General features: G+C 39.5%; 2 protein-coding genes across 3 annotated transcripts; both read right to left on the bottom strand.

The window, feature by feature from the left end:
- Nucleotides 1-840: 840 nt before the first annotated feature.
- Nucleotides 841-58,665, bottom strand: LOC141973336 (complement C4-like). Of its 2 annotated transcripts, XM_074931793.1 has the most exons (43): nucleotides 58,553-58,665; nucleotides 49,906-49,957; nucleotides 47,839-47,921; nucleotides 44,921-45,113; nucleotides 44,509-44,692; nucleotides 43,668-43,738; nucleotides 43,269-43,354; nucleotides 41,927-42,009; nucleotides 40,739-40,826; nucleotides 36,189-36,294; nucleotides 35,877-36,000; nucleotides 34,919-35,034; nucleotides 33,992-34,159; nucleotides 33,049-33,246; nucleotides 30,547-30,738; nucleotides 29,024-29,173; nucleotides 28,496-28,622; nucleotides 28,054-28,125; nucleotides 27,001-27,201; nucleotides 26,022-26,133; nucleotides 25,725-25,795; nucleotides 24,737-24,876; nucleotides 23,393-23,605; nucleotides 22,079-22,130; nucleotides 21,467-21,547; nucleotides 20,225-20,428; nucleotides 18,680-18,755; nucleotides 18,125-18,281; nucleotides 16,465-16,560; nucleotides 15,973-16,141; nucleotides 14,812-14,978; nucleotides 14,235-14,393; nucleotides 13,565-13,624; nucleotides 13,017-13,110; nucleotides 12,065-12,233; nucleotides 10,319-10,406; nucleotides 9,623-9,697; nucleotides 8,453-8,561; nucleotides 7,431-7,520; nucleotides 6,949-7,041; nucleotides 6,033-6,116; nucleotides 2,161-2,293; nucleotides 841-1,027 (listed from the first exon to the last, which is right to left on the bottom strand). In XM_074931793.1, the coding sequence occupies exons 3-43, from the start codon at nucleotides 47,901-47,903 to the stop codon at nucleotides 889-891; spliced, it is 5,055 nt and encodes a 1,684-aa protein (XP_074787894.1). In that variant the 5' UTR covers nucleotides 47,904-47,921; nucleotides 49,906-49,957; nucleotides 58,553-58,665; the 3' UTR covers nucleotides 841-888. The 2 variants fall into 2 exon arrangements, with proteins under 2 accessions (XP_074787894.1, XP_074787904.1); XM_074931803.1 differs by lacking the exon at nucleotides 13,565-13,624.
- An 8,711-nt stretch (nucleotides 58,666-67,376) lies between these two features.
- FREM2 (FRAS1 related extracellular matrix 2) lies at nucleotides 67,377-214,185 on the bottom strand. The gene is made up of 24 exons (XM_074913776.1): nucleotides 209,046-214,185; nucleotides 203,216-203,305; nucleotides 129,409-129,555; nucleotides 126,960-127,190; nucleotides 124,155-124,280; nucleotides 123,011-123,262; nucleotides 105,552-105,701; nucleotides 103,399-103,608; nucleotides 102,921-103,118; nucleotides 98,169-98,333; nucleotides 97,909-98,091; nucleotides 96,352-96,482; nucleotides 95,310-95,468; nucleotides 94,165-94,468; nucleotides 92,333-92,464; nucleotides 91,069-91,400; nucleotides 81,002-81,194; nucleotides 78,618-78,722; nucleotides 77,321-77,448; nucleotides 77,091-77,225; nucleotides 72,006-72,132; nucleotides 70,602-70,789; nucleotides 69,540-69,686; nucleotides 67,377-68,067 (listed from the first exon to the last, which is right to left on the bottom strand). The coding sequence occupies exons 1-24, from the start codon at nucleotides 214,183-214,185 to the stop codon at nucleotides 67,555-67,557; spliced, it is 9,486 nt and encodes a 3,161-aa protein (XP_074769877.1). The 3' UTR covers nucleotides 67,377-67,554.
- Between the last annotated feature and the right edge of the window lie 74,173 nt (nucleotides 214,186-288,358).

Here is a 288,358-nt window from a genome sequence, read left to right on the forward strand (position 1 = left end):
GTGGCAGCAAAACCTCCACCTTTCTATGACAAATATTGCATCTTCACTACAGAAACATTTGCATAGCCAGAGAAGCAGCAATGCTTTAGAAAAATGCAACCACAGATTGCGTCAGGTTTTTTAAAAAGTGATGCAAATTAATTAAACTGTAAAAAAAGAAAATCTTGTAGACACATGACTACAAAGTGCAATTAAAAAGCAGTTCTGTGCCCTCAGTGAGCTACCAGCACTAGCTAGCCTGTGCAGGAATCTTGTGTCAGGCACAGGACACATCCACTTCTGTTGCACATCCCTGATGCTGGGCCAGTCCCACTTCCCTCTTCAGAAGTGCGTATGGGAATCCTGCTGTGGTATGAGCAAGGGTCATTTTTTCCCCTACATGAGAACTCACACATAAAATCAGAAATTCACTGAAGTACTGAAGTCTGAGTGGTAGTATTTCTTTTCTTTTAGCAGTAGTATAACAAAGGCTGTACTTGGTAAGCCCATGAATGCCCAGTCTTCTTTCTGACCCATGCAAATTTCTTGGCCTCTTTAAAGTTTGGTGACAATGACTGCAGCAATTAATCAGCTATGCAAGCACAGTATTTTTTTCATTTGATCCCATGCAGGATAATTGCATTGTTGTGTAATGGATCAGGGAGACAAATTCTTGATCTCTCTTCATCAGTGTCAGGGACAATAAACACAGTAACTAGTAGAGTAACTGCAATTTTTGTTATATTACCCCCACACACATACATACATATACCTAAAAGAAGATACTCCAATCAGCAAAACAGATAGCAAGAGAAGCAGCTCTGCAATGTTTCAGGTGCCACTCTGATGTACAGACTTTGCAAGAAAAAATCAGGAAGGAGCTGAGTTGCAGTCACACAGGTAGGATATTCAGAAGAGGCACAGGCTGTCAGGCATGTTCACGAAGTCCTGCAGGTGAGCACAGGCTTGCCGGTGCAGGGTGGTGCGGCACTCACTGTCGTCTGGAATTTTCTCTACCCAGGCTTGTGCATCAAGGAAGTACTGCATCCTGAGAGCAAGTGGAACCAGTAAAGGACATGAGTCACTACTGCTGACCTGCAGCAACAGGGAAGTGTAAACCTCATGGGGCTGCATCCCTCCACCAAGGCATCTCTGAAATTAGGAGGAATGATACTAGCCAAGAAACTTGCCTGAAACTTGCTGGGACAAACCTGACCGTACTTGTGTTTTGAGTGACACCACGTAAGCTTGGGCTAAGTTTCTATTTGAGTTTTCTGGAGGGGCACAAAAAGCCCCAGTGAACACCAATGAGACACAGTGAAGGAGCGTTTAGATTCAACAGAGTATCTCAAAATATTTCCTAATTTTTGGTGGTGAGGGACCGTGCAGCTTCTGGCATTTTACAACTGGGTTGGAGAAGACTTTAGAGGTTACAACTCTGCTTGGAGTCTTTGGTCTTTAGCAGGCATCTGTTGAAGAAGGGCCCCTGACTTAAGCACTCACATTAGTGTCTTATAGAGATGGAGAGAGGGGACCTTTTAAAGTTTTAGGAAGTGGTGTTTACAACTCGTTTGAGAAGGTCTCCCTCCTACAAGCTTTCAAAGGTACTACCTTTCTCCAGTTTTGCGCAGCCTTTAAGATGGCTTCCTCACTAAATATTTAATAGTCAGACTGAATTCCTCCCCAGATAATTCCCTTGAGAAATGAGAAGATAAATTCCCTATGAGGAATGACAAGAATGATGTATTTGCATGCATGAAGTAACAGAAGCTTTGAGAGCTGCTTTTAGCCACAGTCCCACCCAATTATTTTGCAAACCCAGGAGTTGTGTAAGGCTTTTGCAGTAGATGGAACTGTGGAGTGTTTCTCATTCTTCTTTTCTAGCTGTGAGTTTTTAACCCAGTAGAGTGAGGGCCAGATTTTGATTCTGAAAAGTGTGGGAACCAGGCTCTGCATGGATAGATAAGCCAATGGATTTGGGTGGCTCAGCTCTTCCCCACAGCTTGCCTTTTGCCTACTGTTAGTTAAGTTACTCTTCACATTTTAGTAATGCCGGCAGAATCAGTCCCTAAGAAATTTGGCTCTCCTTTTGCTTTCTGGAGGTATTCTAATAGTTTGAGTAACCTCTGGATTCATGGTCCACTATAGCAGCCACTGCTGCTCAGAAACCATTGCACTTACTTATTGTTGCAATCCACTGTTTGCCCATCTTTCCCCATGAGGAGGTACCGTTTGCCAGTGACCATGTTTAACTTGCACGTGGAGCGCGTTAGGAACTGTCGGTGGGCACCCACTTGGATGCTTTCATCAGCAGCTGTGACACGAGAAGAGAAAATCCCATGAACTTTTCTATTAAAGAGCAGAACCGTAGCCCACAGGACACAACCCCTGTGGCCATTTACTCCACTGCTAAGCCAAGGTAATATTTCACTTGGGGGATGTGGCTTGACATGGGAATAAGTGACCATGCTGTGGTAGGATATGTTTCCTTTAACATTATCTGACAAAAAGTAAGACATTTCTGTCTTAGATGGCTGTCTTGGCCTCCTCAGTAGTTACTGAAGGAGCTGTTTTGCTATAGTGATCTTTCAGGCTTTATGGAGTTTGTTTAAATCTCAGAGATTGAAGGAAAAGCCAAAGGAGAAAGAAAACACACCATTGTATATTTCAGATTGCTCAGGCTCATAGTGGTCTTAAAAGCTAGCAAACTAAATTCAAATGTCTTAAGGATCAACAATGCTGCATGGAGTATTAAAAACTCACTCTCCTTAGCACACCTGACCTGAACGTCACTGATTTAACCTTTACAGTATTCCCTCTGAAGCTGATATGTAGGACATGGGCTTGGTGATCTCCACATTTAAATAACTTTGAAGATTCTGGTCTGGATTCTGGCCCAGAGGACTATTCATTCAGGAGCTGCACTGCCTATTACAGAAGTGGGCATCCAAGGCAGAAAAGAAGGGTAGTCAGACACTGCAATGACATGAGAGCTGGAAAGAGGCTTATTCATCAGGCTAATGCATGTCATGAGGATACTGTGTTGTTTGGCTAGAACAACAGTTTTCAAAGTCCATCTCCCCCCCAAAAAAACCCCCAGCAATATTCTAATCTCTTACTCTCTACGTTGTGAAACGTCATTGTACTGGTTCAGCTAGGATAGGGTTAAGTTTCTCCCAAGCAGGGGGAAGGGATCTCCAGCCAGGTTATTCATACCATGCTGATGTCAGGTCTGGGCCAGGGAGCACAGGAACTTTTTCCTTTGTGGCTTTGGTCAAGGGGAGCACGTGGTGGGCTGGCTGTGTTCACTGAGGTATTTCTCTGTATATCTTTTGTCTTGTTTACTGTTATTACTGTTTGTTGTTGTTATTATTGCTATTGTTGTTGTTCAGATTGTTTATTACACTGCTGTATTAAATCTTTTCTTATTTCAACCCCGGGGTTTGTGCCCTACTTGTGTCCGAGGGTGGGGGAGGGACAATGACAATGTGGTCTCCCGTCCTGGTAGGGCCTAAACCAGCACAATCATACACAACTGTGGTGACAAATTCAACATTAAGACATCTTAAATTACAGGTAAAACCACACAGTCTAGAACCTTGTGCATCCTCTGCTTTCTAAAGTATTATATTACAGGTATGGAAAGTCTAGTATTCAAAATGAAATCCTAAGAGTAGAATAAAAACCTGTAGTAGAGTATTTTAACACTAAAAAGATTTCAGAAAAGTTGATACAGAGTGCTAATCTGTGAAACCTAGTATTAAGACTCTTATCTATTTCCTAGCTAAAACTTGCACTAAGTTTACATATAGTACTTATAGGCCAGAGAAAAGTCAGTCTTCAGTATTGTATGCTGTTTTACATCTGCATCCTTTAATAGAGTATTACAGGTTTTCTCATATAATACAAGACCTTTCTATTGTCCCTTTTCTACACACTGTAATGAATTTTCATTTTGTTCAATGAATGCAAAGATGGATGAGAATGACTTGAGAAAATTATGGTGTTATGCCTCAGGTTCATTGTGCTTAAATTACCATCACATTTCTTGGTTCATATGCTTAACATATGGCCTAACACAGTTCAGACTCTGGGGATCATAAGCATCTGAGCTATTACTTTAACAGGTCACTGTATAATTTTCAATTCTAAATCTCCAATTTAAAATGAAACAAAAATATTCTAAAGTATCCAAGCAGAATTTAGAGGAAGCAATTACTTCAAGTTTTAGAATCTATAAGGTGTCTGTGTGGGAGGAAACTAAGGATTCTGTGCTATTTTACATGGGCCATGCTGTTCACTGAAAGGACTCATAGGACAGCGTAAACATTAGCCATCCAAAACACATGCACTAATACTATTAACAGTCAAAGTAATCTGAGGAGTGCACATTTTGCTAACTCCCAAACACAAATGTTTCCATCTGTCTTCTGAACCAGTCCTATATTTGTAAGGAGTGATACTGAAATAATGCCAGGGGTCTGGAGAATGAGAATTTACCCTACTAATTCTCACCTACCCTTGATGATGGCAACAGAGACCAAGCTCAGTCAAAACAGCCACAGAAAATACAAAAGATAACAACTCTAGTTCAGTCATGAGCTGATTTGGATGCAACACCTTGAGTTTTCTTCATCATTGTGGCTTCATGCTTCTTCCCAGCCTTTCTCAAGCCTGCTGAAACAGTCTTCACAGCCTACTGCTGCTCATAAACTCATACAGCACAAACCAAGGGGATTTTTAAAGGCTCAAAAAGAAGGAGGTGAGAATGGGAGAAGTTGTCTCTTCCCTTCAACTTCAGATTTGAAGGATGTTTCTCTCAGCTGCCAAGAAACAAAATCTTTCCAGTGCTTCCCTGTGAGTTGTGAGTACAAATGCATTGGGGCCCAGAGCTCTAAATCCTTTTAGATCCTGTAGGTTTTCTGGAGGGACTGATGAAACTTTCCATCATGGTAGTGTAATGTCCCATAGCTGGTGTTTTGATCAGTAGGTACATTATCATTTCCCTGCATATGGAAAGCCATGGGTATGACTGATTGCTGTCTCACAAAGTGTGGGCCTGATTTTCTGACAGGAACGGGACATTGGTCTCAGATCACGAGTTATGTGTCATGAAGTATTGTGTGACATTGCCAATCCCCTGGGCAAAGATCAAAGGAGTGAGATAATCATTCTGCTCTGGGCAGGGAAGATTTTTAAATCTTTGAAGTTGCTTTTTAAAGGCAATCTCTGGCTACCAAACTCAAAACTGACAACCACATGATGCCACAGTGGTTGAAGTCTGAGATGTTGTCTGACAGCCTCTCTAGAAATTACTTTGAAGAATATCAGTGTTCACTGATACTGCTTATAAAGTTCACATGGAGACAGCTGAGATGGCAGGCCTGCAAAAGGATATTGTCTGAGAGCAGTGCAAATCTTTACACTGCACCTAAAGAAATAGAAAGTCCATTTTGTTGTTATCACAATTATTAAAGTTCTGGAAGTTTTCCTTTGTTCACTGACTGCAGGCAAGTCATTATGGACAACTCAGCCTGTTCTGCAAGGGTTGCAAGTGCTTAATAATCAACAAGTACTTCAAATCTTCATCTAGTATCAAAACAGAGGTCAGTGGATATGATTACAGTAGAAAAAAATGTGGGTCAATAACATCAGTCTACAAAGTGAAATAGTTGATGCAGAAGACCTAATACCCACACTACGCATGATCTTGGAGGGTTTATCTTAGACTAGTTCCAGTTTGGAGCCATGGACTGAATGTATGTGGAATGTCTTCTGGTTTAGTTTCATCTGAAAGAATTGAAGCTCACGTGCTCTGAGATTGCTGCAGAGTGTAAATCAAAGCAACCTACCCCTGAGCTGAACTCAACAGTGAGGTAGCTGCACAGGTGGTCCTTGCAAGAAATCAGTCGTTTTGCAAGCCTAGTGTAGAAGTATATCTGACCCTACCTTCTATAGCAAGAGAAGGCATCTGCATAGTTTGTACTGGCTAATGTTTACTCAACCTAGTTTTGCTAAGGTGAATGAAAGAAGCCAAACATTTTGATACTTACTGGTTTTAAGGATTTTGTGGATTTTGCCCTCATAGTAATCAAAAACATTCTTCTGTGTGCTGTTGAGGAGCTCCACCTCATACGCTGTAACAGACAACAACTATGTGAGGCCAGATGGAAACATGAAATTGCATCCAAAACCTGAAATATAGGTATGCTTTTACCAGATGTCTATACAGAGGCCAGTGTACTATCTAACTGCAAATCATGGGGATATGAAAGACAACAGGATAGTAATCCTGTATACCTAATATGCTTTTAGAAAGTCAGGTATTAATCAACAACCTCTAGATTTGTATTCCTTTTGTGTATTTTTTTTTTTTAAAGAAGCTTCTGTATGATTAGGTTTTGCATTTTTCCTGTCCTGTTAGAATCTGATTTACCATATATGCTGTACTGGTTTTCCTTAGGTTTTGCATTTTTCCTGTCCTGTTAGAATCTGATTTACCATATATGCTGTACTGGTTTTCCTTCAGTAGGTCTTCCAACTTTCCATCAAAGAAGAGGCCAGAAAGACAAATTAACAAAGGAGAAAATATTTGTCTAGCTCCACAGAAGGAGCTGCTGAGCTATGGCATGCCATGAAAAACCTACTCTTTATCTCCATCCTGTAACATTAGGGATGTAGGGGATGGTGATGCTCCCACCTCAGGTCTTTTCTAAACAATGTAATGTAATGTTGTCCATGTATCCCACCCCCAGCATCCCACTGCATCTTTATGTGGCCTTTACTTTTTCCTTTCACCCCCCTGATAGCTGTGATAGCACATGGCTTCATTTAATCTCCTCACCTTTTAGGCCGGATACAGAAACCCTACTCATTTCAGGAGAGGTCTGGGCATATAAAGCTACAAATTTATCCTTATTAAAAATAACTATGGTTAAACTTAACTGCCAGTTGTCTTTCATGCCTTACCATAATCCGCAATAGGGTAGTAGCAGACAAAACTGAAGCGTGTGGTTTGTGTTATGGTTTTACTGAAAGTGGATCTTTGTCTTGGGCAGGGACCTAGAGTGAAGAAAATAAATATGACACCTGTCTCTGTGGACATGGATATGTAGATATAGATACAGTTTGCACAGGCTCATTCACTCAATATTGTAACAGAGAATAAAATAATATCACAGAACAACTTTCTTAGAGGTGTGGTGGAGGGATTTTGCATACATATGCACATGTATATATACATTGCATTCAACTATCAAATCAGTCGTGGATATCTTAAAAAAAAAGTTTCAATTTGGTACCAAACATATTAGATGATGCTTTGTGTCCTGTATTAGGATATGATTATTAGGATAATTGTAATGATCCTTTCTGGGCTTAACAATTCTCATGTTAATGGTTTGTAGAAGTAACTCTCTTCTTTTAGAGTGGCCTATTTAGTCCTTCCTTACCTTCTGCACACTGGCAAACATTGGCGTGGCACACCTTTGAAAGCATGGCACTGTGCTTGGGAGCACTGTAGAATATGCTGCACTTTCTGTCTGTGGAGAAGAAACAAAATAGCTTGTCTCATACAGCTCAAGTGGAAAAGCCTGTGCAGTAGAAACTACATTTGAAGCCCAACTTTTTCCTGGTCCAGAGAAATCAGAGCACTAAGGTGATAGATACCCATCAGCAGTCCACAAAGAACTATAGCCTGGACAAATATCACCTTGTCTTTCAGCTGCGCAACACCTGGATTGGTGCTTCTGGAGTTTTTTTGGGGAGTGTGGTTTGTTTTGGGTTTTTTTTGTTTGGTTGTTTGGTTTGTTTTTTGTTTGGATTTTTTTTTTTTTTAAAGTTGTACTCTTCCGTTTTTTTGGGGTTTTTTTTGTTTCCTCTAAAAAGCATCTATCTTAAAAGCATCTTTAGAACATAGAGCTATAGTGAGCACTCCACTGTTTCAGAAGAATGAGATAGGATCACCAATAATTAGTGTCTTGGATCCCTCAACTTCAGTCAAAGTAGACATTTGACCTAATTTTCAAATATTGTTTATGTAACTCTGGCAAATCGAGATGATTGGCACTTAACCTTCTTTGAATGGGGAATGAGACTGGCTCCCCCAGGAAGCATAAGCCCACCCTCTAAGGTTGCCTATCTTAGATGCATAAAAAGACAGTCTGACCAAAAAGATAATGTGAGTAGAACACACTTAAAGCACCATGAGAAAAGGGAACACAGGAACCTGATTTAAAAATCCATGAGTGTAAAAGTTTGTATTTTCAGTCCATTTGCAATAACAGACCCTTCCTGAGAGGATCTCTATTTAGGTGATCTTAAGCCATAGTAGTAAAAGACAGTATTTGAGGCACGTTATTTGACTTGACAAAATCATGTGGTTTCACACACTACATCAAAACCAGCTTTCTACAGACTGGAGTTCGTTCTTGAGGGTCTCTCAATCAGTTGTATCATTTTTCTGTGACCTTACCAGGGTTGTAAAAATCATAAAGGATAGCATTTGCTGGCTGAACCAAGCCCATGGGATTAATTTGCTTTGCCCCAAATGATATGCAGTCTGGGTCTGGTCCGCTTGTGAGCTGGAGAAAAAGGAACAATAGTTATGATGAGTAAACTAACTCTTTCTCTCCAGTCAGAGAGAGAAAGCTGTTGTGGCTGTCCTAGCTGTTGAATGCTTGTTTCTGATGGCATAGGTGAGTTAACCCTCATAGCGGCAGTGTCACCTTGAAAAAGGCATTTCCTTCCATGATTTTATTGGAAGATTTTGTGGATGAGCTAAACCTTGTCAAGGTAGTTTTGTGAGATGCGTGCAGGTCTTCCCTTCCTGAAACTGTCTGATCTGAACTTACATCATCACTACTTTGGGGTTTAGTTTTCAGCTTTTGCCTAAAGTTACCTTGTACAGGAGTAATGGGAGTAATATATATTCACAGCCTATCCTGTACCAGCGGCCACCAGTATATACACTCTCCCTAGTAAAATGTCAGGAACAGATTTTGACCTATGTTAAATACAAAAATTATCTAGGACAGTCATAGCAGCAGTAACATTTACTTTTTTTCATTTGTCTATTGTTTTGTATTTCAAAAAATCTTTGCCCTGTGTGTGCTTTCTACAGAGATGCCCCGGCTTTGGCCATGGAGGTGAAGCAAGTCAAGTGGGTGTAGAGTGGAGTCATTATCCAAAATACAGAGAAATATACACAGAAACTAGGGGGTTTGATGTTTACAGTTTTTTGTCACTGTATGGATCTTGCTCCAGAAATACTGAACTTTACATGCAAGCTGCATGTGAAATTTATAGGACCACCTGTTAACACTTTACTAATCTCAGATGAAAAGCTTCTCTTCTGGCTAGAGAGAGTTTCTTTTTTTTTTTTTTTTTTTTTTTTTTTCCCAAACATGGCCAAATCTCAAACATGGACTATACCTCCTGGAACACAGAAAGGCAGAGGATGAAGATGTGTGTTTCCTTTCTTCCCCTCCTGTGCCCTCTTTCAACTGAGTTGTTCAATAATAATATATAACAAAAATCACAGGAAGGTAACTGAGTGTGAAAAACAATAATGATTAGATTTAAAAAGAAGTCTATATATGTTGTCTGAAATGGCAGAGATTGAGAAATCATTGGGTTTGCTTACTTCACCAAAGTAGAGCAAAACCTTTCCTTCCTTGTACTCATAGTGCTGAATGTACTGGTCTGAAGATGTCACCAACTGCAGGAAAACAAACAAAAAAATCAGAACAAAAACTTAGCATAACAGGAACACCTTTGCCACCACCCTCTATATTCTGGTTTGCTTTGTTCAGCTGTTTGCTTTATTCTGCCCTCTTTCTTCCTCCCTAAAGGAGACAGTCCCTGAGAGCATCAAGCTGGGCAAACGTCCCCCAACCAATCAGGCTCCAGAACCCAAAACTCTGTAGTCAGCTTTGTAGAGTGCTGTGCCCTATCTCCCTGTCACTGTGTCCTGTTGGCAGCTGCCTCTAAAAGATGTGCTTGCCTTACCCCCTGCAAGCACAGGACACCCTGTCCTGGCATGTCGTGGGACAACAGTGCCAGTGGGGATAGCAATATGTGTTAAGGACAGGCAAGTGCCCTGCTGAGCCTTGCCCTAATTCTTATTACAAGGGACTAAGAAGACTGAACTCTGTTCACCACAAGCTTTTAATTTCTTGTGTATGTTCAGTGAATATTTTATCAGAACAAGAATAATTAAAATATATCTAACAAAAATCTGTTTTCCTTTTCTTATTCTGTGAAGTTTGGAAAGATTTTGAAAGAAAAGTTTTCTGTAGAAAAGGGTACAAAAGATTGCACAGAAAAGTGTGTTTCTAACCTGTTCAAGATCCTTTGTGTCAGGCTCCAAGCCACTCAGCAGAGAGAGATCGACCAGGGACATCTTTGGTGCATTGGAACCTGTGGACCTTTATAAGGGAGATGGCCAGCAATGAACATCTGCACTGAACAGCCAGATTGCTTTGAAGAGTTTGTTTCTTCAGGACTGCTAATGGTGAAACAAAACATTCTGCTCCATTTAACTTTCCTAAATAGATTTTACTCTGAAAAATATGTGCCTACCTCATTAAGAGTCATGAGGCAAAATTAGTCATCTAAACTAGTCAAATGGTCATCCAAAACCCAGGTGTCTTGCCTGAACTTGTCATCTAGGCTTTCTTTATAGCTGACAGGCAGAAAAAATCACCTTCAAAGAATAGTTCATTCCACCATAAAAGCACTGTTGAAGAAAGCGAAGGTAAACAGCACTGACAAAGTGTCTTTATTACCTAGAGAGTGGCGATAGGAAACGGGTTTATCCAAACTCTTCATGGACAAAGTCAAATGTACTTCACCTTTGCTGCCCAAGGCAAAAATCCTCATTGCTCTAACTATCCGTTAGATATATATATTGGACTTCCAATCTTTTCTACTTCCACCTTCTCAAAAATCAGGTAGTTGTGTCATTGCTGGAAAATGAAGCTGTTCTGCACTCACACAGCGTGCCTTGCCATAAGATATTCCTCATACACTTAGTGGTACTTCAGAAACTTTTATTTTGGCATCCTTCTTTCCCCGTAAGGGATGTACCACAGCTCAGAAAAGAAGTATGGTGATGAAGTCAGTGCCTTCAGTTTTTCTCCTGTATCTTAACTACTACAAAGTCACCTTCACATTATTGTTTAAGTCTCACCCTAACACTCAGCAATGTCCTGTAGAACAGTGGATCTGATAGTTGGTAAATGTTACATAGCAATTAATGGGGAAATTGATGCTTTAGCCAGCACACAATTCACTGAGTACATGTTTAACCAGGGAGAGTGAAACCTGGGAATCAGGGTAGCTCCAGTCCTCCCCTGCCATTGTTCATGCTGCTGTCTGGGAGTGGGGATAAAAACCAGTGCCTCCAAGGCTTTGACAAAACTCAGTGCAAAAGCTAAATTCTACTGGGGGGCAAAACCTGCTTCTGCCATCCTGCACCTCTCTAGAAGGGGAACTCATGACAGCCACTACTTTGTGCTTCTGCAACCCTTGCCAGACTGTGAAAGAGAGCAAAGGCAGATGTTTCAGTGTTATTCTGCATGAGACTTTTTTTTCTCACTAGCTCTGCCCTCGCTTACTTCTTGATTGTCACAACTGGATATTCCTTTTTTCTGCTCTCCTCCCCAAAATAGCAGTAGACATTTTTTTCTTTTTTTATGAGGTCAGAGTGTGACCATGAAGGAAGTAACAGCATCTCTCCAGAAAGCAATGAAACTCTGTAAATGTCTTATTACTATATTCCAATTATATCTACTTTATTTAAAAAAAAGACTTCTTTCAAACGATTAGCCAGCCAGGTGCTTTAGCATCTCCCCCGAGTTTGAGGGGGGGATAACCTGCAATAGGCATTTGAGATCTATGTCCACCCTCTAAACATAATACATTGTGCGGAAACCTTTTCTCCTGCCATGGGAGAGAGGATGCAGACTCAGCATGTGTGCATACTCACAGATGATCTCCAGGCTGGATGAAGAGGGTAACCAAAAATAATTGCAAATAAAACAAGAAAGCATTTTCTAATGAGGAACTGATCTTGCAGACCTACCTGACACATACTTTGCACTGCAGTGATTCTGCTTTACTGGGAGAGATCACATCCCTTTTCCTTCTGCTGTGGATATCAAACCACTCTATTTCAGACAGTGGCTCAAATGCACTGTTTTCTGCATTAATCAGGTCCTCATAATCTTCATTTTCATCAGAATATGCAGCTTCTGGAAGTGAGAGACACAAACAGCCATGCACAAATTTGACTGAGGACCGGGTAATTTGGTCCCTTTTTGTATACTGAAAAATACCAATGGGCAGTCATGCCACGTGTCTGGGTTTTATAGAAGTTTGCTGTACGCCATCTCAGTATTTCTAACTCAGAGTTAAAATTTTAGCGATACTTATAGTAAGAACAACCAATAGATCTAGCTAAGAATGGGGTTTAGGTGATACATAGATATGTAAAGGACAATCCTAGCCTCCTCAAGTTAGCTATTCAAACAGAAAAAAAATGCAGACATAGGCAGAGAGGATGATGAAAACACACTTCAGGAGATGGAAAACACAGTCTTGCTCATATGAAAGACCTATGACAGGACTGCCCCAAAGAATTTTTGAGGCCACATGGTAGGACCCTTATTAGCCAGGGAACTGAGCTGGGTTTTCCTCTCATGGCAGCCAGGAACACCATGAAGGAAGTTTACCTCGCTCTCTTCCCAATAACAAAAAAGAGTTACTAATAGTATCTGTGTATCTGTTAGGTACCTGCTGAACTTATAGTCACTCAGATAGTTATTAAACTATTCAATTTTAATAAACTAAACTAAATTAATAATATTAATAAAATAAACTAAATGAAATGATAACTAGGCAGAGTTCAGATGCCTTTCTCTGTTATTGCTTCATTCATTTATTCCCAGTTTCCAAGGCTGGAAAACTATTAAATATCATTAACAGCTGGCCAGACATGTCACCTTTGAGACCTAATGACTTGCCTTTTTACTCACCAGAGTACTTAACGCTCCCTTCCATTTCCACTGTCAAAATCAAATCGTTACATGTGTTGTTCTTCAGCTCAGAAGACCAGTACACTTTTAATACCTATGATGAACAAACAGCAAACCATAAAAAATATAATTTAAATGTCAAGGGATTTACTCATCCAGGATCTCAGCAAATGTTGATTAGACATGGAGTGTGGAGAGAAACACCGGTCTCCCAGAGGCACAGACTAGTTGCAGAGGACTGTTGTGGATATAAGCAGGAGAGGTCCCATGTGCAAATCACAAGTGGTGTGGGACAATTGAGATAACTTTTGATTTCCAACCACAAAGCAGTCTTTCAAACTCCAGCTGCCTCTATCAGCATTGACTTTATGGACTTAACAAGGGTTAAATATAGGAAAAATTGACAGGGCAGTCTGTAGGCCCCAATTTTAGAAATTTGGAGGTAAGAGCACAAATTATGAAGCTATGGCAAGTAATTTCTCACTCTGTTTTCAAAAAGGGATTCAAAGAAGTCCAGGTGGACTCTGAATTAATGATTTACAGCTTACACTCATTGTCCCATTTCCTCTGCCATGTACAGATACTTCAAGTTTTCTCCCAAGTTCAAACTGCAAACCAAGGGAAAAAAAAAAAAAAAAAGAAAGAGATTTAGTTTGTGCTCAGCATTTGATCTATTGTTTTCCTGTGATCTTGATGGACTTCTATGCCTTTAACCCTCAGAACTAGGTTAGGGAAAACCTTTAGCTACAGGAGGAGTTATGACACCTCAAGTCTCACAAGATTTTTCATGTATGGGGCTGGTGCATCTTACTCTGCCATTCTGGGGCCCAGGAGACATATTTTCTCAACTTCACTCCCTCCTCTGTAGCCTGGATTTGACATTTTCACAGGTCCCAACACACTGAATATAAGAATATTTCCCTTCTTCCTCATTCCCTAGCAAGGCTTGGGCTCCTGCCTGCTCTTCACTACTGGGGGAGATTCATGTCACCAAAGTCCTTGAAGAGGCAGGGCAGGGCCTCCAAAGTGTACTTCTGAGAATCTGTTCATTTTTAATTCTTTAAAAAGATTCTGTTTTTTACAGATTAATTTATTAAAAAATATTATAAACCAGCTACATCATGAGATTAACATGATGATTAACATGAGAAAACCTAGGCCAGATGATCCAAAGTTTCTCCTGTTTCAGAAAAAAAGCTTGAAACAATGGTTGTGTACCTCTAGCTGCTTCTGAATCACTTCATCAGTATCAGTCAGGGTAATACTGTAGTCTTTTTGTCTTCCAGGTGTTCCCAGTTTAACAGTCAGGTTGGTGGAAGCAGTGTTCAATGTCTGTATGCTGTATGCTGACAGAGCTTCTAGGGCCACCACTGTGTCCTAGGTGAGAAAGAAATGCAAAAAACCTATTATACCAGGTTATCTTAACAATGTGTAAGATGACATGACCAGTCACCTGGAACTATTCTTCAGTTTTATGTTTTTTGCTGATTTGAAGTTCTGTATCTGTCTGTTCTTTTCATATCTCAGCTTCTTTTAGCATTAAAATCCTAAAACCACTGGAGTTCTGACCTCCGATTGTCATAAGTCTTCATAAATACAGAGAATCTTTGCTGGCTTATGACTGGGATTTTTTGGCCCGTTTTTTATTAATGAGCCAAAATCTTTAGTGCTTCATATGGCAAAGAAATTAATGATTAAGTGCTATGATGCTTTCAAATCTAAATGAAAAAGTCTTTATGGGGCTTCTGTTTTCTTCCCTTCCACCAAAACTCCACCCAGACTGATGGCCAGGCACCTGTGTAGAGCAGTATCCTCCGCCATAGTTCCTTCTTTCCGTCAGCCACGTAGCAATAGGCCTTGCGTACTCCTTGTCTTTCAGGAGCAATGTTTGAAGCAGTGCATAGGCAGTGGTTTCCACTGAGACTGCATCATTGCCATTTCCCCAGTAGCGCTGCTGCTTTGCTGCAAGAATAACTCAGTTTTGAATCCCCTTGGTAAAGACATTTGCCAAAAATTACTATTGTTCTGCACAGTAGATATTTCATGTGATAGCGCTGAGGAATCACAAGACACAGATGCTCTCATGAGAGCAAGAAATTAGTTGGGAAGAAGAGATAATGGAAAAGGAAAACCACAATTTTCAATTTTGATTTATCCAACCATCACAGTCTAGTATAATAATCTCATTGTACAGAAATGTCCATTGGATGGAGTGGGAGCGTTGTGTCTGCTGGTCCCTGAGAGATACTATTAAGCATCCCTATAAATCCAGTCTTCATTAAGGAGAAGCATATTCCCTATGCTTAAACTATGGCTATTAAACTATAATGTATTTACCAAATTAATTAGGAGAAATTAACGACGTGGCAGTGCAGTCACACAGCCAACTGACTCAGCATTGACCACAGCTAGGGGGACAAGTGGTGACGTTCACATGGAGCTGGAGCAAAGCAGTCACAACTGGTGGGGGGGCTTTGAAAGCAGGTGGGCTGGAAAGGACACCTTCCCTCAGCACAAGTCCAGTCTGGATTACTCTCACAGATAGCTGCTGTTCAGTCTTATTTACCCATCAAAAGTTTTGTCTTTCTCAGGTGACTTGGACTTTTTCTTTTAATGCACTTAAGGGGTGTGGAAACATTGGTAGGCAGCAAGGGAAACAGAAAAGATAAATGACTCTTTACCATGGTTTTGTTCCAGTATCAGATAAGATCACGATCCAAACTTCACAATGCTAAGTTGTTATTTGATAATTATATTAATTATACAAATTACATATTACAATTTCAACACTGAAATATTTGATTATGTAATTAAGTATATTACACATATACATACATGCTTCTATAAAATGAAAGTCTTCATTTACTCAAATTTGATTTGTTCATATAAGAGCGCTCAAGTGATTTAATTAGGAGAAGCGCTTTCTAACTGAATTTTAAAGAATGTTTACCAGTACCTGCATCAAAAACAGAACAGCCTCTTAATTTTTCTTTCACAAACTGGTCTTCTTCATTATCCGACTGCACAAGTGTCAGAGCATAAGCAGTGATGGCTGTAGAATAGCAGTTTGTATTTCTTGAAAGTTGTTTTTTCATGTAAACCACTGCTCCTCTAATCACTTGTACCTGGGAAAAGAGAATGGATCCGTTTGAAAAGGTCATTTGGACTTAGTAACTGTTACTGGTGGTGAGAGTACTAGGAAACTAGAATACTTCAAATGTAGTCATTTTTGGGACAATTTTAATAATTTCTGTTTAGTGATTAAAGCCATTGATGATGGAGTACGTAGCTCGAAACACCTCGCTGTACATTAGGCCACGGCATCTTCTCCTATCCATCACAGATGTAAACAGACTTTTACCTCATTTGCAGTACTTTCGGATAGTAGGGTGGTTATGTCATTGTGCAATAGCCTTCAGGCTTAAAGATAAACAGTCAGGCTTCCTACCACATCAGGTGAATGGTAGAGCTGTAAAGTCTGTTGCAATGCTATAGTTACAAAGGCTGTCAAAGCCAAATCCTCTTCTGCTGATCCAATGCCACCCTGAAAGATGAAACACAAAGGTAAATGTATATGTATATGCTTATGATTAAATTTAGAAAATCACTTTTCATGAAGATAAGGACCTTCTTGTCAAACCACAGACCATGTACCCTTTAACAACTTGTGTCTGCCTGAAGTATATCTTCTATATTGGCAGCCACTTTTCATGAAAAAAAGTTAAGAGATTATTCTATGTCTTCATATATTTGTTCTTCAGATGGTAATTGAATATTTAATTACTTAACTTATAGTATAAAATCTACAATTTCTCACTGGAATATTCATGGCTTAAATTTTCAAGCACTAGTGTGTTGATTTTTTTTTCATTTCTTTGCTACTCCCTATAGACTAAAGAGCCCTTTCCCACAGAACTTTTCTCCTGTAAAGGTATTTATACACCATTGGTAGATAATTTTTTATTGATAAACTAAACACAGTGCTCTCATTAGCTTTTTCCTCTGAAATTTTCATTCCTATTCTTCTTTTTGATTCTTTTGCTCATGCTCTCCTTTGACAACAACTTTAGGATCTTCAGTAACCTTTGACAACAACCACCTTCTTCACTCAGCCCCAAATGTTTATAATTAGAAGGATAGGTTGTTTGCATGGAAATACTTAATTCTCTGTACAAAATTATTATGCACAGTTCCTGAAGCAGATGTAAAACAGAACTATCTCAGCATGAACACAGGTCAAAAAAACCTTTGGCCTGTTCTTGAGCTGTTTTTATTGGTTGGTTGATTTTTGTTTGTTTGTTAGGGTTTTATTCCGCAGCATTGTCGCATCAACTTTAGAACTGGCTTTGAGGGTGAAAGCCTCACTAGTGATTTGACAAAGATCATTAATAAAATTAATACTTTTTTTTTTTTTTTCATATAAGATTACTACAATGGTATCTGCATTTTCATTAAATTTTGGAAGATGCATATTATTTTCATATCCTAGAAGCATGGAGAGTGTAACAGTTTTGTGTTTCTGGACACTTATGAGGGATGTGTAGACTAACATATACAATTGGAAAATCTGATTAATATCAAGATTTTTTTATTTTTTTTTCACCATGGGAGTGGTTAAATACTGAAACAGATCACCCAGAGAGACTGTGAGATCCCTGTCCTTGAAGGTACTCAGGACTCAGCTGGACGTGGCCCTGTGCAATCTGATCTAACTAGACCTGTTCTGAGCAGGGATTGGAACAGATGACCTCTGGAGGTTGCTTCAAAAATAAATTATGATTCTATGGCTCTATTGCCCTTGCAAATAAAAGGCATACTTTTTACCAAACACAAAGATCTCGGAATTAATTTTCTAAGTGCTCTTGAGGCATAGGTCACCTGCAAAATTAACTAAGATGGGATCAAAAGATACAGGTGGTGAACTGCTATGTATGTGTTTCTGATATAACAGACCTTTTAACAAATTCCTTTTACATTACAGATTTTGTATTTCATATGTTACAGATTTCTTTTGATGCATTCCTTGTTACTCAACAACTCACAATATTCCTTTCAATCCCTAGCAGCCCTAAATGTGCAACAGATTCTTCTAAATATGGATGACCTACCTGCATGGTCCTGTCCATTACTGGGTGATGGTCGTGGAATGAATGATCTGCCTGCTGTTGGTTAATCAAGTAAGAAATCGAGTTGCGTATGTGACTGTCTTGGACATTAATGTACTCTTTGCTCCTTGTGAGTACTTTAACAATGAAGGCAGTTAACCTGCACAAACGAAATTGTTCCAGACGTGCTGACATATATTTATAGAAGACTATATTGACAGGAGAAGAAACAAACTAATTTTTTACATAGACTCATATTCAGTACAGGGCACTCACTGTAACCTAGTGAGTTATTATTCAACATCAGTGTGAACATTTATATTCTGTGGCAAATGCAAAATAATCAGTGGCTCAGTATTAATCTCCTTCATCAAGGACTAAACATGTTCAGAGACTTACAAGGCTGCCTATCCATAAACAACAAAAGTACATAGACAACACCATGCCCACCAGATTTTGAAAATGCACCCCCCTGTAAAAAAATTCTGATGCATCAAATAATATTTTGAAAAAAAAAACCCCAAAAACCCAACCAAAAACCCCCCAAAATAGGCTTACCATACACTACTGGGGGTTGATTTAAATGCTCCATAGGAGCCATCCATCTTCTGAAACTCAAGCAATCTAGTATAACCTGCATGAAAAAGACAACATATATCTGGTCAGAGAATATACATGTTTCTTGGGCATTTTCATTTATCACTTTTATTAACATGGACATGTTCAGTATTGACTAGTGGAAGAGTATATGGACGTGCACACTGGTACGTTAAGGAGGAAATGACTGGGCCAGCAGGCCTTTGACACAGGAAAAGCACTAGGCTCAGAAGGTGCTCTGTCTTGTTTGACTTAATTGACCCATGAGAATAACCTGTAAACTGAAGGTATTTGGAGTTACAAAACATTTTCTGTGTAGTGAATCTTGGGAAAGTTATTTCCCATTACTGAAAACTTTTCAAGCTTTGACTTTATGGTGCATGGAATCAAAAAATATACAAAATATAATCTTTTGGGTCAGACATAGGCTTAGAAATCATGAGCTGTGGTTCCTGACCTTGACTTCTATTATCTTGACAAAGACTGCATCATAGCCATTCAACTAATTTTCTACCCTGGCTAATTTTAGTAAGAATCAATAAAAGCATAATATAGGAACTAAAGGCTTCTGATAATACCAAATGCTCATCTTCAGGATCTCATGTCACTTTAGGCAATCTTTGATAAACAGGAAAATACCTCCGTTCAACAACTGTTAGCATGTTTTTAATCTCTATTTATACCCTTATTTTTCACTGATGAAATATGTCACGTGTTGTCTGAAGATCATGAAGATAGGTGCATCATATTGCTTTATGCCTTGTGCACACCACTACTGTTAGAAAGATCAGCTGTACCTCCTACAGGACAGATAAATCCTGGTCTCTACGTTAGTGTCTGTGTGCTGGAATACCTCCACTTGCATATGCTGTTGTCCTGGCTTCTTTGTACATTTAACACCATCTTTGGATCATGTCTTGGGGTGGACTATTCAAGAAGCAGCCTTGCAGCTGTCCTCTCCCTAAGGAAACTCCCTCCCTGGGAGGTTGGTCTAAGGCTGTTGGAGTCATTCTAGCTCATGTAATGAATGCAGGAGTGTGAAAGTGTCAGTATTACAATTACTACTGGGAGTTTCTTTAGTGATACTCCTCTTGACAACTACAAACATCTCCAGCAGAAATGTTTACATCCCAGCTGGCCATTCTAAGCACTGTCTATGATCCATGGGGAGAAATAAGCATATTTAGGACAAGATTCTGCTTGATCTATTTTGCATAGCTACATTAGGAGGAAATGATCAACTGGCCTTTGCTGTCCATTTACTCTGAAACGAGTAGGCAACAGAGAATGCGGACTGTGAATGTCAATACTGTACAATGTCAGATGTAGGCAATTAGTCACATAAATCCTCCTCCAGTTCTGTTTCTCATGTCTGTCTGCAGATTGTCAGAGGCATTTCTGTGTGGCTACGTTAAGACACTACTCACTTCTCTGGCAAGTAGCAATGTGTGATGCAAAAGGATGACAAAGACATGTTGGTTGGTTTCAGGGGGGTTTTTTTGCTACCTTTTTCAATCATGTTAATGGCTTGCTCCTTCCGTTCATGATTAAAGTTCACCCACTGCTCACTGGCAACCAAGTACTCAATAGCATAGACTGCAGGGGCCATTTTCACCATTGTTTGCTCTGCACAGCCTTTGGGCACTTGAATAAGTTTCTCAACTCCAGTAAGACTGAGACAGTTTTCAACAGGCTCGTCCATAATATTTCCTGTTGTAAAAAACACAAGCCGTAGTACATATCATATTTAAAGCTGACTGGTGTAACATGAAGAAAGGTGATACTAACTATAGGTTGACACTCCAGCATGGCCTGATAGTTCTCATTATTAAACATGTTTTCAGCTACTTAAGACTTCATACAGCTGGAGAAGAACAAGGATGAGGTGCCAGGCCCTGGGAAAGCTAGAGAAAGGAGGCTGGGGCAGTGAAGACACTTAGAGGAGAAAGAGTCCTGAGGCTACTGGAGGCAGAGAAGCAAGGAAAGGGTGTAAGACTGGTGTTTCAGGTTCAGGCTGGAAAAGTATTGTCAAATCAGACCTGATCCAGAAGTCAAAATGATTGTGCCTTAATCATGTTAAACATTTTGTGCAGAGAGATTTTTCCTCTTCTCTGCAATTTTCTCATTTGATGAATTCAGGCATCCCCATAATTTAGAAGAGGTATTTGACATGGAAACCATTAGCCTTTGTGTTAAGCATGCATTATTTTACATTTTCTGAGAAAAAATGTTTTTATCATTAATAAGAGTACTTGCTAGTAGATTTTGTAAAATATGTATGCATGAGTGTATATATATATGTATGATTTTTTGATTAAATGAATTTGATTGTACATATCTTCTCTTTAGGAAAACAGAACTTTCCAGAACTTCACAGTCTGACATTCTTATTTCTGAAGATTAAAGCAGATCTCTGCAGACCTACACGCAGTGTGGGGTTATTAGAGAAAGTGAACTCTTCCCTTCTCTTCTGGCCTTCCCATAAAGTTAGTCTGGGCACAGTGAAGAAGGATGCACCGCATAAAGCTATTATATCCAATACAAGTGAGGAGGAGTAATTAGAAAGAGGAAAAGTACTGGATCAGCCTCGGGGCTGTTCTGTTTTATGACCTGGGCATGTAGCACAGACTGTTTGAGCCATAGCAGAAAAACTAGGAGAGAACAGAGACTCAATGAGCAGGACTGAGCAGCACAAAGTGGTATGTCTCATCACCCGTGGGGAAGCTATTGACAAAAAATTACATTTACCTTTCAGGCTAACAAACACGTGACTATCAGAACCCGGTACCATATCAGATGGTCTGTTCAGGTCCAGTGTATGGGACTTTACTGTAAATAAATAGTAAATAGAGATCTATATCCAGACTCTTTAAACATAAAAACATACAGTGTAATTTTAGATCATGTTTTTCATTAAACACCTCACAGTTGATGGCAATTACAACAAAAATGTTATCAGAAACTTTAAATGGAAATTTATGAAAACAAATATCATTCTTAAATTGATTTAATTTTCAGTCATTAGCAATATTTTTTGGCTTGAAAAGAGGCTCGGTTTTAATACCTTTTAAGACTCATTAGTAAATGAATTTGATGCCTATTTAATATTCAAAGAATGCTACCTTGAAACACAGAAGTAATACAAATAACTTCTAAAAATTTACCATTAAATTATTTTCCTTTCCTGAGTTTTTTTCTCTGTATTGAAGGAAAAGAACTGTGACAAGTCTTGGTCAAGCAAAACAATGTTTGTACATTAAGAAGTATTTCACCGCACCCATCAGGTATTCACACTAGGCTTTACACCCCTCTGTCCCTAGCTCAAACCTCATCTGTATCTTATTATTTTGTGTAACTTACAGCCACTGTTAAGGCAAATGGTCTTTTCTTCTCTCTGTAAAACACCTTCAGCCTGCAAAATTGAGGAAAGTAAAGTTAAAACTTTTGCAAGCACTCACACCTGAAATTAAGCTGCATGGAAGCTACAATCTCTCACCTTGCACTAGACCAGCAGGTGGCAGAAATTAGTTATTTTGGAGTTAGACTTCTCCAGGTAAAACTGACAATTCAGATCGTAATTTCAGTCTCCCAATTGAAATGTTAATAAACTCTACTAATTTTTTGTTGTTATTATTGATATATTTCCCTGGATTAAATTCCTTGAACCAAAAATAAGCCAGAAAAAATAAAGTTCAAACTTTATTCACAGCTTTGTGAGCAGTGCAAGTCAAGTTCACAGGTGGACACACTTTTATAAATGTCTCATCTATGAAACCCACCAAGTTCTGACTTCATCTTGTTTGTAAAACTTAAACTTTTTCTTCTGATTTTCACACATCCCTATTCCTACAGTTTCTATTTTAATAAAACTATTTTACAGACACTTTTAGTGTTTTGGTGTCTAATTCTAGAAAATCTGTGTCTATCTCTAGAAAAGCTATGGCCTGTAACAACATTAGGTTCCTGGCATCCCATGTCTTATCTTTACTTACATGGCTATCCCCTGACAGTAATTGTGCAAGGATTCATATTTTGCACTTTTTGTGTGGATTGAAAATAGCTCTCAGTGGGCTACTTGGGTGCTGTAATGAGTCTGTGCTGGTCATTGTTAAGTCTTGAAATACCATCTTTTCTAAAAGGCTCGCCCTTTTCGTCATTTTGAAAGAGAAGTAAGGTATTAAATAATCAATACAGTATCTTCGTTTGTCTGTATGTCCTTTCCTATGCAATCATTAAGATTGAAGATCCATTAACTAGAAAGAACAAAATAGAGTTTAGCTTTAAGACTAGCAGAGAGTATTTATTTTCTTTTCAAATATATTGCTAGATGGACATTGTCAATCTTGGCTTTATAAGGGATAATTTTTTTTTATAAATGTTGATGAAACGGGTGGAAGCTAAATGGGGACTGACTGCCTGTCATGGGTAGGCTGCCTTTTTGCCATAGAGAACAATGCTTTCCATATACATTACACAAAAGCCCACCACAGGATTAAATTTCTTCCCCATACTATAGCTCAATGCTTGCTGACAAACAGGTTTCCTGAGATTGCTTCCAGCATTATGTTTCTACCATTTCACTCCTTCTGCAAGAACTCCACACATAATTAAACACTATCTTTGAGAAGAAATACATATTCATGAAGTGCCTGCCCACAACTACATAATACCTACCACAACATTGAGGTTCTTCCTAATGCTATCACTGTGCCCCAAAATTGTGTCAAAAACAGTAATAGTAATTGGAAATTCTCCCACAGTCAGAGGGACAACTGAGAAATAGGCTGGTGTCGCAGAGTTCCCCTTAGCCACCAGCATCAGCTGCACAGCCTTCTCCGTTGCCTCTGCGGTGCACAGCCCCTTTACTGCATCCATCGCCACTGTAACCTGTGGGGACAAAGCCATGCCTGGGATCACGCTTAGTGCATCATCACACAGGAAAAATACTCCAGCTCCACCATGGCTAGATAAGAATAGGAAACAAGAAACAGGTATAACAGGAGACCAGCTTTTGCTTAAAAAGGAAATAGCAGTGCTTACATTTTGCAACACAGAAAGCGGTTTTCACTTTGCTCCCCTGAATTTACTGTTCTTCATTTATAAAATGGGAAAACTTTTTCACCAAGAAGTGATCAAATGGTGGCACAGCTTGTCCAAAGAGTTTGTGGAGTCTCCCTCCTTGGAGATATTCAATATCAGACTGGACAATGCCCTGAAAAATCTGCTCTAACTGGACCTGCTCTGAGTAGCAAGTTGGAGTAGAGACCTCTGGAGGTCCCTTCCAACCTAAATTGCTCTATGACCCTATGGTCTGTTAATGTTCATCTACATCGACTATGTCTGTGAAGGTAAATCAGTATTTCTTCATTACGCTGAATTTGCAATATTGTTATGGCCTATCTCTGAACAACAGGGAAGTAAGAAGGATAATACAGTTTTATACATCTCAGCTCTACACCATTCAACACAGTTCAGAAGATGCTGCTCAAGCACAGCTGGCTGAGAGATGGGAAGAGATGAAAAGAAAAGCATCAGTCTGAGGATAATGGAGGCCCTAACCCCAGTGACAACTGTGCCATATGCAGAGCTGGATAGGTGCCACATACAGACAAAAAGTGGTTTTGCATTGTACGCACAATGGATTTTGTGGCTAATAAACTGGATTGTGTGCTCAAAAGTTACCTCTGTATCTTGCATAGCTGCTTTATCAGCATCCAGGGGTTGCCCAGATTGGCAGGCAGCAAAAAAGTAGCTGGCTGCTTCAATGAAGGGGAAGAAGACATACCCAAAGACAGGGAATTTAGCTGTGTAATATGGTAAATAAAATCTGTTTTATACAGTGAGTTTGATTAGCAAGTAGAACTGGATCATGTCCTTGTGGAGACTTTCAAAATGGGAGTGCAAGGGCGGGGTTTTAGGAGGGCACTGAAAGGTGACTGGGTCATTTAAATTAAATTATTACATCTAGCTATATATCTAACTAGACGTGTATAACACAGCACTTGGTAATAATACTACCTGGAGATCGTTGGGCAGATAGTTGTAAATCACTGCTTTTATTTCCAGTTGTTCATGTCGTCTGACTGAGTAAGGTAATCTCAGGGATACAAAAAAGTCTTTGAAAACTGCAAACGTGTGGGGGTCAGCTATGCAAAATCCTGGTATGAGAAAAAAATAAAACAGAATTAAGAACTACACACTTAACATCAGCTGAAAGAAAGTTAAATGTCTAATCAAAACTCATTACCTGGGCTTCTCTGAGGTCAAGAGCAGGACAGGGAGACAGGCATATCCAGAAAGCATTTCAACTCACCTGCACTAGAGACCTATGTGAGGGTATATGATTTGCCCTCTGGAGTCACTGACATGGTATTTAATAGGTAAAATTTTGCAGGAGTGTTTGTAGCTTCTGTGAGTGAAATGTGGCCCAGGTCTCCTGCAAAGGCCGTGTTTAAAACACAGCGAACTTTCCTTACTTTCAATAAATAAACTCCATGACCATCACTGCACCCTGAGCCTCCCTTTCTGAAGGGGAGTCGGCAGTACCAGGTGGACCCTTTGTCTCTCTTGCATAGTCCTGGTCAACCCTCGGGAGATCCCAGGGAGCAGCATTGCTCCTCTGAGATGGCCAGAAATTGCTCCCAGAAATACTCAAATAGAAGTGGTGTTGTTATCGCTACCTTTCTTCTGACTTCCTGGCCATGTGGAACCTAAAATGAGATGGCTTATAGATTGGAAAGAATAAGAGACAGTTTTGATGGTATAACCCATGCTCCTTCAGAATCCACTTCATGTTGTTTTTATAAATGTATATGTATCCCTTAAATTATAGCTGGGCTTTAATATGGCATAAAAGAGAGAAGTAAATCTCATGATCAAAACACTTTGTGGTTTTCAGTACAGACTGTCTCACTCTGTCAACATAACATTGTATCTCTCTTTTAAAAAATATACAGTCTTTATTCATCCATACAAAGAAACCCAACAAAATGTCCAATACTTATACCTTTCTGAGGAGATATGCTTATTGCCTGAACTTCCCAAGTAGTTATAGAGTCAGGAGCAAAATTTTCTACACTAAGAAACACAAAATAAAATGTATTAGGAAGGATTTATAAAATGTAAACATTGTCATTTGCTGAAGTTTGAGTATTGTAAAGGAAAAAATATTCCCCCCGTTGTGGAGACAAAGTACTTCCAAATATTTTGAAGTCCTCTGTATCAGATAACACATAAAGCTGGTATTGATATACATTTTACTGTACACGTATAGACATATTCACCTAGTCACATAATATAGTACCTATGGTTTCCAGGGTTTTTCACTTCTTCCAAATTCCACCACCAGCTCTCAGGAAAATAACTGCGCAAGTTGACAGAGGTTTCATCAAAGACTTCTTCTTGGTCATCATAGTCTGTAAAAGAAGAGTGGAGTTTCTGTTCTGAAGTCTTTGGCTGCTGACCTTAAACTGTTCTGCAGGGAGTCTGTCAGAGAGAAAGCAGCACAAAAAATACTCTGAAACAAAAAACTTCATCTGGGTTTCATCTTGTGAAAATGCTGGAAAAAGAGAAGCAATGACCAAAGGTTGTCATTGAACAAAAGGATAATTCTTCTTTCCAAGTTCAATAACTATATGTTACCGAACAATAAAACATTCCCTTTTAGTAATGCATAACAAAGATGTTCCCATATTTGTGACAGACAGAGCATGAAAGGGAAGCTCTGAGAAAAATGGTAGCAGAAATTACACTTCGAATGGGGTAATTTTCAACATGAAATTTTTTTTGGTAACATGAATTCTTCTATGACCAGAGATAGACTTTGGGAAGAAGAAAGGAAGAGACAAAATTGTCCCTGGCTGAACTGGTCCCTTCTCATTAGGTGTGTTTTGGTAGTACCACTAACAAAATAGTCATGAAACATGATTGGTCAGAGCTCTGAACACAGAAAACCACCTCCTGCTCTGCTTGACTGTTTGTGGCCTCCCAAGATGTGGGCAGGGGCCAACAGCTCCTCCGTAAAGCTGTTCTGGGGCCAATGGTGGCTAAAGTGATTCCTGCCTTTTCTCACCCCAAGAAGTTATCCCGTCCCACTTCCACCTTCACAGTATACAGCTGTGACGATACAATGGTGTGTGGGTGCTGCACTATACTGGGGCTCACTGAAATGTTGAGGTGAAAACTTCCTTCCTAGCCCCACCACATTAAATGCCTCTTAACACTCCCTTGCCACTATATGAATAATATTTTTGTGTAGACAATTGCATGCCGCTGTTCTTTACGTCGTGCCAAGCCCACTCTGATCCTCCGCTTCGCCTCCTTTCTGAGGGCTGTGGCTTTCTCACAGCAGTCCTGGAAGGCGTTTCTGCATTTGAGGGAGCCAGTCACCCTTGTTAGCCTTTGTGCACAAGAAAACTTCATGGGATTTAATTTCATCCCATCTTCACAGCACTTTTGTAGATCAGTGTTTTGATATTTGCTGGCTGCAATGTAATTAAAGCCCAGAATTAGTGATGTGGAAATAGCAAAAGCGTCATTCTTCACAGTTAATGCTAGTTGCTATTGTAACATTCTACCTGCAGCTGGGGACCTGTTCTCCATCCTAAAACCAGTCCACAACACAGGAGGAAAGTATAGGCCCTATAGCATCCTAGATATTCTATTCTAAGCTTTCTCTTCAAATTCAGACTGAATTAAAAATGCTTCCTTGGCAGACTGGAATTAGATATCTTGATAGAAATAGCCATGGCAGTGTTCTTATTCTTCAATAAAGAAACCCATTTCAAAAGTGAGGAAGGTCTCAGCTTCAAGCCTTCATATCTTCTGGCAAAGAAGTATCAATTTATGTGTTGGTTTTGGTTGTGGTTTTTTTTTTTTTTTTTTTTTAAATTTAGACCAAATATTATACTAGATCTTCTCTTAGTTGGAGCATGAAGCTGGCACAAATTCACAGCAGAATGTCAAGAAAAAAAAATAGGATTTGTAAAACATTTTCTGGCCATACAAATAATTTTGAAAAACTTTAAAACCATGACTGATTCCATGACATGATATCTAGCAGAATTACTTCACATTTGTGATTATAAACTGGTGAATTAATTTCCATTTTCGGCTGGGCCACTCTGGTTTTGTTTTTTGAGTTGTTTTGATAGATGATTCATCAGGTCACATGGCACAGTCTACACACTTGTGCTAGGTTATGTCACAACACAAGAACTGGGACTATGAATATATTGGTATTCTTTACTATCCCATCATTCTTGCCCCTAGATCCCAGCCTGATGCCTTTGCCTCCCCTGCTAAGCCTTTCAGGTCACCCAGATGAAGATACATACCAATTCCTGACATTCTCTTTTGAAAATCCAAAGATCTCTTCTGCCTTCTTGTAACCTGAAGGCATTTATAGCCTGGGAAAGCAGAACAGAAGAGCTTTGTCAGAATACTATGACAGTAACAGCCTGATCATCCAGGTCATTCATGAAAGATCCATTTTAGGGCCCATTTCATTCACAGAAGACCCACAGTTTGAAAAGTTACCTTACAGCCCTTGCCAACTGCTGCCTGCCCCAGCTGAGCTGGACATCAGAGGACCAGCAGCCACGATCTGGGCTATCTGAGCTGCCAACACCCAGGTGAAGAACAGAAGAAGAAAAATCCACAGGCACAGGACATTTTACAACATCACAATAAAATGTTTCTGATTTTTAATCAGTCAGCCTCCCCAAATCTATAGTGATCTTGAACAAACATCTCAAATAAAGGGAAGATTGCACTTACTTTCCCGGATGTTGGATTTAATTGTATCTGATAAAAAAGCCAGACCAACATCAGTAAAAACTTGAACACTATTTGCACCACCACCTGCAGAACATCCAAGATCATACGAATTCATAGCATTAAATACCTGTCAAATAAAATAGCATAAATGAACTGTACATACTTGCAAAAGGGGTTTTCTTTATATATATTAAAAAATTTCTTGTAGCCTTTGACTTGCAGAAGCAAGACAAACTGGTGGTAGAAGCTGCATTTGGAAACTGAGATTAAAGCTGGGGGATGTTTCAGTTGGGGAGTACTTTCAAGTAATGCTTTTTTAATTTAAAACTTGTCTGCTGTAGCATGGAAAACTCCATATATCATTCTTCTTAAATAGATCCTAAATTGCCAAAGCAAAAACATTTTCAAGTTTAGCAAAGCTGTGATTAAGCAATTAATAAGCATTAATTACATTTTTAACCTCTCATTAGTCATGGAAAATTTCACATGACTAGTAGATATGGTATTTTCTTCTTTAAAATATCTTACTTGTTTGGCTGTAAGCTTATTTTTCTTGTTCAGAATAAAAACTGCTTTATCAACCACAGCTAAGGCAACTGTTCCCGCATGGTCCATTTCAATCTGTAAATTGATATTGTCTGTTGGTTCGTATATCTCTTGTTCTGTTCTCACTTTAATCTAGATAGAAAAGATTGAAACAAAACCGTCACATTTGTTAGGAAAAAGTGAAGACTCTTTTGGCCAGGAATATTGTCAGCTGTGACTGTCAGCAGTCAGAGACTGCGGGATGTTCCTATTTTTATTGTGTTTCTGCCTGAGATCCTGTGTCTTGGAAGATGTAGATGCAGGTATCTCCCATTGGAGAACAACATGGGGGGTTAAAAGATGTGTCTGTTCAGGATATTGGACACTGCCTTTCAATGACAATTAAGCACCAATGGGAATTAAAAGTATGTGTAAGGGGGTTGCTGAACTAGGGCCTTCAATATGATTTTGTAACGGAAACAAAATCGCCATGAAATAGAGCAAAAGGCTAATTAATGTACAAAATTAACTGAGTTAAACCAGTCTACCTCCTTTCTATCTCACATTTGAATTTTTCAACACGACTGGGTTCAGATCTGGTTCATATCTGATGTAGACATTCCTGTGGTGTAGGAGGAAGTAGCCATGGTGATTATGATATTTAAAGGGAATTGTTAATAGAAATGCCAGCTTTGAACATAACTGGGTTTTGTCATTGTATGAATGAAAAATTGGCTTGTGTGTTAGAGGTGGATAATTTTTTTTGAAAACATTTTTTCCCAATGGACTATCATATTCTTTTTCCAATACAAGCATTTTTGGTGGAAAAAATCATTTTAGATGGCTGATGCTTTTCAGCAATTGTGTTTCATGCTATTGGGGAAAAATTCTCTTGTCTTTTTTTTTTGTTTGTTTTGGTTTTTTGTTTTTTTGTGTTTTTTTTTGTTTTATGTTATGGTACCAAAAAGGAGGACAAAGATGAAGGAGATGCTCTGAGGGATTCTTATTTTGTCCACACTTAAATTTTCTAAGGTAAACTATTTTTTTTAAATGCTTTTGAGGGGCTACAAAATCTTAGAAAACTACTTTTAACAGGAAAGAAAAAGCTTGAAAAATTACTTTGAATTCATTTTTTTCCCCAATAAATTGCTTCACTTTCTTACATATGATGCACCTCAATACAAAAAGACTAGGTTATAAAGAGATTCTGCCCCTCAGTGATTCTGTTGGTGTTCCCCTCTAGATTTCCAATGTATAGACACTTGCAGAGGGGGTTTTAACATATGAGACCACATTTTTCATCTCTTTGAGGCACAACCTGTCCTACGGAAGAAGGCTATCACTGCAAACACTCCTGGGAGCCTTTCCAGTTGTACCTTTTAGCAAGAATTCTGATGACTCCCTTTTCAATAAAAATGAAATGTCTTTCTCTTTTTACCCCCAGGTCTGCACTTGCTCTGATGATACCCCATGGTTTTGTTTTTATTTTGGAATACAATAACAGAAGCTACTTGCTTTGAAAGTACCTTTCCTTCGCAGACATCCATAACATCCACCCATACAGAATCAGCGACAATCTCTCGACGGCCCTCATTCGCAATGAAGTAGTAAGCTAAGAAACGAAAGGCGGGCACCATCTTCTCAGTGATTTTAAGGTTTACTATTTTGTTTGAGGAGGGGACCCTTTCCAAAAGCTCAGCTTGTCCCTTTGCCACAACCTACAAGGCAGAAACAAACAGAAATCAAATATTGTGAATGCACCCTAGACTGGGCATTATGTTGCATAATTTTATATACATATATAGAACTTTCTAAGGTCATTTCTGATTGCAATTTATTCTATCCTTGTGGCATTTAATTTAAGTACCAACCTGCATATCAGTAGCCTGGAGGAGACCAGCACACAGTACCTCTAGCACAGGAATGTGGTGGTAAGCCTCTGCTGCACTGGTCCTGTGGTCCGGGTTTGACCACAAATCTATCACCCCCGCTCAGTCTTACAGCTTGAAAGGGGGGTACCAGATGGCAGTCTTATTTTTGTCTTCTAGAATAACAGGTCATTATACCGAGGTGGATATCAGCTTGATTTAATCTGTACTCAGTACTGATTCTTTCAGATGGTGTGGAAGGGTCGGAACAGAAGGTTTCACCCCAAAATTATTACTGATAATAAAGTATCACAGACTGGCCCTACACTGATTTCAGCCCATCTTTCACTATTTAATTACTTTCTATCCATGATGTGTTAATTATATTCATGGGTTGTCAGAGGAGTGGAAAACAGACACAGTGGCAGGACTGATAGCGCTCTTCCCTGAACAAAATACATGCGGCTTTCCTAAACACACAGTGAACAGACTTCAGAAAGAAACAAAGACACGCTGCAGCCTGGTCTGAAATCCTCACTGCCTTCATTTAGGTGACCAAAGTTTGGGAGAGAGCCCCACTGCTGAGCTCCAGCAGGGTCTCCCACCACCTCTTCCACACATCCTGCCTGCCCAGCACTGCAGCTTCCCAGGGCCTGGCAGCGGCAATTCCAACCCTATGCTAAATCTTCCAATAAAAATAAACCCTCAGACCTAAATTTAACTCCTAGGGATACAATTATTCCAATATGTCAGAGTCCTATCAAAAATAAATGGCAACTGGTGCCTGTGATGCTTATCTTACTGGGAAATTTAAGCTGCCAAGCAAAATTAGGACAAAGAGAGGGAGAAGGGGATTAAACACATTTGACATTCAACAGATTCATTCCTGGAATGTATCCATGAACACATTTGTCTCCTTCAGCAAAATAAATACTTTGCATTCCTGGTCCCAGGCTGAGCAGGATTGTTTCCTTACTTTTCCATCTATAGAACTGCTTTTCAGACCCAGTTTCAGGATGCTATTTAGGACTATGACAGCCAATGCCTTCAGTGATCGTTCATCACGTTATCTGTTGGAGATAACACTGACCTACCTGTTAACTAACATTGGGTGCAGGTAATATGGAGGCATGGTAATATAAGAATCATATGTTATTCATTAAATAAAGAATAATTAACCATAAAAGGCATTTTCTGAGAAATTCAAGGTCCCCTAGAATATAACTATGTTTTCTAGCTGCAGGGACAGAATCTTATGTATTATGCATGATCTGCCCACAACAAGGCAGACAGTTCTGTAATCACTGAAAAGAAGGTATTTATGGGAATCAGAGCAATAAAAATAATATTTAATATTGGCTTATTACTAGGAAAGAATACAGATTGGAAGCAGTGGGAAAGAATGAGATCTGGATTAAGAGAAATCAAATTGTCATAGATATCGCAGAAGTTATCTGTCTGGGATTTCATCTTTCAAGGCTGTCAGTTTAGCATCTTTCAAAAATATCCACATAATTATGCAAACAAACATTACCCCGTATGGACCTATTTTCTCTAGACAAACAAAAATTTGTATTTATTTGTCCTTCTTCAGAAGAAAACTTTACAAAGGTTTCTACGTTACATGTCCCAAAATACATGCAAATATATAAAAATAACAGAATCATATAAAGAGTTTCTGGAAGGGACCTATGAAGATCTCTAGTCCAACTGCCTGCTCTGAGACATCAGTAGCGTCTAGTTAAGTGTTGAATGCTCCTGAGGATGGCAATTCCCTAAACTCTCTGGGGAAGCACTTCCAGTACTGCATTCATCACGAGTGAAAAGATTTTTCCAAAATAAACCTCCCTGGTCATAATTTGTAGCCTTTGTCCCTTGTTATATTGCATGGTACCACCTAGGAGAGTTTGTCTCCACTATGCCTGTAATTTCTCTTCAACTAATTTTAGGTTGCTATTGACTCACTCTCAGCATCTTCACCAAACTGAACAAGCACAGTTCTCTCAGCCTGCCTTGGTAGGTCAGGTGGGCTAGGACACTGATCATCTCCATTGCCCTTTGTTGGACACCCTCTGGTTTCCCATGTATTCGTAACTAGATAGGTGTTCTGAGTTGTATGATTTCTAAAAGAAATTACTGATATGCTGCTATTCTGTTTACCATATAGTAGAAATAGTCAATCTTTCCACTGCCAGACTGATGAATATCATTCAAGGTGATGCGTAAGGTATCTCCAGGTGCCACGACAGTATGTGGGATGCTGATGCTGAGGAAGTTAGGGGAAGCAGACTGGTATCTTTCAGCTCTGATACTGGTTTCAGGTGATTCTAATTTTTCTTTTCCCTCTTCAGCCTTTACCTGTCAAGGAAGAAAAAGACAGAGTGAATACAGTGTCCCTCAGGAGACGGTATAGAGTGTCACCCTTAATTCATATCTACCTACATTATTCAGAAAATGATGGGGAATGAGATGAATCACTGTTGAGACCTCATTACAGAAACCTGGAATCAAAAACCAGGATTTAAATTACTTCAGTCTCTCATCCTATTTTGCCTCTTGCTGTGTTTGCACTTGATATTTTTCAGCCTTGTCTCTTTCTGAATGAGAATCAACGGCTCAAAATCACAGAGATTTTGTACTTAGACAACTTTTGTTCCCTTTTATATTGTTTGCATAATTGAACCCTCTGAGTGTCCAGATGTAGCCCACTGTCTGTATTGCTTAGGAACTTTTCCTTCACCTTCTCATAATTTTCTGTCACTTCTCATGGTGATATTCCTTACAATACCATTTCCATCCTTCATGCCAGGAAAATGCACATCCGAATCACAAAAAAAATTACCACTATCACCGATGCATGTACTCCTAAAGCTCCAGTGTAGGAGACTGTCCTTCATTTCAGTGATACATCCCTCAGGCCCCTGGTCTCTCTCTAACATATCTTACACAATCTGGACAAAGATGTGCAGATGGTGTAAGAAATCATGTTCCACCCTCTGTGCTTATTTAATGAAAACTGACCATCTTCACAGTCATTTGTAGTTGTCTTATAAGCTCTTCCTAGCAGTATATTTTTACACATGGGTGTTCGAGTTTTCTTTACCATTATTTGAAGCATCTGAGCATCTCCAGGAATGTCAAATGTAAAGGGGATTAGACCCTCTTTATTAGAAAGTCCAGTCTTCTTCATAGGGGGTTTTCCAGACAAGGTAACAGTAGCAGTGACAGGTAGAGAGGCAGCAGGAGAGCCATCAATCAAAGTGACAGATGCCTATTGGAAAAAAAGTTTTTCTGTTACTTCAAGGAAATGCCTGGGTTCAAAAAATGTTCAAAACAAGCAGAAATTATTTTTATAAACTGACAAGAAATATAAAACTGTACACATTAGTGTTTGCAAATTTGAGCTTTGAGAGAAGGGGGGTCATCAATTCACTCAGTCTGGAATCCAGCTAAGGTAAAAATCTGTGAACACAGAGTAACAGCTGCACCAGATTTTCACTTAGCATCTGCTAGGTCTCAACTGATCCCAGAGATATTTGTCTTTAACTATTATAAGGTAAAATTCTAACTTCAACTCTTTATAGAAATCTTTGTAAAAGAACTTGAAAGTGTGAAGCTCAAAACCTCAAAAACTTATATGCATTTTTTTAAAAAAAAGCTGATACCCTGCTTTACTTTTCAGAATTTTAATTTGATAGGAGATTAATTTGATACAACATTATTATTTTAAATTTTTGATGTGGAAGTGAGGATGGGACTGCTACATATTTTATAAAACCTTGTAGTGCAACAGTGCACAGATGACTCCACAACAGAAAACCAGCATTTTCTGGCTTTAGTTTCCCTGCTCAGGCTCTGTGTGTACAGAAGCGAGACAAACCAGACACACAAACTGTAGCTCTGTGTTGGACCTATTCCTGAAGGTCTCTGTCCTACAGAGCTCCCACTGGATCAGATAAAAATTTTATAAACAGGGCAGATATAAATCCCTTGATATGGAGGCAGACACAGTGGGCTAAATATTACATACCACAACAGAGAAGGGAGCTCCAGGCACAAAATACTTTTTGGTGTTAGACAGATCAACAACATAAGGAGATTTCACAAATTTCACATTGATGAGTTCCTCTTCCCTCATTTCGCCACCTGTTAATATCAAACAATATGTGTTGCTATGGGAGTGAAGACTATGTACTTACATATTATAGTAGAATCCATCATTTCTGTTTTCAAGATTAATTGAATTTTTAGCAGAGTGTATAAAGAAAACTGAAATATGATCCCTCCCCAAAATGCTTCAGCCCTGAGAAGAGGAAGAGATGGGTACAGGTGGATGGGGAACACAACCAGAGAGGCCAGTGCAAGGGCAGCGCGATGTGAGCTGACACTGGCAGGTGTGTGCTCTTGACAGTTCAGACACAAAGACCTGCAAAGTGGTTTGTTACAACGTAAGAATTCCCCTTTAACACATCAGTCAGAACAATGTAGCTGCAAACACAAAGCACACTGATACCACAGGAGCCACTGCGGCTGTGCACCTCCCTTTCCGAGCTGTCGGGGCTTCATTCCTGGGAGAAGACTACATCAAAGCCCAACATAAAAGTCACTCAGTCTCATTAGTGGGGTTTGGATCCTAGATCTCTAATTTTCTGAAAGAGGGGTTTGGGGGCTTTTTTACTACTGGTAAGAGTAAATATTACGTCATATCATCTTCTCCAACTTTGCACTTACAAGACAGATTGTGAAGTGGAAGACCACACAGGACTACATAGGATTTTTGTGTTCAGATAAGTGAATCCCATCCAAGATTAAGTTTGTGCACAGAAAGGAGTCAGATGAAAGAGACTGTCATGTGTTACAGCATGAGCAAGCTTTGCAGTGAAGACTGGTCCAGTGGGACAAGGTTTCCCACATGAAGGATTACACCAGAGAAAGATCAATGTAAATATTACAGCCTGTATCAGGTAAGGAAGGCATAGTGTACTCACTTGCAGTTTCTACAGTGGTAACAGCAACATATAAATGAAACCCTTCCAGAGTGGAAATAGTCTTTCCTAATTTCGCTTCCAAAAGTGATGTATTTAAAGTAACTCTTCCTTTTCCATTTTGAATCTAAAGCAAAAGTGAAAAAAAAAAAAAAAAAAATGACAACGCTTTACTGTTTTCTTTCCACTAGAATTTAAAAATTGTTGCTTATAACATGACTATGGTATTACAGGGATCTATATTTTGATAACTTCTGGCAATATTCAGCTCACCTGTGATAAATGAGCATAGTTCCACTGAACTTCAGTACTTACCGATAGCTGTTGTTCCAGGCCTGGAAGAAAGACTTTTTTCTCGTTTTCATCAATTATGCCAAATCGTACGTATGCAGCACCTTGAATCCCTTTCCCATAAGAGTGTCTTTGGAAGGAAGAAAAGCAAGGAGATGAATCACTACATTAATAAAAGCAGGCATAAATCAGACTAATAATTTTATGCTGAAATGAAATTGAGAAATCTGTAGGCATCCCATCTGTAACTAATAGCTTGAAAACAAAAATTAGTGTCATTCAGTGATAACTCAAACATGAAGACTTTTACTGGTCTCTGTACAAAGTGATGATTAAAAGTGCAGAGAAATATATGGAGTAAATTACACTGGTAGAATCATGTGTGGAGACATCATCTGACAAAATTTACACCAGAGTAATTTAAAAATGTTTTTTTACAAATTAATGCGAACTTTAGTTGCACAGTGAGGTCTCACAGAACTCATGCCCTTCACATGGAGCAAGGGAGGTATCCAGACTATTTAGCTTGGTTGAACAGATAATTCCTTTGTGTGAGACACCTTGTGAGCAGAGCATTTAAAATAGGGGGCCAGAGAATCACCACAGGGACCGATACAAAGTATTTGGTACCTCTGAAGACCTCCAGAGACAGGTCCTACCTGCTGAAATTTGAATACCTGCATTAGGCAGACATCCTCCACCCCATGTCTCTCCTATGGGTTTAGGGAGTTTAGCATAGAGACCTGTTGTAAGTGAAATATTTGCCAGATAGGTATCTGGCCAGAATACTCCTGAACTCTCCATACAGGTCATGGAGAGAGAAGACAGGTCATGTTGTTGCTCCATACTCGGGGAAACCCTGGCAGATGGCATCCTCCTGTAGTACATCATGTAGTATGCTACATGAGACCTGTCATGGCCATGGTGTTGTCTTTTGCTTGTGGAAATCTTGCTTCATCTCAGTTCTGTAATGGTTTATTTTTGTTTAAAGAAAGCCTCTTTCACATTGATATGATCAGCAGCACTGATCTATACCAACAAAACTAACTGAGAGGCAGTTCTTAGGAAAACTGCTTAAAACCCCAGAACTAATAACTGTGGGAAACAACAGCCAGTATGCCAAATAACTGTTCATTACATGAATGGCCAGTTCAGAGAAATAAGTTCAATTATTAGGAATTCCATATGTAGATTTTGATGAAAGACAGGCAGGCCTGTGTAGTACCACTGGGACCTTTTCCAACAGACAAAACAGCATCCAGTTATTCAACCCTATTTTTACCTGTTAAATAATTATCTTAATGAGTAGTGTAGTATATACGAAGGATTTGCACAGTCCATAAACTCAAAACTGAGTGCTGCAATAACATACAGAGGAAATTTTAGAAAGGATTGAAATATTAAAGCCAATTACCTGACATCACTCCATATTACAATATCAAGTAATCATGATTAAAGTAATTAATCAATAAAGCCACATAAAGAAGTGAAGGTGATCAAGAGGAGGTTAGAAGAGCTAAATTTGTTCATCTAAGCAAAGGAGGTGTTTACAGGGTTCTGCCTCCTCACTCAGGGTGCGCTGGGGAAAGGAAGGATCAGCACAGTCAAGGCAAAGAGCTCAAGGACAACGGGCAAAAGACCAACAGGGTATAAGATGGCCAAGTGATAAATTTAGACTAGAAATAAAGCCCATTAGAACCTAGGGGGAGGAGGGTCGGTCTTCCACCTGGAAGGTTCTGTCAGGGTCCATATAGCAAATTTAACAACTGTACCCTCTTTGGACCAGGTTATTAAAATAAACGATTTCAGTGCTCTCCTGGAGGCTGTGGCTGGCTGGCTCAGCACAGCCCACACCTGCTCTACTAAGTCCCCTGTCTTCCACAGCAGGGTGGCCACATGCAGACCTGGGGTAGACCTTGGTCTTCCTCCTGAAGACTTTCTGAGAACTGTTTGCTGTATGGCTGAGGCCGAGCCTGTGCCATGCAACAGCCAAGCCATCAGCCACCAAGCTCTGGGGCTCAGTGCTAATATTTAATGGATGTTTAACTAAAGTCACATTACTTACAAGGTTAGTTACTGCCAGTGCTTAAAGTCACAGGCTTTGGTTATATAGGCCAAGGGTTTTTATTCTTATCTGTACCTTATATTAGCAATTTCTATACCTGGATATTTCCTCCCTTCTGTATTGACTGTCACCTCTCCGCCATCCCCAACAGCTACTGAGATAAACACAAACTATCCAATGGTGACTTGTCAGTAAGATATTCTTACACTATCCAATTCTGTGTATGTTTGTAAAAGGCAACACTCAAAGGGGCTTTGCCTAGGAAACAATGAAATACCTTGATAAAATTATACACGTTTTTCCGTAGAATTAGTAAGTTATTAGAATCTAATTTCACTGTTAAAACATTTCCCAACAATGTCAGATGTTTATATTTTTATATTATTCAAAAATAATTGCAAACCATTAATAGTCAAAATACTAATAGTGAATGGATATAATAAGCTTTACAGGATTATCTTGGATATCATTACTGTACAGAAAATTTTCCCACTGTTTGACACTAAATATATTTAACAATACTAGCAACAACAAATCTGTGTAATCCAATTTGTGGTTTTGTGTTAAAAAATCTTAAAGAACATGGTGAATCAACCTCAAAAGCCATGACGTGCTGACTTATTTTTTATTTTAAGGAGCTGTTCGTAGTGAAGGTCTGACATTATGTGCTGACACTATGTGTTCAGCCCTCTACTGATGTATCAAAATTGCCCTGAAATAAATCTGAGCTTTTTTCTAGATAGGGAGAAATAAACATAATAAATATTTCAGTGTTATTTAGATAATGCAGAATACCATATTTTGGGAGATATATTTATTCCATATCAACTGTCCAGTATATTTGGCAATATCCTAAAAACCTACTCAATTTGATGGCATTTGCTAATATTATTTTATGATATTTAAGGATATAAAAAATTAGGAATCCACAGAAACAGATAAAATAAAATGTGAGCAAAAATTCATCAGTCTCCTCACTCGTTTGAAACTGAAAAGATTTCTCCCAACTATGAGGAAGGCCAGCTGCTTCCAGCTGCCTGTTCTCATTTCACAAAACCTATTCCTCTTGAGAAAAAGAGAAAAAAAAAGAGGTATCAAGTTCTAATGGCACCATAAGGACACTAATTTAGATGTCTAACATTTCATGCAGAGGTTCTTTGACTTCAGAAAACATAAACTTCTGTTCAAATGCAGTATTAAGGTTGTTTCAGACAATTTCTAGTATATTGTTTTTCATGAAGGAACTTCATATACTCTTCCATCAATATGATCCCATTTTCATACCAGGATTATTATTTTTTTTTCACAAAGTCACATTTGAAACAGATTTAAAATCTAACTCTAAATCAAATTTATATCTGAACTAATGCCACACTGAACCACTTCACTTAAACGACTGGCATGTAGAACCTGGACTTACAAAGCTCGTATAATATATCTTACTGAAGTAATCAACTCTAGTCGCATGAGTGGTGACTTCAGTGAAAAGGAAATACATTGCTGAGTCTCCAGAGAGCTATTTGATTTCTATCTCCATCTTCCTCACGTGCAAGGTGGCCAAGATATTTGTAGTCATTTTGGATTCCAGCTGAGTGGTAAATAAAGGAAGAACATTCTCCTAACAAGTCGTCTTTTAATATTTCCACTCCTAAGAAACTTGAAAATTTAACAGCCAAGAGCGCTTCATATATGTTGATGAACTAGTGGTAGATCATACAACAAATTTAGATCTGTCAGTGTGGAGCAATGTCAGAGCCACACAGCACAAAATACTTATTCAATCTAGGTTCAGCTTGATTGTTCCAATGTATTCAAAATATTTTGGTGGTTCAAATCTTCATTGTCTGACTCTATGTTTGATGCAATTCTAATTTGATATAGGACCAAGTGCAATTTATCCTCCACCAGACCCTCCCTCATGGGCTGGTCAGTCTGAGAACTTTGTAGTCATGTGTCATCCAAATCAGTGTTGCACTGCACGTGTCTGTAGTGATCATGGAAACTCCTCTGATTAGCTGTATTTATTCACCTGGAAGTACTTCTGCATAAAATAATTCTTCTCAAATAAGCACTTGCTTATTACTGCCAAACTTCACTGGGCTTTGAGAAAATTTCATACCCAAGCTTGAATTCTCTACTTGAGTTACATCAAATAGAAACATCTGAGGCTTTAGAATGTTTCTAAATGTTTAAAAAAATGTATAAAGAAAAGCAGGTTATAGGTTTGCCTGGAACTACTAGAAACACAGAGAAGAATACTGAATAGTTACCTTCTTACTAGCAAACTAAAATATTCAGAAAATCTTGTTCCATTTTGATCACCACCACTTGGACCCAGGTAGCATTTTAAACTGATATCTCAAGTTAGTAGCGGAAACAGAGATTATATAAGATTAAAGTCAGATTCAAGTAAAGCCAGAAGATGGTTAATGACAAGAAAAAGGAAGAAGCTGCAGTTCATTATCTACTTATCTGCCTCTTAAAATAGCCACACTGTAAGAACTCCTACTTTGCCTCAATATCAAACACAAAGTTTTCATCTGAGATATGGTAATACGGCTGAAGTGGAATGAGTCTGACTTCAAAAGATGGAAGTTCTGCATGAAAAAAAGAAGACAAAAGATGAGTTTCAAACATACATTAAACTCCTGGCATGTGGCAACAGCCACTGAGAGGCTGCAGTTGCACTGAGGGGATGTTTTAATTTCAGTCAGCAGCGCACTTCTGAAGTGAATCTCCTGATCATCGTCCTTTATTCTGCTTTGCTTCACATAGTGGAGTAGTCTTTATTTACAGTGAAAATAAGCCTGGAGACAAGCTCTAACTGCTAATGAACATTAAGTGCCCTGGACTAGAAGCATTCTGAAGTAAACCCACACTGGAATGGGTTGAGTGTGGACATGAGGTCTTCAGCATCAGCTGTGTCACTCTGCAATTTGTTTCTATAAAGCCAAACTATTTGCTACTGCAGATACAGCCAGAGCAATTTGCTCCTAGATGTAGGTGTTCGCAGAGGATGCAATAGTCTCCACTATTCTGCTGCATCCACTAGCTAAGGCAAAAGCAGGTTTTTTAAACTGAGGTTTACATATAATCCTGAGGTTTTCTTTTGCTTTTAAGGAAAAAAAAAAAAACAACAAACAAACAACCCCCACACTAAATTTTTAAAGAAAGCACAATTTCAGCACAAAAATAATTCGAGCCATTTCTTACTCCAAATTGTTAAATTTCTACATTTTTACTTTTTCCAAAGTGCCCTCACTTTTCTTTAAAAAAGCTTCCCTGAGCATAGGAACAACTCTAATCAACTTCCAAACTGAATTCTACTGAGAGAAAATAGGTATCTTTTTGATTTTCATTTTAGTCTTCACTGAAAACTTTAGCCAGAATTGCATTGATTTTAAAATGGAGTTCATGTCCATTTTTTTCTGCAGTAGGAGAACCCTTCAAAAAAAGATGTTTAGTGAAAAATGTTGAAGTTCCTAAGTCTGTATAAAAATTTTTTTTTTTTCAAACCTAAGTGGAAGGCACACAAAATCAGAGTTCTCCTGTGCATCAAAGATAGCAATGTGGCACTGAAACACTGTAAATCTTGTCCTTGATACCTAACTACAGCCAGGCTTAATCACTGAAATATATCTTTTAACACATAGTGATGACTTCATATATTTATAATGCAAATTAAATATTCTCTTACCATAATTTTTAACTTCAAATTCAGCGGAAGCATTAGACATTTCATATTGATGAAACCAGGCTTTGATTTTCCAAGTTCCAGGCCTAAAGTTCAGATTCAGCAGAAAATAGTTGATTAGCATTCCTCAGATATTTTATGATGCTAATATATTTGAATTTTCATTAAATGCTAATATTTTCCTTGCTTTGATTTCCTCCCAGTCTAATTTATTAATGGGTTTCTCTTTGTTGGCAAGAGACAGCAACATCTTTCCAAATGTCCTAGGAAACACTGAAAAAGTATTTTTGAGGAACTGCAAGATAACATATTTTCAAATCACATGTAACATGCACTGCCTTTGAAAAGCCCTCAGAAATAAAAAAAAATCATCATATATTTCATATAGTTTATCTTCACTGTGATGTCAAAATCAGTCTACTATGCAATAACACACTGAATATTAAGTAAAAGATTGACTGTTTGAAATCAGAGGTAATTAATTACACTTTGCTAACTGAGCCCTTACAGGAGTGCTCTCCTGACTGTAGTCATATGGTTGAGCAGATATTTAAGCACTATGCTAAATTGTTGCTTACCAGAGTAAATATTGCTAATTGCAGTGTATTAACATTAAATTCTGGACTCATGACTCCAAGATGAAGTGTTTAAAGGTAAAAAAGATATGAACCATAGGCTCAATCTCTGCTCCATAGTGAGAGAAAGATAATTTTGAAAGGTAATTCAATCAATTCAGCAGTTAAAAGTCTTAAGTGCTTCAACAGGTAAGAGGGATGAATTTGGATGGTTTGATACTGCTAATAGGAGGTGGGGTTAGTCCCCCTCACTTTAGACATCATACTGTGAGGTTTTTCGTCTGCATGCGTCCCCACGGGCTCCTCTGCAGCCAGTGGAGAGAAAGATAGTGCTGAGACATGGTACATCTCATCCTGACAGACATGTAAAACAGGTCAGATGAATCACAGCCTAAATAGGTGACGTTTTCTCCAGTGTCAGAGAAGGGAGTGCTGCGTGACCAGCTCGGGTGTAGAGCCCTGCGTGGCAGGAGGCTCCAGGGCTGGCTCCAGAGGATTCATGCTTGGTTCCCTGCTGCCATGTGCTGACAGTGTGCCATGGTGCTTCCAGGTGCAATCAGAGCAGAACTGTCTGCTTTAGTGCACCTTTTATTCTACTGAAATGGTAGAGCAGACAATACACAATAAGGAAAATAAACAGGAAAACAGGGGAGCAGAGCAGAAAGAGGGGAAGGGAAGGACAAGACATTTTTAGCTTGAAGATTGTTCTGCTGCAAGAGACATTTTGACATGTGAACTGTTTTAATGCACAATGCACAGCAGTCACGTACTCGGCAACATCAGGTATTTCGAAGTTTTCACTGAACACTGCTTTTATTCTCTGGTCTGACTTTTTAACCACCGTTCCTTTTGAATTCTGTTGAGAGAGAGAAAACAAGCATAAAAGGATACACCAGGTGTCAAACATTTGTATCCAAATGCTCAAGTTCATATACTGGTCCTAAGGAAGAGAAATGCTCTGCTTACTTTCCTACTGTTATATTCATGTTACGTTTTTCCTCCATGCTACTGATACTGTCCAAAAATGACTAGACATATCTCACAATGTATAAATGCTGATTTTTGAAGAGGATTCAGAGGTATAGTTTTACTCTTGCATCTTTTATGGAAGTTTTTCATAGTTCCTGTGCTGAAGAAGGACTCATTAACAGTGTTTTTTGTATACTTACTAGCACTGCAACAGTAACAGTGTCATCTGTTGGCCTCATAGCATTGTCCAGGATGAAGATCCTGTATCTTACTGTTTAATAGAAAAATAAATGTGTTCACATATTTATTTCTGTCCTTTCTAGATAGTAATTATTACAAGCTCTAAACTGAGTTACTGAATTTGGGATAAACCACTTTCTTTTAATGAAAAGAAGTCAGAGAAATTTCAAAAAATAATTGCATTCTTCTATAGGCTTTGCGTGTTACATGACCAAACAGATACCTTTTTGAAGAAAGTTCTGAAAAATACTCAGGGAGTTTCACTCATTTCTGTACTCCTTCTGCAGCCAAGGCCTGTGACCAAATTAAAGCACTTTTTTTACTTCCTTCTCTTGTTACTTAGTTAAATTGGTAAGTAACAAAACAGTTGTGATCTTAAAGTGCGAAGTATGCTTGTTGTTGGTGTTGCAAGCAGAAGAAATATGAGTTTTTTTGCAGGCTTCTCACCTTTTTTTTTTTTTTTTTTTTTTTTTTTTTCCGAAGGAAAGTCATTATTTAGCTTTTTGAACAACAACAAAAAAAGAACAGATTTTGTCTGGCTCTCGTTAGAAGAGAGAACAACTTTTTGACTCTGGCAGCATTTCCACGTGGGGTGCTGCCATGTGCAGTGCAGGTTCTGTACTGTAGAAGCCCTGGCTGTAGGAGGCAAGTTTAAATTCTGGACTGGCAGGTAAGCACAGAGATAGCTAGGGTTAAATGAGATGTCTTTACATTGGGATGGATCAAGTCATTATTACTTTTTCTATTCGTGCCTTTTAACATCTATACTCAACATCTGAAATGCAGTAGATGTCTTTTAACCTTTGGAACTTGGTGTATATATAGGCTTATCTGTCTGAATAAAAATGTAGCCTTTCTTGGAAGACAGGAGGATGCGAGTGCTTTGAATGGTGTCCTTATAAAGCTCCCTGCTTTCCGTGACTAGCAGAACATATGTCCGATTACTCTTCTTGAACAGATCCTTCTGCAGAGTCCTTGGCTTGACCTGAAGAAGACAAAAGGAAAAAGCCCACAGAGTCAGATATGAACCTGGCAACTTTGGAGCCACACAGCTGAGGCCCAGAAACAGCTGAAGTGCTTAAATAATTTTATTAACACCATTCAACAGAAGATACTCAATTATATCTTTCCTATGGATGAATATTTCTTTTCAAGTAGAAATACTATCTAATCCCCCATTAAAACATACACATCACTATGATGTTAGACTCACCATTACTTTTTTCATCTCTAGGTAGTTGTTATTTTGATTAAGGTTAAAGATGATCCTCTCTGATAGGAGCTGATTTTTCATCTCATCTTTGAAGTATGCAGTAACTTGCACAGGGCTCTGTGCTCCGTGGACTTGAACTGTTATTGTCTCATGTGTGCCCAAATGCACCACATTTGGGGCAGTGATAAGAAATCTAAACCAACATAAAAACAGGTTGTCCAGTATGTAGGCTGATTTTTGCATAATACAATAATGTCCAACCGATACAAACTTTAAAGAAAAAACCATACAAAACAGTTGAGCCTGGGACTTGTGGAGGTCACCTAGTTCATCCCCCTTGTTAGTCAGACTAGATATTAAAAGAAGACAGTTTCTCTCCAACTGATCCCCAAATTCTGAACCATCACATTTAGGTCCTACAAAAGACCAGTCCCTATAGATAGGAAAGAAAATAACCTGCAGTATGTCCCAGGGACTGCCAAGGACTTTTATAGCCTAGTTTAACTTAGAGGAGGTTCTGTAAACTTGACTTTCTGGAAACAAAACCAGATCATGCATTAAGAGACAATGAATACATACTCATAAACACATATTTGAGTATTTATGTATCTTCATGTACTAACATCTACATTATGCCAGCTTATGCTTTAATATGTCAGGAGGTGTCAGTTTCCTGTATAACCATAAGTATGGTGTTTCGGGTAGCTAATCTTCATTCAGATGTCACTGTGCAATGCTGGTAATGCGAGGCCACAGTAGGTGAGACCACAGTCCTGGGATGGGCTGAGTTGAAGGCTAAACTGTTTGGAATTTAGGTTTTTTCTCTTTATTATTTTTCTTTATTCTTAACTCTGCTCTGGTGCTTCTTTGGAATTGATTTCATGACCTTTAAAATGTAGATGATCATTCTTGCCCTCTTTTTCTCTTTTACCAACAAAAATCAGAGAACTATGTGAAGAGCCATGTCTTAATGATATAATGGCACATAAGCAAAGAACAGTTCTGAGCTCAAGACTGCTGCTTTTGTAAAATGATTATTTTGCAGAAGATTTCTAAAATGAAAGGTAAATGATTTTATCATTATCAGAATGTGTTGGCTGAACTATTTTTTTTTTTATAAATGTTTCTTCTTTTTTAAATTTATAAAATGAAAGGTGGAGTACAGAAATAAAGGTGGAGTACAGAAATAAGGGAATAAACCTTTTTTTTTCAAATAAAACTAAAATTTACTTTTTTTTTTTTTTTTTCCTGCTAATAACCATGGTACACTCTGAAAACAGAATAAAAATCATCTTTCTCCTTCCATATGATTAGTGAAATGCATCACAGATGGTCTGAGTCTTCCCACAAACATTGGGAAAGAAAACCAGAACAGCCTTCAATAACCATGAAAACATTTACCTATATATTCGTGAAAATGCTTTCTAGTGTTTCTAGTTTACAATGAATGATGAAACTCATCTGTTAGTTACATCTACCTTCATGCAATGCTTGATCTTGATCTTTATTGGTTTTTTTGGTCTGTCTTCTCTAATTCATTAGTTAGGCAGGTTTGACATCTACATATGTTCAAACGCTTTAAACTTGAGAAGAAAGTTTTAGTTTTCAGCTGTGTTCGTTGTATTTTCTCAATGGCACTGAGAGGGGTTTACTTTAAAAGTGTCACTGCATCACCCACTCAGTGTCTGTTGGCTCTAGAAAAATGTGACACAATACTTGTCCACATATGGAAAAGAGAGCCTAATGCTTGCTCTCTACCATAGCATACAGAAATGTAGCATCTCTTTTTTACAGTGGTGTATTAGTTGTTTAAATGTTTACCTATGCAACAGCTTAGACAGACATGGTCACTAGTCTACACTACCCATAATTTCAGCTAACCAGACAAAAGCCAGATCTGGTCTCGAAGCATCATGATGGTATTTTCCTGACATAATGTTCAGTTTCATATACCTATTACATTCGGCACCTTGTGCTTCCCACTTTCAATTATCTCAGAAAAAAACCCTATCTCAGTCCCAGTTTCCACCATGATTTTATCACAGATGACAAAGCCTGTTCTTTACCGAAGATGAAGTGTGCCTCAAGATGTACCATAAGTATCCCAAAATCAAGTTTCTATGGGGCTGTAGTTTTCATGCTGATGTGAACACTGGAGGTCAACATTAGACTGCAGGCAGGAGTCTGCAACTGGCTAAAACCTCATAAGAATAGAAATAAGTATCAGGGGCTGGATATAACCTCAGAGGTAGGCTGACATGGAAGGGGAGGAGGGTTTGACCTGACTGCTCAAATATTTCATCAAAGCTCTCCTCTGGCTATGATAAGTACCTGAATACATTTAATCCTGGTGGGAACAAAGTAAGAGTGTAAGAATCTTCTCCTGTACCTCTGCTCTACAGACAAAGGTCAATTTCAAGGACCTTTAACATGCTTCATATGTTTTCTGAAGAGTTGCATCTATTTCCCAAACTAAGGAATTTGTCTGTCTAGAATAACCAGTATCAACGTATGCAAATCTCTACTAAAACAGAGGATAAATACAAAAAAATCCTGAAGCTCTCCCAATTGTGACAACTTTGCTTTCTGCCATGTATAAATCAATTGCAGATATTCTTTCCCAAGATTCTCCAATCCAGTAAATGTCATAAACTAAAGACGCACAAGCAGTAATAGCATCACTAATATCATGCTTTAGTAGGGCATTTTAAATTATTTGTTATTGAATGAAGGTCTCTCCCCTTAAAAATGCCTTAATAAGGTCAGTTTTAAGCTTTTTACTTTTTACCTATTAAAGGTTACACAAATTTTCAGTGGTCCAAGAAACAAGTTTTATGGATTCTCTGTCAAGACCATTAACATTTTCTACTTTCAAGGAGTTTGTTAGGAGTGAAGGATTAATAATAAAATGTACTTACGAAGGTGCTTGCTGTGCATTGGACAACAGCAAACAAAAGCTCATCAAAAATACCAGCCTTTCCATTGGAAAACTCTACAACATCTGCAAAACAGAAATACCAAACAGCCACCGTCAATTCACCCTTGAGGTGTAGGTTGTAAGAAATGGTCTGATGGCACATTGCAGCAAAGAACATTACCCATCCTGGTTATTTATTAATAACTTGCAAAACTGTGCAACCAGTATTGATGGACATGCTAGTGATGCACAAATTAATAGCCTGGAGAGACACATTCTGGACTAAGCCCAATTTTACATTTGATTATTCATTCATTCTCTTCCCAGCTTTAATATTTTCACGATAGCAACTAAAAGTCATGTGCAGAGAGAAGTTTCACAAATACTGCAAAGGCAATTCTAAAAGTCAAACAAGACACCAGAGCTAAGAGTGGCTATAAAGCACTTATAAATGGGGACAAATGCAAGTGACAGATCTCTTCTCTATCCTATTACTTAACTCCAGGCATCTCTGCAGTCCAGCAAAGGTGAGAAACAGTTCCTTCTGGTTTAGATAGCACCAGAGGAACTGCACTGGAAATCTGCCTGTACAACTCAGTCCCAATCTGCAGCGCTTGAAGGCATTCCTCTGTTTTAATATAACGGAAGTAAAATGGGTATCTCTGAGCTACTCAGTCCAATTCGTCTTTGTCATCAGGACAGAGGGCTTTTCCAGAGGGTAATTAGTCTCAGCATAAGCACATAAGATGATTCATCAGCTGAGGGCATTCCAGACTACAGGAAAGACACACAATGTCCTAAAAGGCAAGATACTCAAAACCAGGAAAAAACCCTATATCTGAGGAATAACTGTGCAGGAACTAGTTTTGATCAAAGGCATATGAAAAAAAACAAACTGAAAATCTCATCAGGTCTCATTTTTGCAAGCCTTTACTGGATTGTTGTCTCCCAAACATAATTTTGTTGACTCATGAGAATGGAAAAATGCCCATCTGATTTACAGGCAGGTCAAATCCCAGAAATGATCACATGGCTGGCCACAAGTTCTGGGGATAAACTGACCTTTAACACAACACATTTAAGTCTGTGTCTTTAATTATTAGCAATAGATGCCTTAAATCTGCACTCTATTATTTGTGAGGTGAATTCATGCTCACAGCAAGGTCTCACTGCCCACAGTCACGCTGCACTGCGAGGGTGAAGGGACCTCCATCTCACCCCACCCCTTGCCTAAGAGACATCCCTTACCTTACTTTTCAGACATAAGCGGCTCCAGCAAGAGCTGCTTCAAGACAAGGAGGTAGGGGAAGAGAAGAAGGTGTAAGGGGTCAGCAAACCAGTTCACTATTTTACACTAAGTGTGTCACAAGTGTGGTAGTCCTTCTGAGACAAAAATAGATGGATGGCAAGTACTTTCTGTCCATTGGTGGTCACAGAAAGTACCAATAGCAGTAGCAACAAGAATGTTCCCAGCTTCAAACTCATATGGGCAAAAGCTAAGTTTTGCCTGCTCTAGGCGTAGAGTTTTTTTTACAGATTGCCTTCTCCCTTCCTCTTTTGGCTTCCACTCTCATTTCAGCTGTCAGTCAGGACGGAGGTACCCATGGATCCTCAGGGCCCAAACATGCTCTTTGGGAGATCAGAAATAGGAGCTATTAAGACCATAGTTATTTTCACTCTTCCCTCCCTCCCCACCCTCTCATTCCCTCTGGAGCTATGCACCAAAAAAACTTATTTTCATGCCAAAATCACATAATTTTCCTCAGGGTTTCTGGCCTCCCAAACTCAGGCTAGGTGGTGAGGAAGAGTAGAGTTTTCCACCATGAAGCTGGTCTGTGCTCAGGACAGAGTTTTTGTGGAAGAAGAAATCCTCTTGGAAACAGGGCTCATGCTGTCCCTGGGGAGCAGGAGAGGTTGTTAAACTTGCAGCTGGTAAAAAAAAAAGGACTTCTCACACTTGCATGAACAAAGAGAAGATAATGGGGGAAGTTAATTAAGAGCAGCAGTAGCGGTGGAGCATACTAAGGCTCCTGCCATTTTCAAAGACAGTTCCACTGCTAGGTCTTACCTGGCTGCTGTTCAAGGTTGGGGCTGATGCAATCCCTGAGCAATCTCAGTCACTAAAATAAAACAAGAAATGAGTATCAATGGGTCCTTTATTTTTGCTCCAGACAAAAAATAAGAAAAAAAAAAAAAAATCAACATCTGCAAGGTTAATGCTCTTTCCTTGAGAAACACGTATGGAGTTCTCTCAGCTGAAAACAGTTTGCAGAAGACTGCAACATAACCAGCATGGATTTCTTAGTCCTGAAGTCACAGGAAAGGCAACTTTGCTCTGTGGGGATCACACCAAACTCTCGCTGTTGTGCCAGTCTTTATCAGAGGGGAGGAGAGGGGCTTTCCGTTGTCCAAGCTGGCTTGTTTGTCAGGGTCCCGAGGTCTGTTTGTACAGCTATACAAATAGCTGTGTATGAATTCACAGTAACACATTTTCACAGATTGTTTTTTAAAGGGGACCCTGCAAAAGCCGTTTTTTGCTTTCACTTGTTTTTAATTGGATTTGCACACTTTTTCTTCCTTGTGAAGTATGAATATATATATATGTGTACATAACAGCTACCCATAGCAATATGTTGCATAACCATTTTATACATGAATTTAAGGAGGTATTTTTAATACTTCCTTAATAAATTCATTTTTTTCGCTAAAATACAAACCAGTAACATAATTAAATAGGGATTTTTCTCACTGTCTCTCACAAACACCAAAAAACCAAGTGTATACATAACCATTTATATAACTAGACTTAAAATTCCTTACGCTTTATATGTCTGATCTTGTATAAAATGATCATTGTACCTGTTCTCTAGTATCACAGATTCTTCACATTAGCTCTGATTGTGATTTCTAGTAAATGTAAAATATTCCAGTCCAAAGCCACATTAAAATAAAATAAAATAAAATAAAATAAAATAAAATAAAATAAAATAAAATAAAATAAAATTCTCTTGGTTGAAGTTCTCCAGCACATGCATGAAAGACAGAACACAGAAAACTCACCATAAAATAAAATAACTTATGTGCCTGTTCTTTTTCTAAAGGCTAAGTCCTTTCCTATTTACTCATCAGCCACCTTTCACCAGGTGAATGGTATTGATCCTTCAGCTGGCACACAGTCCAGTAGAGCATGTGGAAAACACAGCCTGGGATTCATGTATGTGTAAGAAGAAACTAGCGAGCCCTGAACTCAGGGAGACAGACTTGCTTTATTTTAAATATATGCTATCGCTCTTTTTAGTAGCTTCATTTGAACTTTGTAGGCTTTCACAGTGTTTTGAGCACCAGCTGTAGTTTTTGTTCTTTGACTTGAAGTGCTCCAAAAGGCCTTTTACCCTTAATCTGCTTAAATACTAACAAGACCAAACACTTCTTTCACTTTCCTCCTGCAATCTTTCACCTCTGCCTGGAAGAAGGGTACAAAGGACAGCTACACAAAGCACATTTTACAAATAAGCAGGGCCATGATATCCTCTTTGCCAAGTTATGGGGAATTGTGACAAACACAAAAGGCAATATTTCACTTCTGACATTTCAGAAAATTAGATTTTGAAATCCTATTTCAACAGCAAACCGTGAAGTGTGGGTCTAATTTGAAAAGTTCCTCTTAACAGCAGGATAACTTCTCTTTAGCATCAATGTAAACTGAAAATGTATACTTCTTTTCTTTACCATAATCTAGGTCATGAATAAGAAAGCTAATCTTGGCTCTAGTTGCTTTTGCCATGAAAAATTGTCTTTTTATATACATATATATATATATATTTTAAATATTCTGCATTTAGTGCTCCTAAGTATATCTGCTGAAAAAAACCCCACCCAAACCTATTTAAAAGAGGAAAACCAATATATCCATGGATTTTTCTGCTCTCACTGAGGAGTCTGGATTTTGGGGGGATTAACCAACCAGACTTAATTTTTCTCATGAGTTCCTCCCCCATTTTCCCAATGAGTAGGCTCAATTCTGTGATCTTCTTAACGTAATGATTAAAAAGAAAAAAAAAGAATTTAGGATTTGTGAAAAATGTACAAACCCAGCACTACTTCCGGGGATTTAATATGTTGCAAAAGTGACCTATGTAAGGCAGATTTGGTTGGGGGTTTTTAGGTCAAGCAATAATTGCATTATACTACTGACAGTATTTTTCCCTACTGTAATAATGCAACTTGGGGTTTGGTCAACTACCTTTTTCAGAATCTGTGAGCTTTTGGCACCTTTAAGAAATGTAGGTCATATTTAACATATATACCAAATAGAGCCTTGTTGAATGAAAACATCATTGGACAGGTCATGACCAGGAGAGGAGGAGATGTCTGAGCATGTATGTGGCTCTCTCACCCCAAGTGAAAGCAAAGAACTGCTGGAAATGAGGAAGAAAACAACTTCATCTAAATCATACAAGGTATCTACAAGGGTACTGCTATTGTAACTAAACATCCTGACACTCTGTCTAGAGACTCATTCTCAAATCCATTCTTCGTGGGTTTTTTAAAAATTTTCTTTCAATTCATTATAAAACCCAAAGACAACCCAATTTTTTTTCGCTGCCAGCTGTAACAAATACACATTACCTACACAAACATTTTGATCTTTCCCAACTTTTCCATTCTTCTGCACTGTAATTAACATAATTGTCTCTTTATGCCATTCTTTTCTTCTTTTCATGGGAGCAAAAGATAAGAATAAGTTAAAAAACCAAAAGGCATCTTGAACATATCAGTGGCAAAAGCTAGAATTTTAACTAGCTGAGAATAATAAGAATAAAGGTTTCACATTCGGTTTTGTGGATTTGGGAGCATATAATGAAATTAAGGAAAACTAGCCTTCTATGTAGGCAAAATTTAGAGAAGGAATTTATAACTGTTAGAGACCCTCATACCTTGTATTTCCTGACTTGTTAAATGGAGATACTCTAATGTTTCACACAATTGCACAATTATACTTAAAAATGTTTCACAAACAAAAGGAGAAAAAAAATCACATACTATGTACAAGTGCAGCTAACCATGTGCCTATCTGCCACTGCCAGCTTTTTTTGTTCTGATCCGTAAATTAAATCTAAAACATTCACTTCACCCAGTAACTTAAACATGAGACACAAGAAAGCTTCTCCTTTCCCAAGCCTGGGAGAAGGCTCTGCTCTGACCTCCATCACACCCAAGCAAGTCTGGGTCAGCTTCACTGGAACATCAGAAGCTGTCCTACTTCTTTTGATCCCTTGGTTTTAATGCTCAAGCATGAAATTCAAAGAGAAAGGGGGAAAGGAGACAGGATATGAGTGTTTGGAGAGTTTTGTTTTTATTGTAAAAAAGAAGTTGCTCAGTTACACCACATCTCAGTGTCAGGAGCTGCAGTGCCTCTCCAGGCGGCAGGCAGAGCACATGCTGTCATGTTATAGAGGAGTAAGAGCTGGATGACTTTTGTAGCAGCCCAGTGGGACAGTTATTCAGGTAGTGTACACTAATCTCTTCTTCCTGGAGAAATTTAGCCATGGATTCTGACTTTTTGCAGCCATCCGCGTTTTAGGCAGCTATCTGGATGAACGTGCCTCTGTGCTGTGAGGCATAGGTACTGTACCAAGCCTGGACATGGCAGTCGTAGCAGGAATCACCCTGTCCAGATTACACAGTTTACACATTGTGCAAAAAAATCTGAAACTCTAACAAAACATGAACACAAAGGATGTTTTCATTTATTTAGTCAAGACATTTTGCAATAAGCATGGATCTGCCCTAGTTAATATGTGAACACATTTCCTGATATGTATTTTTATGATACGGATCACATTTCCAGGCCATTCATGCTTGATTTTGACTTGACTCCTGAATGAGGAAGATGAATTTTCAGTCATTTCAGGACCACCTCAGCCTGTGATCCCAGCAGTGATCCTGTTGCCACCTCTGACAGCAGCCCAGCCTTCAACCCTGCTGTGAAAGCCAAGGCTGGGGTTGTACCTCTGCTCTCCCCGTTTTGGGGTGGTGGGGCAGAGAGCCTAGGCAGCTGGTGCCATCCACGTCTGGGCATCTCTCTTAGCTTTCCTCCTTCTACATATACCAGGCATGCCTGCTGTGCCTGTCTCTAGCTTGCTGAGGCAGAAGAAATAAATAAAAGGTTTGAAAGAGCCAGTGTCCATGGCACTCTAAGCCTCAGAAAGAAGCCCAGGCCTGAGATCTAATTCCCCACCTGTTCCTGGGCTGGGACACTGTCTAGTCCTGCACCCAGAGCTCACTGGGCTCTGCCATGTGAACGGTGAGGCAGGCTCCTCCTCAGGTTATACACAGCACGGAGGGGCAAGGCTGGCCCCTACCAAGCGTCTCAGTCTTGGGCTGCTATGCTCTGCCTTATAGGCTTTTTCTCACTCCTTGCTGCCACTAGCAGAAATTTCTTAAGTAAATTTGGGGTTGGTTCCCATTTCACATGCTTCTACATTTCTGCCTGAGCAGTGTTAAATATATAAACAGTCATCAAAATCATTAGGAATTACAACATACTATAATGGAACGCTGAATTTCCAAACACCTCCCCGTTCTTTGGTGACTGCAGTAAAGCTTATTGGCTTCAGTAAGGACGCCGCGGGTGTAAATTTAGGCAGTAAGCCCAGCTTCAGTTTCTGTGAAGAGTATTAAAAGCATTTACTTGTACATTATTCTATAAATATCAGCCATAGGTTTGCTGCATGCATTCTCAACTGAGATACCAAAAAGGGTTGACTCACTGTGGCAGCATTAATGCCACTGACCTGGGTCTCATGTGGGATGTTAATACTACAAGACATTGCAGCTAGAATCTGCCAAACCTTCAGCATCTGCATACTGCTGTTGCTGTAGCTTGAAGAAGCATCAAGGAAGCTTTGGAACAACACAGTTAAAAAAAAAAAAAAAAAAAAAAAGTTTATCCCTCTATCCTATGGTTAGACAAGGTGTATTCCACATTTGTGATTATCCTCTATGTGATTATTCAGAAATAGCAGCCTGTATGGGAAGGAACACAAAGTACTCTGCAGAATACGCCCATCTCAGTCACACAGCTCTGTATGTGCATAAAAGAGCATATATGCCCCTTTAAAAATGTCACACGTGACAGCATTCTGCATCTTCAGTGACAGCATTCTGCATCTCTTTGGTGACAGCTTTGACATCTACAATTCCTACCTACCTTTTTGCTTTCAGAGTCTTTCAGTACCTGTTTGCAAAGCACCACTTGGCCTAGTGATGGGACAGAGTCGGGAATGCTGGAGGGAAGTGTGGGTGCCTCTGGCAGTCGCATAGGGACAGAGTCCTGGTGCCATCCAGTGGGCAGCTGTGGTCTCCACCACGGAAACAATCTGTGAAATTGCTAGTCTTGCTTTCTGAGATCCCCTTCTACTTCCCAGACAGGTATTAGGAGGAGTAATGGAGAGTCAGCTCTGAGTTCACACGCACACAGTGGGGTTCTCCATGGCACAGGCTGCTCGTACCTGAGCTGCGTGGCTGAGCTCCACAACGCTCAGTACAGCTGGTGGGTTTTAAAAAAGCAATTTGGGTTATCCTAGTGGAAGGATGTATCCTAGTCTGCTCTAAGGAGTGCTTAAACTTTCATGTATAAAAAAAAGAAGAGAAAATAAAGAATAATAACCCCACAAACATGTCCCAGGTGAGCCAGTGGCAGTTCAGAATCAAACTTCCATTATCTTCTGAGACACCTCTGGTGGGATTTGCTTTGGGATACTGAGTTGCTCACCTCTTGACATCACAGCCTTTGCTGAACTGTCTCCAAGACCAACTCGTTTGGATACAAGTACAGGTTTTTATCCAGCTTTTTAACCTACTGCCTAGTCTATCATTTGGCAAGAAATGGCAAGAAAAGCAAAAGTAGTGTTCCAGTCATAATTTAAGTTTTTATAAAGTCAGCATGTTCTCGGTTGGCAGAACAGTTCAGAACTAGTCATGGACACCTTGCTCTACCCAGCTACATCAGCCTCATGGCATTAGACCTCGAAGGCAAGATGTTATGTTTTGTGCTGACCACCACAGTTTATTGTCAAGAACAAGACTTATTTCATTTGTGAGCTTTTTGAAGTGATTATTGCAGTCAGAAGCCTGATCCCACTCCATTGCCTTATGGACTTTCTGATTTACTGCAACACACTATCTTTTCCCACTCCCTGCGAATCAAGAGCTTATCTTGGAAAACAGATGTTTTGAAAATGTGGGGCCCTATTCTCTGTTCCAGCTAAATTCCACATATGACTAGAAGGAAGGGGGAAAGTTTATTTTAAATCATCTTTAAGCTCCCCATATTTCACAGTATTCAGAGGGCTAGTTTCACTTCTAATAGGAATTAAATTGTGATATAAGGCCAGCTATTTAAGAATGCTAACGCCTTTCTGGCACACGGGAGTAAGCAGAGAGGGTCTTTGGCTTCTTTGTCATAACATGTATCTCTGAGGTTAAAAGAACACAGAGAAAAAATATACCTCCTAAGGATATTTATTTTACTCATTCCTCTTTGCAGTCTGCAGATAGCCCTTCTACCATGGGGGTTATAGTAGAAATAAAAGTCCAGGAATAAATAACCCTATCTGCAACTCAGATATCTAAAAGTAACCTCTCTAAGGAGTCAGACCGGCTGAATCCTCTACACAGAGCAGTCCAAGTCCATACAAAAGCAAGATAATGTGTATAAGGTACAGAAGAATGCAGCTGTGAGCTTAGAAAAACACTCCTCATGCAAATACAGATAAAGAAAATGACATTCCTTTTTTTTCTGAGGCCCTGAGAGATGTACCCTGACCGCCTCCCTATCTGCCTACAAAGGCAACCTACAGACACCATTTCTGTGGCTATGGACATTCCCCTACCCTCACTCATGGGTGCTACTCTTCACTTCTATCACCTAACACAGAATTATCTCCTGCCTACATAGTCTTCCACTGCAAAGTCTCTGTGAAAAGAAGTTAAAACACACTACTCTTCAGTGATTAGAGAAGAGAAAATAAAGCATTTCTTATATCTTGGAGTTTGGAGAGACAGCCGGGCCTTGACAAAGTCCAAGCTTATCTGTAGTTATGGAGACTCCTTAAATGGCAATAAAGGAAATATATGGGTAGGAAAATCTATACAGAGGAGTCTACTCATACCCATAATGTTGTGTTTCATTTGGGTTAACAGAAGACTAAGTTACTGGGATAAACTTGTGGGGGGGTAATGGTGTAAGAAATGCCTCTTGTAGTTTTTTTTTTTGAAAATGAATCATCAGCAATAAAAAAGTCTCAGGTTAAAAGTCAGGAAACACAAAAGCAAAACTTTGGGGCTGGAGCTGTGTTTTGAACTCCCCATCCCACTGCGTTTTGTGGCAGTGGGCAAGTGGGGATGCCCAGGGTGCCCTGGCAGAAGCTCTTCAGCACCCCCTCATCTGTGAAAGGAGAGAAGGGAGATTTTCCCAGAGCAGCTCTGAAGGGAAGTGTATACGTGTGGGTGTGTACATGTGGAGGTGAAGGAGCTGGGGATAAGAAGGAAAAAACCCAGATACAGATCTTCGTCCAGTGCAGTCATTAAAGAGAGACTGGATGAAGTATCACCTTCCTCCTCTCCCTTTACTTTCCAGCAGCAGTGGTCAGAATTGTCCTAATTTCTGTTTTCTTTGGAAATGCTTAGGTAAGCATAATTATTTTAACAGCTGGAGTGCAAATAGTGTAACTAAAGAAAAGCCTGTGAATATAGACATTTTGATAGTTCAGAGAGATTTAAGAGATGTGTGCATATGTAGGTTTACATGCATGTGCCTGCTTGTATTTGTGCAGATGTGCAGTCATTTTGTGGAGGTTTCCAGAGGTTATTTTTCTTGGACTGTGCAATAGCTAAAAAGAACAGAAGGTGGCATGTTTTCAACATTTTCATGCAGCAAAAAAGGTACAGTAAAGGAAATGCAGGAAGGAGCTACAGTAAAAGAAAACCAAAAAGGTAATATAGTAAAAGGATATGGAAGGAAGAAGGTGTCAGCTAAGCCCAGACCAAAGCCAATTTGATATATTTTTGGTGTTAATGATTGTATTAACACTGAAGGCTATTTGTTTTCCCCATTTTTACAATGTAATTCACTGATGCCATAAGGGCTGAAAAACACCTGGTCAGTTGTGATGCATTTAATTTTCAGGACTTTAACATCATATGAAAATTGTAAAAATTGTAAAATGCAGGTGTGTATTTTTTTCTGTTTCTTTTCATTGGTGTTGAGTTTTTTTCCTAATGATAAAATTCACACAGTGTGACCAGTTTATCAAGATCTATAATCAGGAAGATAAACATGGCCCTGACAGTTTCCCTTTAAATTGAAGGTACGTGGGAGATAGTACCAGGCAAGAAGGAGAATGAATTTACAGATGCCAGAAAAATATGAAGCAAAAACCCAGAAGAAATAAATTAGAGAAGATGACAGAACTGTTTGTTCTGAAGTCATTAAATTAAGATCTTTCTGAATATTCAATCTGTCTTTATGAAACTGTTAGCACAAGCAGCCTTTTAATCTGCAGGCACCCGCTTGTCCTGCCTATTTTTCTTTAAAGCACAGATTTATCTCTCTTCCCAACCCCACAATCTATTTTAAGCGACAGGTTCACCTCACACTGTGTGGCAGTGGCATGAAAAAGACCCATCTGCAGCCATTGTTGGTGACTCACCAGGTAGGATGCTCCTTGCGTCTTGAGCTCTCTTTTTCACATTATTCTACAACTAATTGCCACAGCTTTTTTAATGAGAAGCAGACTGAAAGTTGGGATTGAGTGCTCCAGAGGGATGGCAAGGGCTGGTCAGAGCTGGAACAAAGTGACCTCTCCCACCCCGGCTGGGGGTGCCAGGAGCCACCGAGGAATCAGGGCCCATGTCCACAGGCATTCATGTGGGAATAAAGCAGCACCTTTGTGGCCCCTTTGAGAAATCTTGGACTGCGTCCAACAGCAGACGGCTCTTCTTTGTTTAGAGGCCAAATTCCCTCATTCCCTGGGCAGCTGATTAGCTTTTAACTCCATACCTTCACCAAATGAAAAAGACTCTCTTAAAATGCCTGTGGACCACGTGGCCCAGATGCTGGCAGCATCCCCTGCCACTGGTCCTTGGAGGCACATGCTCGCTGACTGAGACTGCAGCCTTCTCCCTGTCTGGGGGCATTTCCAGGCCACTCTGCTAATGAGTGACTGAAACCAGCTCACAGCAGTCACAGAAGGGGAGCCGAGAGGCCAGCAGCCCAGGAGAAGGGCGCAAGGAGAAGCTGCTGCCATGGCTATCGTTTTCTAGCCCCCAGGAATAGGCCACTCAGGAGGGAGAAACCTTGCTCCTGCATCTTGGCATAAAATAAATAGAAAAGGCACTGAAACATGGATGTTTGGAGAACTTCTGTCATTTAACTTCTCTTTTTCTCGATGCGTTTACTTGCTACTCTCCAAACACAAGGTATTTTGGAGGAATTGTTGTGCTGCTCCCTGGCATCCAGCATCAGACCAGGACTGAAAAATTCAGGCTGGACGTAGAGATTGCAGCTGCTGGTTCCAGGAGCTGTGACTGCTGAAGTCACCAGTTTGCTTATTCTGGACACCAGCAGAGTGTATATCAGATCAGTCTTCCTGATGCCAAGCACTGGGAGGTGCGTTCTCAGGTTTTGGATGTGGGTCTGGCTGCTGTGATTCCTTCCAGGCAAATACATCTTGAATTCTGCTTCCCAGCTTGCAAAACTTCATCCTTGTGATCTCCTCTGAAGAATTATATATAAAGTATTATATAATACAAAAATATAAACACATACATAAAATATGCATTGTTTACATATATCAATACCTATTACATACTATATAAATTGCACATATTATATATAACTATATGTAAAATTTAAAATATATATCACATAATAAAATCTATATAAAATTTATACAATAATAAAAAAATATTATTTCTGTGTGTTTGTGTGAACACGTGCACTTGTTGCAGCCATGCCCTGAAACCAATCATTTTGTTGGAAGATAAAACTTCTCAGCCACTTCATGAGGAGGCTGGAGTAACACATACTAGCACAGCTGACAGTTCCAGGTGGGAACTACAGGCAATGCATAAATGCTGCAAGGATTTTTTTTAATTGTTGGCATCATGCTTACCATTCATAATGATGTTACAGACATCTAATGCGCATTTCCTGAGGAAACTGAAATTTTCTGGGGGACAAATATATCCCTGGTGCCTTCATTTGGAGAGCCAAATAGGAAAGGAAAATTCAGACTAGAGTGCACCAAGCTAAAAGAGCTGAGACAGAAGCTGTTATTGTTGGTCCTGTTCTGAGCGCAGTGTTGCAGGGTAGGAAAATCACCACAGCTGAGGAAATAGTAATAAATGAGTGCAACAACAGTTGCAGGTGTGCACACAGACCTCTTCAGGCTAATGCATGATAACAGAATCTGAATTTCCTGGACAAGATGTCTAACTATACAACTAGATCAGAAAAAAACTGTAAGCAAGAGAAAGCAGTTACTGAATTTCTCCCATTTAGCCTGGCGCCATAAAAGCAACAAGTGGGTTCTGCCTCTGAAACTTAGCTTTTTTGTGATGCCAGTCTGGTTAAAAACATTTAAGTTAGCAATGAAATAATTTCAGGCACGCACCACTCTGGGTACTTGCTGCTGGCAGGTTAGATCCCAGTGCACAGCCTGATGGGTTGAGAATCACTGTCAGTGAATCAAGATTTTTCCATAACAAAACCCTGCATGTAGACCCTTAATCAGCAGTGAGAATTGCACTCCTCTGTTGCACTTCTGTTCAGCAACATTTAGGTGTCTGTGTCCATCATGATACAGTCCATAAATGGGATTTTTTTGGACCTTGTTACTGAAGTTCACCTAAGTTAGAATCTGAGTGGAGTTTAGATGAAGTGAACATGCTCTGCTGAGAGTTTTGCCTCTGAAGTCTTGGAAGACATGACATAAAATGAGCACATTCCCTGTGCAGCATGACAAGTTAGTGGTTGACATTACAACCTGAGATGGAAGAAGCCTCCTGGTGTGCAGAGGAACCCTGAGAGTGCCTGTGCTGTACTGCACACTCTGGTGCTTTAGGGTTGCATGGGACATTGAGGGCATGATGTGGCACCTCTGCTGTCCTGAGTCCATGAAAGTTGTTCTATGGGTGATTCAAGGACAGCTGCTGATGCTCATAAAGCCATCACAATTTTTTCTCCAGCTGAAGCCTTTTGAGGGTGGATAAAAATCTTTTGCTTTCTCCTACTGGGAGAGAGGATTACAAGATCCTGACAATGGGAGACCAGGAATCCTGTGCCTGTGTAAGGCACACCATTGATGAGGTGGTCTGTAGAACTGTTGTGTGACTCTGCTATGAGATGTGGGCATAGGGGGACACCTGCTATGAAGCCAACCTCTTGACATATCCACATCATTTTGTCCCCAAAGACAGAGGCTTTTGTTGTTCTGAACAATTAGCCAGAATCTGCTCCAGCCTCTGTTTCACAGACAATACGGGGCACCAGTCCCCGTGGGACACAGTGTAGCTTGATGTATTGAAATCCAAGTTTCTTGCAAAGAAATGGAAGAGAAGCCCAACCACATCCTCACGAGCCACTACTTTCAAAGAATTTGTTATTTATGTTTCTTTTTTTTCCAGGATCATTTTGGTGCCATTAGAAACATAAGAAGAAAAATAGACATTTTAGAAAGAGACATTTGATAGCCCAAGAAATAGTCTTTTAACCTTTAGTTAAAAACAGTAGAGAATAAATGGAGCACATTTATAAGGTAAATAAAATAATCAACAGTATCTTTTACCTCTGCCCGGACTTTCCTCTCTCCAGATGCTTTACCTCATTCTGTCCAGACCATATGCCTTCACAGGGTATGTGCCAGGAAAAGGTTATGGACCCATGCTACCATTTCAAGCAGTCCTCAGCAGGAGGTCTAGGCAGATGTGAGGAGCACGTAAGCCAGCTAATTAGAGACCTAGGGTGTGACAAATGGAAATTTTCATTCCCTCTTACCCCAAGAAAAAAAAAGCAACAAACCACATTATGTTTTTTTTCACTTATCAATTTTACTCCTGGGATTGGCAGCTCTTTGTACAACTGTTAGGGCATGAGAGTGGCTTTTCTGGGTTGGGTGCCTGGTAGTGGAGTTGTAGAGAAGAGAAAGGAAAGAGAAGATGAACAGCTTGATCCTTCTCCTGAATCCTGTCAGCTTTTTCTAGTCCAGGCTTTCTGAACTACCTCTTGAAACAAATAGCTGATTATAATGGACTTTTCCTCCATGAATTTGACTTATTTTTAACTCATACACATTTAGTAATGAGTCTTGGAATTTTAATTTTAGGTCTGATGATTACATATTGCCAACTTTGTTTTATCCTTCTAGCCAGCAAATTTTGATGGGTGGAATCTCTAAAATATTACAAGAAACAGCAAAACATTGTTCCCTACTCACTGTTTCTGTAACATTCAGGATTTAATGCACATCTATAATACTCTCCATTGGATATTTCTTTCTAAGGCTGAAGACTGGAAGCAGTAGATTATCTACTTTATCTCTCCCTATTTGGAAGACATTCCTTACCTTTTATCATTCTTTTTGTCATTTGCTGTCTCAGTTCTATTATATGCTTTTTTTGGAGGTGAATGCAAGAGGGAGAAAAGCAGAAATTATTGTATTATTGAAGAGGTGGGTACATCATGCACATACCCAGAATGCCTCCTTTTGTCTTCCATGGTAACTGACTTCGAGCATTTGCTACAAAAACTGGTCAAAAAGATGCTAGAGGTGACAAATTTAACACCTGATTTTCCAGTTGCACTAGTTTAACTGGAACACTTTATTTACACTCAGGAAAAACTTGTATCATGAAAATGCAGGTAACAGGAGATAGCAGGAATCCAGCGCATGCTTGAACATTGGCCGTGAAATGAAACAAGATGCATAATTAAAGAATCTTCTCGATGTCCCCTTCATTTTTACTGGAAGTCAATGGTTAAGTAATCAAAACAACAATAGTGCCAAGTGAATTCTGAATGGATTATTTCTTGAGATAATAAGAAAACCAAAACTCAGAGTCAATTACTTGAGAGTAATTTACTGAACAGCTTCCAAAGCTAAAGTATTCAGTGGTAGGAGCTGATTTCTTTTGAGGTAGGAGCTGAGTAATTATCTCAAGAGACAGTGAGGATGCATTAAAAAACCCTGACTCCTATAAATGCTGAAATGTAACCATGCTTGGGCTGTGGAGAGAAAGTCATCCTCAGACCTGTTAGAACACGCTCGGACACCTCAGTAGTATCAGAGTACCACTAAGTGCCAAAACAAACATGGACATGACTTGATCACTGTGGATGATCTCAGAGAGGGAAGTGAATGTCCTTTGATTTATTGATAGTGCTATAGTCCTGTGACCAGATTGTATACAGCTATTTATACTGAAGCAGGACAGAATCATTTTCTATCTGATTTGTCCTGGCACAAATCACAAGGCAGAGCTCACAGATAGGACACCAGATGGCTTGGCTCAGTCTAAGTAACTGCTAGGAGTATAATTCACATGAGAACATTGAGGTAGTGGAAGGGAACAGCCATAGCAAAGCAGGAATCACTGACTGCTAGTTTATCCTTCCTTACAGCAGTTGGTAAATATACTGTGTCACTCGTGTAACTAGCCACCAAGAATAGCCTTTCTAACAGTGAAGCAGGTGGGTGCTTGCTTAAGTTCACACAGAAGTCAGAAGCCAGTGCTGGCCACTTCACACAGGGTGGAGCCAGAGGGGAAAGGTTCAAAGTTGCTTTTTCTTTCTTGATCATAGTATGTGCATATAGATACATATATATATAAAACAGTTTCACTGCATCTTTATCTCATGTATTTCTAACCTGATTCGTTTGCCATTGGGAAAAAAATCTAATGACCTGGCACAAGAAACAACTGAGATATCAGCACTGCAGGATCAAGAGAACTGCTTCCTGCAGACTCACCTTCACTTGTTGATGAGTCTAGTACAATAAACCCTGCCAGCACACAGTAATGTGGCAATCCAACCTACAAAGATCTTGAAGATATGTGGAGATGTCTCATGTGCTGGAACTGAAAGAAAAATCCCTATTTGAACCATGAGTGCAACAGCAATGATCAAAAAACAACCCCTGTGCTGAACATTTCACGAGCAGGAAACAATCAGTTCAGGCACAAAGCAGTGAGATTTATTGCAAACACAGTAGTAAGTTTATGTTCTTCCATGGATGTGACAGATTATTTTTTCTTAAGACTCTGACCTCTCTCCAGAGTGTGATATTCATACACAAATTTTAGATCAGTAACCAAAACAGAAGTAGTTTTATTTTTCTCCTGATACAAATGCCAAATATCACAGTCATAGACATAAGCAAAAAATTGTTCCAAATAAATATGCATGGAAAGATTTTTGAGAGATTGATAACAAATTTAAACACAGTAATTACTGTATAAATGGTTTAACAAATGGTATTACTGCTAGCAGAATAAGCATCTCCAGGGAAAAGAGGATTGAATACATAATCTGGAAATAGATTAAATATATATATAAAATATACTCAGTTTATTGCATGGATACATAAATATTAATATATTTGTGCACATAACTGGGAATGAGGCACTTATTCAGGTTAGTAGAAACAAGGTCACTTGTTAAGTAGAAGGGAAAATGTTAATAAGCCTCCAAAACATGTTGCTGAAATCTAAAACCTTGAAGCCATAATAAAAAAGGCATGCTGTTACAGATGGATTTATAGTTCACTGAATTGTAAGAAATTCAGTTTCTTAAGAATGGGACAAATCCAGCAGGCCTTACTGAAAACATCGGGATTTTCTTCCCATGCAGAGGACTTTGATATCTGACTCATGAATCTCACTCATGCTTGTCCAGCTTTTCAGTGTTTGCTTTGTGTTTTTCTTTGTTATCACGAGTTTGCACTATTATTTTATATATTGTTAGAAAAACATTAGTCTGATAATCCCCATCAACCTAAACATTTTACAAAGTTGTAATAATATGCTATTCAAAGCAGTGATCAAGTTTTTTATGGGGCTACATATTTTGGTTGTAGAACACATGTTTTTGGATGTGATTTTACAAAAAGAAATAATAATAAAAAAAAAGATTTTGCCTGCAAGCAACTTCAATGATATTTCAGTCTGTTAAAATTCAAAAGCAGAAAAATAGCTCTACTGATAAACACCTTATTTCTGTATTTTATAGATATTTTTAAAAAAAGATCTTCTCTGCTTATACAAACCAGGCATTTTATAAATATTAAAATGTTCTATTATTTACATGTGTCCCATTTTACTGTAGAATCATTGACTGTTATTATCCAAACATGCAGGTTCTAGAGGAGACAAGTTCTGCGTTTCTCATTATCATAGTGATTTCACATATAGGCACAAAGGAAAATTTGATCTCAGGTTATATTTGCAATTTCGTTGTGAACTTAAACTAAATATAAAAGTATCTGTGGGTTAAGTCTTTGCTCAATCTTGCACACACAATACATGAATCACAAAACCATGAACTTCATTAAAAGAGTAAATTAATGTCAGGTGACTAGGGAAAAGGTCTAATGCACTGGGCATGTCCTGTGGATAATTGTTTCAGGCTAGAACTCAAATTCATTAAAATAAAAGATGACTGCATGATTTTAGTAATGGAGTTTGAGTGTTAGGTTGCTGCAAACATCCTTCAATTAAGCAGTCTGAATCACAGTCTTCAGAAAACCTCGAAAAGGTAGGAGAGATTCCAATCTGATTCATTTGGTGAAAAACCGATGAAACCGTATTAAATGAGTGAAGCCATAACAATACAAATCTAGAGCAAGAGATATCAACATGGGTCCCTCTGTGGGCATATTCACACTGTGCCATGAATCATAACACAGACATTCCTAGGCGAGTAGACCTAAATGTTTCTCAGTCTTTATGGCTCAGAGGACAGTTGTGCAGAATTACTAAGGTCAGGTCTATCTGTGTGACAGAGCACCACAGCCAGGCCAGGAAGACTTGTAGATGGATTTTTTTAGTTCAGAGGCAGCATTGTGTGCTTGCAGCCAGGCTGCTTTCAAGTTGGATTTTGCTCAGCTAACACAGATCTCTGCAGCATGGTTCCCAGAATACAAAATGCCAAGTGTATTGCAACTGAAGATAGTTTGGGGGCTGCCCACACCCACCACCACTAGATGGTGGAAGGGAACAGGTATTTCAAGGCAACAATCTCAGTGTCCTGATTCGGATTTTATATACGTTATATAGTTTAACTCCACTGACTTGAAAGGACTTTCTTGTGTATAACGCTAGTGTGACAAAGGGGACAATCTGTCCTGAAGGTTACATAGATTTCATAGCCAAGCATTTGGCAGGATATCTTTGGGACAGAGCAGGTCCTGTCTGGGTAAGAACTGACATGGGATACTGCTGATCCAAACTTCTGTGGAACATCATGCTGTTGTGTTACCCAAATCAAGAATGATGAGAGAAAATTAAAATTACTCTTGCAAAAGTAGTCACTTGTTAAAAAATGCCAACAATGACCCAGCATGTTTGTCAAGATGTGTTGTGATTATACAGTAATAAATATTACTTGATTCAATCAAATGTTAATTTATACTTCACTTTGTTGCCATTTAATAAGGCAACTGACAATCACATGCTGGATTCATTATCATGATTCCTAGGCTCAGTTCAGGCAGAACCTTGTCCTCTGCATTTTGAATTTAACTCTATAATCTTCTCTAGGCACTGAAATACTAACGCTTGCATTTCCCAGCAGTGGACATGCACTAACAAATATAATTTACCTTACAACACTTCCATGATCCATTATAAAATTAAGAGGACATAAGCATCCAGTCTCTGTGAAAAACAAAATTCTTTCTGGATTTGTTGCATTCTTTGGCTTTTTATAAACATAAATAAGAAAAAAAAATCTAAGATTAAATAGCTGAATAGGAATTTGCAGAATAGAGTATGTATTGTATTCTGTGACATGCAACTGTCCTCAATGCTGTGTTGTCTAATCTAGCTGGTTTTTGGAAAAGTTCAGTTACACGTAAGTAAAAAAAAAAAAAAAAAAAAAAATCACTGGTATAGCTTAAGTGAAGTTAAAAGCTTATAGGAGGGAGGATTCATGCCTAAGGCACTTCATCATCCTTCAGACTAATTGTAGATATTGAGTTCTTTGTGAGAAACAGTACAAAATCTAACCAAAGAGTGTAAGGATTCCTCCTCTCAAGTATTCTGTGTTTCTGAAGAAACAGATTTCCTCTCTTATTGCAGACAGGATATATAGCACCTCTGGATAGTTTCTTCTACTTTATTGAAATGTCAGAAAATACAAAAACAAAACAAAAATGTCTCCCTTACAATGCAGTTCCTTGAATTTCTGCTTAAGATTAGTGCATGATATAGGGACAGCAGGTTTACCTTTTGTGCAAAGTGGAAGATTTGGTATGGATTCTTCTATTGTTGATAATGGGAGCAAGAGTTCAGAATAAAAAATTTCAAGTACACCTAGAAGCATGTGAACTCTTTATTCCTCATGAGTCACCATGATCTGCTGCTAACAAAGTGCAGTTCAAGTTTTTTTTTGAGGCACTCTGGAGACTCAGGCTTGAATCCTGTGGTCTTGGAATCAAACCTCTGAGCTGTCGCTGGTGTAATTATATGGTAGCATCATTGGTTCATTGCTGCCCGACTCCTTTGCAGCTTCCTTCTTCTCAGAATTTTGTTTCCATTTTAGAAGCAAAACGATGATTGCAATTAAACAGATGGCAAGTAAAATGGCAGCAGCTCCACCAATGATTGTGACTACACTGACCCCTGCACTTTGGTTATTCAGTTCCCTGGGGAGAACGCCACTGACTGCAATCTCCCTTTGAAGAACCTGTTTCTTGCTGGTGCGATCTAGCGCTATGTGCTGTATGTTTGTTCCTCGGTTGTTTTCTACTCCAATGTCTTTTGCAAGTTCTGCGTCCTGCTCAGCTCCCCTCTTGTGACGTCTCTGTGTCGATGTTCCTGGGCTCCCACCACTAAAGACCGAGTGGTACTGGTGCTCCACGCTTCTTTTGCCGATTCCGCGGTTAGCATTCTCTTTTGAACGTACAGTGTAGATTGTGTGGACGTACCACTCCCTACCCAAAGACACCTAGAAAGACACAATTTTTTGTATTTCATCACAGACCTACACAATTGGGACAGCACTATACACAGAAGAAATCAATCATTGTTCTGAACTGATTGCCTGGACAAGTACTTTCAAATCGCACACAGATAACCCTCCACTATGTGCCAAGGTGCACCAGAGGAACCACGTTTTCTACCAAAGTTTTAAGGTGGGGTGGTCTCCATTCCTCTCCATGGCCAGACTCTATGGTTATCCGGTTGATGAAGAAGCATTAACCTTGGCACTTTTTTTTTGGTACTGTTAGTACCAATGGTCACACAAACAACCTCAGCTGTAGACAGACCACAGAGGAGGACCTTTAGGCCCAACCTGCCAGCTGACTAGGCCCTGGCTGAGGCTTTATTTCCATCCTAACATAAGAAAACAATTTTTTACTGTGAGGATGGTTGAACATTGGAACAGGGAGGCTGCAGAGTCTCCATCCTTGGAGATATTCAAAATCCAACTGGACATGGCCCTGGGCAACCTGCTCTAGGTGACCCTGCTTTGAGCAGTGGGTTGCAGTTGACAATCTCCAGGGGTCCCTGACAAACTCAACCATTCTGTGATTGAGTGATTCCCTGCAGTCTGCATGAGATGACGCTATCTTCATTGAATTTGTCTTATATTTTCTGCATACATAATTATAATTACTGGAAATGGATTCTTCATACAAAAAATGAATTTTCATTTTCATGGGGGGCAGATTATGAAACCCTTTTTATACTGGTAAGTAAACTTTTCTGTTAAATATTCCATTGCTTACAGTGTGACCTTTAATACTAAATGCTCAGGCATAGGATTAAAATCTCAATATTTTTTCTACTAATTTGTACACTTGAGTTTTGCACATAGTTTTGCAAATACTAAAGAGACAAATAATGAAGAGACAACTCCTGGCTAGGTTATATAGATCAAAGGGATGAACACACACAGTTGAGGGATTATATTTAATTAAGAAGCAGGTGCACCCTTTAGTTGTCAATTTCTACTCTTTCCAGTGCTTAGATGTTTCACAATGTGCAAGTTTTCAAGGAAAGAATTGCACAGAAAATGATGAGTATCAACTAGATCTTGATGAAGTTTACTATAAATGCTTACAATTCTTTTATTTTTTGTATTTGACAAGTGAGATGGGAAGCAATAAAACAATGCTGTGTAACAACAAACTTAGCAAGTTCTTAGAAGAAATGCATAAGATAATTTGTATAATTTCTGGATAGACTGTGGAATTAAGCAAGAGAAAAGCATAGTATCCCCACAGAAATCTTTTAATAAGCACTCCAAATTTTATATCTACAAATTTTTAAGCATTTATAGTCCTGTTTGACTGTCACTGGAGTCAGAATAAATCTTTCTATTGGCTTCAATATGACTTACTGTTAACAACATTTCTTGTGCAAATATTTCTTTCTTGGTTCAGTACTCTTGCTAATAAGCTACAGAAATCATACCTGAAATAGAGGAGTTGAGTCTACTTTAAATCCATCAGAGCCTGGTTGTTTAACTAACGGAATTGCTTCAGGATCATCTATTGCAAGTTTTGCATTAAAAAGCACATTTCCAAAGCTTGTGACTTGCGTCTCTGGCTGAGCTTTGTCCTACATAATCATGAAGGGAAAAAAGTTTGTAAAAACAAAGATTCTTTTTTTCTAGGAAAAACAGTTCAAATATTTATATGCAATGTATAAATTGTGTAATTTATACATGTTATTTTATGCAATTCAGTGTAATAGCAAGACAAAAGACATGAGAAGCAGTTGTGGTCACATCTGACTTGTACTAACTCCTATTTAATCTCTTGCCTGAAGACATTTTTGTTGAAATACAAGGAGGAAACAATAGACAACAACCATAGCTACATTTCTAAAATAAAAAGGATACATAAATGTGGTCTGAAATAAAAGTAAGAAGTTTATTTCCTAGTTTAAAGAAGCAACCTTTCATTTCTATTAACAGGCATTCAGCTACATTAGTTTAGATAATTAGATAATCATCTTACTTAGAGTTAACTCTTTAAAAGTTGGGCATCAGGTCTGTAGGCATCTGGGTTTACTCAATACTTATTTTCAGAAGGGAAATGATCTCAGATATTCTAAGCTTTAGAGGTATCTCTTTTTCCCTATTGACTACAGAGGCAACCTGGATGACTAACTTTACATTATACAATACATTTTGGACAGCTAAAGATGCAACAAATTCCAGTCCTTAACTTGCATGTCTCCTAAGACTCCCTCTATGGTCGGTGGTTATAGACAATGCAGAGAAAAAGCCTATCTTGGGATTCTAACTTAGGTCAAACTCTAAATGATGAGTGTCCCCAGAAAGATTAAGAATGGAACCAGGAGGGAGAAAGGTAAGATACTGACTTCATCGGTTCATGCTAGTCTGCAGCTCGAGTCAAAAATCTGGTGCCATTGAGAACATTTTAAAGAACAGTTGGCTTTGAATAAAAAAGAATTTAGAAAAAGAATTCAAAATATGTATGTGCATCCTCCCAGAATTAGAATACTTACCACAATCTTAAATCTGTACAGAAGGGATGAAGAATCAGCAAGGCACCCATATTCAGTGTTGGATGGATTATATTTGGGTACATATCCATCAGCTCCTGTGCACAGGAAAACTTTCTCGATGCTACAGTAGAAGGAATCACCCAAATTCTGGACTGGATCCACCATCACCCGACCATATATGGTATCACCTGTAAACAGTGCAGACAGTTCACATTCTATTACACTGGAACATTGAGCACAGTGTTGAGGCTAAGTTAATAAGCCTAGTCAAGAAGCTTAGTGAAGTGTAATGTAACTATATCCAAAGACACCTTGCTACCCAGCTTCCTCTGTAGGGAAAGGCTGTGCATGGCCATTGTCAAAGGCCATGCACACTCTTCCATGCACTCTGGGCCACATAATAGCAGTAGGAGGCCATTTACTGTTGATATAACCTGAACCAGTTCAGGGACTGCTTTAATTCTGGGCTATACTTGGACTCTCCATTAAAAAAGTGACTTAAAGAAATATTATGTATTCCTCTGCACCAGAACAGGGTGTAGGTTTTGGACTCCTGACAATGCACTTTGTTGAAGATGTGCTCTTTTATATGTCAGTAGAATCCTCCTGTTCATGCTGCATAAGTTTACTTATACTTGGTAAGACTGGCATACTGTACAAGTGAAATGAGTATTATGAGAAGTCACTGAGACATTTTCTGAGACTTGGCTCCCTAGCATGTGATTGTGTTTCAGCTCTCTGATAATGTTTAAGATAAAACATGCTTGCCAGGCCTGTACAAATAACCTGGGCCATTGCTACACAGGCAAGAAAAGCATACTGTGTGCAGTGGTCAGATATATACGATAGAAAGTTGTAAGGAAGGTTGAGAATCTGGACAAGGAAAGGGGAAATGTTGTGTTACTTTTACAACAATGTGGAGCTTAGGTCAATCGAGAGATGTTCCAATTGAATCAATCATCTCAACCCCAGCCTACTCAGTGGAGGACAGGGGGAAGGGAGAAAGTCTTGATGCTGTGCAAGCACAGCAGCCAAAACATTGGCATGTTATCAACACTGTTTTAGCCACAGATGCAAAGCACAGCAATGTAGTGGCCAGATCTGGTACACTCACCCACAACAGAAAGACTGTGTAATATTCCCTTATCAACTAGGAATATTCTTAATATCAGCCAATGTTTATAAAGTGCTCAGCTTATGAGAAATGGCACCAGTACTGTAACCCTCAGAAATAAGTTTCAGGGCAGATTGGCCAACAGGTCTGATGCTGCCAGGTAGCAAAGGCAAATGCAAAAGAACACAAGCAGCAAACCCAACCCCTTACTCCTATCTTGTTTTGACTGAAACAGGATCATGATAGTGTAGAACACATATTAAATGTGCATGATTTGTGCACAACTATACCTTCTGAGAAAGCAACATCACTTTCTTGACCAAAGCCCATTGAGCCATCAGATAGCCACAGTGTCTTTTTGGAGAGGAGGAACATCTGGGTATTCAAGCTGAACTCAGCAGCCACTGGGTCACTGACCTAAAACACAACAACATCAGGCTCTTCAACAAGTATCCTTTAACAACTTAAACCAAATTATTTATTAGTTACACACACCTACATGCAATAATACAGTTTAACCCAAAAGACTTCTTTGTACTAGACATATATTGCTACATATTTTACATGCATACTACCTTATCGGCATCTGTGATATTTGATAGGATACTAGGTTAGTTTCTTCCCACCACATTCTTCCAAATCCCAGCCAAGAAGGTGCCCAGCGCAACTTATGTGTGGGGGTAACATGAGGAAAATATTTCCCTCAATAACTTGTCTCTCTCTGATTCATCACAGTCTGTTTTCTCTATCCCATTTTCATTCTTCCACCCAAGTCCCACCTCTGCTTCTGATCTTCTGCCAATTACTTGAAAGCACACATTGCTGAGGATTTATTTGCAAGTATCAGTTCTTCTGATATGCTGCAGGGTATCAGATCACACATGTGAAAATGCATATAACCATTTGAACATCTTTTTATGCTAATATTTATCTTTTTATATTTGTCATAGTTATCTAGGTTTTTTTCTTGATTACAAGAATGAACTAAACCAATACTATCAGTAGCAGGTTCTCACTGAGCCTTTTAACAAGTTTGAACGCAAACTATACAGGGACATGGCATAACAAAAGGGAAATAAAATATTGAACAGAAGAATTGGGGAGACCCCAAAGTTTAAAAAGATGCAGCGTACCTGAGGAAACAATGTGGAAGATACACACATTTAAAAAAGAAAAAGAAAAAGAAAAAAAAGAACAACAGGCCACTAAACAAATAAAAACCCGCTATCATATGTATGTGTATTTATGTATACATATGTATACGTGTGTGTAAAGGAAGGAAGGAAAACAGAAAGAAAACATTCTTGCTGGCTCATGGACAAGGGGCTGATTGAAACGGATATAACAGTATCAATGGAAACTACTGCTGGAAGTTATACAGCTGACACATTTATTCTTCTTCAAATCCTTTTTTCCCAGTAGAGTCCCCAAACTATCAAAGCACCAGGATCTGGCAAGAAGAATGTATAGTTGAAATATTTTCATAAACCCACAGCTACTCTTCAGAAAGAGGAACCCTACCCCCATAGAATTTTCACAGAAATAATAATTGAAAAAAGAATTTCAATTTTCTTGGAACGATTCCTTAGAAATGCCTCAGAGTCAGGTTGTTGGACTGCAGTCCCACAGCTTCAAATACCTGACTGGCACAACTGGTTTCCAGCTGTGGTTCTGAAAGAGAATCAAGCATGTCCTCATCAAGCTCTTCCTGGGTAGAATAAAAGTCCACTGAATAGGAAAGTGTGTATTCAGCTAAAGGCACTGGACTTCAGCCACACAGTTTACAACAATGGTAAGAGCAGTGGCATGGGGAAATACTATGAATATAGGCATGAATACATCTCTTAGGCATCTAGGCATCCTATTTTATGTTACTATTTTTATTTCAGTTTAATGTGTTAAGTCTTAGTGCTGCCAGTGGCTGACATGTAGCTATTATTTAAGACGGTAGTTTAAATGTAATTATTTTCATGTGCATTTGAGGCATTTTAAACAAGAATTCTTAAAAAAATAATCTGTGAGGATTTTCTAGGTAAAAAGAGTACTGTCAATTTATTCTGCCTATTTGCCATGCCTGTTAACTCTGCATATGGATGACTTGGTGACAGTGCAAATCACTCATGGTAGACATCCCCACCTCCATGGGACCAAAGCCCATGAGATACTGGGTACCTCAAGAAGCAGAGAGCTCTTCAGATCGGTCCATCCCAGGGCAGCAAGTATCCTGATTATGGAAGAGCTTCTGTCAGGAAATAGTCATGCACATTTAAAGAAAGGAGAGCTGAAAGGACTGGGATAAAACAGAGCTTGGAAGCTGACTATTGTTCATGTTCAGGAAATCCCAGAGCGAGACAGTGGTAATACAATCCTCACTAGTGTTCTAGGCTATCTGCTTCCCTCTTCAGGAGCCACAGAGAGAGGAAAAAGGAGCTGGGCAGATAAAGAAGGAAATGTTGAACCAAAATCTCCAGAGGGGAGACACCAAATATATTGTCTTCTTGATATTTGATATTTATTTGATATTTATTTGATATTTATTTGATATTTGATATTTATTAAAATGGTCCCTCACTCATGAACAATGAAAACAATTGTGAAGGAAATTAGAACAAAAAGTTTCCAAGAAAATGAAAAATCTCATATTAAAAAGCTGAAGAAGATAATTCAGAAGAGCAGCTGGAGCACTAGACTAAGAATTGGGAGAAACAACCCCTGTTCTGTCCCACGGGTCCTGAGTTGTCTTTCTAGACCATGCTTTTGCCAGAAAGGTTGGACCAGATGATACTCCCTCCCAACCTTGTTCTATGATTCCATGATTCTGTGATCATTTCATCATTAGACTTTACAGTCAAAGTAATTTTGGTCCAGTTGTGACACCTGACTCACTGACTTCACAGAATCATAGAGTGGTTTGGGTTGGAGGGCACCTTTAAATATCATCTAGCCCAACCTCCCTGACATGAGCAGGGACACAAAACCTGGCTTTGAACACTTCCAGGGAGGGGGCATCCACAGCTTCTCTGGACAACTTGTTCCAGTGTCTCACCATCCTCATTGTAAAAAATTTCTTCCTTATGTCCAATCTAAATCTATCCTCTTTCAGTTGCCCCTTGTCCTGTCACTACAACCCTTGGTAAAGTCTCCCTCTGTCTTTCTTATAAGCCCCCTTTATATATTGGGAGGCTGCAATAAAGTCTCCTTCACTCTTTCTCTTTTCTGGGCTGAATAGTCCCAACTCTCTGCCTTTTTTCACAGGAGAGGTATTCCAGCCCTCCGATCATTTTGTGGCCCTCCTCTGGACCCACTCCAACAGATCTATGTCTTTCTTGCACTGGGGACCCCAGTACTGGATGAAGTGGGCCTGTGCAAGGTATCAGGTGTTTCCTAGTCTAAGTCCTTTCATGCTCACTTCTGTCTTTTGTTTCTTATTTCTAAAACAATGGATAACAATGCTTACTTATTTTTGCAGAATAACTAGAAAATCTTACAAGTAAACTGCTAGATACTGCCTACTGAATTTGTGTTACTGTACTGCTGCTAATTGCTCCTTTTTTGGAACCTGTTTTAAGTCCAGATAGTCTTTCAATCTATGATCAAAGGGAACAATATCATGGGCCACAGAATTTCCTGAATTCCTTTTACTACGAGTTTCTCAAGAAAAAGAGCTGGTCTTGGATTGAAAATTGCTGGTGATGGGGAACTAACTGGCCACAGTCCTTTGTGATTATGATACCATTTCAATGTTGTACCTTATCCTTACTCTAAATTGATGTACCTGAAACTTCCATATACTGTATTGTTCAAGCTTTATCTGATATAATGACCCCTATAGTATCCATTTATTTATTCCAGGGCAGTTCTTAGTCATGGTTCCTGATTCTTTGTCATAAGCTTCTTCCAGGTAAGAGTTAGGTCTCTCCCTAGGCTACTGAGCCTATTTTGCAATGATATTTGCAGCTCTTTTGCATTTTCTTTGAATTAGCAGTGTCTTCTTGTTTATACTAGGACCAGACGCAAGCTGTGGTTTAGCACAACTGTGAATTGCTTTAGAGTTCCTAGAAGCAGGTTAGAAATGCCAGACAAAAGATGAAGTGCTGGACTAGTATAAATTCCCCTCACCCTCTCTATTCAAACTTTTTCAAAGTGTTTTGCTGGTTAACTATAAGAAAGCAGGTTTGAAATGCCAGACAAAAGATGAAGTGCTGGACTAGTATAAATTCCCCTCACCCTCTCCATTCAAACTTTTTCAAAATGTTTTGCTGGTTAACTCTAAGAAAGCAGGTTTCATTTCAGATCATGTATCATCTCTCTGCTTCACCAGGACTTAATGCCATATCAGGAGCCATCTGTTCTCCCATAGCTGGCATAATGTCAAATGAAAGCATAAAGACTGCTCACATTCCCTTGTGTACTCTGGCTCATTCAACAGAAAAATGATTGTGTGTTCCTGACTGATCCGGATCTGATTTATACTGTAAGATGATTTAATAGCATACATCTATACTATTAATGAGCATGAAACCACAGCCACACTGTTCCAGCATTAGTTGTATTGGCCCCAAATAATGGAAATTATATCACTTCTTCCTTACACATCCCAAGGTCATGCTAGCCCTTTTGATAACACTGTAAACTGCCAGTTTATGTTCTGATAACTATCCCACATGACCCCCAGATTTTTTTCAGTAAGTGCTTTCTACAGTGGAGTCCATTTCTCCATATTTTGTTCCCAGGAACACAACTTTACAGCTGAGTTTCATGAAAGGTATGCTGTTTGCCTGTTCCCATGTTCCCATGTGATCCATATTGCTATAGGTAGGTTTTGTCTGACTTTCGTGGGTCTTAAAGCTAAGCGTTTTACCACTGTTGGCTGTCTACACTTCCTCTATAGTCGGTGAAGGAAGTCCTACCTTAGGAGTGAACGAATCTTCCTCTGAAGGTCCCCCTTTTAATACCAGAGATCTAGCTCTGATCTTTGTGTCAGATGAAAACCTTCTGATAATAGTTTTACATATTTCTAATTATCTGATAAAACTATGTCATACCAAAGCCAACAGACAAGTAAAGAATTCTCAAAGGTTAGTTCATATCACAGTAACTATCCCCCAACCCAACGTCAATGAACTTATTGGCTATCAAAGACTGGCCATCCATTGAGGAGAAAAAAACATTTGTGTTCCTACATTAGCTTTTCCCATTTGGGTAAAACTGGTTAAACAGCAGGAGAGGAGTATGTGCTGTCCTACCAGTTTAGGAATTGATTTGCTTATAAGCAAGTAAATTCAGTTTCTAGCACTACCATTACAAGAGCAACAAAGACAATTTGGGAATCAGACTAAAAAGGAAACACAATGAAGGTATCATTGGAGTGGTACCTGCTGGAATCGGATATCCAGATCAAAAGTGATTGGCTCTCTAGGATTGCAGATCACTGGTAGGCTGTATTCCTGATGTGGAGCAGTGGTGCAAGCTATCAGCTTCACGGTGTACATTCCAGAATAGTCTCGAACCTGAAGAAAAAAAGAGAGAAAGAGACTCCTGTTCCACCAACATTCTAACTAACAGGCTGGGGCAACAGAAGACACAGCGAAGGCTGAGGATTTACCGCAAAATCTGAAACAAAGCTCCACTGCTGTACTGGCTGACTGTATGTTGTCTCACTTCGGATGAGGCTGAGGCTAAATGTAAGGCCCGGGTGATCAGCTGACATAACCATGGAAGTTAGAGATGAAGCTAGAAATATGTCAAGAGACAGATTTGTCACCTTTAGTGTTTGACTGCAAAGTCTCAGAGCCTGAAAAACATTCCCAATAATTCATAAACCATAATGCCATAGTTGATGTTAATACCTTTACACAGCACTGGGTTTTATTAACTGAAACTAACAAAATCAATTAAAGTCAACACAGCTGGGCCCCCTTGATTCTTGTTCAAGTGTCTATTAAATAGTTGCTTTTGGGCTACACAACCAGAACTCTATGAAGATTAAATTTAGCAGACAGGCAAAACAGTGAGAGTGGAATGGCAAAGATCTATAATCCCTCCTGTTTTAAACTTGGAATGTCAGCCTAGGGAACACAAAATAATTTCTCTTAGCAATGTAACTCTTTCGGCTCTGCCTGACAGGCAAAACTTAACATGCTAGAGGACAGCTGAGAAAAAGTAGAAGCACTATGAAGGAGTTTTATAGGTTAATAAAACTGAGTTAAAAATAAGAGATTTCTTAAAATCAATTTTTTCCCTTCTTATTATTGTTCAGAAATTTAATTTAGTTAGATAATCTTTTCCATGGCCACCATTCATTGTCAGATTTATGTCTGTAGACAGAGTCTTACACCTGTGATTATTCTGAATAAAGGCAGTGGGGTTTAAACAGATTAAATTGCAGGATCAGGTCCTCAGCAATGACTAATTGAATGGCAGTGAGAACGTTTCATTAACAGAGTGGTACAATGCTCACACAAAACCTTTTCTTACTTTCTGAAAAAGGTCTAAATAACCCAGAAAGTCTTCAAGTTAGAAAAGAAATTTTAACACTATATAAGTACCTAGGGCAACATAAGTAAATAGCTAATCACAACTTTTGGATTAAAACCAGATATATTTATAGATCCCTAATGGGCAGAATGGCCTAGATCTTAATCTTTCATAAATCAGGCTCTTGATCAAGTGGAACTATCTGGTTTCCATCAGATTCATTCATATTTCATTAAATTTGACAATCTGAATAAAGTAATCAGTGACAAGCAAAAAATACAAAATAGAGGAAAAGTCCTTATCTGAAGAGCACAGTACATAAAAAATTCAGGTATCAGTAGCAGAAATAAGAAAAATAAATAGTATAAAATTTAGGAGGGGTCTTTTTGGTTTTATAGTACTGGTAAAGTGTAGATTAAGCTTACCAGGATGGGACATCACAAACAGACCATGAAATCGGGCTTCAGTCTTGAAGTTGACAACCAAGCGCCCCTCTTCACTAATACGCATGCTGGTTGGGTACAGGGAACCTGGCAGTAGAAGCGAATTCACAAGGTTTATTCCACTTGCAGATGTCAGAAAAATCACACTCCTATGAGACACCAGCTCCACTCCTTCATTTCCCCTTGGCATGTCAGTTGTTTGGGAGAGGGCCTGCTCGTGCCTTTTGGGTTGACTCAAGATTTTCTCAAACAGGAATTTACACAGTGGGGCCTAGAGTTTTCACAATGCCTCAGCTTTCCAAAGCACATACATAACCTCCCTGCAAAGTCAAGGCTTTACATGTTATCATGGACCCATAGTCACTCTAGTAGGCTGAGGAAAGTCCACAGCACAGTTTGTCTTCAGGCAACAGAATGTTGCTAGGGGGTTCTATAGAAAGAAGAACACTTTTGTTTTCATCGGGTATTCAAGCTGGCGCCTATCAGTGAAAGCTGCTTCAGAGATACTCTTTACCAGTGCCTCCCTATCTATTGTCCCAAGACACCCATCAGCATTGTTTGTGGCTTCCGTGGCAATCTCCTTGAGGGTGCTTGAATCCATGAACTCATTCTGACAGGCTTTGCATTGATGGTGATTTCTGGCATGAAACTGACCCAAAACATGGGCCAAACGTTTCCTAATTTCCGGTTATAAGGTCTTGGTTGTACACCACAAGTGGTTTATTGCTGTAGCTTGCAGCCAAGTCTCTTTTTCTCTAGAGTTCTGCAAAGCTTCAGAGTTCAGGTGTTTCTTCCAGTGCTCCCTTACAGCCAGCCAGTGATGTGCCACCATTCTGCTTACCAGGAGCATGAATGTTCCTCCATGAATGTGTCAGAAACCTAACACACTCACCAATGTGAATGTATACCACCCATATAAAATCACCTGTACCAATCATATGTACTGGTACATTAGAAAGATATATGTGTATGAATTATGGCTTTAGAAGACCTTGACTGCTTTACAATTTTATGTAGAATTTATGTAGAACAATTATATGGATCCAGAAGTACAGAAATAAATTGGAAACTAGGTAACCCCTCCTGGCCCAGAAAAACAGCTGCTCATTGTACAAGGCTGTGGAGTAGGAAAATACTTCCCAAATCAGATTGGGCTATGTTGGGAGTCTACCCTCCACTACCTCACTGTGTTTATCATGTGTTTTGTGCTGGCTGTTTTCAAAGGGAGCTGCCAGTGTTCAGCATCTCCAAAGACCTGGCCATCAGCTTCTTAAACAGAGAAATGAAAAATTGAAGCATCAAAGAAAGGAAAATGGTGGCGTTAGACATACCACATAACTACAGAGACTGAAGATTAGATTGATCGCTGTTCAGTGACTAGTACATCATACAATTTGTGGCATGTGGCTTACTCTTTAGGCATGGCATGACATGTGCTTCATTCTTAATGCACTGTAGATCCCCCCTTGCCACTCCTCATTTGCTGCTCTTAACATGAGGATAGAAATTGCATAGCAATGACTCCTGTAGGTCATATACAGTTTGCAGAAACAAAAAATGTTTTTCTGTTCACTGGAGTGAGTGTCTGTATTCTCTCTTAGGTTGGGACAGATATGGAACACCTGAAGCTTAATGTTAGGAAAAACTAAGTAAATTTGCATAAATAGAACAAAGCAGCATATAGGTGTAACTATAGATTTTAATCTTTCACAGACAACTGTATGCCACTATTTAAAAAAAAACCCAAAACCTCTCTGCAAAGGTAAATTCTGTAATGATAGAGCTTGATTTAATGACTAATTATAGTCACAAACATTCACTGACAGTATCTATGACATTTAAAGAATGTTTCACAGTTTACTACTCTAACACATAGGACAGGCTAGTATACCCATTATATATTTCTGTATCTTTTGAATGTTTCATAATTCATGTTTTCAAAATATCAAGTTTCTGAAACTGTACATTCAGGGCCAGAAGAAAATGGTATCACAGAAAAGTTTCTTTTTTTCATTAAAGTGCAAACATCTTGTGTGGTAACAGAATATGAATACATAGTGAACCTTGAGGTTCTGAGTAGAAATAAATGTGTTAAGTTTTGCATGTGTACTTAAAACACAGCAAGACAACTATCTTTCTTTGCAATAAAAGAACTGATGTCAACTTTACATGGTTTTTATAAACACCGCAGCAGAGAACTGTGAGTGCTAGAAAATGACAGATTGTTTGTAACTGATAAGAAATTATATACTTTTTTTTTGTGTGTGTGTGTGTGTATTTGAATAACTGAAAAATCATCCTACTGTGTGCAAATTACACTCTTAGTAAAAGAACTCACATTCGATGGCAAGAAATCCAACACTCACCTTGGAGCTCTGCTTCAGGTGGGCTACCGATCCCATCCTTCCACAGGATGGCAGTGTCATACACAAAAGTCAGCCGGAGCTCTGACTGGAGGTCGAAATGCTGCCAGCCTCCCACACCCACTGGTGAGTGGAAAACATAAGAGACGTATAAGGGGACTCTCAGCGTGACATAGGACTGTACTAGGTTGAGAACCTATAAAAAGAAAAAATTACTTATTTAGGTTAGTGGTCATGAAAGGTGGCATTGCACAGGCAATCTGAAACAAAGAGAAAGAGAAAACAGAACTCGAAATAAATATTGTGACTGAAACAAATTCTTTCATTTTGCAAATTACAGATGAAGTGCAAACCACCACATTTCAATGGATTTCAGCTGAATTACAAAATCACAGAATTGTCTAGGTTGGAAAATACCTTGAAGATCATCCAGTCCAATCATCAACCCAGCACTGACAGTTCCCAAATACACCATATCCCTCAGCGCTATGTCGACCCGACTCTTAAACACCTCCAGGGATGGGGACTCCACCACCTCCCTGGGCAGCCCATTCCAATGCCCAACAACCCCTTCTGGAAAGAAATGCTTCCTAATATCCAGGCTAAACCTTCCCTGGGTTTTGAGGCCATTCCCTCTTGTCCTATCACTTACTACTTGGTTAAAGAGACTCATCCCCAGCTCTCTGCACCCTCCTTTCAGGGAGCTGTAGAGGGCGATGAGGTCTCCTCTCAGCCTCCTCTTCTCCAGACTAAAAAACCACAGTTCCCTTAGCCGCTCCTTGTATGACATTCCTTCAAGTTCCATTTTTGTATTTCAAACTGAATATGTGTTCTGATAAAACATACACCCCTCAATTTTGACACATCATTTTTGTTTAGGTTTTTTAAGTATATAAACAATATGGCTACAAATGAAGGCTTTAGGATTTTTTCAAATATCCTTTTGTATTTGCTCTATCTTTTGCCTTAACCGACTCTTTCGCTTTCATTCTTACAGTACTATCCTCTAAGAAGCTCTTCTGGAAGACCCTGAATTTGCTCAGATGTCATTGCAAGACTGAGTCCTTGGATGGTACTTAGTATCTCTGGAAATATTTCTTTCTTTCTGCATGGTAGTAGCTAACATACTGCATGCAAACACACAGAACATACTGTTTATCACTGTCTGGAAGAAGTAAAAATAATATGCAAGTTGATACAGATTTAAAAATAGACCCTTTATGCGTATATTGTACAAAACAATAGCACTATATTTAATTATTATCAGTCAGAGAATTAACATATTCTTTCTATATATTTTGATGAAAAAAGGCAAGAAGAACAGCGTCAGTAAACTGTCAGCTCTTAAAATAGCTCTTACAAGATACATGGATCCAAACCTTTCTGAAGCGACTTTGCATTTATGTTTTGTTAGAAATACTTTTTCATTCACATCTCGTTGATTAGAAATGTGCAATCCAGATGCCTTTAGCATCGTAGGAAATGCTACGTATCTTCTACATATCTTAGGAAAACGTAGAAGAAAAGTCATTGAGATCATTTCCCAGTGGGACACTTTTCAAAGGCATAAATGGTGTTGAACTCTCATTTACTTCCAATAGAAATTCCATATGTAAATGTGTACATCTGAACATTTCCCTGAAGTGATTACCTTACAAGCTTCTAGAGACTGTTTTGCACTATTAAAAATCCCCAACATACAAAGAACTTTACAAGTTGTGTAAAAATCAAACTGTTTCTGGGTTCACCCAGTGGCATGTCAAGGAGCTGAATGTCCATTACCTTACAGTTGCTTTACATTTCCAAATGACAGACAAAACTTTTAGTAATGCTATGAAACCACAGATATTCTGCCTGCTCTGACTAAATACTCTGAATTAAGGAGTTCATTATGGCAAATGTTTGTAGTTGCCACAACTCACTTTCACACGTGACACTCCTTGATCTACACACTGTTCTACCAAAACCCTTTCCACTTACATTGTTTCCATTGTTCCATAAAATGTGCTAGCATTTAGATAGTAAACAGTCTGAAAATACACACTATCATGCAGTAAAGCAGCCTGGTAGTTAATATGAGATGCTACTATTATAGATAATTTTGTATTTAATGCTTCTTTGTTGGTTTTAAATAAACACTATCAAGAACTATTTGGAACAAAAAAAGGGTTTCTTCTCTATATCTATTGGATGACAAATGGAAGTTAGAAAGTTATTCTTTAGTCGTATTTAAGTTGCAAATTTATCTTTGGGATACCTGCATGGATATCTGAGCAATTATTTCAGACATGGATTTGCTAAATTTGCCCAAATAAAACCACAGAATTCTCACTTCTATCAAAAAAAACATAGCTATGATGCAACTCTACAGTGCATTATGATTTGCCTTTGATTCAGGAGTAACCTTGAACATTTGTAATTTTCTGGAACAGTATCAAGAACTGAATACATTTGGTAGTATAACAAAAGTGTTACTATTGAAAAGTCATCCCAGACAAACTATGTTGGCTTTTCTCTGTGTGTTTTTGTTCTACATCTGCACGTGGTACAGTAAGAATTAGACTCTGAAGTCAAAGATCTGAAATCCAGTTTGCTTAAGAGGAAGAGACAAAGGTATGTGGAAGAAGATTTAATAGATGTCCACTATCCTCTTGAAAAAAAGCATACATAACGCCTAATGATAATGTAGTGGAGGACTGGAATATCACACAGGGAGAATTTAATGACCTTGAGAACTAGAATAATAGAAGTGAGATGAAATTTTATAGCATAAAGTGTAAGGTAATAGAAACTAGTGACAGAGATTTCTGGTAGAAATGGAAGACATTGGTTAGAAACAATAGAGGGGAAAAATTTTTGGTATGTGAGTTGATCACACCATAACTATGACCTTCCTACCCTCTCCATGCGATATGATCCTAAGATAAACTGAAGAATGGGGTGGAAATTAGAAGCATGCATGCCATTATACAGAGCACTAGTGAGAGCTGATCTGGAAAAGCTTTGATCACCCATGCTTGAAAAAGCCTAATTTGCATTGTAGACTGTAGAAAAAGAAATCAGCATAATCACAGGATTGGCAAAACTAATGCAAAGAGACAAAAATAGCCAGATTGTTTAGCCTAGTAAAACAAAGGCTGAGAGGGAATAAGAATGCTCTCTATACACATCAGGTGATGAACAGTGGAGAAGGGCCACTGATGATGAAAGATGGGAACAAGTGGGCATAAGATGGTCATGACAAATACAGCCTAGAAATCAGAAGAATTACTAGCCCTCATTGTGGTGGCATTCAACAAGAATAGTGAGGCCATGAAATCCTATTAGTTTTTAGATTGTTTACTAGTGTTGGAACTACATTACACAGAGTTAAGCCTGGACAGAGTGATCCACAAAACCCCTTCTATCTCAGTATCTTATGCTCCCTCAAGTGAAAAAACTCCTTCTTTCAAAGCTTTCCTTGATTTTCAAGTACAAGGTATCATTGGCTCTTCACATATGCTGTACATAAAGCAATCCATTAAAGGGTTTTTTAAGCCACATTTTAGGGTTTTCTTGCCTCCATTCAATGGGAGCATAGTGTTAGTGAGCTCATTTGTATTGGTGGAAATCTAGCAGTAGGATCCCTTCTGGGGCAAGTCTGCCTGTAACACTGCTCCTTTGCCATACGTTACCACTGCTCTGTGGGAAAATCCGAAACCATGGTGTCAAATAATTGTCTCCATTTATAGGACTCTAGAATTAAGAAGGTTCTTTTCTTTTAGCAAAATCCTTAAGAGATGTCTGGGAAGCAGGGTTGCTTGCCCCAGCCTGGGAATTTATTCGTATACTTAGGGATGTCTATGTGATTCTATTAATATAGCTGCTCTTAAGTGTGGTTCATGGCATGTAGGGAGAGGAAGTTCTTGCTAAACCAGCTGATTGAGTTTTTACACACACACCCTCTTCTTCAGGCACTCATGGATCTGCAGGTGTGGAGGAAAATCTACACTACTGATAGCCAGAGAACTACTGAATAAATAGTTCTTTCTCTCTTAACAGTAAATTAAAACTACAAGGCCCTCTCCTTTCTTGCTGTAAAGGGAAGTGCCACGAGGGGAAAACTGCCTCTTCTTCAGTAGGCAGAAAAGAAAAATCTCAAGGCATGATACATGAAATACAGAGGATATTTTTGATATAATAAAACTAAAATAAAGAGGAAATCAACTTCAGAGGAAAACTGTGTCAAAGCGAGCAGAGCCCCCCAACAAATGAGTTGATGGAATGTGTTGCACAGATGGAGGAGTCTTACTTCTCTAGCCCTCTTAGTAATGCTGTTTAGTCAAACATGAGAAAACATTCTTTCCATTGAGTTATCTTTATTTCCCAGCACTGCCTGCAAAACCTATTGAAAGCAGCCAGCTGTTCATATTTTATCTCAATGTGACACTGATGAAACCAAAACAGTAACTTAGAGCTGTGTAAGTGTAGAATCAGCTTAACGGCTGTGGAGAGACAGAACAGGTGCATTATCTGTCTATGCATCCTATGCACAGGAGATTTTAGCAGTTGTACTGACAAAATTATATTCATTAACATTAATTTTAAACAATAATAAGTGGGTGTGACTTTTAGCCTTTTGATACCAGGAGAGAGAGATAAACTACAGCTACACTTCAACTGAACTGAGGAAATAGTGTGTAATACTCTGTGACAATGACAGGTCTGGAGAAGCTGAGAAAATAGAATACTAGAATTGTTCCAAGCAGGGAAGAGATTCTTACAGTTAATATCTGAAAAAATGTAGATCACACATCATTCAAATAGCACATCTCAAAATTCTTGTGTGTGAGGGAAGAATACCATTTATACTGGACATTGATATAAGAAGTAGAGTTTAATACATTTTCTTTTCAAGATCTATCACAGAGAATAAGGTCTTTTTTTGGACAATTTTGACAATTCCCATTTAAGACTTAGGAAATATTAATGAGAGTTTCTATAGGTGTTCTTCTTTTGTTGACCTTTCTGATGTAAACTGTCAACTTTCATTATCTGAAAAAACATAATTAGTTTGATAATCTGTTATGTAACAAGTTTTATTTAAAACAAAAAATATTTTCAGTTAAGGCTTTGGGGCATGGACTCTGTTCTACATTTTTGTTTTATTTATCTGTCTTACATTTCCAGAGGGCAGAACTTGGCAGTGTGTGTGCATGCACTGTTAGCACTGATAAAATCAGAATTAGAAGTTAGAAATAACACAAGTTCATGTTTGACATTGTATATCCCAATGAAACAAACTTTTAATTAAAATTGTATTTTTGTCCTGCAAATTACCCTAAACCTCATTTTCTATTGCATTTACTTGCTGTGTCTGTGAATTTCAGTCACACAAGTTCAACAATGTTATCAATTAACTGTTTACAAAATACCAACATGATAAAGCTAAGATTTGGCCCCAAGAAGGCATGCAGCCAGGTAGGTCACAGGTGAAATGCAAAGCACGTTTGTTTAAAGAAGTTTGAATGGAGAGGAGAATGCAATACAGCCTTGAAATGCCAGCTCCTTGAAAGATTTAACCCCTGACTTTGTTACACAGCTGGTGCATTAACTTTATAGTACAGTTTTTTCTTCACAGAGCTTACTAAATACATGTGTTTGCAGCTGGGAAAAAAAAAAAAAAAAAAAGGTTTGACAGTAAGCTTTCATGTCAAGGGAATAGAAGTTGTGGGGTTTTCTTAAACTTGACTGTGGCAGCTGAACTGAACATAAAAAACCTGAAAATAGACATTTCTGCCTATTTGCATTTTACAATATCTAGTGAGATTTCCAGAAAAGCTGACTTTTCCCCTTAAAGTATGATTTTGGTAAAACCTGAACTAGTAAAACTGGAAATATACTGTTTCTGTGTAATAAAAAACCTCTGCAAGCTGCCTCATATAAGCTGTGGCAATACATTAGTGATTTTTAAATCTGTTTTCACATGGGATTTACAAACACTCAGTGCCATAACATGTGTACCATAAATGGGAACTGAACATATTTTCAGGTTTAGCCAGAAATACTGTTTTTGTTAGAGAACAAAAAAACCTGCTCAGCTGTACTCAAGTACAGTAGCTTCAAGGTATCAATCTATATGTTCAAGTATTTTAATATATGTTCTACACCTTCTTTTTTCTGTCAAAGACTTGCTTAACTAGTTGTTGTTAAGATTTGTTTGAATGGTAATTTCCCTGCTTCTTTATGCCAAGTCTGGCAATGGACTGGAACTAGGGAAAGCAACATCCACACATAAATACTTGGCCAGAACCACACAGAAGCCTTCAGATGCCAAACTGTTTGGCTACAGCAAACAGTTATAACAGTAGGAAATGAGATCAAATGATACTTCACGCTCTAACAAAGAAGTCTAGGCCAACTCTTCAATATATGCTTTACTAAAGGCTAGTCACTTGCTTGGTTTAAACTGTTTCATTTTTAAATTTCCTTTCATGAATGTATGTCATTGTTCTAGCACCTGGGTCTTGAGAATGTGAGATGTCCATAGTACTCGACTCTTAAAATGTCCCCATGAAGTAACATCCAACCTTTATTAATTACCTAATAAAGGAAAACAACCCTCAAGTAGGTGAGTTCCACATTTTTAATGCCTGTACATATCCAAAGAAAGACACTGAATTTTAGGCTCTGACTGCAGGTTATCCAAAAGAAAACTGTTGCTGGTAATCATCAAAGCTGACCCTAATTTAATCAGAACAGAACTATAATCCAAATGAATTAGTTCTATTTAAAGACGAGTAGGTCTTTATTTTAAAATATAAGTTCCTTAAGCTGCACATCTAAATCCACAGATACATAAATGCCTGATTTTTCAGACGTGGTGAATATAGGCAGACCCCAGGAACAAAGTGTCAAGCTGTATACTGAAGCAAGTGCTGCATCTAACTCACACAGGGTTTGGTCATGCACAGAGTAATTGAAAAAGAGAATGGGTCACAAGCAAAAGGCCTCCAAGAAAAAAAAAGAAAACTAAGACCTTCTCTGTATGTATTATGACAGTTCATAAGTTCATGGGAACTGGCTAAGACAGCTGCAGCCTGAAGCAAACACCAGGAGCACTGCCAGAAGAACTACACCAGCTGCAGGTCTCCCACCTCACTTCTTGCTGACTGAAGCTCTTCTTTCCCTACCACAGGAGGAGTTCCCATAAAGTGAAGGCCCACATCATGCAAGATATTGTCAGTCGATTCTGTGAAATCTCTCTGTCTGAATCAACAGTGCTACCTTTGTTTGACCATACAGGTACTGGAGAGCTAGAATCAAGAAACAAAATTTTGAGCTTAAAGATCTAGCCAAAGTATCTGGTAAATTCAAGCTGTTAAACTTGCCGTGATAGCAGGATGTGGTAAGAGTGTTTCTGTTATTTATCTGTTCTGTCTGTATAATAGAACTCAAGTGTCCTTCATGTGCTAAAAAAACATGGTTAAAACAATAGCTGCCAGCCTTCCTCTCACAGAGGAGGATTATTAATTGTTCAATGAAGGAGAAAAAAATAACAATGGTGACAACCACAGAGATAGGGCCCTGACTGCCTCCCCTCTCAGCTGGACGGGGTCATGTGAAGATAAAGACCAAACTTGGAGAAGAATTAAATGGAGGTGGGGGAAACAGGGAGGGCAGTGAAGCGCATACTGGCTGTGAGGCAATGCTTCACTGCTAGAAGTAATTCAGCTTGATATTTCACTTAACACACCGTAACCTTTCAGCCATAACCTACAAGGCACTAAAGGATGACTTCAGCTGCAGTTTCATGGCTCTCATAGCTCATGTTCATCCCTCTCTGCTTTTAAATGAGGGGTCTTACCTAAAGTTCATAACGCTTCTAGAGCTTAAAGCAAGTACATCTTTCTTCCTTGGCCACATTACCATTTATGTATGTCCTCCAGAACTGAATATACAGGTTCTTTTCACTTACCTAAATATTGGAATGGTGCTTATTTTCTCCTCTGTATATATGCATATAGACATATGTAGGTTTTATTTAGAAACACATTTGTCTAAAACAGATATTCAGCCTTTTATTTAAAGGACACAAGTATTTGAAATGGAAAGCATTCACGCTAGGTCTTCCTTTTCACTGTGGGAGAAGTGGCTTGCATAGGTCACAGGACTGGAGCTACAGCTGCTTGGCAAGTGTGTGTGCTTATGTGTTGGGTGGGAAATTAGAGTATATAGTTGCATGTTGCATGGGCATAAGGAGATAGAGGCATGGAGGGTTGAAGAAATGAAATAATTCTAAGAACAGTGAAGACTGCTGTCATTTTTATCTTGTGTAAGGTTTACATCCCACACTTGCATGTCCTCCCCTTCCCTCTGACAGGCTCATAGTTCCAGTGGAATGTACCTGTAGGAGCATCTGCTTGTAGTGGAGGGCAACCCCAAGCAGATACACCAACAGTGACCTTCCACCATCAAGGCAGACACTTTGAACTGGTCTCTGTAAGAGACAAGGAACCACAACTCACAACAGAACACCGAGATGACACATCCATCAAGGATTTTGTATCTAAGAAGGGCAGAAGCTCCATTTTGTGCTGGTCTTATACAGTATATAATCTCTGGTTAAAAGGGGCAGAATGCTAGGAATTTAACCAAGGGCTTAAGAGAGTCTGGTGCAATTTCTTGTCCAGCAAATTGACCATATGATAACCTGTGGACACTCATAGAACGTAAGTATAGTAATGTAAGTATTTAGGAATGTAAATATTAAAAAAAAAAAAAAAAAAAAAAAGAGAGAAAAATCAGCTTATCCGATTAGGTATTTATATGTCCATTGGCACCTATGCTTCTAGTAGTAAAATAGGTTTGTTGTTGCACAGGCCCATAGGTTTCTTTGGGCAATGACACATTTTTCTCATCTGTTAAGGCCTCATGCCATTTGGGACTGACAAAGTAAGAATTTGTGCATGTAAGTCTACAGAGGTCTGATAAGCAGATGGGTCCCTGGCAAAATTAACACCTGTTAAAAAGCAGAGAGATTATAGTCATTTCACACAGTGACCTCATCTTTTCCTCAGGGGAGGCTAGTGAGCCAGAAAAGTGAGTTAGCTTTACCACACAGCTGTCATGCTGTGGATGGACATCTCTGAAATGAGGTACTGCATTTCCACTCTTTCTTCCAGCCTATAGGATCAAAGAGACTTTTCTCTGTCATAAAGGATTGATATAGTTACAGCTATATCTTCATAGCTACAGCTTTTGTGCCCCAGAGCTTGAGTGGGATCAGACAGGCTTATGTAGTAGTTATAGAAGGAAGACCTAGGGATTAACTTCACTGTCACTGCACCAGAAAAAATCCTGCATACTTTTGCTTCCACATTACTATGGATTTCTAGAAATAATTTTCCAAAGGACACCTGAAGATTTCTCAAATCTCTTTGTTTTAACTCCTCAATCACTTTCACAGCTCTCTTCTTCAGCCATTCCATACTGGCAGCTTCTCTTTGCTTCTGACCAAGGAATTTTCTGCTGGACAATGAGAGACCACTGTGCTGTCTGCACTGTTGGGTCTTGTTACCCAGTAAACAAGTCAAGCAGCTGGTAGGACACTGCAGACCACTGTTATCAGCAAGAAGGCTCTTCACAATTTTTAAAAACTTTTTTTTAAGATGCACCATGACTAACACTAAATAGCCCAGTACTATCAATATGCTAAAGGCAATCCTTTAGAAGGCTTTCATTGTAAGAAAAGACTAAGGTGGTGCACTATGCAATAAAAGTGGGATTGGTTTGTCCTAAAATACTTCAGAACTGTATTGGGAAAGAATCATAGCAAATTTCATTCAAACTAAATTATTTCCTTAGTTTCAGTCAGACAAGGATTTCACAGATAGCCTCTTAGTATTTAATGTATATTGATAGCTTTAAGAAATAAACTGGACTTAGGGGAAGTTATTTCTTGTTAAGAAAGAAAAGAACGCTTTTCAACTAAATAAATTCTAAACCCACTCATTTCTACTAGCATAGATGCATTATAAGGGAAATCTTTCATTTTAAGAACACAGTACAAAATCAAGTTAGTTTCCTACCTGTCCATCTGTCCCAATGGTGCCTCCACAATCTGTGAGGAGCTCGGACATGTCATAATAGCTAACAAACTCCCATAAACAGGCTTCCAGATTCAGATTGCGGTAGAAGCGTAAGGTATTGAAGCCTCTAATTATTGGGCTGTATTGATAGGGAATGGTCTCTCCAATCACATCTGAATTTTTGGTAGCATCAGTTAAGAAACCATGGTGGGTCTTCACTTCTGTGTAATCCAAGAGGTTGGAGCATTTATGGTTTCCAACTCTAGTTCCATCAGGGCTAAGTGTCAGCTCAAAGTTGGAGAGCTCTCTTGTAGAAATAACAGGGAGCATGCCTAAAAAACATGGATTTATAGCACTTTAACTAAAGTGATACTGCACCTGTACATTTCAGTTGCATGCGTCAGCCATAACTGCAAAGTCAGCGTCAAGTGCAACACTTTCTTACAGAGGCCCTCAGAGGCATATGCTTTAATTCGTCCGGCCCTCCACCCTCTTAAGGACACACAGAGCTTTATGGAAGATACCTGATCAGTGTTTGGTTGGTTTTGGCACTGGATTGGGGTGGGGACCTATATATGTCGTTGTAGTACTCTGTGAACCTCCTGTTCCATTAGTGACCAAAATGTAGTTAGAATAATTGTGTCAAAGGATCTCTAGAAATTCTGTGCTCAAAGTAGAGCCAGTGGTCAGAGATGCTTAATTTAACCAAAATTTGTCAAACGCTAAGCATGTTATACAGGGCTTCTGTATTTTGTTTTTACAGCAATTAATGTACTTTAGAATTCAAAGAAAGTTGATATGCTAAGTGTGTATTACAATGTTATCCACTGTAAATATGTTTTTTTTTTTTTTACTGTGAAATGCTAAAGAAAATATTTCTAAATCTCCAAAATATTTTTCAATCAGTATTTTGTGTGATTTTTTTCGAAGCACATAGTAATTAAATGGCTTTATATTTTTTAACAAATAAATTCTTTGGTATATCTCTACACACTTCAAAGAAGTTTTACAAAGTGTAAGTCTAGCCCAATTTATGTAAACTATACAATTAATCTGAAAACACTTAATCTTCACATGAAAGACTACTATCAATACAGTATTTTATGCATCTTGTTGCACACTGCACTTGTCCATTCATCACATTTTTCACTGGTCATACGTGTTAAAAGATTTTATTATTATTTTGGCTACAACGTAACCGATAAAATAGCTCAGATAACACCTTGTATAAATTCTCTCAACTCCACAGCTGATTTTATCATACCATCAATATGTGGCATTGTGACTGTCAGTTTGATGAGATTGGCATAATCAGGATCTTCTGGGCCCGTATAGCGCAATTTGGCAGAGAATGGTTCTGCTCCAACTACTCCTGACATACGAGGTTGACAAAGACCTAATGGGAAAAATAGAAAGAAACTTTATGTCCAGTTTCCCTAATGGGAAAAATAGAAACAAACTTTATCTATACTTTCCTTTGAACTATTTAGATGCACTTTTTTCCACTGTACAAGTTTCCAAAACAACAATTTTCTTGAATGACAGGTAAACACTTGGAGCAGCATTTACCAGAGGTTTGAACAGGAATTTATGAAAAAGAGGATTCAAACAGAAATCACTACTTGATCAACTGGACCACATTTTCAAAACCAGCTGATAATACTGCACCTGTATATTTTGGTTGCATGCGTCGGCCAGCCTTGCAAAGTCAGTGTCAAGTGTCATACTTTCTTACAGAGGTCCTCAGAGGTATATGCTTTGATTCATCCCACCCTCTACACTCTTAAGCACATACAGAGCTTTACAGAAGATATCTGATCAGTGTTCAGTTGGTTTTGGCATTGGATTGGGGTGTGGATCTATATATGTCTTCATAGCACTCTATGACCCCCCCTGTTCCATTATGTGACCAAAATGGAGTTAGAATAATTGTGTCAAAGGATCTCTAGAAATGATGTGGTCAAAGCAGAGCCAGCTTCAAAGTTGTATCAGTGGAATTTTTAAATTTCTCCAAGAAAGGAGAATCTACAATTTATTTTGGCAATTCTTTCCAGGGTTAGTTCAATCTGTTCTAGTATTAGGCCTGGTTTGTAGGACTAGAAGATTGGTTTTGTAATCATATGATCTGAGATACATGCAACTTCTAGTTGCACAGTTCAGTGCAGAAGTGTCTGCATTCTGGCCACAAGGATCATAGCACATTGTTATGTGAAGGCCAAAGGATCACAAGGTACTCTAAGAATGTCCTGGTTTTGGCTGGGATAGAGCTAATTTTTCTTAGTAGATAGAATAGTGCTATGTTTTGGATTCAGTATGGGATTTGGTATGAGAAGAATGTTTATAATATACTGATGTTTTTAGCTGTTGCTAAGAAATCAAGGACTTTTCAAATCCCCATGTCCTGCCATTATGTAGGCACACAAGAAGCTGGGAGGGAGCATGGCCAGAGCAACAGACCCAAATTGGCCAATGGAATATTCTGTATCATACAACGTCATGCTCAGTATATAGAAGAGGGTTGGCTGGGAAGCTAGCTAGCTCTCTTCCAGGATTGAGGTTTTGGGATTTCCCCTCCTCTGGGATCACTAGCTGGGAATGGGCTGGGCATCAGTCAGTGGGTGGTGAGCAATTGCACTGGGCATTACTCATCTGGATATGAGGTGTCCATTGAGGCCTGAATGATGAACAAAGCTTTTCTTCTGGCTAGTCATTCATATTAGCACTCCCATGTGGGTTCTCTGATGTCTAGCAGGAGCTAGGATTGTACTGCAACATTACCACAGTTGAATTCAAAAGCCAACAGAAACCAGGTTTCACTAATTGCAGTGCACATTATATATTGTTCTCCTGAACATACAACTTTCCTGTGTGGATAACGATTTAAAGATTTGGAGACCTAGCAAAGGTGAAAACTATTTTCTATATGCAATTCTCTGCCGTGTTAAGAAGAGAGTTTTTGCACCACCTCTGTGAACAACAGCAGAAAAGTTGAGACCACAATGTTAAAACACCGGATCATGTAATTAGATTTTATTAGGATGGAATTTGGGATCCAAAAGAGTTCTAGGGGTTTTGCAATAGGTGATGATGTCTTACCTTCTGATGTGCTTATAGTTACAATAGGGCTCATAAGCTCAAGACCCTCATTCCCATCTGAGTTCACAGCACGAGCTGCACACTGGACACGAGAACCGGCTTGAAAGTAAATGGAGTCAAGTGTAATCATCTTGGAGGAAGTGAAGAAGGTATCAAAGTCAACCTCTTTCATGGGGCTAGTCACACCATCAGGACCAGTGGGTGCACTTACAAGCCACCGGTATTGTGTCAGAGTATTATTGATGTTCTCACTGGCACATATAGAGCCAGTCTTGTCAAAGTCTTCATATTTAGGATTACAAGCCTGCAGAACAAGGCAGATGTGTCAACAATTTATTTGCTTCATGGCAAAGGAACTTTATCAAGAGTCACAAAACTCAACAAGATGGAACTGACAACCCCAGTAAATCTCTTAAGAAATAACCTTATTTTGACAGCAACACTTTTAGTACTGTTATGGTAGATTAAAAGGCAAGTCTAATTATGCTTATTGAAATAAAAATATTATTTTAAATTATGGTTTATGGGCACAAACTACACTCCCACATGCTACTTTAACTTGAATTTCACTCTTTGATATAATTCTGCAAATACACTTTGCACTTCAAGATTTCTTAAGTTTTTTTTATTTAGGAGAACCATTCAACATATGATACATTCCCGTGCATAAGGAATGGTGTGAGAAACAAACTAAACATGCAGATGGACCAAAACCTTCTTCAATGCATATGAATATTCATGCAAACATTTCAGTTGCAAAATTACAATGAAAGAAGCCTGTAGTACTTCAACAAACAATACTCATTTTTCAGTCTGTGGCACTCATTGAAAACAATGGCTTATCTGTTATCTCCATTGATTTTAACTCTGCAAATTAAGGCAAAATAATGCAGGAAATAGTAAGGTAATGAAATCACAAACGTATTGTGAGTATCAAATAGTTCTTAGTGATGAACAAGTGAAACATCTTTCTATGCTCTTTGTTCTTCTGAAAATTGCTATGTTATCCACTCAGACTAGCTCTTTGGATAGTTCTAGCTTGAACTCATGTGTGACTCACAACAAGATGATTGATACTGAGCACCTAAAATCCACTGAACAAAATCCATATATTGATTTTGTTCCATCTTTCCACAGATACTCACTGTGATGCAGATGACAGGATATCCAGCTATAGGACTGGTTTTGTCTTTGGCTCTAGAAGTATCATCATATATCAAAAGGGATGCAACTTGAGGGACAGAGGGAAAGGTGACATCTGCCATGCTGTTCATTTCCTCAATGTAAACAATGGCCTTGGCTGTCTGACAACGAAAAGGCAGAAACGGTTCTCTGAATGTTTAAATAAACAAGGGGATTCAAGCTGGATCTTGGCCAGAATATGTCTAGCCTCTGAAACATTGTCCCTAAATAAGTTCAAAATCTCAACTGGATGAGCTATTGAGAAAGGGTTGAGGCACTGGAAAGCATTGCAGACTACAAAAGCAAAAGCTAAAATGATTTTTTTTCTTTTCAGAACACTGAAGATACCATACCCTTTAACCCTGTGTCCCAGCTTTCCTGAATCACTTCAGTAGTCTGGTAGAACGCTAATGTGCGCTCTATGCTTTAACGCCTGGTGGAAGTGGGGTGTTTGTCATCAGAAAAGGCTGTGTCTCTGCTGTCTGGCTACCTGGAGTCACACTATATATGGTGTGATACTGATGAGGTGGTCAAAGAGCTTGAAGGACATTTTATGCAGAATCAGAGTAATATACTGATTAAAAGTATGTATGATATAATGCTAAAGAGCAAGAATGTGCGGCTGTTTCATTTCACACAGCAAGAACAATATTAACATGGTTTTGACAGCAGAAGTTACGGCATAGAGGTTACATTGCATTGCCAGAGAGTTTCCCAAGATGATACCAGCTTTTAGGACTGATTCTATGAGGAGAATATGTCTGGAACGGATATCTTAAAGACTTTGTCTCTTTTTGTCTCTATGACCCCATGAACTTTACTGCATTGGTAACAAACTGGTTTGGGTAGGTGATACTGTGCCAGCTGGGATGATCCTTTTTGTCTTTTAAGATAAAGCCAAGATGGTGTGTATAAACCTTAAAAGAAGAGTAAAGCTATGAACTAGAGAGCAAGAAGGTCTGTTTACCAGATTTTGTTGTTGAGGACTTTGCATGATTTTGTTACCTGTATTTCTGCAACCATGTTCTCATCAGGCTTCAGGTGAACAGTGAAGGCTTCTCTCATCTCCCTTACTCCATCAAAGAGAACTTCAATCTCTACAAAGTGCTGTTTTTCACCCTCCTTAAACTCAATTTCTAAAAACATAATGAGACACTTAAACATAAATCTGTTGTTCATAACAAGCTGTAATTCTAGGCCCAGCTATGAGAGATGGCAGTTAGTACTCACTTTTCAAATTACAGTTCATACATTTAGTTTAACCTATTTGCTGCTAAAAACAGGATTGCAGTGGACACATGTGAAAATCACTGAAAATGAGGCATTATCATCATCAAAAGAGCTGTGCTAAATCCAAGATTTAATCTAACAGAATTTAGTATTTTGAAAATGATCTGGGACTAATTATTAGATACATCAAAGTTTGTAACATATGTGAAATAAAAAGTATTGTCTGGTCTTACTCAAACAATGGTGTATACCAAAAATAAGGCACAAAGCTAGAGTTACAAAGAATACTGTATTTTGAAAAGCATTGTCTCTGAAAAAACTTCAAGGTCAAGGCAGATAAAAAGTTCAGTCTCAGCTGACTGTATTGGGTTTGTGTGGCAAGGTTTTGGTGGAGGGGCTGCAGGGGTGGCTTCCATGAGAAGATGCCAGAAGCTTCCTCTGTGTCTGGTAGAGCCAATGCCAGCCAGATCCAAGATGGACCCAACACTGGCCAAGGCCGAGCCCATCAGCAACAGTGGTAGCACCTCTGTGATAACATGTTACAAGGGGAAAAAAACTTCTGTGCAATTACAGCTGGAAGAGAGGAGTGAGAAAACATGAGAGAAACAACTCTGCAGACCCCAAGGTCAGTGAGGAAGAAGGGGGAGGAGGTGCTTCGAACACCAGAGCAGTTTCCCCTTCAGCCCATTGTGAAACAGGTTTAGAAGAAAGAAATTTCATAGTGCTGCAAACTCTATTAGTCATTCACTAAACTATGTGGGTGGGCTATTAATGGAAAGAAGTTTATCAGCTAAGAAATTTCTCATTCTGTTTCACAACTTCTCTCCTTATTCACTAGTAGTGAGGAGCAGCTGGCAGTGAATTCAAGAGATACACAAAGGAAGCTTAATTTTTATGCAAGTACAAAAATAAACAGAAATACATATTAATTCCTACGTAGAGCAAAAGTCCTTAGTTTAATGAATTGTTTGAGAAACAACTACACAGTCATATCCTATGAGTAGATGCTTCTGAAGAGTAATTTACACTTTGCAGATGTTACTAAGGTGGCACTCACAGTTCTTCCACAGTTACTTGAGCTACAGATGCTTTCAAAGGAGTCACGATTTTTTGTAAATATATTATATTCACTGATATCTAGTGTTCCAAGAGCAATTTGGCTGTTGCATACCACATGGGATCATGTCCATACTGAATGTGAATAGCAAACAGTATTAATGGATGTGGTTGTAAAGTATTCTATTAATAAAGTTATTTCATTTTTCAAACATTGTGTTACAGTCATGAATAAAAACAAATAGGAGGATGTGATAATCATCTGAATGATCCTACCTTCTGATATAGGGTGATAGTCTTCTCCAGAAGTAGCAGATCCATCCTTTGTATGAACTCTCACAACAGAAACCTTGGAAGTGTCTCCCAGACGAAGCACTGGTATTTTTACAACTGCTACTTGTCTTGTGTCCTTTGGTTCACTCACACTAAATTTGGTCTCACCAAACTTAATAATAGCCTCTGTAATTAGAAGGAAAATGTTTTTAGAGCAGACAAATGGGCTTCCAAAAGCCAATAACAACAAAATAATTTCTTACTGTCTGCATCATCCCGAATCTTTATCAGCGTCTCATTTTGTTCACCAAGAGAGGCACCAAAGGAAGAATCACTTCTTGGAGTGCCAAGAACCAGACGTAGTTCTTCCTCTTCTTCATGGAAGGTATCATCCATAAGCACCAGTGTGCATGGCTTCTCAGTTTCACCTGTAATCATTCTGAAGGTAATATCATGCAGAACTTAGGTGTTCTTTGCTCTATTACAGCACTTCTATCCAAGCTCAAGGAACCACAGGCTGCTTCTGCACCTTAACACCATATAAGTTAATGAGTAATGATAATAGTGAAGGCAAAATTAGTAACCATTACTCTTCTGTGGAAACTCATTATGGTGGAATCCTCCATTTTGGGACTTCTCTAAGACAAGTTTCTATTTGGCATATCCACTTCACATGTATTGTTCCTTTTGGTTTACCTTAGAATAAAAAACTCTTTCTCAGTGATCTCTCCCACAGTGTGCATTTTAAAAATAAATACTTGTACAAGGAAGAAGAGTAATAGAAACTTTCACTAATACTAATGGTCATTTTGTCCTGGAGTTTTTTATTTCAACTGTCTTTTGATTGGACACTCTCTAGCTGTGTGAACTTTCACTTATATTATTCCATTTGATTTTAATGTCTTTTAAACTCCCACTGATTCCAAGTGATAGTGACTATCACCTTAAATATGCTTTAAAGTTGCAAAATGCTCAGTTTGAGCACTCACAAATCAATGTGTCCAGACTTACTACATGTTCAGAGGCTCTGGGAAAAAGGCCTTGCTTTAGGCAGCAATAGTTACAAGTGGTGTGCAAGAGTGTCTGGGTCCCAGTGTCAGTCTTATCATGAGAATGACTCCTACATCCCTGACAAAAGGAACAACAGAGGATATGAGAGAGATTAAGTCAATTTACAGTATTTTGTCATCATTATACATGCATACATGATCAAGCCTCTTCAAGATGAAGAGCCAGACCAGGATGTTGACCGTGTTAATTTTCTGAGGTTGTTTTTTTCCCCCTATAGAAAATAAAGTATCCATTAGGAGGAGAAAACAAAACAAAAAACAAAACGCATCCTGTTCATTGTTACACAGGAACTGTGAAAACTCTACTGAAACTGCTGCATACTAAACATGCCTAAGAAGCTTATGGAAACAAGATATGTTCTTAAAAGGCCTCTTTCCTACTTTGTCTTCACAGAGAAATGGTAGAGCAACACTCAAAAAAAGAGGAAAGTCACTTCCTAAAGGGCACAGATCCAGTTGGACTCACCTTCCCAGTTGCACAGAAGTAATGGCAAAGGTATAGACTACGTGACAGCACTAAAATCTGAGGTCAGATCTACATAAAGAAATATGAATGGTGTAATTTCTGTGATAAGGGCATATCAAGGATTTCATGTCGATGACAGAACTTCTTTAGGGCTTATAAAAATTATGTGTGTGTAAACTTAAGAGAGTAAAAGACTAAACTGTCTTCTGCACAAATAGAAAGAATCAGGCAATATTATTACAAGGTAGTAACATCTGATTTATTTGTATTTCATCTCTGATGGAAAATATTAAGTACCTGATATTGGTGAACTGTCTGAGGAAAGCCTTGGTGGGAAAAAAAAAATCAAACAGAAATTAGAGGGCTATATCCCTACTGAAAGATCTATTACTCATTTCAGTCAAGTCAAAACTATCTACCAGAAATCTGCTTAACAAAGAGCAGAGCTTCTGAATAGACAGAGCAGAGCTTCTGGGACAGACAAGGAAGGAGAGGCGGTGGGTAGGCTCTGTATGTTAGGGACAGTTATGATTGCTTTGAGTACAGGTGTAGTGAAGACAGGGTGGAGTGTCTTTGTGTTAGAATCAGGGGGAAGGCCAACAGGGCAGATGTTGTAGTGGAAGTCTACTATAGGCAACCCACCCAGGACAGAGAGGTGGATGAAATATTCTATAGGCATTTAGGTGAAATCTCATGATTGCTTGCCCTTGTTCTTGTGGGAGACTTTAACTTCCCAGACAGCTGCTGGAAATACAACACAGCAGAGCAGGACCAGTCCCGGAGATTCCTGGAATGTGTGGCAGATAACTTCCTGACGCAACTAGTGAGAGAACCAACCAGAGAAGGTGCCCTGCTGGACCTGCTTCTTGTGAATAGAGAAGGACTGGTGGATGATGTGGCGGTTGGAGGCCAACTAGGGCACAGAGATCATGAAATAATAGAGTTCTCTATTCCTAGAGAGGCCAGGAGAGGGGGAAGCAGAACTGACAGCCTGGACTTCCAAAGGGCTGGCTTTGTCTTGTTGGGCATCTTGACAGGATCCCTTGGGAGACAATCTTGAAGGGTATAGGGGCCCAGGAAGTCTGGGCTCTCTTTAACAAGGAAGTGTTAATGGCTCAGGAGTAGGCGGTCCCCAGGTGCTGTAAGAGAAGATGGCAACAGCGACCACCCTGGCTAAACAGGGAGCTTTGGCTACAACTCAAGGAGAAAAGGAGAGTTTAGAGCTTTTGGAAGAAGGGGCTAGCCACTCACAGTGATTAGAAAGATGCTGTGAGGCTACGCAGGGCAGAAATCAGGAGGTCTAAAGCCCAGTTGGAAATTAATCTGGCTTCAACCATCAAAGACAACAAGAAATGTTTCTATAAGTATGTGAGCAGCAAAGAAAAGACCAGGGAGAGTCTCCATCCCCTGCTAGATGCAGAAGGAAATATGGTAACTAGTGATGAGGCAAAGGCTGAGGTGCTTAATGCCTTCTTTGCCTCAGTCTTTAATATCAAGACTAGCTGTATTGAGGGAACCCAGCCTCCTCAGCCAGAAGAGGGAGTACAACACCCCCTGCATTCCAGGAGGAGACAGTCAGTGACCTGCTGCATCACACAGACACACACAAGTCTATGGGACTGGATGGGATACACCTGAGGGTGCTGAAGGATCTGGCTGGGGTGCTCACCAAGCCTCTTGCCATCATTCACCAGCAGTCCTGGCTGACCGAGGAGGTCCCAACAGATTGGAAATTGGCCAATGTGATGCCCATCTATAAGAAAGGTCGGAGGGATGATCTGGGAAATTACAGGCCTGTCAGCTTGACTTTGGTGACTGGGAAGCTGATGGAGCAGCTCATCCTGAGTACCACCATACAACACATGCGGGACAACCAGATGCTCAGGCCCAGTCAGCATGGGTTTATGAAAGGCAGGTCCTGCATGACAAACCTGATCTCCTTCTATGACAGAGCGACCTGCTTATTGGATGACGGAAAGGCTGTGGATGTTGTTTACCTTGACTTTTGCAAGGCCTTTGACACCGTTTCTCACAGCATTCTCTTTGCAAAACTGATTGCTTCTGGCTTGGATGGGCACACTCTTTGCTGGGTAAAGAACTGTCTGGATGGCCGGGCCCAAAGAGTTGTGGTGAACGGAGTTAAATCCCGTTGGCGGCCGGTCACGAGTGGTGTCCCCCAGGGCTCGGTTTTGGGGCCACTCCTGTTTAACATCTTTATTGATGATCTGAACGAGGGGATTGAGTGCACCCTCAGTCAGTTTGCAGGTGACCCCCAGTTGGGTGGGAGTGTTGATCTGCTCGAGGGTAGGGAGGCTCTGCAGAGAGATCTGGACAGGCTGGAGCCATGGGCTGAGGCCAACTGGAGGAGTTTCAATGAGGCCAAATGCCGGGGGCTGCCCTTGGGCCACAACAACCCCCAACAGCACTACAGGCTTGGGGAGGAGTGGCTGGAGAGCTGCCAGTCACAGAGGGACCTGGGGGTGGTGATTGACAGCTGGCTGAACAGGAGCCAGCAGTGTGCCCAGGTGGCCAAGAAGGCCAATGGCATCCTGGCTTGTGTCAGCAATAGCGTGGCCAGCAGGGACAGGGAAGGGATCTGACCCCTGTACTCGGCACTGGTGAGGCCGCCCCTCGATTCCTGTGTTCAGTTTTGGGCCCCTCCCTACAAAAAGGACATTGAATGACTTGAGCGTGTCCAGAGAAGGGCAACGGAGCTGGTGCAGGGTCTGGAGCACAGGTCGTAGGAGGAGCAGCTGAGGGATCTGGGGGTGTTTAGTCTGGAGAAGAGGAGGCTGAGGGGAGACCTCATCGCCCTCTACAGCTCCCTGAAAGGAGGGTGCAGAGAGCTGGGGATGAGTCTAACCAAGTAACAAGAGACAGGACAAGAGGTAATGGCCTCAAGTTGCACCAGGGAAGGTTTAGACTAGATATTAGGAAGCATTCCTTTCCATAAGGGGTTGTTAGGCGTTGGAATGGGCTGCTCAGGGCAGTGGTGGTGTCTCCATCCCTGGAGGTGTTTAAGAGTTGGGTTGACATAGCGCTGAGGGATATGGTGTAGTTGGGAACTGTCAGTGTTAGGTTAATGGTTGGACTGGATGATCTTCTTTTCCAACCTAGACGATTCCGTGATTCTGTGAAGTGTCCTTTCTGACAGCAGGTTTGTACTTCTATTACTGTGTTATGCTGAAACTGCTTTTGCTATCAAAAAGATTCTGGCACTGAGGCTGAACCTATATGAAGATATATCCCTTTGGTTCCTACTGATTATTCCTCTAGGTCAGAAGTGAAGTGAAAAGAGCAACATAATTTCTGTGCACTCTCTCCATTGCGTATGGAAAAAGTTTGGTTTTCCAGAGTGGTCTTTTTTTGCCACTACTTTATGAGAAGACACAATTAAAACAAAACAAAACAAACAAACAAAATAAAGCAAAACAAAACATGGTAGACTAAAGGCTTCTAAAATAAGATCAAGAGCTTACCAGGAAGGAAAGTGATGATGGAACTGTCAGTATTAGGACGTTCTTCAAAGTCCATCATTACCTGAGCTGAACCTTGCCTTGTATAGCATCTCACAGTGGATGTGTATTGGATATCCCCACTCCTATATATCACTGCAGAAATCTGTCCATCATTTTCATTGCCTGAGTATACAGATTCTTTAAACTGCATCTTAGGCACTGGGAAAAAACAAAACAAAACAAACCATAAAAAGCATGTGTAAAGTATAATTGCAAAAGTTATCATATCTTCTCTCCACTATTTCAAATTTAGTTATGCTACATTGAACCAGATGTAAAACATAAGCAGCCAGACATCAAATGACTTAACACATCATCTGTAGCTGAAATGTGTAGATTCACTGGCTTTGGTGTGATTCAAAAGGACATGTGATATTTGTTTATTGCAGTCACCCATCTCCTGCATAAATGTGAAAAAGTAAAAAAAGTTATTACTCACAATCAGATACTGAGTCATTAATGAAGATGGTGGCCTTGCTGGGTTCTCCAAGGGCAGCATTTATGGGCATCCTTAGCACAAGCTCAAACTTCTCAGTTCCTTCTAACACTGGCTGTCCAAGGTCATCCAGAATTACCACACGGAATGTCTGCATATTGACTCCAGGGGAAAAATCCAAATTACGACTGATGCCCACATAATCTACTCCAGCTACCAATGGAAAAAAATAATTAATAAATAGCATTACATGTAATGAAAAATAAAAATATATATATAACTAGGCAGTTAATTATAGATAAACCTATTTTTTCTTTAAATATAATGTTGAATCTTGCCAAATTCTGGCAGTCATGTAAAGCAAAAATATCTTTTGACCATTTAAGCTGGACTATACAATAAAACAAGTCAATACTAAGATACTTTTTGTTTACTGATTCAAGTCACAAATTGGGGCTGATTCTGTTCTGTTGTAAACCAACAGTTATTCCACTAAAACTAATAAAGTTTCTTTTAAGTGAGAAATGAAAGCAAGCAAAAAGCTTTGAGAGAGACTCTGGAGATGAAGCAAAGTCTTTTGGAAAGAAATTTCATATTATTCTGTAACAAAGATGGAAGTTCTGAGGCTAATGTAAAAAGGGAAGGAGAAAATGCCAGTGAGCTGACTGTAAGGAAGAACTGCTGTTCATAGGTGTTGTGTAAAACAGAATGAATGAAAACCAAAAGAATCAAATTCTGCTCAGACCATGTCAGGTGAGGTCTGGCACCTAAATGTTAAAGACAGACTGATTTGGGTTTGGCTTGCTTTTATCTTTTGTTTTGTTTTAAGCAAGGCAAGACAATCCATAACAAACTCACGAGAAGAAAGCAAACAAAACAAGATACTAAAACATGACACTCTATCTCAGAACCAAAGCATTAAAGGCATCTAGGACTTGAGTGAATGACTGAGTTTTAATGTTCATTTTTAGGGATAATGAGCAGCAGAAGTGTTGAAACAAACCTGTGGGAGAAACAGTTTCACTGAAATTGAAATAAGGTTTGGAATTCTGTGACTTTGACAAAATTAGCAAGATTAAAGGCCCATCAGATGGGCAGTTGCCTAGTGTCCCTGATGCTCTACCCCAGAGCTAAGCCACTAAACCAGGATGCCAGGACTGGCAGCTCAGCACAGCAGATCTATTGCTTCACTGTGTAAGACCAAGAACAGGTTCTTGTCTTTACAGGCAGCCAGCCATGTCAGAGCTTTCAGGCTGTGATCAACAGACTAGAGAACACAAGAACTTTGCCATTCCCAGTTTTGAATTCTAGAGGTCCTGGCACAACGAATTAAGATTCTTACTGTAACGATTAAGGATTTTTTTTTTCCCCCAGAAATAAAATAACTTAAATATTCAGCATGAGATAAAGACATCAGATCATATAAAGCAAGTTCAGAAATGAAGTAATAATTTTCTTTCCAGGCTTCATAATTTTCTTTTTAAGGAGAAATATTCTATTTATCTTATATATTAGGTATGATAGGATATATATATAGGATGTTTAGATATTCCTGAAATAACAGTAAAGTTTTACACAATTTTGCCTCACTGAAAATTAGCTGAAAGATAAACTCTGCTGTCCAGTTACGCCCAGGATAAGCATCTAAGTAAGACAATTTTTATGCCGTCTGTGCATGAATGTCTTAGTTTTAAGCACTGTGGTCTGTGAAAAAAAAAAAAAAAAAAAAAAAAGTACACTAACACTTGAACACTTGATTCTGCAGACAGAGGTTCTGTCAAAGCATCACTGAATCACACAGCTGTAGCAATCCTCTAGCTGAATGGGATAGTAGGTAATTTCTCATTGCCTACAGTAAAAATGAGAGGAGCAAACTCTGCATGCCCAGAGTATGCTGTTGAGGCAGTTATCGACTCCCTTTGTGGGACAGTATTTTATATGAGGATTTGAGGGCTTTTCTCTTAGTGCTGTACTTCACAGTTGCTCCTACTCCTGTTTCAAGGGAAATTCTGTAACTACTTAATTTGTTCTAAGAAGAAAGATCTGCTAAGAGACATATACATTTCGTCTTATGTAGTTGAATCTATATCAAGACCAAACGTACTAGCCTTTGTTGTTAATATGTATTATGACTTTAGAGCAAAACAGTAACTTACCCTCTGCAGTTCCTGGTTCAGATTTGCGAGACCTCACTGTTACAGAGGCAGCTTTAGACAGATCAGTTCCAGTCCTCCACACACGTACCTCAATATAGCCAGCACTCTCATCAACACAGTATTCATCATTTCCAAAGTAGAATGCTGGTTCTGGTGAAAGAGAAATAATGCCCATAAATGTTTCTTTACCTTATGTTGAAGGTAACAAGAGAGCATAAAATCCACATTGGACAACGGAGAGCACTTCACTCTTCTCAGTAAGTGAAATAAAGCATTTTTTTTAATGTTTAGAATTTTTCTAGGTATTTTTGGCTTATTTTCAAGTATTGGTTTGCCTGTTTTGGGATAGCTATTGTTATATCAGCACTGTGCTCTTTTTGTTGCCTCTTACATTTTCAACTTTTTGTGTCAGCAGGTATGAATCTGTGTGCAAAACCAAATGTGTTATCTCATTAAACTTATTTGAGCTGAGTCCTGTGCACAAGCCAGAAAATTCCTTGCATTTTTCACTTTGGTACAAACAGATAAAGGTGAATATAGATAATGAAACCTTAACATGAATGTTCTCACAGATTCCTGTTGCTAAAAGCAGACTGGAACATGATCTATAACTGGAGCTGCTTTTGGAAATGTTTTCCAGCTAACCAAAGGGGCAAATACTTAATTTTAGTTCCCCCGCATGTAGCATTTAAAACAAAATCAATCTTATTTCATGTAAACTGGAATGTGAATAGTCTTTTATCTTAATATTTAAGTTCCACAGTTTATAAGAAAGAAGAACAAAAAGCAAAGGAGGTTAAGTGTTATCCCACTTAATAGACATATTGTTTATTCTCATTTTTTCCTCCCTTTTTCAGTTTTTCTAGCCACAGCAGTTTCACAAAATAGACAGGCTTAAAAACATAGCCCAGCTTCATTCTGGATGTATATCAGTTCCCCTTTTCTACTCCTTCCATTCCTGTTTCAAACATGTAAGCGTAAACATGCACAGCCAGTGCCCCAGTTTTCCCACTGCAAAGAAGAAATACCTACCTTCCCCAAAGGTTGGGATGTAATCTGAAGACCTACACAAATTCTCTTTGCATCTTATCACAGCTTTTTTTATGTTGCCTAGTAAGAATTTATTGTAGTCATGAGGTTACAATATCACAAATATGCTTGAAAATACCATACAGCATATGGCCAACTTGAATTATGTTAACAAAGATCATAGCAATTAATCAGTGGCAGTATGAATACTTCCCCATTATCAAGCATAGAAAGAAATAAAAAATTCAAAGGAAATGACTGGAAAAGTTTATGGTTCTACAGAGCTATGCCTAGCATACAGAAAACATTCAACTTAACCCAAAGGAGGAGAGATAATACTTTTTAATTGTAAGTGGAAGTTGGGTCTATCATTCCATGATTCAGACAAATTTTCTTAAGATTATGTGTATGTTGCAAAACCTATGACTTTTGTTACAATAGAACAAATGTTTTAGAATTGCAGAACTCGCTTTGGACTAGAACTGAGCTCAACAAAGCCAAATATTGTGAGGACATTGTATTTTGAAGGTTTTGGAGAGGCTTGTAGGATAACCAGACAAAATACCTATGTTTTTCCAAAGTACCTGAGGACAATCTGACTGACTACACAGTGCATCACAACAATTTCCTCTGTGGTAGATTGCTTATTTATTTTTATAGAAAAATGGACAACATAAAATAGGAATTTAATTAAAAATAGTCAGAAGTAACATAAAGTAAATACTAAGTTATTACTAAGCCAAAACTTCATCTGAGAAGGCAGCAATTAGTAAGTATTTTGGAATTGCAGTCAAGAATTAAATTGGAAGTTTTGAAGAAAAGAATTTTCTCTTTTGCTTTCAAGATTTTTCCTGTATTTTACAACTTATTAAGAATGAAGCAAACAAACAAACCCCCTTACTATTCCACATTAGTGAAACAAATGCAGCTGCCTCTCTACTTATATGCTAAAACTAAAATCATGGGTTGTAACAAATTGATGGAACTGAATGTATTTACTGAAAAACAGTGAAGATACATAGACCTCCTTGAGCATTACCAAGGTCATCAAGCTTTACAAGATGAAAGACAAACTTGGAAAATGTCTAACTTTGATAGATGAAAAGGCTTTCAGTTCCAATTTAATTTTTTTTATTCAACATTATGTGTATTTAAATGTGTGTGCGTTTGTGTGCACAGACAGACACACATCAATCTTACATTATTTGCCTATAGGGACTGGGTTATCAGTAGTTGCACTTATATTTGTGACTGTGAAGCTCTTATCTGAAATATTTTTAATAGGTAAAGACATATACTATCTAAACTTTTTTGTATAACTACTATTAACTTTGATGAGATTTCTGTTTACAGGGATACTGCAGAACTGGATATTAGATACATACAATGCTCTAACATTCTCAAGATGGACAAAGACTTATCCAGCCTCTAGAGGATAAAAATACAGAATGCCTACTAAGACCAAATGGTTATGAATGTGCCAACTGCCATTAAAGGCAGTTAAAAATATTATCAAATCTAATACATGTCATTTCTTAAACAAGTATTTTTAAAGTTTAGAACACTTCCACAAGACTAATCTCATTCTTACAATCCTGTTCTTGCTATATTAAGGCCCAAGTAGTTCCGGAATTAGATCTGGACTTGGCTGCACCTCATTTTAAGCACTTCAGTGAGAGGTACTCGCATTCACAGCCTGCTTGCTCTCAGTCTGCGAAGACAAAGAGAGGCCCTCCAGGAGGTTTCCCAGCATGAGCATACAGCAGAGGTGGAATGGCTCACTCACTGCAGTGAGAAAAAACAGATCTGGAAGCATTCCCTTCTATTCACTGACTACACAGGGAACTTAGATGATCTGACTTAAACTAGGTGGAAGATATAAAATAAAATACTGTTCCTTTCTTATACTGTTATCCTAATGCTTGCTTTAGTGCTGCTGAAGAAGAATCCTCATACACTGTTTGTTCCTGTAGTCAGAGCCAAACATAAAAATGCCTAAACCCTCACTTAGCTTGCCTTGTATTCCAGAGTGCGTTTTTCACACTTTTTGAGGCATGTATCTTCAATGAAAGACACATTCTGCATGGTTACCCATCCTAGGAAACAAATCCTTACAAATGTTTTGTAAATTCATTTCCTGTAAGCCGTGTTAGTAGCTCCCCAGGGGAAGTAGCAAAGCCAAGCTACTAACAGGGAAAGCATTGTATTTCTCAGGTCATGGCTGGAAAACACTGCTCAATAACTGCAGGCTCACTTACAGCACATCTTTAATCTAGTAATCACTCTGAAGAGTGACCGCTGCAAATTTAATAGTTCCTTTTACAGAACTAAGAGGAAGTTTTTTTGTTCAGACACACAGATTTCACTGGCATGAAGTTACAATAATCAGAGGAGAAAGGTTAGGAGCTTTAGTCCCAGGTTTCTTGGCACAGAAATGAAACCTTTGTCTTGCCTTTGTACTTACACAGTCATGAGCGTATATCAACTACAGCACTAGTCAGTCATCAAGCAGGAAAACACACTTCTCATGCTGTTAGAAGTAGTTCTGTCTTTCAACATATATCAGAAAATCGATGTGATAGCACAGAAATATTTATTTCCAAGGTGGCTTTTGTTTTTAAAATGATATCCTTACAATATGCTTTAGAGGGACACGGCAAAAGATTAGGTTGGTTGTAAGGTATGTAAGGTGCCACAATCAGTTTGGGCTGCCAGTGCAAATAGTACGAAAGGCAAGATAGTTAGGACAAACACAAAAGAACAGACTCTTCTGTACTGACACCTTGATAAACCTTAATACTAAAGTGATTTTCAGTGATATATGTTTCCAGTGAGAGAGAGATATATACATATATATTCTCAGGAGGCGAGAAATAATAGAAGAAAACAGACCTGCCACTCTAACATATTTAGATACAGGAACTAGGAGAAGCAGTCATTACAACTGAACTCATGGTTGATCATTTTCTAGTGGTGTTAAGTCATTTATTGCTAAAAGCTTTTGCCTTCATTCTTTCCACGCACAGTACAAACAAGGCTATGATGTGAACACTGTGAGATGCCAGAGCTACCAGAGCTAGAATGTGGTAATGGGGAAGGTGAAAAACAATGCTTTGTAAGCCTACTAGCCTGTTCTGGTACAGTCTAGACATGCTAGTGCAATGCTGAGTCCAGAGTAATGAGCCCTGATGGTTGATACAGCTAATTAGCTCGGACAAATGACAGATAATGTAGCCAGATTTCCTCTGGAGCTATTCTGGCTCACACCCAGACAAGGTATATGTCCCTACACAGTCCTTACTTGCAGTTCATTATCACAGCTAGCATTAAATGACTGAGCTGCTGAGTCTGTAACACAAGAGACTCCACCCTTCTGAATGTGAAGTGGGTGAGTTGTAGGTAGACCGGTTAAGAACAAGATTTCCATTAAATTTGAGAAGGAATGGGCATTTACTGCTTAATAGCAGTAAAAGTCAACTTCTGTAATCTCTCCCATATATGCATGTTAATGGAAGTAAAAGAAAAGCTCAGGAAAACTGTCCATTGCAAAAAGATTATATTGTGATACTATAAAAGAGAACTTTAACATATGAAACTAGGTAGCACCATTCTACAGCTATTTACACATACTTTAAACTATGCAAGCAACTGAGCTGGCATTTAGCACAATGAATTTAATTTGCCAAGTCATTTATTTTTGCTGAATGATACAGAAACAGGGGTCAAGATTACAGTCAGAGCTCGGTTCTGGAGCAGGTATCAATTCTGCAAATGCCAATAGCTTTTTATTTGATGTGGTGAAAACAGGTTACTTTTCAAATTCATGTGTTGTAATCTTAACAGCTTTCATCTTAACACTGTTGTGATAGCTTTTCCAATCAAAAAGTAAATTCACCTCACAATCAAAATTACTGTTTGCAGCCAAACTGCCACACACATTGTCTCAAGCAAATAATGTCTGCATTTCTACTTGTCTCAACAGCCCATTTCTGTCTAGCAACTTCCAATGATTTCTTAAAGGATACTGCAAACGTTATAACAGGTAAAAGGACAGACCCAAATTAATTCAACCTTTACCAAACCCAGTTCTATTTTGCAAGAAAAACACACATTTTTTTAAATCTACAAAGGCAATGCCATACATTGACTGGACTAGTTCACTGAATTACCCTCATTTTAAGCAACTTATGCTCATAATTTCAGTAGAGTAACACAGTGTGAATTGAGATCAATAACTTCTACAAACAACATTATATATGATTCACTTTAATTTATGATACCTACTAATTCAGTATAGACCTTTACATTTTAAGTCATTCTTTATGTTAAAATGCATCCATGCTTCAGTTTCTCTATACACAGTACCATCACAAGCAGCACCTGCCTAGCAGGCTTGGAATCCACATCTAACCTCTCTGCTACATGAATAAGTACGACTCAAATGTGAGCAAAGTAGCACAGTAAAGGGAGCAGACTAGAGGCCTAGCTGCAAGACAGAACAGCAGTAAGATAGTTACAGTGATACCCCATCTCCGGTCAGCTACTCCTTCCTTCTTGTCAGTCACATCCCTGCTGCAAGGACAACCTGCAGCATACTTTGCAGCCTGAAGAACTGGACTAATAATGGTGATTTTGCTTAATGTCAGGTTGCAATTTATAATGGTTCAGTAATAACTAGATGAGCTACAGAGTATGCCTGAACCACAGAGAGTAAAGACATCTGAATGTATGAAGCCATGATGTAGCTCAAAACTCATTCAAGATGTGTGTCTTTAAAATGAAGATTATTTTTCCAACAATTAATTAACTACAAGATGGTAATGAACAGTCTTAAATTGTCTCCCAGCTGTAACTGGCATTTTCAGGAGACAGGTTAATGTGTGAGGTTGACTATTATGTGACCTTCTCTTGAAAGCAATTAATTTACCTTTGTTGGTTTGCTGAAAAACATCATTACCTTTCCAAAATACCAAATTCATATATATGTGAACTAACATATACATGAAAAGATTTATCTGCAGTATTGTTATGATCCCCACACACACCCTCAGGATGTAACCTACAGACCCTGATATCACTGGAACTATCACAGGTGTCAGAGGAGCTTTTCCTATGTTCAGAGTCTGAGGACAGGGCCAAAAGATTTTTCCTGTTAAATCAAGCTTCAGTCACTTGCCCAACCTATTCCATAATCCACATAATTGGCTCATATACCAATGTAAATAAAAATATAAAGACTAATAGCTGAAGATACAAACACTTTGGAATTTGGGGACACACCCAAACACGATGGTATTGCCTGCAGCAACCATCTGACTTTCATATTCCTTTTTCCTACTGGCTAGACCTCCCACAGAGCATGAAATCAACTCAGAATCTTCTACATGTTCTATTTTTTCAAAAAGAATAGATTATTTTTATGTAAGAGGCGCAGGAAATGGCATCAGTAACAAATTCTCAATGAATTGATGAAACAGAGGCAGGCAGATAAATGGGAAGGCTTGGCAGTAGTATTTAAATATACCACACACAAGGTACCTCACAAGGAGGCCAAGTATATAGGAGCTCACAGTCAGTGATTCATACATGAGATAACAAATGAGGACTCCTACAAACAGAATTGGTAGGAGAAGCTGAGCAGCATTTTAGAAATCAGGCTACATAAAGATATAGCATTTAGCCATTTCTAAATATGTTTTTCACATTTTAATTGAGTAATTATTTTACCACTGGACCTTGCAGAAAAAGCTGTCTGTAGAAAGGGTCTGAGTGTAGTAAGTATGTTTGCAAAACTAAAGATTTTCTGAAGAATGTTTTCAGCTTTTCTCTTCCAAATTGTGTTACTCACACATACACTCATATCAAGAAACACAACCACAAAATTGCATTAGCTTACTTTATGAATGCTTTTTTTATACTATCTTGAAACATGACCCTGATCTTTAAGATTTTAAAGCCCAAAGTGATAGTGATGACAAATGTTTTCTCCCCAGTTGAGATTTCCACTGGTTGGCGAGTAGTATTAGTAGGCTTTTGAATGATAAAAAAGCATTTTGTTGTTTGGTAATGGAGCTGATAGGAAGATGGCGAGGAAATTGTGGAGTCTCAATAGCAAAGACAGAAATTCTGGACCTTCATAAAAGTAACCAAACGCATGCTGAAAATGGGTGAGTTCCTTATACAATAAAAGCCATTAAACTTTGAGAAAAATGTATTCAAAAAGCCAAAATAAATCCAAATGTGCATTTTCTGAGATTAATTTTTACAGAATCACAGAATGGTTTGGGTCAGAAATGACCTTTAAAGATCATCTAGTCCAACCCCCCTGCCACGCACAGGTTACACAAAACTCCATCCAACCTGACCTTGAACACGTCCAGTGATGGGGCATCCACAGCTTCCCTGGGCAACCTGTACCAGTGTCTCATCACCCTAATCCTAAAAATTTCTTCCTTACATCCAATCTAAATCTATGCTCTTTCAGTTTAAAACCATTGCCCCTTGTCTTGTCACTTCAGGCCCTGGTAAAAAGTCTCTCTCTGCCTTTCTTATAAGCTCCCTTTATATATTGAAAGGCTGCAATAAGGTGTTTCTGGAGCCTTCTCTTCTCTGGGCTGAACAGCCTTATCTCTCTCAGACCTTCTTCATAGGAAAGGCATTCTAGCCCTCTGATCATTTTGGGGCCCTCCTCTGGACCCACTCTAACAGATTCATGTCTTTCTTGTGCTGAGAACCCTAAAGCTGGATGCAGTACTCCAGGTGGGGTCTCATAAGAGCAGTGTAGAGGGGGCGAATCACCTCCCTTGACCCCAGGACACGGTTGGCTTTCTGGGATGTGAGTGCACACTGCTGGCTCATGCCCAGTTTTTCATTGACCGGTATCCTCAAGTCCTTCTGTGCAGGGAAGGATATGATTCATGCCCTAGTCTGTATTGATATTGAGGATTGCCCCCAGTCAGGTACAGAACCTTGCACTTGGCCTTGCTGAACTTCATGAGGTTTTCATGGGCCCACTCTGCAAGTCTGACAAGGCCCCTCTGGATGTCATCCCTTCCCTCAAGCCTGTCAACTGTACCACTCAAATTGGTGTCATCTGCAAACTTGCTGAGGGCACACTAAATCCCACTGTCTATGTTTTTGATGAAGATATTTAATAGTATTGGTCCCAGTACGGATCCTTGAGGAACACCATTCATTAGTGGTTTCTGTTTGGACATTGAAACATTAAGTGTAATTCTTTGGATGTGGTGACCCAGCTAATTTATTCCCCAGCTAATGGTCTGTCCATCAAACTTGTATCTCTCCAATTTAGAGGTAAGAATGTTGGGGGGGCTATGTCAAAGGCCTTGAAGAAGTCTAGGTAGATGAAATCTGTAGCACTTTGTTTGTTCACTGATGCAGTCACTCCATCACAGAAGGCCACTAAATTAATGAGACATGATTTGCCTTTGGTGAAGCCATGTTGACTGTCTCTAATCACTTCCCTGTCTTTCGTGTGTTTCTACATATCTTCAGAAGTATCTGTTCCATGATTGTAACAGGCACAGAGGTGAAGCTGTTAAATTAATTTAACCAAATGAATTACAAAACTGAATCTTATCAAAGCAAAAAATGCGTTAGGTTTCATTGAATAATAAATGAAGAAGGAGGGAGGCACTATTATTATAAATATCATTACTACAAATGGTGCATAGAAGAGGAATAGTACAACCAAGAAATGTAAAATACTTTTCCAGGTGGCTGTTGGTAACACCACCATTTCATTAAACTTATTCTAGATTTAACAGAACATATCAATTTTCTACAGTTCATGTAATTTCCTACCTTCTACTTATCAACCATTTTATGTGCTTTGAGTACAAAACTGAAAAGTTGTTTTATATATTTCAACACTCTCCTAGAACACTATAGTTCACATAGAAATGTAATAATGCATATGTAAGCTAACCATTTAATGATCTGCATTAGTGAAGTCTTACAGCTATGCTGCCCCACCAGCTGAGTTCTCTGTTGTAAAGGAGCCATCCGAAATAGATGTGACAAAGTACTGACTGGAGGTCATGCTCTGTCCTCCTTTCCTATCAAACGAGACGAGATTATAAGGTTGGACTACATACCTAGGTATTAAGCAGCTAAGTGAAAATGACATTAAACCAACAGCTGTAGTTCACATCTAATACATGAGTGTGTGCCTGCAGATGCACACATATAATAAACTGTCAAGCAACAGATAATGCTAGAAAAGCATAAATGCTTTTCTAAAGCATAAACGTGCCTGGTAGACTCTATAGAATGTCCTACTGTAAAATATGACAATTTATTTCTGTGGTAGACAGCAAACAGGGACCTTCCAAAATCTTTAAGGTTATCATAATAAATTGAACATTTTTCACTCTGTTGAAATGGTGATAATAAGAAACCATAAGTAAAGAAAACTGGGAGTATAACATGTCATAAATTGGCTGTCTTCCACATTTTCCCTTGATTAGTTGCCAATCTGGCCACCTGCCACAGACTGGGGAAAGGGGAGGGGTCACATAGATATTTTACCTAATGAGAAGACAAAAGAAGTTAAAAGCTGCACAGAAGTGCCAGAGGCATCAGACCCACAGGCACTGTAAAAACAGAAAAGGGAGAAAGTGTTCAAAGATGGTTGTACAGAGGACAAAAGAACAACTAGTTCATTATCTTAGTCATCTCCAGAGAACGGTGAAGGATACTTGGCCAAATCATGACTCCAGTCCATAATATAATGTTGGGCATGCTCTGTCTGTAGTGTTCAGGTTGTAACTAAAATTGGAGAAATAGAATAGCAGATATTAACTACCAAGATCAACCAACGACCCATTCAGCTTAAGGTTATGGCACAACTATTGTCAAAAAGAAAATGACATTTGATTGCTTGCCTCAAAGGCCAGTGGAAATCGGGAGATTCCAGATAGCCTTATGAGATAAGGATGTCTCTCTCACAAACTGTGTTACTATTATTTTTAATAATAATTATCATCAGCTGGAAATTTGTCTCAGTATACACACTGAAAGTTAGCTGATACTGTGAGCCTACTGGGACATTGCAAAGCATATATTTATAATGTATCATTGCAGTGGTGACTTTCTGCCTCTTTTCAGGCTACTGGTAGTAAAATTACTACTCCAAGCAATTTGGACAAGTGCTAGTGAATACTGATTTCCAGAGCATGATCTAAGGATTTCCAAAGTTTAAATAACTGTAGGGGAAGTGACAGCCTGTGTTTTAAAGAAATCTACAGAAGACTAAAGAATTAATCTGTTCTGTATGACCTTTCACATTGGCTTTCTGCATTATCATACCATCATCCTCCACCATCCTCATTATCTCATACATACTCAGCTGTAAAATATTCCCAGACAGTGCTGTCCTCTATCATGTGGATAATAGGAGTGACTGATTCTGTTGAGTAGGTATAAAGAAAATGGCAAGCAAACCTCCAACATAAACCTGAGTCCTTTGCTTTCCCAGCCTTGATATAGCAATGTCAAGAAGTCTGAACAGCTGCTTGCCCATCTAATGTGAATGAAGTGGAACAAATGTATTTAATGTACTTCCTGCTGTGAACAGCATGAGGCTTCAACAATTCCACTAAGGCAAGATGCCTGTTTGTCAGCCTGGTTATAAGGCTGTGTGCTCTTATGGCAACATTAAGTACAGTAGCATAGAATTAAAATCGCATGGGAAGACAGCCACTGACAAAAAAACTTGAAGCAAACAAAATAATTGTAAGCATTCTCCTATTAACTGCAAACTTCTAGATCTGCACTCTGCATTCATCACACCACTTCTCTTCTGATTTCCAAATGTGATTACAAACCAAGAATCTAGAATTTGTCCACAACACAAAACAAAGTCAAAAATAATCTGAATCAGGAGCCTGGCAATCAAAATACCTGACTATGAGAGAGCAGCACTTTGACTGCAAGCCTTGTTATAAGGATTAAAGCATTCTGTATCATCAGACTAGTTGCACACAACACAGCAATACTGTTAGTCTTGGAACCAAATTACAGGTTCCTCATTCCCAGATGAATACCAACAAAAGAGTTTGATCTCATTTTTTCTATATATATGTGAAATGATTTCAGAGCCACAGCTTCAGTTGGAAAACAGAGATTGCTTCCAGGCTGATCTATCTTAGTTGCTAAATGTTTGGGGATTAAGGCATTTCCACAGAAGACTGGGGTCAGAGGGTTTTCAGGGTTTGAGACTAAACTCCAGGACTCCTCTCTCCAAGGGGAATGAAAAGTACACATTAACCTTATCTTCCTTTTCTGAGATGCATAATATTGATCTATTATGTAAACTGCCTCCTCCAAATGAGCTTTATGCTGAACTCTGTGCTCTCCATGCAGGACAGGTATGTCCTGAGCCAATCAACTGACCTCAAATTCTTCAGGGATTTCTGTTCATCCCCCGATCGTTGAGATGCATGAAGACAAGTAGTTCAGCCCACCAATTCTGGCTAGATTTAGTAACACAAGTTCACATTTGTATGGAAAATGGCACTCAAGATTTTATCTGGAATATCTAAATACCTACTGAAACACTCTTCAGCATTAATTTCTTCACCCCAAAAGTGGATGATTTGCATACGACTTTCCCCTGAATGCTTTTCTTCCAGTGGTTCATGGTTAGTAACGATCACTCTGACTCAAACAGATCAATGTTTTTATTTTTTAGTGCTTAAACTGTAGTGACATGTGTAACTTTGAATCCGAGATTTCCATCCTCGCTGTGTATTCCATTAACATCATCCTTGTCTTCTTTTCTATGTCTCCCAACTTCAGCACCTATCAGAAAAAATCCCTTCCAAATTAATAAATGTCCCAACAGCAGCACTAATTTTAAAATTACCCTTCAAAATATATAAATATACCTGTGCATGTTCTATATACTAATTTTTTTTTTCAGATTTTATTTTGGCATACAGCACATCTGTATAATCCTCAGTCAAAGTATTTAGTTGCCAGCAATTTCTTTAATATACTCTGGTTCACTAGAAAGTTGAGCACACCTCTTACTTTTTGTTTATTCCCATGATTGCATAGCAACTCAGCTATTTTAGTTAGACCCTAAGGGCCTTCTCTAGAAATAAAAGAAGAAAAGACTTTGATGGTAGGTACTGAAGGTGAATATTTCCTAATTAACTCGCATTGAATGCCAGAGGAGATAAGGTACTGTTGCTAGTGCTGACTTGTCTTCCATCTGAAAGATCTTATGTAGTATTATTAAACTTTGACCTTTGCTGTTTGTATCTTTTGACCTGAAGAAGTCAATGCATAATGTTAATCCAGTCACAGTACTTAGAGAAATCACAACCTAATGACAGGCTGTGACAAGAAACTTTGTTAAGTAGAAAATTAATTTAAACAAACTACGAGAAAAAAATATCAGTAGATGTGAAGTAAATAGACTAAAATGGACTACAGAATTTAGTATGATAACATTACTATAGCTCATAGGCTATTATATATGTGCTAAAGCTTTTATCCACCTCTATCTTTGGCATTTTCTGAATTAAATTTTATTGTTAAAAGCTAAAGAAAACACTTTTTATTTCACATAGCATACTGTTTTAATTTATTAAAATTAATTCTGTGCTCTGCAAACAATAATAAACAATGCTACTTAAAATCCCCTGCTTATTAATGCAGAATTTCAAACATGACAGCCAGGGTGTTAAATTGCTTACACATTACAGAAATATGTGTGTATATACACAATCTGAAATAAGCATGCATATATATATTTATATGTGTGTGTGAATACATAAATAAATATGTAATGTATAACTTGTAATTTATCTACTCTCTAGTCTGTATTCTGCTTTTTATAGAACAGGCAGCACAGCAGATCTGAGATGAAACAAAATGCATATAGACTTTTCTGTTACCATGCATTATGGTATTGTGCAAAACAAAAGCAGGTGGTAGAAAACTTTACTGGTGAGCGAATTGTCAGTAAGTTTTTGAATACTCTGGATTTTTTTGTGGGAGCACTTTCACTGATACAGAAAGCAAAAAAGGAGTTCTGTCACACTACTTCCAATATGACGTATGCAATGTTTTGTGTGCAGAAAGACAAGTGAATGTTTGTTAAAAAAGAGCCAAACCTATCTTTCAAAGCCCCCTTATCTTTCAATATCCAAAATATTGTTTACTCCTACATAATGAAAATGGTTTATTCTAATGTCCCAAACACTTTCCCAACTTTCTTAATAAATCTCCTAACATTATTATTATTAGCCAACAGTAAAAAAACAGTAAAAAAACCAGTTAAAAAAACAGTTAAAAAAAACTGTTTAAAAGTTTGTAACATCGAGGCTCATAAATGCAGGAAATATTATACTTAAAACTAAACAGTAGGATACAAACCAAATTACTTCTCATGTTTTCTAATGACAGTGTTAAAAGAAAGGAGACTTCTTCTTAACTTCTGTAATATCTCATTCATGGGAGTTTCATACAGTGTTCTATACTATGTTGTGATTGATTAACTTTCAGCATTTCTTATTCAAAGTCGCTCTAGGTTACTGTTAAAATGATAGTATAAGCCTATGAATGACAGTATCTTATTTTAAGTGCAGTATAAAAGAAGTGTTCCCTCCCAGGCACTGAGGTTCCCACTGAAGTTAAATGCTCTCATTTCAGCTCATCTCTGTTTTAAATGGTCTCTTTGAGGAACATTCTCCCCATCCCAAACTTTGTGTATACAGTTTAAGCAGTCAGACCACCTTCCAAAGCCGGGTAATCAGCTTCTTCATGGATATATTATTTTATAGCTACTCTCCCAATATTCTATGGTCTGCTATCTACGAACTGTAAAGTTAATGTATTCATCCAAATTATTAAAAAAATCAATTTTTTGTAAAAAATCTACACAAATAAACTTGTATTTGCAATCACAGCATAGTCAGATAAACATACTTCTATTTCACCTTGCATTTGATATATGATCTGTTACTTTACAAGAAGTATTTCAAGCTGTTGTATTCATTAATGCTATATGATTACCCAAATGCTCCACAGAGAAAACAAAGTCACCTCTGTCACAGGATTACACCTGAGAACTTTCAGGCAGAGTATTTACGATGCAATTAGATGGGTGTAAACTTCCTGCCTTTAAGAGCTGCCTTTTATATCCTTAACTAGAGAGAAATCACTGTGCTGATAATAACCAGCTATCTTGGCATCAGACTTTCACAGAGTACTGTGTAATTCTTCACATTAGTCTTTAGGAAATATGACAGTGTCACAATAGATGATTTATGGCCTCATAGAGAGGAGTAAAACAGCTTATCAGTATTGCTTTCACAGAATTTACAGTTGAGATGCCAGCCTCTAAACTCCATGAATAAATGAAGGCAAAGTACCAGGAAACCTTTTTGCTACTACTCCTAGAAAGACAGTTGCCACACCAATGACAGGGACACTGAAGGAGAGGCTTGAGGCCCATTAATATTTACATGTATTTTCAAAAGCATTTGGTGATACACTGTGCTAATTTCACTCTTCCTTAGTCACAGACCTCTCTAATCACCACCAGAAATGTCCCTTTCAATGCAGTGTATCAAAGCTACTGACCACTTGAACAAAGGACATAATTCTGTCTGTACTTCCTTACTGAGGTGATTTCTAAAGCAACATTACTGTCTTCTGATTTGCTTTATTAAAAAGACAAAGGAAGCATACATGGACACTTCAAATTTAAATGCAGAATCAAATCAGAAGGAATATAGCTTGCCTCTTAGAAGATGCTAGATGGCTTCTGGTCCATCAGGGCTTCTAATATGGCCTTTTGGAGCATAAAGCAATGGGTCTGAAGGCTTTGTAGACACAGCCTCAGAATCACACATGTAAGGGTGCCCATGCATAGTGACATTTTGGATTACATATGTTATTGGATAAAATGGAAACGTGCATCTCCTCCTTCTCAATAACTGCTCATGAGATTATCTCAAGCCATAAAATATCAATCCTAAATCATATCACAGAATCATTGAATGTTTTGGGTTGGAAGGGACCTTAAAGATCATCTAGTTCCAACCTCCATGCCATGGGCAGGGACACCTTCCACTAGACCAGGTTGCTCAAAGTCCCGTCCAACCTGGCCTTGAACACTGCCAGGGAGGGGGCAGCCACAACCTCTCTGGGCAACCTGTGCCAGTGTCTCACCACTCTCACTGTAAAGAATTTCTTCCTTCTATCTAATCTAAATCTACCCTTTTTCAGTTTAAAACCGTACTCCTCATCCTGTCACTACACTCCCTGATAAAGAGTCCCTCCCTATCTTTCCTGTAGCCCCCTTTAAGTACTGGAAGGCTGCTATAAGGTCTCCCTGGAGCCTTCTCTTCTCCACGCTGAACAACCCCGACACTCTCAGCCTGTCCTCATAAGGGAGGTGCTCCAACCCCCCGATCATCTTTGTGGCTCTCCTCTGCACCTGCTCAAGCAAGTCCATGTCCTTCTTATGCTGGGGGCCCCAGAGCTGAACACAGTACTCCAGGTGGGTCTCACAAGAGCAGAGTCATGCTGGTCATGCTTCTTTTGATGCAGCCCAGGATACGGTTGGCTTTCTGGGCTGCACACACACATTGTTGAGCTTGCCAATCAACACCCCCAAGTCTCTCTCCACAGGGCTGCTCTCAATCCACTCATCGCCCAGCCTGTATTTGTGGTTGAGATTGTCTCGCCCTACGTCCAGGACCTTGCCTTTGGCCTTGTTGAACTTCATGAGGTTGCTCCACGATCGTGCCAGGCACAGAGGTGAGACTGACTCGCCTGTAGTTCCCCAGGTCTTCTTTTTTTTCCTTTTTAAAAATGGGGGTTATGTTTTCCCTTTTCCAGTCAGTAGGAACTTCACCAGACCACCACAACTTTTTAAATATGGTGTATGGTGGCTTACCAACTTCATCCACCAGTTCCCTCAGGCTCCATGGATGCATCTCATCAGGTCCCATGGACTTGTGCACCTTCAGGTTCCTTAAATGGTCTTGAACCTATCTTCTCCTGCAGTGGGCAGTTCTTCATTCTCCCGGTCCCCGCCTTTGTCTTCTGTGTCTTGGGCGGTGAGGCTGGAGCATTTGTTGGTGAAGACTGATGCAAAAAAGTCATTGACTACCTCAGTCTTCTCCACATCCTGGAGAACCAGGTGTCCCATTGCCTTCCGGAGAGGGCCCACATTTTCCCTAGTCTTCCTTCTATCACTGATATACCTATAGAAGCTTTTCTCATTGCCCTCAATGTCCCTGGCCAGATTTACTTCTATCAGGGCTTTGGCCTTCCTAACCTGATCCCTGGTTGCTCAGACAATTTCTCTGTATTCCTCCCAGGATACCTGTCCTTGCTTTCACCGTATGTAGGCTTCTTTTTTGTGTTTGAGGTTGTCCAGGAGCTCCTTGTTCATCCATGTAGGCCTTCTGTCAGTTTTACCTGACTTCCTCTTTGTTGGGATGCATCACTCCTGAGCTTGGAGGAGGTGATCCTTGAATATCAACCAGCTTTCTTGGGCCGCTCTTCCCTTCACGTCCCTGAAGAAGCCGAAGTCATGTCTCCTGCAGTCCAGGTTAGCGAGCTTGCTGTGCACCCTCTTTGCTATCCTAGGATCTGAACTCCACCATTTAATGGTCACTGCAGCCAGGGTTGCTTTTGAGCTTCACATTCTCCACCAGTCCCCTCTTGCTGGTGAGAACAAGGCTCAACATAGTACCTCTCCTCATTGGCTCCTCTGTCACTTGGAGAAGGAATTTATCATCACTGTGTTCTAGGAACCTCCTGGATTGCTTATGTCCTGCTGTGATGTCCCTCCAACAACAGGGTGCTTGAAGTTCCCGTGAGGATCAGAGTTCGTGAATGTGAGGCTGCTCCTATCTGTCTATAGGGGGCCTCATCTGCTTGGTCTTCCTGGTTGGGTGTCTTGTAGCAGACCCTCACTATAACGTCACCTGTCCCTGCCCTCCCTTTAATCCTGACCCATAAGCTCTCAGTTGGCTCCTCATCACTCCCCAGGTGGAGCTCCATGCATTCCAGCTGGTCTTTGACATAGAGGGTGACACCCTCTCCTCACCTCCCCTGCCTGACTTTCCTAAAGAGCCTTTACCCTTCCACTCCAGCACTCCAATCATAGGAGTCATCCCCCCATGTCTCCATGATGCCAATAAAATCATAGCCCTGCCAGTGTGCACATGTCTCTAATTCCTCTTGTTTATTCCCCATGCCATGTGTGTTTGCATAGAGGGAAATACTTTAAAAACTGCACATAGCGTTCTAATAATGTTTTCAAATCTCAAGATGGCAGCACATGTTTTAACCCAATTTCTACATGCTGATTTGAGTGTGATACTATTTGTAGTTTCTCTCCTGAACTGGAAATATCACTATATTACATGATGTCTTACCATCATCCTTGTCAGGTACAATGGTAATTCGAGTACTGGGGAATTCTGCACCAATTCTTCCCCCCATCGGCATGCTCAGCAAAACATCAAAGGTCTCAGCCTCTTCATACAAGGAGTCATCTATGATGACAATCCGACACATTTTTTCTTGTTCATCTTTGTCAAAGCGCAGAATGCTGTTGTGATCCTCAGGCCTGGAGATGTAGTCAGAGTAAGAAAGTACAGAAGTTGGGGCAGTGCCAGAAGCTGTTCCTGTGGCATAAAAGGAAAACAGTCACTATACATGCCATGGTCATTACGATCCCCTCACAGATGATGAATTTTATTTGCATTATCTTTTCATTTCTATTTACTATATAAGATGGGCTGAAATCTCTGACCATGCTACATTTCTGAGGTCCTTGGACAAACTAGTTCTGTATATAATGCAGTGCAAGCACATGGCTCCTCAAATCCATTTGCAGATTTTCAGTCAGAAGGAGTATTGTAGTCTATCACAAGAAACAAAGACTAAGAAAGGAGACCTTATGAGAATTACCAATTAGTATACCCTTAGTATATTCTACCCATTGAAGATATTGGTGGACCAGAAATTAACAGAATTCAATGAAAACAAATTATTTTGATTTCAGATTACCTCACCAAAAATGTTGCTCCTTCAGATGAAAAATAATATTAAAAGCACAGATATAGAGACCCTGTGCTCTGTGTGGATATAATTAATAGGAGATTGAAAGATGGAGGAAGGAGAAGCATGGCAATTATGCAACGTTATTTTATACCATTTTTTTTAAGATACAGACAAGTAAAAGATGTCCTGGGAAATCATTGCAGTGCTTTCAGTTTTCTTCACTTTCAGATATGTGTGGCTGCATATAAAAGTCTTGCAAAATGATAAAGAACTCAGATCCTCTTCACCTTCTAACAAATCTCAGTGATTTGGAACATGATAATTTTTCAGCTGTATTCAATAATACTCTACAACAAATTGCAGAGATGAATACATTTCCAGCTGAGACTGAAGATATTTAGATGAAAAAGTAATTAACATAGTTATAAAATATGTTATTATGCCATAGACGGAACAATTATTTTTTTTTGTCTCTTTTCCATTTTTGCCTTTTTTTATACTAGATTGTGTTACCTTGTTGTGTGTAGCAGATAACCATCAGTTCCTGGCTCACATCTCCACTTCTCCTAACTGGAATAAATAATTCACCAACATCTTCTTCAACAGTATAGGTGGACTGGGGAATAAAGACAGTTGATTCTGCAAAGACAAACACATTTGTTTATTTAGATTTATGGCCTCATAAAGTCACCTGTAAAATAGTTAGGAGCATTTTAGTGTATTCTAAAGCACAACAAAGAACTTGTATTTATCAGCAATGGCATTAAATTTTAAGAAAAACTTGGAGGGTGAGAGAAGTAGAGTTTCTTAGTCTTTCAGAAATGGAAAAGAAAATCACACCATTCACAAGTCCTTACTAAGTAGTCTCTAATGTGATTTACTTACCTAGGGTTAATGGTGCAAGATTGTTGGGAGAATTTGTCCACAGGGTCTATATTTTTATTGCTTCCATGGTATTTCGTGATTAACTGTTAATCACAGAAGTATCAATAGCACAGCTCACACACAGGCAGTGGTTCTGCAAGGCCATTATTTAACTTACTGCATCGTTAACCATGAAAATCATTTGGCGTTGAGGATGCAAGACTGAGCTCGTGATATCTGACTTGGACATTTGATTTGAGTTGGCTACATGTCTATAGTCCTGTTTTACTCAGAGGAGACATAGCCAATACAAGTCAGTGAAGTCTTGAGAGCAATCTCAGCTTAAATTGTGTTGGAACAAAGAATGCCAAATCTGTTTTTCAGGTAAAAAACACCAAAAATGCATTTTAAACTCCTTCATTATTTTATACTCATAAACAGATTGCTGGAGTTTTATGATACTGGGATTAGGGATCAGTTTTGTTCTTGTTGTCTCAAAAACTCAAGAACAAAAAGTCGTTATGCATATAATTGTAAAGCACCATTACTGTTTCATTAATATGATCGCAACACAAAGAGAATATAATTCTGTACAGTATCAAATCAAGTGGTATCAGCTGACTGCATAAAGCAAAATTTTTCATTATTTCAGACTACTTTGGAAAACAATATTCTGAAAATTGTCATGTGACTTCTTCGAAAACATGTTCCAGGTTTTATTTCTCCAAGTGGAAAATACTACTAGGATGACTTAAGGTAAAAAGCCTGCCCTAAAAATGCTGTTATTCAGGTTTGATAAGATCTACACACTTTCACTATTCCAGCAAGTCAAAAATTTAATGTGAAAACCACCAAATTCCTACATTTTTGTTTTAAGGTAAAACAAAAGTTAACACTAAAACTCCCCAATTTGTTCCTTTTGTTTCTTCCTTTAGAATGAATGGATAAAATGAAAAACTCTATCCTTCAAAATAAAGCAGGGATCTGACTTGCTCTGTTTCCTGTCTCTCTCATAATTGTACAACTGGAGTAAAATGACATTATAGAAGTTTAACAGACCTTATGAACAACATAAAAAGTCCAGAGGAGAATGGTCTACACCATCTCAGCTAGTATAAGAAAACACAACCTTATGCAGCCTGTTTTTGGAATAAAACATTAAATAATGTTCCATACACCAAGGGGCTGGTACAGCTTTCCAAATAAGCTCATTATTTTGGGGCTAAGACTACACCATTCAAATAAATGAATTTTAAAATAATTTTCACTGGAAGCAGAATAAAACTTTTAATGTTTCCTATTCAGTTAGCATCTGAACTTGTTATACCCTGCACTCTAAAAGACTATTAGGAAAGCCAGTCCCTCACCTCTCTATATTTTTCCTGTAGAAATGCCTTGAAGTTGTGCATTTGATTTTCTCCTATGCAACTTCACTTTATATATAATTACTACAAATTCTCTAGGACTGTAAAAATTATCTTAATACAAGAAATAGAAAAAACTATTGTTGGCATTAAGAAGACTCCGATGATTATCTTGAGTTGTGCTATCTCACTGATCATAGAAAAGATAGAGAGGTTTAATACATTTTCAAGTAATTTAGTGCTTTGCACATTAAGCACTATTTTTCCCAGTGACTAAATATAAATGTCAGATAACCTCTGTCTTAACTTGCATTTGTAAGGAGGAACTAAGAAATGTCTGACAGTTTTCAAATGTTTTATTAGGGAAGACTATAAAAAACAAGCTGTTACAGTCGTTCAACACAAAGATTCCTTAAGGACAGTTTTAGTGTGACCTTGGCCCATAGGTTCAAATGTCTGGATGAAGCTGAAAAGTAAAGCAACCAGAGCACATGCAACTTTTTTTTTTTTTTTTGTAATCAGTTTCTTTCTTCATTTACATTTAACCATAATTTTATTTGTTCTTGAAAAAGCTTGTTCTGTGCTTTGTCTAGTGAACCTGTCTTACTGAGCTTCTCAGCTTGATATTAAGGCCTAACTGATGTAATTGTTCTGCTCTGCTCCAAGACCCAAACTTGGTGGGACAAACCAGCCTGGACTCTCCTGTACAATCCTCTCCCACATGAATTACCAAAGCACAGTAAATCAAGTCAGCCTCCAGCCACCTGTGCAGATACACTCTGTCTGCAAACACAATGAACCAAAAACCGACTATACCTGAAATGAAAACCACACCGAACCAAACTAAACAACCTAGAAATAATGTAACATATAAAACATGCAGGTATATTTCATCAAAGCATGCTACCTTAGTTACATAATCATGAATCCCTTAAAGTGATAGAAGACAAATGGCTGCCCAATGTCTGTCTTCAGAAATATTCTGAGGAAAGGTAAGATTTATTACCCACTGTTACTCATAACATTTGCTGTCCAGTTTATCTTTTGGTATATGCACATATTGGCAGTACAGTTCTGGAAAGGTTCTTACCATCTCCTGGGTCAATAATTTCCACCGTGCATACATCAGGAAATTCCAGAACTGCCATGACAGGCTCAGAAAGAACAATTTGAAAGGACTCAGACTGTTCATGTTCACCATCACTCAAAATCCGTACTCGCCATGTAGCTAAGGTTTGGCCAGGATTAAACTGCACCTGCTTCTGGGCTTTTCCTCTGAAGTCTTTATCTTTCCTTGCAGTGCCATCTTTGGTGCTAATACCTACCAAAATCAGAAATTCAGGTCATTAAAAATATTACTTGTAATTTTTCTCTCATGATGTCATCTTTAAAAATAGACATTTTAGAGAAATAGACCTTTCACAACCTGAGAGTTTTCAAGCCAATTCTGTTACTCTCGATCAGTTTTATACTAGTGTCTCACATAGAGGTGGAAGCACATCAATTAACATTATGAAAGGCAGTTTGGACAGAATTAGCCAAAGCAAAACTCTTAGAAAAACTCTACATTCTCTGAGATTACAGTGAAGTTTCCATTTCTCCGTAATTCAACCACAGATGCCCCAAAGGGCCAACAGATTATTTTCTCCCTTTAAAATTCTGGGTTCTTTTCTGTTCCAGAACATCTAAATAACATGGTGACTGAAACCTTCAAAAATATTTCTCTTAGAAAAAAAAACAACCCACACCTGGAATGTTCAGCCTTCAAGGGGAAAGCTAAGGAAAACACAAAGACACAAAGTGTTAAAAGATAGGAAATAAGAATGAAAGAAGATGTAAAATCTGAACCATTGTGGTCATTCCCACTACAATAAACATTTTAAAAATGTTATTATCTTCCATTTCAGTGTTTGCATAATGACAGTCATTAAACTCAAGTCAAGTTGAAACTGCAAAGCCATGGGATAAAACCCAATATAGCTCATCCCAGCAAGACAGCACAGACCTTACAACCTCGGACTCAGCCTGCTCTAAAATGGCTTTTCACTGGCATTTCCCTCCCAGGTTAAGGCTGTCTGACAGGCCCTCATGGAAATTAGACAGTCCTTCAGAAGCATCTCCAACTCATGCATTTGGCTGCTGAACACCACAGTACGACTCAAATCTGTTTTTCTCAGTTTTTCAGAAAAAAAACTTACAACCTCTTCCTTCTCTGTTTCTTCCAACTTCACTGTTTAATGTATTAAAACATATCACCTTTTCCTACAAACCTTGCCTTTCTTGCTTCCTGCTTGTGTAGGAAGTCACAGCTGATGTTTTACATAACCTATAACCCTCCAGCCCCTTTGGCACTCTACAGACCAGAAAGGCCAGTAAGCATCTTAACTAATATCTTTTACGTTCTTTCCAACTCTGTAATTCCATTTTTCAGGATTAAGGTAGTCAGAGGCAAGTTATTCAAACTGCTTTTGCTGAATTTTGAGTCAGCTCAGTTAAGAAACTGAACTTGAATACATAAGTGAAAAATTTTTTAAACACTCTATTTAAAGGATTGGCACATCCTTAATTTTGCATTTCATTCATCTCTTTTTATTCTTTAACTTTCTTTAAAAGAAATATATTCTTACAGTTAATTCACTGTTCAAAACAGGCTTCTAAGCTAGATCCAGTTAGTTAGTGCCTATACCCCTTAAATCTAATTCCAAAATAGGTGTCCTAACTATATCTCAATACCTGAAACTCAGATTCTTATTCAGGAAGAGACTTAAACAGAAACCTGATTTCTAAGAATGAGCTTGTGCTCCATGCCAGGTAAATGCTTACATATATCTTCAAAACCAGCTTGAAATTAAGCGCCTTTTCTAAGTAGTGTAAGCTCACCATAGGTTTTGACATGAAACTGTACAAGGATAATGCTCCCTGGTCCAAATACATCACTAAGAAGAGGATGGGAACAGATCCAGAAGCTAGAGACAGGTGTGAGGTTGCAGGATATGATAACACAATCTTTTTTCACCTTTTCACCCCCCAGACACTGCAAAGAGCTTTCAACACCACCTGTATCAGCCTGTTGACTGCCCACATTGACTGAAGCAAACGAGCCTAATGCTGGTAGCTGCTAATCCAGTCCAGCTCACAATAGCCTTCCTGAAAAATTATCTATGTTTATTGTTGTCTTTCCCATTGCTACAAGTGTATTTTCTTATTACAGTAAAAATAAAATCTGGACAGGAACTGTATTCTGTGAAACAAAACCAACAGTGCTATCAATCAAATCAAAGAAAGAAGGACTGGGTCTTGCATTGTTAAGTCAAAAATTAATTGCAAAAGCCAAAAAAGTGAAAATTTAATCATATAACTAAATAAATCATATACTTAGCATAAAAAAAGATACTTGCTTTAATAAATAAACATACCCCTTTGAATCCAGCTTGCTTAGTATGAAACACTCGTAAAGGTATATAGCTGTATTGATACTTTTATCAACTAGCTGGCCAGTGATTTATAGAAGCAACTGATAAGGTTAAAACTGAACTTACTTATAAAAGACGTTTCTCCCAAGTAACCTCTACGTTTAAGAGCAACATCAAGATATTTGGAGTCTTCATTTACTAAATAATACTCCTTTTCTAAGGAGATCCATGCCCAGTTTAGGCGAAAATGTTGATTCTTCAGCTTATTGCCTCCTGCAAAACAAAATTATAAATTTATTCATTTTTATTTTTTGTTAAATGCTATTTCTTCTTTTGAGGTTAGTATAACCTGTATCCTGAATAAGATGTGTATCTTAGCTGGACATTACAATAGAAAGATTTTAAAGCTTTAAAACCAAGAGATAACAAGTAAAGAAGTCAGCCACGAGGACAGTACATATATATAGTACATATAGGTCAGTACATACAGGAAGGTTTTATCTTAGATGCATACAAACTAGTCACATTCATTCCAGAGCATGCTAATTTTCTTCTTTTTCAAGGGAAAAAGAACAAGAATTAATAAAAATATATTTGGGATGCCTTTTTCAGAGATTAGAAAAATTGTGGATGATCCAAGTTTCTGCAGAACCATACTGTTATCACCAAATAACACACAATGTAGGACAACACACAGAACTTCCTTGGTATGATCAGACTGCCAGAGCACTGGAAGACCCTTAGTATCCTGAGAGACCGGAGACGATAACTACCATCTTTTAGACTGCATTTACACATGCAGCCTGTTCTAAAACTCAATATTTTATTCACTGAATCTAAATTTCTGCTCTTACTGCTTTAGAATTTATGCATCAGCTCTATATGGTTTTAGGAACAGCCGTCACATCTTCCTAGGAAATGGTCTCAACAAGATTAAGTATCCCCGATACACACCACAGTTCATAGCTATGCTGATGCCCTCCTCAGTTTATATGCTTGTAACTGTTGGGTTGTATGACTGCCTCTGTCACCTAAGAAGATTTAGATATACAAATGCTTGTTGGAATTCTCTTGATCTATTTTGAAATCACCTATCTTCATGATACGATGAATATCTCTGAGTAAGCTGCTGAGATGTGTTTTGAGAGTCAATTTTCAATAGACTAAAAGCTGTCCTCACAGTTCTTTTTACACAGGCACAACTGTAGCAACATGTTCCTGGTGAATAAAGCAGACTCCACAGATCCTTTCCAAGGTCTCTACTGTAGCAGTAGCACAACAGTTTCTCTGCAGTCTCACTGAACACAAATGGTTTCTGTGCACTCAAACACTGGGAATTGAAAGCACAGGACATCAAGCAGTACACTCAGCTAGGGAAACTAAACAGTCAATTGAACTAAGCCAGGATCTCTGGCAGGCAGCTGTTGATGGCATGTCCTTAAATTGAAGACTGTATTTCCTCTTACAATAATCAGAATAACCGTCACAGTCTACTTCAAACTAAAATGCCCATGTATTTATCAACAGAAGTAGGCTCCCTTTTTGAAGCCAAAGCAATGCAGGAATACAGAAAGCATCCCTCAAAGTTTTGGAGGGGATGATATGGAAGTGACTTAACTCCAGCTGCAAAGCACTAAATCCCAACCTAAAATCTGAGCATGTCTCAGCCTAATCTCTCACTCCCAGCAAAAATGAAGCTGTTCTGTCTACAATTAGTTTGTACAACTGTAAAATGACAGGAAATGTTTATTGAAATGGCAGGCTTCACAGAGTTTTTCTTAGTCTAAAAAAGCAGTCCAGAAACAACAAATGCAAAGAGATGGCACTCTAAGGTCCAGTTAAAAATGCTGGGGTTTTGTTTGTTTGTTTGGGTTTTTTTTGTGGTTTTTTGTTGTTTGGTTTTTTTTTTTTTGTTTTTTTTTTTTTTTTTTCAGTTGGAAAGGTAATAGCTGAAAAGAGCTAGCACCCATTTCACTGACTATAAACCAAGTATTTGTACAACAGGCTGAATATCTCAGATCGGATTAACATCTTTCTGATAAAATATAGCATAGCTCTACTTTCTCATATACAGTTTACCTCCATCTGTTCTCTGATTTTCCACAGCAGAAAGGCATTTCTTGTCAGTGTAGGGATTCTGGATGCCACAGATAAAAGGGCATGACAAATCAAGTTCTGTATATCATCCTATCGGATGTGTTTGCTATTACTCAGGAGAATCCTCTAATTTCCATTGCAAGAATAAAATAACCTGTTCAGCTGACTGAAGGCAGATGCTCACTCAGCAACTGTCTTCTGGGAACATTGGCTTGCTTGTATGAGAGGCTGTAGTCTGATTTCCTTCCCACAAGGTGCTGCTACAGAACAAGGTTTGTTCAGGTAACAACTGTCTGAAGTGTGCAAGGAATTCCCTTTAGAAATGAAAGCTTCTGTACACAATCTAGTGAATAAAGTAATTCTTCTGAAGAGAAGAGAAACGTATCTAAGTATTCAGTTCACTCATGGCTTAACTACTGGAGGAAGAGCCAAATGGAGGTTGGTTTTCCCGTTCCAGTTTCTTCTGTTCTGTTCCTTGAAAAATTAGGTAGCGCTTCCATGTGCTTCTACTCCGCTTCAAAAATAAGTCTCTATATTTCTTTACTGACCTGTCTACTAGAAAAAAACACAACCATACTTGTGTAATCGTAAAGGCAATGGTACTGTGTAAACAACAGGAGGGAAATGGTTACTGGAGTATCGCACTGCACTCCTTGTCCTGCTTCTTTCTGCTCTTTTCATCTCTATTGTTACTGACAAAGGGGAAGGCTACAAACACACATACTAAAAATTGTAATGAGCACCACAAGAAAACCAATAACTATAGTTTTAGCTATACCAGAACTTACATTAGGTTAGTCATATGTTAGGTCTTCCCATTAGTGTCTCGGACAAATGCAACAGAATATGTCTTGTTCTTTAATCTAGTGAGAAAAGCCATTTGTGTGCCACCCTCGAACACACTGCCTAATTTAAACACAATTTGACAGAGGGATAAAAGTTTCTAAGATATAAATGGAATGAATATTTACTGCCAGTTAGAGGAGAAAGAACCCATTAGTATCACTACTGAGAAAAAAATACCGCTGAATGAGCTTACTACACATGAGAATGTCAGACATTGGAAACCCCCCAGCTGAAGGAAAAGCTTCTAGCAGAGTTTGTATCTTTTTAGACAGACGAAATTCAGACAGGGGACAGAAAGCAATAGGAACTCTGGCATCATTTGGTCTACTGTCCAAAGAACTACTGGCTTAAACATGTAGTGAACACAGGTACACAATCTACAGCTTACAAAGAGTTAAGAGTTAAGATTTATCTCTAGTGCCTTAAATAGTTCGATTTTAAATGTAAACTATATTTGCACATAATTACTGAACAAATTAAAATTACAATACAAGAGAAAAAATCCCAGCTGTTAAAAAGGAACAGACATATTGAGAAATTTCAGTAGCCAACTACCAAACCAGTTCATTCCTGTCATTGTTGCTATGGAAAAAGCTGAAAGTATACTGAGTTAGAAAAACCTAAAGAGATATGAAATTTAGGAAGAAAAAACCCAAGAAAGGCAATATTTAAGATTTAATATTGTCTTAATTCCACCTATTTCTGGATTTCAGCAGTTCTGTCTATTTTTTTCTTAGAGTAAAAAAAAAAAAGCAGAAAAAAAAGTATTATATCTAGGGGGCTTCCAGCAAGCCTCCATTTCTACGGGCCTACTTCTGCCCCTGAAATATATATTTTTCACCTTTTAGGATGTGCAGTACTAAAACCATTAGTTTTAGAAATTTAAGAAAAAACCCAAATAATTTAGATCTTGCTTGCTTCACTTTGTCCTTTTTGTGTTCAGAATAAATGTTTTCTAAATTATACAAGCCATTTCATGGCCCAGTGTCCCCAAAGAATAAAACCAATGTTGTTGTTGTTGCTATTTCTATTGTTATTATTATTGTTATTATTATTACTATTACAGACCTCTGACACAATAGAGCAGGAAGCATATGATACTTCTTATCTAATGTCAGTTATTTATTTTTGGGCTAGAAATCCTAAACTGTCTTTATAGCCAACATTGGGAAAGAGGCATTTTTAAAGGCAAAATATTTTAGGCATCAGTTTTTGAATGAGATTAGCCGTGCCTCAGAATATGCAGAAATACGTGTATTTTTCCTCAACAGCTGTTAAAGATGATTCTTGTGACCAGTTACGTTGCAGACGTTTTTATTATAGTCATGTAATGCTGAGTAAGATTAATTCCGCAATGCATGAACTAGATGAAACTGTCTTTTCTACAACATAGTAGAGCAAAGCACCACACAAACATAAAGTCTGTAAAGAATATTAAGAGTACAGCTCTCCAAAATTATAAATAACAGAAATAAAATTGCACATGCCATCTTAATTTGGTTCCTTGTTACATTAATTATCTGCCCTACAATAATATCTCCATAGGCAAATGAATTTTGCATTGCTCACAAGTGCTTCCCTTGGGCATAGTCAAACATTTAGCTGCTAGGCAAATAATTAAGGTACTATACCTCAGTGACAGTTTTGCTTTTGTTCCTCTCCCAGACAAGTGCTTGTAATGCAAATATATCAGAAGTTTGGGGAGGGAAGCCATTACTAGAGTGCTTTTAAAACTAAACAAAAGGAAGGAGGGCCATGTTACAATGAACTAAGTCCAAAGTAACTTTGCTTTTATATCAGTGAGAAGTGGTTGGCAAGATGTTGCTATAGTGATTGATGCACGAAAACCCGATTCTAGAATTTTGCCAGAGATCAGAGTTCAGCAGTGCTAAATCAGAAGATGCTAGACAGGATGTAGTGCAGTGAGACCATGAGAAATGAGATGGCAAGAGTTCTGAGCCCCAGTCAAAAACTTTGCAAGGAGCTAAAGCTAAGGATATAGAGTAAAGTAGGTCATAAAGTGACTTCATGACTCTGACTTCATGACTGACTAAGGCTGCTGAGGACAATACCCTCTGAAAAGGTTTGCTTGAATCTGAAAAGTCAAAGACAGATCTCACCCAGAATAGATCTTTATAGAAGTCTTGTCAGCAAATTGCTCACCTGTCAGAAAACAGTGATATACTATTATTGCACAGGTCATAATCCAGAAATTCCTAGAAAGATCAAGTCATCCAGAAACTCCAGTTTCAGTTACTCAACAGGAATAAAAGAGGAGAGGGAAGAGGGCTTGGTTAGTAAACTGGTTAAAGGGAAAATATTGAAATTATTATTCCAATTAAAGCATTTATTTTTCTAACCATGCTGCTCAGAGATCTAAAAAAAGATGTAAAACCTCCATGAGAAATACAGATTAGATTGTCATAACTTTCTATCATGCTGCAAAGAGCTTGAAGAAGGAATGAATCAGTTCCAGTTCTTTCCACAGATCACTGTGCTCTGTGAAGACAGTATAAAATATATCTCTGTCATTAAATCGTGTCTCTCAAGCACTGGCAGCCTGAAGGGCATTCCATAGAGAATGTCTGATTCTAGCTTTGCTGTCCCTAGGAGCTACCCCAGAACCCCAATTCATAAACAAAAGCATACAACCACGACACAGTGTTCAATGACACAATAGAAATGGATATACCTTGATACAGATACTGGCTTCCCTACATGGTATCCATGGCAGAGGTGAATCAGCTAAAGAGTGATTAACCTGTATAACCATAGGCACACAGACTCACTGTGTCCACAAGATAGAGCTGTCTGCTACTTGTAAAGCTTTATGGTACAACATACCTGCCTTCTTTAATCACTAGGTGAGGCTGTTAAATGGGGAAAAAATAAACTCCTATAAATTCTGCCAGGGCAAAGAACATATATGAAACAACCGGTAAATAAGGCATTAAGAAAGAAGAGTTTCTTTACAGCTTTTACTCTTGGTCCTTTCTCCTTTCTTCTCTTATCTCACTTCCTAAACAGACTGCAAAAATATGTTAATAAGGAGCACCAGAGCAACTGTGAAATATTAACAGTTCACCTATAGTTCAAGAATCACTGTATGGCATAATTAAAACCATAGGAAGACATCTTAACAAATGATGTTTCCTCCCTCTTCCTCCAGCTCTTTCCAGGTTCTCCTACTGCTTGCTGATTTGTCTGCATGTTTGCAAGGGCTGCAATCTTTCCCTTTTGGTTCAAAATATTTGATCTTACTGGATGCCTCATTCAGACAGGGGGGTTACTGAAGTCGGCACTACTCTATCCTTCATGCTATGGATCAACCTCATTGCAGCAGGTATGTGAAGCATCTGAAAAAAAGAAACCCACTCCTAAATTTGAGTTCAACCTGCAGGGAAAACAAAGACATAGAGGAAAGAAAAGGGAATTGTCCATTTTTAGACATCTGTTCCATTTTTTCATCCTCTGATTAGCCTCCTTCTGTACCAAGCCAACTTCGTTAATATATACCAGGATGAAGTTATCTCAGCCATTTTATTAGAAGTAAAATCTGATGTGAAATGCAGAAATCTTAGTCCCCAACATCACGATTCCTCATTTAGCCATGAAAATGACTGTCAATCTTACCACTTCCCAAGTTTTTTGATCCCATATTATTTGCTAGTCATTATCCATGGTTTGTACCAACGTTTTTTGCCAGACTAGGGGAGGAACACACAATCTTAGGTGATTCTGGTAGTCAGAATAAATATAGAGAAGACATTATATGTTCAGCTCAAGACACATAGCTTCAACAACTCTGATTTGCCATACTGTGTCATAGTCCCAGTACATTCTAGCTCCAGGTTAAAAAGGCAAAGGTCTCAAGTAAATCTTTTGTTTGCCAAACTATTAAAAAACCCCTACCTATAAAATAGATTATAAATGTTTTTTATTCAGTGCATTGGGGCAGGACATCATTGGACTAGATGACCATTAAAGGTCCCTTTCAACCCAAACGATTCTATGATTCTATGGTCATATGCTATTCCCTCTGCTGTGATCATCGGAAGAGGTACATCCTGTAAAACTGCCTTCATTTCATATAGAAAAACTATTTGCAGAAGTGAAACAAGTAAGTAAACCCAGTACGTAAAATATGCCATTAGAATGTTTTGAATTTACTTCAACAATGCATAAGCTAACCTAATAATTTTATCCAATTAGAAACCCATTAACATGCTTCATCTTTATAAGTCTTTTTCAAATGTACTATAATGGACTCCAGTCATTAAAATAACTTGCTGAAGTCTGCACCATTCCGCACTCTATCTGACACTGTAACTCAATATATTCGTAGAACAACCAAAACCAATGTCCTAAACTAGCCCCTAGTGATTAGGGACTAAAACAATGCTTTCTCTGACTTCTCATGAGAAAACACACACTTCCCAGCATTATGGACTTGGCTTGCCTGGAGTGTAATTGCTGGTATCCAATGAACTGCAGACAGCTTCCGTCTTTCAGTAGTTTCGGTAACTTTTTTGCTTCTGTTTTATGTCTACCCCCAAGAAACAAGTTGCAATGGCCACATATGCCAGGGCTTAGACTAAGTAAATGCTTGAAGTCACGTAGCAGAAAAAAATATCTGAAGAATACCGTATAGTTTCTTTGTTACAAAAAGAGAAGGGGAAGTGAGAGAAGAGACATGAATGCAAAGGCTAGCTAGTGCATATTAAATTTTGATCCTAGTAAAATTCAACTAAGCGTAACTAAGGATGTCTCCAAGCACAGTCTGGAGATTCACGCTGGGTTAATTTAAGGAATTCCCAATTCAAGCCTCTGCCCAGTTCTTCTGCAGGAGATTAACCAGATTCTGATTAAAAGATTAACCAGATTTTCATTTACAGAAACTGTGGAAGCAAACACGCACCAACTTTTCAGCCAGTGCATTTCATAGCTTTACATTAATTTCAATTTATATCAGTTCAGTACAAATAACTTAACCAAGATTCAGGATAGCATCATTCTGATGATGCACAAAGAGGCTGTGAGCTTTCAAAGGGCAAAACAGACAGAGAGAAATGCAGTTTGAATCATCAAAAAAAGATGGTGGAGTACTATGAGTGTTTGAAATCCTTTATAGATATTAAGTGGAGAGCTTTGTAACTGATTTAAAGGGAATCCAAAAGATCTTCTTGCTGGTTTGGGATTCTGTGCTGTAAGCAAGGGATTAGCTTTGCAGGAGCTGAATGCTTCCCACTTCTACAGTTCCAATGGTGAATATGTAAATAATTTAATGAATTCAGGGTACTACTGAAGTGCTACTAATTGAAATGCTTAAGCACGTACGCATATATGCTGCTCAATCATTGTCTGTAACAGAAAATAAAGACATTGAGCTACCCAAAAGTTCTTAGCAGGACTGAACAAAGTACAACTGGGCAAAAATTATTCATATTATTCCTTCTGTCCCTCAAAATAACAATCCATCAAAATCAAAGTTGTTCATAAAAAGCCTGGCTTTGATTAATCTTCTTGCTGAAAATATTGGTAGAGAATAAATGTTGAATTTTCATCTTTTTCCGCAATCCGCCTTAAGTCTTTTAGGTATATAATTAGTATTAGGTATCTGATATTGATATTGTAACAAATTTAAACTAATTTTTAATGCAAAAACTAAAAATACTAAACTATTTATTTCTTTTTTTTTTTTTTTTTTTTTTTTTCAAATTGAAAGGCCTAAGCTTAATTATTCTGCAAAACTTTATAAGAATGTATAAGAACTTATATCCTGATTTAGAATAAAGTATCTCAAAAAATTTTCACAGGATAAAAAAATGTTCTTACTGCTCTGCTCCAAGACTCAGCAATTGTTCAGAATTCATTGGCAGAGAACATACATAGAATAGAATTCACAGAATCACTTTAGCTAATGCTTTGTCCTGACAATCATACTCTAGAATTTGATTAATCTCATTTTAAAGTAGACACTTAAAATATGTCCGATACAACCTAAATTTTCCTCTAAGAGAGCAAGGAATTTAAATTAAATTAAAGGTAGGCTAAAAGTAAAATAATGGTAGTTCATTATACACAAACACATATATATTATTTATACTAATCATACATATTTCTATATTAATATATTCACAAAAGAATGGATATATAATATTTGTTCTATGTACATATCAGCAATAACATTACAGCACTTTAAAATCTTGCAACATTCACAGTGCAGGCAGATAGGTTACTGTGATGACAATGACCAGAAGATCAGATCTAAATCCCATTGATACATCAGGTCATCACACAGTTTATATGGAAAGATTTCTTTGAAAATTGAAGTGCCACCAAGTATCAGTTCCATAGAAAGTGTATTTTCTAATTAATATAGGCTTATTTTCATTACAAATCAGAACTGACATTGTTTTCTTTGCAGAAAAACTTTGTCTCACTGAATGTTAACAGGAGCAAGGCATTCATCACAGAATCTTCTCAAAACAATTCCTAATCAGACTCTACTCTCTTAGTCTGCATGCACTATTGATAAAAAACCACCAAGCCATCTACAAATGGTGAAAGTGAGCATGTTACAGGATCAGGATACACTATAAATAATAACCTGAAGCTATGCTGAATGCACCTGATTTTGGCTAGTATTTGAGGTCAAGCAGTCACCAACAGGCTGGTGTTTGGAAGGCAGATCTCTGAGAAACTCAGGTGTAGCAGGCACATGCGAAAGTTGGTGTTAAATTGAATTTACAAGATGACAGATAACAAAGCAGAAGAAAGACTATTCTGCCTGTCACTGTTTCTAAGGTGATGAAGAGGAAAAAAAAAGTTAAGGGAAAAAAAAGTGTGCCAGATGTCTTTTGGTTAGTATTGCCTTATTTTCTGGGTACTTACAAGGGACTATTTTATTCAGTAGCAATCCCTGCTGATAGCATTTATTTGGAAGTAGTAAAGGACGTGGAAGAGAGTAAAATGTTTGGGAGCTTAATCTTCCTTCTGGAGAACTAACTTATACAAACAGAATGAAAAGAAGCAGGACAATACCAGAACCAAGGGGATGGACAGGTGAAGATGCATTTGAAAGGGGACTGCTGAGAGCTACTGAACACAACGTCCCACTAGACCCAGAAGAGGGAAGGTACCAGGAGGTAGGGTTGTCTGTAGACTGCTCTAATAGCAGCACTTCGTTCTCTGAAGTCTTTGTTCTTATTCTAGAGGTAAGTCCTTATTTTGAAATTATAGTTTAAGTTATTGCATATTGAATAAAGCATAACCACTTCTTCTCAGCAGAAAAAAAAAATAAATAATCAAGAGTAGCCAAATTCAGTAGATCCAGTAAATAACCACTACCGGTAAAACACATTATGATTTTCCTCAGGTCCCAGGGCACAGGAACATAATCAGCTGGCTCCTATTCCACAAAAGGTGAAGACAAGAGACCTGCCATTTAAGGGTAGGATTCATACAATCTTTTTTTATCATGAGAAAGACAGGTGTTTAATTTAAGCTAGCTGTCTAGGCATAATGAATGGAAAGAATCGCATCTGCAGGAAATGCAGGTACACCTGATATGCACAGCTGAATTACCCTCTGGAAAGATTTGGCCTATTCCATTGAATATAATGGGAGAATGTTCAACCCATCAGTCTAGATAGCTAACTAAAGCCCAATGACATGATTTTCCTGCGTGCAAAAAGGAGAGTCCCGAGAAAAGACAAAGATATGACTAGTCCTGAACTGTAATATGGTAAACTTGTAAATTCAAATGCTTTAAAAGTAATCTTTGGAATACCTGAAAATAACAACAAAAAATCCATTTGGTTTAGAAGGATTATTCTGTTATTCTAAAGTTATTTCCATGTTGTCATTAAAATCATTAGCACTATGTGTAGTCACAAACTAATTTTGCATCAGGAAAATAATTTATACTTCCTTGTGAGTATTAACAAAGAGAACCCAAACATACCACTCAAGCTGTCATATCTATCATTAAACAATGCCCATATTACCTAAAGCAGAATTCCTTTTTTCCTAAGGATCCACACCCTGCACCTCCCTCTGAAGAAAAAAACCCTCCACCTGGATTAGTAAGACTTCATGCATGCATGGCCTGCAGCAGTAAGTAAATTTATTAGATCTCTGGCAACACACTCTTAAAATAAACTTAGTCTTCAGGTCTCTGCTTACTAATTTGTTTTGTGGCGCCAGACAATTTCTCCCAAAAAAACAGGCTCCAGCTGAACTGAAGCAAGGTTCATTTCCTTGTCTCGCAGAATAACGGGTTTAGCTCCACTAGCTTAGTTACTGTCCCATATGGGACTTTCTTTTGGTTTATACCTTCAAAGCAGTACTACACACATATTAGCCTGTAGGAAAATGGCTGTCATTTAAAGCCTAATCAGACAAAGTGTTAAATTTTAGGGTCATGGGGTATCCTCAGTCTGAGTCTTGAAACTAATGAGTAATAACACAAAAGTCTACTGTAACCTCAAAAATGAAAGACATTCCAACAGAATAGGAGCTAGAAGAAATATGCTTACAATCAAAATATTATCTCACTTAATACTGTACTATTTTAAGAAATTCCTTTATTCGGGGAAAATAATATATCAATTTCTCCTTCTTTAAATAACATTTTAATTTAGAACCCATTACTGCAAACTCCTTCATACGTGCCTAATACTTCAATGCTTGCAATATCATTCTCATGCTTAAAACAAGGGCACATGAGTGGGTGCCATCTGAAACTGAGGCCTCTAATTTTTCATAATGAATCTGAAATTGGTATTTGTGTCAAAATGGTATATTACTCTTGAAGAAGTAGTTTAACTTTTTAACTCTAGCTGTTGTGCGCTGTTTTTGCAGACTGTTTCCCTCATTTCAGATGACAGTCCAGACTCAAAAATCTCAAATTTTACAACCTTAAGAGGAAAATATATACAAGTGGGATTAAAGAGGTGGTTGTCTTTTGCAAAACCTACTCTAAACAAAATGGAACAGCGTTTCCATTTTATCAACAGGACTTGCTATAACTCACTGAGCACCAATAGGAAAACTATTCTTTTAACTCCATGTCAAAGTGATAGAACTGTTTTTCTTTATTAAGAATTCACTTTCACAGAATTGAATTTTGGTTCCTCTTCTGTTCTGGCAATGCAACAAATAAAATGCCTGACTGTAGGAGAACAAATGTCAGGCAGGTCCATTTAACATTTACTTTTAACTCATTTCAGAGTAGTTGTACCAGGTAATCTCACTTAACTTTTAATATTATTTGACCAGAAAAACTCCTCTGTGGTGCCTTTGATCCTTTTTAAGTTATGCCAAACCTATAACCTTTTGCAGGTGATTTAGTCCTGCTCAGGAAGGGCAGAGTGAAAAACTGAAGACATACAAAATTGCTGATACAGACAAGGACAAAAAGGGGTTCCTTTTTAAATCAATGTAACTTTGCCTTAAGACAAGCCTTGTAAAGAGATATTCAAAGATAGTTCTTCTGAGAAGATAAATATTTTGCATTAATGCATTATTTTTTATATCACGACAAGTTTTTTCATGTTTCTTGAGGCCTATCCTATGGAACAGAACTGTATATTCCTAAGACAGCAATTACTATATTCCTATTTTATCTCAAATTCCTGTGCTGCAATCACAATGTATATCACAAGATAAAAAAAGAAATAAATTATGAGAAGCCAAAAATTTGTTAAAACATTCAAGTTAAGATGTGAGAAATCTGTTTAAATATCAAAATTAAGTATAGGTAAGAACTTCTAAAATGAAGAGCAGAATTAAAATTCCAGAATAATATGACTAATGTGAGTTTCCCAAGATAGAAGCTCAACAGACATAAAGCAGAGGTACAGCAGACAGAAATGACTGAAATTATGACAACTCAATCTTGATAGTATGTTGCTTCCAACATGTTATTTCTCTCTCCTTCCTCCTCTCTGCATATGCATGTAATCTTCACTTATGCTTTGAGATAAGTAGTTAAGTTAAATGAAAATTGTGGCAGGTGCACCCACCCAATGAAAATGGGGCTTCTTAGCTGCTGAAGTACGGTAGCTGTTGATTGCCTTTGTTCTCAGGGCTCATGGTAGTTGTTGATTGCCTTTGTCCAGTGGGAGCTGCTGTTGACTATAGATCAGATTGGGCCTGGTATAAATGGAGTCCCTGGGGGCAACTATTCTGAGCTAGTCTTCCTGTTGGAGTGGTGTGGTATACGGTTCTTCTCTTAAGCTAGAATGCTGCCTAAGGAAACTCCTTAAGATTACTTGCGTTGGGATGCTGCCCTCAGAAGTGCCTCAGGGTTGAGAGCCCTCACTTGTTAGGTGAGGGATAGAGTGTTTTGGGTTGTCATTAAACACTATGAAATGATAGGGTGTTTTGGGTTGTTGTTAAACCCTAGAAAGTGGTGCTTTGTTCTGTGTTTTGGATTATTGTTAAACTCTAAGGAAGGGTGCTTTGGTCTGTGTTTTGAGTTGTTGTTAAAACCTAGGAAGTTGTTCTGTTCTTCTCCTATGGGCATTCAAATCTGTAGTTGAATGGTTGCGGAGGGCTAGTTGATGATAATTTTTTAATACTTGGTTGTTTGTTTGGAGAGCTTTTGTAACAAAAATCATCAGAAGAGTTGCATCTTTAAATTTTATGGTTGGAGCACACAACAAATTCTAACAACTCATTTATGTATGGTTCACACTTTACTTGGCTTGAAAGGAGATTACTGGTTCAGATATTATTCCCTGTCTTAATGTACCAGCAGAATACTGCAATGTCTTAATAAGTGAGGAGGCATATCTACATTAAAATCCCTTTATTTATAATATGTTCGGCAAGATTTTTTCAAAATTTACATATTGACCTTCAAATACCAATGTGTGTTTTTTGACATGCCAAGTTGAAGTTTACTTGGCATCACTCAGGCTTTTGAAAAATCCTTGATCAAGGTTTCCGTGACTGTTCTCCCACATGTATTCAGAAATTAAAATCCTTCAGCTTTTTCCCAAGGGCCAGGGAGGCAATGTTTTGGCTAAATCAAGCCCAGCTCCTACTGAATCTGCTGGCTATCACATATAGACAGGTGAAGACCTGGGTATCTGTGTTCTCAAGTTTACATTTTTTACCTTAGTTTGTACAGAAATGTGTGGAGGTGTGACCGCAGCAGTTTCAACATGCCAGCTAGCACAAACATTTCTCAGTTTTAAAGAAAAGTTTTCCCACCCTTTCCTGAAAGGGAGCTACATAGCACTTGCCTGTTGGGACATGACCTCAGAGTGCTGTGTGTCGCCTGCTGCAGCTGATAACATCTCTGACACACAAACTAGAGTGGTTTCCTGGGCTGCAGTGCAACTGGGGGTGCTTAGGAAGTTGCTGAGAAAACTCCTCTTGCCTCAGCCTGCAGCAATCTGCATGATGTTGATGACATGCTGCCCAGCTGTCATCACTTACCTCCTCCTTTTGGCTGGGGGTGTTAAACTTGTTGTTTTTCACTGATTTCATGGCTGTTCAAAATGTTTATTTTCTTTCCCTCACAAAGTCTGACAGTACCCTTGCTACTTGCTAGGATCCCTACTCCTTGTAGGATGCAGTAACATGTTGGAGGCAGAGGCCCATGGGTTGGGGAGGCCCATTCCAGGAATGCCAGAGAAGTCCCAAGGTCTACAAGGCCATGAAGAACAGTGGATAGAGCAGAGGTGACAAGATGACAAAACTCACTAGTTGCTCAGTAAAATTAATAGGACATCCCAGATTGAACCAGCCTGGGCATCTCTCCTGCCAGATAAATGTAGATGGCTACTGAAATCCTTCTAGCTAATTATTGCCATTGAGCCACCTGTGAGAGCCTCACTGTTTAGGAAGATGAGTGTGGTGGTTTGACCCTGGCTAAACGCCAGGTACCCACCAAGTCGCTCTGTCACTTCCCCCCTTCCCCCTTTTCTTCTTAACAGGGCAAAAAGGGGAAATAAAACAAGATAGGAAAAAACCCCCAATCCTTGTGGGTAAAACAAAAGCAGTTTTAATGTAAGCAAAGTGAAGCAAAGGTCTGCATGCAGAAGCAAAAAAAGAAAACAGATTTATTCTCTACTTGCCATGAAGAGGCAATGTGGGGCCTTCGCAGGATCAGGGCTCCCATACGGATAGTAGTTGCCTCGGAGGACCCAGTGTGACTCCACCTCCTTTCTCCCAGCTTTATACTCGAGCAGACGTCATGCGGTCTGGAATATCCCTTTGGTCAGTTCGGGGCAGCTGTCCTGTCCTGGCTGTGTTTCCCCCACTGGAGGGGGCGAGGGAAATGTCGGAGAGAGCCTTGGTGCTGTGTAAGCACCACTCAGCAGCAGCCACAACACCAGGGTGCTACCAACACCCTGCCAGCTCCCAACATAAACACAGCACCGTGAGGGCTGCTATAGGGGGAAACCAATTCCAGCTCAGCCAGACCCAGTACAATGAGATATCCCTTGGATGTCTGTACAGGATAGTTCTTCCACTTCTTACCTTAATTATAGAAGAAAATTAAGGATTTAGCAGGATTGATTGATGAGAGGTGCATAAATTACACTGTCTGGGTTTTCTTATATTCTATAGGACTGAACAGGTGTGGATGTCAATTGATTTAATGTCAGAAGATGGGATGGAAGAAGTATTAATCTTCACACAGATAACTATGCAATATATAAAATGTCACTGATTGATGGGCCACTGTTTGAGACCTCTGGAAAGATGTACATTTGAGCCCATCTATGAATTCTAAGAAACCCGTTGGTCAGGCTGAAAGCAATCTACTGCTGATCCTCCGGTGTAAAACAAACTATGGCTCATAAATATTAATGAAAAACATGGCATTGAGGTCAGACTGACAGGTCTATAGTTTCCTGGATCTTCCTTTCTGCCTTTCTTGTAGATGGGTGTCACATTTGCCACCCTCCAGTCCAATGGCACCTCCCCAGTTAGCCATGACTTCAGGTAAATCATGGACAGCGACTTGGCGAGCACATCTGCCAACTCCCTCAGCACCCTTGGGTGTAACCCATCCGGTCCCACAGACTTGTGTGCATCCAAGTGGTGCAGCAGGTCTCTGACCACCTCCTCTTCCACTGTGCTGACCTCAATCTGCGTCCCCTCCCCATCTCCCAGCTCATGAGGCTGGGTGTCCAGGGAACAGCCAGTGCCATTGCTAAGGACTGAGGCAAAGTAGGCGCTGAGCACCTCAGCCTTTTCCTCAGCCTTAGTTACCATGTTTCCCTCTGCATCCAGTAAAGGAGGGAGATTTTCCCTAATCCTCCTTTTGCTGTTAGCGAATTTATAGAAACATTTTTTATTATCCTTAACAGCTGCAGCCAAGTTGAGCTCTAGTTGTGCCTTGGCTCTCCTAATGTTCTCCCTGCATAACTTCACTGCATCTTTATAGTCTTTGTGAGAGACCTGGCCCCTCTTCCAAAGGCAATAGATTCCCCTTTTGTTCTTGAGATCCAGCCAAAGGTCCCTGTTTAGCCAGGCCGGTCTCCTTCCTTGCCTGCTTGTTTTTCAGCACACGGGCACAGCCTGCTCCTGTGCCTTTAGGACTTCTCTCTTGAAGTATGTCCAGCCTTCCTGGACTCCCATTTCCTTCAAGGCAGCCTCCCAAGGGATTTTGTTAATCAGTCTTTTGAACAGGTCAAAGTTAGCCCTGTGGAAGTCTAAGGTGGCAGTTTTACTAACCCCTCTCTTTGTTTCTCCAAGGATCGAAAACTCAACCATCTCACGGTCACTGCACCCTAGACGGCCTCCAGCCTTTACCTCCCCCACAAGCTCTTCCCTGTTCACAAGCAGCAGGTCCAGGAGGCACCTTCCCTGGTCGGCTCACTCACCAGCTGTGTGAGGAAGTTACTCTCCACACATTCCAGGAACCTCCTGGATTGTTCCCTCTCTGCTGTGTTGTGTTCTCAGCAGATACCCGGGAGGTTAAAGTCCCCCACAAGAACAACGGCACGTGACTGTGAGATTTCTCCCAGCTGTTTGCAGAAAGCTTCATCCACCTCACCGCTTTGGTTGGGGGTCTATAGCAGACTCCCACAGCAGGATCTGCTTTATTGGCCTGCTGGGATTCTAGAGGGCTTTCTGTGAGAGAATGGCCATGTGAGCAATCCTGTATGAGAACAAGACTGATAAGAGCCTCAGCCGAGCAAGAATGCGATAAGGATGTGACCCTGAATGAGGGGGGAGAAACTCGATGAGACAAACAACCCCCGGAAGGGGTTGGGACGGAAGAGGAAGTTACACAAGGCAGGAAGCCTGGCAAGGCTGATGTGGCACTTTTTATCGAATCATAAGAAGGTTTAAAGCGCGGGCTAAGTTAACTGTCCAATCTTGAGGATTTGTACTGCATGTTACTCACGTGTGCGGGAGAACATTATAAAAGGGCTTTCTTAGTTGTAATAAATGGGCATTGCTTGATCACATTGGTCGTGTGCGTGCTCAGCTCTCCTGCATTGGCCCTTAACCTAATCCACACACTCTTAACCCCATTATCACTATTCTGGATTTCTGAGCTGTCATAGCATTCTCTTACATACAGGGCCACTCCACCACCTCTCCTTCCCTGTCCATCCCTCCTGAAGAGCTTGTAGCCATCGACTGCAGCACTTCACTCGTGTGAGGCATCCCACCACGTTTCCGTTATAGCTACTCTGTCATAGTTCTTGTGCTGCGTCATGGCCTCCAGCTCCCCCTGTTTATTGCTCATACTGCCTGCATTTGTATAGATGCACTTGAGATGAGCTAGTGAATCCAACACCCTTTTGTGAGTATGGGCCCCATTCCCCACCAGACCCTTCTCAGGTGCTTCCATGGTTCCTAAAGATCTTTCCCTTCTCTCAAATGAAGTGGCAGAGGGAGAGCCCTCACCAGTCCACCATCGTTCAAGCTTTCCCATGCTTCACTTGAGCTTGTTCCTAACACGCCCAGTGCTTTCCCCATCCCCCCTTGTATCTAGTTTAAAGCCCTGTCAATAAGCCCTGCTAATTCCTGCCCCAGAATCTTGAGTGCCATTAAAAGTCATATAATAGACAATCATGGGATCAGGCCTAGTCAGCATGGGTTTATGAAAGGCAGAGACTGCCTGACAAACCTGATCTCCTCCTATGTCAAGATGACCTGACTATTGGACAAGGAAAAAGCTGTGGATATTGTCTACCTGGATTTTTGAAAAGCATTCGACACAGTTCCCCATAGAATTCTCATAGAAAAACTGGCTGCCCATGGCCTGGATGAGCAAACAGTCTGCTGGGTCAAGCACTGGCTGGATGGATGGTCCCAGAGAGTGGTGGTCAATGGAGCTGAATCCAGCTGGTGGCTGGTCACAAGTGGTGTTCCTCAGGGCTCAGTGTTGGGACCATTTCTGTTTGACATCCTTAGTGATGATTTTGATAAGGACACAGAGTGTATTATCAGTAAATTCAAAGATGACACCAAGTTAAGCAGGAGTGTTGATCTGCATGAGGATAGGGAGGCTCTACAGAGAGACTTGGATAGATTGGCTCGGTGGGCCAACATTAACAGGATGAGCTTCAACAAGGCCAAGTGCCAGGTCCTGCACTTGGGCCACAACAACCCCCTGCATGGCTACAGGCTTGGGGAGGAGTGGCTGGAGAGCTGTCTGGAAGAGAAGGATCTGGGGGTTCTAATTGACAAGAAGCTGAACATGAGCCAGCAGTGTGCCCGGGTGGCCAAGAAAGCCAACGGCATCCTGGCTTGGATTAGAAATAGTGTGGCCAGCAGAAGTAGGGAGGTGACAGTCCCCCTGTACTCTGCACTGGTGACGCCACACCTGGAGGATTGTGACCAGTTTTGGGCACCTCAGTACAAGAGAGATATCGAGGTGCTGGAGCGAGTGCAGAGGAGGGCAACGAAGCTGGTGAAGGGCCTGGAGAATAAATCCTATGAGGAGCGATTGAAGGAGCTGAGACTGTTCAGTTTGAGGAGGAGAAGGCTGAGGGGAGACCTCATCACTCTCTACAGCTACCTGAAAGGACGTTGTAGAGAGGTTGGTGCTGGTCTCTTCTCACAGGTGATTAGTGACAGAACAAGAGGGAATGGCTTTAAACTCCAACAGGGGAGGTTTAGACTGGACATTAGGAAAAAAATTTTCATAGAAGGAGTGGTCAGACAGTGGAATGAGCTGCCCAGGGAGGTGGTGAAGTCACTATCCCTGGATGTGTTTAAGGGTCATTTAGATGAGACGTTGGGGGATATGGTAGGGGAGAACTTTGTAGAGTAGGGCTGATGGTTGGACTCAGTGATCCCAAGGGTGTTTTCCAACCTAAATGATTTTGTGATAATAAAGTTTCAATCATTCTAGCATTTGCACATGTAACTAAGTTATACAAATGCCCATGTCCTTGCTAAACCAGATCGTCAACTTCCTACCTGCTGCAAGTGTTTCTGTGCTAGAGAAACATTCCTGCTTTAACCTTGGTCTACTGGTCAGTCCTATCCTGCCACTCAGAAGGCTGGACTCTAGCCTTAAGCTTTCCAAAGAAGTACCTACTATGTTAGCTATTTAAGAACTAATTTGTCTATCTAGACCTCAGTCTCCACTTTTTTTTCAAAGAGGGGGAATATTATAATCTTGTTTGTGAAGTCCAACAGATAAAAATTACATAAAACCTCAATATGTAAAACCTGGCCTTTATTTTTAAACTGCAATTCTGTCCCTCTCTCTTTCTTAAGCTAGTAAGTGCAGTTATATTGGCTAAAGGTGCTTATCAGTTCAGGTTGACAGGAGTATTTTCTCCTATTCTTGTATAACCATTTATCTTTTAATTATAATTATTCCACTTATTGTTCAGGTATCTTTCATATCAGAAGAGAGGGGAATACAGTAGTAGAGTAACCTTACTGTCGCTCACCTTGCTTTTAAGTTTGTTCAATCCAAACTCACCCAGTCTTCTCCAGCAAGTTTCACTTGGAATGGTGAAGGAATGATCTGGGATCTCTCTTCTGCTGTTTAATTCTGTAGGAAATGTGACTAAAATGGATCTTTCATATCTGTGCCTCCTGTACCCTATTGCTACAAAAAGCCTTATTGCTATTCCACATCAAAAACTCAATCTCCACCTATAAAGCGGAGGTTTCTTGACCTTCTCTCCACCTCCTATGGTGAAGGCCTTCAAAAACTGTTGACTAAAACTGGGCACTGCAGTCCAGAGGAGGTCTCACAGTAAGTCTTTTTTAAACACTTTGACTTCAACATTTCAAGAGAACATATTCTGACCTTGAAAAGTGTTTGTCAAAACATATTTCTAATCTTCTGGATATGATTCTGATCTCTTGTTATTAAATGCACATATGTTATAGATTCCTTAGATGCTGAAATATAAGCAATAGCTCTGTTCTTCAGCTCTTCACATATTCACTGAGTAGCTTCTTGGAAAGATTGTGAGCTTAATAAAGTCTAACATAACCATGGGAAAGCATTTTCTTTTCACTTTCTAGTTAATGAGCAACTTCAGGATAAGCTTGAAAAAAGTCCTTATGTTAAAGAACATGGAAAAGTTAAATGAAACTTGAGAGTGTACCGTCTCAAAAGCTACTTGTTCAATGCAGACACATTTGCTCTATTCTGTGCTTACATTAGAGGCCTATATTATAGTCTCCTTGTTCTTTTATTGACAGATATTTCAATCTGCAATCACCAAGATACTCTCACATTCATGTGCCAAGGCACATTAAGGTAAGACACAGCACGTGCATCCCATTAGAGCCACACAAACAAGCTCCAGTTGAGCTGGTACGTCTCTATGCACAAAAGGCAATGCCACAAGACTCAGCCCTGCCAGAACCCAAGCTTTACCAGTTTGATGCTCTGCTTAGCCTACTCATCCCTGCTGATTGCTGATCCTTAGACAGTTCATGTAGCTCAGTAAGGGACAGTGTTGTTCTGTAGATGGGAAGGTTTATCTAGCTAGCAGAATATAAATGAGGAGGGTAGATTTTTTCTTAGGTTCTTTCGGTGTTTTCCATAGTGTGCTCTACAGGCTGTTGGATACACTTGTCTCTTTCTTTCCTACCCATGTGTGGCCATAGATACCATTTTCAATCTGGTCTGTCATCACATGTCCTTGTGACAAATACACTAACTGGTTACATAGAGATATAATATAGGCCAAGTCTTCCAAACTTAATTTTGAAGGTTTCCTTTAGTGTTATTCAACAACTAAAGACAAGGAGGGGTGCCAGCAATATGTGTCAGACAAATTTCTCAGCCAGTTTTCACACCGGTGTCCTCACAGGACACTGCTTTTTCTGAATCATATTCTGATAAGCAGAAAAACAAGTTATTTAAATGTATTGGAGAACAGAGTAGCAAACCTCATGGCATGAAAGTGGACATGGAGATCCATTCAGATTATGGTTAAACTTTTTCTTCCTAGGAGATTTTGGAACAGAGCCACCCAAAAATTGCTGGAGAATGAGATTTGCACAGTATACTGTATGGGAAAGTTATAACCTTCTAGGTAAATTCTTTGCTCTCTTACCAAGTATGCAACAAGATCTGAAGAAAAGAAATGTTATGTAGAAGTGCATGGAAGTTCTGCATAACAACATATTGGTTTGCACTATGCATAAGTATTACTCACAGATGGATATATATATATAGAGCCTAAAATATTCCAGAATAACATTTAAAGTTTGAGCACACTCATTAATGGCTAGACTATTTTTCAACTTCAAAGTAAACATGTGGTCTCTTCTTAAATCCTATAGTGCTGAGCGAGGCTGGCTTTATAACATCAACTTTCTATTGTCTGAGTACTAACATATTGACTATAAAAGCCTAGAATATGTAGAGAAGAGTATGGTGCAGACATAACATAGGAAGCCAGATTTGGTTTGGGCAAGTCCCTGAGCAGGCAGACTGGAATATATCAGCAGGGAAGATCTTACATCTTGGGTGATTCTTCCATCTACGCAGTCATTCATATTAAAAGAGATGGTGAAAAGAAGCTATGGTGAAATCGGGGATCAGTAACAAAATAATTGATGAATTTCATTAATAATACTGATTTGGCATATCAAGCATTTGTCATGAGTTCTGAAATAGATTTGTTTGTTTCTTTGTTTGAATTAGGTAGCTATTTAATATTTATCATCTGGCAAGCAGTAAGGTTGACTTTATTTTAATAAAGGAAAATCACTGCACATTTCAGATCTAACCAAATCTTCAAATACCTATTTTCTCTGCTCTGTGTTTCCCAAAGAATGGTATAGTTTGATGTCACGCTGAAAATAATTTCATCTCTTGATGGTCCTAGCTGCCACTTTTCAAGATAAACTACTCTGCAAGAAACTATTAAGACAATTCACCTCTTTTGTGCACATACTGTACCATACTTATAGTTTTAATATTCACTCTCTTCTAGAACTTTTTTATAACTCACATATTTTACTGTCTTTAAGACTGTCTCTAAATTTTACTTTCCTCCATAATTCTGTCTTAGCATTGATTTGATAGAATTGATTTGGGGTTGTTTTAAAATGCAGCTTCCTCAGTAGCTTTCAACATATGCCAGAAGATAATTTTTTTAGAGCAGTAAATCACAATAAAATGTGACATAAGAAAGGAGTGTTAGGGGTGAAAAGAACACAATTTGAAAAAACAGAATATGTTTGAACAGGAATTAAAATAGTGGTTTCCTATATCAGGTTTGGTATCAAAAGAAATGAAGGAGTAACTAATACACTTTTGCCAAATCCAAATTTCTACTTACACCAAGAAAAATTTAATGATAAAATATGCCCCTTCACTTAGTGTTCTACTAAACCCACTGTTTGCAAAATAAAAGAAAAACTCCTACAATACAAATAGTGCAAAGCTTGCTGTGAATTATTCCTGTGAGTTCCAGAATGCTCTCTGCAATCTAATATTTAATATTTTGCATAAGAATTTTTTGTTTATGGTTGGCACACAATTGAACCCTTACAATCACCTATAAAGTCAGCAGTAACCAAGTATTGTGCAGAAATTTTGTAAAAAAATTTTAAAGAATTATAATGTAGCATGATGGAAAGACAACTAGGTCTGACATGATGGTTAGATAAAAGGAAATACACTTTAACAGTGTTTTGAATGCTATTTCATTAATATAATCTAGTGATACTTTATAATGTGTATACATAAACCTGAAGTATTTCTGAAATCAAAATGAATATAAAATTTTTTAAAAAGATTTTCAGTTTTCCCGAAACCGTATAAAATCTTTGAAACAAAAACTAAATAACACTGTATATTTAAGTAAGCATCATATATCAATGAAAAAATACGATCAATGAGCATAATGTTTAAAAGACATTACTCAGTTTTATAGCTTTGAGTACCCATAAGAATTTTTTATAATTTCCTCCCATAAAGCAAGAATCTTTCAGTGTGAAATTTGAAGTCTAGATAGCATTTTTTTGTGTTAAATATAATGGATTCAGAATGGCAAAATGATCAGCTTCTCATAATGAGGAAAGTATTTTATATTTTATATCCTTTTATATCTCTTAGGAGCTATGCCCAAACATCCAATCCCTCTCCACCATAAAGACACAATATGAGAGACAGGCAGTGGGAGGCATACTATCATGGGATTTGCTTGAGTTTCTTCCCCTTTCTGAGGAATTTGATCTCAGAAATGTTTAGGAAAGATGTATTTGAGTCAATACAACCAAAGTTTTGATGCTTAACGTCAAGAAATTTAGAGTATTTGGGTCAGTAAGAGAACAGTATGTGAAACTTTCATTATCTCCCTACAAAATCTAAATGGTGTGTCAAGCAAACAGCTTACAGTACTTAGAGCTCTTTCAGAGACATACTCAACAAGGTATAAATCTCTTGACTGTAGTAAGTATAATATTTATATGCTTTAACCTTTGCCAGAATATTATTATTAACAGGAGACGAAACATTATAAACATTTATGTTTTAGAGAATATAATTTCTACAATTCCCTCCATTCCTAGAGTTTCAGCCCAGTATTTCAAACACCAGCAGTGAACTGAAGCTCAACATTCTTTTCTATGGTTTGAATATGCCCAAGAAGCAGTGTGAGGTGTAATTTTCAGCAAACAATGCAGTCTGGCTACTGATGTTAACACCAATGTAGTATGATTTGAGTGGTCCACAGAGCATATTATAAACAGTGAAGAATTTTACACCTGATATGTAGTTTTTTGATATAAATTTTTTTGACCATGCAGATTTACATTTTTCATGTAACTTTTGGGAAGAATCTGGATTTCTACCCCACAGATATATATCCTATATTTTTAAGAAGCCACATGCATTTCACCTGATGAACTTAAGCCAGCTTTCTTTGCACATTGTTAGATTTGCAAAGAAAACTGAGTTGCACTGCTTTCATGGAATACTCTTTAATATGAGATCTGACAGTTGTGGGGCATAAGTATGTTCCTATGATGCATCTCTTTCTCTCTGTATGTATCTTAAACAAGAGAACAACATATGTGTATGTAAGTGCCTACAGACAGGCATACACAAAGACTTATATAAGAATGCACAGGGCCTGGATGTTCAGTTAAACAGTTAATTGAGGACATGGCATTCACTCTGTATTCAGCCTCAAGTCTCATTTTGCAGCTCAGCTGAAGCAAATGGAGCAATGACTGTTCATTACGATGAAGACCTGGTCCCTATTTTTTGTGCTGCTCTGCCACCACAGAAGAGCCTAGGTATCTACACCAGATGTTCACCAGTGAGATGCACTTCATATTAGCAACATAAATGTGGATAAATATGCTCACAGTACCACACCCACAAAAACTTGTTATTTTAATGTTCACATTATGCATTGGGATTTTTCATTTTACAGAGAATTTGAATCTTTATTCAGAGCTGGAAGAACCTATACAACAGGCTGAGGATGAATTCTCTTTGGCTTGGTAATAAATCAATAACATGGATAATAATACTATTATGAATAATAATAATAATATGGATAATAATAATATTTCTCTGTATGAAGCAAAGTGAAATATACTGTAGATCTCCAGAGTCATGTTTTACATATTAACGGTTCCAATCTACCTGCCTTCCACTACAGTCCCTATAGGGAGTGACTGAGTGATTCCTCATGAATTGTATCCAGGACTGTAGCAGACTCCCACAGCACACACAAGAGATATCAGGTCATACAGTTTCCCAGGACACACAAAGCTTCCCATTCTGCCAGTAAATCAAGACTGAGTGAAAAACATACTCTTCCCTTCCCAACACAGTAATGTCAGGCAATCTCTCCTACCTTCAGTAATGCAGTTTAAGTTGGTATAACACACAGAGCTGCCATCTGCCATTACTCAGACTTTTACCTGGAGAACATCAAGCCCTTGGGCTGGACACTATTAAACCCCTCCTGGTTCCACACAGCTTGATTCACTAGAAACACCCCAATAAGTAAAGATTGTGGAGAGCAATGTTCTGGAAAAAAAACATGATGGCTATCCCAAGCAGAAACTCCTTTTGGTGCCTATGGCATTCCTCTATCTGTTCTCTCCACTGAATGTACATACTCATGCAACCCTTTACTGGAATGACAGCACTTAAGCCTCACCACAGAGGGCTTTGCTGGGTGAGTATACGTAGCTCATAGTTGCAACCACAGCCCAAATCCTTACCCTTGATTTAGGCTGCAGATCTGCTGGTTCTAGTAACTGCAGTTCCTTTAATGTTCTTGCCAGCAGCAGTTGGAAGCTTTCTTACACTTTCTCTCCAGCACTCTCTATGTTGGGAAATATTACTGCATTGAATTACACTCATGCTACATTAGATATGTGGTGTTTTTTTAAAAGAATTTATGGGGATTTGTTTCACCTAACTTGGACACTGTAGATGTCTGTCTCTTAAAATAGTCATCCTAAGCATTCATTATAGACAGTGAAAATCTAGTGAGTGGATTAGGATTCCGTTGCCTAAAGATAGGTATCCAGGGCCATTTGAGATCTTTTAAAGTATCTGGGACATCTGCAGAGAGCTGGCAAATATAACAGAAGACTGACAGGAAATCCATGCCATTCTGCAGGGTTGGACGGGGGTCAGGCAGGTTGGCTGGAGCCCCTCACACTGAACTCAGTCCTGTGCTGAGGGAACTGAATCCTGCCCAGTGGTGTCTTGAGGGCAATTCAGCTCATCCTAAAGACGACACCTGCATCAGCTGAACAGGTTTGTAATTCCTGACTGTACCACTTAGACCCTCCCAGACCACAATAGGGCCTTAGACAGCTAGATACATTCAGAAACCTGCAGACATCTAGCTTTGTGTGTCTTCTATCTAGCACAAACTCCAACACATAACATTTAAACCTTCTTTTTTTTCAGGGTGGAGAGTATGCAGATTGAAAACCAAATCTCATGTTACATGGCAGCTGACTCTACTGCTAAAAGCGAGATTTGCAAGCCCTACCTCTTGGCACTGTATCTTTGAGATGAATGTGTGAATATTTGCCTGCATCAAACAGGCAGCCTGAAGCAATTCTGCAAACAGGGTAGGAAGGGAACATGTCACAGAGCAGGGAAGTGAAAGAGGTATTATCCATTTCAGTGCCTGTCTCAGATGGGCTTTAACTGACTGCAAATGCATCCTGGAGCCATGGTTTCATGTATACATTCAGCAAGTATAGATTAAGCACTGCCTAAGAAATCAGGAACTCCCTGTTCCCCCATGGGCTCTCAGTCCCAGGTTCTGCTCTGTCCCCTCCCTGGAGCTGGCACAAGTGGTTGTGTGGCCATTTAAGGAACTGCTCTAGGGAACTGATCCGTAGTAGAACTAAATGTGGAAAGAAACAGCTTCATTTTAATTTGGGTGATTTCCCTGACCCAGAGTTCATGGCAGCGGTAAGAATGCTTGTGCCAGTGTAAGGGAGCAGCACAGCAGCAAATACCAGGGGTGGAGAGAGAGCAGGCTGCTGTGCTTGGCAGCAATGCTGTCTCCTGATGCTGAAAGTAAGCTCTTATGCTGTCATTCATTGCTGGTATAAATCTGTGTGTTAGAGTGTAAATCTGGCCATTATTCTGAAAAGTGAGTTTTCCATGTTATTTCCAGTAAGAAACAACTTCACCCCCTCATCCTATACTGTAGAGTGTAACACACACAAGGAACGCACACCTCGATACTGACACAAATCACATCACTTTTAACAACATGAAAATTATTCCTGATAGAAGCCAGGAGTTGTAGTGGCAAACATTTAAAGATGTCATAAAGGCTCCAGCCTTACAATGCTTCCCAAGAAAAACAAAAGTCTAAGATACCCAAGCTTTCTGTAAATACTTCTTTCCGTCAGACCCACTGGCTAGGACACTAATGTGACTGAAGGACAGAGCTTTCTGAAATGTTGCAACTTGTTCCTTTTGATCATTTGTGAGGCACTACCTTGCAGTAATTGCCTATTAGCCACTTACTTTAAAGGTAAGAAGTAACTCCACAAACCAGATTTGATGTCCAAAGACAAAAAGTACACACACACAAAATCTAACCCTTTAAAAAAAATTCCCTTAAACTCATGCTTTACATACACACCCACAGATACCTACCTACAACACACAAACATGTAGCACCCACACAAATGAATTCTAAAGTGAATGTATGATTTAAAAAAAGAAACTAAATGGACAGAACCTTGGTTTGTTTGCTTTGCAGAGGAAAAAAAAAAAAATCTGATTAATAGTGTATCAATTTTAACAATATGCCAAATACGAAAATCTATATAAGTATTAGGAAATAAATACATTTGGTTTTTGCAGATCTCATTAGCTTGGGAAATGCATTCAGGGAGTCACTTCTGAATGTATCTGTAATTGCATTCTATTTACTAAACCATTCAACAACTTGAGCTCACAAAAGAATATAAGTTGAAGAATATGGGTCTCATCTGAAAATCGAGATCTGTGTATTAACTGCTACTTTCTGTAATACTTCGAGTGCCCCTTCCATACACACTAGCCCTGCAAACACTCACACAAGGGACTTCTTTCAGTCTAGTACTCTTATAGATATTAAAGTTATTCATACAGGTAAACATGTGAATGACTGAGCCAGTAAAATATATTTGCTGGAAAATCCTATTTTCATTGTTTATTTTACATTGTTTACTATATATTAGAGAATAAATAGATCTGCCTGACTGTGACAGACACCAGGGCAAAAGCAGTGAAGAACATGCACTCTTGAGTAAGATAAATCTGAACATGTTCTTTAGTTTTCTTTGTTCCTTTTGGTCATGTTACAGTAAATGTAACTAAGATGCACACACACAAAATAAACTTCACATTAACCTCTGGCACCAATTAAACTATTTCAGCATTTCATGTTTGTTCAAGTTTGTTTTAAATGTAGTGATGTTTTAATAGAACATGACAGTGCATGCAAGAGAATCACTATATTCTCTTGCATGAATGTCATGAGGGGTATGGAAAGAACCTCAGATCTGACTGTTTTCACTGATTTTTAGATTAATCAGAGCCCACGATAAAGCAAGGCTTGCTTTCTGCTTACACAGTAACAGTTGGAGCACATAAAAATCCACCTTTAAAACATGTACAATCTGCACACAAAAAGTGATAAGTAATCACTCCAGACGCACAGAAAAATAGGTCCATGCATGAAAGAAACAGCAATAAAAACTGAAGGAGATGTATTCATGCACTACATAAAGGGCCCCAGCATGGCATTTCAGTCCCCCACTATAAGAAACATAATAAACACCTAGCCCAACAGACTTTATTATTTTATCATCTCACTGGCTGTTTTGGTTGCAAGAACTTTATCAGGTATTTATGAGTTTCTCTATTCACTAATTACAGATAAATTTTATATACATGCATAGTAGCTTCCAGTGCAATTTTTTGCATTTGGTTTCTTTCCTACATACTAAAATAGGCTAGTTTGTATTTTTAAATACAAGAAACCCTATGAAATGTTTTCTGGTTTATATTAAAAAATGCAAACATTAAACACAAATTACAATTAGCTAACAAGGCCAAGCTCTATAAAAAAAGGCTTCTTTTTGTTCCCTTTCTACTTTAAATGAGGAATTTTCTACTTGTTTTTGGCAAATGTCAGACCACACAAATGGGCCTTTTCTTATACAACAGCTTTGTGATGGGAGTACAACTTTAGAAGTCTCAGATGTCCCCCGAGCAAGGTGGAGAGAGAATGAAAAAATCTTGCTTTCAGTAGCCAAAGCGCTGTAGTCTCATGTAATTAACATCATATCCACGAAGTGGGTAGGATCTCAATATAAAACTGTATGGAAAGTACAGATTTCAAAACCATCATAAATAACATGAATGTTAACCTAAAGGTACAAAAATGTTGTGAGAGTTTTCTGCCATAGTGATATTACGTGCCTTCAGGGATTAGTGGTACTGAGTAACACAGTTTCAGTTTGCTTTCTCATCAACACTTTCTAGTCTGTTTCATGTATTTTCAAGCAGAATTTCACAGTCTACATTAAAGTCATGCTTACATTCAAGAAGGGTAAGAAGGAGCATGCTGGTCAGCCTGTCTTTGATCACTAGGAAGGTGATGGAACAAATAATTCTGGAAACCATTGCAAACACATGAAGAACAAGAAGATAACAGGGAGAAGGCTGTATGGAGTTATGAAGATGAAATCATGCCTGATGAATTACAGATTTATCTAAGTGGGCAGTGTGATGGAGTGAAAACTGGTTGAATGACTGGGTTTAAAATTGTGATCAGCTGCATGAAGTCCAGCTGGAGGCCAATTACACCAAGGGTACACTAACACTGGGGCCAATACTGTTTAACCCAGATGATTAAAGACCTGGATGCTGGGACAGAGTTTACCCTCAGCAAATTTGCAGATGATACAAAACCGGGAGGAGTGGCTGATACATCAGATGGGTGTGCTGCCATTCAGAGGACCTTTGATAGGCTAGAGAAATGGAGGCAAATGAAGTTCAACCAAGTCCTGCCCCTGAGGGGAAATAACCCCATGCAAAAGTACAGTTTGGGGACTGACTGGCTGGGAAGAAGTTTTTGGAAAAAGATCTGGGCAACAAGTTGCCTGTGCACCCTTGCAACAGAAAAATGCTAACATCATACGCTGCACTAGGAAAAGCATTGTCAGCACATAAAGGGAGAAGATCCTTCCCCTCTACTCAGCACTGGTGAGACACATGTGGAGTGCTGGGTTAAGCTCTGGATTCCCCACTACAAGAGAGACATAGACATACTGGAGCAAGTCCAGTAAAGGGCCACAAAGACAATGAAGCAACTAGAGCATCTGACAGAGCTGAGATAGTTCAGCCTGGAGAAGAGAAGGCTTGGGTGGGAAACTTATCAACGAATATATATACCTGATGGGAGGGTGTAATGAGAGGAAGCCAGTTCCTTCTCAGAGGTGCCCAGTGACAGGACAAGAAACACTGGGGACAAATTGAATTACAAGATGTATTCAAACATGAGAAAAAACTTCTTTACTATAAGGGTGTTCAAGGATCAGGTTGCCTAGAGAGGCTGTGGACTCTCCATCCTTGTCGATCTTTAAATGTTCCTTCCAATCCAAACCCTTCTATGATTCTTTGTCACTCAATCTAATGAATCAGGTCTTTGAAATCCATAAAAAGAAGGGGAGACACTGTCTTCAAGTTAATCCTAACTACTTTAGAGAATCTAATATTGTAAAACATTTTAATGTCACATTACTGAATGCAGTAGAAATGATGACAGTAACAGGTTAATATAGAAGTGGTCAAAACAAAAGACATCTGACTCCCCTAGCACTACAAATGAGAGAACCAAAAGAATCAAGATTGCCTACTATCCAGAGCTGTTTTATAGATAAAAGAATAGCAAATGAAAAATGAGCAACAGTGAGATTAATCTCACAGAAGTCTGGTTCCCCAAAAAATAGATATCTAAACAAAAAAAATCCTCATGCAGTCAACAAAGAAAAGCATCTCCAAGGCTAGCTTGCTCTTCCTCCTTTGTACACTGCCTTGATCTCTGCAGACACCTAAAGAACCTTACTGAGGAAGCTCAGGTGGTTAGTGTAGGTGAGCTAACTAACTTTCAGTGATTGAATTGAATGAAATTAACCTGGACTTTAATGTCTTCCAGACACACAAACATAAAATCCCTATCTTTTGCTGGAATTATGATGATTTTTTTAAAAAGTTAATAGGGAAATTAAAAAAAAAAAAGGTGTATTTCCACATATAGCAAACATAGAGCAAAGACATGCTGCTTAAATTTGACTGATATATGTAGTTAGTCTTTTTTTCTTAAAGGCCAGATACAGGCTCTAGGAATGCTTACTTATTTCATTAAGTGAAAAATACATATGTAGATACTATATAGAGTATCTATGCATATAGTGCGTGTTATTGTAAGAAAAAAAAAAATCCTCTCAAAAGTATAAAGCCAGACATGCAAACCTCACAATTTCCTGTCAAACTTTTCTTCATGGAACCATAACACCATTAAAAAACCCCCTAAAAAGCTACTCTCTTTTCCTGTACGTAGAATTTTAAGTATAAGGTTAGCCAGCCACTAGGTTACTGACCTATACATTTGTACTAAGTTTCAACAGAAATAATTGATGACAGATTATTCCTATAGAGGAGTTTGGAAACACATACAGGTAGCTTAAGATTTCACTAAGAAACAGAATTACTGTCCTGTCTTTAGTTCAGCCTTAAAAAAGGAACATGTCTTTCTCAGCTACTGATCTAAACACTTAGAGGATGAAAAACACCTTCTGAACCTATGGGGAGCAAAGTATTAATAACAGTTTTAGACTTCCAAATATTGGTAGCAAGTGTTCTTTGTAAAAATGAGGGGAGAAAAGTTAATTGTGGTTCTCATAATTCAGTCAAGTAAGCAACTACAAAACAACTTTAACATTTTGGTTTTAACCATTGACTAATGGATAAGAAACATAAAGATGTAAAAGCATTGTAGGTGATATGTCAGTTCTGGTATAAATGGAACAGTAGAGTGCTTTCACACTGAGGATATACGACATTTTCTCTACAGTAACACCCCTGTGGCCACTAGATATTAATAGAGGACAAAAGAAATAGTTTTTTTTTTCCTCCATATTGTCACCACTAAAACAGGCTCCACCTCTGCACAATACATTAGACTTCTCTCAAAACTGCAATTGACTGATAGAAAGGAAAAGCTTTGTAGTTGAAATATCTTGAGTATACTTTCAGATCTATGTTCCTGAATAACTGATTTTTAAGAACAGATTGCATGTGCAAAATAGCTGTCCTTGCATGCTCAGTGAGTAGAAAGTATCTAATGTCATCCTTCTTAATTTTATGGATATCAGCCTTTACAGACAACAGCAGTCAAACCTGAAAATTTTTCCCTTTGCAATGATAAATGAAAGTTTACCTTATGACTATGAAATCACAAATGGGAATCTCCTCACCTAATTCACAGTTAAAATCTCTACACTAATCAGCTTCTCTTTGGAGACAGGTATATCTAGTATGTGACATAACATACCTGACTTAAACCTTTCTCATAATCAGGTGATAGCTTATCATGCTGAAGGAATGGAAGAGGGAAATCTTATCAGCAAGTAGATGGCAGGAAGGCAGGAAGCACTGTTGTAGGTGCTGTTGTAGTGTGAGAAGTGGCATCTCTAAAGAAAGTAGAAGGAAGTACATGTTGCATTGAACATTTCAGAGCAGGTGCTTTAACCATAGAAGCTGCATTGCCACTGCAAGCTTTAAATCAGGTTAAATATGGTTGGCCATGACTCAATCTAAATTTCAACATGACCAAGATACTAGCTTTAAGAAATAAATGTGTACTTGTCCTACTTCTGGTTTCAGTGGTGGTAACTTAGGTACAGAAGGCTTATTTTGTTTAGAATTGTTGTACCAAGAATACGTTTCTTCAGAAACAACTTGGATTATGTGGGAATGCAAAAGGAAGGATTTTGTCACTGAGCAAGGCATTGCTTTTATCAGTAATTACAGAAGAAGCAGTTATGCTTGTTTTTATGACTTATGGTCACAGTGATGTGATCCATCTTTAATATGTGGCCTTTAACATGGTACCAAAAACTCCCATTCATCTGACCAACAGAGACTTTAAAGTCTCTCTGTTTAAAGTCCAGTCTTTTTGTTAAACACTCTTTTTGATGACTTTGCATTGAACTTTGACTTAAGTTTAAACCAAAAAAACATTCCTTCAAGGGGCTCATTATTCTGGGCCGAGTATATTTAAAACACTGCTTAAAGCTCCAGTTCAGCTGGCTAGTCAATACTCCTCAGGCATAATAGATTTTTACCTCCTGAAGGTAAAGACTGTGTGGGAAACACAGCTTGCTTGAGAGCTAGTCTGAGTTTGTGAAATTAACTTCTCTGGAAATTAAGAACCATCACAAATCTTCCAGTTTAAGTCAGAGTATACACCTTTGATTTCTCTTTAACAAACATGTAACATATACATTAAAAAAAAAAAAAAAAAGCTAGGTTACACTGCACACACAATTCTGCCCCAAGGAGAGGATGAAAGAAAGAACATTTTGTGACAGATGCTAATCGTGTTTGTTCATGTACTACTGAAAGGTGTTTGGCTACTATAGGAAGGGGGCAGGGGAAGTGCAGTAAGAACCAACACAGAAGAGAATAGCCACACCATCACTCATGTCCCAACATGTTCTGTAGGACTGCTTCCCTGTCCCGGGGCAGTGCTCTGTGCTTTATCAAGAATACATTCTCTTTCCCATCTCCACAAGCTCACATCTTAAGTAAATGAAGTTGACAGTTTATCCACCAAGCCAGCTTTCTAAACCTAACAAGATTACAATAAAACCTGTAAAAATCTACTTTGATTCTCAATAAACAAAAAATTTGAATATAAAATAATGCTGACAGCACAGAGAGCTATCAGTAAACTCAGTCTTAAACATGAAGTTCCACAAATTTCTGCATGCGCTTTCTATTGAAATCTGTGGTTTTCAAGCACTGTTTCCCAGACAAGAACACATTTCTGTAGGTTTATCAGTTCCTCCAGTCTTATTCCAAGTCAGCTGAATGCCATATTAGACAACTGTTCAGATGTAAATATTTTTAATGCTCCTGATGTTTTCAAAATCATGTAATCTGTAAAACTTTGATACCCATCCCTATTTAACAGTAAATTTTTGCATTAATCCTCAGCCAGAAAACTGATCCTAAAATGCAGTGTCCATTCTCCATTCTTGCCTTGTGCTGACAGTTGCATGATTCTACCACAAGCAACATCTGTGTACTCCTTATCCAACTGCAGGAATAAAATAAGGAAAGGAAAGAGACCAGTTGGATTTGATTGATGATGAAACTAAATGCAGTGTGGAAATACTGTGTGTCTTGCAAAATGGTCATGAAGCAGTTTTACACAGTGAGCAAACTGACAATAAACCTTTATGCTGGATTATTTATTGTGTCACTGTTTTCATTTAACAAAGCATCTGTCATGACTGACCTTGTAATCTTATCACATTTCTCAAAGAGACAGGTTCAACAGCAATAACCTGCACTTTAAAGAGAATTGTTGGTGATATTTGTACATTTAGGACTAAAGTTTTTACCAAATAGTCAATTCAGGCACTGAAATAAATGTAGACTTTGCAAAACTTCAGTAATAATGTCAAAATTGGTCTCTAGTAATAAAAACAAAGTCCCTGAAAAAAAATATGGAGGGATTATGACGCAAACCATTTCTTTTTACATGTGAGAAAGAATTATACCAGTAGGTTATTTTCAAGCAGACTAAAAGATCTGGAAGAAAGAGCACCTTGAAAAGTAATTCATGGCAAGTAACCAGTAAATTCGTGTTTTACTGCAGCATTTATGCAAGCAGTACTTTCTACTACTACAATGAGTTCCCCTTTGCAGCTGATACTTTCCTCCTACCGGGGTACTTTACCTCCTCTTGTGATGTTGTCTTTAGTGCAACACTAGTCTTGCCCATTCTCAGACTCCCTCAAATAACAAAAGTAGTACACAGTCATCTCACTGCTGTGGACTGGATACCCTTTAACTCTTTGCCCTCTTGCAAAGGGAATGACTGGCACTACAGAGCAGAGTACAAAATGAACATGGAGAGAAGGTGACTCCTCCCTGCCTTCCCCAGTGCTGGCAAAGCTGGCCAGACAAGCAAGCATTCATGCCAGAAAGCTATCAGAGGGGTTTCTCTCTTTCCCTGAGCCAGAATCTCTCTGGCAGCTCTCCATGGGCCCTGCTGCTTTCCATGGGACTCATCATGGACAAATGTCAGTAAGAAAAACACTGCACACTCCAAGGGAAACAACTCAAATGCTGTAGGCAGGTCCCAAATTACTACACACAGGTAGAACTTCCACAGCAGATGCAGCTACATGTCAAAAGTCTGAATGGGTTCTTGAGTGCAAGTAAACTCTGGTAAGAATCAATACAATTCCTGTTTTATAAGGCTATGATTCAAAATGCAGAGTATTTAATGTTGCACCTGCCTTTCTGGTCTCAGGGCACTAAAGTAACACTCCAGTATACATGTGTTATCAGACAGGCAGCTGGGAATCCTGAGAGATGAGCAAATGGCAAGCCAGAGATTTTGGTATTTGGTTAGTCTTGGATGGGGGCAATACTGTAAAATACTGGAGTAAACATAAAGGACATTAGCTATATCCCTGCAGCTATTTAAATTGTTATATTTAATTGTAGGCTGCAGCCAGGCATCCACTAAAGAAATTAATGAGTTGGCATTAAAAGTTAATATACCTTGGCTACTTGATTTTGCTCCTCTGTTGGAAGCTGTCATCCCTCTAGAAATGCAAATTTCATGAGCCTCTCTCATCTACTCCAGCACAAATTAACTAGCTTAGTTTCTTCATCAGCAAGTTAAGGTAACTCAGATTGAGTTCTGTTGTCTCTTTTGTGAGGTTGCAGCCTTCAGCAGAAGTTTAGTAATGAACAGCTGAAGGACAGTGATATCTTAAACCACCACAGCTGCTTCTGTGATGATTGTCTGAGAGATCCTCAGTGTTAATTTACTGAGACGCATACATGGGGAAGGTCATACACGTGCTAACTGCTACAGCATGCGTACAGATTTCAGAAGAAAAAGCACCATAATAATGTGATTCAGATGCCTAAGCACTGGCATCTAGTGCAATTTAAGATGGTTATGGAAACCAGACATCAGTGCAGGCTGGCAGCTATGATTTGGGACCTATGGAAAATCTACATTGTTGTGAAGGGGCAGCTAGAGGCCAGAAGGCGTCTTCATGGTTCTAGCCTACTTGCACTATTGCAAGACGTGCATTTAGGCAACTAATTCTTAAAACACTTTTCTTGATTATAAGAACTGGGAATGTGTTTCTAAAGTTAAAAATTCAGGAAGTTATTTTTGTTTTTTAAATACACTCTGATAACATCAATGGTAAATTTCCTATTGCTATTCAGCAAGGACAGAATTAGGTTAACACTGGATGCTTTTGTAGATCATACTCTTCTATTCTGGAACACACACAGTATGCAGGCTGGATTCTGCAGCTGTAGGTGCATGGAATGTCTGCCGCCTTGCCTATAAGACACTAGCGAGCCCTTGTGTTACTGAATACATTGTCATTGCTATTTCCTAATTCCCACAGGCATCATTACCCGCCTTTGTTGAAAACGGTCTTTCAAACACTTCTTAAGGGCTGCCAGCAGAGCTCAAGGAGAATCAGTTCATTGGAAAGGTGTCTTAACAAGTGGCACTTCCTCTGTACGATGACTTACACTTTGAACCCCTTTGTTCACCTGCAAGTGCTGCCAGCCATCAAGTACACACTCAAGTGCTGCAATACAGCGTCTGCCCATCGTGAGCTGGCAAGGGCATGAAGGATTAGGGAAGGGTGCCACACAGCTCTTGGACAAAGAGGCTCAGTCTTGTGATGACATCTACTGGCTAAGCAGAAAGGCACTAACCCCATTCCAACATTTTCCATTCCTGAACATTTTAGGTACATGATGTGTCTAACTTCAGAAACAGGACATCAAAACAACAAGGAAAATAAGGGCCCATTGAGAAACTCTACCTCTTCTGCTGTATCTTGCCTTCTCCCATAGAAGAGAAATGCAAAATAGATACATGGGCTAAGCAGTATTTTGAATGTATTGCAGGTAAAGATTTCCCTACTGTAGCAGTTTTCCATCTTTGCTTTCTTTCAGCCCTACCTTCTTCTCTTCTGTAAGCATGAACTCCTTCTAAAGTGTCAGTGGCTGCCCCTCTACATGAATGCTTTCATATTAACTTCCATCTCTAATCTGCCAAATGTGTACAAGCCAAACTTGTCCTCTTATCTGATAGTTTTAGAAAAGTACACTTAACATGTTTCTTTTTCTTCCAAGTCCTCAGCTGCTAAACTATTTAGACACCCCTTTCACAGTCTAGCCAGGCCTCTCCCCAACTCACTTCCAAACTTTTCATCTTAGTTCCCAGCAAGTGTTTCGTAGCACTCACTTCCTACCAGCACTGTGAGCTAAAGGCCCCATAAAGCTGTTTCAATCCAAGTGTCATCTGAATATGTTGTTCAGCTCTGGCACAAAGCCTGCTTCTTGCCACCACAAGCCAGTTCCTTTCAGCTTTGCACCTTGCAGTAAACCATCTCTTTTCTCCCTTATCAGTCCAAAACTGAAAAAAGCTCAGCCTGCTCAGTCTTGGTACAGACATGGTGCAACACGGTGCACTCCCTGGCTCACTTCAGTCTCTACTGTACAAAGATGCATAAAGACAGTACCCCTCCAGACAGCTGAACCACCCTTGAAGAATGTACTGGAACATAAGATATCAGTCCCTCTTGACTCCTGTTCTCTGTCAGTTCATCAAGGATGATACATTGCAATGGAGGTGGAATGAAAATTCTCTTTTTCTTTACTTTACTATCTGTCACATGAGCTGAAGAGGTTTTTTTATAGCCTTCATCCTAGCACCTTCACTGCAGCAGAAGGAATTCAGAAATAATACCAAGGAGAATAAGGAAGTGAAAAACCCCAAGTCTTGTTCTGCCAGTCAAGCTATGCAAAGTGTAAAATACAAATTACATAAAGGAAAAAAGCTAGGTTTTTCAAACGCTCTTGTTTCTACTTATCTTGGAGTTTATTAACTTCAGAGGAACAACATACGAATGTCATTCAAAGGATCAATCAAACATTCCTTTTAAAATACACATATTAAACTTTCCAAAAGTATCGTTCCTTACAGTTGTAAGATTATTTTCTCCCTTGACATAGCATTCACGCTATAATTGAGTTCACACTGTTCAAGTCACTTTAGGCTAAGTGAAAATGGACAAAACCAAAGGTGCTCTAGAATGAGTCTCCAGGACAAAGGCATTGTGTCAGTTGCTGATGAACTGTACTAAATGGAGGTAGAATGCTCCCCTGCCAAGGCAGCCAGTTTAAGGTAAAAGCACTAACCTGCCAGCTTTAGCAGATTTTGTGTATAGGCAAGACTCAAACTAAAGTCAACTCTAGTGTCCTAACTTGCAGGAAAAGCATTTAAATACTTTAACTAAAGGGCAAAGTTCGCTATTAGCAGTCTGCTATACCTGTAGATAATAAAGTTCAGAAAATTAAATCTCCCCCCCCTTTTAATTTATTGAAAGACCTTTAACATTTTTTGATCACAACATGAACACTAAGATTAAAGATTCAGCCCACTAACTAATCAATAGTTCTGCTTTTCAACAATGACCTTTCAAAGGCTTAAGGTAGGAGACATCCCTAGGTAACAAAAAAGGTATTTCAAACTATGTCACATGAACAAGAGCATTGCCAGAAGCCAGCTATTACTTTGGAAGCACCCTTCAGTAGTCCTTCAGTCGATTTGTGTAATTTCTTTCTTCTTTTCTTCCCCCTAGGTTGGACCAATTATTGGACACAGATCTGAAAGCACACAAGCAGCTCTCTCTTAGGTCAGGAAACAACTACTTAATGTATCCTGCTTTCAACTTTGCTAATGAATGGGTAACTCCTAGGTTAAAAATTATCTTTCAAGGTTTATGTATGTTATGCCAGAAAGGGCAGGGGTGAGAGTAGTGAATTAAAACCACTGCTTGTTGTATGTTTACCATATGTTCACCACAATAAATGTGTGAAATGGTGGTTAGTCAGAAAATATGTGGCAGTTTGCTAACAAATATTTTTGATGATCAGGCTAATGCCATCACCTAGAAAAAAAAAAAAGAGTATTATTTTTGATATAGATTCTAAGAGGATTTAAGTATAATTTTTATTACAAGCCAAAAAGCTTTCATGTAATTTTTGTTTCAGTATTTTTTAAGATTCATTCCACAATTCTAATTCTGAGAAAAAAAGATGGCAATGCTCAGGTTTTTAAAAAATAGATTATCTCCTTCATTTTGCCTAGTTGCCTAAAAATCTGGCCCAAATAGAGTAAACATCCCATACTAGATTATGAATACAGCATAGTACTGTAAATTTAAAGTTCCCTTTTCCAGTGGCCACAGACATACACACCAAATAAACCAAATATGGGGAGAGGGAGAGACAATACAAAAGTATACTGTTAGTATGCCAGATCTGGTGCCAAAACAACCCATCTCTTATAATGTGGCCTCACTTTAGGAGGCTATTGGGAGCTTCCTAGATATTTAGGGAGGTGTCAGTTTACTGTGAGCACAGATCTTGTCAAGCCAGAGGAAAAAAATTACATGTAAATCCCATTCCACGATCCCCATGGCTGAGCCTGTACCTTGAACACCTGCACAATGCCCTGACTTTTTTTCTGCTTCACAGCACCATGTCCCAGAGACAAGCTGCAATCAAGGATTGAATTTGGCTTATTTTGTCAGAGCAAGAGAGAGGTTGTTATGTTACACAGCCACAAGGATACAACCTACAACTAAGCCATGATCAACAGAGCCCTGCTAAATTGTATGTTCAGCAACAGCTCAGTGTCACAGCCCAAATTTTATCATAGGACTTGGCATGTGCCATCAAGTGCCATGACACAGCCCATTGGCAAACAGTGAGCAAGGCTGAGAGCAGGCACTGTGAGCCCTTCACATACCTTGAAGCTTTGCAGGTATTAACCCTCTGCCAGTTCCCCAAACCACTCCTGGATTCCAAATAAAATGAGAATTCCTTTGTGAGGCCTGCCAGTAATAAACGGCACAGACGTGTTCATCACAGCCCTTAAGAATTCCACTAAACAAATCAAACACGTATTCCTGATGCAGGTGCTTAGGGCAGTCCTGTGTAGGAGTACAAAGGTGAGGTTTCCCTGGCTCAGTGCCATGTGTGCTGCCCTCTGGATTCACAAAAGCACTGTTCTGTAGATGTCCTACACACTGCTCACCCCATTCAGTCATCTTTTCTGAACCCTCTCTGTAGTTCATCTGTTTGTCATGGCCACCTCTGTTTCCCCTGCTAGCCAACAAACTGCAGCTTTCCAGGCTGCAGCCCATCATATCAGATATCATCTGTTTTTCTTTCTATAGTCCATGTCAGTATTGGCAATTCCATGATTTTTATGTATACAAATTTATAATACAAGTCCAAGACACTGAAGACACGGTACAGTAGCCTAGTCAGAATGTAAGACATGGCACTGCAAGCAGCCTGAGGAATATTATGCTAAATTTTACAATCTTTACAGTATTTCCCCCCCCCCCCCCACTGGATTACACTGGATTGAATAATCAATTCCATACACTGAGCAAATACAAGTAAATCTCAAAAGGCTAAACTTTTATCCATGTAAATAATTAGCCATATTCCAAAACCCAAGTAATTTTACTCTCAGATACACTGGGATGTTCTGGGATATATTAAGGGTGAGAACAAAGGCAGAAATCTGCAGTATAAACATCAAGCTTCAGTTCCTTAAAGGTCTGTCTTTAGTCAACAGAGAGAAAGGGTAGGATTAACCTCATTCCAAACCAGATATCTAAATTAAAGCTAAGTTTAGGTGAAATAAATCCCCACCTTGAAAGACAGTTTAAAGATGTTGTAGGCTAAATAATGACAACAAAATGGAGATAGAGGTTTTTTTTCCTACGAACATGAACTGCAACAGAGAGACTAAGGGTTATACCGAAGATTACCGGCCAGCTAAGACATGACTGAAAAACTGAATAGATATTTCACTCTCAGTCTGGTCTAGTGCCTTACTACAACCCCCTGTCTTCTCCTCAAGCACACTAGATAAAGATCTTCTGAAGTAAAGATAGAGGGAGATGAGCAGAGAGGTTTACAACAAGATATTTGTATATGTGTCTCTGTGACCACACTGAAGGGACTTGAGCAGAAATTAATTTCTCAGGAAAAATTATGTTGTTTTCAATTTTTTAAAGTAGGATCAGTTCGCTATTAAAATGAAAAATTAATTTTAAAATGCTTCCTTAATCAAATAACTGAAAAAATCCTATCCTACAAAGGACACATGTAACTGTATTACACTCTTGTGACAAAAGACCAGTCTGCTGACATTTCTCTCACCAGGAGAAAAATCAGATGGTGTAAAGTTTTAAGACTTAGTACTGGGTATAACTGGCATTGTATTCTCTCTTGTAAATTCTGAAGTGCAGTTCTAGCAATATAGAATTACACTTAACTCTCTGTTATCCAGGGTTAAGGTTAAGGGGCCTGGGAAAACCCAGAAAATGGAAAAATAATAACAAGGGTATTATGAGACATGCTGGGGAGGATGATGTGCAGATAGGCAAGCAACTCTTTAGGGCATCAGGTCAAGTTCAGCACAGGGTAGAAGCAATTAATTCAGCCCACAAATAACTGCGACTTTGCTTATATAATTAAACCTGAATTATTTTCTGAAGTTATCCCTTACAAGATAAAATTTTCAAAAACATCTGAATGACTCAGGAGCCACTGCTTTTTGGTGAAACTTAACATGTATCTCCAGTACAGAGACTAGGAGAACAGTACCAAGATCTCCAGTTACACAGCAAGGTATTAATTCCACTTTACGAGGCACAGAGGTGACAAGCCCAGGAGAGATGACTGCTTCACTGGCAGAATTCAAGTGGCATGAAGACAAAAAAATAATTTCTCTTTCTAGGATAAGGAAGAACTCTACCTGCCTTGCTAGAGGTTGCACTATATTCCCAGGTTTTATGTCCACTTTCATATTTAACTGTCCCCCTTCTTGATTTTGTAATTTCAGTGCTGCACTTTTAATTTCAACAACATTTTATTTGCTAACAAAACTTGCTGGGCTTTTTTTTTCTTTTCCTTGAGTTGTTCATTATATGGACATGATATGGGAAAAGAAATAAGAAGGTTTGATTCTAAGTTTTCATGAATTATCACAATTTCTTCTAATCCCATAAAAGCAAAAGCACCTAGACGGCCAAGTGTTAAACAGCATCACACTTCCTCACACTTCTCCGATGCAGCAGCTTCTTTTCCTCCTGCCATGCAGAGATGTGGAAGCACAAATCATTCCTTATTTTCTTTGCTTGCTTGGAAGCAGCCTATGTGATGACAACAGTACTTTCCTGACTCTGTGTAATGGCCATGCAATTGCTTGAGGCCTCATGCTCAGTGACTGCAGCATACATCAAAGAACACAGCACACAAAAGAGCAAACACCTCCCAAACCCCCAACTCTATACAGAACACCTATGTTTTACTTGATGATAACAATCCGATCAGCCATAGCTCTTGGCAGACTAGTGCAAACTAGAGTTGAGGGCAGATTCTCAAAGAGCTCCAGTCAGATCTACTTCCTTATGTACCATTTATAGTTATGGTTTATTTGTTCCAGGGATGCCTAATAATGTAATCACTTGGTAGAGCACAAAGAAAAGGACAGTCTGGGGAACTGACCTGGTTAAGCAGCCATCCATATGAATATATACAAAGCTTACATCTCTTCAGACAGAGGTATGTGGCTGAACAGGAATAGTCAAGAACTGAGGCAGTATGAAACTGGTCAGTATGAGATTGGTCAGAGTATCAGTATTGTAATTTGCACTAGAAGCTCAGCTTTTCATGTAAAGAACTTGCAGTCGTTGCTTCATGCAAAATCTGTCTCCACTTTGCTGCATCTTCACCCAAACTATGTGATCATCTTGCTAAAAGTTACTCCACCTTCTGAGGCTCCTGTACCTCTGAGCTTCTAGGTTTTTCTGGCTAAAGCAGTCACTGGAGTGTGTTGGGTGCTGGCACAGATGGGATGGACAGACAGAGCAGCACACACCCAGTGTAAGCCAAGAACACCACTTCAGCACCACTTTGCTCAGAGACTCTCACAACTTTGGAAAAAGCACCATCCCACAGTAGCTCAGTTCAGTGAGCTTATCTGTGCTTCAGAAAAGCCATCTGCAAACTCAAGAGTCAACTCTGCAGTGTGAACACTCACAAGTGGACCTGGATCTCTTGTACGCTGAGATCAGCTCTTGAACCCAGGTCACTGCTGCAGTGGCAACATACCTTCAAGGACTTCGAAGGGCCAGTCTGCACTTCAGCAAATCCTCCAACTGACTTTGTGGAAACCTGACTAGTTTCATCTAGTGAAGGATTTCTTGATATACCAAACAAACGCATAATAGAAGGGATTTAGGTCCTCCTAGATTCTTACAACGTGTGACATGTTTCTGATGATGAAAGTAGAAGGCAAAGTATATTCTCAGTTACACATTAGATAGATCTGCTTCAAAGACCCCACGGAAAGACATTTTTCCTTTTAAAGTAAAACTGTCAAGAACGTACTTCTGCCTGAACTCAGAGATCTCTCATTAAAACACATAAGGAGAAACAGAAGACACATAGAAAAAGCAACCAAATCGTAAAGATTGACATTTCACCTTGATATTCCAAACTAAGCCTCTATTTTAAAAGGAAAAAGAACACCCAGTTTAGCACACAGTGTAAGTTATGGAAGAGATATATGTATATACACCTTAAAGCTCCAGCTGGAAAAGAGCGAGCAGCACAAAAAGACAAATTACATAGAAATCCTCACATCAGATTGACTTCCCATTTTGATTACTGTAATTCTGTAGACTACCTAAATTATCACCCTTTTTTCTACAGTGCCACAGAAAGCACTGCAATTTCATGTTGCTCCAGGGAAAATTCCTTCTATTACTTAAATTAATTTAATAACAATTTAAAACCACCATTTTTTTCTATGTGTTTTCTGGATGTATGGCACCTTCCTTTCAGTCACTCTTTATTTCTCTATGAATATCCTTCTTTGTTCTCTCTCTACAACTGTTCAAAACTGAAAGTCAAGTCTTTCCACATGTACAGTTGCATCTAAACCAATGAATCTTCACATTTTTTCCAAACCACTGGCTCAAAGTTTTCTCATTTTAATGCTGCATGTTATTCCCTCTTGTACCCCTCCTTCATTTCACAATTTTACCTGGTAATCACTGTCTAAATTTCATTTCTCTCTCAACAAAGCATTCCATGGCTTGCTTACATGTTAGTATATGAGATATAAATACATTTTTATATATTCTTTACTTGATATAACATATACAGGTAATACAAATATTTCTGTAGCAAAAAGAAATTCTAGAACTGTAATGCTCATGCACATTATCCTTTAAAGAAATATTTATTTAAAGTCTGACTGCATCTACATCAAGCCCAGAGACAAAAGAAGGCAGACTTGACAATAATCCCTTCATAGGTGAACCTGAACTCATTTTACTTTCTTACAACTAAATATTTTTTAAATCTAGTTTAAAAATTGAGTTTTTCTTTGTAAGCTTATTAAAACACAGGATTGCTTTTCATAACATGTTATTTATAATCTGTACTGTACTAACACACAAATGTCCATAATTGCAATGAAAAATACAGAAACAGTACAATTAAGATGGTGGTGGATTCAACGACAATTAAACTGCCAATGTGGTGTTTTAAATCTGTGTGTAATAGGGATAGCTTTCTAGGCAGCAGGTACTAATTTGGGCATGCCACACACACCAATATATACTTCAAATGTGCAGTGAATAAAGTTTATTAAGGAATTGTATGATACTGTAAGTTCTGATACAGTTCTTGACTTCATGACAGTATCTGACAGGCAAGCTCTGGCAAATTTTGCCCTAGCAGCTTTAAGACACTACCCCCACAGCTGTGCACCCCCTTACATTACTGGCAGACCTCTAGCAGCGTTAGTGAAGCAGAGTATTTGTGCCTGCCCCTAAAACACCCACTTGTAGTTCAGCATCTTAGCTTGCACTGCTCCAGAGCTGGACTAACATTGAGTCACTAACACATGCATACCACTTTACTCACTCTGTAAAAAGGCAGCTACCTCTGTCAGAGGCGTATTTAGTAACATATTAAACCACCACACCTGATTCCTCAGTAAATTACAGTCAAAACTTGTTTTTTCAAATGCGGTCATTACTCCAGCAATACTCCTGCTATCTTCAAGAAGAGTTCAGGTGCAAAACTTGTGACAAGTTGTGTCAGCAAGCTTAGATACATTTGATTAAAGGCAAAAATATTATCTTTTAACAGTAAAAGAGGTTAACCTCACAAAATAATGTCTAGATCCTTGCCCTCACAAAGGCTCTGTTGTCTTGCTCACATCTTACTCAGTCCACTGAAGCAGAATGCTCCCATGCTGCAGGGGAGCACGGGTTTCTACATCATACCCTACCCCAAGCACAGAGGAAGTGAGGGTGGCCCTATCCATCAACAGTTCCCAACTGGGATCTGCATTGTGCACTACAATCTGGCACTACATCTGGCATCGTGCACTACAATCCAAATAAGCAATTGCCGCACATACAGATACATGGCACCTAGTTTTAAACTAGTTAGATAAAAAAATTATATGGCAGTTGCAACGCAGAACTATGTGTGAATAACTGCTCCCAGGGCTACAGACAGCTTTTGCAGATCAAGCTGAATCCCAACCTGTTGTGGCTACAGTGTTATTAGTACCTGGCTCAGGTGGTAAAGTCAGTTCATGTGTTCATGTACCTTTCTACAGTCATTATTCTGCCTTACAATTAGCCTGCTGTGACTTACACACAGCATCCATCATAAGTAGAGGCTTTAAGTGTCCTTTGATGCAGCCCAGAATCATCATGAATGTTCAAAATAGTTTTAGAAGTCAGTTTACCATATCACCTTCTCTAGAAGTGCAAAAAGATTGCAGTTTATTTCCATGCAAAAATAACCTGATTAACTGCAACACTGACATAATGTTTTCAGGTATACTGTTCATAAAAATCATCTCTATTAAGCTGTAAAATAGCTCATTACTACACTATTTGGGTAATTAGAAACAGCTCATTACTGTTGCATATGAAAATGTAAAGTACAGTGATTTTCCGCACAGTATGAGATTATTAGATTTTAAAAATTGCAACACCAAGCGCAAACACAAACAGGAAATTCAGCATGCACTTGCATGCACTGCCTCTAAACAGAGACATCTTCAGAAAGTAATCTCCGGAGGCAACATTTTCTTTGTTACACAAAAGGGATAGTAAAATGTCAGAGTTAAGTTGGCATCTCTACAGACACTGCGTGTCTGAACAAACAAGCTGCAATTTCTTGTTTTATTATAGCAACATCTCTGGATTTTTCCCAGAGGTGGGAGATAGCAATGGACGGTTACTGACTGAAAAGAATGACACACAAGAACAACAGTTTGTGCAAAATGAAACTGCTCTGAGCTTCTGTACCATTTTCCTTCCTCACTAAATTCTTCCCTTTAAAATAAAAAAATATACTTCGATAAATGTGAGTAACATTGATTCCCTTAATTCAGTTTACCTGGATCTCTGGGACAGGTGTAAAAGCTCTCCCTGTGTGGGGTTGTTTGCACTGCCTAACTTGGGCAGCAAAGTTAAGATGCCTTCGTTAGGAGACCCATCTCCCTAACTTCCCTTGACTTCCCTGCAAGGAGAGAAAGGCCTTTTCAGCGCAAACTCAGAGCAGAAGTTGAGTACTCAGCTGCTTTCTGAAGAAGTCCTTTTTTTCCTGGGCACAGGCCTATGAGCATGGGCTGCTGACTTCATCCCTAGCACTAGAGAGCCACTGAATCAGTGCTACATGGGAGACTACTTTGTCTTGACATGCGCAATACCAATAATTAATTACACGCTGTTTCAAAACAATAGAGAACTCAAGTATGCATTCTGGAATTCACAAGACCTTTTCTCTTAAAACCCTTTATTTTTCTTTTTAAAAGAAGAAACAAAACTGATGAACCAATTTTGAAAAAACCTTTCATGTTGTAGTTCTCCACTAAAATCAAACACTGAAGCATTTGCCTCATGATTTGGTTCATCACTCCTTGTATGTTTTGACATCTCAAAAGGAGATACTGTTTCAATAATATATTCATTGCATGGGTGCCACATTCAACCTGTTAATCAAACAGTTGATGTAAAGGATGGCATTTATTGTGGCAGAACAAAAGATGTAGCCATATGAAACTTTCTTGCATAAGTTTGATAGGATTATATTGCCAAAACGTGTAGGTGCACAACCCATCATTTCACTAATCAAACTGCATGTCTCCTACAACACACAAACCACCATCTTGTGTAATGTACTTAAGATGTTTAATCCACTTTTGGTCTAGTGATAATCAATTTCCAGCACAATGTTCCTTCCACATGAGCAATTGTTATATTTTCATCACTTGTTACCTCAATTCCAAGCTAAATCCATCACAAAGATTGATGCAACAGTCTAAAGAAAATCAGAAGTTTCCTTTATTGAACAATTAAAATGATTTAAACATTTAATAAAATTGATTAGAATATTACTAATCAGAATACATAAAACTTACTCTGTTTTTTAATGTGTGCAATGCAATATGTAACATATTTTTCCTTATATACAGATTAAGAATTTTTCTCATATCACAGATGTGTGTAATTTTCCCCCTTATTTTGTTTCTGGTTTATTCATTATTTTCTTGGTTTTATTTGTATATTATTATTTAAAAAAATACAGTCTTTTATGGAATATTCAAACCTCCAAGAAAAATTCGTCTAGGTGCTAATGGAGATGTCATGCTAGAATGCCATTCTACAGACTAGGACCCATAAAATTTTATAAACTCTCTTTTCTCTGCTGTTAAGCCACCAGTCAGTAAAGACTGTAATAAAACTTTTATAACAGTAGCTAGAGAGCTGTTTATTTATTTGACTGTTAAATCTTAGCCTGAGGAGTCCAAGAGTGTGGTTGCAAAATGGTCTTAAACTGATTAATTATGGGATGCTGTAGATATGGGGAATCCATGCCTTTGTGTGTGGCTGCATGATGGCTGGTGTCAGCACAGAGAGAACAGGTACAGCCAGATGAAGAGAGGAGGTGGGACTTCCCCTTTGGTAGGCAGCACAGTTTCAGGTTGCCTCAAGCAGTCTGTGAAGCCCCATCTGAACTGAGCATGAAGCAGCCTAGCTAGACAGCTCAGCTGAACCAATCCAACAGCTCAAAGCCCTCAAGTGGGGAAACCCCATTTCTCTCTCAGCTCCTCCGGTCCCTCCATTCCTAGCTGTGTGGTCTCCCTGCTGTTCATCACTGTCTGCTGGTAAACCATTTCAACATCCTACCACTCACCTAGCCTAAAAAGCTACTGGGTTTCTGCCAGGACAGTTGAATCAATTTAGCATGTTATAAACTGGCGTAAAATGAGATAGGAAAGGATGAGGGAGGGAGAGGGGCTCTCTTTTGGCAGCAGCAAGTCATCGAGTCAATTGGAACTGAGTCATTTAATCACATTTTAAGGGAGGAATCCAACTGCTCCAAATTCCATAAACAGATGACGAAGAGAATCAAGTAAATCCAGAGGGCTACCTGGCCAGCATAAGACCTGAAAAGTCCTCTAGAAGTACCTACATTTCCTAAAGAAAGCTCTGGAGGCATCACTTGTAAGTGTTAAGAGCTAGGTGGCATGGATTATGGATTCCCTTGCCCCCTCCTACTCCCCTCAGCCAACCAGCACCTAATTCTTTAAATTAAAAATTGGGGATGGAATTCATTCCAGCTGTAAAGCAGTACACTTATCATAGTTCAGACACTTTCAGAATATCCTTTCATATCACTTACATGATTTTGATGTCCCCCTATTTTATATAGTTATATTGAAAGAAAAATGAACACTTTCAAATTTGCCTCCCAACTCTGATTCTTCCAATTGAAGAGATTGTGCATAGGTATGTCTATGCTCCAGCATATGATACTCATCTGACACAAAGAGGGAAGAGAGAAAATGACAGTTTACAGCTGCTTCACCATGAGCCAAGGTATTAAATGGTAATAAATCCTATGAGTTGCAATGCAGCCTTTTTTGTGATTTCACAGAATCGTCTAGGTTGGAAAAGACCTTGAAGATCATCCAGTCCAACCATTAACCTAACACTGACAGTTCCCAACTCCACCATATCCATCAGCACTATGTCAGCCCAACTCTTAAACACCTCCAGGGATGGGGACTCCACCACCTCCCTGGGCAGCCCATTCCAACACCTAACAACCCCTTCTGGAAAAAAATGCTTCCTAATATCCAGTCTAAACCTTCCCTGGCACAATTTAAGGCCATTACCTCTTGTCCTATCACTTACTACTTGGTAAGTAGTCCTTCCCGCCTGCTTGTTTTTCGGCACACGGGAACAGCCTGCTCCTGTGGACTTCTCTCTTGAAGTATGTCCAGCCTTTCTGGACTCCCATTTCCTTCAAGGCAGCCTCCCAAGGGATTTGGTTAATCTGTCTTTTGAACGGGTCAGAGTTAGCCCTGTGGCAGTTTTACTAACCCCTCTCTTTGTTTCTTCAAGGATCAAAAACTCAACCATCTCACGGTCACTGCACCCTAGACGGCCTCCAACCTTTACCTCCCCCACAAGCTCTTCCCTGTTCACAAGCAGCAGGTCCAGGAGGGCACCTTCCCTGGTCGGCTCACTCACCAGCTGTGTGAGGAAGTTACCCTCCACACATTCCAGGAACCTCCTCGATTGTTCCTTCTCTGCTGTGTTGTGTTCCCAGCTGATACCCAGGAGGTTAAAGTCCCCCACAAGAACAACGGCACCTGACTGCGAGATTTCTCCCAACTGTTTGTAGAAAGCTTCATCCACCTCACCGCTTTGGTTGGGGGGGTCTATAGCAGACTCCCACAGCAAGATCTGCTTTATTGGCCCTTAACCTAATCCACACACTCTCAACCCCCTTATCACTATTCTGGATTTCTGAGCTGTCATAGCATTCTCTTACATATAGGGCCACTCCACCACCTCTCCTTCCCTGTCCATCCCTCCTGAAGAGCTTGTAGCCATCGATTACAGCACAAATTTCCCCACAATCTTAGTATGAGCTGTACTTTCTTCTTACAGTTGATTACTAACCATGGTCTATTTTCATGCTAAATATGGAAACCAGTTTCTAGACCTAACTCTACTATCAGTGATACATGTTAATTTGTTTTTTCAGATAAAATGTGTAAGCCACTCACATTCATGATGGTTTGTACCCTTGAAATATTGCGCTTCACAGATGAATGAAGTAACAGGGAATTCCATTTCCTACTGCCACAATACAAGCCTTGAATTTATCTAGATTGATACATGACAGTATGAACATCAACAGCATCCTGGGCTGTGTTAGGAGGACCTGACAGTAGGTCAAAGTAGGTAATCCTTCCTTTCTGTTCGGCACTAGTGAGACACATGTGGAATGCTGGGCCCAGTTCTGAGCTCCCCGGTATAAGAGAGGAATAGACATACTGGAGCAAGTCCAGTAAAGGGCCACAAAGACAATGAAGCAACTGGAGCATCTGACAGAGCTGAGATAGTTCAAAATGAAGAAGAGAAGGCTTGGGTGGGAAACTTATCAATGCATATAAATACCTGACGGGAGGGTGTAATGAGAGGAAGCCAGTTCCTTCTCAGAGATGCTCAGTGACAGGACAAGAAACAATGGGAACAAATTGACTTACAAGATGTATTCAAACATGAGAAAAAACTTCCTTACTGTAAGGGTGTTCAACCTGTGGATGAGGTTGCCCAGAGAGGTTCTGGAGTCCCCTTCCTTGGAGATACTCGAAACCTGACTGGGCTCATTGCTGGACAACCTGCTCTTGTTGATGCTGCTCTGCACAGGAGTATTGGACTATATGGTCTCCAGAGATGCCTTCAAACCACAGTTATTATGGGATTCTATGGCATGCATGAAATTACATACCAAGTATGAAGAATTTGGAATAAAATCTATTTTAACAACTTCATCTCAAAGCCATCCTTTCTCCACTTAGAGACACAAAAAGACTGGGAAAGTATTAGATTCTTTCCTAACCATATTATTTATTTGTACCTAAAAGCTGAGAATATTCAGAATATACAGTATAACCATAATATATTCATTTCCTTAATATCACAGCTAATAATTTCATTGTATTTTTTATATGCATATGTAAATAAACATACACGATCAGGACACTCTACACTCACATAAGCATTTAGAATAATGTAGCTAAATATTTATAAAGAAGTGTTTGCAGTATTTTAGGTTCAACTTTGTAATCTACAGTGCTCAACTCCCTATTTTCTCTTATCCCTTGGTGTATTAAAGGATTATATATAGTAGATAAAAATTTTACTTGCATCTCTAGGCATTTTATTTTATCTGAATCACAACTTCTTGGTATTTCACTCCACCAAAAATTATCTCTGTATTCTTTCTCAATTATTTAGATAAAAAGAATTGCCACTGCAAATGAAAGTGGTTTGCCAAATTTACAGTGAAGAAAAAGATAAAACACAATCTTACTTCTATTAATTCCATCAACTCATTAAAACTGTTCTCAGTATCTACTGCATGTACTGCAGTGATTAAGTTTATAGAAAAATAAAGTGGAACCATGACCATCTCCAAGCACCAGGAAAGATGAAATGCAGAAGTTGAATTTGATTTTATGAATACCACATAGTTAAACTGTAAACAAATGCACTGAAATTACTGTCTAAAGAGATCAGGTAGGAGTAATTTAGAAGACACATTTAGAAGATACATTAGACACGTAACTGTACAGTTCTCAGCCTTTGATAAACAGACACTTCTGATATGCTCTGAAATTGAGAGCACACAATGATAAAAATACCACGAAGGTGAAAAGAACTGCAGAGTTTTCTTAGCTAGGGAAAGATTATAGAATTTTACAGAAGCCCTAGCATGTGCAAATTTAATTTGCCCAGTGTCAAAATCAGACAAGCCTCCATTTCTACTTTTAGCTCCATTTAGTGTTATTCCTCTTTTTAAATAGGATTACAATTATTGGTCCTGATCCTTTTTTTTTTTTTCATGTGATTCACACCTCAATTTTTCCACATTAATTTCAGCAAAGGAAGCCGTATGTGGGAGTTATGGAACAGCGTGCATAGAAACAACTTCTCTTCTAACTTCCACTAATGACCAAGATGTACCATGACATCATGGAGGGTATCTCAGTTTACATCCCATGGTGTAAAAACATGGTCACGAGGTACATGGTAACAGTAAATGAACAATACCAGCTATCATGGATGTTCACTCTGGGGGTTTTTTAGGCCTTCTGCAGTTCTCTTGTTTTCTTTTGACCTAACAACTCTGGCTTTTGTCATTTGTAAAAATGACTTCTTGCTGCTCACTCACACAGATTACCATAAACTCCTCATTAAAGGAACTGCAGCATTCTTATTACAAAAATCGTGTTAATGACAGATAATTAAAAGTTAATCTCCACTAATCTTTACTGTTGCCTAACCCACACCTAAAGCACAAAAACATCTGGTGTCATTGATGCCCAACGACAATTTAGGTACTGTAACAAATGTTTGGGAGGGGCTTTGAGAAAGATTGATTTTGATATACCTGATTTGGACTTCTAAAAAATTCAGTATCTTTTCTAATATCAGGAGTATTATAGAGGATTAAGGAATTTCTCCTGATTTGTATTAACACAATATAAGAACATTCAATGTTTTAAATACTCTATTTTTAACTACTGATTCAACCATAATACATATTACAGCAAGCTTTACTCGTCATCGTCCTCCAGAGAACACAAAGAACAGCCATATGCCTTTCTGCAGCCAAAGGATAGTTTTAACTTTTAACAACCTCTAGGTTCTTTTCTGCTGATTTAAGTAAGTGCCTACACTGCAGGGAAGCTCAGCCACTTGTTTTTTTAATTTACATTTTTGTTTATATTCATTTTAATTTAACAGTACAATTCATGGCACTTGCTTCTTCAGTGATGTCTTTGTTTCAGTACTTTTCTTGTGATGGTTTGATTTTTGACAGTATGACATTTCCTTTGTATAATCTAAGTAAAGACCACGCAGACTGTGCTTCCCTTTCACCTTTGCCTTCTGCATCTTTTTTTAACACTTCAGAGCTTCTCACTCTAAATGAGAATTTAACTGAAGGCTAGAAGTTTGGGGATCTAGATGCTAAAGCAGGGAATTGTGCATGCAAGGTTAGTTAATTTCTTGTGGTTACTGTCAGCAGGAATGTATATTTGAGTTGAAGAAAAAAACATTTAAATTAACTGTTTGATTACAAATGTGCATACTTTTTAGACCAACACAATGTTGCAACTTGGGGGCAAAAGTATCTGGGTCATTTAGTCACATCTTTGGTAAAGAAAAGTAAGTGCCTGGAACCAGACCCTAAATCAATATAAGTTAAAAATGATGAGTTAATACCTGAAAGGTTCCATGAAATTGTACAAACTAGAACATATCAAGAACATGCAGCTTTATATGCCCAAACTACAGAATTATAAAGTTAGTTTTTCGCAATGTCCATGACCAAGAGCACTGACTGATTGATCATTAATGCATTAGTAGGCAAGTTGACAAATACTGTTATGCTAGTTAGGATACTATCAAAAGTGATAAGGTCACATTGATATCAGTGTAATCAGAGACTTAACAATAGAATGCACAGACACAAATATTTGGTAAAGGAAATTTACTAAGGGAACTCTATTATACTCCAAGAGAGCTTACACTGATTTGAGCAAGTACTTCAAATATTGACAGATGCTTCCAACTATATTTACTCCTTATCTTTCTATGATCTTTTTATCCAAATTCAGATTTTCATTCTAGAAACTGTTTTGAAATGTTATTTTTTACAACCTGCACCCTCAAATAAAATTGATGAGGACTGGGATTCATCTTTTTCACCTTTAGATGCCTAATTTTTTTTCTAGTTGTACCAGGCCCCCTTACCATAAATGGAGAAGTAAGAACCCAAGAAGAGAAATTTAACTACTCTATTAGCTTGTCTCTTAGATTGAGATCAATCACCCTTACTTAATCAGATTAACAACTCCATTAACTATAAAAGGATCCCAAAATTATCATTAGATCTAGAGCCATACATTTAAACATCTTTGTTGAAACAAATTACTCCCATGCTTTCTGAATTTGAAAGAGCAAACTCTGGCTGTACATTGAAGAGAATGATTTTTTGTTATGATACATAAATGAGCAGAATACTAAAATATATTGCCTCCTTACATCTTCCATTTTCAAAAAACCTGCCCAGGGAAGTATGCTACAAGCACCCTTCAAACTTGGCCAAGTCTCATTAAGCAGAAGTCACGCCTACAAAGCAAAATTAAGATATAAATCCATTATACTAGTACCTGTGCTAGCTTGATCTAGCTAGCATGCAAACATTAGCAATTAAGGGATTGTAATGTGGATTCTAGCAATGCTTGTTATTTATTTAGCATGTATATCCAGAACATACAGAGAGTTTGTGCTTGAATTCATGCTGTGGCTTCTGCTACTCTAAGCTATGCAGCTAGCTTGAAGTAGAACAAATATGTTAACACATACAATTAATCATACCTTTGTTCCTCATGTGTATGCTATTCAATGCCATTTAGCACACAGCCTTGTATTTTGGAATGGATCTGAACTCTGCCCAAGGGGGAATTCTCAGAGGGAATGTATTCATGGAGGGGAAAATAAGTCATCTTTTACCTTAGAAATTAATAAGGCACGGACTACTAAACTGCACAATACATTATTAAAGGATTTTAGAAGAAGCCCAGAGAAAGAGCTACTTTTAAAAAAACTACAAATTCTTAATTTCCTCATGAACACCACTTTGCACTGAAATCCCAACCCAAATATTTCATTTTACTCTTAATCCTTAAACTCGTGTTTATCAGCTTCTTGACGATCTCTTATCAATTCTACACTGGAAGGTGGGTTGGGCCTGAAAGCTGTAGTTTCAGATATTGTGAACAGTGAGAGCTAAAAGTTGACTTAAAAAGTATTCTGTAGAAAATATCTCTTGATCATCTTTCCCCCCCAAATAATTCTTTTCCATCAAAATTGGTGTCTTCCCTGTGCAGAAGAAATGTGTAGTTTTTATATGCTTTAAAGCTGACTGGTGCTTGAAACAGTATGCTGTCTCCTTCCAGTGTAGCTAGCTGACTGGATAACAATATCTATAAGCAAAGGTCAGGGTAAAGACCTGTTTATGCACAGCTAAGCACTGAAAGGAATACTTGCTTTTCTTCAGGTAGAAAGCCAGTTCAGGCATGTCAAGAATTCAAAGTTCAAGACTTACTGTGAGCCATGCTACTCACCAAAGCAGTCTCAGTGTAATATGGGAAAAAGTAGGAGTGAAGCAGGAAAAAAAAAGATACCCCATAAAAATATGTACCTGCTATATAAACTTGAAGAGGCTAGCTGGTTTAAGGACTATATACAGTCCTTTATATATATATATATATATACACACATACATAGTCCTTTTATAGCAGACTATAAAACATTTAGCTTACAGACCATCAGTTCAAGTCAGAATAATTAAGCAAAAGTGAAGTAACTCTGCACGGGCCACTGGAGAGCTATGAGTGGGTAGTTACACGATCTAATCATAGCAGAAAGTCATCTGTATCCCCACATTTGGTAGCATGTGACAGTGTATCCATAGAGAAGCCAGCAGTGTGGTGAACATGAAATATCTTTCTGATCTGCTGAACTCTTCCAAGTTTTAACACACTAATCAGGCAGGACATATGTTGGATAAACTCTGTGGAAATAATTTTGCTGAGGAGAGGGTGGAAAGCTGACTAGTCTTGTTCTACTTTCATTTACATAAGGATGGAGTTATTTCACTGGATTATGTCAGAATAACCCTGATCTAGCTAAAAAGAATAGGATAAATGATGGAATTCTAAAGAATATTGCATCTACATTTATATATATTATTTTAAGAAAAGCTAGCACTTTATGTGATTTTGAACACCAAAAATAAATAAAATTTGGCAAATTTCAGGTTTTTAATTGTTAAATGCAGAAGGTTGTTTTAAAATTCAGCAAGACTGGTAAATGTTTTATAGTTTTGGGTGTTCTTTTTGGTTAAGTGCTGCTTACATTTAGAATTTGTTGTAAAAACTTCCCCGAGGTGAAAAGTGTTAAGATAACATTAAGATATACTTCACAAGAATGTGTGTGGGTGGGAGACGGATAAGATTGTATGTTGAAATACTAAGCAAATAATGTTACTAGTGACTATATGAAAAGACATAACGATCCACAGGTTTTGAGGGCTGTACCATTCAGCTTTCATTTTATGTTCTTTAAATTCTTGGCTTCTCAGCTGTGTGATTTAAAGGTCCTTCTATGACATCCACAATAGCACTTCTTCATTTCCTTAAGGATCTTGGAGGGGAGTCAGGGAGAAATAAGGACTGTTTCTTAAATATACAGTTTGGAAGAACTGTTTAAATACAGAATTTGGAAAAATAGCACTGACAAGAATTTCCTGCAAATTACTCTCTTCACAGTTTTTCCTCACCGAGCTCCAGGTGAGCTTTGCTACTGACTAGTTGCATACAAAATCAGTAATAGTTGAGAGTTTCTATAAATTCTTGCTCCATAGATTTCAAGGCCAGAAGAAGATTTATAATGATCTAGCTTGATCTTCTGTATTAAGAGAACACAAAATTCCATCCAGTAATGTTGTGTTGGATGTAGTTTGACACGTGGGTTTTTTTCAGTAAGGTATCTGTTCTTGAAGACATCAAGAGAATTCACCACTTGCCTTGAAAATCTGTTACCAGTTAAGAGCATTCACTCTTACTACATTCCTAACCTTAATCTGAATTGTTATGCATTCAGCTTCCAACCACTGAACCTTGTTATGCCACTTCCTACCATGGGTGAAATATAGAAATCAAGCATTCAAAAACTGTCAGCAGACCAGAAACAGCTAACACTGTTTAGCAAAATCATGATTATTCTTAAGTTTCATGAAACAAGGCCTCCTAGGAAATTATACTTCCCAGCTTTTGTGAAAGTTGACAAGATCCATGATCCTTCAAACAAAATATTTCAAGCTGTCCAAACTGTCATTTTATGAAATTTAGTGGTGGCTAAATGTTTAAGATCATTTTGTCATGTGTTGCTATGCCACATGCTGTGAAAGAAAGCCTATATTAACTCTTTGTGATTATCTTCATACTTAATATTCAATCCCACTATAGCTATACTCATTCTGGAGTCAGCAAACAGGGAAAAAAAAAGCAAGAAATATTTGCAACTCAGTTCACTGAATCAATCTGAAGAACTAAGCTACATGGACAGCATCATGTAAAAACCTTACAAGTCAAAAGGAATACTCTGAAGAAAAAGCTACACTAAAATTCTTATTTTTCAGAAGTACTCAAAAGGTATGTAAACATGAGATTTAACCAGGGAATCTATAGATGTCTTACAGCATATTTTTGCACCAATGTGCATCTGTTCCATGCAAAGAACAAAGTAGAAGTACTGCAGGAAAAAAACAGCATAGAAGCTGTTTTTAACCAAAATAATAAATTGCCTATTGGTGAAAGGATAATCAAGCAAAGGTGTATGTGGCCACATCAGGGTACATCTACATTTGCAAAAGTATGTCCCAGCTAGGAAATGCAGCTCTGTCCCAAAGAGCGAACATACATTTGCACACACTCTTACTTAATATGTAAGTCCACAGAAGATCTAGATTTATTCTCTTTCAGTTGTGGAAACCAAGGGAAAACTGTTCAACAACGACCAGATTCATCACACATAAGAGCAGCCTCTGAGGTACCCGAGTTGAATGAGGCTTCCCTACAAGCTGACATCTCCAGAAGGTAATGCAGTCACTTGAGATCTCAACAATTCAGTAATCAGAGATTGTTCCAGGGCTGCCTGTGCTAGTAACTTACACTCTTCAGATGCTTAGATGAACCTGGGACTTCAAAACAATAAATAAGGTCTGGTTTACACGTGTAGTTAGGGGAAGTGTAAAGAACCATGAAAAATATTGTTAGCTTTAATAGGCGGTAATAGTAGTAATCAAGAAGAGGAAGTAATTTTATTGTATGATTTCAAGCAGAATTCCTATGACTGATGATTATCAACCTACTATAAATAATACCAGTAACTACATAGAGACTAATAGTCTAAAACATTTATTACTCAATAAGTTGCAGTTATTACAACTTTAAGATGAACACGTCAATTAATGGATGTGTATTTCTCAACTAGATTCTTTTGAGGCTTCTTTCAATTTGCAAGTACTCTAAGATTAGCAACACTTTCTCAGGAACAGCTTTCAGACGACAGAAGAGGGGGATTAGTTAAATCTAGGCTGTTTCAGGGGATGTAGTGAGGACACTCAATAAAGAGGAAAAAAAAAGACTGACTTCATAAAAATATATTTCCTTCCCTTTCTAATACTTTTTCCTAAAATGTTAGTAAATGTTTGCCAGTCATTAACTGGAATAGGGTTCAAATATATTTTCATGAACTGATCATAGTAAAACATACTATCTTGAATTTACTTGTGCTATTAACCTAATAGTTCAGAAAAAAACAATTCAAATAGCAGCATAATTTAAGGTGGTGGAGACATGGCAGGAAACACTGCAGGCTCAATACCTTGATGTAGAGATGTGGGTTGGTGAGTGTGTGTGCTGAATGGGGAACAGGTACACATACAATAAGACACTTTAGAGGTAGGAAGTGCATTAGTACTGCTTTTTTTTTTTTTTTTTTTTTTTCCTGAAGAGTTATTTTCTCTTAAATAAATGAATAAATCATCTTTCTTTTGGGATCTGTCCCTCTATTCTTCATAAACTGAAATACAAGAATTATGTATTATATGATGTAGAGCAGAACCACTGCTGGTAAAAATTGTCCTGTTTATTTGAATCTAGCTCAGCTGTGACCCTTCTATGGATCTGAAGCAGTATACTTGAAAATAAGCACAAAGCATATAGTAATTGTGCATCTTCAAATGACACACAGGACTCCGCTACGCTATTGTACAATACCATGATGACATACTGCTAAATGACCTTATGCCTGTCTTTAAGTGGAGTTAAAAATGAAAGTTATATGAGAATATATGTGCTTATGGGATGGCTGATAGGTCTCAGTGCCAAGATTACAATCCCTCATTTTTAAGCCCCTTCAACCACTGGAGTCCACTAGTAATAGCTTCAATTTAATGCCTAAGGTCTGTCTATTCCAGCTACTCTGAATAGTGTAAGATTCGGTCCCCTCACAATAAATTCAGAAGGGTCAAGCACAGCTCTTTTGTTTTTTTGCCTATGTTTTCTAATCGGTGGCAAAATGGTGCCAAAAGTAATGCTTTGCTTTGTCTCATTCCAACTTGCTACTGAGGTACAAATAACAGGACTCTGCAGGAGTACAGGCTAACTCAATTTTCCCAGTTCCTGCTAGGAAAAGGCATCCATCTGTCCCTAGCAGATCTAGTTATCTGATAACCATCTTACTAGCTCTTAATGATTCTTGGCACAATCAAGCTATGGCAGCAAGCAGAAGGCAGAAAAAGGACAGGGGGTGAAAATAAAAAAGTTTGATTGGATGGAGATGGGAGGGCAGAGAGCTGAAAACTTAACTGGACATTCCCACACACAGGCTTAAATGGAAACTCCTAGGGGCCAGGGAAAATAAAGAGTTAGGCTTTCACATGAGGGAAGATTATGAAGGAAGAGACTTTTCCACCATGCTGGATGGAGCAGAGAACTCATGAGAGTTGAGCAGCGGCCCAAATTACCTGGTGTTGATGCAGTTGGACAGGAAGCCTGATCTGTGCTCAACAGTGAACACTTACTCAATTCCACACAAAATTACTCTGCTTCAATGATAGAGATTCACCTTACATTTCCTATAGCCTAAAGGCTACAGCAATTGCATTGGAAATAACTATTTAAGCTTCCTTAGGCAGCAGAGAAAATTGAGCCCAGGTCTCAAGTAGCAGCAATGAATACAGTATGCAGTGACTTCTTAAGTAAAAGTGAGACACTGGCAATCTCATGTCCTTTTGTATGTTTACTGTAATGTCCAAATTAGTCAACAAGCTTGAAAATGTCCCCTTCACCACTTAAGCTGTAATTCTTGCCAGTGCTGAAATCTGCCCTGTTTAATAATCACATGATTTATGCAATTCTAAGCACACATGAAAAGGGAAATATGGGCAAAATTGGATTAGAATTCAGAGCAATTGCTCCTGTGCCCCATCTAAATCTACTTATCCTCAAGGTATCTTTCATTTTGTCAGTGGTTATGGAGGGAACCTGAATTTATTATGGCTATAAATTCAGCACTTTAAGGACCTCCACTTGATTAGGATGAATTCAGGACATAATCCCACTCAAAGCACACACTAGAGAAGTTCTGCCATTTGGATCTTAAACGTACAATACTGTATCACCTACCCCTGGAAAAGAAGCTGAGAGTGATGCACTCACGCATCTGGCAGGAAAAAATAGGTAATGACTAGTTTTGTCTTCATCAGGATTTTGTATCTCTAAAAGACTCTCAGTGCAGTTCTCTCAGAAGGTTTGTATTTGAGCACACAGTACTACAAATCCTCTACTGTAATGATGAGCCAGCTTAAAGGGCATTACTGAAGTTAAACAGTGTAGACAGTGAATGAATTCAGCACAAAGCCCAGGAAAGTCTTAAAATAATACGCAGAGTACTCCAGTGGTTTATCTGGTTACAGTGTTTCAGGCTCTTGAGCTCATAAGTTTTGCCTAAAAAGGAAACATCAGAATAAGAAATCAAATCCTTTTAGGGCCCTAAAATTAAAACTTTTAGGGTAAAATAGGTTTAGGGGCAGCAAATACTAGCATGTAATTAGTTACGAAAATCTTATCTTCTACAACCTGCTCTTGAACATCACAGTAGTAAGTGAAAAAAATATTCTCACAGATTTCACTAATGCAGGATCAAACCACAAACCTCTAGGCACAAAATGTCTCACTAGTGGCACTGGGCTTTCAATTAGGCTGCAAATGTTTCTTTAAAGGTATCCTTACAATTCCCTCTCTACTTACTATGTTACACCCTAACTACAAAGCTTTAAAGAGGCAGCAAAGGTGTGTGGTAACACCATTCCTACAGCCTTAAAAAAAATGCACATTATACAGCAGAGTGACAGAAGTGCTATGCTAGTACTTAAGTTCAAAGTTACTGAGATTGGAATCCTGGCAAACATTCAGGGCAATGCTGTATCAAGCTGAATGAATTAATGTTTTACTAATGACTTGAACAAGCTAAAATCCTTCTTCAGAAAGGGCAAAAAAATTAAAATTCTGTCTTTTCAAAGAGCTTCCTAAGGATCTACTGCTAAATGAAATTCTTTCCCGTACTAAATCCAAAAACTAATTAGTTAAATCTGTAAAAGAAAGATTAATTGAAGAAAAACCCAGAGAATATACTGACTTAAGAAATTCTCATCTAGGCCAAACCCAAACAAAAATCAACACATGTCAAATGAATTCATTAATTTACTCTAACAGGATTTTCACTCTGCTTCTATTATTCCTGGCTCTTAACTTCACAGAATCATAGAATCGCTTAGGCTGGAAAAGACCTTTAAGATCATTGAGTCCAACCGTTACCCTAACACTGCCAAGTCCACCACTAAATCATGTCCCTGAGAACCGCATCTACATGTCTTTTAAATATCTCCATGGATAGTGACTCAACCACTTCCCTGGGCACCCTGTTCCAATGCTTAGCAACCCTTTGAGTGAAGAAAATATTCAAACTATTCCTTCCCTGGTGCAACTTGAGGCCATTTTCTCTGGTCCTATCCCTTGTTACTTGGGAGAAGGGACCAACACCCACCTCGCTACAACCTCCTTTCAGGTAGATGTAGAGAGCAATAAGGTCTCCCCTCAGCATCCTTTTCTCCAGGATAAACAAGCCCAGTTCTCTCAGCCACTCTTTCTTATAAGACTTGTGTTCCAGACACTTTACCAGCTTCGTTGCCCTCCTTTGGACACGCTCCAGCACCTCAATATCTTTCTTGTAGTGAGGGGCCCCAAACTGAATACAGTATTCAAGGTGTGGCCTCACCAGTGCTGACTACAGAGGGACAGTCACTTCCCTCATCCTGCTGGCCACACTATTTCCGATACAAGCCAGGACATTATTGACCTTCTCGGCCACCTGGGCACACTGCCAGCTCATATTAATCCAGTTGTAAACCAACACCTTCAAGTCCTTTTATGCCGGGCAGCTTTCCACTCTTCCCCAAACCTGTAGTACTGCATGGGGTTGTTGTGACCCAAGTGCAGGACCCAGCACTGAGCCTTGTTGAACACCATACACTTGGCCTCGGCCCATTGTTCTAGCCTTTCAGATCCCTCTGTAGAGACTTTCTACCCTCAAGCAGATTAACACTCCCACCCAGCTTGGTGTAATTTGAAACTCAGTGAGGGTGTGCTAGAGTCCCTCATCAAGATCACTGGTAAAGATGTTAAGCACAACTGGCCCCAATACTGAGCCCTGGGGAACACCACTTGTGACTGGTTGCCAACTGGATTTAACTCCATTCGCCACAACTCTTTGGGCCCAGCCAGCCAGCCACATTTTTACCCAGAAAAGAGTACACCCCGAAGCCATTAGCAGCAGTTTCTCCAGGAGAAAGCAGTAGAAAACAGTGTCAAAAGCTTTATTAAAGTCCAGGTAGACAACAGCCACAGTATTTCCTTCAACCACTAAGCAGGTTATCTTGCCATAGAAGGTCAGTCAAGCAAGACCTGCCTTTCATAAGCCCATGCTGAATGGACCTGATCACCTGATTGTACTCTACGTGCTGTGTGATGGCACTGAAAACAATCTGCTCTGTAACTTTCCTCAGCACTGAGGTCAGACTGACAGGTCTGTAGTTCCCTGGATCCTCCTTCTGGCCCTTCTTGTAGATGGGTGTCACATTTGCTAAATTCCAGTCAACTGGGACCTCCCTGGTTATCCAGGACTGCCAACAAATGATTGAAAATGTCTTGGTGAGCACTTCCACCAGCTCCCTAAGTACCTTTGGGTGGATCCCATCTGGTCCTATAGACTTATGTGTGTCTAAGTGGTATAGCAGGTCGCTAACCATTTCCCCTTAGATTATGGGAGCTTCATTCTGCTCCTTGTCTATATCTTCCAGCTCAGGGGGCTGGGTATCTGGAGAACAATTGGTCTTACTATTAAAGACTCAAGCAAAGAAGGCATTAAGTACCTCAGCCTTCTCCTCATCCTTCATGACTATGTTTCCCCCCACATCAAATAAAGGACAGAGATTCTCCTTAGCCCTCTGTTTTGCCAATTATTAGGCCTAGCATAAAGGACACAGCCAGCATAAAGATGAACCAATAACCAAATTGTATTTGATACAAAAGGGTCAGTACATGGGTGAGCGCTGGGGGTACAAACAAGACAGATTATACATAATCGACATCAATCTCACTGACCCCAACAACACCACCGCACAACCAACAATGGGTGGAATAAATGGTGAAATGCAGTCTCCCAGAGAAGGGACAGGAGATAACCAAGCCAAATACATAAGACCAAGGAAGCCACATACTGAATCTCTACACAGCCCGTGTTTACAAAGGCCAGACCTGACTGGAACCCAGTCCCAGGGAGGCAGGAGGCCCTTCCCCAACAGGAAACTCTGCAAAGTGCATCCACCTCACAGACAGACACTGCCTCTGCCTGCAAGTGGTCCCAGCTTTTATCCCTCAGTGGGACACCTGACCTTGGGTTACTTAATGTGGGACACCTGGGGTCATTTACCCAATGGCTCTCCCTGCCAGGCCGGCCGCACCCTGGAGGGAAGCCTAAAGGCAAACTCACCACCCCTTTGTGAAGGGCTGTGGGAATCACCCACATGTCAACCTTAATTTGGGGCTTGGGGTTGAAACCTCAGCATTTCACCTCCTTATGTTGCTAATGTGTTTATAGAAACATTTTTTATTGTCTTTTATGGCAGTAGCCAGGTTAAGTTCTAGTTAGACACTGGCCCTTCTAATTTTCTCCCTGTATAATCTCATGAAATCCTTGTAATCCTCCTGAGTGGCCTGCCCCTTCTTCCAAAAGTCATAAACTCTCTTTTTTTTTTCTCATTTCCAGCTTGTCCTGGTTCAGCTAGGATAGGGTTAAGTTTCCCCAGCAGAGAGGGGGAAGGGATCTCCAGCCAGGTTATTCATACCATGCTGATGTCAGGTCTAGCGCAGCAGCGTAGGAAGCTTTTTCCTTTGTGGCTTTGGTGGCAGGGAGCACGGGGCTGTCTGTATTCATTGCGGTATTTCTCTGTATATCTTTTGTCTTTTTTATTGTTATTACTGTTTATTGGTGTTATCATTGCTACTGTTGTTGTTCAGATTGTTTATTACACTGCTGTATTAAATTTCTTCTTATTTTAACCTGGGGTTTGTGCCCTACTTGTGTCCGAGGGTGGGGGAGGGACAATGACAACGTGGTCTCCGGTCCCAGCAGGGCTTAAAACCATCACAGCCTTTTTACTGCTACTGTTAGAGAAGTGTCGCATGGCCAAAACCAAAATCAGGCAGACATTCAGAAAGCATTGTGCCACAATCACACTGGCCTGCAGGCTCCAAGGATAACTGAAACTCTCAAAAAACGAGAAGATCTCTTCCCCTGGCTCGCCCATAGAGGGGGTGAGACCCCTAACAAAAGCCCAAACAGCAAACAGGTACCAGCCCACCCCTCCCCACAGCCATACAAACACATTATAAGCAGTCAGGAGCCAGTACAGCAAAATAAGACCCTGTATGCATTTTCCACCGACAACAAACACCAGCACTGGGATCATACACTGGATATAAGGGTTAATCCAGCCCCACCACGCAAGCAAATGGGCCAGCATCGCAAACATTTTCTTACCAAACAGTACAAATACAAACAGAAAAATTACAACCAACAGATTTCTCTAACACACTCTGGTCAGGGTCTGTCCCTTTTTGATTCTTATTTCAATCTTCTTGTGTGCCAAAAAATGCTGTGATGGTTTAAGTCCTGCCGGGGCTGGAGACCACATTGCCACTGTCCCTCCCCCACCCTCAGCCAGTCAGGCTGGAAGTGAGGCACAAACCCCGGGTTAAAATAAGAAGAAATTTAATACAACAGTGTGATAAACAATCTGAACAACAACAGTAGCAATGATAACAACAATAAACAGCAATAACAATAAACAAAAGATATACAGAGAAATACCGCAATGGTTACAGACAGCCCCATGCTTCCCACAACCAAAGCCACAAAGGAAAAAGTTCCCACGCTGGACCTGACATCAGCATGGTGTGAATAACCCGGCTGGAGATCCCTTCCCCCTCTCTGCTGGGGAAACTTAACCCTATCCTAGCTGAACCAGAACACAGCTAAAGCTCTCAGTTCATCCAGGCAGGTCTTCCTCCCCTCCAGCTTGTCTTCCAGTACATGGTAATAGCCTGCTCCTTCACCTTTAAGATTTTATTCCTGAAGAATGTCCAGCCTTCCTGGACTTCTGGACTTCAGGACTGCCACCCAAGGGACACTGTCAACCAGGCCCCTAAACAGGCCTATGTCTGCCCTCCAGAAGTCCAAGGTAGCAGTTATGTTGAACCCCCTCCTTACTTCTCCCAGAACTGAAAACATCATTTAGTGATTGCTATGCTCAAGACGGTCTCCAACCATCACATCACCCACAAGTCCTTCTCAGTTCACAAACAGGTCCAGTGGGGCATTTTCCCTAGTTGGCTCACTCACCAGCTGTGTCAGGAAGTTGACTTCCACACAGTCTAGGAACCTCCTAGACTGTCCTTTCAGCTGTATTGTATTTCCATCATACATCTGTTAAGTTGAAGTCTCCCACGAGAACAAGGGCTAGCGTTTGTGAGACTTCTCCCGGCTGCTTATAGAGTATTTTGTTTGGCTCTTCATCCTGGTTGGGTGGGCTATAACAGACTCCCACCATATCTGCCTTGTTGGCCTTCCCCTTGATTATTACACATAAACACTCAACTCCATCATCAAGCTCTAGACAGTCAAAATACTCCCTAATATACTTCATTCACAATTTTAAGAACAGGTCATATAATTTCAAGGAAAATTTGAACACCATCCAATCACAAATTGGTCTTATGAAATAAAACTAATGTCTTTATTTTTCCAGCAAGTGCACAGAGGTTGATGAGGCAAGAATGGCCCTTGTATTATAAGATTTAGCAAGGCAAACAGAATCTTATAATAGCAAGAGTGTGAGAACTGAAAAAATTTGATGACAATGTATGTCATAATTTTATTTTCTCCATTTTTAACTTGATTCTTAGTGTACTTCCATAGGTTAAGACTCACTATTTTCTTGTTGGAATACTGTTTCTTACATATCTGTAGTTTGTTTCAAAGATATTTATCCCTCTTGTATAAATAGTAATCTGTTTTTCAAAGTAATCCAGAAACTTCCCAGATACATTTCATCTACTGATCATATGAACCTATATGGGAACTCTAGGGACTCAGTTAACCAACACAGTTGGTTATGACAGCAAATGAAGTGATAAATGCTAAACTCACCCTGGGGGCTATTTAGAATCCCTCAGTGAAAATAGGTTGGGAAATCAAGCAAGCTGAGCTGCTGTGAGCAGGGTTCCTTTACAGCAGCCAGTGTCCCTTCTCTCATTTCATTCTTCTCTAGACCTCTTTAGTCAGTCTGAATCAAAAATATTTGCAGCCAACAACCAATATAATTTCACAGGCATATTATAGCTCACTTTAGGAATTAGTGTCTTTCTACAGGTTCTCATGTCACTGGCAATCAGTGTTACCCCTGAGAGTTCTCCATTCTTCCATCTAAACCTAGTATGTCTCCTTAATCCCTTTAATTCTTGCATTTTGACCTAATTTTACTGCTCATTGTCATGCCTCTTTTGCTGCTAGCTGGGCCTTATTCTGTATCATAAGAATATAAAAGCTAAATTGTAGATTATTTTTAAGTAAAAAGCCTCCTAAGTACATATAGGGCTATCTTGAGCATTATCTTAATTGCCTCTCACCTGACCAGGTCAAATGAAATCAATGGCACCATTCAGCTCAGTAAAGCAAGCAGGATTCAGCTACAATAGTTTAGCTGCTCAATTTTGTTGTGAATACATTGTTCTTTAAAAGTATGATTATTCAGCAAGTGATCTTAGCTTAAAACTAGAAAAATATGTATCACCAGGTAATGGTGTGGAGACATTTCCCTTTTATTCAACCAACCAACCAACCAGTCATGGTGTTTATTCTACATGGAAGACAAGACTATTCACCCTGACTCAAAGACAACTGGAACCAAAATCTCCCTGCCCTAAACCCTGACCTAAACCACCAGTCTGAGGGTTATTCTGGAATACATTGCTCCTAATTGGCTTGTTCAAGCCATTTTATTCTGCAGAACACAGCAGGTATTAGAAGAAAATGAGAAATGCAGGGGAAAAAGAGAGGAGGAAACACACACAAAAAATGAGACACTATTCGTTGGCCCCATGGTAACAGTACTTAGTTGTGAAGTGGAACATCAGAGTCCAGGCTATGTTCCAAAGAGTAATTAAGAATTCATATACACAGACAGCAAACAGAAAATGAATACAAAACTAGCCAGAATATAAGTGAGGGCACATTATGTGGAGTATGGGTTCAAAGCCTCTGAAATGAAGGAAGGAATTCAATCCAAGACTTCCATGTTTGGAAAAAGTGCCCTAACCTGTATAAAAGGCAATGAAAACCACAATTGCCTCTCCTTTCCTAATCCAGAACAGTACCTAAACCCACGCCTCCAATTACACTGCTTTACTTTTATTAAAAAAAACCCCAACCAATAATCCAGGATGGGGAGCAGAGAAAAGCTTTGTTTTTGCATAAAAACAACCATTTGAACCTAAATAAGTAAAACTAAAAATTGTCTTGCCAAATAAAACAACTACTTCTTTTTCTCTCTAGAAAACTTATTTTAACTGTACAAAGCAGACCTCCTTTTCTATGTATGTATTTGGAAGATAAGGTGATATTCAAGTTAGAGACAGAAAATTCAGTCGTTTCTAGCAGTCAGTCTAAAACACCAGTACAAACAAACCAATATAACTGGTACAGAAGACATGAAAATCTTTCCACTGAGATTAGAAAGACTTTCTATATGCCCCATATAATCATATCTTCTCCTGTATATTTTAACAGATATTAATTTTGCTGTGACCTTGTAGACACATTTACAAAAATGCCCCCATGAACTAATTTTTTATTTAGACAAAGGCTTATTTTGATGGGAGGTTTTTGTTTGGGTTGTGGTTTTTTTGTTTTTGTTTTTTTTTTTTATATATAAACTGTGTTGTCAAACTACTATTTAAATCCTCTGGTAATATTTACAGTAAGATGAGTGACATGTGGAAAATTGTTTGGGCACCAACCTAAAGTATATCAAAACAAGCCTGGCAACAGACCAGAATCCAATACAGTACTTGGCAAATGATGGCAAATGTACCACCAACATGTGATGCCCTCATTTTTAAGCCAAAGATAAATGCAGCTGATGTTTCTTGCCAAGACTAGTGTGCCCAAATGCCATATGTGAGGTCAAGCAAGGATGCTGGAAATAATTCCCAATTATATTTTACCAGTCTGCTTCTTTAAGAATTGTCAGATACTGAATCCAAAATGTCTGTTCCTATGCTATTATTATATATCACCCAGAAAAATACATCAGTGCTATGGCTTTGAAAAGCAGCACTGAAAACTGTTTTAGTTTAGTAATTATACTCAGGAGTGTAATATTATTCTCTCACAAATGAATAAAGCATACCAGAATGGTGAACTTCCTAAAAATACGTGTTTTTATTTAGTAAAATTAAGGACGACAGATGAAATAATTATTTTTCACAAACTTAAGGGAAGTTTTCTCTAAGCAGTGAACAGTGCTTCTTTAATTAACATAATTTCTTTTATAAAGATATTTGGGAAAAGCCTATGAAATTTTCCCAGAAATTAGGTTTAAAGGCTAAATTTGGGGAATTGGTTTTTAAAAATTCTTGCTTCAGTGGAGATTTAACCAAAGGTTAGTATAGGAAAATGCAGTTCTGTGTTAAGGCATTTAGGGATCTATAATGAAAACCTAAATGAGATTTAGCTAATTATGTAAATCACCAGTTTCAGTGAGTCTTGGCTTTGCAATGCTTTGGCTTTAAGTCAGAAAATCTGCCCAAAGAGCCTGAAATAAAAAAATTCTTATTTCTTTTTTTCTCTAGTGATCCTTACATTCCTAAAACAGCCATGAGAATCTGTCATTACTTCCCCTTTGAAACCATTCTACCCTTGAGGCACTGTACTGAAGATACCACTTAGCAGTCCTAAAGGTGCAGTTTGGAGACTTCACTTAAGCACTGAGTATAGAATGGAGTTAGCTAAGGGAGGGACATATTATAGTTCAAATTAAAGCTGACAGGAAATGTGTTTCCCCCTTGCATGATCTTGGTTTGGGTTTTGGTTTTGGTTTTCCTTGTCAAGAAAACTTCAGGTCCAAATGGCCCAAATCAGGGTTATCTTATTTTTTTTCCTCAACACAGGAAAATTTAATTGAACTGACTTTGTAAAGCAAAACATTGTTAGTATGGCACCAACCTCTTGGAACAAAAAATACTGAGGCACATAATCCAAATTTCTTCCATGGGTACTACAATCCTGGCTGGCAGTTTCCCAAGCTTCAGAAGACAGACAGGGGAGGAGGAAGACTACTGTGATGAGAGCACTACCCAAGCAACAAGCAGGTCAAGAAAAACGTCATATTTTTAAAATATTTAGAGACAAGATCACTATTTAGAAAAGATGTTCATTCCTTCACTGTCTTTACATGGCCTGAATGTGAACATTTCAGAGTTATCCACAACACCAAAACAGAATAAAGAATTTTTCTTATGTGAAGCAAAAAAGGAAGATAAGAGAAGCTCTGCTCTTTAACTTCCATTCAGCACACTGCTGTAGTACGGCTACCCCAGTCCCAATAGCCACCGCTGGGCAATGGAGTGTTCTTGACTCTAATACTATCTCTGGAGGTGTGGGGTTTGTGCTGGGGTTTCAGTTTAGAGCCAGCTCTGGGGTATGTTTGTTTTACTCTACACAATCAGCAGAATCTGGCCAAAAATTTGCCTTAAACCAGTTCAGCCAGTTTAACGTCATGTGAAACAGCACATTTAATGAGAAAATGCCTTTTACAGATTGGATAGGTGGGCATTTAGATCCATATTCTTACTCAATTATTATGACTTACTATAGTGACATTAAAAAACTCAGACAAGCAGAGCATAAAGTGAAGGTAAACAATGGACTTCAGTTTTAACTGCATTTTCAGCTAGTATATCATGTAAGGAGTAAAAACGCCTCAGACAATTCATAAGGGATGTAGCATGAAATTGTAGCATGCAGTCTTCTGAAACAGGCACAAGAGCTCAACACACTGAAGCTAATTTCTGTGTCTGTTTTCATTACATACAGATTAATGCCATTTTGTATAGCTGAAGCACCAACTCTGCACATATTTGGCAGTGCCATACATATCCAGTTTCCTTAAGCTTTTAGTAATATGAAATCACTGCAGACACTGCAGCTTCTCATTGAGTTTATCAGATTTAAGTTACTTTGTGAGTCTGTTTTTCACTAATTAAAAGGCTGAAGCATTTTGAGCTGGATCATTTTCTTCAGTCTAGTCAGTTTCTCAATCATGTGCAAATCTACATGCCACAAATACACCCAGGAGTTCAACTATCAGTCTAGATTTCCTCTTTTTTTTACCCCTCCACAGAAAAAAAACCCCAAACTGTTTTCCCTGCCTTCTGGTAGTATTGCTTCCTTTACTAATCATTGAATTAAGTATATATAAACATCAGGATTCACCACTGTCACACACTTGCACTTGATAAGAAGTTTTTTTCTCCATCTTGTTCATGGAAGTGGAGGCCACTTCCAAGGAAAGAGATTCAACAGAGACTATTTTGCAACTTTTGTGAAAAAGAAAATTTCACACTTTTTAAAAGTTTTTGCTCAAATGGATTCATAACATTTTCAGTATAAACAGTTCTCCACATGATCATTTTAAGATCAAAATTCAAAACAGAAAGCAAATTGTTAATATGAACTATGGTAGCTTCTTTTAAAACATCACAGAGCTAACTCAGCAGCATCCAATATACTACAGTGTCTTCTTGTTCTAAACATGACAGAGACGCTAGGGCTCACCCACTTTATAGCCCATTATCTTGCGGCTAAATCTCTAAACATGAAGAATAAAAACCCCTTTTCTACCTTTAAAAAATATTAGTGCTGATAAATAGCTTATTTGTGTTCAGGTTATTTCATTTTTTTAATTACTCTTATGAAACATGCCATTTAAAGCCAGAAAAGCACTACAGCCATACATATGTATGTAATTGATGCTGACAATAAGACTCTTTCAGAGCTTAAACCTCAATGAGTTCTTCTGGTGAAACCTCTAATTTTGGTTTGAGTACAGCAGGCCTATGCTCTTGCTTGTGAATTAAAGTCCTAAGGGTTTTCTTTCATTCTTCAGTGGCCCTCCTTTCCCTTCATATTGAGCCCATTTCTATTCTCTTTAGTTATAATCAGAAAGTTATCATGAGACAGTCATAATCCCTGAGCTATTCTCCCTCTGTCTAGACTGCAGTTTTCTCCTGTGGCCAGTACGTAAACAAGTTTGTCCCAGTACCTTACTTCATGCTTTCAGATCCCAGGTCACAGTTTGGTATGCAGCATGGCACTCACCTTACTCCCTCTGTGAGGAACTGAGCAGGCAAGGAGCCAAGAGCTGGCAGAGCACTGACTTGGCTCTTTTCCCTTCACTTACCCACCTAGTCTGCTGTTGTCCTAACTTGCTTACCATAAATGCTAGCCACATGTAAGAGGATAAACAAAATTCCAGATCCACAACAAAATTCACACTCCTTCTACTTGGCCTCTGGGCAGTTGCCTGAGATAACAGACTCAGGCTGTTACAACTCTGCCAAATATAAGCAGATGTGGCCAGTAAACTTTCCAATGAAAGAAAAATTCTTGGTATAGAGTCGGAATATATTAAGTGCAATTTGCTTTAACTATACATATGCCATTAGAAAGTGTTCAAATAGCATGGAGAAGTCTCACAAATATTGGGGTCTCAAGGAGCAACTCAGCTTTAGAACTGATGTTAATCATTTCATTGAGAGCAAACTTTCCTCAGCTTTAATTACTCCCATCACATGAAACCCTGAAAGACTAGTTCACCTATTAGAACAACTTGAAAATCATGAACAATGTCACCATGTGGTGACACCTGTCATAAGAAAATGACGGATTACTAAGAAAATATAACACCCTGTGCTCCATTATCTTTACTTAGCTTTAAATTTCTCTAACCTGTATCTCAGTTAAAAGAAGACATTTAAGGAAAATAGGTCAAGTGTTACAAACTCTTATCTCACTACTTATTCTCTGATGTAGCAAAGATTTGCAAAAGTCTCTAGAAGGTACTGTCTCTTCTTGTCCAGCACAATGAACAGGATAACATGCTTTAATATCCCACTCCCATCAACAGTAAATGGTGACAAACCTGTTCAGTCTGTAACAGACAGGACAAATCCCTGTTCACTGATCTTAATACCGTTAATTGGCTGTGCTCCTTGTGAAGCAGTAACACAAGCTGAGTACACTAAATCCAAAACACAGCACTGTACCAGCTACTAGGAAGAAAATTAACTCTATCCCAGCTGAAACCAAGATAACATGAGCTGAAAATTAGCTAACTTGAAGCATGTTTTGAAAGAAGTATATTATTAAATCAACTAATAAAATTCCTTGCCAATTACTCATAGAGCTATATATCACATAATAAAAAAGTTATTAAAGTAACATAACCTGGCCACCTGTTACCACACAGCGGAATATCTACATTTATGAATATCCACATTAATTACAGACTTTGGATGAGAAAGAAAGCCCTGTTAATGTGTTTTGTTTACCCTTTAAACTGTTTTTTCTTTGTTCTTTAAAAACAGGAAAAACCCAACTACATATTTTTTTCCTTGAGTGAGTGTGTGCCAGTATTCTGAATTTGGTTTTATTATTTCCTTTTGCACCCTCCAGTTATACAAAATAATATTAGTCAGGAGAATTCACATCAGTCATCTGACAAAGATCTTTGACAGGACATTGAGGATTCTGTTAATTAGTCAGAAACAGAACTTGAACTCTACACAACAGGTACATCAGAGACAATGTATCTGTATGAATAGTCTTATAGCTGGAACCTTTAAAGAGGTAGGCAACTATAACTGCAAATCAAAATTTAGAAAGTTTCTCAAGATTATTAGGCTTATTAGAATTTATGCATAAAGATTCTGGACATGGAATACAAAGGTAGAACTACAGAAAGCCCACATATCTGAGTAGACTTAGAGAATTTCACTTTCTGTTAGAGTAGGTTGAGTGTTTTTTCATTAGATACAATTACCATTTTACTGACACCTCTCTCAGTACCAGAAATAGCCCACAGTATGGGAAAGTCATTAAAAACAAAATCATGTTCCAGAGGTAATGTGGACTTCCCTCAATTAAATTCAATGTATACTTAAATTCCTTCTCTTTCAAGAACAACAAAAGCATAGATTTCAGGAGTACTCACCACCGTCTTCAACCATGAAATGAAAAATGTCACTTGTGGCATTGTCACCCCCTCGTAAAACATAGCATATCTTCATATCATCAATATCAGCTGGAAATAGTGAGGAAAACCAGATTTTACTTCAAATGCAGAAGGTAGAAAATAGTTTTTATAGAAAAACTTGACATGTATTAAATAGCTTAACTTTAACAGAGAGAGGTTAAGGTTGTCCAGCAGGGCTCAGGAATTTCAGTATTAACAGCATTGAAGTTTTACAGGTACCATTCATTCTTCCTGCCTTTACTTCCCCCTTCCCGGTGCCCTCTTTCTTTTAAGATGCATTTACAAAAAGAACTGAAAGGAAATGTAAAGACATGGGCTTGACAGTCAGAGCTATTTAATATTTTTAGTGGTGCATTTTCTTAAACAGAGGTGTAGCTCCACTAAGATGTTGATTCTGTCATACTTCATCCTAAGAAGTACTGTAGAGGTCATAGAAAATCTGTGGCTGAAATGAGAGCAAATCCCAGGGTATTTTGTTTGTTAAATTCTACTCTATTCAAGAGACAAGATGAATTTATTCACATGAAACCCACCCACCCCATTCCCCCCATCACCTCTAGAACTAGGTTACTTCTGGCATTTGGTCTACTCTACACATTCTGCAGTAGAGAGATCTCAGTCTCTTTAGTCCCCACAAAAATGCCCTCTCCACCAGACCATCCTTCCTATCAGCAGGTTTTCAAAGAATATGGCATATAATCTGTATGAATGGTCATAAATAGTGTTCAATTTACAGTGATTGACTGTTTTAAGAATCCAAACAGATGCAATTAAAGTAGACAGACCAGACTTCAGGAAGAAAAAATTCAATGCACAGTTCTGAATCACCAATTGCATAAAGAAAGTATGTAAAAGGTAAATAAATATTTATTAATATTGTATTTTCTGTTTTCCTTGCGCAGTGATGAGAAACATGTAATACATTAAAAAATATTTTTGTGACTTTTTTTGAAAGACTGCTGTTGGTAAAAATCTACCTCTGATACTTTTTTTAAGAAAAAGTGTTAGAAATGAATAGCATTAAACTGCAGCTCAAGTACCACCCAAGTTTTCCTCCCATGTTAGGGGATATGCATTAGTGAAAAGAAGCCAAAAGCACTTTTATTAGAGCTCCTCAAAATCCTCAGTTCCAAAAGTAATCAGACATCTTCTAGGGCAAACAAGTTAAGAGCATTATCAGCAAATATATGTCACTGAATAATCTCTTCCATAAATGTTTGAAAGTTAAAGATCAAAAATTCATGGAGCTGTAAAGAGGATGCAAACAAATACCTCTTCATGCCAGTGGAGCAAATAAATCTTTCATCCTGCAAACACACAATTACTCAGCTCTACCCATGTGAGTAGCCTTATCAAAATCCATGGTTCCAACATACATAAAGATAAGCACTTGAGCCAGTGTTCACAGGACCAGGATGACCTCATCAAAAAAAAGCACTTGGCATCCAAACATCTTAATTTTGTCAAAAGAATTGCAAAGGAATTACCTGTTTTCTGTTCATTAAGAACCTGTTCAGAGTCACTTGAGCAAGTCTACACTTTCCTTACCCAGTTGATTAAGTTGTGCTAGTTATAGTAAAACTTGATTAGTTGTAAACACAGTTCATTACTGTATAACTACAGTGCCTGCTAAATATTGATATTGGAATTTTCCAACATAATTTTGAAATCCATCCAACATAATTTTCTATTAAAAAAAATTATCTCCACTAGATCAGGGCACTGATTTCCCTCCCATTTAAAATTCTGCAAAACAAATGCACTTCACAACATAATTCACTCATCTCTCTGAAAACACTTGCCTGAAAAAGAAGATAAAAAGCATTATCGGGGTGAATGCTGAATAAAATAATTGCTTGGAAAGTGTTGCGTATTTGGCTGGAGTAGACATGCAGATATCTTTGGCCTCAGGAGGCTACATGGAGTGCTGAGATGTCAAGCAAGCTTATTGCCAAGGCAGATCCTTACTCTTCACTATTCCTTCCCCTTCTTCCTGGCTCCTCAGCACAGCTGCACAGGTGTGGGATGTGACCTGGCTCTTACTCACAAATTTACCCACGTGGGACCAGGGACTCCCAAAACAGCGCTCAGAAGTCCGTCACACTTTGTACATTCAAAACATTATCCAAACATCAGCTACCTACTTGTTATATACCACTAAACTTCTTTAAATGTGAAAGACTTGGCAGTTCCTTAATAGACTTTCCCCACTTTTAAACAAATTATCTAATCATAATGAATATCAACTATGAATGAATTCCAGCCCTGACTTGTAGAGACGAGTGCAATATGATTATGCACACACAGTATTCTTTGTATGTACTTTTGTCCTAGGACAGCACTAGACTAGACATTACCATGTGGCAATGTTTTTCTTCAAGCTTTCTCTGCATTTACTATCACCAAATTGTAAATATAAAGCACAAAGAGATAATGTTGAATAAAAAGTGCTGCTTTCAGGTGTAATGTGAAGTAACAGACACTACTTAACTAAATGTAAGAACTGCTTAATATATTTTAAGAATATTTTATTTCATTACTTTCACTTTCCCGTGTCTCGCTCTCATTCAGATTACTTTAACAATTAGAAAAGAATAAAAAGCACTAACTATTTGCAGAATTTGGGGACCTTTTATCAAGAAGTTAATTCTTTCACACTCTATTACCCCCTTTGAGGAGTTCCACTTAACTCTATGAGTCTCACAAGCAAAAGATTACCTACTGTACTTGTGGCAGAAGTATTTGATGTATACTAACTGAAAGCCCCACACTGATTGTACCTGAACAAAATACACAAGAAATCTCCTAGACATACTATATTCTGTACAACCACATTTTGACTGGAGGGTTTTAGCTCCTCTTGCAAGCTAGGCTGATTTCCTTTCTAGCACTTGCTTTGAAAAGCAATCTCAAGCATAAGGCAAAAAGCTGTTGGCTAAACAATCACTCTGCTCTCTCTCTCTCAGTTACAGGAAATCTGAAAAACCAGGCTGCTCAAGCTGCTAGCACACAATGAATCCTGTTTCATCAATGTTACCTCACTCACAGTGGTCAGGCTGCCTGTTCATACAACCACAGACCCAAATCCAAGGGATGGGAGTGTGAGATGGTAGAGTATTAGGACGGACTTCACAAACTATTGAGCAGCTTTCAAAACTCATCTGCATGTGACTCTGAACAGCCCCATCTGACTTCAAAGTTGGCCCCGTTTTCAGTAGGGGTTGGACCAAATGACTTCCAGATGTCCCTTCCAACATGAATTGGAAGACTGTAACGATGTTTTACAAGCCCCATTGGACCCACACATGATAATGAAACTGGAACTATTCAACACTTCGTAAGAGGTTGCCCCACATGGCACGACAGAACTCCTAAAAGGGGGAAGATCAAAACATAAGTTGTGTAACAGCAGGTCCAACAGTCAATACAGGAGCATTCCAAAGTCAAAACCATTACTCATGGCTGGTTGCAAAATCTGCACTTACATTAGGATCATTAAGAATACGACAAAAGAGGGTCTTATTTACTCCTGCCCTGAACTTTAGATAATTATTTAGTCTCAGTATAGCATAAGTATGAACTATGCATAAATTCACTACTCTGGATTTGACAGTGCTTTGCACATTAATGGTAGTGGGCCACAGTGTGAGGGAGAACAGCAAACTACACACAGAGTTTTGAGTATGCAGCTTGGTCTACATAAGACCTTTGTGTCTCACATTACTTCTCAAAACCTTCCAGGTTCATCCAACATTTTTTGTCTCCCATACCCAAAGCAGCTACAGACAAGAGGGCATCTGAAGAAAAAGGAAAGGAAAAGAACTTACTGGAAGTCATGGAATAACCTTTCATCCATGACTTTCACTCCCAGGTTATTCTATGACTTCCAGCAAGTTCTCTTTCCCTGTCCTTATCAGATGTATCATCCCTGTGTGAGCATGATGTTTTCTGCTTGATGCAGCCCTTCCAGACACCTCTTCTCCCTCAAGCACTTGGCCCTGCATACCTAAGACACATTTATGTGTTTGCTTCATAAAATACAAACCATTATAGAACACATTCAGGAAGTTGAGAAGAGAGATACCCCAGAAATTACGCAGATGCTCAGGAAGTATTTGCTTATAGAGACCAAAGGACAAAATTATTGAGGAAGTGTGTATTGCTTAAAAACACTCTTCGACTCAACAAAAATTAGTGTGCTTGTGCCAGTACTGTCAGGGAACCTGTGAGGTTGTATTACTTTCTGGGGATCCTCACTAGCTTTAAAACAAATTTTTCTTAAGGGTTGCATGCTTCTCACCCAGCTCAGGCAGTCCAAGGATATTAAGAAAGTCTGCGTGAAGACAAGTGAGTGTGCCACATGGTCAGACTGCCAATTGAAAGCCAAGTAACAACTTCATTTTGGTAATCTGACAAAAGTACACCTGGCTACATGGCACAAAAGAGGATGGAATATGTACCTATCCTGAGTGTGCCGCCCCCCCCGAAAAAATAGCATATCAATGCGCTATGCACTGGTCTGCTTTTAAGGAACATCCACTCAATAATTCTACATTCTTAACGTAAGAGAAAACCCACTATAAAAGTGATAATCTGCTTATTTGGTCCCATTCTCTTCTGTTTCTCACTTATTCTGACAACAATACTCTTAATACTCCTCTCAGTTCACTACTGAAGCCTTACACTTAAGGGGCTGTAGTGGTTCCCAAAGCTTAGACATGGTTTGGTCCCTCCTCATCCTCTTTTTTCCACCAACACTGCAAAAATTAGGGCATCCCAGCCATTCAAAAGTTCATCAGGCCTGTTTGCAAGATTTGGTATATCTGACAAGAACATCACCATGGCCAAGACTGTAACATGGGATACATACCAATATGTGTTCTGTAAAATGAAATACAGCCAACTACAAGCATTTGCCTCTAGCCTTACCACCAACACAGCCCAGCTTATCTGGGGCCCTTTGAGCCTCCATGCTGTTGTGCTGTCTGCTCACTCCACAGCTGCAGGGGGCTCCAAGAAACCTCATTGTTAATTAACCAGCTATAAACTCATTGCAAAGTAACGTGGAAAATTTTCTGGAGAATAGCTAATGCTCCCCTTTCAATTAAAGTTACTTCACACCTGTGTTGAGACTTTATTTCAGAACATACGGCACATGTGGTTTTCATCCTATTTATACCACCTAGAATTTTAGTTCCATGTAAAAAGTAAGTACCACTGACATAATTTTAAAACATTTACATTACCTTTTAATTTACCACAAACACTTTGTGGTTAAGATCTGTGTAATTAAGCAACAAATGCACTCATAATATGTTCTTTCCCCATGTCTGGGAAATGATTTTGCTTTTACAGTTATGTGCGCTCAGTCTGTATAGCAACTGATACCTTAACCTTGGTATGACCATTAGTTAATAATAGCTTGGCCACTCCCATAGCATTTTTGAAATAAAACTTTTTAGAGGAGGCACTCAGCCACTAAAGATCTGGAACCATATGCAGACCAATTCTGTTATCTAAATGTCTATCACTGATAGAAAGTCCAAATCACAGTTATTTGGACTGTAAACTCTCCAAAGCAAAGATGCTCCTTTAGTCAGTGCTTATCCAGTAGGCCACCTTTCCTGTTAAAAGCTGTCACAGATGCAAGAAATAATCAACAACTAAAAAATAATAAAGCCATTATAAATAATCGCACTGTTGAAAAGTTTCTTCCATCAATTATTGCAGTTTAGCATGAAAAAGAATGTTTCCAGTGATCTAAAGAAAGCATGGAGTATTGTACTACCTTGGGTGAACTGGTTGATGCTATGGTTGCCTTTCCCCAGGTGGATCAGGAAGCCATGGCGTGGACCATCTGTTATTCGGATTTTAAGAGTAACATGTAAACTGTCCCTGTCTTCCACTTTGAGCACCTTGTTGGTAATCAGAAACCCAATGTGACCTGTGGCCAGAATACGGAGAGTCTGAGCACCCTTATTTATTACAACTTGAGGTATGCTGTTATCCACAGCCATTATTCGAATCTTCATAGTCTGAGGCTTCCTCGTTTCAAACACAGTGTTGGGGAAGACGTAGAAATCAGTATGAGTGCCATCTGTAACAGTGAAAGAGAAACTATCCTCAACTGATTCTGTGCCATCATGTTTGTAGCTGATTAGATTTTCATTCAGATCTTGTTTCGTGAAGATGGTGACTGGTTTGGAGATATTGAACATGATCTGACCATGAACTGGTATCTGAGTGATGATAAATTTTAGCAATGTGTCAGGTGTATCTCTGTCTTCTACAGTCAGTTCAAACGGGGTTATCAGTTTGTATTCATTTTCACTCACCACCAGGTTATGGATTGTGACAACAGGTTTCTTATTGTCGACGTCACTGATAGAAATTCTGAAAGTACGAAATACAGGGTTATAGCCATCAGTCACCTCAAACTCAAAGCTGTCCATTTTCACCTCATCTTGTGAAGTGTGAATGTAATAGATTTTATTGCCTGCTAATAGGAGTTGAGTGAAAGTGGAGATGGGTACCCCAGGCTGATCTGTGCATTCAAGATGACCACGAACAGGTGCTCTGGTAATAGTGAAAACTAAGTTCTCATCTGGACTATTCAAGTCACTGGTGCTAAGCAAGTCAGTAGTAAGGGTTACCTTCCCTCCTTCCTTCAAAGAAACTCCTTTGCTGATCACATCCGGGAAGACAATATCAATGCTACCTATTGTCACATAAAAGTAGCGGTCAATGAGAGGATTTATTCCATCTGTCACATCAAACTTGATAAGATCACGAACTCCTTCTTGGCCAAAATGCATATATCGAATTAAGTTTTTATCCACCTCATCTTGGGTGAAATTCATCCCCAGGGTGATATTCTCAACTCCACCTGAAGGCTTTATTCTCTGCAAGAGGCCTTGTCCTGGCCCATACCTTATAATGTATGTCAAGGTTTTGTCTTCAGAATCCAGGTCAGTAGCCTTCAAGATTCTGTTATGAATAGTTCTAGTTTCCCCTATTTCAATCTCCAGACCATCATTAATGGCCATTCTGGGTGTCTCATCATCTACAGGAATAACCATGATAAGTACCATTTTCCTAATGGTATGTTTACCATCTGTGAGTTTCACCTCAAAACTGTCCTCCTTTGTCTCAGAGTCATCATGTTGGTAGAGTATATTGGAGCTCTCTATTATCTGACCCAAGGTGAAGCTCTCCACTAGGACAGTTCCATTGACCAGCTGGTTCACAATGTGGCCATGCCTGGGAAGCCTGGTGATTGTGAACATTAACTCATCAGCAGGGATGTCTGCATCAGCTGCATTCAGGATAGGGGTATCAATAACCACACTCATGCCTTCCATCACAACAAATTCTCGCATAAAGATTTCAGGCTCTTCATCGTTGACCGGCATAATAACGATGGGGAAAAAGTGCCTCTGGGAAAAGTTAATGCCATCGGAACAGCGGAAAGCAAATCTGTCTTCAACAGGCTCTACACCCCTATGTATGCTTTGAACATAAAAAATATGCCCTTGACGGAGATCTTTCATGGTAAAAGCACTTATAGCTATACCCGCTCTGGATTTTTCAGATCCTGGGGCTGGAGAGATATTCTCTACATACCCAGATGTGGGCTGAGCAACAATGGTACAGAGTATATCGTCACTAGGAGTATCCACATCTTGTGCCCTGAGGTGAGCAGGAGTAATGACCTGTTTGTCACCTTCCGCTACCATGAACTGCTCCCCCACAAAAATCTCTGGGGCTTGACTATCAACAGGAAGAATGGTCACCAAGACTGAAACTCCTTGAACAACATTTCCCCTGATGCTCCACTCCTCAGAGAGGTCAGACAAGGTAAGGTTGAAGGTATCTTCTTTGGGCAGAAGGCCTATTTCACCACCAGTGTGAGCATATACCACAGCACCGTCCAGCAGATCTCTCTGGGAAAATCTCTCTGCAGGCACCCCTTGGACCAGGATGTTCCCATGCTGAGGAGGATCCTCTACAATGAAGGTCAACATTAAGTCATCGGTATCCTCATCTGTGCCCTGAATGACATTAGCAGTGATTTCAGCAACACCATTCTCCAGCACATCCAGGTAGGAACCAAGAGTGCCTGGAGGCAACCGTAGTGTAGGAACCTCATCATCAACTGGGTGCACGTTCATTTTCAGCGTGATGGGCACAAAATGAACCCCATCACTCACATCAAGCCTGCAGGTATCACTGTTGGTCTCAGCTCCACTGTGCACATACACCACTCTCCCTTGTCTGATATCCTCCAGACCAAAGACACCACCTGGAATCAAACTGTACCCAGAAAGCTGCAAGTGGCCATGCTGAGGAGCCTGGGTCAGGATAAATCTGAGATGGGCAAGTTCAGTGTCCGTGTCACTGGCATCCAGTTCAGTTGGACTAAGGACATGGCTGCCTCCCTCAGGCAAAGTGAAGCCAGTATTAGTGATTTCAGGAGGCTGGTTATCCACAGGTTGCAGGTAGATGGTGAAAGTCCCTTCGGCTGCATTGCCAGCTGCATCTTGCACTTGATACTGAAACTGAATCAAATGAGGAGCCACCCCCAGTTCTTCCTGTGGGGGACGGTATGAAATCTTGTGATGATTGATCTGGGCTTGGGTGAAGTGGGTAACTTCTACAGAGTGATCCTCAGTCAGCACAAGGGATCCAAGGCGGGCTCCATATATATCTGGAGGGTGGTTAGTGTCAGTGTCAGTGGGGGGCTGGGTTACTGTGTAGCGGAGTTCACGGTCCCCTGAATCCTGATCTGTGTAACACAAATGCTTCCTCCGCAGTGGGGTTACCTGCTGTTCTGCAACTATTAAGTGCAGGCTGCTGCTAGTATGCAGCTCTGGGGCTAATCTGTCTACAGGATGTACCCGGACCACAAAAGTCTGTGGTCCGGAGCGGTTGGGTGGGTCATTGTCATCCTGGACTCTAAAGACGAACTGGTCCAACACAACCCCAGGGCCAGGACTGTGAGGCCCGAAGTGGTGGTAATAGAGACGCCCTTCAACAATGTCCTGCTGCAGCCACTCCCTCACTGGCTTTTCATAGATTAGGGAGCCCCCCGCTAAACTCGGCACCCTCCTCCAAGCAAAGCCCTCATCTTCTTCTTCCTCTTCCCAGCCAGGAGGTAGCTGCGCTTGACGGAGGAGGAGCTGCCCAGCAGTGGGGCCAGCCTCCACTGTGAAGAGCAGGATGGCATCCTGCGAGTCAATGTCAGTGGCGCTAAGAGCACGGGTGGTGATGGGCACTGTTTCACCCTCAGCCATGGCCAGCCCCGTGTTAGCATTAAGCAGGGGCGGCTGGTCATCAGTGGGCACCAGGGTGATGGGGAAAAGGAACTCAACACGGTGGCGAGAGCCACCATCTTCCAGCCGCAGCACCAGGTTGTCACTGAGTGGAGACTCGCTGCCGTCATGCTGGTAAATGACCTGGCCTGCTGCCAGCTCAGCCACCGTGAAGTGTTTACGAGGGGCAGCTGGTGCTGGGGTGTCCTCCAGGAGAGTGAGGTGGCCATGCCTCAGCCCTGCCACCACGCTCACCCGCACCTGCTCAAGGTCATCCTCATCACTGATCACCAGGTTGGGGCTGGGCCCAGGGCCTGAGAGAGGCCGCGACTGGCCCTCATAGAGGACGAGGCCAGTGTTGCGGGTCACCACAGGTGCAAGGGTGTTCATGGGCTTCACCACAATCACGAAGGTGAAGGGCTCTGAGGCAGCACCCTCTGGGTCCAACACCTCCAGCTCCAGCTCAAAGAGCCGCTCCCGGTCCGAGTCCTCCACAGGTGGCTGGTAGGCGATGCGCAGCTCCCTCACGTCCCGCTGGCTGAAGGAGGAGACAGGCAAGCTCCGGTCATCTGTGCTGACCATGTGGCCCTGGCCGGGGCCAAAGGGAGAGGTGATGTTGAAGAGCAGCAGGTCTGGTGGTGACTCAGCATCCTCAGCTGCCAGCATGTCAGGAGTGAGGGCGGTGAGGACAAACTGGTCCACCTCCATCATGAGCATGGCCAAGAAGCTGGGTTTGGGGGCCACGTTCTCAGTCCCGGCCCGGATCCGCACCAGCACCTGGAAGTACTCCCGCTTCAGCAGCGCCCCACCGCCCGCCGCCTCCCGCAGCTCCGCCACCAGCGGCACCAGGTCACGGTTGGGGGAGCCGCCGGCTGCCGTGTGCCGGTAGCGCAGCCCCAGGCGCAGGAACTCCTCGCAGTCCCACATCGAGGCGGGCACCGGCCCGTCCCCCGCCGCCTCCGCGCCCGCGGCCGCCGGCGGGTAGTTGAGGATCTCTCCGTAGCGGGGCAGCCCGGCCAGCGGCGGCAGCAGGCCCACCCGGCAGCGCTGCCGGCCCGGCTCGAAGGCGAACTCCAGGCTGCGGGCGTCCAGCGGGTTGCTGGTGCCCCGCAGGCGCTCCACGGTGAGGGGAAGGTTGCGGGTGACGATCTCCAGCTGGGTGAAGAGCACCTCCACCTCCAGCACCAGGGGCAGCACCAGGGCGCGGCTGGGCGAGTCGTAGCGCAGCTGCAGACGGACGCGGTCCCGCGCGGGGCTGCGGCCGCCCAGGTGGGAGTACTGCACCTCGCGGGCCCCGAAGTCGCAGGGGAAGCGCCGGGGGCTGAGGCGGCCCGGGCGCTGCCACAGCGGGTCCTCGTCCAGCACGGTGAGGTGGCACCGGTCGCCCGGCTGCACCTGCAGCACCAGGTCCCGCGCGGGGTCCAGCCAGGCGGAGCGGCCCAGCGGCACCCGCAGCCCGCGGTTGGCCACCACCACGGGGGCCGCCTCCGGCGCCCACGGCGAGGAGACCTCGGCGCTGCCTGGCGGCGGCTCCGGCGCCCTCGCCCAGACGCAGCCGGTCAGCAGCAGCACCAGCAACCAGCCGGCCAGCCGCGGCGCGGCGGGGAAGTCCTGCATGGTCCTTGCCGGCGGAGCGAAGCGCCGAGAGCCCCCGGCAGCGGCGTCCGCGCTCCGCAGCGGCCGAGTCGCGGCCCCGCTCCTGCCGGCGGCGCGGCCCGTTCGGACGCGCTCACCCCGTGCACACGCTGCGCTCTGAGGGGAGCGCGCCCCGCTCCAGAGGGGAGCCCCGCCAGCTGGAAGCCCCGCCCCGCGCCTCCGAGCGACCAATAGGCACCCGCGGGGGGGCGAGGCCTCCTGGCGCGATTGGACAGAGCCATTTGCCATTCTTGCAAGCGACAGCGTGGGACAACCCTCCCACGGCCCCTCAACAGGTTGTTGAGGAGAAGGCGCCGGGAGCGGCGGCCCGGGCGGGAGCGGGGAAGGAGGGGGAGGGCCGGGTCACGGGTCGCCCTGCCGGCAGCCACCGCGGGGAAGGCGCCGCGAACCGCCCGGATCCCCCCCCGGTCGCGGGGAGGGCGGGGCGCACCTCCGCCAGCCCCGGGAGGCGGCGGGAGCGCAGCGCCGCTCCCCCGCACTGACCTCCCCGCTCTCGCCTTAAATCCTGGCTCCGCGGGGCGGAATGAGAGCGGGGCCGTCCCCGAGTCGCCGCCGGGGAGGGCTCGGGGTTTCCTTTGGCTCAGGGTACGGGGCGACAGGTGAGCGCGGGGAGGCAGCGGCCGCGGGTCCCGGCGGCGCCGCCCGGTTCCCGCCGGTGGCGGGAGCGGGGTTGCCCGAGAGCGGAGCCAGGGTGACGGGGAACGAGGGGAGAGCCAGGTGCCTGCGGGAAACCGGGGCGGGTCAGGTGAGGAGAAGCGGCCCAGGGCCGCCGCCGGAGCGGCGAGGTGGCGGCTGCGGGGTGGCGGAGTGGAGACCTGCCTGTGGGCACCGCCTTTCTCTGCGCCAGAAAGAAAACGGAGAAATACCTCCGGGGCAAAACACAGTGGTTAATATCCAGTTTCATTCCTCGGAGGTGACTAACCAGAAGTGGGGTGAATAAAAGCTTCACAGTATTTATGTCATGTGTCTGAAGTTAAAAGCATATTAGTAAGAGCCCGAGCTTGCAGGAGTTACTCGCCTTTTAAAATTCCTATTGGCAGGCTCTGACTTTTTATTAATCTTCTCTCACAGCTGCTAAAATTCTGGTTGCTGAAATGTGATCCACAGTCTATTTTTAAAAAGGTTTCTAACAATAGAAAAGTGAAAAATAATTAAGGAGGGACAGATTCAAAGACAACCCAAGACTGTTTAGAAATGACTTTGTGCAAATTTGTGACGTCTTAATTTAAAAAAAATCTTTGTAGTTATCCTTTAGTGATGGAGCAACATTATGGCATGTAATCTTCTTTTCTGAATGGAAAACGTGACTTTGGAAATTCAGGTGTGGGCACAGTCAGCCACTTTTACACACAAGTATTCGTTCCAACAAATAATTCAGCTTGGCTGGGTAGGGGAACATCAGTGGACATCTGTTCTGCAGCACTGGATTATTGTAGTATGTGAGATACTTTTATATTCTATTATTGACATACCTGTGGAAAACTGCAGAAAACTATTTTGTTAAACAAGTCTATACTGAATTATGGACTTGGATGCTGCTGCAGGAGGTAGTAATTCTAGTAGTTAGATATCTAGTAAGTTAAACAACACTAATACCATCGCTCCACCTTTACGAGGCATTCAACCTAGATGTCAGCAAGTTAATGTCTTATTGCTAAGCCTCAAAGCCTCAAAGGAAGACAATTCAGTAGAAAAAGTTGAGTCCCAGGACTAAGAATCTCCTGTAGTTTCACAAACATGGTGTTTATTAGTAGCTCTTCTTGTCTCAGAGATGACAATATTCAGGATGGAGTGATTGGAATTGCCCAGATATAATGGACAAGTGTCAAGTCCTGTGTTCTGTTTTTTAAAAAATAAATATTTAACACACACCCACACCCCTCCCCATACAGCCAAAGCCAAATGACCCAGCACAGGGATTTGAGGTAGCATTGGGGTGATCTGAAGGCCTATCTGCCTGCATGAGCATGAATAGCTTAACTTAAAGAAATGTGTACCATCTAAGTTTGATTCCAAATTTAGGCTGTAGTACAATGAAGTTTGACCGAACCAGTATTCAGTAGAAACCTTCACATCTATTAACTTCAATATATAAAGATTTTTCCCTTTTTTCATGATAAATTCCCTTTTGTAGAGTTTGCCACTCAAACCATGCATGTATGTGCATGTGTGTAGAGAGACAGTGAAAAAGGGGAATAAATCACAAATAGGATCTAGCTTTTTAATTTATTGTTCTAGCAGCAGAAAAAAAAAAAAAAAAAGGTATTTAATGAACAGTGCACTATTTTTTTTTTTTCCCAGTTTTTAGTATTCTTAGACTGTTTGGGATAGCAGGTAAACATGTAACTTGAAAATATTTTCTCTTCAATGATGATGTGTTTTGAACTACGTTTGTAACAGAGCAAACTCTTCTCTGTTAAAGTCAGTCCAATACTTGTGATGTTTATTAAGAGATCATATCTGGGACATCTTTCAATTAGTAAAGAGAGTTAGAAAAATCCGTTATATGAAGAAACAGCTTTTGAGATACCTGTGTTGAAAGTGAATGGAGAAGGGCATTCCCACAAATAATTTTTTTGTGAGATTTATCTTCTTAACTAAAAAAAAAAAAAAATCAAGAAAGAAGTAGTGAAGGGATGGGATTGACCCATCTCTGCTACAGAAATTTCTTATTTTCAGTGGATACAGGGCAAGTTTTTTGACCTGTGTTATCTCCATCATCAAGTAGTAAATCTCCATATACAAACAGCAGAAGTTCTCTTTATTTTTAGCAGTTGCTGTCTTGTCAAACAAGTCAGTGAGCTCTCATGCCACAGTCCAAGTACAAAGTGCAAATATAGGTTTTGTTTTGTTTTGTTTGGTTGGTTTTTTTTGTTTGTTTGTTTGTTTTTCACAGCACAACGTAAAATTAAAAAGCGCTCCAGATTACGGAGTTGATGATAAGAATTTTGAAAGTGTTTTCCTTTGGCTTGTGCCAACACTTGTGCTCAAATCATACTTGAAGAATGTTCATTTTAGCAAAATTCTAATGACATAGCTGTAAATTCAAAGCATTTTCCTACCAATTGTCTCTGAAGTCAGTGTAACAAATCAGAATTGTGCCCAATAACAAGTCCATTGATCTTTTAATATAAATATTTGGTGAATAAAGTAACTGGTATTTGACCAGGAAAAAAAAGTCAACATATGAAAGCTTGTAGCTCTTCTGCACTACTACACTATATTTCTGAGTCTAAACAGAAACAGAAAGAATTAACACAAAGAAGACCCGTTCATTTCATAGAGTATTAATAAATAAAAATGTGCTCATGGAAATCTGATGATGAGTATTTCTTCTGAAATAAATTACCTGTGAGGTTCAGCAGGATAAATCTATTTAAGACAAGTTTATTTAAAAATCAATGCATATCTATTCTTATTTTAAATGTGGGCATCTGGCTTCTTGTTTTGATGATTGATCACAGATTTATATTCGTTATTGAAACCTTCACAACTCACAGTTCCTGTGTAAGCCAAACAGAAGTTTACTGTTCACCAGATCTACATATAAATTTATAGTTATCAAAGACTGCCCTCTGTTGATATCGTATAATCTTAACACCTTAATGGTAGCAAAGCCTGATTTTTGTTATTACATTACTTTTCATAGGAGTTTTGTACTTAATGATGGAATTAACTTCAGAGATGGTCTTCAAATAAATTAATAAAAATGAAATAATTTTGATGATTAAATACTGCAAAAGGAGACTAAATATGAGATACAAATGTCAGAGGGTTTTACCATTTTCCGAATAGATAGCATGAGTATTTAATAACTTACATGTGCAAAAATATATGACATCTCTTGCCAATATATATTAACTATCTTGTCAAGGAAATTAGGAATGTCAGGGAGAGGATTAAAAACAGCAGATGAGAATCATGGGAGCATTTGGACACTTAGTGGTTGTATAAGTGATATTACAATTCAACTCTGAAGGCCATGTAAAAGCAGGGTGAACAGTACCTAGTGCGGTGCAGAAAAAATTTTTGTCATTCACAATATGACAGGTGATTTAGTGTATAAAGACCAAAGAACAATCCTGTATAAATACTTTGCTGGAACAAATTTGAAAATGTTAAATCAGCCAGATGAGAGAGTTTCTCAGTTTTCTGTGTGTAGCTGTACTTAACCAACAACCTTTCTATTGCTTCCATAGTTGCTTTTTCTTTTATTTCAGTAATGAATTATTACACAAGTGGGTTATTCTGGGTTATTTAAATTATTGGGTGTAGTTTTTTTGCTTAGAAATATGCAAGAGTATTGCTGAACTGTAACTTTCAGTCTTCATTTTTCTGCCAAGTATCTCAAGATGCAGATAGTTGACTCAAGAATCCTCTCCTTCCGGAGAGGTCTTCTCTACCACCACGCTCAGTAAACGTGGCATTGTCTTTAACCTGTTCTCCGTTCCTTTCATTACTTTTGTTTCAGTCCAAATATATGTTGCCCTGCAGGCAGAGATGTTCTTGAGAAGTCCAGCACCTCTAAATCTTTCATCCACAGTTTTATATCCCTTTGCCTCAGGTAAATCTTGTAGTGTGAAGAAACTTCCCTAGTTTCTGTCAGTATAAGGTTTTATTCTTTTACTAGTGAAATTCTTATGCAGTCTGTTCTCAAAAATGTTTTCTGTTGATGCTGGGATGAGTGTAATGCTGGTTTCTCATTTCATGTACCTACAGTAAATATGAGCACATGACCCAGCCAACATTCACTCCAAAACCCAATCCAGAATCACCTTCCATGTTTTAAAGCTTCTTCTTCTGCCCCAGTAATTGATTTCACCTGATTATTACTGGCACCCTGCCCACCCTCCATGTCTCTAGTCCTATTTTTACTTCTACCTTGGCTCTTAAACCTACTTTTGAAGTCAACCTTCTTCAAGCTCCTTCCCACTTTAGATCTCATCAGAAGCAATGTGTTTTCCTTTACATTTTTTCTCCTGTGCCTTTTGATCACTCTTACTCTTTTTGTTTCAAATCCGAAAGACAACTTCTTGATCTCCTGTTAACAATGAGAAACGACTTGGTAATTTACTATGGCAAACAAGCAGTTCCATCAAGCTTCCTTACCTATGGTTTATGTCTCATGTTTAAATCTTTAAAGTGATTATGGAATTTATAACGTTACTTTTAAATGTACACTGACAGACACACACGTGTTCTTTGACGTGTAATGAAGGCAACAACAAAGACACTATAAGCAACATAGCTGTTTTCAAAAAATATTTAAAGACTTAGACTTTTTGAGTCCTCTCTCAGATTTCCCCTGGATGAATTTGGTGAGTGGTTGGAAATGTTCTTGTCAGGAACGGAGCAAGTGCTTTCACCAATGACAATGACAAGTTCATCTTGATGTGCAATCCAGAATAGGTACATGTTGGTATGAGTATGTATTGTGTTAGACTACATTTATGTAAATTCTAACTGAAATCGTGCATCAACAAGGAATTACTGGTAACACATTTATTACTTATAGATAAATACTTAATTGCTGGTGGAGGTTAACACACTCAAATCATCCATGTTTATACATTTATACATTTTTTATTTTCTTTTTTAAACTTTCAACTGTCTCTATACTGGTTATCTACTCTAATTTATATTGCCATGTTTTAATTATGGATCACTGAAATTCCAGTATAGTCAGGTGTTTATATATTTTATTAATGAAATAAGTAGGGAAACATTACTGACACCACTTTATTTGAAAAAGAAAACAGAATGGAAGCTACTTAGTGAATAAGGAAACAGCAATCCAGGCTGTTATTTAACTCCTCCTGTCCCACGAATGCCATACAAATACATATTTTCTTGTTAGGACACATGCAACATCATTCTGTGGTTTGTGTTTGTTTTTTGTTTTTTTTTTCCTGGTAATACATGCCTGTTGTAAAAAATTGCAAGAGATTTATTTCCCTTCCTCTCTCTTCCTGTTCTTATACTTTCAGAAAGTATGAGTACTGGCTTCCCAGTAAAGCTATTTTGTGCTGTGGCTTGTATGCATTTTGACATTTGCAATACAGGTATTAGTTTAGTCTGTGGTAAACATTAATGGCTGAGAGAGAAGGGATCACTTGGGTGGTGCTGGAATTAAAGTTATTCAGCCAATGGTGCAATATGCTCAACTGGATAGACGGTGAGAGAGAATCAAATTCTAATTTTCATTATAAAGTTGTTTATGAGTCCAGATGTTTGATTTTGATATTAAGAACTGTAAGTTTAAAAAGTAGGAGTTCAAATTAATTTCATTCTAGCACAGATGTTAAATGTGGCTGAAGTGAAATTTTTTGGAGTAGTCCATTCCTCTCTATTAGCTACAGTTTAGTATCTTTTGACTGGTAGTGGTGGTGTTCTGGGTGTTATGATTTAAGTGCTACCCTCTTAAATAAGAAAAGGAAGACTTGTATGTAAAAGTAAAATATTTTCATAGATTTAATAGAAATTACTGGGAAAAAAAAGAAAAGCCTTTGACCACATAACCCTATCTTATCTCCTGGCCTGCCACAGAAACAGAGAATTATTTGCCCCAAAGTAACTTTCTTACAATAAGTCTACGAAGTAACTTGAGAGTGAACTTGGGCAGTTTCTCTAGAATGAAGACATGCATGCTGAAATTTCCTTCAGAGGATGGTCTTCCTCCATCATGGGTTACAGTGGTTAACAATTTTCTGCATATGTTTTGTGTTTAGCTGAATGATCAGTGGTGGGGAGAGACTTTACTGCACCAAGTGCTTACATCATATTAAGGTAGCTCATTCAAAGAGCCAATCGATTTTTCTCCAGTGGAGTGGTCTCAGTGGTCAAGAGGCTTTTGTAACATGAGCATGATATTGTTCTTCTCAAAACAATTGCAGCAATATCTAGATGTATGTTACTGTCTTTTTTATGTGTTTTGAATAGCTGATGGTTTTATGTAAGTAGGTATGATTGTCTGTGGGCAAGTTGAATTTTTTATAACAGTGGAGTAATTCTGCAGCTGACAGAGAATTATATTTAGTAATAATATTTAGAATTATTTTAATTTATCTGAGCCAAGATGTTGATTTTTGCCTATTAACAGAACTCTTTTATATCAGCTAAATATTTTTTATACACACCTATACTGTAAACATGACGTACTACACATTTTATATAGTATACAGTCATGTTCCAGGACAAAGATTGTTAAACTGGGTCTGGAACTTCAGTCAAACAAGCTGTCAGGTATCCCCAAATTGATCATCCCTTTTAATGATTCCGGACACTATGGTATGTGTCATAAAATGAAACAAGTTCTTTTGAAGGATGATCCTGCCATCTCTGTGTTGACCTTGGATAACTATTAAAATTGCATATCAAAGGCTGAAGAAACTGTTGTTTAAGCACTTAAGATGCCCTTCACTGTAATGTTCTCTCTCCTGCTTTATAAGAGAAATTCTACCCACTCTTTGTAGCTTCAATTGTCATAACAAAACCACCCCACACAGGCAGTTTCATCATATTATAATTCAAACAGTATCACTGCCAAATACACATTTTCCTGTGACTATAAACTACTGGCTTTTATGTTAGACAGACACGAGCTGGAAAGTAAATGAGAACTAAGCCTTAAGATTGTGAAGAGGGCAAGAACCAGCATCCCCCCTTCCTTTTCATATCCAGGTAGTGATGTCAACCACTTACTATGTTTCCTTTCTCAATAGAGATTTCCCTAAATTAGCCAATGTTAACTTTACTCCCATTTTTCACACAACTGGGGTTAATACACACACATCTTAACCTTTTGGGCCCGATACTATGATGTCCACTCAAACACACCTCATATCGTCTGCAGTGAGTTTTGCCAAGACAAGAATCACAGGCAGCTTAAAATACGACAGATGAGAATTTTGTTAATGTGCAAGTCATATGGATGTAGGTGCCTGTTTCACCTGCACACCTATTAAAAATAGCAGTTTGTAATGTTGCATGTTGGTCTCCAGGCACTTCTGTAAATTTGTTTCAAAGAAGTTCCCCAAAGTTATTCATGTTCAGATGAACCATCAATTAGTGTCAACATGTGCTATGAAATAGGAACGGTTCTGGAGCAACAACTAGAAAACCTCTGGTTCAAACTGATTTTACCTTACCAGTAATGCAGAAGAATTCCAATTTCAGGTTGCAGCTCATTTTAGAGGGAAGATTTTTGAAGGGACAGATCAATACTTGGTGCCTAACTTCATCTTCCAAGTAACATAGACAATAACTTGAAGTCAAAGAACAGCTAGGATTTGTGTTTGCAGCACCACCAGGGTACCGGTCTCTCAGAGAAAGGGGCCACTGTGTACTCAACACAGAGTTGGTACATGGGAACTGGCTGCCCTTAAACAGAACCCCAAAACTTGGGCAAGGCAGTTTCAGATTTCCCATCTCAATATTTATGTGTAGAGTGCGAGAGGCAGAATATGACTGCCTAACATGAAAGATCTTTTGGTACATTCCACTTTTAACTTAAGTTTTGGAGTAAATTGAGTTTCTGGCATTTCATTAAGGAGAGAGTCTGTCAAATATACGGTCAATAACCTTATATGAAACCAGTGGTCTTTGTCATTCATCACCCCTTTGGACATAAGATGGTATTCAGGCCATTTATTTTACATGTCTGAATTAGACATTGCACTTTATTTCCTCCATTGACAGTATGTTAAACCAGGATCTATCAGCCCCAGTAGGAGGAGATTTTAATCACTTATTGCTGTCTTGATATTAGAAATAAAGACATTTTGACAACTGTCAGACAGACACCACAACACAGAGAGGCTCCTTCTATAATCAGTGAAGGGAGATGGGTCTTAGAGGCATCTTATCCTGTGAAAGATGTTTGAGAATTGCCTCTGTCCTTCCATACCTGCTTTGGGGAACGTTAAATTCCTGGCTTAGACGAGGTGCTAAACTCCTTGACTTGCTAAAATAGGTATGATAAAAGCCACTCCAGGTTGCCACAGATTCTAAAGGTCTAAGCCTATTGGCTCCAGGCCTTCTGTTTTTAATTATTTTTTTAAAAAAATTAAATTCAATTCCACAAGTTCTGCCGCTTCATATGTACTTATATTCCTGAAGAAGCTAAATCTTTTCTTAAGCATCCACAGGTTTGCATGTGATGCAGCTCTCTTTAGTGTTCTGATATGGAACGGAATCTGAAGTGCAGGTGTTGCAGTATGTTCAAAGGGTGGTGCTGTGATCTTTGAGATTTCTGAATGGCTTGTTTACAAGAAAGTAAAAATAGTTAACTATCAATTTCCAAACATTGCCCACCATCGTGATGGCACTGTATTATATGACTTGGAAAGCCAAATGCTTCTATGACAAGACCACTGAAATCAAAGGTAATCCAATGGGAGTGTATTTGGCCAAATGGGCAGAAAATAAAGAGAGCACATTGTATTTTGCAGTAAGAGTTTCTGGACCCGCTTAATGACAGAACACACTATGTGTGCAGCTACCTTCCCCACTTTTAAAAGCAGTTAGCTATAAAACTTCTTTTCCTTAAAAAAAAGCTATCTGCCATTAACAGCTCAATTAGTAAACATACACTTACCAAATAATGAGAGATGGGGTTAGAGGCCACCAGTATCTGACCCACCATAAAGATTACTCTTGCTACAGCACATAAGTCTGCAGCTAAGCAGGTAAATCAAGATCTCCACCAGGGGCTACACAACAGCATCTAGAGACATCTTGCCAATTGCCTTGGATAGATAGCTAAATAAGTATTTGCAGTCAGATAACCTTAACATTTGCTGTATTTGTGGGATTTCCCACTATATTCAGGGAAGTAAAATTGGCATCTTTACTTGAAAGACTCTCAGCTGGAAGGTGAGGTATACGTGATCCACAGTGCACAGAGGTTTTTGAACTGGGTCACCATCAGGACTTCTATGCTCACTGTATTTCTATAAACAAGGTTTGAGATCCTTAGTGGGCATGGCAGCTTGAAATACAGGCTGTGATTACAGCCTGTACTCAAACAAGCACCTTTGTATCTTTGCACCATTTTCAGACATGCCAGATTTCCCCGTTACTGTCTTTTGTATGTGCTCATATGCCTTAAGAAACTACGTAACTTTTTTCTTTTTTAAACGGTCTGCTCATAGCCGTTTATGAATTAAATCCCACCCTAAAGGTCCAAGTGAGTAGTAAACACATCATATGTATCTACAGAAGAATTCTCCCTCCGTGGGGTCTCTCATCTTTGAAATAATTTGAATTAAACAAAATCTTCAAAAAGCAAGTCACCACTTCTGCATGCAGTATTCCAGACCATTCATTTATGTAACAACCTTAATCTCTGTAATGTGTTCTTCTCCATTACAAGTATAGGTTTAGATTTTCTTTTCTGCCCCTTACTGTAGACTGATAAGAGGTCAGTAGAGAACACAAGACAGTTGTCCTGAGCAGTCACTCTTTGTTCAGAACCCATTTAGATGCCCCAGAAAGTTTACATTATTTTGTCTAATTAAACATTTTGAATTTGTGGAGGTTAAATTTCTTCTATCACTTTAACTTATCCTGTTTCTTCAGTCTATAACTGTCCGAGAATTTTTTTATATATCTTTTTCTGTGACTACACCAGAACCTCTCAACTTCAGGAGTGAAGTTTTCAGCTGAGAAGAAAATATGTTTCTTTCTCAGATCTGAAACCAGCCAGTCTAGGATATTGTAAAAGAATGGAAGCAATAACATAGACAGTCTGAAAACAAATAAAGAAATAGCATATGTATATGATACCTAATGAAAAAACTCCCAAAGCATATTACAGAGATAACTAAATCCCTAAAGATCTATACAAAATTAGGTGTCACAGATCATATAGATCATCTACTGTGATTTCATTGTTGTTACCGTTCTTATATAAAAGTGTCAGGAACAGATAGTGAGTAATATGCCTTAAAGATTTTTGGTCTGTTTATGCCATAAAGTCTTTTTGGTCTGTTTGTTTTAAGGAAGAGGTAAACAAGTTGATCTGTCCAAATAAAGTAGTGATTAGAGCACCTTCTCAGGAAGCACTGGAGATGGATTTTAGGCTTTTGACGGTCAAAGTACACTTAAAATGTTTCTACCTCTTACCTGAACTGCCAGGCTACAGAATAGTTTTGAGACACCTTCTGTCCTTCCCAGTAAAGCTAGACTTGCAAAGGATCCGATGAAAGAAAGAACCTGTTACTATCTGATCTGGTGACTGAACGCTCCACTCCCTTGAACTCAGCCCTGGAAATTAGATGAGTCACAGGAAGGAAAAAAGAAATACTCTTGGAATCTTTTCTTTACTGTGTACTTCACAAAAACCAAACCCATCAATCCCCTTCAAGTGAGCTCACTCCCACGGAGTAGCCCTTAATCTGGAGTGGAAGCATCTCATTACACCTGACTTTGGATGCCTACAGTGAAGGTACTTCTGTGCTCATCACTTCAGGCTGCTTTTGTTATCAGTGGAAATAAAAGTTGCTTGAATTTGCAATTCATCTGACCTAACTTAGATATCTACTTCAGAATAAGATGAATAATCCTCTAAAAGCCTCTCTATCTCTTTTTACTACAAGAAAAGCCTGGGTGAGTAGGTCAGATGCAGCACAGGGATGAAAATAGACAGACACCTCTAAAATAGAAACCTTTCCATCCTAAAGATGGGATCATTGAAGACATGAAGACTGAATTGCCCTTTATCCGTGCCTAGCTATATAGAAACCTGAAACCTGGTTATTAATCTTTTCTGCTGTCTGCTACACAGTGAGAATAATAGCACTTAATCTTTGAAGAGTGACAACATGTTAGAAATTCTGAAGTGCCCTGAAATTACAGTAGTCAAAGTAAATAATTCTTAAGAGAAGCAAAAATGGTTTTGGAGACTAACTGGTAAAATACAGTGAAAAACAGTGCATTTCATATTGTTCTTAATTTTGTTTTTCTATAGCACTCATGATTAGATGCTACCATGTCTGAAATTTTGCCCATTACACACCTCAAAAGCACAGCCACCAATAAACTATGTTTAATATTGAATGGGACAGTCTACCCTATCAACAGGGATCTTGCATTAAATACTTTTCCAAGATATACATATACATATGGATAATATATGAACACACATATAAAATTTTATTAGAGCTTGCCCAAATAAATTGAGAAGCTGTATAGAAGTGGGGTAGGTTAATTGTGTTCCTGATTTCTGGTGTTTACACATCCATCTGGCTTAACAGGTCTACTCAAGTGTTAGGAAAGAAACAGAAAGTATCTATCTCGGGATTAATAGTGTCTCTCTGAGATCAACAACATATTGAAATGAAATCTAACAAACTGTAAATAATGGACTTAATAAACAGAAACAGCATAATGACTGAAAGGCCATAGCTAAAGCCTGTCTAGGGATCTAGTGTATCCAGGACACATGAAAAGGCTGGCTTGCCATTCATAAAGGTACAATGGCCCCAGTTAATATTTGCCTACACTATTACAGAAACTACTTAAAGATTGCATCCTGAGACTGGTTAGAAGCTTGAATTTCCTCTATACTTTTAAGTATTCCTCCATTGCAATCTGCATTATACCGTACTGGATCAAGTTTACATACTGGAAAATGCAGTAATATACATCTTGACAGAAAATAATTTATCCGGCTTCTTGGGTAATTGAGAAAATAATCTCTTCCTGCTGCTACAGCTATAATGCTACTGGAACCATTGGCTGTTTGACAATCTCTATGATATCTTATTGTCTGTAATGTGGATCTACTCAGAGACGACAGTACAGACTGAGTATATCAGTTAGGGGTAGCAGGAACTGCAGAAAAAGCATCTCATGGAGACTCAGGAGCCTGAGTGTATTCCCTGCAGCAGGAATTGAGTAACCCATGAGGGAAAAGAAAACATCAGAAGGAGTTGTCATGATGAGATTGTGAAATGGAGGCAAGAAGAACCACTTCCCGAGACATTCTGGAGCTAGCCTTTCACCCACAGTGAACAGGATTTGTATGATTTCAGATTATCACTCTTTCTCTCTTCCACCCCTGTGTTTTGCTCATTCCTGCCCCAGAATTACCTCAGTCCTCAGAGTCCTCTTCTCCAGACTGAATAATACTGAAAGGACTTTACAACTGGACCGTAAAAATTTTTCATTTACTATTGAAATCTATAACCTTTTCTTCATACTATAGTAAATTTTGTCAATAGAATTATAAAAAGTTATCATGAATGCCATAAGAAGTACCACATCTTAGACTAACTTGCAAACACCTACTGAGGGGTCAGATGCAATAAAACAAATGATCCAGCCCTTTTTTTGCTCTTACTCGACAAATCTCAGGAAGAGCTTGGGTCTGTGAAGATGCTAGTTCAGAAAGGAACAACTTAAATTTCATTTAGTATCCTAGCTGCATTGTAGTCAAAGTGAAGATAAAATAGCTCAGTTGTTGCAAGGTTGTACAGTTCGATCATGACCAACTAACTCCATAGGTTTGTAAACAGATGAGTTTAAAGAGCACCTTCCAAAGAACTAGCCAAATCTCAAGATTTCCACTTGAAATAAATACATTCTTTAGTATCAGAGTGCTGTAGAAAACTAATATGTGAATGTTCTATAAGAATACTCTATTAGCAAAATTAATTTGCAAATAACAGTTTACTAAAATACTTTGTTTCATCAGTGACGTTGGCCTAACAAAATATGATGACAGTTTTTGAAAGGCAGATTTCCTGTCAGTGATTCACTCCAAGTAACATTTTCATTTGGTCAAGTCAACATTCTCTAACTCTGGGAGACTTTCAACCAGGTCTTCTTCTTCTTAAAAAAAAAAAAAAAAAAAGAGAGATGTATGATTTTAATCAGTTTACCTCAATCCTAAGGCAAAAGGGAAGGGCTCTGAGATATACAGTCAGAATAACATGTCAAGATACACAATAACATACCACCATTGTTATGCAATGCTAAAGCATTGTAAAACATCTTCCTGCCTGGTTAATCATCAGTTCCTGAATCCAGGCTTAGGAGCTATGCTGCATACACAACATATTCTTTACCTGTAAGATCCCAGCATGCTGAGCATGCTGTAACCTCTCTGTTATCGAGTTCATGAATGAGCTTTTTCTGTTCTTTCAGACTTTATTCATCTTCCTGTATCTGGGTGGCCTGTTAATTTACTATAATCGAGAATGTGAATTAGGGAACAGAATTCATCTAACTGAATGTAGGTGTCTGCATTTGAGAGTCACTTTCAGTTCTTTTTAGAGACAATGCAATAAATGTTCCTAGAATTCACTTAATTTAACCTTGAAGTTGAATCTAAAACAAATGACCCTTGAATTAAAAGTACATGCTTTTCTTCATTAGTTACAGTGAGAACTTTGGAATGTAGGTACCTGTACTGCAGACACCTAAAGGCAACTGTGTTTAAGCCCACCCAAAGTACTAATTTCTTGTTTTCCTTAGAATGATTTCAAAATTATTTTAAGATTCCCTCCACTACCACTATTATGTTGGAAATATGTCTGCTTTGTATTCCTGTAGATAAGATCAAGTTTGAGTCCTAAGCATATATTTTGAATAAAGAAGTGGAAGCCTTGTTATACATGTATTTCTCATGAATATTTAACAGTAGAAAATGATCAGAAATTAGATTTCAAAGAATCCAACATGAGACAGCCCTGGGTACTGTTAAATTATTTAAGAGTTATTTGAAAATATAGGGTAAAATTGCACTGTAACTTTTCTGAATACTTGAAATATAGTTTCTGACAGTGAAATTTCAATAGTTTAAATATTATAATATGTAGAACATGTACATGAATCCTTCTGGTCAGATCTTCATACTAAAAACATTTTTATATATATTATACCTTCTTTGGTAAATAATGTATTTACGGAGCATTGAAGCTTAAAACCTATGATGTAAGTCTCTTCCCATGCCAGGTACTGGATGTGAAGTGACCTTGGGAGTGCCCAGTTTGAAGGACTGGCAGCAGTCCAAACTATGCTAATTCATTGGCATAATGATGTTCAAGCTGAAATCAGTCCTTCAGGAAACTTCCCCTATTTCTGAATCAACAGCAAAGGAAACCCAGTGGGTTGTAACTCCTTTAATAGTATTCTGTAGAAATATGATCAGTCAGGTAGTTTGCTGCTAGACATAACTCTGCTTTGTAGATTATAATGTACACCTTAAACGGCAGCTGTAATATTCAGAGGTCAAAGCCTGCAAGTACTTCAGGAAAGATTGTCTACCTCTGCACAATTTGTGGTCCAACCTTACCTCAGGTAATTCAGCTCCTGCATGCTTTTGCAAGTTATGGCATCATTTTGCCAAAAGAACAAGGACAAAATAAAGAGAATTCTAATAGTGACAGCTAGAGTTATAGGATATATGAAATTACTTATAGGAAAGTACTAAAAGAAAAAATTATTTATCTCTTGACAACTTTTGGGACCGTGGGCTAAACCGCAGAATATGGTATCACTGGGGAGTGTAAACAGTTTATCAGGGAAAAAGAAGTATTAATTGATAAAAATATAGTTTGAAAACCAGAGGGAGAAGGTCATACATGTGACATATTTCCTGTAAAATAATCTATCGGTGTGTAGGGTGTGGTGATCACTACTTGGGTTACTGAAAGGATTAGATTCTAAACCTGCAGAAAGGAAAAACCATTGAATAGTAGGGATGAATTAATAGCTCTAAGTAGAAAAGATACAGATATTTGATGCAAGCATTTATGATACTTAAGGGAGTAATGTGTTACTTAGTTTATCCACTGTTCAGGGCCACCCAGACAGGAGATGCAGTAGTGGTGGCTAAGTTTGGCATCTACAACAGGTAGTTTGTGTAACTTGGGCAGTATGAATACTGAACAGAAATTCAGTAGTAACTGAATTTTTTGTTTCAGTAAAAAGTGAATCAGTCATGATATAGAGACTATGTACTGATGGATCTGAGAGCATATTAAGCAGTAAATAAAATCAGTGAAGGGTGAACACCTTTAGGAAGAGGATCTTGCAGAAGTTTTAGGGGAGTTAAGGGATACTACCATTAAGTTATTTTTTGTATTTTTATGTCTCGCTTATTTTACTCAGGATAAAGTGATAGTTCTGGGCTTGGTCTGTGGTCTACAGAATTACTTAGGATATCAGCTTCCATAGAAATAACTAAAGTTTAATCTTTTAAATATATTTACTGGTTCAATTTTTTTGGTCCTCATCTTTTTCCAGTGAAGAGCCCAGCAGCATACTTATCAAGAAAGAATCAGAAAATTGTAGGAAAAAACACAGCTAAAAAGGATGTCAGGTGGTCAAGTAGTCCACCTTCCTGCCCCAGGGTGGGATTAACTCAACCTAGACCGAATACCTATTTATCTCATCCAACAAAGGAGATTGCCTGGGGAGGCCATGCAATCTCTGCTGGTCAATCATAAATAGAGACAGTGCAGATCAAAACCTCTTACTCTGCCTTTGAGCAACCATGCACACATGGTGCACTCAAGGAAGGACAAGCTAAATCCTGGAAGATCTTTAATGATACAGTCTAAAAGCTAAGATGTCAGTTAAACTCTCTTTGATGGGAACAGATCCACCTGACATGGCACGGGAGAGACTGCAGCAATTCAGAAGGCTGCCTATGCTAAAACATGTATTTCTACCAGAAATTTAAAAGCACATTTCTTTATATAAGAAACAAAGCCAAAGTAAAAAGAATGTTCTTTTCCATCACTCACTTCTAAAATAATTGATCCATCTGAAAATAGGAGAGGTAATGAAACGTACTGCTTTGGGAGTTGATCCTTCTATAATATTCTGGCGTTGTATGTGTGCATGAAGGATCAGTGTCACCCTTCAATTGGACTTTGCAGAAATCAGCATACATCTGTGTTACCACTAGCTAAACTGTTTCACTATCTTTTGTTTATTGCTGTTTCTAGTTATTGAAACATTTTCCAGTTTGCTATATTTCATACCCACTCTCATTGCTTTCAAGAGAGGACTAACAGGATGATTAACAGTCTGGCTTTCTGATCAGAAGTGTGCTCCTTGGGTGGTTTTAAGCAGGTCTTTTGTATTAATAAAGGGCTTTTGCACAGAAAAAAAAAAAAAAAAAAAGTGGCAAAATACAGAATTTGGAGATACAAAAGAAACAGAACACACAAGAAATTAAGTCTGTTTTATATGAAACTACTTTTATAAGCAGTAGCTATACACACATGGAGTTAGATTCATTAGCAAGCAGAGTTTTGTTAGTTTTTCCTTCAAATTCTAAATACATTTATCTGTATCAGTGTTTTCCGCTGAAAAAACACTAGAGAGAAGAGTAAACAAAGGTTTCCTAATCTTGCTAAGCTTCAGTGCAAATATGTGGTTCAAGCTGTATTCCAGAAGTGCTGTTTAAAGCTCTTAGATGCATATCTTAGCAATCTTTGCTAAACTCTTGCATTACATGCCCATTAAACAATGACATCCTGCTTTTTGGCTGGAGGGGTCATAGACTGTCCTGGAGTCTTTCCAGGGCAGTACTGCCTTACTTTCCTGTAAAGTATACAAAATGTGCCCAATATATGGCTGAAAGACATAAAATTGGGTTTTGTTGGGTTTTTTTTTTGCCTGGTTGCACACCAGCTCCAACATGCACATGCTCAAGTCACAAGACTGATTATTTTAGTGCTCTTAGAAAAGAATTACCAGTTCAATTCACCTTGTCTCCATGGTTGAATAGAAATGTGTCCAGGAAAGGGGTGATGACCTAAATAGAATTTTTCTTTGCTGAACCCTAACTTGGTGATCAACTCCTTTTTCCTTGAGTTCGAGAAAAAGGACATACTGTTCCTAAAAGAATCTCGTGAGCTAGAGCCAGCAGGATCAGTAGGTCTCAGAAGCAAACCGATTAAACTCCTTTCCTCTTTTCCCTTTCACCCAAAGGCACACACATAGAAACGTCCCCCACTCTTCCAATTTGATCTACTTTTACTTCAAGCAATAAATTCTGCCCTAACAAGCAGTCAGACAGAGTGAATGGTGATATCCGAGGCTGATCAGACCACCCTCAGTTATCTCTCCGGGGTGGGTCTGTCTGTTAGACATTGATAGTATTTGTGTAGCATGTAGTAGTATCTGACCTCTCAGTAAATGTTGATATAAAATCTAGTTTACTTTAAAAAATAAATAAGGTAAAAATGATGGAAAATCAGCTATTTAGCACTTCATATCTTGACTCCATGTGCCTTCTCCTGAGAATTTTTGGTTAGAGACCTTGAGAGTGATTCAAATGCCCAGGTGTCTAGCACTATCTTAGGTACCACATGGTATCTGAGACATCACACTAGGCTAGTAAATAGGACACAGGACCTATAAAAAGCAGCTACAGCCTTACAGAGCAGTGGAGGCAAGATGAAGTACAAAAAGGCATAAAAAAAAATGCTACGGGGCATGTTTAGGCACCTGAATCCCACCCTTCATGTCATCTCATATCCTCACCTTCTGTGTCAAGTATGTCACCTATTAGCAGCCCCCTCCTAAACACAGATATGACAGCCTTCTCAGGTGATGAACATTCATTAGCAAAGCTCAGGCCAGGGACTAAACTACTATCAGATTCAGGAGTCAGTAACATCAGCTACTATCACGTGATCCCTCCTGCCTTAGTTTATTAAAAAAAAAATCCTACTCTAAGGATGCCTCCCTTCACTATTAAAGCAAAGAAACAGCTTGTCTGCCATCTTGTCCCGCAGCTGTTTTCTCCTTTCCCTGGTGTTTGACTTGCTGTAAGTACTTGTTGCTCTCACGGCCTTGCCCTTCTTTCTGTCCTTCACTCTTACATCACTGTGGGCTTCAGCTACTCTGTTATGCCTCTAGCCCAGCAAAATAAGAGCTGAAATCATTACCAACTGAAAGAAGTAGAGAAGTGAGCAGCCCAGGTGTTTCCACCATCAGTCCACCTTGAGCCTGATCTGTGGGGTCAGACATCTGAGGTGTCATTCCAGGAGGACACAAAGGAGCCCTTCTTAGATGGAAAGAAGTCCCAGAGATGCAGAATTCAGTCTGCATTTTTAGGAAAAGCCTGCTTGGGCCTGATGAAGATCAGAGAAATAGTAGAGATGTATTTTAGGTAATTTCAGTAGGATCCAGGATTTGGTAATGCCATGAATGACTAAAGATGCCTGAAACATTATTAGAAACAGCCGGAGAGAGTTGAAATAACTCATTTAGATTTGACTGGATGATGGTCTTTTGATAAAACACAGAGATGTTCAGCAGAGGTATATGGGGCTTCTGAAGGCTGCCAAACAAGGACTAAAACATAGATCTGAGTATTGTCTGAAGAAAGTAATTTCTCCAGAGCTGCAACAAGACAAGCATGAGGTGAGAAGAGCCTACCCAGTAAGGACGAGCATGTCCTGTCTTCTGCTGCTCTCAAGGAACAAAGGCCTCAGGTCTGCATGAGCAGAGCAAACAGGGGGAGGTGAAGGGATAAACAGCAGGGCAGGTGCAGGAGTAGGATGGAAGTCATGGCTGGGCACCCCAAATGTTAACATCTCACTGTTCCCTTAGTCTTGTCTATGAAATGTTGAACGTTCTTTAAATTAGCGAAGAAAAAGGGGAGAGAAGGGAAAAAAAACCCAACAACAGTGGCTAAGAATGGCCAAGAAACAGAAGATAGCCCTTTTCTTGGAAAAGGAGTTGCAGCGTAGGTGGTATGAGATTATGATTTGAATCATGTGACCATTTGTATACTCAGATTGTTTCGACTGCACTTCTTTTGTGTTAGTTTATGTGTATTTTAGAAAGACTCTTGCCAGTATAGGGCTCAAAAATATCAGTTAAATGAAAAATAAGTCATTGTGTCTGTTTTTGGTGGGGTTCTTTTTGGTTTTTAAATGCAAGGATGACTACAGCCATTATAGTTGGTCACTAAAGCTGGAGACTTGCGCTTTTACATTTGCAGGCCGAGCAGAGGTAAGGGGACTTTATTTTTACATGTAATTTGACAGAATGAGCATTAGTAACATAGTGGTTTAGTGCTTTAAACCAGTTTGGCAAAATGATTTAGTTGTTCCTGCCCATGTTACTACTCCCAACTATCCTCTTCAGAACTTCTTTATTAATTGGAATTGTACAGTAACTAAAGGTTTATTTATAGGTCTATTTATAGATACAACAACAAGTGGAAGGGCTGATAGTCTCAGTAGTGCCTTTACACTAGTGAACTCTGTTCTTTCTCATATGTACACACTTTGGCTTGCAGCCAGCCCTAAATATGTTGATATTTTCATCGCAAACACACAAATACACTGTGACAATAACAACAGTGACCTGAGGTAGCTTTCAAATTTTTTCATTCCATCTGGAGAGGGAGCAGACAGGCCATCTGATTGTGATCCTGTAGGTATTAAAAAGGCATTACAAGCCTTTTTATCAGGTCTAAACTACTTCATTTATTATTCTTCAGCACTTGAGAAGCTTGTTACTGTAGACAAATATATTCATCTTTTGTAGTTTTGTAGTCTTTTCATTTTAGTTAGAGTGTTTGTAACTTATTACATGTTAATTTTAACATTCAGAAGCTTTAACCCTGGAGTAATCCAATTTACATGCATTTCATTTAACACAAGACAGCTTTCATCTGTAGTGGACCAGCAAAACAAAGGAAGATAGAGATCCAACTCACTGTATGATGCCTAGTGGAACTGCTCCTTAGAGAGCATCCTTTCTTTACCCTGGGCATGCTGAGAAGCAGGGAACTGGAAGATGCTTTCTGAAGTGTGGCACCACTGCTCATGTATGGTATGTACTGTCAAAACAAGCATCAGTTCAGTTTATCCCATTCCTGTCACCCCAATGGAATTGGGAGGGTATCACAATTCTAAAATATGCAGCGGCAAGCGATAGGAGTTACTCATGCTGTTGTGACAAAGCAATGTGAAGAGCTGACACAGCAAGGTGGTGCCCTCATGGTCACTGTTCTGTCTGTCATTAGGCAGAGTTAATTCTCTCAGGTGGATAGTGAGCTTTATTTTGCCTTGCCACAGTAAAACACTAACTGCCCGTGGAGCTGAGCAGCATGTCCACAGTACTCTGTGCTATACACCAGAATGATCAGGTCAGGATTTATTCCACTGAAGTGTAGCCATTCACTTGAGGTGATTAAATTAATAATGTAATAATCCTAAACTCTTTCTGCCTAATGAAAGAGGATTGATACCTCCTGAGGGCAATTAATTCCACCTGTCTTAAATACTTACCTTAGGATAGAATTAACTGTTTATCAAAAGTATCTGTGCTTTTCTACTAGCTGTACAGGAACCTGTGAACCTAGCTTAGATGGGAAATCTGGGTTTAGAATGCTAAAGTTTGATAAGAATAAATCAAAATTATTTTCAGACAAGTTTCTACAGGTAAGCTAAGACAGGCACCTGTCTTCACCATTGCACTGATTTATCTACATTCCTATTCAGGGAGTCAGTGTCTTTTGAGGTGGAGAGCAACAATCATATACAGAAAACAATTCAGATCTTAACTGCATTGATCTGGTCTTTGGAAATGCCTACCTCTCTTAATTGCTTATGGAGAGACCAAACTAAATTTATTCTCTTAATTTAGGTGCCTCTGTTAAGTCCCTCAAATTAAGGAGTGTCAATACAAACCATAGTGCTAAATCAAGGACCTCTGTCCATTGCAGGGGTATCTGCCATATCCCCCCTCAGATATCATCCTTCTTTGCAGCCATACCAGCACCATTCTGCTATTTCGCCTATGCTGTGAGCTAGAAATCCTTGTTCTAACAGGGAAAATAACAGTTGGACCAATATAAAATATATGGCTTGTCTTGGCCTGTGCAGCTGGCTCTCAAGGGATGCTGCAGGGCCCAACCTGGTGCCTTCTGCCTACCCAGGTAGGTCTGTACATCTCTCTGATTTATACATAGATACACTTTAGATACGTATATTTAAATATGGGTATATACTGCATTTACACACACATATATAACTATATATAAATTAGCTATAATAAGGAAATAAGTACAGTAAGGAAAAGTCTCAAAAGATGTCCCAAAAAAGACAGCACAAACAAGAAAAAACAGCGAATGGGTTAATGAATTAGAAATTTTTTGTTTATAAACTTTTCATTCTGTGGTAAGTTTCACAAAAATAAAGTGTGTGCTGCAGAGCTGCTTTTGTCCACAACTGTGGGGACCTTCCAGCTGCCTGTAGGAGCATGATGCTATCTATCACAGGATACAAGATAAGGTGTAGAGGTAGAGGATAAGGTGTTTCCTTATCCTTAGATCAATATCCTTGTAGAAAGTTGTAACGCTCCTTGGCTGAGTGACGGAGGAGGAAGGGCACAGAAGTGTGCCGTGACCTGCTCATGTCCTTGTCTGGAGCTGCAGATGTCAAAGAGCAGAACCACCAACTGAAGCAGCCACCCCCTGTTGCCACAGGCAGCCCCAGCCTCCCTGGCCAGGACTCTCCCAGCCTCACACCACGGCTGTTGATTCCATGCCTCCCTGATGGCCAGGAGACACACATTCTGGGTCAAACTTGCTAACCACCACCAGCATTCTGCCCACTGTCATATGGCCGCTATATCACTAGGGCCCCTGCCAGAAACTCAGCCCCAGGATACCCAGTGAAAAGGCGCAAAGAGCTTCCTATGTGCATGGCTTTGGGGAGCTTCCAGCTCCCTTTGAGACCATCATAGGGTAGGAGTTGGTGCTGTCCTATCTGTTCTGTAGACTATTGTCAGGTCTCCAGCTCAGTGGCAGAGGAGGGAGAGGACAGGACTGTGCCATGATGTGGTTGTTTCCCTGTCCAGATGTCCAAGTGTAGCACCAAACAGCAACCCTCCATCACCATGGGCAGCCCCTGACCCCGTGCCTTCCCCTCCTAGCCCTTGCTCACCTCGCTGTTCATCTGACTGAGAGGAGAGAAAATATTGCCTGCAGGTGATAGAATAAAGCCATAGTGTGGAAAGAGCAGAGATTTCTGTCCTATCTGGACAAGGGAGGAAATGGAGCAGAATGTGGATGTGGTCAGAAGGGTCTCTAGCAAATGGAACCTGGAACTGATTCAGGATTCCTGAGCATCCTCTATTGTCAGCTTCAAACACCACTGGCAAAACATGTCTCACCTTCTTCCTCTTGATTTATGCAGATGTTGACAAATGTTCTGCTGTTAACTCAAAAGGATCCAAAGAGCTAAACTCTAATGATGAACCCTATGGGTCAGTGTAATGCTACATAATGGACTTCCTGAAGGGGGTCAGTTTCCTTTTTAAATAACCCAAGATTTTCCATTAACATTCCCTCTCTCCTCCCTTTACTCCTTCTCCTTCTAGATTAATAGACAAATAAATCTGCAAAGTCAAACATTCACAAGTAAGTAAATGCCAAGATGAAGGTTACTTTAGCAGGAAAGGAGAAGAAACCTCTGCTGATCTTGCCACCTGCCCATGTACTCAAAGGCGGATAGTTTACTTGTTCCTTTACCAGTGAGAAACAGCTGTGGTCAGTCCCTATACGGTCCATATGAAAGCCTGCCCTTACTCCCACATCCTTGCTTTACAGGCCACAGATTCATCCAAGATAACAAGGGGGAATAAATAAAGTGTTTATAGCCCAAGTAATCTCTCTGTTTCAGTTCTTGTTCTTTTTTCCTTCCATTTTCCTCAGAATTATCCTTGGATGAATCCTGTAACACCAAAGCCTACTGCTGTGCTCTTTGATAGATGTATTTCAATACTTAAAATATACTAGTCAAACTCTCCAAAGTCATTTTCTGAAAGTGATGGCAAACAAAATCTTTTATTTTTTACTTTCTTTATGTCTGGTTTTCTAGTAGACCATGTTAAGCATGATTTGGCATCAGGTTATATATTTCTGAAAGGAACAGAGTTAAAATGCATAACAAGATGGATGGGATGCATATCCATGTGTGAGGGGGAACCTTTTTGTATCTTTGTGAATATACCAACTGGCTTTATAAATGTATGCTACAAATCTTGTCCAGCAGGACTGCAGGCTCAAATAAACTTTCTACTGCAAGCTCACATAAACTTTCTGGTCTCTGATCTCAGATGGAATGTTTTAATGTGGCATTACGTGTTGTTAATTCATGACTAAATATTTAACAAAGTCATAAATTGGGAGGCCCAATTTCCTGGATAGAAGGATGTTACTCCTATCCAAAGTTTCCAAGTCATTGAAGCAAATTTGATTTAGTGATTTGGTAAACTGGCCTGTGAGCAGCTTGATGGTTTCAGTCTAGACTACAAGCATTTAAGTAAAATGTCTTCTGGTAAAGATTCTGCATGTACAATCCTCACTGAAGAGCTAGTAAGAAGTGCTGAGCCTCTCAGAAGTGGGAATTAATATTTTAAGGGATTGAATCTTTATCTTTCAATAAAATTATAAATTATTTTTACTGGCTACTTTTGTGTATTTCCTTATTTTAATCCCCAAATTAAACCATCTCTTCCCAGAAGTTTTTTTTCCCTGCTCTCACCAACAAATTATTAAATTACCTGGGAATCTGGAAATAGTTAATTGGTACTCAGAAATGCAGTGTTTTTATGGTATAGCAAATGTTTATCTTCATTGGGAATGTTCTTATAAGTAGCAAAAGTAAATACATTAACACATTAAAGGTTTGATCTGTCCTGTTCCAATGTGGATTTCCACAACACAAATAGCGTCATCCTAACCAGTTGTGGAAGGTCTTTTGATATCCAGAGGAAATGAAGCCAATTAATGAAGCTAAGGGTGAGATTCATCTCCTGTTAAAGAAGCATCCTACATTTGGGTAAATAAACCTCGTTTCAATGGTTAGATCTCCGCTGACTGCATTAGGAATTTAAATGTATCAGATATAGACACCCATAATCAGTCAGATAGATTCCATGCATGCTATCTTTAAAACATGGTCCTATATAAGCAGTGGTATTACAGGGCTTTCTCTTTCTCAGAAGACATTGCTAAACCAAGGCTTTATGGATATGCAAATGTATACATTATTGATGGAAGAGAAAGATGGAAGCTTCCCACTATGTTTAGGTGCATATACAGACAGTAGGGAGGCTACATCTGGCCCATTTTTAGCTGTCTAGAAATTAGCAGCTAGACAATATTAAACACTGTGCCTCCCTCTGTAAAACGAGACACTCACAGAGGGTAATTTATCCTTCCATCTTTAACACTTCTTCTAGGATAAGGTGAATCTAGACAAGCTGCCTAGATTGCACATAGAATGCATAGACAATCCACATTACGTCAAATGTGTCCCACCCACAAATCCTTTTCTATCACCTATTTGCTTGTGATGCCATTTTAAAGTCACGACCTGTGCACCTCCTATAGATGTTTTACAACTATTCTGATCCCCTGCAGTCTTTACAGCTCTCATTCCTAGTGTATCGTCTCTCAAATCCCTGCTTAGCACTTCTTCCTTTGTTCAGTTGCTCTTTGTTTGCAACCATATTCTCAAATCTATGATCCTGTCTTCTTCATAACACTTAAAACAAGCCTGAACTGAAAGTGCAATGCCTATAATGGAATGAATAAAGTAGCTCTGCATACTGCAGAAAAAATTTAGAGAACAAAGATTTCCCTTTGATTTATGTGGTGTGGAATTGTAACATTACATTATTGCCTTTATTTCCTATGTCTTACATGTTCAGTCAGCCATCAAAGCTGGAAAAGTCTTTTTACTTGACAGCACAATTCCAAAATATTACACTCCTTTATGCGAGTCTTAGAGTGAAATGGAAAAATCTAATTTCAGTAAAGAAATTAAAAAACCTTACCTTATTTGCAGCCTTTATTTTGTTTGAACTATTTTTGTGTTAATTGTAGACCTCTATTTTATTTGGGAATAATGGTGATGTCCTTAATACTCTGATCATGCAAATGTAGGCAAGCTGATTTATCATGTAGAATAATTCATATGTCCAAAACATCACTTTTCAGATGTTAAAATTCATAAGCTAATGCAATTCATACTAGTTAGATGAATTAGAATCTATCAGTTTTAATACTCTTTCTTCTCAGAGCCAAGGAAAGCTCTAAAGAAAGCCTGCCCAGGATTGCTTTATCTAGATGACATAATCATATGTATTCTGAGCACAACTGCTGTTTCTCTCTTACTGGCAATTTCACCCTTTCCATTGCAGACCTCCTCCCCTCTCTGCTATTAAAGTTCCTTTTATTCTAGATATAATTAAAATAATTCAGAGCCTTCTAATTGCTTATAAGTACACTGACAAACTCTTTATACTCACTTGTTTTTGCTTCTCTTGGCACATTCCCACAATGACTAGATTCTAATTTCTGTTCATGCCTACCAACTTTCTCCCCCCTCTTTTTATATTTCCATTTCTCTTTCTTAACTGTACTCCATTTTGTTGTGTTTTTTTTGTTTTGGGGTGTTTTTGGTTTTGTTTTGTTTTTTGTTTTTTTGTTTTTTTTTTAAAAAAAGGATTTTCTTTTTCTTGTTTTTCCACATCTTGGTTTTAGAATATCAAATAAAAATTAAACAATTTTTTCCAAGTACTATTTTTTCCCACTCCTACACCTCATTCATTCAGTTCATGATGATTCTTAGCTCTGTGAGTAGCATTAATCATTGTGGCTTTATTGTTTTCACAGCTGAAAATAACCGAGGAATGCTGACTTTCACTGACTGACTGTTAGCTCAGTGCCTCCTTATCTGTTGTGAAGAACTCTCACTCAACATTTTCCCTTCTCCGGTCTAGGACTTTGCAATTAGGAGACTGTCGCCTCTACAGTTTGAAAATGCCAAGGCTGGTTTAATATTAGTAGCATAAGGACCTTCAAACATTTCCTTTCAGCTTGAAGTCCCTCACAATGCCATGACAGACAGATGCTAAAAAACCCCAATGAAATAAACAAACAAACAAAAAATCACAACAAAAACTTAGTTGGATTGTTGTCCTGTCTGACTTGCATGTACATAATGGAACTACAGACATCTGTGCATTTGTTAGAACTGTGGTCAGGAAAGATTTGGGATAACTTGATCCTCAGTTGTCTTTGCCTCGGGAAAGGTAATTCTACTTTTGTACACAACGTGCTATGTTCCCACATTTTAATCAATGGATCTTTTCCTAAGCATATCTTGGACACTGATTGTAACTTTCTAATAAACAGAAAAACTCGCTATGTTCTAGTATTACTAACAAGATTAATTTCTTTTCAAAACTCAGCCACATCAGTTCTTTTTCACCACCTAGATTCCCCAGCAAGCAGGAAAAGGGAATCTTACTTTTATTTTTATGTTTGTAGTAATTTTTCCAGTATTAGAAACTCTTGTTATATCTTCTGAAAAAAAAAAAAATAAGTTGTATTCTGAATCTTGGCTAGATTCTGTGGTCTCTGCTATCAGCACAGCATGATGACAGCTGCTTATCCCCCTCCTTCCCCACTGGAGATGTGCAAGCACACTCAATCACCTTTTTTCTTATATACCTTTAGTAAAGCAATGAGATTTCCTATGTAAGGAAGTACAGCACTTTGAAGCATCTGCTTCCTTAGGTCAAGAATAGTTAGGCCTATATTTAAATTCTTCATCTGAATGCCATGGATATGTTTTCAAATTGCACCCCCACTGAACTGTACAGAAGAGTAAAGATGCTATCTGGGGAAAAAAAAGTGAGACAGCTGCCCAAATGCTCTCAGCTAAATAGAGAAGCTGATGAGTGGTTTTTGTCATATGCTATTTTGAGAATTACAATATAGAGTAAATGAGAAGATAAATAGAAGGGACACGACAGTACTGCCAGGAATTTCAGTCCTGACAAGACGTGTCCCTAAGACCTGTCATTATTGTTGTCATTCTGTATGAAAATCTGTAGCATTAAACTATGATTTATCATTTTCAAAAGAAATTGCTATCAATTTGGAAACAAAAACATTTGAATGTTTGCCGGTATGCTAATATTACTTTTGGTTTAGTGATAGAAATGTTAAGAACCTTCAGCCAAAATTTATGAAAAGTTTCATCTGGGAGGATGCACATTTCAAGAATGGCCAGTTGACTTTTTTTTCCATGATTGGCTGCCTGCAGACTACATAAGAAGGAAGGAAGGAGTATGCTGCATGTTCCTCCCACCATTCTGATGCTGAGTGTGGGCACTTCATGTGCAAACTATATAGGTGTTCTGCCAAAGAAAGCCTCAGCCTGTAGACCCTCACTTAAACAAGTGTGCTGGAAAGGTGACACAGAAAATAAATTTTACAGTCAGATGTCTTTTTCTCTCATTGGAAACTGCTGATCTAGAGTTTGGTGTGCTTTAACATCTTCATAATGCTCCTACAAGGAGCAGATTTTAACTGCAGCATGTTTTTACTTATAGATTGACCATAGTAACAGTTAACAAGGGGCACAATGTAGGCATCGACAGCTGTTTCACACAAGGAAGGCAATGACGTGGCAGGACAGAAGGTAGTCTCCGCTGCATACTGGTCAAGTATGAGTTATGGTACCAGAACTCCAGCTTGGCAGTGCCGTTATTTCTCTGAGTAGCCTGTATCCAGTTACCATCCCTTTCAATTCTCCGTATTTGTTTCCTTACCCATGAAAAAGTAAGAATTTCACCTCTTCCCTAAGATGACTGAAGCAATGACACACTCTGGTGAACTGTGCTTTGAAAGTTCAAAATAACTTTTTTTTTTTTAGAAGTAAAGGCAACTAGTTTTCATCAACTCATCACTAGCAGAGGAAAACGCCATCTGGCTCAGTGATTTCATGGGGTGCCTGTGACCCACAGCATAGCACACTTTAATTAGAGTTTGGTGATAAGCATATGCTACACTCTATGAAATCTTCTGAAGGTTGTCAATGTCTGAGATTAAAAATTCCCCGGGACAGGAAGGTTTCTGGAGACAGGAGAACGCAGAGGCTGTATGTACATTTGTGCTGTATAGCTTTAGAATTTGCCTAGTATTTGACTGTCTGTCGGTAACACATGGATGATGACACATACTCCATTTCTGAAGTGGAAATCAAGAAAAAAATGAACAGAAAGAACTATAAGGGAATATATTGTATTTATAAGCACTGGGATCTATGGATGAAAAGAGATGTTTATGTAGGAGTTGCTTGTGGGATTCTCCTGAATCCCCTATCTTAGTATGTCATTCAGGGCATTTGATTGTCACACAGAAAAATCACACACATGCTTTTTGTTTTCCAGCAATTCGTTACTGATTTTAGAAAGACACAAAAGGATGTATAGTTTTCTAAGGACATAGCTATCACATGATGTGAGAAACCACATGGATTCCCTAAAATATGAATAAACTGAACAGCACATTTGAAATAATCACTGCACTGTCGTCAGAGGAAAAAAAATCCAAATCCTGAATGAGGCCAACTATTAACTTTCCATGCTTCCATATCCTTTGAGATATTGCTGAGACAGAATAAACCAGAGGAGTACTTTGAAGATGTTAAAACACTCAATTTTTAACCCTCAGTAATGTGGCTATCTCGAATAATGCCTTTGATATATCCCAAGTTTTGAGAAAAGTTCTTCTCTAGCATAAGTTCACACACAAAACTGTAGATGGACTGAATACTCACACCTAATTTTGAAAGCACCAAGAAAGCTTGATAATGAAAAATAATGTTATCTTTAATGAAAGGAAAACCACATGTTCTATAACATTTAGTCTATGCCTCATTCTTAAAGGAAAATACTCATCTTAACTGTGTTTAAACAAATCAAGGACATAACCATGCAGAAAATAAAATTTCATAAAAGACATTCTGCTTTTTCTGGTGTCCCCTTCCATTCCCTGCCTTCTGCTTCATTCCCCCTCACTGGTAAAATTTAGATTTAGCCATAACAGGTCTGTCTCATATCTTCTCTTCCAGAATGTAATTGGAGAAGAATTTCTTACAGTCCATCTTTAAGGTGAAACATGACACAATCCGTCCAATTCCTGATTTCAGGGCTGACCTGCATGGGTGCATCCCTCATGGAAGAAAGAACCTGGTTCCATCTCTGCTTGGTCCTTCAGTGTGTGTGTGCATTAAAAGGGTCACTGCTTGAACAGTTCTCCTCTTTATTGCATCTTAAGAATGTGCAAACTGATGTAGTGTTTCTACAAGGGGTTCTGCCTTTCTTTACGCCTCAGGATGCCCAGGGCCCTAATAAAATTATGAGGAGAAAGCAGTGTGGCTCCACCATGAACTATCAGCAAATTCAGCTGGCCAGGCAGTGTCCTGTTTAGGCAGGCTGTAGCTTTTAGCAGACATTCAACACTTATGAAGAGGAGCAGCTCCTTCTGTTTATAGACGACAAGGCCTTCACCTTAACTTAAGGTCTAACCCAAGCTCTGCACTTCTAAGATCCTAAAAACTTGTCCTCCACACTGACAGGGTAGATAGAAACAAGACTTAGAGAAGGTTGTTTAGTCTAAGAAGAGAAGAATATAGGAAGACATGATAACCATTTTCAAACATATAACAAAAAAAGTAAGGAATAAATCATTCTCCCTATCCAATGGGAAGATAACAGTTAATGGACCTATATTGCAGCTGTGGAAACACAGACATAAGAGGGAAACAAATCCAACTGTTAGCACAGGGAAGCACAGAAATAGATTGCTAAAGGAGAAGGGAGTCTCTATCATGGTTTTAAAAGTGGGGTAGATAAATATATGTCAGGAATTACACAGGCATGTTCCTTGGGACTACACCCCTTTTCAGTGTCTCTTCCAGGTCAACTGTCTACAAATCTATAAATAACTAAAAAGCAGCAATAAATGTTCTGAAAAATAAGCTCTCTTATAAAGTTTCACACATGTATCATGCAAAGACAATGAAACATTTTCAAAGACAGTGAAATATTGTCTTCCTTAGCATGTCGTGCATACAGCACTAGCAGAGGACCGAATTCAGCATTTCTTATGTCCAGTGCATAAACGATGCTGCTATGATTTGAAGATTAGAATGTAAACTTTCTGGGCCAAATTTTCTGCTTGTACAAATTGGCCCGGCTCCAGTTACGCTCCATGGACTCATGCTAGGTTTTATTTACTGTGCTAGGGTCTGTACATTTGACTTAGTCTCTGCTTGACTTCCAAAGCCTTTGAATCTAGTCCTTGAATGAGTCTGACTCTCAATGCAGAGGGTGCACGTTCCACACAAACAAGCCAAAGTGCTTCAAGATGGCTTGAACTCTGGGAGCATTCATGGCTGTGTCTAATTAAGCAAATACAGAGAGCCAGAAAAAAATGGGCGAGAGCAGTTAAATCCAGGAAGAGGTCAACCCCATTGGTAATTAGCAGGATAACGGATCAAAGAACTCCACTTAGCACAGGAAATATTGAGCACCTCGTCTTTATAGCTGAATCTGATAAAACTTGGGTTATACATTTTCTACTAAATGAACCGGAGGCAGCTACAAACAGGAGGCTATTGTTTAACCTCTGTGGGAATTTCGGTTGGGTTATTGCATGCTTGATGTGCTACAGAAGAGCAGCCCTTATGCCACATACTGATGTAGGTCTAATGATCTCTTATCTTCACATTCACAGCGGTTACTCCAAAAACAAAGAAAAATTAAAGCCTTTCAATTGGCTTTGCCTCTAAAAAAAATGCCTCTGGGTTTTTGTTTGTTTAGTGGGATTTTTATGTTGTCTTTCTCTTTTCTCTTCAGCTTACAAAAAAATATATCCAGTGCTTTATTTTAACAAACTTCTTGTTCCAAAGCAGTAATGTACTGGTTTTGTGTTACATCCTTCAAAAACTTAACCAGAAAACTCTGTTCAGACAAAAAAGGTCAGAAGTAAAAGTGAAGAGAGGAAAGGTCTTCAATACCATTGTTACATTAATCCTTAAAAATTACCTTTTAGCAAATACTGCACTACTCCAGGTCTGCCTCTACTGACACTGCAATTTCAGTTCTTTGAAAAGGCTAAATTAGGGGAATAACATGTGTTGTATATGCTGGAGTCAGTCTGAATTCTGTTATCCTTTGGGTTTATGCACTGAAGGAATAAAGAAAAAAAATGACAATCAAATATCGAGTGCTCAAAAAAAAATCCTTTTGTTTGCAGACAATTGCTGTTCAATAGATAGACCATTACATATTTTTTCACTGCTGATTGCAGATGAAAAAAAAAAAATAAAATCTGCTTTTACATTTCTCCCTGGAGACACTGCTGGATGTATCCTTACTGGTGACTGCAATGTAAACACTCTGCACTTGTTTCAGTCAATGGACAGGGATAGTTCTTCCCCAGATAAGTAAGAACACCTAAAGTTAGGCTCCTTTTCCAGGAGGAGACTGTCTCTATTCATAGATTATACAGAATAATGTTTTCTTTTTCCCTTTAGACACAAGCAGCCTTGCATTATTATCTCCAGCATGATACTGGGATCAGGAGCCATCTGAAGTGGATCAGCCACATTCAGAACAGAAATTGTTTCCATCAGTAACAAATTCACTATATAAGACATGATTTTCTCTTGCTGCTCCTTCCTTATTATAGAACATGTACCATCACTAAAAGCTGCCTTCCCGAGTTTATAGCATACTGCATTCTGGACACTGAAAAAGGGTATAGGGATCCAGTCTCAGTTAATTTCACAGAATGTTTCCATTGCCTGACGAACCTGGACCTGCCTTAGTCAGAGCAAAGGCAGCACTACAACAGTGCTCTAACCATACAAGACAAATTCACAAGCCCTCAAGTTCTGTTTTTTGTGGGGTTTTGTGGTTTTTTTTTTTTTTTTTTCTGTGAAATAAAAAATTCCTATGTTTTGAGGCCATTAAAGTGGCATGGAACACAGTTTCTAAACAACAATTACAGAAAAGAGAAGGAGGTGGAAAAGAAGGATCGTGAAAGTCAATTATCACCAAAAGCCTCCATGGCAACTAAACTGACTACTTCTTTTCTTTTAAGCCTTCTTATAAATGCCATAAACACAAAGCATCCAGGCCTCCTCCCTACAGCTCATTGGTGCCAAGTGGATTAGGCTGGCAGAGGTTGTGCTGGTTTAATCCCCTTTAATTCCTTGCACCTTCAGTCTGATGAGCAACCAGCTCTCTCACTCCAGCTCCACACTGAGCTCATCAGTGATAATGGTTTATCATTACCATCATCAATAAGAACCTGTTTTGCCCTGTGCTCTAGGCCTTCATCCTGCTTGAAAGAACCTAAGAAAAATACAAGCTTTCGCTGAAATTTTCCTGTTCCTCACAGCTCAGCTGTAAGTTGCCTAGAGAAGGGTAGTAGCATTTATGCACATTGCCCCCGAAAAGTGTAAATTAAAACTTGGCAACAAAAGGCCGATTCCTGGCAAGCCCCTGAAGAGTACTTGTCACACAGCAGTGAGATGGCATTCATTCACATTTGAAGTGTATCCTACTGGAATACAACAAGAAGTAGTATTTCACAGGCTTTTCTATACTCAGGGTAGGATGGGTTGGATCATAGTTGTGCTCTTGGAAGTACCAGGAGAGAAGGGATATTATTCAGCCTAGGAAAGATGGGGGTCCTTGGACTCACCCACACAGCATGACGTGGTGACAGACCACAAAAGACACTTCCATGGGACCTTTCATTCCTATTACTGGGGCAGAAGCAGAAATGGCAATTCACAGGAAGGGATTACTGGTAAATCTGGAGACCTGTCTGCTACCCAGAGAGGCAAAGAGTGCAGAAGCATAACACTAAGCCCATTCTGGGAAAAGGGACAAACTGTTTACCACTCAGCTGGTGTACTGGGTCTGGCTGAGCTGGAATCGGTTTCCCCCTATAGCAGCCCTCACGGTGCTGTGTTTATGTTGGGAGCTGGCAGGGTGTTGGTAGCACCCCGGTGTTGTGGCTGCTGCTGAGTGGTGCTTACACAGCACCAAGGCTCTCTCCGACATTTCCCCCCTCCCAGTGGGACGGGGTGGGCAAGATCTTGGGAGGAGACACAACCAGGACAGCTGCCCCGAACGGACCAAAGGGATATTCCAGACCACATGACGTCTGCTCGAGTATAAAGCTGGGAGAAAGGAGGAAGGGGGTGGGGTCACCCTTGGTCCTCCGAGGCAACCACTATGCGTATGGGAGCCCTGATCCTGAGAAGGTCCCACATCGCCTCTTCATGGCAAGTAGAGAATAAATATGTTTTCTTATTTTTGATTCCTTACACGGACCTTTGCTTCGCTTTGCTTCTATTAAAACTGCTTTTGTTTTACCCGCAAGGGTTGGTCTATCTTATTTTCTTTCCCCTCTTTGCCCTGTTGAGAAAACAAGGGGGAAGGGGGGGGAAGTGATAGAGCGACTTGGTGAGTACCTGGCATTTAGTCAAGGTCAAACTACCACAGCTGAACTGTAAACCACCATTTCAAAAGCAGTTCAGTTCACAATTTGTTTGTATTTCCATATGCCATGGTATGTATTAGTGTGTTGGAGTAGACATCTACTGTAACATGTGGTAACCACCATCACTCCTGCTAGTCACCAGGTCTTCCATGTTTAGCTAATGCTGTGTTTTGGTATAAGAACTGATGCCCCAATAGGAGAATTCATGCTTCATAGATGGCAACGACTGTAAAATAATTTCCACAAACAAGGCATTAGGAGTCCCTTATCCCAAGTTCTGTCTCATAGTACATCTCTGAGGGAATCCAGCCTACTGTTACTATCAGCTGTGGAGGGGAAGGCAGGAAAGCAAAAGTGCGAAACAGACAGAAGTATCCAAGCAAAACTTGACTACACAGGGTGGGTATGGGATCCGTTTAGCTTCTTACTTTAAGTTGTCGCATTATTGACATTCAACAAAGTTATTTCTATCAAGATCCATACAAAAGAACTATGGATAACTTGCAAAAGTTACGCATGACTCAGAAGACAAGAAGAAAGATTTGTACATTTCATGGGAAAAGACTAGCTTTTCCACCAAGGAAGTAATTTTAAAAGACATTTGAATGTCTTAGTTCCTTAGCCCTTATTTTTCATTGTCAGTGGTGTAATGTCAGCCTTTTCACACAGAGTTATGAAAAGTAAGTTTACTAATGTCCCACCATGCTGTGAAAAGGAAAGTTTTTGCTTTGATATTTGTTATCAGACATCCTTTGATATTAGTTATCAAAGGAAATGAGTAAATCTTTATTATCATAGCAGAGACTGAGAACCTCTCCAAGGTGTATAAAATTTAGCAAGCTGAAACAGTAGCTTCACTACTCTGACAGAGCAAGTTTGAGCAGTATAGTTTGAAACAATGTTGGCATGTCAGGGATAGCTGGCAGATCAATATCAGGACTGACTTTTGTACTTGCTTTCAAAGTCACTGTTTTTAACAATCCTCAAAATGACTTTGAAAGCAAGCATAACACTCATTCCTAACATTCACCTGCTGGATATCTTTGTACTGCAGACAGTGCTTAGAATCCCAGACAATTCTTTGCTCTCAGAAATATTACCATGTTGTTTAGATATCCCTATAAAATCTTTGCTACATTATTTACTGATGATGTCAAATATAAAGCAGAAGTTATTTTTTGCCTTTATTGCTTGTAGATCACATGTAACTTTGTTCAAACTTAGCCTAAAGTGCCAGAAATAGCACAGCATATCAATGTTGTGAATCAGATGCATTATTTTATAGCATGCAGCAGAAGAAAGCTTCACTATTATAGTACATGGATTATTTTTTTTTTCTGTTTTACATGATACAGATTCCAGATAAACACCACAGACTCAGAGAGAAAATAAATTGATAAATCAATAACAAACAATTTGCGCCAGTAACTGGGCTTCTGGATGCCAAGGGCTGCCAGCTTTGCCCCGGTAATCCCTGCTTGTGTGTGCTCTCTTTGGCTGACTGCACAACACTAATCACAGCTGCTGCTAAAAGCAGCGTGGAAGGGAAGAAGATGACTGGCAAGGTATGAGTGGGAGGCAATGGACACCAGGCTCCTTCAAAGTGAGAAAATATTAGAAGTGCCTTACTAGGCTCTGGGGTGGGGCAATGTGGCAGCTGTCCTGCATACCAGCCTGACTTATGCCAGAGCATTCTGTATTGCCCTGTGGCTTCACAGACAGTAGGGGACAGAGCCATAGTAAACTTGGCTTCATGTGAGCAGACAAGTTGACAGCTGGCAGTGGATATTCAGCAGGTAACAGAGCAGCCCTGTGGAGTTATTGGGCTGTTGTTGTTAGGACACAGTTTTCTTAGTTCTACGTGCTCCCACACATCCAGTTTTCAAAACTTCCACGAAAATTTGGGGTTAGGATTCAATTCACCTAACTGTAGCTTTTAAAAAATCAGTTGACTAGGCTAAGCCATGCCTATGTTGCCTTTATAACCAGCAGTGGTACTTTTGTCTTGTTTTGGTTTTAAACCCTTTGGTTTTAAGAAAAAATGAGTTAATCTCAAAAGGAACTTCTCTAACTTTGTTTACTGAAGTGAACAAGACTAGCTAAGACTATGAATGGGACCAGCTCATAGGCCAAAATGCCTGTATTTTGGTGTCTATACATCATCGCTCACATGTACCGGAGGCTAAGCTCCCATCATGACCAAGGACAATCCAGTCAATCCGGTCACTGAAGCCTTGGGAACACACAAATTCATACTGATGTAGTGACTGCTCAGCTAAATCACTCTCTTGGTTGCACTGATGATAACTAGGTCTCCAGTACCTGTAAGGGGACCTTGGACACATTAACCTCCTGCAGGCATTTACGTATCCTATTCTGTGACCTCATTAACACCACAGAGGTTTTAACTTGTAGATGGCCAAAGTCATATTACATGAATCCTATCTCAGACACTTGTATTGCACTAATCAAAGCAAATGAAGAGAAATACAGAAAGTCTCCATCTCTTCATGTGCATTTTTTGACTTGAGTGAAGTTACTCTGATTCATTCTAGCGGAATTTATAAATTATTAAGTTGTGCTGTCACTACATGCTTGGGAGTGAGGGACGCTTGCCTGGTCACAGGATGGTGCCCTCAATTCTCTGAATGAGAAATAATAAGGCCAGTCCAGTTCCCCTAGTCTGAAATAAATTTCCCTCACAGAGACTCAATGTATTCTATAACATGACCTGAACAGGCACCCAGTGGAGAAGAAATCCTATTAACTTCAAACAACTGTGGATGAAATTCCATTTGTATGTGTGACCTATGGCAAACTGAAGTGTTTGTCGCCTCAGCAACTCAGATAAGTTTCTACAAGAGGACTGAAGGAAAATGTCTGTTTGAAGAGCAAATTATCTTGCATCAGCTTTATTTTTCTGGATGGAAAATTGCTGCTCCGTAGGACCTTTGGCCATAAAAACCAAGGACGTAAACAAAAAATGGATTTCTTTCTGTCTTTATTGAAACATGATCACTTTGTTAATAAATCCGTCTTTTCAATGGGAATGAAGACATGCTGTGTGGTCTGTAATTACCATGTTTCCAATCTTCCACAAAGCTAGGGGGCTAGGGGTTTGTTTATAGGGGCATTTTTTACTGATATTTCTGTGCATAGTCTGAAGGTCAAATTCAAGTGTATGAGTCCAACTACATTAGCTTCAGGCTCATCTATAGGCATTTGACTCTGATTCTGTACAGCATAACTCTGAACACTTTCCTCAGCTCAGAGTGGAAATAAAGTTGCTTTGTGGCTTCTTTGAAAATCACACACTTCTCTGTTCCATGGTTTGCTTTCTAAGAAAAGCTCTACTATCACAGGAAATTAAAGATCTGTTTTTACTGAAAACAGTTATGATTTGAAGTCAATGTAAACTCCTTAAAATTGCTAAGGGCTAAGGTAAATGTGGATTTTATGTGTCTAAACTGATTTAAAATGTTTGCCACAATTGTGTTGTCTTTAACATTGTATGGATTGTATTAATGTGTTTCAATTCCTTTATCAGTTTCCACTGCCAGAGCATGTGGATTAGATGCTGAGTTTCTTCTTTCTGATGAGTAGGGCAGCATGGTTGTGGGTCAGAAAATACAGGGCACTTCAGGCATATTTCCTCATCTGACTAGAGATAACGACAGGCTGCAGCAAATGAAGATAAAATAGGTCATTTAGAGTTGCTGTGAAACAAGATTTGACCAGAGTGAGGCACAGATCTCTCATTAAGGCCTTTCAATCATCTTCATTCTGCATTTGTGGTAGTCATTAGGGACTGTGGGCTGGGTGTGAATTTTGAAGAGCAGATGACTCTTACCTGATGAGGTCCTCTGGACACGGGATGCAAGCAATGTATCAGAGCTTCTGTCTCTAGCACAACACTGAAGCTCCTTCTCCCTTCTCCACTGTCTCTAGCACAACACTGAAGCTCCTTCTCCCTTCTCCATACCCACCATGACAGAAATGGCTGCTGAGGAAGTCATCTGCCACACAGATGCAGCTGCAGCCTGGGGGCAGCAAGCAATATCGAGGCTATGAACTAATTTTGAACTGCACAAACACAACGGATGACCCAGGCTGTGGGGGAGGTGGAAATGAGAATTAATTGTGAATCTTGAGCTCAGTGTGCGTGCATGAATGCTCAGACCTGAATGACTTCCACAGCCACATTTCAGAACACGTCAAGTGAGAAAGGAGAGACTTTTCCTCGATGGTTTTCAATATACTTTAATGTTTTTATTATCATCTGACAGCTCAGTTACAGTTTGCCATTGAAAAGCTTTGCATTCATTACAGAGAGTTGGCACCTAAATGTAACAATTAGCCTTATTCAGTAAAATACCTGCATTCCACAGAATCTCAGCCAAGTCACAAATAAAACCTATCAGTAGTTTTAATCACATCATTCATGTATCTGAGCAGTGTTTGCAGGTAAAATTCTCCTGAAAAAATTCTGCAATAAAAGGGTGTGTTTAAAGTGGAGACAATAAATGAGAAGACATGTGTTGAATCAGGTTCTCTCATTCATTTCTTTGTTGCCAGTTTTTTACAAGCTTTTCTCTTCATAAAATGTTTCGAAAAGTGTTTCAGAAAATAAAGTGTTTCAGAAAAAAAGGGCATTTAAGAACTGTTAATTTTCCACAGAGATAAAGCAATAAAAATCTCCCTGGCTTCTAAAATCCTTTCATGTAATTTTTCCTTTGTCCACCAAAGTTCTGCTTTTGTCACAATTTTATATTTGCTTATGACTTCACACAGGCAGAGGTGAGGAAGGTTGTAAACACTCTGAATTAGGTCTATTTTCAAACACTTCATGTAAACAGTGAATTTTAGAAAATGGCTTTTCTGCTTCCTAGACTGCCATTTATCAGGATACATTTTGAACAGAGCTCCTTGAACTGTGTTAAATATTTATTATTTGAAAAAAAAGAAGCTCCCAACTGCATAGGTTGCGCACTGAGCTGTGGGATATGGGATGGCATATGGGACCGTACTTGTGGGTGCAGCAGTCAGGAGCTGTATATATAAGGTGCTAATTACGTGTCTTATGTACCTGCTAGTCACTATTACTAGTAGCACTTGAACAAGCTAAATTTAATAGTCTTACTTAAAACATAAAAACTCCTAGAGAACCATGAAATCCACTGTACTACAGACAGTCAGAGTGTTCTGTAACCATGAAAGCTTTACCTCAGGCTAACCTGGACAGTGGCATAATTGTACAAATCCAACTCAGTATCCTGGACCTTTTCTCATGTAATTAATCCAAGTTGAAATCTGTGTGATTCTAGATTTTCATTAATTTAGCATAAGAGCTGAATGAAAGCAAGCTGAAGAATGTCTGCATGTGCTGCAAACCCACCGCTGGTTGTCATGCTTTCATTGCTGCATTCCCCCGAATCAAACATAGCATAGTTTACATATCAGTTCTTTAGACTTTGAAAATCTTTTGAAAGTATACTTTCAGTATCTGAGTCCATTACTCACACAGGTGCTTCCTCGCATCCCCATCTCCCCCAAGCAGTCACAGTAGAATACAGAAACAGAGACGGAAACAGAAAAATATGGATTTCTAGAAATTCATGGAAAACATGTTGGTTTAAGGCAATTATAGGTTGCCTTAAGACCTTGCCTTAAAGCATTATTGATGATATGCGAACAGAGAGCGAACATTCATTTTGTATGGCAAACATCCATAAGTCAGGGTTTGAGCACTGCTTTCTCTCAAATAATCTGACAATTAGAAAATTCCTGTGGCTGTATTGTTTAGATATTCAACCTTTACTCTTCCTTCTTTTTTCCTCCTGTTCACCTAGGCTTGCTTATCGAATTCATTTGCTTCCTTCCATGACAGCCTTTTGCTCACCTACTCCATCCTCTGAAGAGAATGGGAAAGCCACAAAAGCAGCGCAAAATGTTAATTGTTTCTTTATCCAAAAGGGAGCCATTTTACCAGGGTGTAGAAGCATGACCAGTGTGTGCAAATAGACTCCTACAAGAATTCAGAGGCTCTTTAGTGCTTGATGGGATGGAGGTGTCCTGCCTTGGGTCCGCTGGCTTGAACACTAGAGAGCCAGGCTGTTGTTTGGAGAAGCTGACCTGTATACTGGAGAGCGTGGGCTTGGCACCTTTCTCTCCCAGGGTACTCATGGCTCATGGGATGGAGAAACTTTCCTTTCTAGACTAGACTGAGAGTGTCCATGCTCTAAGGTAAAAAAAAGGTTCGGTTTCCCCGCCATATGCCACGTACTGATACTATCCAAGGTCTGTTCCCTATTCTATGTTTTGTAGCACAGAATAAAACTCAGGGCCCAGCCTCCTACATACATGGGACTTCTAGAAACCAGTGCAAACCAATGCCTTAGGTTGCCTAAATTACAAGTGCATGAGATACAGAGAGACAAATTTGAAATTTTGATGATAGTGGAAGTCATGACAATCCAGGTACTTTTGCAACACCAAATTAGATTCTGGTCTCAACCATTTTGTAGCAGCTGTGCCATCAGTTAACAGCCCAAGAGCAACCGTATCCCGTACTGGCAACCCTTGACTCAAAAACATTTTGAGGAAGTCCTCAGCTGAAAAATACATTTATTGCTCAACAGCTTTTTATTAAAACATTTTACATTTGTGTGATCTGCTCACTGTTTATGAGGCCTTTAGGGTATTCTTTTCTAACAACGTCAAGGTTTTATCTCTGACTGCAAAATCTAGCACCTTTTTTTTTTTTTAACTTGGATTTTGAATTGTAAAAGGAAAGGTTCTGAAACAGTAAAATAATTGACTAGCATCACATAGTCGGAAAACATCACAGAAGAAGGAAGCAATCTGTATCAATGTATATATAATATTCCTAATTGATACACAAGCCATACCTTCATTCATCAACAAATTCAGCTTTCCTTATTCTGATCTATCCTGTTCTAACCAATTTAAAAACTATTACAGTTTTTAGATCACAGAGAGCAAAGGGAAGGCAAATTGGTGGTACGTATGTCAGAACTGGCATGCATGTCAGAACATGGCATTTCATGTGACATGAAATGTTTTGCCATCATCCAAGCCTACTGGTGTCAGTCAGTGGCTACTACTACTCTGTAATAGTGGAAGCTAACACAGAAATGAATATGCATATACAGTAGAAATATTCTCTCAAACCAAAAGCATATCTGAGCTAATAGATTTACCACACACTGGGAAGGAGAACAGAATCGTACAGAATTTCCTTGTTTATCTACTCCACTGGCAAAACAAAAACCCATTCCTCCCATAAAGTTAGCACCATTTATGCTAACACATTTCTGCAAGCAGAAATGTTATCAGTATTTCTGAAGCCCATCATACTTGTGCTATGCCTTATCTATAAAGCTCAGTTTCTTTGAGGCTCCAAGTGTACTAATGCACTAGGTGATCACAATAGTTGCTTGTCTACTTACATTGCTTACAATCAAAGTAGAATTTATTGAGCAATGATGCAAAAACATTCTGAGCACATGAAATTAAGTTCCTCCAAATGGTGATGCTTTTAAACACTGAACATGATACTTGAAATAAGGAAATTTCTTAACAAACAAATCTGTTATTTCTCTGCTTCATTTCAGAGTTTCTGACTGTTTCTTTCTCTGATTCCCACTGCCTTGGTTCTTAATACAGGTTTTAAAACAAGGCATTTTGTTAAATATTTCATAACAAGTATGAAAAGACTTACACTTCTGTTGCCATGAGTTCTTGGGAGTTTCCAAGAAGAAATGTGGCTACCCTGCAGTTTTTAATTCTAGTAGAGCAACAGAATAAGGTAATGGGCTCAAATTCAAATGGTGTCTTTCATCAGGTAACAAATGTTCAGTCTTCTAAGAAAGCATATGCTCAGTCTGTCTGTATTGCACTCCACCTGTGCCATGCATAGATAGGAAAAAGCATAGTCTTGTACGTCCCAGTGCCTCAAACATTCAAGCAATAGAGAAGTCCATTGTGCTGTGGAAAAGCCTGTGGCCACTAAAAAGATGGGTGACAGCTGATCTTTGTAGCCTGAGCTTTTTATGCTAGAGCAGTACAAATAAAGCTTGTAAACCACAGCATCAGCTAGCATTTGCTGGGGTGTCTGTAGAAGGAAGTTACCGAAAAGAAATTAAAATAATTATTGTGAGATATAAGATGCATTTACTATACCTGTGCACCAGTTCAGAACTTCATATATTTTTCCAGTCAAAAGTTGTTTAATTTACACTTTAATCATAATTTCTGGAATTTAATGGTATAATAATTATATTTTTTTATATTTCATCAACTTTCTAGGAGAAACGAGGTTTAATTCTTGGCATTTTATGATTTTCTCGGTTTTCTAAAAATAAAACCACAAAATATTGCAGAAGCAATTATTTTTAGATACTGGTCTTAACTGTATTAATTATTTAAGGGTTTTTTTTCATTGATTTATTTGACTATGTATCTCTGTTGCATCTGAATAGCATCCAGATACAGGTCTATGTGTAAACGCAAAACCCAAAAGAAATCCTAACAAAACAGGCTCACTGGGCAGATGGTGGTATGTTTTGTCCAGGTCTCTGGTCTGGACAATCAAGGGACCAGGACTGTGATCATGTACAGCTGCACATTCTCCTCTCAATGCACCCACAGATAAAGACACCACCAAGGTTTGCCATGTTTGTTCCAACTCCCAAAACACGTTGGTGTGTGATCAGGTGAAGTGCTAAGGCTTGGACAACTGCCCCAAGCCAGAGTTGACCTATAGATGAATCCTGTATAACTGATAACCATCGTGCTAGTAGGTATTGTACTAAGTTATAACAAACCACTTATGCTGATGTAAAAAGTGCTAAACAAAGTGCTGAAGCCTGAACAACAGGCCCTGAGCTGAAGCTGCTAACTTAGTAAGTAGTCATTAACAGAGTATGTAAACTTGCCAGTGAAAGATACAGCTTAGACAAAATATAATGAGTAGTGAGGAGAGAATGTATCCAACTTCCCTTGTTTAGCCTTGTTCAAGGCTGAGAACCCAAGTATCTGGCCTTGTTAGAAACCCCCTTGGTTTCCCCCCCTGAGCCCTGGCCAGGCTTTGGGTGGGATCCAACAGGAGGATGGAACCAGAAATTTTCCACTCAGAGCAACGATGCCAGCTATTCTGGCCTGTCGATCTCTGGTATATAAGGCTGGGCCCGTTTGCAGCGACTTTGGAAGCCTCACCTATGGGTGGACGCACCGCGTAGGATTTCCCACTTGCCAGGACAGGCTCCCCAAACCCTCGCTGTAACCGGGGCTGCCCAGCCACTGTGGGTCTGGATATTGGTAACATATGCAAGTGGTGATGGATCTTTCTTAATTACTATTCTTTCTCTTGTGTAGTAATGATTCGATGCATTACCCTTTTTTTTCCTGTTTGCTGCTTTAAGTGCACTATTCTGCTTTTCCTTACTGCATGTTTTCTGTATTACACTGTTACATTGGTTATGACCAGTAAAATATGCCTACTCTTTTCACTCTGGTGTCTGGGTTTAATTGGTATCCTTAATCAGCAAAACAGCAGGCAGAAGGATGCCCTAGTTCTCAAAGAAACAGTTTCTGTAATCTTGTATATAATGGAAAAAATAGTACACTGACATGGGCTCTGATATGATTATAAAATCTTTTACAATCACTTAGGAATGTGTAGTGGTTGTTTGCTTACTCAGCTTGAAAACATTGACAGTGTTTCAAAAAAAATTAATCTCTGGAGCCCATGTGAAATTAGGTGCCTTCCTTCTTTTGGCCAGAGAAAAAGGTCCCGTGGGACATATGTATATTTTGACCTTACTTCAACTCCAGAGAAGTAATCTCAGAGCATGAAAGTATATGCAGTTTCCTCTTAGGTGTACTTACAGGAATTATTCAATGTTCGATAGCCAAAGCATGCAGTCATAAGGTGATAAATGAATGGCATTATTTCACCAAAAGAATGCTTGTCATGGTGGAGTACCAGGAAAAAATATCGATACCAATTTAAATCATTTTAACAACTGTAAAGGCCGGTTTACAGGCATCTTTCCTAAGACTGTCAGTGTTGTAAAGAGAGAAGTACCTTTGCTATAATCCTTTATAAATGCCTTACCCTTCAGAAGTAACATTCTCTGTGTTTGCTCAAAGGTAACAGGGACACAGGTGTCTAGCAAATGGATATCTCCTTTCATGAAAGACAAAATGCAAACTGTAATATTTGTTGCAGGGTTAAAGTGCTCAGAAAAATTATCAGTGGGCATAGTCACACCAATTCCAATGAATTTGTCAACACAGTGCAAAGCTTAACTTGATGTTACTGTAGGGTTTGGGCATTATTTAAAAAGACTTTCTAAAAATAAGGGACTATTTTGTACATCTCATCAGACCAAGCTGCTGACATAACTGTCCTAAAACTGCCAGATGGTATTAGTTATTCATCATTGCTCATTAGACAGAATTAGACTCCAACATTTATCTAAACCCCAGAAAAATACTAGCACGCTTCACAGATGCCAAGAAGGTTCACCCCAGCATCCCTGAAATGGCTGAAAAAGTCCCATTGTTACAAAAAAAAAATGTTCTTTTCCCACAGGATGCTCAAATTTGAAGGAGTGGAATTTCAAGGCCTGGGAACAAAACAAGTGCATATATGTCAACAGCTTTGTTATAATCAATTATTTGCACTTCAGACCTTATTGCATCCTTTCACCCCTAGTAATTAATGTGCTGTGTGATCTATGTTCCAACCTTTCTCCTCTGTCCATGGCTCTTGATGTCTCAGTTAATCTTGTAATAGGGTGCCATCACTTCACTTTGAAGATAAAATGACCACATCGACAAACACTGGACAGAAGTGAACCATCAAACAGAAGGTTCCTGTATTGTCTAAAGTGGTTGTTTCAAAGTATAGCCACTGAAAACAAAATGCAGGCTTGTTACAAAATGTAGGTCATCTGATATACACTGGTTTATTATTATATGTCATGCACAGAAGACAACATTAATTTTGTAGTCTTTTCCTTGTTATGATCGTTTTTACTTGCCCTGCTAATTACCGTCTCTCTTCCCTTATTTCTGATAGCTCTTGGCTTTTTTGCACTGATCTCTGATTTTCTTTGCACAGGTCCTAACTGTACAAATTTTTATACATAACTGGAGCTCCTGCTTGTTTCAATAATACTGATAAAGGTAATCTACTTAAATGGGTTAAGCAACCTCAAGAAAGCAATTTTACCTTTCTAAAGAATTATGTAAGTGTTGAGATTACTTCCTAGATTGTCAAAAAAAAAAGACTCAAATATTTACAGGTGGTATTCAAATGACTTAAATTTGTCTGTCTAGAGTTCAAATTTTTAGACTAAACTAATTGTCCAAAAATCAACAGAGGTAGATCATCTGCAAAGACTTATCCTACTAATCCTAGATATTTATCTCAAGATAGGGTAAATGGCTCTATAGAGATATAAGTCTCTGTTAATGAGTATTTTCGACTAAATGGTTAATTTCAGCTGATGAAGTTCAGAGAAATAACGGAATATCTCCCTGTGTGTCTCCTTTCCCCTGCAGACTTGACTGCATTATTAAAATTCACCATGGTTTCTTCAGATAAACACTTTTAGAAACTGTAGTGAGTTTACCTGTCAAGGTTTTGGTAGCTGGGGAGGCTGCAAGGGTGGCTTCTGTGAGAAGCTTCCCCCATGTCCAATAGATCCAGTTCCAAGCAGCTCCAAGACAAACCCACTGCTGGTCAAGGCTGAGTCCATCGGCATCGGTGGTAGCACCCCTGTGATAACATGATTATGAAGGGGGAAAAACTGCTGCACAACAGCAGCTGGGAGAAAGGAGTGAGAATGTGAGAGCAACAACTGCAGACACCGAGGTCAGTGAAGAAAGAGGGGCAGGAGGTGCTCCAGGCACCGGAGCAGAGATTCCCCTGCAGGCCGTGGGCAGCCCCTGGTGAGGCAGCTGTGCCCCTGCAGCCCACGGAGGGTAACGGGGGAGCAGAGCTACACCTGCAGCCCGGGGAGAAGCCCACGCAGGAGCAGGTGGATGCACCCAAAGGAGTCTGTGACCCCGTGGGAAGCCCACGCTGGAGCAGGTTTTCTGACAGGACTTGTGACTCCGTGGGGGACCCATGCTGGAGCAGTTTGTGAGGAGCTGGAGCCTGTGGGAAGGTCCCACTTTGGATAAGTTTGTGAAAGACTGCCTCACATGGGAGGGACTCCACACTGGAGCAGGGTAAGATTGTGAGAAGGAAGAAGTAGCAGAGATAATATGTGATGCACTGACCACAAACCCTATTCCCTGTCCCCCCATGTTGCTTGGGGGGAGGAGGTAGAGAAATCAGGAATGAAGTTGAGCCCAGGAAGAAAGGAGGAATGGAGGTAAGGTGTGTTTTAGGTTTATTCTTATTTCTCAATCTCCAACTCTTATTAATTGGAATTAATTTAAATTAAACAAAATTAATTTCCCTGAGTCTGTTTTGTCTGTGACAGTAATTGCTCTGTAATCCTCCCATCTTTATTTTGACCCATGAGTTTTCCATGGTATTTTCTCCCCCATCCTGCTGATGGAGGGAGAGCGATAGAATGGCTTGGCAGGCACCCGGTAGCCAGCCAAGATCAACCTACCAGAGTAAGTCAGCTGATTTTCTCTCCTTGACAGTAGTCATCACAAGTGAGCCAGCATTCACCTTTGGTAGCCACACGTTGGTATCTGATCTTAGAGGGACAACCTCACATATGCAGGGAAGATATATTCTTGCAGATATTCTAGTGTAGTTCTGCAAGTGATGAAAATATTTGTTCTTTACAGATGATACACTTTGTGAAATCTAAGGAGAACTCAAAACAGATCCAGTAAGGTCAGGGGGTCGCTTTTTTGCTGATAAGTGATTTCAGAATACTACGATACAATTGGAGGAAGCTGATAGTCCAAGAGACCTGTTATAAAAGAGCTGAACTGAATGTTTCTTTTAGACCGTATCACCAAACTCAGACTTTTAACACTAAAATTCACAATACCACTTCAGTTTTTCTTGAAAGGCTTCCAGATAATTACTTCATAGCCAATATTATATTTCACAACCTCATCATTTCATGCTTGTTCTAAAATACTTGCAAAAATCATGCTTTATCATATATTATTATCTGATGATATACTTAACAACTGACATGCAAGCGTGGTGCCTAATGCAGGGTAAGCAGGTACTTGCCTGAACGCGCTTTCTCCACGTGCGTGCTGAAGAATGGAATGCAGATAGCTCTTTGCTTCCACCCTGGCAGGCTGCAGCTCTCTAATCCTTGCGTTTCAGCTCTTTACATGGACGCACATGAGACAGAGCAGGCAAAATACACTGACCTAAGTAACTATGCACTTAATACGACAAAAGCCTAGAATTACGGGGCTGAACACCACATTGATAGAAAGATACTGAGCAGCTGAAGATTGGTTGGAAGAGCAATATAAAAGTGATGACGAGAGAGCTGTTTTATGGTGGAACACTTGAAGAAATCTGAATAGTTTGGCTAAGGAATGACTAAGGGTAGGACATGATAACATATCTAAATGTTGCTAATATCAAAAAAGATAGAAGAATTAGTATGGTGGTATAGAGGATACGTGAGGGTAAAAGGATGAACTTAGTAAAAGGAGCAGGTAGGTGGCCAGCTTTAGTATTCCTGTCCATAAGTTTTGCTCTGGTATGACTCAATCTTCAAAAGCCACAAACCAGAGTGAAAAACACACCCTAGAAATTGTATTAAATTTGTAAATTCTTTGCTTAGTAAGATCCCCTAAGAAGGAAAATAAAATAAACTTGGAAATTGCAAAATTTAAGTATGGATTATAAACCTTAAACCCCACTCAGCTTTTATGAAGTGATGTTAGTACAATTTCAGAAATTTAAGACAGTAAATCAGGCAGCAGATGAACACAGTGCGGAGGCATGGGTTATATCTGAAGGCATAATTTAAGATTTGAATTTCAGAGAAGGTATAACGTGATGGATGATGCTTCGGGATTATCATAGATGAATCAGGTTAGTTATCTTCTGAATTTGTGTAAAAAAGGAGAAAGCAAACACTAGCTTTGAAGTTCACAATAGTCAAAGGAAGAAGTAGAGGAGAAGAAAAAAGAAAACAACAATTTTAAGTGATACATCAGATATAGATTAAAATTAATTTATATTATATTTGAGTTCAGTGAGGTAACAAGTGTACATAAGGCTATGAAGATGAGGGAAGTTTTGTCCATAAAAGCAGATTTAGGATTCATTGTGGCCGGTCACAATATGCTGAGGAAATGGATAGATTACTGTACCTCAAAGAAAGATCAGAGGAAGAGATCAAACAATAGTTTTGCTGAACATATTTGAGTACTTTTATCGGCTAATAGAAAATCATCTGATCTGAGAGAGCAGGGAATCTGTCAGTATAAATGCTTTAAACAAAGCATCAAACATTATTTGCCAACACTGCAGTAAAGTTTTCTAGTCAAGAATATTATTTCAGTAGTTAGATGATATGAACAAAACATCTGTATATAGAAGACGTGAATATTAAAAATGCAAATTGTATTCTAAAAAAATTAACATAATTTGGTTTACTATGCAGACCATTACTTTTGGATTTTTTTATTTTTTTATTTTTATAAAATGTTCTTTAAACCCTAAACATTGTATGAGTTCTAGTAGACATGTCATAATATGCTACTATCTTAACTATACCTTCTGCCAGCATGCTAACAACACTGCCTTTTACAAAGTTAACCAGTTTTCACCTGGCTGCCTTTACTTCTGTCCTCACTCTGAGGCACGTGTAAGCAAGACATCTCATCAGTACTCCTCACCCCACGTGCTTCTCCTCCTTCACAATTCTCTAAACATCGGCAGCATGCAAAAGATCGTAATTGCTTTCCACAAACTCAATCCATTCAGTTTGCTTCTACTACAGCCTGTCATAATCGACGTTTGGCTGACTAGGTGCTGCTACTACAGAGAAGGCAGTTTGACCTTCAGTGCTGTCGAGGAGTGAGATAAAAATCCAGTTGAGAAGTTGTAAACCCCAGATTAGGTGACTGATAGTCAAGATGAACAGCATCAGTTAAACATAATGTGCATAGATAGAGTATACATTGTTGTGTTTGCCAAGATGACTAACTGAACTCTTATGAACAATGAATACATTTACTGGTATTAGTACAGGATTATACATTTACCAATCCCAAACAAGCTGATTTATTCATGTCAGTTCATAAAAGATAATTTATCTGGGATGAGTGAGTCATAATACACTAGATCGTATTTCTGGAGTGTTTTCCAAGAAATCTACCTAACCCAGCTTCCTAAAACCAATGAAGGGGCTGTGACCCCCACCCCCCACCCCCATTTTATCTGTTAGCAAAAACAAAGGTTCTCAACTGTGTGCTTTCAGTCCGTTCTATTGCAAATGTTAGACAGTCTTTGGTGCCACCTTCTGGTTTTAGTAAATACCTGTAGCTCCGCACCAGCGGAGCCACACGCTGTAGCTGTCAAGCGGACATATATAAAAATCTTACCAAATTTCCACGTTTATTGTGGATATAATGCAGTAGTAGATTTCTAACTCTTCCCTTTGTTTTTGTCATCCCTCATCCCCAGGACAGAAAGTGTCATTTTCACAAAGCAAACACAGACAACCAGAGAGGAAAAAAAAAAAAAACCAAAAACAAAAACCAAAAAAAACATTACTTTAAATCTCAGCAGTCAACTCAAAGCAGAATATATGAAGAGCTTAAACCTTACTAAGCTCTGAAATGTATATACATGACAAAAATCTGTGGTAATTCTTGCAGACAAGCATTTACATGTATTAGAAACAAAAAGCCACACTCCTTTTGCATGTCTGTATGTGAGCAAGGTTTTCTTAATAAGGACTTTATTTTGAAGATAATATTTAAGCAGATAAACTTCAAATATTGTTGTTTAATCAACTGTAACTGCCATAGGCAGTCATCTCTAACTGTTACATGAAGGTGGAGAAGAATATATCACAGGGGCATCTCACAGTTCCGTAATTTACTCTTCTGAACACTGGTCAGTTGCTACATTTGCAATTCCTGCTACATGAATAAATTTAACATGTAGCAGATGCATTTTAAAGGTTTATTTTTTTAATTGCTCTTGCTTCACTTTATGACAAAATAGTAATTTACAGTAAAAAAAAAAGCCCAGAGCTTCTGTTCTTGGCTGAAGAATGTATTTTTGCACGAACAAACTGTGTATTTTGTTAATTTAAACTGTCCCTGATCCGAGCATTAATATATGTCCGAAGGACTGCAAGTCTGGGCTCCTGATCCTGATGCTCTGGCTTATGCTGCTGAAGGACTGGAAGCAGAATGCTACTCTCTGCCATGTTCTATGTGGATGTGCTGTTATGCCAAATCTATCAATTGCCAACCACTTGTTCTACTGGAGAGAGAACTTTCTGCACTTGTGATTCAACTTGCAAGACAACACAGGCTTAATTCGTTGAATGGTTGTACTGGGTCTGGCTGAGCTGGAATCGGTTTTCCCCTATAGCAGCCCTCACGGTGCTGTGTTTATGTTGGAGCTGGCAGGGTGTTGGTAGCACCCTGGTGTTGTGGCTGCTGCTAAGAGGTGCTTACACAGCACCAAGGCTCTCTCCGACATTTTCCCCCTCCCAGTGGGACGGGGTGGGCAAGATCTTGGGAGGGGACACAGCCAGGACAGCTGCCCCGAACTGACCAAAGGGATATTCCAGACCACATGACGTCTGCTCGAGTATAAAGCTGGGAGAAAGGAGGAAGGGGGTGGGGTCACCCTTGGTCCTCCGAGGCAACCGCTATGCGTATGGGAGCCCTGATCCTGAGAAGGCCCCACATCGCCTCTTCATGGCAAGCAGAGAATAAATCTGTTTGCTTTTGCTTCCGCGCGCGGACCTTTGCTTCTCTTTGCTTATATTAAAACTGCTTTTGTTTCACCCACAAGGGTTGGTCTATCTTCTTTCCGCTCTTTGCCCTGTTGAGAGAACAAGGGGAAAAGGGGGGGGGGAAGTGATAGAGCGACTTGGTGGATACCTGGCATTTAGCCAAAGCCAAACCATCACAATGTATTGCTGTTGATTATTATTGTTCTGCCAGCTAGTCACTAGAGTGCTTCCACAGGCCAGAGAAGAGCTACTGTAAAATCCACCAGACAGACTAAAAAGAAAGTTGCTACTCTTGTCCACCTGGGCTTTCTCCAAACAATACAGCTAATACTTTCAAGTTTAAGAAGTGATGTGGAGTCTTTAGTGTTATAATACTACTATAGTACATTATGTAAAAAAAATGGTTTTATTTTTTGTTGGTTTTAGAAGATTGCCTCCTATGCACAACATAAATACAGAACAAATTCTCCATGTCTCACACATTATGAATGAAAATAACCATTTCTTAGAGATAAGGGTGTGGGATTCAAGGAACATAGTACAGAACTATAAAACAAGGTAGATAAGACAGTAAAATGCTTGTACTTCACTAGAATTTGTGTGCACTTAAAATGGAGTTTATGTCATCTAACCCCAACCATCTTAGATATCTGGTCAAAGTTGAATGTCTTTAGTTCAGTGTGAGACTGGCATCTCAAGAGAGCAGTTTACTTCATTCTGAAACATATGTTCAGAGAACAAGTTATCCTACTTGTTTATGTCAACAAGATAGTGCAGAAGCCTATATAGCAAGCCTACACTAGGCACCTAGCTTTTATATGGCTAGAGGAAGAGGATATGGAACCTGTGCAGAAATGTATTGTATTTTTCATTTAAGAGCTGATGTTACTTTTTTATAAATGAAGATTTCTTTACCTTGTGCCCTTAATCTATACCAATTTTATTTTTTAATGGACAATACATGTTACTTTCTATGTCCTGATTATACATAATATTGATACCACAGGTTAGCATATTTATTTGTATTTTAAGTTTCATTATACGTGGTGAGAAAATGTATGTGTGGTGAGTCAGAATAAAGCCATAGTCCTATACCCATCAGATGTCTGTCTTTCTCTGCTTCAGTCTTGGTGCTTTCACAGAGCTGTGCCTTAGTGTCTGTATTCCTGATAGAGAGGTTCATTCCTAATACCATGAGATTAGATCAGCCATTTTAAACTGTCCTGTTCCCATGTAGCATTTTGCATTTGTAATTTAGAAATGAAATATCATGGAATTCATTTCCTCTCTTACTTTTATTTTACAAGCTATTCTCAGTCACAAACTGACTGATGCACAAATTGTGCGTCAGTCACAAATATGAAGAGAGGCAGTCACAGAAAAGGTAAATAATGGCCACAGCTTTACAGAATCACAGAATCATCTAGGTTGGAAAAAACTTTGAAGATCGTCTAGTCCAACCATTACTGCCAATAGATAGTACTATACTGCAGTAAGGGGGCCTCTGCCTTTTTACTTCAGCCTTATAGCAGGTTTTTTTTGCCTTCCTTCATTACCGGTATTGCCATATTTCTAAACAGCATCCCCCATCTCCCAGATATCACCATGTTCTCCTCTGCCCTGTACAAGCTGTACCTTCAAAGTTGATGTTGTTGGGATGTGTTACACTGACCGGGAGCTTGGTTGCAGGATGTTCATAACGCCATTTTTTTTATCATGCATGAGCTTCTCACTGGGGGCAGAGCATCCCTGTATTCCTTTCAAAAAGTTTAGTTCCCACTGCACAAGCCCCATGGAGCTAACATGAGTGTGAATGGTGGAGGGGTCCAGAACCTCAGGCTGACTGGCTGACCAGTCTGAACTGAAATTTTGACTGGGTTGCAGTGTGGCTGTCAGACTAAGAAAATGTCCTCAAATGCCATCTAGATGGGTGAGATAAAGTGTCACTGGAGAAGCCATGTGCTGACTCTTAAATTAGCCCAGGCCTGGTTTGTGGTATTGATTAGGAATATACCATACAGGACTAGAAGGAGGAATGAAAAAGTTACAGAATACTACTTTTGCAAATAATGTGGAAGTTCCTTTTATCCTGTGGCTTTCCAAAACTCAGATGTTGGAAAGCTGTATTTTGTTTGATTCACTCTCTACACTTAAGGAGATATTTCTGTTTCAGAAGAAAATAGCTTGGCATTATGTGATTTCCAAAGACGTCAGAGAAAGCTGTAAAGAAAACATCCTTAAATTGCCTTGCTTTATGTTCAGTCAACTCACATTAAAAACACCTCCCACATTATTAAGAAGCTTCAAGTAACATAGGCCTCCTTGTGTTCGTTTCTGCATACTTTTTCCAGGACTGTCAAACTGAGTTTCTCTTTTTTGTATACCACAACCTAACCCTTGAGAAGCGAGGGCTTTGAGAGCTGCCTAGTGCTTATGCTGTTCCATCTCTATTACAGCACACTCTTTTTCTAACATTGTGAGTCACAAAACAACCCCACAGTGCCATCATGCAGTATAATACACTATATATATATATATATACGTGTTCTTGTTAGATGAATTGGGTTACAACTGATGATGCTGATGATACCGTCATGAGAAACAAGAGCTGGAAATCCAGACAGCGGCATCTCAGGAGATTCTTGTCTGGGAACTTAATGTCTGAGCACACTGAACAGGAAGAAACTTGTTGTGAGCAGCCATGATTGCCTGTATCACCCACAGGGAGAGTGTATATATAACGCTGCTTACTAGTTCTGGAGTTAAAACATGTCTCAGGAAAGAAAAGGTCAGAAATAAGGATGGTAGGTAGGAGATAGCTCATTATTTCACTAGCTAAATGCACAATTCAATTGACTTCTTGGGACAGAAGTGAAACCCACCCAAAACTATGTTCCAACTGGAGAATTTTGACAGCTGGAGAGATTTTATTAACACAGACAGAGGCTGAAAATCTGGTTGCAGAACAGTGTCTCCAGTATGTTTTTTTTTCTTTCTCCTTCGGGGACCAGATAATGTGTCAATCTTTTGGATGGAAAGGAAGGGTGATGTGAGCTTTTGTAGTCTTGCCACATCGGTAGTGGAATGTGGCCTAAAACTTTGAAATTATTTGTTAATATTTTTGTTAGCAAGGCATGAGTTTACATCCATTATTTGGGGATAAGAAAGTTGAAGTGCAAAGCTGTAAAAACATTTCTCTATTTGAAAGGAAAACTTTTTCCCATAATTTTAGCTCCTACTTTATAATTAAATAATTACCCCAATTTGAGCTAATTGCTTATCCATCCCTCTGTGATATCCCTACATAAGTCAGTTTCTAACTTGTTCAAAAGGAACAAAGCAATGCCGCATAATTTTAGGAAAATATATACCCCAAAGAGGATATTTCTAGTGTGTTTTTCACCTTATGAAGCCAACCCTAAACCTGGAGAGAAAGTGTAAAAGGCTACTCAAATGCAAATAGTTTTTAGAGAGCAAATGCAAGAACCAGGTAGCCAGAGAAACAGGTTCTAGCAATGTTGTCCCAAAGAGCAGACATGCAGAGGTGTACTGCTGGCATCTACGAAATGAAACCTGCACAGTATTTAGTGCTATACATCACACAGAATTATGCAGACTCATACGAGATGTCTTTTTCTGTGAGGCTTTTCCTCCTTTTGAATCTTGTGATGTTCCTCAAAGGTGTTTGCCTGAGAATATATTTTCTGGCATTCATAAGTATCAGGCACAGAAACAGGAGGAACTGTAAGAAATAAAACTAGAAAAATAAAAAACTATTTCACTGTTGGTCTTACGTTCTTCTTCAAAAATACCTGCTTAATAACAAAATACCAAAGAAACTGTGGTGTTACGGGAGTCACCAGCTAGATATCAGATTTCTAAATGTTTCACTTACTGTCTCTCAGTCCCTTTGATTTCCCCGGGCATGCTGTGGGAGATCAGGGGAGTACTTCCAGAGGCTGAATTCTTGGCTGAATATGGCTGAAGGGAGGTCAGACCATGATAACAGAAATTTAAATTGTTAGTGTCAGTTTTTCATTGTTTTTCACCAAAAAAGTTTTGTGCCTTTAAAATCTAGACATAAAATATAATATAATCTTACTGAGCCAAATAAGATGGAGATCAAGAAATCTAACTAGCTAGCAGAGGGACTTAACATATTACTTCAAAAAACAGCATAACAAAACTCACATAAGAAATTATTATTTTTATCTCACAGCAATGTCGTTAGCTGAAATTTGTTGTTTAAATTTTTCTACTCAATTTTAGAGTCAGGACTACCATGAAACATATAGCTTTCTTTCATAAAACTTATAAAAGGCATATGTGTTTAAATTACCTTAATTTGTATCTAGTTAGTTTAAAAATATCTGCACTATATATACCAACTTCTTTAAGGGGATAGTGAGAGCAAGGATACATTGACAAAAACGTATGAGCTAAAATCTGAATATAAATTTCGTGACCCGATTTCTGTACTGTTGAAGGGCCAAAGATACCCTTGGAACTAGTGGAGTTGGGCCAACTTGCATCAACAATAACTGACTCCTCTAGTCAGGTAAAGAGATATGTTAGGTTTGTTAAAGAGCAGCAGTATAGGAAGAGAGAGTATGATGCTATCAGTACCATTTTAGTTGTCTGCCATTGCTACTGCTGCTCTGCTGTAATCATTTCTCAACACAGGGCTTGTAACAGATTATGGCAAAACACAGCTTCAACAGGGTTTAATTGCTCTTCTGTCACTGTGGCATATGAGACTGCAGTTTGCCTTGCATTTTTCAACTTTGTAAGATTAAACCCCAGCAATTTAATCCTTCTGCTGCTGTATTGCAAATCTCAGGTTTGACTGTCAAGAATACTGTGGTGTGGGCAGGCACGAACTCTACCATCTATCCTCCATGCTGGATGGATGACAGTTTTGATACTGATGTCCACGATAGCAAGCAGAAGGATCCAGGCAAAGCACACTAAGCAAGCCATGTGAGACAGTGGATTGTTTTCGGTAATCTATGGCCATCACTTTTCAGCCTATTCTGAGAGTACCAGAGCCTTGGGGATTTGGACTGGGTGCTGCTAAGACTGTGGCTGTAACATGTGGGACGAATTACATGCTACATGTGGGACAGATACTGTTCAGTGGGGAATGTGCTCTCTCATCTACTGCGGTTGCCATTTTCTTTATCCTTCCAAGGAGCAGCAAACTCAGATTTCTCCAATCTATCTTCTACCTCCCTGCTTCTGCAGATTCTCTTTCCTCTTTAATTCTTCCTTTCCATTAATGGTCCAGCCTTATATTCTCGAGGAAGCAAATTTTGTCCTTCCCTACCTTAGTTGAAGCTTTGAGATGGTCACAGCTGTACACAGCTAGTGAACCTTGTAGAGTTGCTGAGATTACCAGTGCAGGCCCAGTGCTGAATGGACCTGGTGTATGGCTTTCAGAGGAGAACTGTATTTTATTTAGTCATCTAATAACATGGGCAAAACAAGCTCCCTTCTCTGCCCAGCTGTGTAGACAACCCCAAGTTCTACTACTGTGATGGAAAGAGAGATTGAAATGAAGGGTAGGGTGGAGGTAGAAGAGGCACGGTGAAGGAGTGTAACACAGCAGGATGAGGAATTCTTTTGGAGGAGATAAAATAAGAACTAAGACACAGGACAAATCAGGAGATATTTTTTCAGAGATTTAAAGACATAATCCAGTCTAGAGGATAAGAGACATTTGAAAATTGACTTGCATCTGTGTCAGGCACTGCTGAAGAATGAACAAATGGATAGAAGAGGACATGAAAGAAGTGGGTGGGAACAATCTCTTGCAGAAAGAGAAGTGTGTAGATGGGAATGTTGTTGCTTGTATATCCTAGAAAAAAAGGGCAACATTTAGCTGTGCTATGATCAGTTTAGATTTTTTTTAACATAATGATCTAATATATTTACTTTTTATACTCCTGAATTCCCATGAGATCAATACACCTAAAATATCTCTGCATCTGGTCTTAGATGCCTATTGGAAAGGGTCAATTGCTTTTTACTGCAAACCAAGGATAAAAATCTGATTTGACACATCTCTAGACATTACTGCTTTGCAAATGGATGAGAGAGCACCTTAAAACCCATGAAAAAATACTGATAGATTGATGAGGAAATAACCTAAGAATACATATTGGTGTCAGAGTATGGGGTAGCATCTCAAGAAAAATTATTAGTTATTTAAATCAGATGGAACAAGTCACATTAAAACCCTAAACTCAGTCTCAGATTCCAATCTGAAGTGGCATCACATTTCCAAAACATCAAGTCAAGTGGAATGTAAGGACAAATGAATCAAGTCTTGATTACAGAGGAACAAACCTTTCATGACTGGGTTTAACCAGGAATCAAACAGGCTTTAAATTGAACTTGAATATGGCAGTACAAGAGAAACAATGAGTCATACCAAGACTTATTTCAGTCTTCAGATCCCATGCTCACAAAGGAAACACTCCATTCCTTGTTTCTCTGCATCCAATAAATATGAGGAATGCACGATGTCTCAGGAGTTATATTCTTCTTGAAGGAAGCAATAACTTTTTAAGAAGTGGTATATGTTTTGACAGAAAAAGGAATTTAAACGTATGGAAAATGGATTCTAAAAAATTGGGAAAACTTGCAACTATTGTTTCTCTCCTCTAACAGTCTTTGCCCAAAACCAGAATGGGTTACAGTGATGGGTTATGGCAGTGCTTGACAGACACAGCAGTGATAAAGATTCTCATATATTTTCTGTCAAATAATGAACTTTTTGTCAATTTAATGTGGTAACTGAATAATTCCACTAGCAACATCAGTAATCAAAGAGTAATTCATTTTGACAATACTTCTAAACCAATAAATGGCTTGGACACTACTGTGTATGTAAATTATGAATAATGGCAACAAAGTCACACATCTAGTGTAATGCAGTGTATAACTTGAAAGAAATATAGGCTGAAACAAAATTACAATCTTGGCCCCTTGGCAAGACATTAATTTAAGTGACACACAAAGTTTTGTAAAGCATTTCTTTTATAATCATTTTATTATATCACTTTACAATCAAATCTTGCAATTGACATGAAGACATCATTGGCAAGGTTTTCTTTCATATTGCTGTAAAGATATCATAAAAGATTTGCAATATCTTCTTTGCAAATAGGTCTGTGATGGTGATTAACAACTAGACCCTCATTTTATACATTGGGAGTGTCTTGTCTTGTCCTATCATTTAGCAAGAGTTTTTAGAGAACTAACTCAGTTCACAGCTGGGCTACAGACAACATGTTGAGACTCAGGATGCAGGTTCATGACCAGTATAAGCCAGTCAAAGACTACAAGGCAACTGAAAATGTCGTCTTTCCTCTCCCTCTTCTGTTTTGTGTTTCTGCACCTCTTCACCCCAGCTGTAGCAGTGACAGTGTAAAACCAGTGAATCAGCTTGCTTTCCTCTCTGGATCCTTTTTAACCAGATCAGTGACCTGGTCCAGCTCACCACATGGCAGCACCATCATGAATGCTAACACAGAGGAGTCAACAGGGATGTGTGATCTAGGGCAGGACAGCTTCTTGCAGCAACAGCATGGTTTCCATCTTCAGACATACAAAGGAACAAATGTAGTCTGACATTTCCAAATTTACCAGGGCTTCATTCTTAAAATCTAGGCTTAGAAAAGCACTGAAGGCTCAGGTAGCAATGAATATGCATGTAGATAACACCAGAGAGAGGAGTGCTACATGTCAGAGGAATGGCATAAACTGTAATTTAAGATTAACTTCCTCTGCACCGCTGGCTGTCAATGTCTGTCACTGACACAAGTATCCCAGCATGACAGAGATAGAAAAATACCGTATCTGCTTCCAGTGGCCTAGCCAATCCCTATGATCTCATCTCCAGTACACTGTTTGCAAAGTTAGAACTAAATCCAGGTCTGCAAAGGCTCTTGTCCCCTTCTAATATAAGTGTAGATGAAAGGAAGTTACATGGAGAAAGCTTATGACAAAGGCAAAGCACAAAGATTATATTTTGTTTCAGAGAGAAGCAGTTATTTATAGCACGGATATAACACATCATAGAAAGCTTCTGGATTACTGAATGAAAGTCTAATATGAGAGAAGTTTTTTCTCCTTGTTATACAATGTGAAAGAGCAGATTTCAAGGCTCATGTACCTGGACTGATTCCCAGACCCTGGCAGAGCTCTAAAATATGGCTTAATGCACTGTTCTGTTATTTTTTTTTCTGTCCAGAATGTATAAAATGCAGAAAACCAAGTTACCCCACCTTGTAGCAGTCTCCAATTACTTCAGTAGGGGATGTGACACTGTGCTTTCCCCTGGTGTCCTATCCAGCTTCCAGAACCTGATTAGAGTGGTCTCTTCCTTTGCTATGGAAATCTGTGTCCCAGATAACACAGTGCCCAGGGCTGCAGACCAGCTCAACCTTCTCTTTCTTCCTGCCCATGAATGCCCCTGTTCTCACCCAAAGAGCAGCTTCACTACTTACAATTCAAAACTGAAACACAACTTTGGGACAATGTTTTTCTCCAAACTAGTTCAATGAAGCATAAACTATGAATCTCAGGAACAGAAAAAACACTTAAAATAGATGGGAACAATATTTTGGGGATATTTTTAATGATAGAATCTGTGAGCTGTCTAGCAATTGCCCAGTAACCCTCACAGCAGGGAAAATTTTCAAGAATTCAAGCAAAAATAATATTGTGTTTGACACAGTGTCTTCAGAAATTATAATAATTTTCCTCACATGAGATTTTCTTTGGGATGAAAGTTGTTTCTCTCTCTTCTATTCTGATAAGGTGACCTCTGTGAAGTTAGGCTTCCTGGTGGTCACACATAACAGCTGCACTCTGTCCCATGAAGAAAATGTTTCTCATGAAGAAAATTTCTGACATTTCACTTCTGCAGCAGCCATCTGGGATGTGACTTGTGGCTTCACGTTTGGCATGGACTAAAAGAACAAAAGCTATTGTCCACACTCTGTATTTTGCTTTACCAAAAATATGCTTTCTAGAAAATAGAGAATATATTGTGCCTTGTCTCAAACATGAATGGAAGATTTGCATCAGTCACTAGACCTTTAAGCACGTTTTAAAACACAATTTTTCAATTGCAAGTATTTTTTGTTACAGACATTGGAGAAATCTGTGCTATATTAATTTATATATCTGGCTGAATTTGGTGGGTAAAAAATAATCAAACCACCTAGAAGTGATGACTTTTTCTTCCTAGGAAGGGCATTTCTTCAGGGCAGGAACACCGCAGGCTGTTCTGTGTCTGGTTCAATGATTAAAGTCATTGTCCATGACAAAAGTAATGCTGTGCAGACACGCAGCAGGGAGAGACCATTTTGTGTAATGCTCCTATTTGCACTGGCAGAAAATTTTGGACCATGACTGTACAGAGACAAACAAGTGCCAGTGGCTCAGAATACCTTTTTTGCCAATTATCCCTAATTACTTAAATGGTCTATATTTTTTTTTTTTGTGTGTGTCCTGGATGATGGCTGTTCAATGCATTCCTATTTATATAGATACACTAATTTTGCTGTAGTTTCCTTAGGTGCAGTGCCCGTACACCTGTAGGTCTGGTTTGGTTATTCTACCTTAGATATAGTTTTGTGAAAAGGGGGTTTTTTAATTGCAAACAGAAGAGGTGAGTTACTCCAAGGTAGATACCCTGACTTCTTTCTGAAACACTGAAGAACCACTTTAGAAGCTCTTATCTATTAATCTTTTGTCCTTGGATCTCGTCTCTGATGGTCCTTTTCCCTGAGACATGACCTCCTTTGTGACCTAGTAAAACTCTCCATAAATCAGAGATGTAGTGAAGCATTTGAAACTGCTACAAACCAACTCTTAAGATGGAAAAGCACACATTCAATCAAAAGAAACGGAACAGTTAGATCTAGCTGTGATAAACCATCACAACCCAGTTTTCAGATACAGTCTGTGTAAATACCCTTCATCTACAGAACAAAGATGGGGTTAGTGATAGTAATATGTGGTTGAAAATCAACACTGTCAAGGGTTTTTTCTCCTTATTCTCCCCAGCACTGATTAGTTGGTGTGCATTCCTGTACAATCTACTTGGAAGATTTAAATTACACAATGTTTGCTAAACCTGATATTTGGCCAAAGAAGTACTTAACAGAAATAATACAAGGACTAGGGATCAAATGACAGTTTTGAAAAAGTGTCATTTTCTATTTGATGAGTGACAGTTTAAGCCTCAGTTTGCTGCTGGTCCCTTTTGAGGAACTGAGGCTCCAAAACCATAGTTCATAACTTGACATATCCTAAGAGCTGTTAATTAATTGTTCATGTATGCATGGGATTTTAAAACACCACTCCCCTTCAAGTGCAGAAAAAAAAGCTCCATTCCTTTGATTCAAGGAAGTGTGTGACTCACAGAGAAAGATAATTCTGCAATTACACGGCAATAAGGAAAGGTCACCAGTGCAGACTACATATCATGCATAGGAATCTTTACCGGAAGCAAACATTTTGATCCTAAAGAAAAGATTGGTTATGGGTGGCAAATGTGGCTTTTTGTCATGTCTTCAAGTACTGAGAAATTATTACTTTATGATCACTCAGGGTACAGGATGAATCTGTTATTCTCCGCCATTCCCTCTCAGTGATTAGTTGTTGTGGTAAGGTATTAGCTGTCTTTTTCTACCTGTCAAGCCACAGAAATGTGGCGTTCAGATCACAGCTAACCCTTGCAGGAGGTTAAAACCTTCGCGGGAACAAAGCACAAACGCCGATATGGTGTGGGTGCGTATGCCGGGTCGCAAACCGTCTGCATCACTGACAATGTAAAAGTGTCATCAGCATTCAAGTTAGAAGATTAACAATGTCTAAATTAATGACGCACTTGTGTTAGAAGACTAATGGCATCTAGATTAATGACAGCTAAAAGTGAAAGTATTTTTACTCATTAGGGAAGAAACAGATAAGAAAGGAATCTGTAGAATAACAGAGCAGAAATTTGTCTACCAGTTGTGCACGCTTAGTAGCGCTTGTTGAAAGTGCTGCGAGGAATGAGTTTTTGAAATGAGCATGCGCCAGAGCAACACACGGATTTGCTGTCACAAGAATATATAAGGACTTGTTTTTCTAATAAAGATCGGAGCTTGACTGTTAACCATATTGGTGTGTGTCTTGTCTCACAGCCTCGTCCTGCAACTAAGGGGGTTCCTGCTACAATATGGTGGTTGCTATTTGCTCAATTTATTAACTGTGCAATTGCTTTATATACGCCTTTCTGTATATCGTGAGATCTTTAGTTCCCTGTTCTTTCCGTACATCTCGAGATCTTCCGAGCACCTCTCCCTACAATTAGTGTCTGCCTTTGGCTAGCTGACTTCCAATCACAGGGTATCGCTTTATGTATGGAAGCAAGGAGGATTCCTCTTTAAACTCCAGCCATTCGAAAGTTTTCTAGCCTAAAATCCCATGCAATTCTAAAACTAAGCCAGAGTAAGCATAGCTAGGTCTTGATAGCATCAGGAACAAAACCTCACAGTTTGGTAAGAAGTACCCTACCTTCAGAATCACTATTAAAACTAAAAGCAGAGTTGTGGTTATTAGGTTTTTTGGTAGCCTGCTGTCATTTAAAAATAGCAATTAGGAATATTGGAAAAACATTTGTCAACGTTTTCATTGTCATTAATGTTTTCATAATTTCAGCAGAGATAATACTCTGGCCAAATTCCAGCTACTTCCCCTTTTGTCTACAGGTGCAAGAACAATGAACTATGAGAAGAGGTAGAGAAAATCCAATTAAAATCAACATACATATTAAGGCCCTACAGACGCTGACATGACAAACTAGCAGTGTGTCCTGATCTGATACCGGGGAGAGTTCTTAAATGATCCCAAGAGTAAGATTAAGACACAAACGAGGTCAGATGCTGTACAAGCTTATAAACTTAATTTTCTATAATTACGGATAAGAGCGATAGGAGAGGAAAAGAAAGGAAAATGTTGGAATCCCTAAACAAGACAATGGTAGAGGCCCAACTAATTACCACCACCACAACCATGGATCTGGCGATGTTCTGTTGGCTCGTCGGTGTCGATGATGCTCCATGTTCCTGGCTCCGTCGAAGTCTCCAACAAACAACATCCCCTAACAAGCTTCTGAGAGGAGTACGCAGTCTGTCTTTTTATGGTCCCTGTCCTGACGATTTGTCTGCCCATTTCTATGGGGCTTGTTGTAATATGTGCCGCCCTGTGGTCCTCTGTACGCGCATGCGCAGAGTCCATGTTGGTCATGATGGTGAGGGGCTGATCTGAGATGTCTTTGGTCTCTGTTGTCTTCCTCGCCATGGTTTCCTCTACACACGGCTCATGTGCAGGTGCAGCTTGATGAGCGCTGCCAAGGCTACAGTTGTTTTCGCTTCGGGCAGATGTCGTGGTTTTTGTCAGGGACTATTTGTCTACTTCAAGACGTACTCCTCCACAACAACAGGATGCTGAGGCCAGGAAGTGGTGGTCGTGAAGCAGCAACGTTGAGACAGGCAAAAGTCCAAAAAGTCCCTTACAGATAGCTTTGAAATGGAACTGAAATCAACATTGAAAGTGATTATCGATAAAGTTTCATGGGAGGAGGTTTGATCATCAGCCACGCCATTTCACAGGAAAGATTCTGGACAGTATCAGGGTTTAACCATCAACATGTTTGGCAGTATGTGAGACAGAGAGGCTGTTCTTCAGTGTTGTTCTCTGGCATGTGAATAACAACATTCATAGACACTTCTACATTTGTGACAAAGAAACCTTGAACATATGACCGTAACCTGTGTACCTATATGGCCCTGAGGAAAATACTCACATAAAGGAGACTAGAAAAAGAAGAGACACCTGAAAAACTATCTAGACTGAAATCCTCCAAGTGATTTAAACAAACATGAAGAGAAACGTGTTTTAGAAAAACATGTTAGAAAGAAAACAAACTAGCACATAAAATTATCCCCAAATTATTTGGGAGCAAATTTAACTATTTTAAAGTGCTAGAGATTTAATGTATATATAAAATTTGTTCAGATTTTGGAGCCTGGCCAGTTTGACGGGATGAAGAAACAACTCTTCTGACAAGATCCATTACAGGATCTTAAAAGCGCAGCCCTTGGTGCAGCTGTCTATTGGTTCCCCACTGACCTGGACAATGACATTTAATGTATTCGGCATGGACCATGTTGCTTCCTTCAGCATTTGGCAGGTACCACTTGGGCATGAGGTTCTGTGTCTGTCCTAGTGCTGATTAAGGCAAACCCCAAGTGCCTTCTGCGGTCTGATTCAGACTTGGGTGCAGATCTATGTTTCGGCGGACAGAAAGAGAGGGATCTCATAGCAAGAGATGTGAACACATCTGCCGTCTGCTGTATTAAATCAGACCTTGATCTTCAGAAGTAATTCTGAGTACTGGAGAAAACTCTCCCTATTACAGAACATTCTCTGAGATGAGTCTGGAAATAGGCTTTTGTTGTAGTTTAAGCCCTGCCGGGACTGGAGAGCACATTGCCGTTGCTCCTCCCCTGCCCGCAGCTGGTCAGGCTGGAAGTTGGGCACAAACCCGGGCTAAAATAAGAAGAAATTTAATACAACAGAGTGATAAAACAACCTGAACAACAGTAGCAATGATAACGACAATAAACAGCAATAATAGTGAACAAGACAAATGATATACAGAGAAATACCGCAAAATGGTCACAGAACAGGTTCCCGCCACCAAGCCCACCAAAGAGCAAGTAAAAAAGGTTCCGCCCCTGGACCTGACGCCAGCATGGTATGAATAACCCTTCTGGAGATCCCTTCCCCCTCTCTCTCTACTGGGGGAACCTAATCCTATCCTAGCTGAACCAGGACATAATCCACCCCTTTATTCTATACCATCTGCGTCATGTCCAGCTGCCATTTAGCAGTTAACAATAGCAAAGTAATAATTTATACAGGCACAGCATAGTTCACGGCATGTTCTCATCCAGAATCAAGTCCCCCTGTGGTACACATTGGACCTCTCCGTTGTCCTGCATCACCCACCAGGTACACCCAGGTCCTTGGGCAAAAGCAATCCCGTGGATGGGTTTGCCTTTACCTTTGCCTGGCGCAGGACTAAACCAGACCATTTTTCCCAATATATTCCTCATGCGCACCACAGGGACTTTTTCCCCATCTACAGCACGTGGAGGTTTCGACTGAGCCGGGCCAGCTCGACTGGCAGATCCTCTTGTGTTGACTATCCAGGTGGCCTTTGCTAGATGCATGTCCCAGTCTTTGAAGGTCCCACCTCCCAATGCTTTCAATGTGGTTTTTAACAGTCCATTGTAGCGCTCGATCTTCCCAGAGGCTGGTGCGTGGTAGGGGATATGGTAGACCCACTTGACGCCGTGCTCTTCTGCCCAAGCATTTATGAGGTTGTTTTGGAAGTGGGTCCCGTTGTCTGACTCAGTTCTCTCTGGGGTGCTGTGTCGCCACAGGACTTGGGTTTCAAGACCCAGGATGGTGTTTCGGGCGGTGGCGTGGGGTGCTGGGTAAGCTTCCAGCCATCCAGTGGTTACTTCCACCATTGTGAGCACGTGGCACTTCCTGTGGCAGGTCTGTGGCAGTGTGATGTAGTCGATCTGCCAGGCCTCTCCATATCTCTATTTCAGCCATCGCTCTCCATTTTGCTGGGGCTTCACCCACTTGGCATGTTTGATTGCAGCACACGTCTCACATCTGTTGATGATCTCTGCAATGGTGTCAATAGTAAGGTCCACCCCTTGATCTCGAGCCCACCTGTATGTTGCATCCCTACCTTGGTGGCCCGAGGTCTCATGGGCCCACCGAGCTATGAACAGTTCACCTTTGCGCTGCCAGTCCAAGTCCACCTGAGCCACTCTAACCTTAGCAGCTTGGTCTGCCTGCTGGTTGTGTCGATGTTCATCAGTGGCCCGACTCTTGGGTACATGGGCATCCACATGGCGCACCTTCACAATGAGGTTTTCCACACGGGCTGCAATGTCCTGCCATACTTCAGCAGCCCAGACGGTCTTACCCTTACGTTGCCAGTTGTTCTGCTTCCATTGCTGCAGCCATTTCCACAGGGTATTCGCCACTGCCCACGAGTCGGTGTAGAGGTAGAGTCTCAGCCACTTTTCCCACTCAGCAATATCCAAAGCAAGATGGACGGCTTTCACCTCTGCAAACTGGCTCGATTCACCCTGTCCCTCAGCAGCTGCAGTGACCCGTCGTGTGGGACTCCATACAGCAGCCTTCCTTCGTCGATGTTTTCCCACAATGCGACAAGACCCATCAGTGAACAGGGCATATCGCTTCTCCTCATCCGGCAGCTCGTTATATGGTGGGGCCTCCTTAGCACGTGTCACCTCCTGTTCTGGTGACATCCCGGAATCTTTGCTCTCTGGCCAGTTCGTAATCACCTCTAGTATCCCTGGGCGGCTGGGGTTCCCTATTCGAGCCCATTGTGTTATCAATGCAACCCATTTACTCCACGTGGCATCGGTTGCATGATGTGTGGAGGAGGCCTTTCCTTTGAACATCCACCCCAGCACCGGCAGTCGGGGTGCCAGGAGGAGCTGTGTTTCAGTGCCGACCACTTCTGAGGCAGCCCGAACTCCTTCATACGCTGCCAGCATCTCCATCTTAGTTGGTGTGTAATTAGCTTCAGAGCCTTTGTATCCCCGGCTCCAAAAGCCTAGAGGTCGGCCTCGGGTTTCCCCAGGTGCTCTCTGCCAGAGGCTCCAGGTAGGGCCGTTCTCCCCGGCTGTGGTGTAGAGCATGTTCTTAACCTCCTGCCCTTCCCGGACTGTCCCGAGGGCTACTGCTTGGGCGATCTCTCGTTTAATCTGTTCAAAGGATTGTTGTTGCTCAGGGCCCCATTCAAAATCGTTCTTCTTGCGGGTTACATGGTAGAGAGGGCTCACAATCAGGCTGTAGTTTGGTATGTGCATCCTCCAGAACCCCACAGCGCCCAGGAAAGACTGAGTCTCCTTTTTTAGAGGTTGGTGGGGCCATGGCTGTTATCTTGTTTATCACCTCCATTGGGATGTGGCAATGCCCATCTTGCCATTTTATCCCTAGGAATTGAATTTCCCTTGCAGGCCCCTTAACTTTCTTTTGCTTAATGGCAAAGCCAGTGTTCAGGAGGATTTCAATTATCTTCTTCCCTTTCTCAAAGACTTCCCCAGCTGTGTCCCCCCATACAATGATGTCATCAATATACTGCAGGTGTTCTGGGGCCCCACCTTTCTTCGGTGCAGTATGGACCAGTACATGGCAAATGGTGGAGCTGTGGTTCCACCCCTGGAGCAATGGATTCCAGGTGTACTGGATGCCTCTCCAAGGGAACGCAAACTGTGGCCTGCACTCTGGCGCTATCGGAATGGAGAAGAACGCGTTAGCAATGTCAGTCGTGGCGTACCACTTGGCTGCCTTCGACTCCAGTTCATACTGGAGCTCCAGCATGTCCGGCACTGCAGCACTCATTGCTGGAGTAACTTCATTCAGGCCACGGTAGTCCACAGTTAGCCTCCATTCGCCATTAGGCTTTCTCACTGGCCATATAGGGCTGTTGAAGGGTGAGTGAGTTTTGCTGATCACCTTCTGGCTTTCTAGTTGGTGGATCAGCTGATGGATGGGGACCAGGGAATCTCGGTTGGTGCGGTACTGCCGCCGCTGCACCGTCCTGGTAGCAATCGGCACTCACTGCTCCTCAACCTTAAGCCGCCCCACCACTGAGGGATCCTCTGAGAGGCCGGGTAAGGTGGACAACTGTTCAACCTCCTCCAGGGCAGCTACACCAAAAGCCCACCGGTACCCTTTTGGCTCTTTGAAGTACCCTGTCTGAGATAGTCTATGCCCAGGATGCACGGGGCATCTGGGCCCGTCACAATGGGGTGCTTATGCCAGTCCCTCCCAGTCAGGCTCACTTCAGCTTCCAGTAGGGTCAGCTGTTGGGATCCCCCTGTCACTCCGGAGATGCAGATGGATTCAACCCCACTGTAGCTCGATGGCGTCAGGGTGCACTGTGTGCCAGTGTCCACCAAAGCCTTATACTCTTGTGGGTAGGACGTGCCAGGCCATCAGATCCACACTGTCCAGTAAATCCAATTATCCCTTTCCTCCACCTGGCTGGAGGCAGGGCCCCTCTAATCCTGCTCATCATCACTCACTTCTTGCAAGAACGATTTACTGGTCCCCTCAGGAGGGTCAGACATAACGTTCACCATTCTGTTCTGCCTGGGGGATCTCTGACTGTACACTGGAGCTGCGCTCTTCTTGGAGGACTCCCCTTTTGTGATGGTCTTCCCTTTCAGCTGCTCTACTCGTGCAGCTAGGGCGGCAGTGGGCTGTCCATCCCACCTCCTCATGTTTTCTCCATGGTCACGGAGGAAAAAACACAGGGTGCCTCGTGGTGTGTACCTTCTGCTGCCTTTCTCTTGGGTGGGGAAACATTTACTTGTAATGGCTGAGACATCAGCCCGTGCAGGTGGAACGTAGGACATGTCCTCTTCCATTTTCTGGAGCCTCTGAGACAGTTCCTCCACAGCTGAGACCCAGGAATGCTGAGATGAAAGGAGATTTCCCTCATATTGCCAGAGCTTGCCAACCACTCCATCCACTGTTAGAGTGTGGGTGTCTGTCCACCAGGACACTATTGCCAATGCTTTCGAGTGTGCTTCTGGTGCGCTCTTCAGGAACTTTCACCACATCAGGTGTGTGCAAGGGGCCTGATCTGGGTCCACGGGTGACTGCTCATTATTCAGATCACCATAGATCATCTCAAACACAGCCAGTTCCCTGAGGTTCTGGATGCCTTTCTCAATGCTGGTCCATTTGCTTGGCTGACATAGGATATCATCCTTGTAGGGGCACCTCTCCCTTACACTGAGCAGGAGTCGCTTCCAAAGGCTGAGGGTTTGAGTCTGTTTCCCTATTTCCCTATCAATGCCAGCGTCCTTGGCCAAAGATCCCAGCTGCCTGGCCTCTCTCCCCTCCATCTCAAAAGCACTGGCTCCACTGTCCCAGCATCGGAGCAGCCAGGTGCAAATCTGCTCGCCTCCCAGGCGGCCGAAATCTCTCCGCATATCTCGCAGCTCAGTCGGGGATAGAGATCGGATGATCACCTCTGGCCCTTCCTCCTGTTCCCCTGATGGGCCTGGCTCTTCCCCATCCCTCACGTTACGAACTGACTTTCTGGTATATTTTGTTTTCTGTATTGGGGCGACTGATACCGGCACTGGCTGGCTCTCTGGCTCAGTTGCTGTGCTGGTGGAGGCGACTGAGACTGGCTCAGTATCTGGACCGGCGGGACAGGCAGTTTCAGTGAGTTCACTCTCAGGTTCTGTCACCTTTTCTTCCCCTTGAGGGCAGGTATTAAAGAGAACACGGTAGGCATGGGCAAGTCCCCAACACATTGCAGCAATTTGTGTCTCCTGGGTTTCGCCAGTTTGGTAACACACCCTTTCTAAGCACTCCATCAGCTTTTCAGGGCTCTGCACTTGCTCAGGAGTGAAATTCCAAAGCATTGGGGGTGCCCACTGACTCAGGCCTTTGCCCATCTTTTCCCACACCCCTTGCCACTCACTATTATCTGACCTCGGGGCAGGTTTCCGGGCACTGCTATTGTTAGAGAAGTGCCGCATGGCCAAAACCGAAATCAGGCAGGCATTCAGAAGGCATTGTGCCACAAACACATTGGCCTGAAGGCTCCAAGGATAACTGAAACTCCCCAAAGCTGAGAGGATCTCTTCCCCTGGCTCACCCATAGAGGGGGTGAGACCCCTAACAAAAGCCCAAACGGCAAACAGGTATCGGCCTACCCTCCTGCCCTCAGCTATACAAAGGCATTATAAGCATTCAATAACCCGGATAACAACATAAGACCCTTTATATATTTTCCACTGATAATAAATGCCACCACAGGGATCATACACTGGATATAAGTATTAATCCAGCCCCACCACGCAAGCAAATGGGCCAGCATCGCAAACATTTTCTTATCAAACAAATACAAACAGAAAAATTACACCCAACAGATTGCTCTATCACACTCTGGTCAGGGTCTGTCCCTTTTTATTCTTATTTCAGCCCCACGTTGGTGCGCCAATTAAGGCTGTTGTGGTTTAAGCCCTGCCGGGACTGGAGAGAACATTGCTGTTGCCCCTCCCCCACCCTCAGCCGGTCAGGCTGGACGTGAGGCACAAACCCGGGTTAAAATAAGATGAAATTTAATACAACAGTGTGATAAACAATCTGAACAACAACAGTAGCAATGATAAAAACAATAAACAGCAATAACAGTGAACAAGACAAATGATATACAGAGAAATACCGCAAAATGGTCACGGAACAAAGCCGACGCGTGAGTCCCACCACCAAAAAGCCAAAGAAAAAGTAAAATCAAAGTTTCCTGCCCCTGGACCTGACGTCAGCATGGTATGAATAACCCGGCTGGAGATCCCTTCCCCCTCTCTCTCTGCTGGGGAAACTTAACCCTATCCTAGTTGAACCAGGACAAATGCCGTCGTTTATCTCAGTTGCTGAAATTTGCTGTTGCTCTGATGCTGCTGGAAACATTGAGAACAGGCTGATGTATTGCCTCCACCACCTCCTGTCATCAGCACTGTTTTGTACACCCCTATCTGCCTGTCAGGGAGCTGTCTCCATCTTATACCCAAGACAGAGAGCTGTCTTGGAGAACAGACATTAGTAAGTCCCTGCAGTGCCAAACCTCATTGGGTCTCAGTCTATGAGCAGCGCTTCCAGGAAATGCTAGTAATGATTGGAAGAAAGGCCTTGCTCTTCCAAACTCAAGCCACAGTGAAGTTTTCATTCTGTGAGAGAAAAGAAACCAGGCCTGTGAGAAACTAACAAAAACAACCTGGGAAAGCGAAAGTTGAGGCTGATCGAAGAAATGCCTCAAACATTCACAAGACAAAACTATGAGTCACGGGGTGCATTCTGTGGAGGCCGAAGCTGATAAGGCTGCCCAATGTAGATGGGGGAGAGAGACCTGTGGAGACAGGACGGCTCTCCTCTGGGGCACCTGGGCAAATTTCAAGGGCCATGTGTCCAGTGAATGAACTTTGCTTCATTATCCACGAAATGCATATTAAAGACAATGCTAATTACATCATCCCATGAAACACCTTACCCCTCCTCATACATGGAATATGTAGCTATGTGGGTCGACCTAGGGGATGGACCGAAGGAAAGTGGGTATAAATCAAAGGGGGGAAGAAAGGGCCCTCTCTCTCTGCATGCCTCCCCCACCCCCACCCCCTCCCCGCCTTGCCCCCCAGCTGTCTGAAGAGAGCAGTGAAGCAAAGAAGACGGATGCCACTGAAAAAGATGGCTGCATCCTGGAAATCTTGCTGGTGGGATCAGCGCAGGAACCCAGACCAGTGATCTGTATTCCCCCATTCCCTTTATCTCCCTCTTTTCCTTTTTCCATTAAGAAATGCAAGGCATATTGTATTGCTTGCCACAACTTTCTATATACTGAGCCAATTATAGTGTGTTCAGTGAGTACATTGTGGGTAGTTAATAAATGCTTGGACTTGGAGACTTGTTGTCCGCTCCAGTTGGGGATTTGCGAATCTGAGTCACTTGTCTCCCTCGTCTGAGCAGGACATGACACATTCTTTCTGACTGAACTCTTCAGTCAGGACATGAAGCTCATGCTAAACTCGCCTGAGGAAGGCAAATGCCATGGACAAAGTCTAAGAAGACACGACTAGATGAATGTATCACCTCAGCCTGGGGGACAGCTTTGCCTTCCCGTCTGCCACTTTCTTCCAGCATCTCTCCTGTCCAAAGAAATGCACTGTTGCACAAGCAGATGCATTTTGGTTTTTTTCTCATCGTCTCATGCAGCTATTTGGGTGAGCTGCTCAAAAGACAATGTAGCCATCATTTATTATTTTACTCTATAACCTTTATTTTGTGACATTTTAAAGATGGCAGATGTCAACCTAAAATAATATAAAAAATGTTCTGTCTCCACATTGCCCCATTGAAGGGCATAGGCAAACACTATCAAAGTTATTTCAGCTTGTTTTCTTAAAATAATTTCACTGCAACAGTACAGTACCTATCCCTACTTTGTCAGTGGCCACTAGTTTAAAGCATAGAGAGATACTTCCCTCTGCTGGTCATGTTTATAAAAAGGTGTCCTCTTCAGCAAAATCGATGTTAAAAAATAAACAGGTCATCTGTTTTCGACCCCACAGAGTTCAGCTAAATAATCATAGCATTTAGCTTTGTGCATCTAAACTTAGATGTTCTCAGGTGCCTCTGCAAGCATCTACCTTTCTCCCTCCAAAGGCTATATAAGGAACCAGGCTCCCTCACATTAGATATTGTAGCTGGATGCCTCAGGTAGGTAGTGCAAGCACCACCCTATAGCTCCCAAATACTTTAGCTGATAGTCAGCATCATGAGATATTTCAGGCCCATGTAAATATCACTGAACAATTTTATTGGTTTACATAATTATTTGCAAACATAAGGTGGACATTGAGTTTACATCTGAAACATAATCCTCTGTGCTCAGAATTGCTATTTTGAGGGAAATACTGGGAAAATGGGCCACGATTTCTAAGGCATGTCACCAGGTTGAGAGAAAAACACATCTTGAGAAACATGTGTTGCTAGGTTGTATATTGGACTATCTGTAACTCATTGTTGGGAAACTACACCAAAGTGTTCTCTCTGGACCTCCAGGTTATTTAGTAAGCAATCGCTTCACAAGTATGTTTGGAAGGGCAAGATCAGCATTTTAGTGAGGTGTTAAATATGGATATTTTCTTCGATGGTAGTTATTCTCATGCTGAGAGAAAACAGTGAAGAGAGACAAAAAGTGTTTGCAAACAAACAGCTGGTTAAGAACTGAAAGAGTTTTCAGATCGCTGGTTAATTTTGGCATATTTTTTCAGTAGAATAATTTGCATTGCTGTTTCTGTAAGAAGAGGTTAGATATCTAGCAGTTTTTCAGATAGAATTCACTGTATTTCTTCATACTCGATGCATTTTAATTTTTTTTTTCATGTTATCAGTTTATTTCATAAAGGTTATATTATCTAGGCTGACTGGGGATTTTAATATTGTGTAAGGATTTACATTCTTATGAGTGCTCAAGAACTTATATTACTAAATGTTTTGTAGAGGAGCTGAGTTTATGGTAGGCTTCAACAATTTATATTATGGCCCATAGATGGAAGTAATATTCAGGCAATAGACAAGAATCAGAATCCCCATTTTATGTTCATGATCCAGATAGTCCTTTTTCCTAACAACATCATGCTATCCAGATTAATTAATTTATGATCATTGCTGCACAAATTGAAGCACTATCCTAAACTAGTGTGGCTGTTTATCACCTCTATTCCTTTTGCATTTGTTGCTATGTCATCTAGGAGTTCTGCCAAGGAAAAATTGTGTTTCTGTTTTATTGTGTTACACCTAGAATTCAAGCTTGGTTTCATAACACTATACCCAGAAAAAAACATTCTTTCCGCTGTTTTTATAAAGGTATTTCTCATTTCAGGATCACTCCCAGTTCTCAGGGTCCTAAAAGGATTGAACTTTGGTTCTGCTAGAACATTGTTGGTTTTCTTGCACATATTACCTCAGTCCGCAAACCTCAATTCTTTAACATAATTACATTAAAAATCAGGTTCCTTCTCCATCTTGGACACTAGGATATTGACCTTGTTCTTTTGTGTCTGTTTTTTAATAACTGTAGCATTTCCCATCTTTGTGTCTATAA

The sequence above is a fragment of the Athene noctua genome, chromosome 1, assembly GCF_965140245.1.
Source record: "Athene noctua chromosome 1, bAthNoc1.hap1.1, whole genome shotgun sequence".
In the NCBI taxonomy this organism is placed as follows: Eukaryota; Metazoa; Chordata; class Aves; order Strigiformes; family Strigidae; genus Athene; species Athene noctua.

Bases quoted from the DNA above. Each gene is read 5' to 3' on its own strand.
- FREM2 (XM_074913776.1), bottom strand. From the start codon at position 214,185: ATGCAGGACTTCCCCGCCGCGCCGCGGCTGGCCGGCTGGTTGCTGGTG. The intron at 129,556-203,215 runs GTGAGTACTCCT...TTTGTTTTGCAG, and splicing joins TTTCATGGTTGAAGACGGTG to GAGGCAATAAGCTGAAGAAT. The intron at 91,401-92,332 runs GTATGATAAAAT...CATGTTTTTTAG, and splicing joins CACAATGCCACATATTGATG to GCATGCTCCCTGTTATTTCT.
- LOC141973336 (XM_074931793.1), bottom strand. From the start codon at position 47,903: ATGGAAAGGCTGGTATTTTTGATGAGCTTTTGTTTGCTGTTGTCCAAT. The intron at 13,625-14,234 runs GTACACAACCAT...CTTGGTTTGCAG, and splicing joins TGATTCAGAAGCAGCTAGAG to TTTGAACTTGGGAGAAAACT. The intron at 2,294-6,032 runs GTAAGTATCAAA...CTCGTGTCACAG, and splicing joins CCACAAAATCCTTAAAACCA to CTGCTGATGAAAGCATCCAA.